The 288358-nt window shown below is 41.4% G+C and overlaps 2 protein-coding genes and 1 long non-coding RNA gene across 7 annotated transcripts; 2 read left to right on the top strand and 1 right to left on the bottom strand.

The window, feature by feature from the left end:
* Window positions 1-4187: 4187 nt before the first annotated feature.
* Window positions 4188-213020, bottom strand: GALNT1 (polypeptide N-acetylgalactosaminyltransferase 1). Of its 4 annotated transcripts, none has more exons than XM_049697984.1 (15): window positions 212877-213020; window positions 203693-203777; window positions 190408-190553; window positions 87155-87209; window positions 74843-75086; window positions 63962-64136; window positions 40164-40330; window positions 34587-34794; window positions 29783-29953; window positions 27564-27681; window positions 25709-25889; window positions 24709-24848; window positions 12563-12661; window positions 11945-12079; window positions 4188-6755 (listed from the first exon to the last, which is right to left on the bottom strand). In XM_049697984.1, exons 5-15 carry the CDS (start codon window positions 74979-74981, stop codon window positions 6609-6611), a joined length of 1680 nt encoding a protein of 559 aa, XP_049553941.1. In that variant the 5' UTR covers window positions 74982-75086; window positions 87155-87209; window positions 190408-190553; window positions 203693-203777; window positions 212877-213020; the 3' UTR covers window positions 4188-6608. The 4 variants fall into 4 exon arrangements, with proteins under 4 accessions (XP_049553941.1, XP_049553940.1, XP_049553939.1 ...); XM_049697983.1 differs by having other exon boundaries at window positions 203554-203777; XM_049697982.1 differs by lacking the exons at window positions 190408-190553; window positions 203693-203777; window positions 212877-213020 and adding an exon at window positions 132543-132667.
* An 84-nt stretch (window positions 213021-213104) lies between these two features.
* INO80C (INO80 complex subunit C) lies at window positions 213105-235194 on the top strand. Of its 2 annotated transcripts, XR_007471683.1 has the most exons (6): window positions 213105-213416; window positions 227925-228035; window positions 228992-229103; window positions 229851-229918; window positions 230464-230610; window positions 234853-234990. XR_007471683.1 is itself a non-coding variant. In XM_004273680.4 (5 exons), exons 1-5 carry the CDS (start codon window positions 213261-213263, stop codon window positions 234982-234984), a joined length of 579 nt encoding a protein of 192 aa, XP_004273728.1. In that variant the 5' UTR covers window positions 213105-213260; the 3' UTR covers window positions 234985-235194. The 2 variants fall into 2 exon arrangements, 1 of the variants encoding a protein (XP_004273728.1); XM_004273680.4 differs by lacking the exon at window positions 230464-230610 and having other exon boundaries at window positions 234853-235194.
* A 7443-nt stretch (window positions 235195-242637) lies between these two features.
* Window positions 242638-251936, top strand: LOC117202815 (uncharacterized). The gene is made up of 3 exons (XR_004485286.2): window positions 242638-242934; window positions 245875-246111; window positions 251873-251936. It is a non-coding gene; the product is annotated as an uncharacterized LOC117202815 (long non-coding RNA).
* The last annotated feature ends 36422 nt before the right edge of the window (window positions 251937-288358 follow it).

The following is a 288358-nucleotide window of genomic DNA, read 5'->3' on the forward strand; positions in this document are numbered from 1 at the left end:
TTCTGTAGGAGTTCTTCCACATGTAGATGTATTTCTGGCGTATCTGTGGGGAGGAAGGTGATCTCTGCGTCTTACTCTTCTGCCATCTTCCCCTCTGAGTTCTTCTGTATCACTTAATCTGCTGTTAATTCCCTCTGTGTGTTTTTCATTTCAGTTATTGTATCCATCAGCTCTGACCGGTTCTTTTTATATTTTCTAGTTCCTTATTAAAATTCTTACAGTGTCAATTCTATTCTTTCCCCTAGTTCAGTTAGCATTCTTATTACTATTGCTTTGAATTCTTTCTCAGGTAAATTATTTATGTTTCATTAGGGTTTTTTTCCCTTGATCTTTTGTTTGAAACATATTCCTCTGTAGGCTCATTTTAACTTTCCATGTCTCTATGAAATTAGGTGAAACAGTTACCTATCCTGGTCTTGAAGGTGTGTCCTTGTATGGGAGCATTCTATGCAGTCTGAGTGTGCCCAGTAGCTTTGGCGCAGAGCTGGTTCTCAAAAGAGCATGAACTGCCTCTTTCCCTGGGGTGTTCTGGGAGCCACCTCTTTGGTGGGAGGTAAGAACGGAATTGGAGGGGCTAGAGCCAGAGCCAGGTGCAAGCTGGGGCCTTCCTATGCTCAATGGCTGTAACTGCTCTACTGGGGCCAGGGCTGGGGCCTAAGGGGATGGAGCTGGAGCTGCAAGGGAGTTGGGTTTCTCCCAGGTGTGGTAGCAGCCTCCACCTTGGTTTGGGATATGGCTGAGGCCTGAGGACTTGGGGCTACACTTCTGTGGTTTCACTTTTTCCCTGGTGTGCACGCCTTGGTTAGAGGCTGGGTTGGCGAAGGAGGGGTTGATGCCATGCCACTGAGCTGGCCCAGCCCCCTCCCACATGTATACAAAGCTCCAATGATGCTTCTCTCTGCCCTGGAGCTAGCTTCACTCCCTTCCGAGTCTGCGCAAGGACTGGTGCTCTCGTGATGGTCTCCACCCTGGAGATAGCCTTGCTCGCTCCTGTGTGTGTGCACCAAAGGGCTCGCTGGCAATGGCTGGCCAGAGGCAGGGCCGGGTCTGAGCTGGCTCAGTTCTCTCCAAGTATGCATATGCTCATTGAAAACTACAGCTTCTGCCTTAGTGGCAAGCAGCACCAGAGCAAGGGGGACTGGAGCCAGGAGCCCAGTGCAGGCTCGGGAGTGTGCTAGGGTGGTCCCGGCAAACTGGCCAGAGCCCCAGGCAGTTTTCAATCTGCTGCCTCCACACTGTGATCGGAAGTAAGCAAGTCCACACATATGTTCTTCAAGAATGGGGTCTCAGTTTCCTATAGCCCTCAGGTAAGCCCCACTGGTTTTCAAACTCACTAAAAGCGCTCATCTTCCTGATGTCAGGCCCCTATGCTGGCGTGCCTAGTAAGTGGCTGGAACCCCTCACTACCCGGGGAGGATCCCTGAGCCTGTGATCTCTCCCTCCTCTTCTGTATTCCCCACTAGGGGTGCAGGTCTCCACCAGATTGCTTCTTTTCCCTTCCTACCAGGCTGTGTGTGGATCTTTCTTTACAGCCTTGGTTGTGGAAGAGCTGTTCTGCTAGTCCCCACGCTGACCTGAGAGTCGCTCCATATGTATTTGTAGTTTTGATGTGTTTGTGAGGGGAGGTGAGCTCAGCATCCTCCTATTCCACCGTCTTTGTCTTCAGCAAACTTTTTTTTTTTTTAACATTCATACTGGGGACTCACTTCCTCTTTTATATAGTGATTTCATAATTTGTGGAGTGTAGGGAACTGGATATTTTTCAAAAAGACTTGTATTCTAATGATTCCCAGCAAAGGCCATAAATCTACTTTTTCTTGATCTGCAGACCTCATGAGTGTGGCATTAAACCCTTGATCTGGGTAAAAGCAGGCCTTATGATTACAGAGGTGGCACCATCCTCATCACCATTTACACTCGCAAGAGGGGCAGAGTTAGTCAACCACTTTTTGGTTTCCTTCACGAGGTGCCAGACTTCTTTACCTATCCTTAGGTGTAACTCCTCTGACTATTCCAGCTTTATGCATATCTTTAATTCTCCAACTTTGTTCAGGCCTAAGCTCCTATTCCCCAAACTCTGGTTACTATATTTTGTCCTTGGAGAGGAAGGGCTTTCATGTTTAGCAGTTACATCTGTGGCTTAAGTTTATGTATTCTTTTTTTCCCCCAGACATTAGGGATTTTCTATATTTTCTTCTGAGCTCAGCATCCCAATAGGAAATATGTTAGTTGTAATTTATTCAGCCTCTGGGTGTTTTGTAGCAGTGGAGAAAATCTTGCTATCTTCCTTATTTCCCCCAGTACTTTATTGAGGTATAATTCACATACAATAAAATGCATATATCCTAAGTACACAGCTCAAAAAAATTTTAAAAGTTTATGCATGTTACCATCATCTAAATCACTTTATAGAATACTCCCATCATTCCAGAAAGTTCTCTCATGCTTGTTTCCACCCTGTGCTCACCCAGAGGTAACCACTCTGTATTTGCTTTGCCTGTTCTTGAACCTGATATAAATGTAACATGTCTAGCTTTCTTTGTTCAACATTTTTTAGACTTATCCTTGTTGTTCTATCAGGAATTCACTTTTTAAAATCGCAGACTAATATCCCAGTGTATAAATGTACCATTAGTTTGATTATCCACTAACTTGATGATGGATATTTGGGTAGTTCCCAGTTTGGAACTATGAGAATATTCTTGCACAAATCTTGCTGTGGGCCCATATACTTGTCTCTCTTGGTTGTATCTGTGGAAGTAGAGTTACTGAGTCATGGGGTAGGCATATGTTTACCTTTATGAGGAACTGGCAAGCTCTTTCCCAAGGTGACAATACCAATTGACATACACCAGTTGCTCCACATTCTCACCATTCAGCAGGTACGCAGTGTGATTTCCTTGTGGTTTCATGGTTTCATCTTGCATTCCCTGATGACTGATGTTGGGCACCTTTTCCTGTGCTAATTGCACATTTGGATAGCTTCTGTGAAGTGTGTATTCAAGTCACTGATTTTTATATTGTGTTACTTTTGAAATGGCTTTTACAAGTTGTTTTTCTGCATATGAATCCTTTGTCATTTACATGTATTGCAAATGTTTTCTCCTTGGTCATGGCTTGCCTTTTTACCTTAATAGTATCTTCTTGATGAGAAGGGTTTAATTTTGGTGAAATTTATCAGTTTTTATCTTTTATGGTTGACATCTTTTGTGTCCTAAAATACCTGCCTATCCTGAGAGTCATGGAGATACTGTTTTCTTCTAGAAGATTTGCTTTGCCTTCACATTTGGGTTTGTGATCAATTTTGAATAAATGCACATTGCATTAAAGCATCAATGTTTGGTGTTTTCTCATACAGGTATCATTACTCCAGGTCCAACTGAAATCACATTCCATAACAACTTACTGAATTGCTTGGTGTTTTTGTTGAAAAGTCAGTAATTACATATGTGTGGATCTATTTCTGGACTCTCTATTCTATCCATTGATCTACGTCTGTCCTAACTCTAGTACCACACTCAATTTCTGTAGCTTTAAAGCAAGTCATAAAATCGAGTAAAGTCTTCCAACTTTTTTTTCTTCTTCAAGATTTTCTTGGCTATTTTGGGTCTGCTGCATTTCATGTATATTTGCCAATTTCTACAAGAAAGCCTCATATTTTGATTTCATTGGATCTGTAGATCAATTTGTGGGCAATGAGATCTTAACAGTATGTAGTCTTTCAATTCATGAACATAATGTATCGATTGCAGTGTTCTACAGTTTCTCTCAGCAATGTTTTGTTGTTTTCCGGGTAGAAGTCTTGCACCTCTCTTGTTACCTTACTTTTGAGGTATTTGACTTCTTTGATGATAAATTATATATTTAAAATTTAATTCCCAATTGTTTGTTGCTAGTGTATAGACAGTCCAACTGAGTTTTGCCTCATATCCTGCAAAATTATCAGTTCTGATAGATTTATCAAGCAAACACTTCAAGAAATCAGAGAATAGGAGCAGTGTCATATAATTGGAAACATCTGATTTTCTGAACAGTAAAAAGTGATTCACTCTTTGTATACCTCTTTTTACAGTTATCACCTCAGAAATACTACCTTCTTTCTGATTTCCTTCTCCTTTGCAGAATATGTAATTCTGGAGTTAAATTTATTCTTGGTATAGTTCTTAAAAAATGGAGACAGCACCAAATCTTTACAGAGAAACCTTTGTTTTTCAGCTGAATGTAGAATAGGGAAATGAGGACATGACCTACATGCTGCCTTTTATTTGCAGAATGGTGAACAAAGTACTATTTTTCAAGATCCCAATTAGAACAGAAAGACATATTAAAATGGGTTGGGATTGGAGTAGGGTGAACAGATTGGTGAGATTCAAATTGTCCTTAACTGTCACATTTACGAATTATTCACTAGTCAAGTAATAATCCCATCTTTTCATCCTTTGCTTTCTTCTTCATTCATTCCTTTCTTCCCAATTTAATTTTTAACAGTGTTTAGCACACTGCCTAATCTACAAAGAGCTATAAAGAACAGAGATCTATTTTAACTTCAGATAAAACCAATGTAAAGCAAAACTATTCAGGAATATTTTATATTTTCAAAGTACTTAGGAATTCTTTAATTAGAAAAATAAAGGCAATGGGATTATCTATTGGATTCTAAAAGTAACCAAGAATTAAATCACTCACATCCCCCTCTTAAAAAAACACAACAAAACCTTAAATTACATTGCTGTTAAGTTTTCTTACAGTAAGAAATAAGACCAACCTACACTAGAGTACAAAAACCTGAAATTCTGAGCATGAAAATAATTTATTGATTAGACATCTGGTTTATTCAAGCATAAGGCCTACCAAAGATAGCATTAACACAGCTCATGGAATAGGAAAAAAACCCCATCCAGCACCTCCTTTGTCTCAGATTTCCTGGGGACAAAATTTGTGCATTCTGTACTACAGCCTCACCCTAAAGCATCCACATGTGCTTGATATTAACGAATAGGATATGAGAAACTTTCTGTACACTCAACTTGGCAAGCATCATTAGTGATGCAACAACATTTTTAGGCACAAGAAATAGCACTGCCTGCAGTGAGAGCCTTTGACAAAGAAAATATCATTAAATATAATCTTACAAATGGGAAGAAAAATATATGCACTTTTGCCAATGGACTGCTTTACGTATCAGGAAAAATGTCACAATCAGATTTTCTTTCGATAATTAAAACAATTTAATTGATACTCAACTTTAATCAATACTCAGGTTATCTTGTATTAAAAATCAGAAAAATAAAACAGATTTAACCTAAATGCAATTTAGGGAAGAAATGCAGGACTAATAATATGGAATAATAGTTGCACTTCTTCAGCTAACTCATTAAAAAATGCCAATTAAACATTTTCAGTCAAATTTTATTAAAAAAAAAGCAGCAGATCAACATTACAATTCAAGAACCTAATCTAAATATGCACTTGACAATGAAGCACATCTGAGTATGGAGTGAAAAAAGTTTTTTCCAAAAAACCATCAAACGTATCATCTCCAAATACCCAAATAATAAATCACTTCTGCAGGCCGTCTATTGAGTGGAATCATAAACAAAGAACAGAAGATTTATTGCTGTGAAAACAAATCTGTAGTACAGTAGTATGAATCTTGGGTATTAAACATAGTCAGTTGAATCAAGTTAGGAAGTTGAAAATCTAATAAGAAATTTGTGTGTGAGAGAAAGTCTATAAGCCAGTTGACCCAAGAGCAACTGAGATATCAAACTTGTTCAGTGAAACCAGACATTATTTTAAATCTCCATTTTTTGAAGGCAATTAAAAATTACAATTCCAACAGCCCACAAACCAAATAAAAAAAACAACTGTAGAAAGCAATTAAAACTACGTTCAAGGAGCCACTTTTTCAGCTCAATTTCAGCACCCCAAGGAAAAAAAAAGCATCCATGACTATCACAGATGAAAACAGAATGAAATGTCATTGGAATCAGTTATTTTCCCCCACTGAGGTATAAAATCTATATAGAAATTTGATACTATACTATAACAAATTGTACTTCTCATAGTTCTGTTTTAATTTCCTTTAAACCCTGTTTAATATAGTCTTTTTAATTGTAAAAATGTTTTCATGATTCTGAATCTGGTTCCAGTTCTTTTTCATTTATTTTTATATCAATATTTAATATACTGGCTACCAGTTCTAATCAGAAAAAAAATCTTGGACATCTCTTCATTATAACAGCACATTCAGCAGAAATGACTGATGTGCAAGCAAACCATAAAAGGTGCAGCTCTCTGGAAAGCACATTTTGTAGATTGTTTCAGTCTGAATATTCTTTCTTTACAATGATTCTTGATGAAAGACTCTTAATCTTGTAAACATCAGTGTGCACAATCTCGCTACTAACGTAGTTTCACGTCCTTGGACAGGAAGGCCGGTTCACAGCTAGTGAAAGAGAGAGCAGTTTAAGTTTTAATGGCTGATAAACCTTACATCCTGCAGGAGGAAAGCACTTTTCCTTTTTTGCTACTTAAGAATGTGGCAGAAATGTATGCTGAGGTAGCCCAGTCAATCCTTATTTTTTTCTTTTTTTGTAAATTTGGTCTCAGAATATTTCTGGAAGGGTTACATTTCGAAGAAGCCACTGCTGGGACCGGCTTCCATTGCAGTCTCTAATGCTGGGCACCTGGCTGTCCTCTTCTGTGGCTTTATCCAGGCACTGATTACTGTTCACATGCTGCAGGGTTAATTTCTGAAAATGACAGGAAAGAAGTCTTAATATGAAAGTGGAAAACAAAACCAAAACACCTCAACCATTTTTTGTGATTATGAAATTCCTCTGTAGAAAAGGGATTACTTAAGACAATGGAGAAATGTACCTGTGTAAAGACAGCATTAAAAGCTATGTCGGGGGAGAAAGGCACTGGGGGTACAGTGCATTCTGCTGGATTTGCAGTCAGATGACCTCAATTCTAAGTCCCAATTCTGCCATAAGCTCTGTAATACTGTGAGAAATTTTACTTTTTTGTTCTTCAGTTTCCTAAAAAAGTGATCAGATTAGTGATTTCTAATTTAGGATCCTCAACCTATTTTCAAAAAGCTATCTCAAAACTGCTTCGTTTTCCCATGATAAGGCTCTTCAAATTAATTCTGTGATTCCAAGTTTCAAGTCTTTAGAAACTCAGGTCTTTTTGAAGACTCGAAATCGTAAGATTTATACAACAGTCCTTAATAAGTGGCTGACAGATGTGGCTATATACCTTCCTCTCTACTTGTCTGCATTCCGGACTTGATGCTGTCATGCTGATTTTTAGGATAATTTCAAAAGAACATGACAGATGAGAGTTAACAGACACATACTGACCATACTAATGAATCCGATACCAAGCCCCGGTCAGGTGGAGAACTCCAAAGCAGCTGTGTAGGAATCTGCATTAAGCGTTATCCTAATAAGTATGTAACTATAAGGAAATATGTTTATTCACACATTTTTACTCACGGCTCTATTTTAATGTAATTCTTTTATCTCATTTAATTTTCATAAGGAACATTTCACTTTCATAAGGCCTCTTTTATACCTATTTGAACTTCAAACAAAGCAAAACCTAATGACTGTATACAATACAGCTACTTTAGCTTTCAGTCACTTCTGTGTTATGCTCCATGTGGAAGCTGGCAAAAGGCAGTGCACATTCGCAGATGTCACAGTTTACTCTCAACACTGACTTCAGTAATATCGAAGGGTCAGTGTTAGATACTTTACTTTAGCTCCAATAAATGCATAACAAGAAGACCGGGAAGGGCTTCCCTGGTGGCGCAGTGGTTAAGAATCTGCCTGCCAATGCAGGAGACACGGGTTCGAGTCCTGGTCCGGTAAGATCCCACATGCCACAGAGCAGCTAAGCCCATGCGCCACAACTACTAGGCCTGCGCTGTAGAACCCATGCTCTGCAACAAGAGAAGCCACGGCAATGAGAAGCCTGCGCACCGCAACAAAGAGTAGCGCACCGCAACGAAGAGTAGCCCCCGCTCTCCGCAACTAGAGAAAGCCTGTGCAAAGACCCAACGCAGCCATACATGCATACATGCATACATACATATATAAAAAGACCGGGAAAAGTCAGCATGGCTGGGGCTGTTTTTACTTTTATGCGGATGCTGTGTAGTTTGTTTTGAGGGGATGCACTTTGCAGTCAGACATTTCTGTAGTGAACCCCAGATTTGTCACATGTCAACAATATGCCCCTGAGCAAAAACCTCTCTCAGCCCCAGGTCCCTCATCTATAAAATGGGGACAAGAATGCTTCTAGAGCTGTGCGGAAATGTTAAGATAATGAACAGAAAGTGCCGCCCAGCTCAGAGGCACTCATACAACATCCTGAGCAGCCGCGGACACAGTCTGGCAGCCCCGAGAGCGAAGCACACAGCTTGCTGCTAAGGCCTTTGGTCATGTGTAAGACAAAAACAAAGCACTTTAAAAAGAACCCCCCAAACATTCCAGAAGGCCCTTCAAAGCTTCTCTGAGTGGCCAACTTCATCAGGCCCACTGTCAGTATTAATAAAAACAAAAAAGCACAACAAAAAACTTAGTTGGGAAATTGGTCTTTATCACCCTAATTTTTAAAAATGTCATTATTTCACTTATTGAGAATCATTAAAATAAACTTGTAACAAAGACAGAGGTTATTGATACATGCTGGGTATTTAACTGCTCAAAATTAAGACAGAATCCCTATAATTTCAGGAAGCTAACATCCCTTCAGGAGACCAGGACTCTGGTGAAGAGCCCTGTTCCAGACACAGCTCTCTGGCTGCTGACAGCAGGGGCACAGTTCTGTGGCTCGTGGGGACTGTGGTCACCGTACTCAGCAGAGGATCCATCAGCATGGACTAGTTTCCACACAGAAAGAGTGTAACTAAGGCAACAGGCTAATTGTAACCTCTGAAAGGAGGATGAAAGCTATAGTTATCATTGCATAAAGTCCACCTGCAACCTAGAAAAAAAATAATTTGCCGCCCTCTACCCCTAATCTCTAGATATAACTGTGTTAAAATCTACATTTTCATTCCAGAAAGGACAGCTACAAGTAGTCAAAGCAAAAGAGCCTGGTGTCGTAAACTCTCTGCAATGTATACTATAAACAAGACAAAGATATAATATACAAATTTAATAGAAGACAGTATGGTATTGTGCAAAGAATCCTGGATTAAGAATCCCAGGTCTGTCTGAGATCTGGTAACACCATTTACCTGCTCTGTGACCTTGGGCAATTAACTTCCATTCTGGGCTTCAATGTCTACATGTATTAAAAACAATGTCCTGAATTTTATTTCTAGGGTTCCTTTGAAATCTAAGATTTCATGACTTTAGATTATACATTACTGACATAAGTGTTATTCTTCCAGACTGCAGTTTTCAACTGATGGAGGCAGGACAACTCTGATGGGCCGTCCGGAGCTCCCTGTGCAGTCAGCTCAGACTGTGGGACCCACATCACAGCTTGACTCCTCCCTCTGCCAATTCTTCTGTCTCCCTTTTCACAGGTGTTGATCTAAAGGATGCTCCCTAATAAACATCCTGAATACGAACCTTGGAGTGGAGTCTGCTTCTGGGAGAACCCAGCCGGCAATACTAGAATTTAATCTCAGTGAAGACACCTTGCAGAGTGCTCCAGGGGTTTTAAAACTTTACACTCATAACTGGTTCTTTCAAAATATCCTAAATCACTTCTAGCTCCTTAATTTCTAAGCAAACATTTACTTCTGAATAACTGCTGTGGTAGACTGTGTATCTTATACACAGTCTGCCAATGGCCATTCCCACTCCCTGTCTCCTGGCCACATCACACCATAAAGACTGGAAATGCAAATGCCTGCTTTCCCAGCCTCCCCTTATGGCTGGGGGATCACTATGAGATGAAGTTCTGGCCCATGGGGCACAGCAGAGCCTGCTGCAGGGGATCCAGGAAAAGCTTTGGCTTTCCTGATAAAGAGCAATTCACGCAGTAGTGCAACATTCCTCTTCCCTTCTTCCTGTCTTGAGTTGGGTGTGATGGTGAGCACTGTAGCAGCCTTCTAGAGGCCACAAGAAAAAGCCAAGAATATTGCTGCAATGTTATCCCTGACATCACTGTATCACTGAATCCATGCCAGAAGCCACTTACATCCAGACTTAAGAAAAAACTAAACCACTATTTGTTCATGCTACTATAAATAGGTTTATATTACCTAATTAAACATACCATCATTCTTCAATGAACATATACAATTGGGAGGCTTTTTAATTTTCAAAATATTTTGGCTTCACAATGACTGTGGGGTGCCACTGGCATTTACTGTCTGGACTCAGAGATGCCATATATCCTGCAGGACTTGGGGCAGCTACATCCAAAATGGCAACGGCATGCACCATGGAAAACCCTGCAACAGAATATTCAGGCCACTTCCAACAGTCATATTAACTGAGCTACTGCTCGCTCGCTCGCTCGCTCTCTCTCTCTCTCTCTCTCTCTCTCTCTCTCTCTCTCACACACACACACACACACACACACACACTTTTTTTTTTAACTATAGTTTGATACTGTGAAGGGAGACCCAGGATTTATAAAACATGGTCTTTGCCCTCCAGGATCTAACTAATAGTGGAGAAAAAGACTGGTAGATAAATAACTACAAAGAAGCACAGAATTACAGGGGTCAGAGACAATTGTAATTAAGACAGAGAGAGAGCTAATTTCTGGCTGCGATCCATGGAAGTGATGTCAATTCTGGGCTCTCAAGAACAGGCAGGATTTGTTAGGCAGATGGAACTGTATGATCTTAAATGTAAAGTGGGAAAGTACAGGATACGTTCAGGGAATAGCTGGTCGAAGATGAAAAGTAGACCAGGGTTTGTATGTGATGCAGTATACGGAGAAAAGACAGCCAAAGTCACAACTTGGTTTGGACATCTCCATTGAGGGGGTAGAATGAAGCAGCAGAGTGAGCCAAGCAGACAAAAGAAGTAGAGAAAAAGCTAAGAGAAGAAACTAGACAGTAGTGCATCTAAAGCCAATGGATACAAGGATTTTAAAAGAGCATCTGCTTAGCAATAGTAAATACTACAGAGAAGTTAAGAAAAAGAGACGAGAATGTCCTGGCTTTGCATCCAGGGGCTGTTTCTATATAGTGTCAGACCAAGGCAGAAGCCAGGTTGAAGAACCAGAGGCACAAGTGCCAGCCATTCACTCGCCATCATACGGCACAGGAGAAAAGTAGGATGGTATGTACAAAATAAAATAGGCAAAAGTCTGTCCCAACATGAAGAAGAAAACCAGTGCTTGTAAGCGGAAGAAAAAGAACCAGAGAAAGATATATTGAAGATGCTGGTGCTGGTTCCAGAACCATAGAGCAAAACAGCATAAGTTGGGAGGTTAGCCAGGTATGAGGAAAGGAAGAGAGGTTTACTGGAGATGCTTTGATTGCTTTTAAGTACCGCTATTTGAGTACAACATATAGCAGGTGGGGAGAGGGAGTGGCTCCAGAGGAAAGCAAAGACAAATAGTTTTATTATATATGTCACTGAAAAATCACTGAGCCAGAGAATTTCGTTAATTAAATCTCACCTTTTACCTCAGTGTTTAATTCGGTAATTTTAAAAGCCTACTTAACCATTCCATTTCTACCACAGTGGCTGGCAAAGCTTAAGGACATACGGAGGGAAGAGTGATTACATAGTAACAACAAGGACCCAGGGACTGGAGGCAATTCTAATTTAATTACTGGAGAGATTAAAACATGTTTATTTTACGTATATTGCTTTTCCTGTCAATTCTTGGAATATAAGAACAATTTGATCCATATGCAGATTCCACAAGAATTCACTCTTCTAGATATAAAATATTTTATACAATACACCCAATGACACCCAATTTTATTCCTATATTCAACTGGATAACTTACCACCGGATCATACTCCCAAAGCTGGTTGCCTTTTAGGTGGTGGCATTTGAGCATTGTGACTGGGCCATTAAGTTTGGAGACATCCAAGCAAAGGTCATCTGTTCTAATTTCTTTGTTGGCAGTGTAAGAGAAAACCTGAAAAACAAAAATGCACACATATAAGCTTTAACAGCAAAATAAATTAGCGTTTTATATGCCCAAGAATCTGGCAGAGAAAAAGACAAGTATTTCAAGATACATGCTTTTTGAACTTTATTAGTGTAATGGAGAATAAATAACTCAGAAAAGACACCACTATTTTTGCAGAGAGGAAAAAAAAATGATCTTAAGTTCTCTGTATATACGGAGTGTACTGTCAAGGGTTGTCACCTGTTTGACTAAAAAGGGCAGAATAAATCTCACGTACAACAATGTAAACACAGTTCTCAGAAAGGGCCTTTTACAAATGTTTCATTTAAAAAATAATCATTAGATTGAAGGCTCTATTCTCCTAAAGTCTTTATTATTTTCTCTTTAAAGGTAGGAAAATATTTCCTGAATGATGTCATGAAATAAAAAAGGAAGAAGATGAAAACAAATCCAAAAATTACCCCTTTAAAGCTTTACTAAAATACTCACCTGATTACCTCCCATACCGTGACAGTTAAAAATTCCAACTTTTTCGTTCTCTTTTCTAGCCATGTTATCTAGACACTGATTTGTTTCCACATTTCGTATCTAGGGGGACAATGAATAATGAAAAATATCACGAGTTAGAGAGGTTAACTAGACAGACACATACATATCTAACACACATTAAAATCAATCTAAACTTCCCACTAAATCTCTTAATTCCTTAGGTAAGGGCTATGAGTTGGGAAGGAAAAAAAATCACTGTCTGGCTATCTAAGATTCTGTGATCTAGAAAGGTCTTACTATTTATATAAGTAATTTTTGTGTTTCATGGAGAAATCCTTTAAGTTCTTTCTTTCTTTCATCCCAAACTGTTCTTCTATGATTTGTATTTAACTCAGTAAGCTCTAGTTTGCCTAATAATATAAAGCAACTTAACAGCTCCCTGTGGACACTGTTTGCCACCAAGATAAGGGGGCATTACTATTGATAACTACTTTGATGACTTAGGAGGCTCAAGGTGGGTATTTTCTTTCTTTCTTTTTTTTTTTTTGCCGTATGCGGGCCTCTCACTGTTGTGGCCTCTCCCATTGCAGAGCACAGGCTCCGGATGCGCAGGCTCAGCGGCCATGGCTCACGGGCTCAACCGCTCCGTGGCATGTGGGATCTTCCCGGACCGGGGCACGAACCCGCATCCCCTGCATCGGCAGGCGGACTCTCAAACACTGCGCCACCAGGGAAGCCCAAGGTGGGTATTTTCTAAGCAAAGAACCTGGAACTTGGCTTAACTGGAAAGCCTAAGCATGGTGTGTAGTGTAAACACCATTCTTCCATTAGGTACTTGTCAGTTACATAAAAAAGTTGAATCAGTCATCTGAATTAGGAAGAATATTTTAAGCACTGATATATTTTTTTCCTCTGAACCACTACAGTTTAAAAGCATATGGCAAATTAATAGACATTTGTAAAGTTCTAAATCTGTTGTCATGGGTGGTACTGTCAGCAGGTAAGCCGGAAGGGAGAAGTGGGACAAACTATATCTGTCATGTCATGTAGATAGAAAAGGAGTAATTGTGTGTGAGAGAGAAACTGGGGGGAAAGTTAAAAGCACAAATAACCCATTTATTTTTATAAACATGTATAGTCTACGTATTATTCCACTATTTTAATAAGGCACTAACAAGTCCAGATGCATTTTTTTCTTATAAAGATACAATAGCATAAGTATGAATAACTGTATTATTCCCAGAGGATCAGAATAAGAACTGGGGCTTTGGCAAAAGAGAGGCCTGGGTTTAAGTCCAAATGATCCAAACCCTCTGAGGACAATTTCCTAAGAGAGACTAGTCAGCTCTATGTTGAGGTTGGGTAAGACAGTGCATCCACACGCCTACTTCGGAGTCTAGCACGTAGTGGACTCAGAAACGGTAATAATTCTGTGCTGCCACCTTATCGCTAGTCAACTCCATCTGGCTATTCCATCAAAACCTCAAACTCAGTTCATGCAAAAACAGGATTTTCCAACTCCTTAATGCTAATACTTCTTCACCTGAATATTTCAACATACCCCTGCCACTCCACCCCTGACCCTGAGGAGTGCTACCTAAAACAAACATCCATCTTCATTCCTCCATATATTCCCCCCTTCCCCTGATACCCCTAGTTTTATTAATAATCCCACAAGCTGTCAAATTATTCAAGCTGGAAATCACAAGGCCTTTTTTTCCTGGGTGTAGCATATCACATCAGTATCCAGGAATTCTTTTACCACGTAATGCACATCATCTTTTTATCCGTTATTTTAAAGCAGAAACCTATTACCTCATAAATAGATTTTACAAAAGGTTTTATAGTTAGATACAATTTTACATAAAACACACCTTTCTGCACCTTAATGGATAATCAATTAATACTTGATGATCATGGCTATCTTACTTGACAAAAAATTTAGTTCAAATTTTGACAAGGTGAGTCTTTATCTCATATATTCATATAAAACAATTATTTCCTTATACTTTTGAAAAAGTTACAAACTCCCCAGTCCTTTGTTTTCATCAATTTTTTTCTTTCAAATATAGATGTAGAGGTTTCTCAAGAAAGGTGATAAATGTCACAGAAATGATTAGGGAAGAACCAACATTATTGTCAGCTTCTCCCTCTCACATGGAATGGGTTTTTTTGGTTAAATAATTATCTTTTATCAAACTTAATATAATAAAAATTAAAAAAATAAAATTCTCGGGCTTCCCTGGTGGCACAGTGGTTGACAGTCCGCCTGCCGATGCAGGGGACACGGGTTTGTGACCCGGTCTGGGAAGATCCCACATGCCGCGGAGCGGCTGGGCCCGTGAGCCATGGCTGCTGAGCCTGCGCGTCCAGAGCCTGTGCTCCACAATGGGAGAGGCCACAGCTGTGAGAGGCCCGCGTACCGCAAAAAAATAAAAAAATAAAAAATAAAATTCTCCCCAAATGTAATTGGACTTCCTATCACTCAGTAACTATCTTATAATAAATCAACTTTGGCTATTCTGTTTCCATAACTGATGTTGCTAAAAATTACAGCAAATAAATTACACTTACTCTGCACTAGGCATTGTTCTATGAGTTTTACCTGTAACAGCTTATACCACCCTTACACCATTCCTATGAACAATTCTGGATTGTTTTCTGACATAAGAGATCTGAGCCTCCAACCCTTGAGGATACTACTGACAACTAGATGTTAAAAGTAGAGTTCTCCAAGGATTGGAAACCATTACTTCCCAACAACTGTTTTGGTGACAATGAACCTTGATCAGCAAGACGTGGCCCAGCTGAGACGGGTGGTCAGAGAGTGGGTGGGCCTCTGGTGGGGCCTGATGGCACTTCTCCAAAGTGCAGGGGAGGGGTGGAGAGAAGCCCCGCACACTCGGTGAGGAAGGACCTTCTGTAGAAGGGGAGCTGTGATGTTTGGTCCCTGGGCAGAGAGGATTCTGTCTGGCTCAACGCATAAAGTGGCATCTTTGAGCTGCTCTTCAGGCTGGTTTTTCCACATGTTAGACTGCTAGCGAAGACAATTTTCAGGGAATATCCCCCTCCTTTGTAGTAATACATGTGGGCTACCTCACCTACAGAGTGTGTGAGATGATTTTTGAAGGAAATGAAAAACCAGGATGACTAGGGGTGAGTTTTGGGAACAATTCTGTTCTTTATGATGTCAGGAGGCAGGAGATCATTTAATAGGTTTCTTCAGTGGGAGTTAACTTTGAAGAGTCTTTGCGGAAGGGAAAAATTAGGAACATTAAAAAAAAAAGTTGAATCAGATGTTCAAAATGGTAATTCTATACAGCTTTAAGGCTATGTAACCAATTACCGGCTTTCTAGTGAACTATGGAATGGTGGTGATAATACTTGTTTCAATGTTCATATTGGAATGGAAATAGGTACCAGACTTGGTTACTCAAAATCTGACACTTAAAAAAAGTCATAACAATATATGAACGATGCAGTCAGGGGAAAATAGCCGCACTTTCAAGGTGTCTGGAGGCAGATGGGTAGGCATGAGGGCTCAGGGTTGGGGGACACGCAGAGCTGGGCCTCACGCCCGGCTCCACCTGCCATGCGACCTTGGCAGGTCAGTACTCTAAGACAGTTATTCCCAAAACCATGATTTGAACAACTGAATAAACTGTTTTTCAGTATCTGCCACTGAAAAAATGATTTTGTGATCAAGTATGTTTGGGAAATACCAGATTAACAAATTTGAATAGGTTTTCTTTACTGAAGGACTTCTCAAAGCCTTTTAACATAGACTCTTGGTAGGGATGGGGACTGATAGTACAGAAGGATATAATGCTGCTTTTTATAAAGCAGCATTTCCCAAACATTTTTGGCCATAAAATCCACCCCTCCTCCCCTATCCCTTGCCTTTCTAACAGGCACCTTGAGAGATATCAGACACCAGCATTCTTTAGAACATAGTAAGTGGGAAATGTTGCTGCACAAACCTCATTTTCTCATCTGTAAAACAGGGATAACACTCTCTCTCACATTTGCTGAGATCCCTTAGTGAGGTAACACATACAGAGACCCAGCAGAAACCGACACCTAGTAGGTCCACAATAGCTGTTGGTTCTCCTTAACTCAGGTGTACAACAGCTGTCACTAAAATATTATTTTCAACCTTATGAGTTGATGATTGTGAATGCACTCATTCCTGGGAAACCAGGAATGAAACCAGGCAAGAAATCAGAGCCTAAGTTTCTTGGTTTCTGCTATAGTCTCCTCCAGAATCCTGGCACCTTCATTAGGGTAGACAATGTAAGCAGTTAAAGGATTCTTAGAATCTACTATTACGGAATCTAGATTTACTTTTTCCCCTTCTGCCGTGAGGGTAATACTTGTTAGATACGAGAAAGGGTATGAGTGTTAGTTGTTAACAGCACAAGCTCTCAAGCCAGACTGCCTGTGTTCAAATCCTGTCTCTTCCATTTTGTGGTTGTGACCTGAGCCACGTTGCTTAAACCATTTATTTGTGCCTTAATTTACTTACCCGTGAAGTGGGGGAAAATAGCACCTATCTCAGAGTGCTGGGAAATGAGTTAATATTTGTAAAGCATCAGACTGGTGCTTGACATAAAGTTCATGCTCAGTAAATTTTAGGGTGGAAAAGTAAATGGTCAGTCCATAAGCCTGGCTACACTGTTAAGAGTCTGGATTATTTGCTTTCTGTGTCTGCTGTTTAGACAATTCACCTCTTGAATTAACAACAACTAGATATCACAACGAAACACATTTATTCAGTTCCAGGTCCCTACAGGAGCTATGAGAGCCAGACTTTGTGGAGCCAGACGTGCTAAATGTACACATTCCGATTTCCCTTTCTGCTCTAAAATCCTATGACTTCAGGTTTCCCTGGGCCCTTGTAACATGACAAGAGGTACCTGATAGGCTAAATTCCAGTCCTAGCAAAGGAAGGCTCACAGAGGTGGAGCTATCACAAGCACAAGCTCCCTAGCTGCACTTTGGCTGGTGCTCGAGAACAACCCCAGTCCCAAAATCAGAGCTTCGACCTGACAGTGTGGCCTAGTATTAAGGACATAAATGCTTAAGACCAGCTGCTTAGTTACTAAGGTAATAACAAGCAGGCCACAGAGGGTAAAATCTGTTTCTTATATAGAAAGCCGGCTGGCAAGAGGCAGGTAAAAGGCAAGCTTGCCTAGGCAATCATCTACTGTGTGTTAGACAAGTGGCTCTTTGTAATATGCCTATATTCTGACCTAGCTAACAATGCCTAGGTGTTGTCCAAAATTGGGTCAGTTCTGAAAAAAAAAAAAAAGCTCCTCATTCTTTATTCTGAAGGCAAGCAACTGCTATCAATCTTCCCATGGCATCACCCACACTGGGCCTTTCTTGACTGGAATGAGGCCCCAGCAAAGGGAATGGATACTCACTAATGAGACAAGGAACTCCGCATACCCTCGCTTGTTTGAGGTGACTTCCTTAAACCACAACAAAGTTCAGAGGCAGGGAGCTCAGGTCAACCATGAAGTAGCCTTAGGAACTACCAAGGACAAACAAGGAGTCTGTGCTCGCTCTGGCACTGGAAGACACTGCAACCAGGCTGATCAGTTTCTAACTCACCACCGCGCAGCTCCCCGCTGTGATCTAGCTGCTCTACCGCATCCTACTTTTCCACGTTACATCTCCTCCTCTTTCCCCCATCACCAACACCCGCTCTTTACTCTCAGCCAACGATCTTGTGTTCAGCTGAAGAAACAAAGCTCACCAGAGAAGTCCCTCACACTCCCACCTCAAACTACCAGCCTCCAGCTCTCAACCCACAATTTGCCTGACTTGGCCCCGGCCCCCACTTCCTTCCAGCTGCGTGGATGAACTGCCCACCCTCCAGCCTCTACCTCCACTGTGCACCACAGCCCATTCCCCCACCTACTAAACGTGACTCCTGGACTCCTGCAAGCGGTGGCTCTTTTCTATCTTCACATTTTCTCTTTTGTGTCCTTGGCATCAGCACAGTTTCATCTTAGTAAAAATAAACAGAAAAAACCTTCTTTAACCCCATTTACCCCTCCAGCTACCACTCATTTCTCTGTTCAGCTTTACAGCAAAATTTCTTATCCACACTCATGATCTCCACTTCCTCTTCTCCTGATCTCCTGTGAAGCCATCAGAGATTCCGTCCCTACCGATCTCCACCGGAACCCACTTGACACAGTGAGATGGAGCCTCCTGACAGCGTCTCCCTCACCAATCCAACGGCTGGTTCTCAGGACTTGTCTCCCTCCTTTCTCTGCAGTGTTCCACACGATGGATCACTTCCCTCTTTCTTGAAGCAAGTCCTTCACTTACTGGGGCATCACTTTCTTGGTTCTTTTCCTATTTCAGAAATAGTAACTGTTTTTTTTGGCCATGCCATGTGGTTTGTGGGACCTTAGTTCCCTGACCAGGGATAGAACTTGTGCCCCCTGCAGTGGAAGCACAGAGTCCTAACCACTGGGCTGCCAGGGAATTCCCGCTCTTCCTATTTCAATGCTCTCTCCTTCTCAGTCTTTTTGGCTGATTCCTTCTCACCTTCACAATTTCTAAATTGTGGAGTTTTTTATGGCTTGGTCCTCAGTCCTCTTGTCCATCTACAATACATTCACTCCCCCCGCAAGGTGCTCTCATAAAGTTTTGTGGTTTTAAAAACCACCTATATACTGCCAACCCCTAACTTTAGATCTCCATCGCAAACTTTTGTCCAAGCTGCAGGTTTTTTAATGCAAATATCTATCCACTATCTTTACCTGGATCAAATGTTAACATGTCCCAGACTGCACTGCTGAGCGCCTTCTGCACCTGCTCTCCAGGCCTTCCCATCTCAGTAAGGCCAACTTCACTGCCCCAGAGTCTCAGTCAAAATCTTAATATAATCCTTGGCTATTCTTTTCCTTTCACCAATACACCAGTTCTACTCTTGTTCCCACAGAGTTCTTTTTGACATAGCAGACAATCTGATCCTTTTCAGTGAAAGTCTGCTCATCTCTCCCTGCAACTTCCCACCTCAGAACAAAACCCAAAGTCCTTACTATGGCCTACAAGCTCTATGTGATTTGGCCCTCACTACGTCTTGACCTTATCTTCTTCTGCTCTCCCCCTGTCCACTATACCCAGACAACTGGCCTCTCTGCTGCTTCTGGAATGTGCCAAAGTACATTCCTGTCTTAGGGCCTTTGCACTTGTTTTCCTTGTGCCTGGAACACTCTTTCCCCAGAAATTCATCTGACTTGCTCCTTCACTTCCTTCAGATCTCTGCTCAAAAATCACCTTATAAGAGAGGATTTTTTCAACTACTCCACATAAAAGAGCACCACCACTCCCGCCCACAAGTCATTCTATCCCCTTTGTCCTTACCACCACCTGACACCGTGAATATTTTAAAAAAAAAAGAAAAATCTGTCTTTCTCCAGAGACTGTAAGATCCACAAAAGCAGAGACTTTATTTTATTCACTGTATTCCCAGTACTTAAAATAGTATCTATCAAATAGTCCGTATGCAAATATTTGTTGAATGAATGAAAGGAAGGAAGAAGTGACAACCTCCTGCAGATCGGGGGTGGGGGGGGCCGACTTTTCCTGAATGTCAGGAAGATTCAGTCCTGGGGTGGGACCTGGATGTGGCCCTGTCCACACAAATCAACATTCCCTGTCGTGACTTACAAAGAAAATTTTGCCCTGCTATCAATTCCTGTCACAGAAGTGTTGAGTTTTTCTTTTTTTCTATTTGGATTCACATGCCTTCAAAAAGTCAATTTTATAATTTAAAGGTTTATAAAGATTTGCAATGAACTGCAGACAGACCCAGTAAAAACAAAGTTTCTTTACTATAAGCAATGCACTTGCATACAGTATTTCCTAAGCTATTAAAAAATGCTGGCCATAAGTAGCTAAATTGATTTATAAACCACTTCTGGGTTGTAATCAGAAAATTGAAAATCACTGCCTTGACCTAATAAAAAGAGGGACCTTGGGGAATTAGAAGATTATTAAGAAAGGAGAACCAGAATCTTTATGGCCCCCTGGCTTGAGGTATTGCACTGTAGTAAAGAAGAGGAAAAGCACTTTCTCAGTAGTAACACATAGTAGTCCAACACTTCTGCTCCAACAAGTAGAGGGAAAAACAGCTAAATTGCAGAAATCCTATTTTTGAGTCTATTAGAGAGCAATGGAAGCAATTAGGGTGAGGTGAACTATAATCCCAGAAAGGGAAGAGCCCTCCCTAGGTGAGCTGACAATCACCAGATGTCTTCCTCAGTAAGGACATTTGCTGATGGTGCAGGCTGAGGACAGGGTGTGGCCCCAAAGGGCCTTTTCCTTAAGGAAAGAGCACAGTGATGCTGGTTATGTGAAGGCTAGCATGACAAAATAAAAATCAGAGGAGCCCCAAATACGAGGCCATTCCCCTCATGGGACATTTGCTGTGCTGTCAGTGGATGGGAAGCTGTGGCTAAAAGGGAGAATGAAATCCTCCACATCTCAAGAGGGAAAACTGTCATTATATGTAGATGCCATGATACTATATATGTAAAACCCTAAAGACTCCACACAAAAACTACTAGAACTGATGAACGAATTCAGCAAGGTAGCAGGATAGAAGATTAACATAACAGAAATCGGGTGCATTTCTTTACACTAACAATGAAATATCAGAAAGGGAAAGTAAAAAAAAACAATCCCTTTCAAAACTGCATTTAAAAAAAACACCTAGGAATAAACCTGACCAAGGAGGTGAAAGACTTATATGCTGAGAACTATAAAACATTAATAAAGGAAACTGAAGATGATTCAAAGAAATGGAAAGATATTTTATGCTCTTGGATTGAAAGAATTAATATTGTTAAAGTGGCCGTACTACCAAAGCAATCTATAGATTTATGCAATTCCTATCAAATTACCCATGACATTTTTCACAGAAGGAGAACAAATAATCCTAAAATTTATATGGAACCATAAAAGACCCAGAATTGCCAACACAATCCTGAGGAAAAAGAATACAGCAGGAGGCATAACTCTCCCAGACTTCAGACAATTCTACAAAGCTACAGTAATCAAAACAGTGTGGTTTTTGGCACAAAAACAGACATATGGACCAACGGAACGGAATAGTGAGCCCAGAAATAAACCTACACACCTACGGTCAATTAATCTTTGACAAAGGAGCCTAGAATACACAATGGAGAAGAGACAGTCTCTTCAGCAAGTGGTATTGGGAAAGTTGGACAGACCGCGACATGTAAATCAATGAAATTAGAACACACCGTCATATCATACACAAAAATAAACTCAAAATGGCTTAAAGACTTAAATGTAAGACATGATACCATAAAACTCTTAGAAGAGAATATAGGCAAGACATTCTCTGACATAAATCATACCAATGTTTTAAGTCAGTCATTCAAGGCAATAGAAATAAAAACAAAAATAAACAAACGGGACCTAATCAAACCTACAAGCTTTTGCACAGCAAAGGAAACCTAAACAAAATGAAAAGACAGTCTATGGACTGGGAGAAAATATTTGCAAATGATGTGACCGACAAGGACTTCCAAACTGTACAAACAGCTCATACAACTCAATAACAACAACAAAAACAGCAAAAAAAAAACTCAATCAAAAAATGAGCAGAAGCTCTAAATAAATATTTCTCCAAATAATACATACAGATGGCCAACAGGCACATGAAAAGATGATCAACATAGCTAATTATTAGAGAAATGCAAATCAAAACTACAATGAGGTATCACCTAACACTGGTCAGAATGGCCATCATTAAAAAGTCTACAACTAACAAATGCTGGAGAGGGTGTGGAGAAAAAGGAACCCTCCTACACTGTTGGTGGGAATGTAAATTGCTGCAGCCACTATGGAAAACAGTATGGAGGTTCCTCAAAAAACTAAAAACAGAGTTGCCATATGATCCTGCAATCCCACAACTGGTCATATATCCGGAGAAAACTATAATTTGAAAAGATACATGCACCCCAGTGTTCACTGCAGCACTATTTACAATAGCCAAGACATGGAAGCAACCTAAATGTCCAGAGACAGATGAATGGATGAAGAAGATATGGTACATATATACAATGGAATACTACTCAGCCATAAGAAACAATGCCATTTGCAGCAACATGGATGGACCTAGAGATTATCATACTAAGCAGAGTAAGTCAGAAAGAGAAAGACAAATACCATATGATATCACTTATATGTGGAATCCAAATTATGACACAAATGAACTTATCTACAGAACAGAAACAATCTCACAGATACAGAGAACAGACTTGTGGTTGCCAATGGGGGGTGTAGAGGAGGGATAGGGAGTATGGGATTAGTAGATGCAAACTATTATATATAGGATGGATAAACAACAAGGTCCTACTGTATAGCACAGGGAACTATACTCAATATCCTGTGATAAACCATAATGGAAAAGAATATGAAAAAGAATGTGTGTGTGTGTGTGTGTGTGTATATATATAAATGAATCACTTTGCTGTATAGTAGAAATTAACACAACACTGTAAAGCAACTATACTTCAATAAAATTAAAAAAAAAATCTTCCACATCTCCTGGTGCTTAGGAGACAAATTCCTGCTAGACAGAAGACCTGAAAAAATAACAACTGGTTCCCCCCACTGAACAAGGTGGGAGGCTAAAGTATACTAATCTCAAAACCTCAGAAAGGCAAAACTTTCAGGGTTGAGGAGACAAGACCCCTCCAAGAAACATACATGAGCCAGAAGTGAACTAAGTCTTCCCTAAAACTGCAACCCAGCCCCACCTAGCTCAATCTTTGTTATGGATTGAATTGTGTCCCCACTCCAAATTCACATGTTGGAGTCCTAACCCCCAGCACCTCAGAATGTGACATTATTTGGAGACAGGTTCTTTACAGAGGTAATCAAGTTAAAACGAGGTCATTAGGGTAGGCTTTAATCCAATATGACTGGTGTCCTTATAAACAGGGCAAATTTGGGGACAGACACGTACACAGGAGAATGCCATGTGAAGATGAGGGCAGAGATCAGGGTGACGCTTCTACATGCCAAGGAACACCGATGACTGTCGGCAAACCACTAGAAGCTAGAAAGAGGCAGAGAACAGATTCTTCACAGACCTCAGAAGGAACCAAACCTGCCCACACTTTGATCTTGGATTTCTAGTCTTTAGAACTGTGAGACAATACATTTCTGTGTTTAAGCCAGAAGTGGTATTTTATTATGGCAGCCCTATGAAACTACTAAAACCCCTGACTTGATCAGACCCCTGGACTAAAGAGAAGGACCCATCTAGATTTCCTACACACAGAGCACAGCTTTGGCTGGGAACCAGAAAGAACGGCTATCAACAGTCTAGGAAAACAGTGGGACAGGGCACAAGAAATACTTCCTTGTGACCATCCTGGTAGTTATACCAGAAGGTAAGAAGGCAAGACTCTCTCACACCAGACCCTATACCATGGGCACCCACAAAGATTAAAAAGGCCAAACTCCAAAGCACAACTAATTGTGTCGGCTAATTATAAGCACTAATAAGTAAATTATTTCAGTTTCAAGAAGATCTGCTGCTGAATTCTAAGAGCAATGACTAAAGGCATCATCAGAGATAAGTATGCTAACCAACAGTCTTTCCAACCTCCATGCCCACACTGAGATTTTGGACTCCCAAGGGAAAATAAATGGGTGTTAAAAATACAACTTATTATAAATGGTCTTTCAAGTTTCCTTGTCAGTTCTTTACAATTTATCTTTACTTTGAAGTTCCTCACACTTTAATTTGGGCTAATTAATGCTAGAACATTAGCTTTAGGAATATATGGTTTCAACTAAATGGGCCAGTTTGTTAAAATAAGAAGTCTATCAAAGACACTAATATACTGTAACAAAAGTCCAACTGTGAAAGGTGAGAGGTAGAGCATGCTTATTTTAACAAAAATATAACATGATAAAAAATTAATAAGTAGACTGCTTCAACTAACAAGAACTTTCTCACATTTGAGATAACTTTAATACGAAGGTACTCCCTTGTTAGAAGTGTAACCTCTATTCTTTTTTATAAATCAGTGAGAACATAATAACCACACAGAATACACACACATACACGTTTTTTTTACCTCTCCCAAAGAGAAATAGTGACGTGGAATCTGAGAATCGGGATAGATATTCTCTAGGTACCAAGAGAAAGGTCTGCATTGAAGTTTGTGTCTTAGACCAAGTCTTGATGATATATCTCCATAATCTACCTTTGTAACACCTGTTAAAAGAAATAAGTGACTGAATTATTAATGTTCCGTTAGGTAACACATTTCTATTTATATATTGCATCTAAAAAGCCAGTCAAACAGGAAAAGTAGTATCATTTTGGTGATGTGTGACTACACAAGTGACATACCATAAATCCACCTCCCAAAGTATAAAACAAGGAAATATATGTGTTTTTCAAAGAAAAATTAAATTTATCTGAGAATGATATATATGCTAATAATATTACATACAAATGTAAGTTATATGGGGTCAGAAAAGTTTAATATTTGTTAAGGCAAAAACAAAAATAAAGACCAATTTTGCCCAAATATGAAACAGAGGTTAAACAGAGCAATTGTTTCCAGTCAGGTTTCTCTCTCACAGCTCACTGAATTGTGTGCGCTACCACTGCACAGTCTTGTGGTGATTGAAGAGGATGGGATGGTAACAATGCCAGGCAGATTTATAGCTGATGGAACAGCTGTTGCCACAAAACTCAGAAGAGGAGAGAAGTCCCTGGAGGCATGTTACAGGGCTCTGCACTGGCCGTGAAATACTTGACGCTTTCATATACATGTTAAATGTTGCAGTTAGGTTTAAAAAAAAAAAAGAACATGGAAAGCACCTGGACCAATAGTGACTTCTGCAAGACTGGATCATGTATTGTTACTGTTAATGACATATACCAGGCATTCTGCTAAGCACCTTCTATACGTATGTGACTTCCTTTACTCCTTACAACAACTTATGAGGTAGGTGTCTGGCCTCTGCTCAGAGGTTCTCTTCCACTCCTTCTTATCTCTCTTCAGAATGCATTAGGATCAGACCAAGAAAGTTAGTTTTGTAATTCTAAGGCAAGATAATGCTAACCTGGAGAAATTATATAGAAGAAATTCTTGAATTCATCCATCCACACTTCTGCAAGTCGTCTGTTATTTTTATTGATAATCTGCCCTGTGCCTCCTGGAAACGTGTAGGGTGTAGCTTTCCGAAACACATGTCCAACATGTGAGCAAGTAACAATCTCCAAAGTTCCTCCACACTGCCAAATCTGAAAACAACAGCAAAGAAGACCAGTTTTAAACACTGATAATTATAAAAAAAAAAAATGGTTCACATCTTATTGAGTTTCATAGCTGGAATTTCACAGAATCAAGGGCGTACAGTGGAGCTCCTGCTATATGGTCCCAAAGCCAGTGCTTCCTCAATTTTTGGTTCTGATCAAACCAGAAGTTGAAGGTTAAATTCAGAAAGATAGGTAAATGCAAAATACAGAAAAGACTTGAGGTCCACAGCAGTATTTCTCTAACTGCAGGCCGTCACTCTTACAAGGGTCATAAAATTCAAATTTGATGAACTGCAACCAGTACTAACAAGGATATACTGTTTCATGAAATGTTTATATTATGGGTTGTGTGTATATTTATTAATATGGTTCGTGGTCAAAAACTCTGACCATGCAGTATTCAGCCAGAGTCCTATCTGTTCCTCCTTCTCCAAACCTGTCACAACCTGTACATTAAACAGAACCTAGGAATCTAAACTTGATTACTCGTGAGTTATTCAGTGGACAGTGAGAGCACACTCTATGGTGTTTGTGACAATAAAAACAAAAAAGGGGTAAAAGAAAGATCATTAACTGGTTTCACATCCTTAACGAAATTATCCTTTCAAAATACATTTTTCCGTAAGTGAAACATCTATTTTCAATTAAAATACACTTTGAAAAATTTTGATTTTGTTAAATATTGTGTGCCTGCCTTAACATTTTCACAGGATCATAAAGTGATACAGCTAAGTAGGATCTCCAAGATGATCTGGAGTTCAAACCTCTCCTTTTATAAAGAGCAAAGCTATCTACCAGGAACACAGCAAGCTAGCTGGGTTAGACTTCAGCGCAGTTCAGTGTGATTTCCACTATAGGCCATGTGTCTAAAGTTCATTATTTTCAGAAATACACTATGTCATTTTAAAAATATGTTGTTTTTTTGTAAACAGGAAATGCATAAGACTTAAGGTTGACTGGGTTACCATTCATTTAGAATAATTTCAGAATTCTTTTGCCTTTTTCTTTTTTTTGCGGTACGCGGGCCTCTCACTGTTGTGGCCTCCCCCCATTGCGGAGCACAGGCTCCGGACACGCAGGCTCAGCGGCCATGGCTCACGAGCCCAGCCGCTCCGTGGCATGTGGGATCTTCCCGGAACAGGGCACGAACCCGTGTCCCCTGCATCGGCAGGCGGACTCTCAACCACTGCGCCACCAGGGAAGCCCGCCTTTTTCTTTTTATGGGGAAAAATATAAAGCTGGTAAAGTGACCAGGTTTAAATAAGAGAACAATTTTCAAACCAGAAGGACAAAGCATATTAAAGAAAGTGAGATTATGTTTTTGGCAGTTAAGTAACAAAGTAGCATCTACAAACTATGTGTTATTTTTGTTTATTTTTAGAGTTTGAATCACTTCCTTGAAAGTAACAAATTAAAGACAACAGGGGAATCTTGTATAAGTTTTACAGGTGGACTAGTAATCTAACTAAATTATTTGCTTAAAATAGTTTATAATGAACCTTTAATAGTATCACCAAACTTTTTATGGGCTGAAGGCTGTGAAGTCTGATTAAACTCATATTAAATTCACTTTTTAATTTTTATTTAGAGATAACATAAATATTTAAAGCATATCCATATTTGAGGTTATACAGATTACTTTTTTCAAAGGGAACTTACCCTAAAGGAAATTTCTAGGTTTTCTCCTCCCCAAATATCCATTCCAGCATCATATGTTCCAATTTCCTGAAAGTAATCTCTGTCTATTGAAAAAAGGCCTCCTGCCATTGTAGGTGTTCTGAAATTCAATCATAATACTATACCGTTAATTGTAACAATTTAAAATTTACTATCAGTTTTTGTTTTTAAAAGTAGTTTTATAACTGTTTTTAACTACAGAATAAATGCTTATTCTCACACTCTGCAGAAACTTTCACAGGCTCCCAGGGCTTTCTTTGTTTTTGTGCTGGACCTGCACCCCAGTTGTGCTGCCACAGCTCCTACCTGGACATCCTTCTCTGCCTGGACACCCTTCCCTGCCCAGTCCCAAGGGCTCTTACTGTCTTCAGTACCTTTCTTGATCCTCAGGTCCTGACTGAGCTTCTACCCCAAACTCCTTAAATTGAAGCTATTTCTCATAATCCTCTCCATCTGACTGTGTATCTACTCCATAGTTCCAAGCAACCATAAATGCAGTTGACCACATTAACCAACTAGACTCACGTTAGCAGCTCTAACACGCCGGGTTCTAAGGGGTGGCAAATATTGCAAAGATGTAAGACTAAACAGGAGGAAAGCAATGAAGCCCTTTCCCTCAACCTTTAAGGAAGGAGATGAAGTTCAGAATAAAATCAATATACTCCTCCTAAGTAAGGAGTTCATCATCCTCACCAAGTATGGTAAATTCTCTGCCTCAAAACATGGCCTAGGTATGTAGAGTGGGTGGGAATAGGTAGAATTAAGCAGAGAAATGATAATGAAGGAGGATTTAAATAAATGAATACCAAATATTGGTTTCCTTGAAGAATGAATATGGAGAAAAATTGGGTTCCAACTAAGAGACCGTAATTAAGTTCCAGGGACAGAGGACACTATGGAGATCATATTTTAGGATGAACTGGCTACCTATGTAACCCTAAAACATACTCATTCCATGCACTGGTGAGGGTGGCAGCATTTGCTTTTCCAGTAGAAACAGTTGTTTCCACAAAGAAGTTAGGACTTACTTTGATTTTAGAAGAGAAAAAAGAATGAGAAAGTCTAAGATCTTAGGAGTCAAAGGAAATAAATAGGCTGACACCCTGCATTATCATTTAGTGCAGCGGTTTCTTGACCTAGGTTTGGGGATCTCTCTAAATTTCCTAGACTTGTATGTAAACCCTTCTGTTTGCACATGTGCATCCCTGCCTCCCACCCCCAGTCCCACTTTAGAGAAGACTCAAAGCTTTTATCAGATTTTTCAAAGAAGTCAATCATGTATGGAATGTTTAGTGACCCCTGGTTTAGATGGTGATTTGAACTGTCACCAAAAGAGTGGAAAAGTCCCTTTACTAGGAAAGGACTCGGGCTGGCTAGGGAGAAAGAGCATAGAATTAGTGAAATCTCTCTTCAACTTTGTCAGAACTGGACTTAATTCAAAGGAAGACAGATCTGGGAAGCCTTCTCCTCTCCTGGAGAGGAGAAGGCTAAAAAGCCTGGTGCTGCAGGAACTCTCAATTACTACAGAAGCAGCAGGCTGATGCAACTGGAATCCTAGGATGGCTCAGAAGGCTCAAGGTCTCTATCTAAAGGTCCTGAATAGCATGAAGGTTTTTATCCCTTTCTGAAAAAAATCTATATAAGACCAAATATAGAACAAAAGAAAAAGCAGAAATGCATTAATGGAAATCCTTTTTTATACTTTTGTCAATTCTAGTTATTTTTATATTTGAAACAAGCTTTTTCTAACCTTATCAGATGGTACATATCTGAATTTAAAATCTTACATTTTACATTTTATTACCCAGTTTTAGGTATTATTTTCACATATTGGCACTTACAATTAATTAAGGGATGGTTTAAGTTAAATATTATTATCCCTAACTACTGAATTAAAGCATAAATTACAGATGTGCAAAACATTGTTCATATAGGAATGAAAACATATGCATGTCACTATCATTTCTCACAGGAACTAGATTTATAGAAATGAAAAATTCGAATTTTATTAATTCATCAGAGGAAAAAAAATCCCTCTTTGAAATAATGATATACATGAAAGATGGCTCTTAACTACATATATGGTGCACAAATCCTTCATGTCTTTCAAAATACACATATAATCCTTCTAATATGATCCCCAATGCTTCACAATCCCCTGCCAATAACACATTAGGGAAAATGTTTGACAAATCAGTTACCTCACAGGAAGAGTTCGATCACCTTTCCTTCTGTCCATTTCTCTTTGGGGAACAGGATACCAGCGAAAATTGAGCTTCCAGTTGAATCCACCATAGGTCATGTCAGAACCTGCCATGTACTCAAAAGTATCATCACTGATCACATCAATGATAGGACAGACCACTGTCTTCCTAAAATCATAAAAGCAAATTAAAAATCTTTTAAAACCTTCTTTTTTGAGGGCTATGGTAACAATTATATAACAAGTGTATACTAAGTGTTTTTAAAATAAAAATACATTCTATTATGTTAAGGACAATGGTGAAAAAATTCCCTGCTATATCCTACCAAGCTAGCATCATAATTATCATATTTATTTATAACTTATTGAAAATAACCTTCCATCCCTCTTCCATTCATACTTTTATATATTTGCCACATGTAAAAGTACTTCAAATATTTCTACAGTATTCAAAAATAACTTTTAATGACTATATATTTAATAATTCTAATGACTACATATTTAATAATTTTAAGCTAACAATTTTCTTAATAAATGACTTCTGGACATTTGTGTTTCTTATATATTTTTGCTATTAAGATACTAAGTGACCATGTTCATATATACAATATTTCACTTTTGCTTTAAGAGTGAACTTCCAGGAGTGAGATAAGTGAATTAAAGGAAAGAACTTTTTGTGGCACTACTCATAACTTCTTTCCAAAAGTGTTATATGTATATACAGATTCCTTATAATACTATCAACTTTGGATGTTATTTTCTTGCAATTTTGTTACTATAATAATGTTACACAGTATCTCTGGATTTAAAAAAATTATCTTTTCTAATGATTAGAAAGAGTATTTTTCCTGCAGTTTGTATTTCTTCATACAAATTGTCTGAACACGTACTCTGAAACATTTTCCTTTTGGTATTGTGATTTTTATAAACTTGAAAAAACACATATGCCCACAACCCCTTCTAAGAAACAGTGCCCTCTGCTCAGAGCCCTTGGGAGCCACATTTTAGAGTATGTGATATCCTCCCCATCTGACTGGTGTCTTATTTGAGAAATCTTTCCTTACTCCCAAATCATATTCTCCCATATTATCTTCAAAAACAATTATATTTTTGCCTTTCATGTTTATCTTTAATCCTTATGAAACTGATTTTGGGTATTACATGCAGTAAGGATCCAACTTCGTTTATTTTCCTTATGGATGACCAATTGTTCTAGCACTATTTATCTAACGGTCTTTTTTTTTTCTGCTGCTGTAATCATAAGTGCCTGCTCTGTCATAAATCAAGTTTTCATAGAAACATGGAGTGGCTCTGTTTCACTAGTCTATTTGTGAACTCCTGCATCAATACGTCACTGCCACAATTAAAACAGCTTTAAAATAAGTCTTGATGTCTAGTAGGGCAGGTCCAGTTGTACTTGACTCCTCTTTTTCAGGGGTATTTTAGCTATTTTTTAAAATGTGTATTTCCAGATAAATGTTAGAATCAGCCAGTTTCTCCAAGAAAATTCTGTTGAGATTTTCAATTAGAAACACATTGAATTTATATAAATCAATGTGGAGAGAAATGACATTTTTGTATTGACTTTTCTATCCATGAACATTATCCTTCTCTCCGCTCAGATTATTTTCCAATGAATTTCAACAGTTTTCTATTTCATGCATCATTTGTTAAACATATTCCTAATTATAGCCTATGATTTCCATTGCTATTATAAATGGTATCATTTCTTTTCTTCTTTTTACATTATATTTTCTAACTCTTCCTGCTGGTATGGAGAAGGCAACTGACTTTTCTATGGTGATCTTATGTTTGGCTACACTGCTAAATTCTTATTATTTCTACTACTTATAGTTTACTTTTCTTCGTAAAAAAAAAAATCATTTGCAATTGACAGCACTTGCTTTTTTCCTTTCCAATTCTTATACCCTTTATTTCTTATATTATTGCAAAATCTAAGGCTTCTAATAATACTGAGTAACAGTAATAATTCAGGGCATTCTTATCTTGTGCAATATCTTCCAAAAAATACTTTCTGCATTTCTCTATTGATATGATGTTTGCTAGTTAAGGGTGTGTGTGTGTGTAGCTAAATTAAATTAGTTTAGCATCTTAAATTAGTAAATTTACATTCTATAATAGTTTACTAAGTATTTCTAATCATAAATCAATGTTCATTTTAATCATAAATGAACACTTTTTTCTGTATCTACTAAAGTGATTAGAGTTTTAATGACAGGGTTTGTTTTTGTTTTTGTTTTTGCAGTACGCGGGCCTCTCACTGTTGTGGTCTCTCCCATTGCAGAGCACAGGCTCTGGACACGCAGGCTCAGCAGCCACGGCTCATGGGCCCAGCCGTTCCACGGCATGTGGGATCCTCCCGGACCGGGGCACGAACCCGCGTCCCCTGCATCGGCAGGCGGACTCTCAACCACTGCGCCACCAGGGAAGTCCTAATGACAGGGTTTTAGTCACAGTTTCAGAAATATGTTAGCAGGGTATATTATGTGAATTGGTTTTGTAATATTACACTAACCAAGTAGTGCTGATATGTTACATATATTGATATGTTATATGATATGCTTTACTTATATATATAAATATATATATGTTGATATGATATTAATAAATCTCAGTTGGATTCAGTTTGCTGGTGCTGTGAGATTTTCGTATTAGCATTTGTGAGTGGGTTTGAGTAATTTTCCACATCTGTTCTGGTTTCATATCAAGGTTATACTAGTCTCATAAAAAGAGCTGAATTGGTACCCCTTTTCTATGTTCTGCTTACAAATTCTTAGGGGAGATCCATTTCCCCTCCTCCACCCCATACCAAGGTTGAAACGGCCAAGTTGTCTTTGGTGTGGTGGGATTCATTTCTCATTCTAACACAGAAGTACAGACATCAGGAGCCTCGCTTTATACAGGTGTTTGCTATTCGTCTTCCCACTGTAGGCGGGGCCCAGGCCTTGGCTCCCATCCTCCCATCTGTTTGTCTTTCAAGGCAGAAGCTCAGTGTCCCCTAAGTTCAGCAGAAACTCTACAAGTGAAAGCTGGCTTTAGTGCCTAGACTACTTTACTTGTTTGCACTTTGTTCTGAGATCTGCAGAATTTCTTACTTTGCTGCCAACTTGGTGAGGCACTTAAAAATGTTTTGGGGGGACTTCCCTGGTGGTCCAGTGGTAAAGAATCCACCTTACAATGCAGGGGACACAGGTTTGAACCCTGGTCAGGGAACTAAGACCCCACATGCTGCAGGGCAACTAAGCCCACACGCCACACATACTGAGCTCTCGCGCCTCTACTAGAGAGACTGTGTGCCGCAAACTACAGAGCACACGTGCTCTGGAGCCCATGCGCCGCAACTACAGAGAGAAAAACCCGCATGCCACAACTAGAGAGAAGCCCATGCGCTGCAATGAAAAATCCTGCGTGCCTCAATGAAGATCCTGCGTGCTGCAACTAAGACCCGACGCAGCCAAAAATAAATGAAATAAATAAATAAAAAATAAATCTTTAAAAAAAAAATGTGTTTTCAATTTATCCAGCACTTAGCTTTTTCAGTTGGAAACATTATTCAGGATACCTAATCTATCACACAGCCCAACTGGAAGTTGTTGTGGTTGTTATTTCAGCCAATTTCCCTTTCATATTTCTGTCATCACCTCACATTGCTTTCTCTCCATGGGTCCAGGCTCCTGCTTCATAATGGTTACACATTGTCTTTACGCAAGCAAACACTTCCTAAATCAGTCATCTGTTACATATAGAAAACAATTTACAGAAATATCCTATTTCTTCTTCAGGCAGTGTTCTTCTTCCTAAAGCTACTGTATCTTCTCATTGCCCAGGCAATTCATCTTTGAAAGGGGAGAGATGGGGACTTCCTTGGCGGTCCAGTGGTTAAGATTCCACGCTCCTAATGCAGGGGGCATAGGTTCGATCCCGGGTCAGGGAACTAAGATCCCACATGCCGGGTGGCGCGGCCAAAAAAAACTGGGCGTGGGGGGGCGGGCAGAGATGTAGGTCCAGCATTTGCTTACAAACAGAATAGATGCAATGACTTTGGCTCCCACTATGCTCTACGTGACTAGTAAAAGTTTACCCTGCTGAAATCTAAACCTTAATGTTGACACAGACAGCCTATGGTCCAAACTTCAATGACAAGCAGAAATTCAACTAACATAGGTCTTGCAGACTGAAGTTAGGTTGTCTCCTCATATCTAGGAGCTAAGGCCAAGCCCAGCAGTAGGTAATTCTTTGAAAATTGTGCATCATGAAAGACTACAACCATGAGCTTGCACTGTTCCCAATATTCTACCTGTATTATCCAAGATTATAGTCCTTTTCCATAAACAATCAAGCATTTCAGGAGACAACGTGTTATCTCCCCACCCGCTTCTACCTTGTGCTATAGGCTAAGAGATACAGTCCCAGTAAGGATGCAGACAGAGAGGAGATGACCTGCTCGCGCCCCAGTGTCAGCCTTAGAGAGCAGGGACAAGTAAAGGGCTTTATCCTACCTTCCCTGAGATCCGTGTCTATCTGTTCTGCTCCCGTTTAGTGAAGAGAGCATATAGTATACGTCCTAACATGTTTCCTAATCCATCCTCATTAACAAGACAGTCTGCAAACATTCCTTCCAGACTTTAGAACGTGGTCTTATTCATATTTGGTTTAGAGTACTCTTCATGGGTATTTTAAAGGAAAATATTTTTATATTTATTTAAAAACATGGAATTTTGCAACTTACCATAGTTTAGGACAAACGCACTGAAAACAATTTATAGACTCCAGAAAATTACCTGTCATGTTTGATCCTGGCTAAGAGAGGCTCCAGCCACCCCACTGTACATTCACAGTGAGCATCTAAAAAGGTGATCACTTGGCCTTTAGACACTGCAGCTCCTTTTAACCTAGCTCTGATCAATCCAGAACGTTGCTCCATTCGAATTACGTGAATTGGTACTTTTAATTTTTTCACATAACTCTCTAGAGGTCTTTTCAAAAAGTCTGAAAATTAATAAAACAAAACAAATTTTAAAAACTGTGAGCTGGCATTATCCAGATGGAAGGCAATTTTAGTTTGCAATATTCATTCAACACATACCTACTGAGCACTTTCAGTGCGCTCCCTGACTCACAAACCCGTTTCACTTAGGAAGCCTTTTTATTTCCTGAGAGAATGTACCAGAACTGCCTCTCCTTTGTTACACGAGGAATTAGGGGAGAGCCTCTGAGCTCAGGCTCAGTCAAAGGCACGTTACCACACTTCTCTAAGCAGCTCTCCGTCAGGCTCAATTCTCCTTTTCTCTAATCATGCTTAAGGATCAGGAACAGAAAGAAGGTAGTGCAAGAGAATTAAATCCAGACTTCAATAGAGAGAAAGAACACAATATGCAATAGCTGTTAGAGTTCGGAAAATTGTGGGGTTTCTTCAAAGGCAGAAACAAATTGTCTTATAGTTTATCACAGTCTCTGACTATGTAGTTCTTTTTCAGGAGGCGGGAAATGAGGTCAAGCTAGATGAGAATGCTGGACTGGAGCTATAAGACCAAACAGAACCCTTACCAGACAGGTCGGTCTAAGCAAAAAAGGTTTCCAGCGGGAAGGGCAATTGAAGAGGAAGAGAGAAAGGGAGAGTGAATGGGTGATGAAGTCAGCAGCTATCCTAGAGAGGTCAGATAGAGGTTATGCTCCTAAGCCAAGGAGTTCCTGCCTCCAAAGTACACAATTGATTTTAAAAAGCAGAAAAGGTTCCACTTCCTCAAACCAAAGACAGGAACCTTTTCAGATCAGGTTAGTTCATGGTGCTTATGCCAGAGAAGTGACAGATGGTGATCAAATGTCTTTCCAATTTGTCCCCATACCACAGGTACAAGGACAGTCTCTCTAGTGAAGGAAAAACTTGACATGGAGCTACTAGGACTCCTATGACTAGCTCTGTCCTGGGACCCCAGTAACGAAGGTCAGGGTGTAAGTATTAAGGGGCTCTTTAAATACTAAACGTGGGAATCCAAAGGGCTCCCTACATAGCGGAGAGGGAAAGACAAATAGTAGTGGAATGGTTCTGGCCCATTGGAACTGGTTAAGACCTGACTGATTCAATAATGGAATAATCAGGACTATGAAAACTGTGAAAGAAAAAAAGGCCTCTGTGTCCCACTACACCAGAACACCAATCATTTCCATGTCTGCTAATACACTTCCTAAAATATCTGGGCTAAAAAGAAAATCTGAAAAATATGTGGAGAACTCCTATCTGATCACCATGATTTTATGAACCAAAGCTTAGGGTCAGAAACATATATAACTTGATTCTGAGTAAAAAAAGGTGAGGGTAGTGCCAACCCCAATGAAAAACAACATTTTACCACTTTATGCCTATTTAGTACAATGCCAGGTTCTTTACATATTTTATTTCATTTAATCCTCATAACAACCCTATGAGATGTCATTAAACATGTTTTAGATATGAAACTCTAAGGCTCAGAATATTAAATGAACTGATCAAGATGACACAGCTTATTAAGAGGTAGATCCAAGATTCAAACCAGGTCTGCCTGACTTCAAAGCCCCTCTTTTCACCCACAGCAAGAAATCCTAGAAGGGAACTACCGAGAGAACAATTCAGGACTGCGGATTCACCCAACCTGATCCAAATGTAAATTTCTTTATGTCCAGAGTCTGACAGAATCTCATGTGGTAAGGTGTGAGATATATTCTAGTACCTTAGACCAGTCAAATTCGGCTGTGTCACACTGGGTTGCCCAGTAAGTCTTCCCCAAAATATTAGACAGTTTAAAGTGCTTATTAAGAATCAAAGCAATCTAATCCCTGAATTCTGTATCTTTGAAAGTTATAATATTCTGTCCTGTCTATAACTAAAATGAAAAATGCATGATTCTCTGGTCTGGTAGTTGAAAAAAGTTGCTATTCAACAAATTTTCTTGGCATCTTTGTTTGATGTCTTTGTGGCTTTCAGGCAATATGGCTAAGAAATAGGTATCTTCCTAACACCTGATACAGAATTATGGACTCAGGGCTAGGTGGGGGATTAGGAACTATTTATTCAAACCTCATTTTATAAAAATGAAGCCATGGAGGGGTGTTAAGTGATTATGATTAGAAGGTACTATGTCATCTAAAAATAAGAGAGAATCTTTACAGCTATTAGTCTATAAATGGATCCCTAGGCATCTCTGCATCAGGGAGTTGGGAGGCTGTCAGAGAGTGAATGTCAGGGAAAATTTCACTGCTCCTAGCAACATCTGAGAAATCTTAGCCAGAGCTCTAAAGAGCAGTAGAAAGAGCAAAGAATTTAGAGTGTAATAAATCTGACTCCTAATCCCTACTTAAATAAGAACCTCTGTTTCCTTTTGTGCAAAATGAAAAAAACAATAGTCATCTCAGATTCAGAACACTATATCAACTCTAAATCTTAACGTAACCTTCTGAGATGACAACTGCATAACTTTGAACATGAACTAGGGATTCATCCAGACTCCATCTTCATTACAGACCCCTTAACAGTAAAGTTATGACAGACATGACTACATAGCAGTTAAGAGGTTAAACCCTAGGTTTATGTGAAGTCTCATTTTGCTCAATCAATAAAATAGGGATAATTATAGCATCTACTTCATACTTAATAAATGGAGCTACTGACAACTCAGCAGGTTCACCGTGAAATCCAATACCCTGAGGCCATGAGCAGACTATGCACACTACACAACCTAGTTAGGAAGTCTGTGCAGACACGGAGTAGAAATAAGGATCAACTGACTGGTAGATTATTCTTTCCTTCATTCACTGAATATATTCTGGACTGTCTACTGTGCGATAGGCACTGTGGACACCGAGGAGATAATGGTGAGCAAATAGTCCTGATGGAGTCATAGTGCCTGTCTGCGGGGCAGGGTTGGGGGAGACAGTCATTAAATAGACAAGTAAACAGGTTAATCTCTGGGGAGAGCTGTGGGAGTACAGAGTGTTCTGAGAGGTGCTCAGAGGGACATGACCCGGTTGCAGGAGGTCAGGAAAGCCTAAGTGTAACTTGATTCTGAGGAAACATACAAGAGGAACTAGGGGCTGGGGTGGGCAGGGAATGATCTGAGATATGTCTGGAGATGCAGGCAGAGGCCAGGTCCTGCAGGCCTTAGAAGGAAGGCTTCTTTTTCTTTTAATTGAAGTATAGTTGATTTACAATGTTTCAGGTGTACAGCAACGTGATTCAGTTATATATACATACATTATTTTTTTCAGATTCTTTTCCATTATAGGTTATTACAGGATACTGACTATAGTTCCCTGTGCTATACAGTAGGTCCTTGTTTAGAGGAAAGGTTTTAATCAGAAAAGTGACACGGTCAGGTCTGCACATTTAAAAGCTCCCTCTGCACGCAGCATGAACAGACAGGATCGGGTGAGAGTGTTTGTGGGGAGACTAATTAGTCTATTTCATCGGCCAGGTGAGAAATGACGGTGCCATGGCTGTGCCTCATGAATAGGAAAGAGCGGACTTAGAGAGCTGGCTCTGGTTCCTGGGCCCAAAGTTACCACCTAAACAAGAAAGTTAGATTAGATAATTCTCAATCTGGATAGCAAGACTGCAGTTATAACCACAAAAACACAATGCCCAGGGGTTCCCAAATATCAGAAGTGGTGACCCAGATGCCTGAGACTTTCCAGGCAGGAAGATACAGAAGAGCCAGGTCCCTGATCAGGGCTGTGGGGTGACGCTCAGGGTCCTGCTTAGTGACTAAGCCCGACGGGGCAGCGAGGCAGACACCTGCCCACACGTTTCCAATTACAGGTTTACAAAGGCTGGGGTGATTCAGAAGGGCCTACATGAGGGAGGTAAAAGAGAACCGGGATACGTGACTATCTTTGTCACTTCAGGCTGCAGACATGTTAAGTCTTGCCACATGTGGTTAGGCCACATCCTACAAAAACTTACTATTTCACAGCCTTCTCAGGCACTCAACAAAATAATGGAGAAAACAAAGGGGCGACTGGAAAAATAAATCATTTCATCTGAGGAAAAATATCTCTTCTTGAGGAACATTTAAAAAATATCAACATATAAGTAAAAGTCACTTGCAGGATAGATGTCTGTATGAATCACTGCTAAAATTAACTTCAGCTAATTTTCTTAAAGAGGGATTAACTCCTAGCTAACAATTATCCACGTGGGGTTTATGCTTCTGTCAACAGTAATTATTTAAGTGTGGTATTCTTAATTTATAACAGCTCTCATTCATTTTGACATTAATTACATTATATATTATTATTAAATGTTTTATGTAATTATAAACTATCTCCTTGATTAGACTAAGGAAGTAAGCTACAAGGCCCTTGAAACAGCAGGGCTGTATCTTATTCTTCATTTGTACCTCTACAAGCTGGCAAAGTAAGAAGATTTAAATTGTTATCAATGAGTAAATTATTCCCAATAATTAAGATAGGAAATGATTAAATTCATCACGGTTAAACATATATATTTAGTGTGGGCACAGGGAGGAGAAGGTATAATACTTGACTAAACTATTTTAGCAGATGCAATGAGAGATAGGTGAGAAAGTTGAAGATAATAACAAAAAAGGTTGAAAAGATGGGTCATGAAGTTTAAGGCTGCCTAAGCAAGGAAGGAAGAGCCGTTTTCCGTAGTTCCCTCCAAATTTTTCTCATGTGAGTATAGGAATATTGGGGGAAACACATGACACCAATGATGAACATTTGTGCTGTGAAAAAAAGGCCTGTGAAAAATTCTGAGATTCTTGGAAGAATGTCTGGGCAAGAGCCACTGTAGAGATTCATCATGAGATCAGAAACATATTATATACCACTTTTTCATAAGTTCCTTCGTCACCCTTTATGTACCTAGCTATAGATTATTCCTGAACTTAGGAATAGAGGAAACGGAAAACCTAAGAAGAATCTGGAGAGCTAAGGCTCAGCCAGCTCAGGCTCTGTTTTGCTGTCAGGGATGCTTCCCACTGTACATGGAACTAAATCTCTCTATTCATGGCTCTCAGTCAGAGCCAATCTTTCTCCACTGACTCAGGGCTGCAGCTTCCCACAGAGAAAATCCTGACAAAATTACGTGTTTTTTTTTCACTGTTCTGCATAAATTTTTATAGATTTCTTTTTAAAACAAGATTAAGATGTGACACAAACTAAATGCTAATTAAAGTAATATTTTAAGTTTCACAAGGGTGTAAATTTTTTGCATATGTGAAATGAGTCCAAACATTATAAATAACTTTTAGGATAAATTAGAAGTTTGTATAAAATTATTAGGTTAAAATGATAGCAACTAGTTTTTTAACCATAATGACAAAAGGTGTAGCATATTATTGGCATTAAAATGTAAAATTTACCTCTTTCACTGGCATCATCTACTAGAACAATTTCTTCTAGCATGTGTCTTGGTGAGCGATTAATGACACTATGGACAGTTCGCAGAAGTGTGCTCCAAGCCTCATTATGGAAAACAATCACCACACTTGTTGTAGGAAGATTATCTGGATACACCTTTGTTTTACACCTAGAGACAAAGCAAATGCCTTTGTAAAACTGTTACAATAGCATAATCAAGTAAGGGGTAACAGAAGAATAAGACAGGTGGCTCTAGTGGTGCAACCCTCAGTACTTCATTTATTTAAGTTTTGGTTAATGTTGCATGTTTAATAAAATAGTACCTACTTAAAGTTATATGGTTAGATTAAAACTATTTTTAAAGATGTTAATTATATTCTTAAAATCAGACACCTCTTTCCTGACATGTTTTCTGCTGATTCGTTTTAATGGGTAATGTACTAAGGCTACATTAATCCCAAAGTGAACGTATCTCAAGAATCCCATTAGACAAAAAATCAGAACCACTACAGTCTAACAGTTTAATAATCTAAGCAAAGGATTACCTTCCACAAAGGAAGTAAACTAAAATTTACTGAGTATCTATTATGTACTGGTCACTGAAACTTCCTGATAGTTCTGTGGGGTATGTGAAGCCACATTTCACAGATGAGAAGCAGAGGATGGACCAAGGGAGGGAGCGGCAGGGCCTGACTGGGAGCTCCACAGTCTTGATGCTGCCCCCTCCACAATGAAATTTCCACATGCATCTTGTTTAGTACAGACTATCTTTAGAAATGTAACCATCAGAAAGACCAAACACACCCAAAATATCTGCACACAGAATCAATATACTAATTCTACATGGTCTCTTCTTTCAATCTTGTTAGCTAGATGAAACCGCTAGAAACAGACTAACCGAGGGCAACAACAGCACTAAGTAACCAGACGTCAAGGCATCTGTTTTAGGACAAAACCTCTCCTAAAGACTGCATGTATTACTCTTTCTTAGGGACCCCCAAATTTTAAGAGTTGTCCCAGCCTCTATATCCACCTTTTTTTCTTGCTCTCGTAAACTCCTCAAACCTTGTGTGGTCTCTCCAATCTCTCTATTATTACCTGTCAGTGGGAGTGGAGAAAGGAGAGAAGGGGGAAGAATTGAGAAAAAATACCAACAAAAGCCCTCTTCTGAAGCTGCCACTATAACCCTACTTACTAAACGTGGCACCCTAGGGCTGCTGATTGGCAGCTGGAAGAAAAGGAAAATAGAAGAGGAAAAAGATGGCAAGGTAAAATAAAGGGGGTGAAAGAAGGAGAAACGAAGGAGACTTCACTAGGGAGCCCCATCAGCACTGGTCCCTCCTCCCTCCCAGGAGAAAAGGGGAAACAAACAGCTTCCATTGTCTTTCTTCATTAAATCCCATTTCAGCCCCTCCCACACCTCTTCACCATTCCCAAGACTCCCTTTCACAGCACGTCTCCCTCTCCTCTCGCCAGTAACCTCACTGTCTATCCACCGGCGCCTGAGACCACAGCCCCATGTCCACGTCACAGTCCACTTCCCGCTCACCCTGTGTCCACACCAAGATCCACACAGCCTGCCACCCTCTCTACAGTCCCCTCCCCCCAGGTCTGGGCTGGAGGTGAAGTCCAAAAGACTAGCTGCCTAGGCTACGGGAAGGAAAACTGTGGGAAGGTTCTTGGCATTCCAAATAATACTATCTGAAAATAGTACCATTTTATTTATTATTATTATTTTCAGATAGTATTGATATAATAGCATTATATCAAATAGTCTTACTTTTGGACAGTATTTATCAGAACTCTGTTATAAATGGCGGCCACATTATAGATATCTCATTAGTACTATGCTTCAGGTACCTTGTAGGTGAGCAAGCCAAGACACTCATGTTTTCATGGGAAGGTGCATGCTGTATACCTGACCCACAGACTACTGGAGCAGGACTGTGAAGTCAGGAGTAGCTTGTGTACGGGTAAGGGGCATTCAGAAAAAGACTTTCTAATATTATTTAACTGAATCACATTAAGTCATATGTAATCCTTTTTCACAAATTAATCCTACTTATTATTATAGGAGAATTGGGAAACAAAACAGTCATGGTGACTGTAAAGCTGCTAGCTTACTGAAACAACAAAAAGAACAAAATCAAGTGAGACACAGAGATGATTAGGCAAATTCGCCATGTACCAACAGTACTGCTAGCCATGTGCATGGCTAGGGAGCAGACAGGAAGATGACGGAAAACTCCTGAGATGGCAGGGTCTGCAGAAGAGGAGTGATAAGCCAGATTTATTACTAGGATGACATTAAAGCATTAAATTCTGAGGTTGTATGGAAAGGAAGCAAGGCTATAGGAACACTGGAAATAAAGAAGACTAAAATGGAAATCATTCACAGCAGGATAGAAGAATCAGAGAGCAAAGCAAATTATTGGGACCCAGAAGAACAGATGACAAAAAGGAAAACAATTTCCTAAATCAAACAATTGAATTTAATCATTCAGAGAACATATAAATTCATAAATATTCTCTCAATGCAAAACAGAAAATATAGAGAAAATATGGGAAAATCTTCATAACTGCTCTCAAACAGGTAAACACACACATACTCCCCTCTACCTGAGAAAGCCATAAAGCACTCGAGAAGACCAGAGATGCTTTCAGCATTCTAGCTAAGCTTCTCCCAGGGAGGGACCACTTGTCCTTGTGGGGCTGGAGGTGAGGGATCCCTTTGGGGGTAGGGAGCACAGAGCTGAGGATAAGCACAGGCAGTACTATGAAGCAGTTTTCTTCCACCCTGTCCCAACTGAGTCTTTCATCCTCAGGGATGAAAATTAGCCAGTGTAAGGTTGTGCTACTTGAAAAGCAAACAAAACAAAGCAAAAACACCACACACAGATTTAACAACAGGATGTGGGTTAGGAAGAGAGGAAAAAGAAGAGTCTTAACTTTTTACTGAAATATAATATACATTCAAACAAGTTGACAACCATAAGTATACAGGTGAATGTGTTTCCACAAAGTGACTGCATCAAGGAGTCAGCACCCAGATAAAGAAACAGACCATTACCAACACCCCAGAGGCTTCCTTTCTGCCCCTTCCCAAGGTAACCACTCCTCTGGACCTCTAACACTACAGATGATTTTTACCTCTTTCTTTAAATGCTTATTTAAAAGAAATAATATAGAGCAGTGGTTCTCAAACTTTTTGACTCAAAACCCCTTTACACATTTAAAAATTGAGGATCCCAAAGTTCTTCTGTCTATGGGTTATAGCTATTAATATTTACATTATAAATTAAAACAAAATTTTAAAATGAAGAATCCACAAACACATATTACAGTAGCTATCAAAGAGATGATTTATCACTTTCATATAGTAACCCACTAAGAATTTATTGCCTCTTATCTCCAAATATATCCTTCACTGCCTGCTCTGCGATAGTGTAACTGGCTCCTATAAGCATATCTCCTTTGCAGTCGGCAAGATGCATACATAAGCTTTGACAGTCGAGGGTGCTGGAGGGACACTGCCGGAGGAAGAAACCTCCCTTCCTGGTTCTAGCATGCCTCCATTTGTTTTCTTCTCCTTCCTATAGGGTGGCTGCTACTGGAGTGTGTGGAAGACACCCAAACGCATGAGTAGCACCCCACAGGCAGACTCTGAGTAAGTCTCCCAGGTACCCCAGCAGTTGGCTTCCCAGAGTTGGTTGCCTAAAGCCAGGAGCGGTGGTTGCTGTTTGGCAGTTCTGGCTCTGATTTCCTGCCCAAATGCGCTCTGAAGTGTATTTTATGCTTGTTACCCTGCCTTACCAGTCCCCATTCTGGAGGGTACTGTGAACCAGGTCTGGCCAGGGGTAACTAGCAAAGTTCTCTACCATCTACAGAAACTTCTCCAAAGAGGTCTGAAACCCAGCCTTATGGAGGGGGTCTCCCTTCCAAAGGTTTTCCTTCCTTAATAATTTTCCTTCCTTTACTACTATCTATACTCCCTTATAGTTAATCCCATTATAGTTAGTAATTATTTATATTAAAACGTCTCTGTTCAAATTATTGTGTGATTTCTGACTCCCACCTGGACCCTGACCCACACAGCCTCTCAAACTCCACTGCACACTAGTTGATTAAGAGCAGAAAGGGTAAATAATATCTTAGTAATATTATGAAAACTGTTTTGACCTTGCAGACTTCTTGAAAGGACCTCAAGGACCCCAGAAGTCTCAGACCACACTTTGGGAGCTATCGATACAGAGCATCCTTTTATGTCTGAATTCTTTCATTCAACAGTGTGGTTATGTATCATCCATATTGTTGTATGCAATAGTTTATTTATACTGCCGCACAGTATTCCATTATATGAATACATAATCATAACATAATCATAACATATTTTTCCATTCACCATTGATGGACATTAGAGTACTTTCTAGTCTGGGCTACAATGAATAGTGCTGTGATAATATTCATGTGCATGTCTTTTGGTGACGACATGTATACATTTCTGTACTGTTGGGCAATAAAGGATATATAAGCTCAGCTTTAGTAAATACTGTGAAACAGGTTTCCAAAGAGGGTGTAATAATTTTCACTCTCACCATCAGTCTGTTAAGAGTTCCAGTTGTTCCACATACTCACCAACAGTTGGTATTATGTCATTTTTTTAATGACCTTTTTTTGGGGTGGTGGTGAAAAGTTCTATGAGTTTTAGTATGTGTATAGATTCATAAAACTATCACCAAAATCAGAAAACAGAACAGTTCCATCTCGCCAAAGAACTCCTTTGTGCTATCCTTTTATACTCACACCCTCCCCCTACACCTAACACTCCCAGCAACCGACATCTGTTCTCCATTACTATAGTTTTGTGTTTTCATAAATGTCATGAATGAGGTGTATAATCTTTCTTTCACCCAGGACAATATCTCTGAGATTCCTTTAAGTTGTTGTACCAGAAGTTTGTTATTTTTTATTGCTGAATAGTACTCCATTCTGATATATTAGTTTGTTTCTTCATTCACCTGTTCTTTCCAGTTTTTTTGGCCATTATGAATAGGGTTGCTATAAATATTCATGTACAAATTTTCATGTGCTTTTATTTTCATTACTCTAGGAGGTGGGTCAAAAAATATCTTGCTGTGATTTATGTCAAAGAGTGTTTTTCCTATGTTCGCCTCTAACTTTATAGTGTCCGGTCTTACATTTAGGTCTTTAATCCATTTTGAGTTTATTTTTGTGTATGGTGTTAGGGAGTGTTCTAATTTCACTCTTTTACATGTAGCTGTCCAGTTTTCCCAGCACCATTTATTGAAGAGGCTGTCTTTTCTCCATTGTATATTCTTGCCTCCTTTGTCATAGATTAGGTGACCATAGGTGTGTGGGTTTATCTCTGGGCTCTCTATCCTGTTCCACTGATCTATATTTCTGTTTTTGTGCCAGCACCATACTGTATTGATTACTGTAGCTTTGTAGTATAGTCTGAAGTCAGAGAACCTGATTCTTCCAGCTCCGTTTTTCTTTCTCAAGATTGCTTTGGCTATTCGGGGTCTTTTGTGTTGAGATTAGGTTTGACATAAATACACTAGTATGTGCAAAATAGATAGCTAGTAGGAACCTGCTGTATAGCACAGGGAGCTCAGCTCAGTGCTATGTGATGGCCTAGCTGGGTGGGATGCTGGGGTGGGGGGAGGGAAGTCCAAGAGGGAGGGGATGTGTGTATGCGTATGGCTGATTCACTTCGCTATGCAGCAGAAATTAACACAACATTGTAAAGCAATTATACTCCAATAAAAAAAAAACTTTTTGTGTAAACATGTTCTCATTTCTCTAGAGTAAATATTCAGTAATGGGCTAGCTGGATTACATGGTAAGTGTAACAATGTAAGTGTAACTTTTAAACTGCCAAACTTTTCCAGAGAGACTGTATTATTTTTGCATTCCCACCAGAAATATATGAGAGTTCCAATTGTTCTGCATCTTTGTCAGTACTTGATGCTGGCAGTATTTTTATTTTAGCCATTTAAATAGGTATAGAGCGGTATCTAATTATGGTTTTAACTGGCATTTCTCCAATGGTTGGTGTCTTTTCATGTGCTCATTTGCTATTCATACAGCATCCTGGGTGAAGTGTCAAATCTGCTGACAACTTTTCTATTGCATTCAATTTTTTTTTTAACTGGGTTGAATTTTTTGTTTTTTTTAAAAGATGTTGGGGGTAGGAGTTTATTAATTAATTAATTAATTTTTGCTGTGTTGGGTCTTAGTTTCTGTGCGAGGGCTTTCTCTAGTTGTGGCAAGCGGGGGCCACTCTTCGTTGCGGTGCGCGGGCCTCTCACTATCGCGGCCTCTCTTGTTGCGGAGCACAGGCTCCAGACGCGCAGGCTCAGTAGTTGTGGCTCATGGGCTCAGCTGCTCCGTGGCATGTGGGATCCTCCCAGACCAGGGCTCGAACCTGCGTCCCCTGCATTAGCAGGCAGATTCTCACCACTGCGCCACTAGGGAAGCCCCTGAATGTTTTAATTAAAAAAAATTGTTTTTATTTTTTAACATCTTCATTGGAGTAAGGGTTGATGTTTGAGAGTCCTTTGTGTATTCCAGACACAAGCCCTTTGTTGGAGATCCAGTTTATAAATATTTCCTCCCAGTCTGTTGCTTGTCATTTGATTCTCTTAACAGTGTTAACAGAGTGAAAATTTTAAAATTTAATGAAGTCCAATTTTTTCCTTGATGAAATCATGCTTTTGATGTCATGTCTAAATACTCTCTGCCTAATGTAAGGTCCTGAATATTGGTCCTAAAAATTATAATATTTTAGGTTTTAGATTTAGATCTATGATCAAATTTGAGTTAATTTTCATATAATACATGAGATTCAGGTTGAGAATCATGTTTTTGCATATGAATTTCTAACTGTTCCAACACCATTTGTTGAAGAGAAAATCTTTTCTCTATTGAATGGCTTTTTACCTTTGTCAAAAATCAAACAGCCTAATCCCACTCCTGGGCATATATCTGGAGAAAACTCTAATTCAGAAAGATACATGCACCCCAATGTTCACAGCAGCACTATTTACAATAGCCAAGATATGAAAGCAACCTAAATGTCCACTGACAGCTGAATGGATAAAGAAGATGCGGTATATACATAAATACATACATATGTATGTATTTGTGCGTGTACATGTGTATTGTATATAATGGAATATTATTCAGCCATAAAAAAGAATGAAATAATGCCATATGCACCAACATGAATGGAACTAGAGATAATCATACTAAGTGAAATAAGTCAGAAAGACAAATACTACATGGTATCACTTATATGTGGAATCTAAAATATGACACAAATGAACTTATTTACAAAACAAAAACAGACTCACAGACATAGAAAACAAACTTATGGTTACCAAAGGGGAAAGGGCCTGGGAGAGGGGTATTATTAGGAGTTTGGGATTAGCAGATACAAACTACTATACAAAAAACAGGTAACAAGGTCCTACTGTACAGCACAGGGAACTATATTCAGTGTCTTATAATAAACCATAATGGAAGAGAATATGAATACATAAAAGTGAATCACTTTGCTGTACAACTGAAACTAACACAACATTGTAAATCAACTATACTTCAATTAAAAAAAAATAGCCATATTTATATGGGTCTATTTCTGAGTTTTCTGTCCTGTTCCACTAATCTATATATCTATCTTTCTGCCAACACCACACTGTCTTGACTACTGCAGCTTTATAGAAAGTCTTTAAATTGGGTACTGTATTTACTCCAACTTTATTCATCTTTTTCAAAATTATTTTATCTATTCTATTTCCCTTGCCTTTTCAAATAAAAACTTAAATCCCTTGCTGGGATTGTGAATGGAATTTCACCAAACATCTATTGGGGAGAACTGACATCTTTTATGTTGAGTCTTCCAACATAGTTAGAAAGCAGAGGCTTTAGTTTCCTCCCTCTGCTGCATACTTCCCAAGACTGTCCTGTGTTCCAGGTCATGCTGTCGGAGACAGAAAAAGAAAAGCAATGGGAATTCTACCCATGCTCCGGACACCAGAGTTGTTCTAGTCAGAGACAATTCCCCTCAGATGTTTAGTTGCTTCCCTGGCCACTGCTCATGGCTGTGCTGCCTGGCAATACTGCCTAGGGGCTGAGATTGTGGGGCGGGTAAAAAAAATTTTTTTAAAGAGATGGGTTAGGGGAGAAATAAGGGTTTTACTCCACTCTCTAACCCTTAAGAGACCCTCTTCTTGTATCCCAGCCCAGAGAGGGCTTCTTCTGGGGCTCTCCTTCTGTACCCACAGCACCGGTGCAAGTTTTGGACTGGTACAATTTTAAACAGAAGTGGAAAGTAGACATCCTTTCCTTATTTCTGATCTCAGGGGTAAGATTCCAGTCTTGTACCATGAAGTGTGATAACATTAGAAGCATAACCCGTAAAAGAAACAACTGATAAATATGACTTCATTAAAATTAACTATTTGTGTGCCATTAAGCACATTCTGTGCCTAAAGTTACCATTAAGGAAATGTAAAGCACAAGCCACAAACTGAGAAAATATTTGGAAATCATATGTCTGATAAATGATTTGTATCCAGAATACATAAAGAACTCTTACAACTCAGTAACAGGAAGACAAACAATCCAATTTAAAATGGGCAACATATTTGAAGAAACATTTCATCAAAGATATAAGAATGGCTGATAAGTACATGAAAAGATCCCCAATATCATTAATCATTAGAGAAACACAAATTAAAATCACAATGAAACACCAGTTCATACCTAGTAGAATGGCTATAGTAAAAAAAAGAGTCAAAAAGAAGTGTTGGTGAGGATGTGGAGAAACTAGAACCCTCATACATTGCTGGTGGGAATGTAAATGCTGCAGCCACTCTGGAAAATCGTTTGGCAATTTCTTAAATAGTTAAAGTTATCATATGACCCAGCAATCAGGAATTTGCCCAAGAAAAACAAAACTATATATCCACACAAACACCTGTAACACAAATGTTCTCAGAAACATTATTCATAATAGCCAGAAAAGGGGAACAATTCAAATGTTCATCAACTGGTGACAGGAGAAATAAATGTGTTTTATCCATACAGCTGAATAACACTGGGCAATAAAAAGGAACAAAGGATACATGCTACAACACGGGAGTATCTCAGAAACATTATCCTCCGTCAAAGAACCCAGACGCAAAAGACTTCATATTATATGATTCCACTTATATGAAATATCCAGATAAGGCAAATCTATATACACAGAGTACATTGGTGATAACTTAATCCTAGGGCTGAGAGTGGGAATGGAGAGTGACTACAAATGCACACCACAGACCTTTTTGGGGTGATGGAAATTTTCTACAAGTGGTGATACTTGCATAACTCTGAAAATCTACTCAAAATCACTGAATTATTCACTTTAAATGGGTGCATTTTCTGGCTCCAGGAAAGATGGAGTAAGTGCACTCCACTCTGTTACTCCCAGTGGGTGGTACCGTAACTCCTGGACAGAATACATGGAGCAGCTGTCTGAGGGGACACTGAAATGTAAATGGTAGCAGGTCAACTGGTGAAGGAGACTAGAATTTGAAGTTCCATCTAACCAGTGGTGAGTTTTCCATTTTTCCCCCTCTGGCATTAGTCAGGCTGCACTCAAAGGCAGTTCCACAACTGGAAGCATGCACTAGAAGCACAAAGAAGGAGTCCCAAGATAAGCTCTCTCCTTCTGGTCTGGGAAACTAGTAAGGGGTGACCAAAGGTCAGAGACAGATTTAATTCCACATCCACATTCCCAGCCTTATTTCCTTTCTCCCTCCTCTCCTACCCTAGCAAGTTTGAGAAGCACTAGATTGGAGTAATGAGTCTCTGGGAGGTGGGATGTCTGCAGAGATCAGAATTAGCTGAGCATCTTTATTTAGGTTTAATTTTGATCAAAGGACATGTACATACTTAAAAAATAAGCTGTCAAAAGCTTGTTTAAAAAGGCTGTACAACAGAAACTAACACAGTATTGTGAAGCAATTCTACTCCAATAAAGATCTATTTTTAAAAAAGGCTGTTCCCTCACCTCTTTGCCACTTCTCCCTTCTCATAGAGCAGACATAATTCTAAGTACTATATCTGCATTTTTACTTCATTTTTCTCTAGTTGTAGATATAATGTATTGACTTCTTACTACAGAATATGAGGATTTATCTCACTCCTATCTCCCCCAACACATACACTTGCTAGTCTCTCAGTCTCCCAAAATTATATTATAAATTTGGATACATCACTCCTGAATGTATATTAGAGCTATGTAAAATGTTATTCATAGGGCTTCCCTGGTGGCGCAGTGGTTAAGAATCCTCCTGCCAATGCAGGGGGACATGGGTTCGAGCCCGGGTCCGGGAAGATCCCACATGCCATGTAGCAACTAAGCCCGTGCGCCACAACTACTGAGCCTGCGCTCTAGAGCCCGAGAGCCACAACTACTGAGCCTGTGTGCCACAACTACTGAAGCCTGCGCGCCTAGAGCCCGTGCTCCGCAACAAGAGAAGCCACTGCAATGAGAAGCCTGCACACTGCAATGAAGAGTAGCCCCCGCTCACTGCAACTAGAGAAAGCCCGCGCACAGCAACGAAGACCCAACACAGCCAAAAATAAATAAATAAATAAATAAAAATTTAAAAAATGCTATTCATAGCTGAGTCATATATTATTAATAATTTTCCTCTTTCTGCACAACATTCCCCTCCACTTCACCATCGATTATCCCCCCACTCTTCCTTAGTTTTCTATGTACTTGTCACTAATTCAAACCCACACTCTCTACAAACTGTCTAAAAGTCTCTTAAGGTGTTCAGAAGCACCAACTATCAATATAGTATAGGAATCTTCTTAAAGCAATCTCTCCTGAGGTTTTCTGGGCTGCCTCCCTCCATGCCCGCACCACTGTCATCTGAGGCTCTCCCTTTGCCGTCTGGCCCCCAGCCCTGCCCAGGATTCTGTTCTCTCTCTGCACACTGGATTTCCTCTCTTCTATACAGCATGTCTTTCTCTTAGTTTACTCCTTTGTTTTGGCAGAGAGCACAGACTGAGAAAGGATGAGGGGAGATGGCACGTGTTTCAGACTACACCATCACTTCTATAGTGGGCTGATGCTATTAATGGGAGTGAGTTATATACTAGAGTAGATTGAAAATCCCATTTTTATAATTTTTAAACAATGAGTGAAAACACGAGTGGTTTCATTTATGTCCCTATATACGATATTAATTAAAAGATGTCCTGCATAATGAGTACTCATTTTATAAGCGAGTGAGAGGATTACTGAATAAATTCTAATGCATGAAATTCACTATGTGGTCTGAGAGTTAGCTCGAGTGCCTGCCTGAGTGACTCAGCAGTGTTTCAGGAAATAAAGACATTAATAAAATTGCTTAGGATAGTGTTCAACTCAGCAAGACTAGGCTTACCAGAGAATCAATCCACACAAATACCTAAAAATTCAGGAATACAGAACAACAGCATTCCCTTGATAATTATTATTTCTATGATTTTTCAACAGTTAAAGTCCCACTGTACTTATCCTAAACCTCTTAGGGAGTGAAATGGCATTAGAAGTTTTATAGGCATTATCCCACTTTATCCTTACAACAACCCTAAGACAGAGGTATTATTCTCCCAATTTTAAAGATGGGAAAACTGAGGCTTACAGAAATGAAGTAGCTTGATTCCAAATCAAGGTGAATATGCACAAATAACCTATCCCTCATCTCCATGTCCCTTTGAGTATGATTTTCAGAGTATTCTTTGTCACCCACCAAATTTACCTGACACTACCATTTATCAACGACAAGTTAAAACACTGTCTGGCAGTGTTTGGCAATGTTACATAATTTCTCCTCCATGTACTCTCATTCAGGCAAGATCAATGAAGATCTAACCATAAAAGTGATGGCCAAGCACAGTGACTAAGATTACATGTTTTATCATTGACACATTTCACTTGAGTCACTTCTTGATCATACTTTTGCATAAATTATTTAATCTCCCTAAACTGAGTTTACCAATCTGTAAACTGGGTATACTACTACCATTTTGCTCAACTGTTTAAATAGGATAATGTGTATAGTTCTGGGTACATAATAAACACTCAATAAGTGGTATTATTACTTTTTAAGCATCTGAGACTAATTATATAGGATGGAATTGACAAATTAGGTGCTTTGAATTTGTATTAATCTCTTTCCCTAAGATTACACATTACAAAGAGAACTCTTTGTTAATTCTATTGAACTCTTCTTGACACTGGAACAATGTTATTCTTTCCTCCAGCTGCCTTCAGAAATGTGCCCCTGGAGACCCTACAAGGCAGTAAAGGTTCTCACACAGGGTGATCTGGACACTCCAGCTATACTACCAGTTAACCCTACAGCTTAGAACAACCAAGGCTTTTCCGGATTCAGATAAGGGGGTGAAAAAGCTGCTCCCTAGGGGCTGTCCCACACTACTCCTTCCGCCTCTGGGAATCGGTCTGAAAACCACATGCTGGCCAGTTTCATCCATCTCAATGTAGGGATATTTAAATATAGGCTGATAGTTCTCATTTCACATTTCATTGTGAATACACTTCAAAAGCCAGACAGTGGTGAGTGAAAAAGAGTGAGGATGGAAAAGCATGCCTGGAGTAAGCTTCTCCTGAGAACTACACTGGGACCAGGAGCTCATTCTCCCTGAACAGAGGCCTTCTCTACATCCTAGGACAGTGAGTATTCAAAGCACTACAGAGCCTCCCAGCAGCTCTTATTACTGTCCAGATTGTACAGATAAGGATCTTGAGGTACGGAAAGGTGAAGTAACTTGTCCAAAGCCACACAGCCAATAATGGCAGATCCAGACTTTGCCAGCATCAAGACATTAATGAGAAATTCACCTAGATACAATTCAAAAAAGGAGAAAAAATAAGAGTATACATTAAGAAGCTCTAGTATATGCACACGAGCAGTTCCAGAAGAACAGACCAGAGGGAATGGTGACACAGCAAAATCTGAGATTACAACTAGAAATGTTCTAGAAGTGAAGAACATGAATGCTCAGATCAAAAGTACACTATGTACACTGAGCATGTAGATGAATTCACACCTTGACAGACATTACAATGTGCCCAGATCTCACCACTAAAGGAATAAAAATAAAATGTGAAGTTTCCAAACCAAGAGAGAGAAAAACATGAATACTAAAAATGTTATCAATTAGCAATGCAGGAAAGGAAGAAAAAAAATGATGGTAAACAAAAAACAAGATTTATTTAGATGGAACTTTATAAAGCTGTCATTTTCATAGGTCAAAAATGAATATCAATTTCATATGGTTCAACCTAAAAGAAATAAGTCTAAATATATCAATAGTCACAATAAATATACATGCATCAAACTCAACTATTAAAAACAAAGATTATATGATTTAAAAATATAAAATTCAGCCATTTAGAGATATACCTAAAACAAAAATCATACAGATGCCTCAAAGTAAAAAAACAGAAAAAGAAAAAAGACATACCAGGAAAACGTTAGACTAAAAGTGATGTAACAATATCAAAATCAGGAGGAAGAAAGTCAATAAAGATATGCCAACACTGAGTTTAAAAAACACACGTGCACGCGTGCGTGCACACACACACACACACACAGAGTAAATTGTCTTAAATGCATCCAACGATTCAGCCTTGAAAAATAAACTAACAGAATGAGTTAGGGAAATTGTCAAATCCACGATCATAGTGGGAGTTCTTTTTTTATACAACTTAATCAGAATCTAATAGAGTATGCACACTAAAACAGAAAAAAACAAAAGTAACAGGCAACCAGACCATGTTATTTTCAACTGCAGAGGAAACATTTAAAAAACCCTGCACACTTTCTAGATCACAAAGGTTTCAACACATTTCAAAAAGATAATCTTTACTGATCATTAATCTAGGAATCAATAACAAAAATGAGAAAATCAAAAGGCAAAAAGAAATGTACATAGAAATTTTAAAATTTACTTCTAAGTCATCCTGGGTTGAATAGAAATCAAATGGAAATTACAAACTACTTGTAAATGAATTAGGATGAAAGTACTACATATAAAACTAGCAGGGTACACTGACATGATTCACAGATGTAAATTTAGAGTCTTTAGTGAATTCATTAGAAAACAAAAATATTTTAAATTAACAGGTTAAGCATTTAACTAAGCAAGTGAGAAAACAGATTAAACACAAAATAGAAGAAAGATAATTACATAGAAAACAAGTTTTAAAAAACTGAATAAACAAAAGGAAAAGCTACTCCTCTTTTAAAACTTAAAAACTACAAACCACTAGCAAGACTGCCTAAGGAAAAAAGAGAAAAGAAACAAACAGTATTAGAAATGAGAATAGACACATAATTACAGATCTAGTGAAAATGTTTTAAAAGCATTAGGTACTGAAGATAATGCTATGAACAAATAACAAAAAACCCAAGCCTTCCAAGTCATCGTGAATTACCCAAATTCTAATTGCGATTTGGCTAACTAAAGCTCATAATCTCTAAACCTTTCCACTGTGCTCTCTGGAATTCATGGTTACTGTCATTAGCAAAGTTCCCGAATATTCACAATCTATTCTCTGAATATTCCCTTCATATTCTACACTAATTAAAATATCACCAAGAATACTGCCTTCTGAGTGGTCTTTCAAGAGAAGGCTAGCTTTTCTTCAACATCCCTTGCACCAGAGTCTGGAAGTGGGGTCAAGTATCTCCCTTGTTCCTCATCGCTATTTTAAGACTTATGTTTCTCCCTCTTCCCTAAGAAGCCTCAGGTCCTTTAAAGAAGGTGCTATCAGAAGTTGCCAACCCATCCTTGGTACACTCATCTGTCACCTTCCCTACCAATTCCATCACTAGTCTTGTCATCACATTATCAGTCATTTTAGTTTCCATGCAGTCGATTTATCAACACTTGGCCTCTCAGATCTTTGCTCTGCTCTGCTCTCCTCCAGCATATCTCATCCACTTACTTTCATGCTATACCCTTAGACCACATCATTACTGATAATCTCCTTTTTAAGCATCCCAATCTCTGGTCACCATTGCTCCTTCCATCTCCCATCCCCACTCCCTCCCCCTGACATCCTGGCTTGTTCCCACTCAGTTACTCCAATAATCCCAGATCCTTAGCTTTCTTCATTGGGATCTCAAATCCAGACCCTTCCATCCTTTTACTTTCTGTGACCCTCTGCATGTTTTCCAGGACTCTTTATTATAATCACTGTCTTGTATCTCCCTATTCTATCTCACTCGCTTGGCAATATCCCAATAGCTAAATCCAACTTTCTGCTGATTCTGCATCTGCACTAGGGCTGCTGAATATGGCTAAAGAAAACGTATGAGCATGCTGAATGGTCTCATTTTCAATTTACAAACACAAACCTCAAGGAGGCTCTCAGCGCTATCCAGTGTTCCCACTACATGTCCTAGTTAACAACCCTGCAAACTGTTCCACATCTCCTGAGATTCCCAATACCTTTCTTACCCTCCTCACTCACAGGTGTGAACCTTGTTTCTAATTTCACTGAAAAAAGCCATCAGATGAGGATTTCCATACTCCCATCAACACACTGACCATCCTGTAGACATCTGTGATCATAAACATTGTGCCTTTTCCCCATTATACAATGTCTGCATTATCCCTGTTCCTGTCTGAAGCCAACTACATTCCTTCTCACCTGCTCAAGTTGAATGCTCTTGCTGTAATACTCCCCTCTCAAACTTTCCCTCAATGGGATCATTTCTATCAACATACAACCATACTGTACTATATGCCATATTACAGAAGAAAAAGAAAATGTCTCCCCTGATTGCACAATCTCCCCAGCTAACTGCCCCATTTCTCTTTTTCCAACAATTACACCTCAAAAGCACTGCTATACTTGCTGTCTCCACTGCTTCCCTCCCACTTTGTTTCTCCCACTCTTTTTTCAAGTTGATTTTATGGGAAGCATAACAGAGTGCAAAAAACATAAATTTAGAGCGAATGAGATATCACAAGCAAATGCTCATGTAATCATGACTCAGGTGAAGAAACAGAACACGGCCAGCACCTCATTAAGTCCCTCTTGCTCCCAATATCTTTTCTTTCCTGTCAAAAGCACTATTTAGTTTCTCAGTATATACCTTTTGGATTCAGCAGATGCCTCTAGATAAAAAGTAGCCTCCAAATTCTATGCTCATTTCTCTGGGTTTCCATCTTCTCCCAGATGTTGGCTCTGTAATTTTTCACTACCTTCTAAGCTGTGCTTTCTAACCTCTGGATGTTTTCAAGAGGATGATTTTTCTAACTCTCTAGATGTTCTCATCTGGAGAGTTGGTCCAGATCACCAAGGCCACCATTACAGAAATGGAAAGTCTCCCCATTCTTTTAAGCCACGGTTTCATTGCCTATCACTCCACAGAAACAATCCTGTCCAACAGCCTCTCCACAAACTGAAACTGTCGGTCAGTTTAGAGATCTCAACTTAGCCTCTCAGCAGCATTTAACACAGCTGGCCACTTCCCCCTTGAAACATTACCTCACCTCTCCCAGCCTCTTGCTAGATCTTCTTCCTGTTCTCAATCTTCGAAGGCTGGAACATTAGCTCCCTAACCCCTTTTTCACCTCATCCACTTCAGTGGCTGTCAATCAGTCCCGTGACTTTAAATTCTCTTATCCCTTAATGACTCCAGCTTCAACCCCTCCCCTGAACTCCAGGATTTTATAAATATGTGCCAACAATTCTTGATTTCTATTCCCATATTTCTACTCTCCTTTCCATCTTGGCAAGTATCACTTTAATTCAGATAGCTAATCAGGCCTAAATTCTTAACTTTTCCTTTTTTCTTTTACTCCACATCCAACCTGTCAGCGTTCTGAGAGCTTCCATCTTAAACATACAATCAGAATTTGAAAACTTCACCTGTGCCAGCCTCTTCCATGACACTATTATATCTCACTCATGCCACTACTATCCTCTGCATGAATATGCAGAGCAACGTAATCTCTCATCCACTGCAGTTTGAAAATGTAAACTGGTGAAACCACAGTGGGAGCAATTTTTAAAAACATCAAATGAAATTAAAAAGTGCATTCCTCTCAACACGATTATTTCGCATCTCTGTGCAACTGACCATAACACATGGTAACAAATACATTTTAAGTCACCCTAAAACATACATTCTGAAACAATGATTAATGAAAAAAAACTTTTATTACATGAGATACACTCCGATATCTTCTATTTCACTAATTAAAATGCTAACAGGTATTCACATTGTGTATGAAATACCATAAAAAAAAACACTTCAGGCCTAAGGTGTTCTAAATTGATCTCATGATCATTAATGACTAAGGGGTCATGACCTACAATTTGGAAAGCACTGTTCCACAGAAAACTGTTACATCTGTACAAGAGAATACATGCTTGTTTAAACAGGATATTTATAGACATTCTGTAACTGTAAAGTATATACATCTAAGCAAAAGCAAAATAGATAAATTATGGTGTATATTCCCACAATGGACTTCTACAAAGCAGTTAAAATGAATGACCTAGAACTACATGTAATGATATGGCCAAATTTCAAAATCAATGCTTTAACAATTTTAAAGTTGCAGAAGAATATGTGCATATGCTATGCTAGAATTTGTTGTTAAAAATATGAAACTATATATTATTTAGGTAGATAGATAATAGATAGATAAACATGCAGAGTAATGATAAATGCAAAAAATCAGACCTATGGTTAGAGAGGAATGGAATACAACTGGGGAGGGGTACACAAATGGTTTCAACAGTAGCTGTAAAGCTTTATTTTAAAAACAAAATATGAAGAGAATATGGCAACTTGTTAAAATTCAATGAAGTTAGTGTTTGATACAAAACTTTATCTCCTATAGCTTTCTGAATGTTTAGACTATTTCATTCAAAAAAATTAATAGCTAAAATAAGGAAAGAGAAAGCTATGTTTTCCAAAGAATAAAATTTCTGAGAGATCACTAGTGAAAGATGGAAAATGCAAAAGAGGGCTTCCCTGGTGGCGCAGTAGTTAAGAATCCGCCTGCCAATGCAGGGGACACGGGTTCGATCCCGGGTCTGGGAAGATCCCACATGCTGCAGAGCAACGAAGCCCATGCGCCACAACTACTGAGCCTGCGCTCTAGAGCCCGCGAGCCACAACTACTGAGCCCGCGCGCTTAGAGCCCATGCTCCGCAACAAGAGAAGCCACCGCAATGAGAAGGCCGCGCACCACGATAAAGAGTAGCCCCCGCTAGCCACAACTAAAGAAAGCCCACCCACAGCAACCGAAGCAGCCAAAAAAAAACCACAAAAGAAAAAATACTTCAAGATAAATATTTTAAGGCATATTTTTAAACTGCTAATTATCACGTGTGTCTTTGAGGCAACAGACAAAACAAAAAATCAGGGAACTCACTAAACTTGTATAACAAATTTACATTTCATGAAGCAGGTAGAAATCATACTATAAGAGGATAAATACAGATACAAAGAGTAAAATTTATGTTAGAATATTGTTTTCAAAATTGTATTTAACGGAAACAAAATACATAATAGCCTTAGAACTACCAATTACTATTTATAGAATTATAACAACGTTACTGAAAACACCTAAAAGATTATAAAACCGTTAAGTCTTAAAAATTATAAGCAGAGCAACTCCCAGAAGTTAATCCAAATCATCTAGAGAAGCTTATCTAACATGAGAAAATAAGCAGAATTCTACTAAATACATGATTTTAATCTGTTTCCAGAATTTCATCTAACATTAAAAGTAATAGTTAAGAAAATGAGAAAAAAAAACCTTTAGCAATTAGGCAGAGAAAGTAGGGAATTAAATGTCAGAAGACCTGGATTCAAACCTGATTCAATTGTCCTGGGCTACAGCAATCTCTCTGAGGCACTTAACAGCAGCCTGCCTCATGGGACTGATAATTTTGTAAACGAAAGTTAAAATTACTTTAAAAACTAGAAAGATTAAAATGTTACATACTAAACATCTCACAAATATTTCTGTGAATAAAAAAGTTAAGTTGCAGGGTTTTGTGTCGGTATCTTTAATTCAGAAAACAACAGCAACGACTTAGTAATTAAAAATTTAACAAATAAAAAATTCAAAAGAATAGCTGAAAGGTAGCCTAGCATTTCTCCCTGGAAGTAGAACAGAAACATGAGAAAAGATAAAAATAAAAGGGACTAAGAGAATCAATGCAAGCAGTCCAATGCCTGGCTAATAGGAGTTTCAATGATAGAAAACAGACTGATGGGACATATAATAGGCCTGTCTAATAGGTCACAACTTACTTGACTTCAAGGATATTGGTACAAAACGCCTTTAACCTACCAATCTACAGGGAAGAGAGGAAACAGAAGAACACAATCAATGGCACCAGCAATCAGCAAAATGCAGACTCAGGAAAGATGTAAGACGCTCTACCTCGTATTCAAATAATAAACTGTAAGGGAAAAAAGAAGACGGAAACTACAGACTAAGAGACACTTGAGATAGATACCTACCAGTTGCAATGTGTGCACCTTATTTGCATCCCGATACAAACACTCTTAAAAAAGGAAAATATATGACATAACTAGGGAAATTTAACTGGATATTTCATGTTATCAAGGAATCACTGTTAAGACTTTTTTTAGGTATGAAAAATGGTATCATGATTTTTCCCTTTCCTTTTTTTTTGTTCTATGAGTCCTATCTTTCAGAGACAAATATTGTAATATTTGCAAATGGTTAGGTCTTTGCCTGAGGTTGGGAAACCTGCTTCTAATCTCACTCACCTGGTTGATCCCCAAAATCCACAAACCGTGTGGGCTTCTCCACAGGGCCATTCCTGTCATGTCAGCTGGCTTACCCCAGGGTCAATGCTCCAAGTGAGAATAAAAGACCAAATTGGAAACCACAGTGTATTTTATAACCCAGTCCTGAAAATGACACTCCATCACTTGTACTGCTGGCCATACAGACCAACCCTAGCACAACATAGGAAGAGACCACACAGAAGTGTAACTACCAGGAGAAGGAGATTGTTGCAGGACATCTTAGAGGGTATAAAAGAGAACTTTTAGGAACTGTTGAAGCAAGGTGATGAATACATTAGGGTTCAGACTATTATCTCTATTTTTGTATATATTTGAAAATTTCCATAATAAAAAGTTTTTCAAAACTTTTTTAAAAAAAGGATAAAAGCACAGAAATGGAACAAGAAGGCAAAAAATGGCTATTCAGTGGTAGTAGTGACTTTGTGCCACCCCATGAAGCAGCCCTATCCCAGAGACCCAATGGTTGGCCAGAAGGACTGCGTATTAGCAGCTGGACTAGCAATCCAGCACAAAGCAGGATTCTTTCAAGTCTGAGAAGTCCTCATCAAGCCCAAAATTTGGTGCACAAGCACACGTATCACACCATTTAAACACTGATCTTCATATCATGAAGTTGTTCACTGTGCAAAAACTAGTGTTTATAATATATTTAATATACTTATAAGCTACTCATTAGTAAAAGTATCTTCAAGAACCATGTAAAAGATTTTAAAAAATAAACAATAAAATGTGTTGAGAGTGGTGATGTATTTAGCGGAATTATTAAAAGTGCAAAAACAACTCTACTATAAACAATAATAGTTAAGGTTCTTTTTAATGGAGACATCACTGAATTTAACTGAGACTTCCCTGAGGAGTCTAGCTTTCTTCAATAATTCTTAAATTACTCAGGAAAGTACACAGTTTGTGAAAATCTAAGTTTACAATGAAGCTTCTCTTGACTGATGTCCACTTAACCAATTTGCTGGATGAATACTCTATAGCCCCTCAGTTTAATTTTTACATGCACAATATTCAATGGTTACCTTATTATGACTTATTCATAGCTGTGCCATGTAATAAACTATGATTACCTTTGCCTTCTCTGAACGACTTTAAAAAATTTTCCCTGGATTTAATGATTGTTTAATTTTTTTCTTGCGATGGTTTTCTATGTACTTATTACTAATTCAATCCCAAATTCTCCATCAATTGTCTAAATCCCTCCAAGACATCCAGCCTTATCAGGTATGACTTCAACATCTCCTTGAAGTCTCTCCTGGTGAGCATTTTCTGAGCTGCTCCCACCTGGGCTGGCTGCCTCTCTGCCTGCACAACTCTCACCCATGGCTGTCCTTACACCATCTTCCAGAGATTCCCACCATCTCTCGCACATCAGATCTCCCGTCTTCTACATCCTGTGTCAACCTTTTCCTTGATTTAAGTCCTCTTTTGGTGGAGCACAAGCCAGTAACTTCCCAAGAAAAGATATGTGGTGGCAGTTCAATGTTTTGAGACCTTGCATTCCCAAAATGTCCTTATTTAACCTGTGCACTTTATTGTTAATTTGGATGCATACAGAATTCTAGGTTGGAAGTTATTTTCCTTTAGAATTTTGCTCCTTTGTTTCCAGAGTTGCTGCTGAGAAGTTTGAAGATATTCTGATAAATAATCCTTTGATTGTGATCTGCTCTCTTCTCAAGAGAAACTTATAAGAGGTCTTTTTCAGGGAATGATTGCCAGTGTTCTGAAAGTCACAATGCCTTGGGGGTGCAGTCTGTTTTCATCTATTGTCCTGAAAACTTAATGGTCTTTTAATCCAAAACCTGTACAGTCCAGTTCTGGAAAATCTGGTGGATAAATTTTCTCCTTCCCACCTGCCTATCCCTCTCCTCACCTTTTTTGTTGTTCTCTTTGAGACTCCTATTAATCAAATATTGGTCCTCATTGATAGTCAATTCAATTTCATAAGCTTTTACTATTGTCCATCTCTTTGATCTATTTTTATGGAAGATTTCCTCCCAACCTGCTATTGAGTTTTGTTTTAATTCCCAAAAGCTCTTTTTGGTTCTCTCAGTCTTTTTTTTTTTTTTTTTGCGGTACGCGGGCCTCTCACTGCTGTGGCCTCTCCCGTTGCGGAGCACAGGCTCTGGACGCGCAGGCTCAGCGGCCATGGCTCACGGGCCCAGGCGCTCCGCGGCATGTGGGATCTTCCCGGACCGGGGCACGAACCCGTGTCCCCTGCATCGGCAGGCGGACTCTCGACCACTGTGCCACCAGGGAAGCCCTCTCAGTCTATCTTTTGAATGGTATCCTATTCTTGTTTTATGGTTGTAATATGTTTTCTTATTTCATTGGGATTACTAATTATTTCTTTTTAAGTTTTCTTCCCCCTGAATAGTCAGGCTTTGCTTCCTCCAAGTTGCTTAAAGTTTTGAATTATATTTTACATGTTTGAGGGTTTCCTGTGATGTCTAGTATTCCTTGGTCATCTACTACTAAAAATGGAAGGCCAAAAACCTGAATATAAGCTCTGAACATTTAAGTGAGGCTTACTGACTATGAGTATACTCCACTGGAGTCATCAGGCTATGCTATTAAGTTGGAGAATCTCTGATGTCAGTGTTTGCAGTTGTTTTGCTTTTCTCTAGGGCTAGTCCAATTCTGCTGATAAAGATCTTCCAATCTCCTGCCTGGAGGGATAAAGCCTGGCTGCTGGCATTAATGGGAGCCCCAGAAAGCAAGGTGGCTAGGGGGTCTCAACAGCTAGAATGTATATGTTCACTTGATCTACCTTTCTCTGTACAGTTCCCTTGCTTTTAACTGGGCCTGTTGTCCTCTAGTCCAGATACCTTGTATTACCTTCTTCGTATGGCACAACTGGGCCTTATATTGCTGGTAGGAGTGTAAGTTGCTACAACCATCTTGGAAAAATGTTTGGCAGCACGTGCTAAAGCTACTTAAGTGTATACCCTATTTCTTTCCCCAATACGTACACCAAATAGAAATGAGAGCTTAAGTCTTCCTAAAATGTGCACAGAAATGTCACCATAGCCTTTATTCACAATAGTCAATAAGTGGAAACAACACAAATATCTATCAACATGTAAATAAACTATGGTATATTCACATAACAAACCACAACACTGCAATGGACAAGAATAAGTTTCTGATACATGCAACAATATGGATCTCAGAGACACCAAAGAATATAAACAGCATGGGTCCATTTATAAACAGTTCAAAGAAAGGCAAAGCTAATCTATGTTTAGAGATCAAAACAATGGCTGCCCCTGGGGGTGGGAGTCCTGACTGGAAAGGAACACAAGAGATCTTTCAGGGCTCATGGAAATGTTCTATAAGTTGATTTGGATGATGGTTAGACAGGTACATACATACGTAAAAATTCAGTAATCTGTATGCTTATGACTGTATACTTCACCGTTTTAAGTTACACACAACTTAAAAGAATCTTGTAAAAAATTAATTATATACACCAAGGGGGGAAAGTGGCGGGGGTGGGTGGGTGGGATGAACTGGGAGATTGCGACTGACATGTATACACTAATATGTATAAAACAGATAACTAATAAGAACCTGCTGTATAAAAAAATAAAATTCAAATTAAAAAATTAACTATATAAATGTTTTGTTAATGAAGTTTAAAATCCCTACTAATCTATCAAGATAAACAATTATCTTCCAAAGCCTAAAATATATAGTCCCAATGATCACTAGAACTTGAGGTATTATTTTATCAGCATTTAATTATTTAAGTGGGGGGGTAAGTAGTAACTTAGTGATGTAACAATCACTTTAAGAAGAGTCAACACTAAAGTGCAATTTATTGGGAATTCATAACATACTTTTCATTCATATTAAATACTATTAGGACCACACTAGGTACTTACCCTTCTAACCTAACATCTGGTAAAGATCTGTTGAGTGCAATCATCTCACTTGCCATTAAATTGAACTGATTGATTTTAAACATCTCTTTCATCTTTTCTTGATCCTCTTTAGGAATGACGACTGGTTTCCCCATTTCTCCAGGACCTTCATGAGGCTTTTGTACTGGCTCTAGAACTAAGAATAAGGAGGAAACTTAACTAACATTAATTGTATAACAATTGATTCATGTTTCTGTTTAATAACATTTGAGTTTAAACTATGTCCTCAACAACCAGAGCCATTTCTGAGCCCATCCTCTCCCAGTCTGAGACACGGCCTAGGGGCCGCCTTTTCCTCCGCTTCCACACCTCATCCTGACTCAAGACCTCCTCACTTTGCACCACTCACCTGAATCACTTCATGGCCTTGGCACTCCCATCTCGGATATCGTTACCACATTAATCTCCCTAAAGCATAGCCTTCATTGTGTTATTCTCATGGTCTCCTAGAGGCCAATCTCTTTAATAGGAAATTTAATCTAACTTCCCAAACCCACCACTTGCTGGGGTCTCCACCTCCCACCCCCCGGATCCTCATCCTCCAGTCCAACAGCACCCACTACTTTCCTCCATGTGCCTCATGTCTTCTTGCGTTGATGCCTTTGCTCACACTGGCCCCTCCCTTGTCTTCTCCTTCCTACCTCTACCTCTGCAATACCAAACTCACACTTGTCCTTCAAGGCCCAGCTAAAACAGCTTCTCTCCTGCAGCTTTTCTGCATCTCTCTAGAGTGACCATTTACTACTCTTGACTACTACATACATCCAGGGCTCTATGTCTCTAATCAATAGTTCTCTCTTATTATGATCGCTAAACCTGCCTATGACACCCTCCCCTAACTAGATTATGATCTCCTTTTTAGCTGGAGTTTTTTGTTCATTCATGTACCTTCTGTGGAGTTTAGCACTGTTTTACAGGCATTTTATAACCATATGCTAAATTAATATGTGAGTAAAAGTGTTATTCAAAATAAGTCAAAATGAAATCCTAGAATTGACAATAGTAGACATTATAATAAGCATTATGCAAGGTGGAGCATCAAGAAATATAATTCTTGAGAATTTCTTTTATTTTGACTTTCTTTTATGCTTTGAGCTTTTTATTTGTTCAAACATTCATTGTAAACTTTTTTATTTTATTGCACTTGTGAGAAAATACAGCCTTCCAACAATAAATATTTAATGAGCACCTACATCATAGCAGCCACTGTGCCAGGCACTGAGATCAGTGCAGACAAGACATTACATGTTCTCTACCCTCATGTGGCTTAAACTTCCTACCTTTTGAAAGGTATTAACATTTCCTTTGTGGGCTAGAAAAATGCTTCATTTTTAAAAATGCTAAGTGGAATGTGTTAAAATTATGTATTCCATATATGTAGATTACATATTTGAAATATATCTAGTAAATAACCTTATTAATGAAAAAAAGAAATATAATTCTAATCAGAAGTAATGTTATCTCGTAATATACAGTTGTCCCTCAGTATCCATGGGGGACTGGTTCCAAGACACCCCCCTCACCCTGCCCTGCAGATACCAAAATCCACAGATGCACAAGTCCCTTATATAAAAAGGTGTGGTACGGTCAGGCCTCTGTATAACCCACGGATATGGAGGACCGGCTATATTAGTAAAAAGAATAATATTCCTGATCAGCAACTCCCAAACCTTGTTCCTTGCTATATGCTTTTGAGATGCTGAAAAGTGTTCCAAGAAAAATATGTTCTAGAATATATTAAATTCGAAAAAAATTGTTAAACTTCCCATCTAAGAGGGATGGGTAGAAAATGAGGTGAGGATAAGAATGGGATGAAAATATCTGTTTTGTACATTACCTGTTTATTTTTAAAGCTGAAAGTTTTATTCTCCTACAGTTTGTTTTTTAGGCATCCCCGAAAGTCTCTGGACAAAAATGAAGACATCAAGGCAGTAGACAAACCAGCTCATTTCAGCCTAGCTTCATCTGCCCAAGAACAGCTCTAGTTGGTAAAGCTGACCTATAGGATGACTGTTCAGATGGGGTACAAAGCAACCTACCAATACCAGAGCTGCAGAATATTATTCACTGTGTCTTCAAAAACTCTGTCCAGAATATAAAATCTATTCTAGAGGACTATCAAGGAAAAAAATGGTGGATAATAACTTTCCCCATTCTCACAATGAACTGTGATTCCAGGAAGGAAGTTAAAATATTAGGAAATAAATTATAGGAAACTCTTATAATACAATGTTTTTGGTTTTTTTTTTGCTTTACGCAGGCCTCTGTTGTGGCCTCTCCCATTGTGGAGCACAGGCTCCGGACGCGCAGGCTCAGCGGCCATGGCTCACGGGCCCAGCCACTCCGTGGCATGTGGGATCTTCCCGGACCGGGGCACGAACCCATGTCCCCTGCATCGGCAGGTGGACTCTCAACCACTGTGCCACCCGGGAAGCCCTATAATACAATTTTTAAAAACAAATCCCGGCTAATTTTTGTCAAGTAAGCTCTTTAAATATAAGAATTAAAAAATTCTCAGTGACAAAAATTTTCAATGCCAAGTGTAATAAAAACTGTAAGTACAGAAGTATAATGCCTATATAAGCTTTTAAAACTTTAAAAATCATAAATTATAAAACTCTCAGAGTCAATTCTTACTTACCTGTCTCTGAAAATAAAGAGTAATTAACAGATTTGGGGGTTGGGACATTCAGGGGTCAGTATGAAGCAGCGGAGTTCTAGAGGTAACAGTTATTTTATCTGCATGGCACAGATAACCTGAAGAGTAGGTGGGAGACATCTAGTGGCCCTGATTATAAATATCCTTCAGTTACCTGTGCCCTATTTAAGCATAAGATGATGCTTTAAAGAAAAGTTAAAATGAAAACATTTTCACACTACTCAGTTTTTTAATTGAATATTAAGTTATACAGAACACCATCTATAACATATTTTTGCTGGGGGCAGGGTGGGGTAGATCCTGAATCTGATCAAGCCTCTGGACTTACTTACCAATTCACAGGAAATATAGGGGACAGAGGAAATGATAAAAAAACAAACAAACATTAAAGGGATGCAAATCCTGACTGTGGGAAACTGGAGAAAACAAAGAAAGCAATTTCTTCTTCTTCAACACAACCAAAAATGGGGGGTGGGGAGGACAAAAAGAAAGAGGTATCCATGTATCTATGCCACAAGACTAGCTTTGAGTTGATAACTGTCGAAGCCAGATGATGGGTATATGGGAGATCAATTTTCTATTTTTCTCTACTTTTGTTTATGTTTGGAAATTTTCCATGAGGATTGGGGGAGCATGAAGGAGCACTCAAGAAATTATTACTGTAAGAACCAGTAAGTATAAACTTGATTGCTTACAGCCTGAGAGACTGTTATGACCAGAAAGTTAAAATCCTGCCCCATCACAGTGAAGTAAAACTCTAGCCTTGAGGTCTTAAAGAATTAGGCAAAACTGTACAACATATAAAATCCTCCTGGCTGCAATATTTTACAAATTTGGTCACCTGGTACTTACTAATAATCTAAATATCTGGTATAATACCCACATTATATACTTTAACCTACTGATACACATGAGATCTCAGAGCCGCATTTAAAATGGCCATTAATCAAAAGTTATATGACTACTGCATGACTTACAGAATCCACCACAATACTTTAATTTAGAAATTATAATATCCTGAAGAATTACACCAACCAGTAAACTAATTTTCTTTGGCAAAGATGCCAGGATAAAATGCAACTAGCTAGTGAATATTTTTACTACTAATGCACTTGCAGTACTAAAAAGCAACTAACAAAGAAGATAGTAAGCATTAACTTTCCTTGTATTCTACTTACCAGTCTTTCATGTAAATTAAAAAAGAGTTCAGTGAAACTTGTTTGAAAGCAAATGAAATGGGTTTGGATATTATCATTTCCCGAACTGAAAAACAAACTTTCATTGCCATAAAATTTTATAGGCAGATCATTTCTAAAAATCAAATCAACTTTGACAAGGGGGTGACTAAGGTGTTATTCCAAAGTATTATGTGAGAACAAACATTTTATTATGCACTTTAAACTTCATTTACATGACAATGTACAGAAGTTTCATGTTTTAGAAAATTTAATTTTCGAAAAAACTACAGGTTCACTCTGAATGCCGCCAAATAAAATTCACATATACAAACCACATGACATACCTATGAATGTGTTTTAATAAATCTCACAAATTTCTAGTTTGTATTTTTCTCATGGAAGTGGAATAAGGAGGTATAAAGTTACATGATACCCATTTGGGGAAGATGGGGAAGATAAAAGGCTAAAATCATTTCTCCCAAACAATTTTCTTACCTTATTATACAACTATCTTTACTATTTTTATGCACTATATTTCACTTATTCCAAAATATTTTTTCCCATATTTTAACATCTCTGAAATTGGCATGTGGCTTACAATGATAACTGAAATGTTTTTGCTTTCTTAGTGTATATAATATGTATTCTATAAACAAAGCAAATTACCTGATTTTTTTAACATCAAAATATTATTGCATATAACAAAATTCATTGATAACTCTCTGCTACCTCAACACCTGTCAGTTTCAACCCTCATTCCAATTTTATATTCATTTGTAATGTGTTCAAATAAAACTCTAAGCACACTAAAAGTCTGTAATAAAGAGTTTCTGAAAGCCTTTACTAACAATATTTTTAAGTTTTTAATCATCAGAAGTTTCTTCTATAAAATATGTTCTCAAACTTTTCCTACTGTTTGACAACTGAAATAATTCTAGCAGAAGTACATGAAAACTTGAATAATCAACATTTTGATAATCTGAAAATCAAGTACAGTGCTGGCAGAAAGGATTAATTCCTACTTGAAATTGCATCTGTAAAAATATTGAATAGTCTATGCAACATCCAAATCCATAAATTGAATGAATGAGTTAATTCTAAAAAGCAGAAGAGTTGCAAAAATATTCCCAAGACATAACCCACACTAACCGTGTTTTTTCAAAGGGAATCTAATCTAATTCTCCAGCAACAGAAGAATTTTGCTATTCTCAGATAGTCTGGGGTATAAAATACAAGAATAAAACTATGAGAGAGAATGCTCAGGAAAATAAAATAAAACAAAACAAAACCAACCCTCTGAAACACCAAAGACTGGCCTGTTGTTACCTGACGCAGGCAAGTAACAAGTAAATGTAAGAATCCTAGAAAACTAAATATATCAACGATAATCTTATAAGCATTATCATAAGGATAACGAATCCATTCTGCTTAAAAATAAGACACCTTTTTGCACACAATAGTATAAAGAACAGAATTTGGTAAATTTCACCAAATTGGCACTGTAAAGCAGTTCAAAGAAGTTCAGAAATGAGGTCCTTACAATACTGAGACAACTGCTCTGGAGTGTTGTATCTGCTCATTATTTTTTTGCTTTTTTGTTTTGATTTGGTTTTTCAAATGCCATAGAAAACGAATATCCTGGAGACCTTATGTGTTCTATCAAAAGAGAGCTACATTCCTCTAGGTCACTGACTGTACTTGCTAATTCCACTAAGAAGGTCCACATCCTTGATGCCATCACCTATCAACCCTCTCCCAACAGTTTTATGAAAGATCTGTTCAGTGGCACCACAATTCCTCAGCAGCCTTATGTTGAGAGCCTTAACAACCTTAGGCCTCTGATGCTACTCGAGACCTCTCAGCGCCCACTGCACTGAAACTTCACATCAGAGCAGATTTTTCAAACTGTTCTTGCTTAGCATCAATTGTCCCCCTTCCCTAAATCATTTCCTCACTCTTTCCCTTCAATGCCTTAAGGCTACATGGAACACAGTTTGAAAAAATGGATGCTCTAGGGCCCCATCTGGAACCACTGGCCTCTCCAAGTCTCTCCCTTCAGCTATTAACTCACCTCTTGGCTTACTGCTCAGTGCTTCTCTCATCCTTCCACTGCTCACGGCCTTCTCAGTCTGTCCCACACAACACCCTGATGCCCCCAGGCCATTATAAAGCTTCTATCAATACGTCGTCTTATCTCAACAGGGGCCCCATCTACCAGACTTAAATCCAGCTCTTCCCCAGAGCCCATTAACCTCACAACCCTCAACAACTTTCATTCTCTGTCTCCCAGGAGGTAACGACGCTCTCTCATAGCTCCACATTGTTACTTTCACACCATTTCTCCTTTACTTTGTACTTCTGTACTTTGTATAAAACCTACTCCTTTTCCTTGATGCTCATGCTACTAGTGGTTTTCCAAAACTGTATTAACCTTAGAATCCTCTTCAAGGATAATCCTTTTCTTATGGTTGACACCACACTGTCTCATCTGCTGAGAATTGGCTCTTTCAAGTATTACTTCATTACTTTATATCTTAAACCTCTCCCTCAACATACATAAAAAATACATACATTCATGGAAAACCAACTTTGGCTCCATTCCTTTCTTTTAAACTACTGTACTATCTCTTTGTGTGGAAGCTTCCCAAAAGGATAAGCTACACATCAGTAATATCAAATCCACTGGCACTGAAATGGCACTTGCTAGGGTCACAAGAAACCCCCTGCTGGGAAACACATCAGAACCACTTCTTCATCTCAGGTAAAATCTCTGAACAAACATCACTCCTGGATTTCCATGACCCCACTCCCTCTGGCTTCTCCCCCTACTCTGACTTCCAGAAGCCTTATTTCCCTTTGCTGACCCTCCATGATCCTCTCCAACACTGGCCTGTCTCTTCCAACATCCACACACTGCTGGAGCTCACACTGCTGCCCACATGCTCTACCTCAGCCACCCTCTGCTGCAGAACATCCCTCCCAACACCCCAACGTTAAACGCTCCAAACGCAACTCATCCTTCTGCCTTCTCACCAAAGCCACTCCGCCTCTGGGGGCCCCACCTCGTATCAATTCATCCAAAGAGGAAGACCTAAGAGTCATCTTAGACTTTTCACTTTCCATTATTACCTACATTCAGAGACTCCCCATGCTATGTAAACGCCACTATTTACAAACTTCTCATATATTTTATTTCCTCTCCATCTCCAGTGTCATTTTAGTGTAGGCCCCAAGAACTTCTCCAAACCTTCCCAACGGCCTCACAACCAGTCTCTGCCGTCTCACTCCCTTCTAGTAGTGGGTTGGCCAAAAAGTTTGCTTGGTTTTTCCCATACGATGGCTCTAGTAGTGCTTAGTTGTCTTTAACTTCATTTGAAACATTTTTTTTTTTTTGTGGTACTCGGGCCTCTCACTGTTGTGGCCTCTCCCGTTGTGGAGCACAGGCTCCGGACGCGCAGGCTCAGCGGCCATGGCTCACGGGCCCAGTCGCTCTGCGGCATGTGGGATCTTCCCGGACCGGGGCACGAACCCGTGTCCCCTGCATCGGCAGGCAGACTCTCAACCACTGCGCCACCAGGGAAGCCCCATTTGAAACATTTTTGTTAGACTGTATTGTGACAGCTGTCATATGTCATGCATAAAAAAAAAAAACTTATCAAAATCTGTGAATTTTTGTGTAGCCATTTTAATATTGAAGACAGAAGAAAAAAAGCAACATTTTTGGCATATTATGCTTTATTATTACAAGAAAGGTAAAAATGTAACTGAAACACAAAAAAATATTTGTGCGGCGTATGGAGAAGGTGCTGTGACTGATCGAACGTGTCAAAAGTGGTCTGCGAAGTTTTGTGCTGGAGACTTTTTGCTGGACGATGCTCCAAGGTCGGGGAGACCAGTTGAAGTTGATAAGGATCAAATCGAGACATTAATTGAGAACAATCAATGTTATATCACATGGGAGACAGCCAACAAACTCAAAATATCCAAATCAAGCACTGAAATCATTTGCACCAGCTTGGTTATGTAAATCGTTTTGATGTTTGGGTTCCATGTAAATTAAGCGAAAAAAAACCTTCTTGACCGTATTTCCGCATGAGATTCTCTGCTGAAACGTAACGAAACGTTCCGTTTTTAAAACAAATTGTGACAGGCGATGAAAAGTGGATACTGTACAATAATGTGGAATGGAAGAGATCGTGGGGCAAGTGAATGAACCACCACCAATCACACCGAAGGCTGGTCTTCATCCAAAGAAGATGATGTTGTGTATATGTTGGGATTGGAAGGGAGTCCTCTATTATGAGCCCCTTCCAGAAACCAAATGATTAATTCCAACAAGTACTGCTCCCAATTAGACCAACTGAAAGCAGCACTCGACGAAAAGGGTCCAGAATTAGTCAAAAGAAAATGCATGATTTTCCATCAGGATTAACGCAAAACCACATGTTTCTTTGATGACCAGGCAAAAACTTTTACAGCTTGGCTGCGAAGTTCTGATTCACCCGCCATATTCACCAATTGCACCTTCAGATTTCCATTTATTTCGGTCTTTACAAAAGTCTCTTAATGGAAAAAATTTCAATCCCCTGGAAGACTGTAAAAGGCACCTGAAAGAGTTCTTTGCTCAAAAAGATAAAAAATTTTGGGAAGATGGAATTATGAAGTTGCCTGAAAAATGGCAGAAGGTAGTGGTACAAAACTGTGAATATGTTGTTCAATAAAGCTCTTGGTGAAAATGAAAAATGTGTCTTTTATTTTTATTTAAAAACCGAAGGAACTTCGGCTTTTAAACACCAAGCTAATACATCAGCCACGTGACCACCAAACTTCCTTCTGAAAGTCTGGATCCCATCAGGTTACTGATTTCCTTGTTTAAAATCCTTCAGTGGGACTTCCCTGGTGGTCCAGTGGTAAACAATCTGCCTTACAATGCAGGCGACAAGGGTTCAATCCCTGGTCAGGGAACTAAGATCCCACATGCTGCAAGGCAACTAAACCCGCACGCCACAACTACTGAGCTCGCGGGCCTCAACTAGAGAGCCTGCATGCCACAAACTACAGAGCCCACGTGCCTTGGAGCCTGCACACCACAACTGGAGAGAAGCCCGTGCGCCGCAACAAAAGATCCCGCATGCCGCAACTAAGACCTGACGCAGCCAAAAAAATCCTTCAATGTCATGCCTCACCTACAGGATTTAGTCCAAAACCCTTAGCATGTCATAAAAGGCCTCCTGTGATGTGGCCTCTGCTAACCTCCCAGCTTCGTCCCATGCTCTTTCCTCACATTCTCCTATCCATCAACTCTGTCTCTCACTTGCTTATCTTGCACATGCTTCTCTCCTTTGCTTGGAAGGTATTCCCCTCACCCATCAAACCTAACAAACACCTGTTCACCCTGTTACTACAGCTTGAGCATTACACTTCCTTGCTGCACCTTCTCAGATGCCCCACGGTGTTCCTTCCTCCTGCTCTCATGCACATCTCTAGTATGCTATCTATCATATCACTATTTTACCATATTCTTTCTCTCCTGTTGGATTGGGATTCCCCAAAGGGAGGAACTTTTTTGTATTGTTGAAGTGTATGTCACTAGCACGTAGCACACTGTCCAGCACATATCAGAGTTTAAAAAACATTCACTAAGTGTGTCTTCACCTACTACAGAGGTACCAGTCTTTCTTACTTTTCATGCCTTTGCATTTAAGACAGAACACCATGAGCTCCCACTATAAATGGTAACGAATTAAGGTGGAGTGAGGGTAAAGTTAATCTGTTCCATTTGGGACAAGAATTATGCTAGTTTCTTACTGGTGAATGGCAATACCTTTGATTTGATTTAAATGCTGACAGAGTTATAGCTCTTGTCACCCGACAAACTTACTAAACAGCAGGGCCATAAAGGAAACCAGGAAAGTCAACAAATTAATAGGAAAAAAATTATGGGGAAGGTGAAAACTAAAGTCAGGGGTTAGCCTAGGTATAAAGTCCAATGTTAGCAACTGAGCCTAATTTTAGGCAGATTTCCCATGAAATAAAGAGAACTGGTTACACAATCCCATCTGTAAAAATTACAATAAGTAGGCACACCTACCAATACAAATAAATAATTTTAGATTGTAAATTTTAAGGGACCAGGTGCTTTCATTATAAAAGTGCAAGATATTTAAATGTGGCTACATATTCAAATAAAACAGTAATCATTCACAAATAATTCCTAAAAATAGAATTACTGTTTAGCCAGATATTCTATAACTAATCACAGAGAGTTCAGAGCGCAGAATAGCTGAATTACTGATTCACAATGCAAAGTCATTTTCATTTTGTTTAAAAAAAAATAAAAGGCAGCATTTGTTTTTTTGGTTTAAACACAGAGAGTCTAAAACTGAATTTTTCAGGTGTCCTCTGTCAAAAATGTCAGTCTTCCAAACTAGGTCCTTCATATTTGTGTTTCCTTCCTTTTCCGTATCAGATACTGCAGTGTTCTCACTGCAGCCCAGATTTTATAGCCTGATCTTTTCATAAGCTCTCCCTAAAAGTGCTAACTGGAGCTATCTACAGCATTAACAAAACAAACTCACCAGACCACATCTACCTAAAATGACTTCTTCCCTTAGGACTGAGATGGGAAGGCTGGAGAACTCTCTCATACTTGATAATGCAATTTTAACGCTCCACTCAGCATTATGACACTAGACTAATCTCCTGTACAATTTTGGTAGTTCCAGCTGTGAGATTCCCTACAGTATTTGGTAATATAACTTCCAGAAAATTAACTACATTAAACATGGAACACACAAATTGAATTCAGCAATTCTATACAGGATACTTTAATACTTTTAACTGTTAGAAGAACCTACTGGAGAACTGATGGAAATATGATCATCATATATAGGAAGACAGGGATTACTATTAATCTAAAAATGTTAAAATTTTATAGTTTCCAAATTAGTACAAACAAGTGACATATATATCAAAACAGGTCCACTATTATAAAATGTCACTCACCATCCCCAGCAGGAAGTCCTCTCTCTTTTTTTTCATCACATTTGTTGCATTCACTGAAGTAAAGCAGCAGGAACATATCCAAGAGTACCCAAATCAAGGAGGTGGCTAGGACCACCTTGCAATATGCAAATTTTCTCATGGCACTTTAAGTCAAATGCAAAATTTTAAAATATATATATATATAAATATACAAAGATCATGAAAATTATTCCAATCCAGTTTCATCAGAAATCACGTTCATAACCTATAGAAAGAAAAAGAAAAAAGATTAACTTAAAAATTCAGAACCTAAAAAAGAAACAATGGATTAATTCAATATGAAATTTTACTATGAAGAATAAGTTTTAAATTCAGACTTGAAAGAATACTTGTAAAATATATAAAAATAGTAACAAGAACATGCAAATAACTCCTACAAAGCAATATACACAATCCAATAGAAAAATGGGTAAAGGACTAAACAAGCACTTTGCAGAAAGGAAACCTGAATAGCCAATAAACAAGTGACAAGGTGCTCGATTCATTACAAAGAGGAAAATTCAAATTAAAACAGTGAGCTACTATCTTATATCCATCAAACACATGGGGCTTAACTGCCTTCTATTCAATTGCTGTATTAAACACTAAAGCAAAAGCTAAGCCATTAACTGCCACAGGAGTTTAAGAAACCAGTAATTCCCAGTCCATTTTAACCACTCACATTCAGTTCCCAGAGTCCAAGGATTTATATGAGTTCTCCTAGTAGCTTTTCTAGAGCAGTTTAATTGGAATGATTCTTATCCCTCTGTCCCAACTGAATCCCATTCTAAAAATGCTAGTCACCAGCCGTTCAAAAACAAGATTCATGGAAAGTATAACAGAAAAGAAAAGGGTATCGAAAGATCTGAGCCCTAGTCCTGGCTCTGACAGTAATTTTACAGACTTCCCTGATGTTTAGTTTCTATCCACCCCCCCCACCCCCAAATATCATGAGAAAATGACTGGAGGAACTGTCCTTTGGGATAGCTAGGCCAGAAACACTTCTGACACATACGGCACTCATCTGGGGGAGCTCTGGAGCAGCCCGAGGGACCTCAGAGAGGTAAGGAGCCATCCCACCGAGCCGCTGACACCGAGGCTCAAAGGTCTGTGTCACTGCTGTTCAGGAGATAGATGAGCCAAGTGCATTCAGGGGAGTGGATGGAGGAAACACACACTTGGCACAGGTGAAAGCCAATGAGCAGAAGCTCTGAAGGGCTGGGCTGATGGGCAGCATAGCAGCTTCTTACAAGGGCAGTTTTATGTAGCATGTTCCATGGTGGGCAGTAGAGATGTCTCTACCTAAACAATTCAGGGCAGGCCAGAGAGTTTATTTATGAAAAAGATACAATAGTTCTTTCCTAATTCACAAGGTGGCTAAACAGCAACCTGAAAAGCACCCCAAAATACCAAGTAATACTTATAAATGTAAAGTATTATTTCTGTTCATCTCTCTGGGGACTTTGATCTCTTGCCTATTGGCCTCCTTTCATCAAACCAACACTTCCTGACTGCACAGTGAGAACAGGGATGCTACTGTCATATTCTTGCCTCAAAATCATACTTACTCAATGTCTGTCACATGCAGTGAGCAACAACTGACATCTGTGGTGACTAGGGTGAGGGGAAGAGCAAAAGCATTATAATGCACAGTGTCATGGACCAACAGTTCTCTCCAGAGAAGCGAGATACATATTATATATATATATATATTTCAAGCCACTTTACATGAAAGGCTACCTCTTTTGGTCACTGGCAAAGCAAGCAGTCTAACTGCCAGTGCAACAGCTGGGATTCAAATGTAGTTTTGTGTTGTCTAAAATCTGCTGATTGTTAATTTTTTCAATGCTTACAGCCCAGAACACTTAAATGTAAATCTTTATAACTCTGTACTCATTCCTATTTAATTTTTCCAAGGCAGCACAATTAGATTCTAAAAGTAAAGATGAAATGCAGTGGGTGTGTGTGTATTTGGGGGAGCGGTACAGAGAAAGCAGGAGGTGTAGGGAGAAAGGACGATAAAGAGGCAAACATCTTTGAGACCTTGAGTTATGTAGAGATTCCTTACATGGTAACAATAAAATGCACAAATCATTTAAAAAGACTGATAAGTTGGACTTTATAATTAAAATCTGCTCTTCAAAAGACAGTTAAAAAAATAAAAAACAAGTCACATATTGGGAGAAAATATTTACAAATTACATATCTGATAATTACTTATATACAGACCATATAAAGAACTCTCCAAATACAATTTTTAAAAATCCTAATCCAATACAATGGGCAAAAGGTTTGAACTGTTGCTTTACCAAAACAGCGATACAGGTGGCAAAAGAGCACAAGAAAAGATGTTCAACATCATTAGCTATTAGGCAACTGCAAGTTAAGACCACAATGAAACACCACTATGCACCAATATAAATAGTGAAAGGAAAAAAGAAAACTACCAAGTGCTATCAAGGAACTGCTGCAACTGGACCTCTAATACATTGCCAGTGGAATGCACAATGGTACAGTCTCTCTGGAAAACAGTTTGGCAGTTTCTTCCCACAAGAATCTGCAATTCCATTCCTAGCTATTTACTTAAGAGAAAGGAAAACGTACGTCTATACAAAGGCTTGTACACAAATCTTTATAGCAGCTTAACCATAATCATCAAAATCTGGAAACAACCCAAATGTCCATCACCTGGTGAATGGATAAACAAATTGTGGTACACCAAACAGTGAAATACTACTACCCAGAAATCCAGCAATCAAAAAGAACTCTTGATATATACGCAATAATACTGATGAATCTCAAAAGCTTTATGCTAAGTGAAAGTGGTCAGTCACAAAAGGCTGCATACTGTATGATTCCATTTATGTGAGACAAATTAGATCAGTGGTTGCCAGGGGCTGTGGAAAAGTAGAGGACTGCTCTCAAAGGGCCGTGAAGGAACTTGTGATGATGAAAACATTCCATCTCTTGCTTGTGGTGGCGGCGGTCATTTTGTCCAGACTGGTACGACTACACCTAAAAGGGTGAATTTTACTGTACACAGATAAATACAGGAGAGGTGAGGATCCTTCAAAGAAACAATTCCAATTTTAGGAGAAAAACTGTTGTGTATTTCTTCAAGTGATACATACCAGAATTTATCTTGGAAATTATTAAAAGCTCAGAGTTTCTGTCTCAACCACAATAGATTAAAACCTTCCATATGAAATGCATTTAACTCCTTAATTATTTTAGAAGGTATAAAATCGGAATTAATGTCAAAGTACAGTGATCAATTATAACAGTAAACTTCTGATTCTATCCTACGTGTCATATGCCAAGTTTTTCCAAAGGTTGATCAGTATTTTCTAGGGCTAAATAATTACTTTCTCTTACTCCATATACTTCTAGCTAAGGCTCTCCAGAAATTTCAAGCCTAAAAAGAGAGTCTCAGCTCAAAAGCAGCTTTGGAGAAAATAGAAGCATCATTCTCTTGGACCTAAAACTTCAGTCTTCTGAGTATGTTAAGGTGCTTATCTCCCCTCTCCCAAGAACACTGAATTCTCAGGCACCTACACCTAGAATGACTAATTTTGCACCGTACTGACCAGGCAGAGGTATGAGACCCTTCAATAGAACTATTCCTTTAATTTGTAGCTGAAATTTCTGCCAGAAAAACTAAAAGACTTAAAAAAATGATATTTATCCTCTAACATTATAAAGAGAATCAAGATTATTTTATTTACTAACTATATATTCCATTTGCTCTATTTCTCAGAACTATAAAGAAACCTATTCATTCATTTATTATTATTTCATACATTCAAAACACACAAACTCAGTAAATGTAGGGAATGTGTCAAATGCAAGGAATACAAACATGAACCAAATATTCCTTCCTTTACGAAGTTTAAAGTTGTCTCCAGGAAAGCAGGCATTAGTCAAACACTCACATAAACGTGAAATTTCAATCATGATAACTGCTTTGGAGGGAGGTACATAGCACTATACACATCTGTAAAAGAGATCTGACTTTGTCAAAAAGGCTTCCCTGAGGAAGACATGATTTGAAGAGAAAATGAGCATTTGGGGCAGTGAGTAGCAAGGATTCTATAGCAGGAAGGAGCCCAACACTCAAAGGCCAGTGGATCAAAGACAAAAGAGGTGAAAACTGTGATTGCGACAAAGCTGGAGCTGGATAAAAGTGGCGAGATTCAAGAGGTATTAAGGGACAAACTCAATGGGATTTAAGGATGAGTCAGGTGGGGGTAAAGAGGAGGAAATCCTGGCCTATACAAGTGGATGTAGAGTGTTGCCAGTCATAGAAACAGGGACCAGTAAAAGAGGACCAATTTTTGGAAAGGAGGAAAAGATGGAAAGAAATGTAAGTTTGACTTTGGACATGCTGAGTATGAGGTACCTCTGATACCCTCAAAGAGATGTTAACCACAGCTGAGGACACAAAAGTTTGAGGCTCAAAGTGGGGTTCTCTGTATATCTCTGTAAAGATATACAGATAGAAGCCCCTGCTCTTGTGCAACTTTGCAGGGGCAGACAGACCAAAAAAAAATCAATACATGAAGTAATTTTTGTGGAGTGTAATTTCCCTCCTAAAGTGTGGGCTGGACTTAGGGACTTGCTTCTAACCAATAGAATTTGGTGGAAGTAATGATGTGTGATTTCAAGGCTAGTCATAAAGCACAGTTCTCTTCCCAGCTCTCTCTCAGATCACACACTCTGGGGAAAGCCAGCACCACGTCAGAAGGACACTGAAGCATCCCTATAGAGATCCATGTGCTGAGAAACTGAAACCTCCTGCCAACAAAGAGTACTCTCTTGTGAGGCATGGAAGTGAACCACTTTGGAAGCAGACCCAGTCAAGCCTTCATCTTGACTGCAACATCATATATGATCCTGAGTCAATACCACCTTGCTAAGCTACTCCTGCATTCCTGACCCAAAGAATATATGAGATAATAAATGTTTATTGTTTAAAGCCATTAAGTTTTGAGGCAGTTAGGTAGTTCATTACTCATCAATAGAGAACTTCACAGAAAACTAGGACTAGAAAGGAAATTCTTTAACTTATAGCAAACATATTTAATGATGGGATTCCTGATGCATTTCTGTAACATTGCAAATAAGAAAAGTTATGCATCCTCACTTCAATCTGATATTGTACTGGAGGTCTAAACAATATGACAAGAAAAGGAATAAGAATTAGGGGATTGAAAAGAGACAAAATTATCTGCAGATAGCATGTCTTCTGTATAGAAACTCTAAAAGAAATCAATAAATAAACCATTAGAGCTAATTCATTATTTCATCAAGGTTGCTGAATACAAGGTAAACATATAACATCAATCATGCTTCTTCATGATAATAACTAATTACAATATATAAAGGAAAACATCACATTCAAAGCAGCTATAAAAACCCTAAGGTATTTGGAAATAAACTTAACAAAATATGTGCAAGACATGGAGAAAATTGTGGAGCTTTGTCGAAGGACATAAAAGAACACCTGACTAATGGATAGATGTACCATGTTCAGGAAAAACAAACAAGCAACTTCTTCCTAAATTAATTTAATTCTAATCAAAACACAAATGAAACCTTTAGGAACTGGATTTATTATAAAGCAGAAGTATCTACAGCCATGTGGTACCCCAAAACAAACCTAAACGTGTGGAAAATTGGAAAGGTGGTACTATAAATCAGAGCAGAAAACTGATAAAGGAACAAATAGCTTTCCAAATGCTAAAAAATAAATTTAGATCCTACCATATACCAAAAACAAGAGTAAATCTATGAATAGATAATAACTCCTATAAAATTTACTGGCCGAAATGTTTTAATTTAGAGCATTCAGTGTTTGGAATGCCAAACATCTTAAGTGGAATGCCAGTTTCCAAGGTGATAAACAGACTTAGCTCCTAGCAATACCTTTAAAAGTGAATATTCTTCCTAGTTACAAAGTAATATATGCTCAATACAAAGAACCTGGCAAACACAGAGAAGTAAAATAAAAGATACAAAGCCATCTATAAACCCCCATCCCACTTAAACACTATTACCAGTGGGATAAGTGCCCTCCCAGTCATTCAGAATAGCTCATAGATACATCGTTTTAAAGCAAGTTTGTAATGTCTATTTTGACTCAAACATTTTAATGTCTTAAATGTCCCTGTCAGGGGGAAAAGAATGGAATGGCTGTGACTATAAAGGGGTAGCAGGAGACACCTTTGGGGTGATGCTGTTGTGATTTTTTTTTAATTGCAGTAATACGCTCAACAGACATTTCTAACCTCTCTTTCCACCCCAACCACTGAGTATCCTGTCTTAAGCAATAAATGTCTTAATGGTCACTTCAAAATAGCCCTGATATCCACAAAGCTATGTCAAAAAGCCACATATTGTTTTATACTTAAAGAACAGACATAAAATAGACACAAACCGAGGTGGCTTCCTGGCTCATGATTCTGACTTGTGCTGTCCCCACTCTCCCCCAAGGGTTTCTTCTGGTAACAGATCTAGCCCCCTGGCCACAGGATAGCCAAATGACCTGGCCAGGTCAACCACAAGACCTCACCCCTTGGCTTCCCGAGTCACAAAGCTGGAAGCCTGTGCTAATCTAGCACTGCAGTCAGCTACACTGCCCAACATGTAGAGAAAGCTGACCTGCAGTCCAAGAGGATGAGCCCAGAGGCACACAGGATGAGAGGCAAAGGTGACGGAGTCCCTGACTCTACTTTGGCTTTTGTGAACACCCAGGAAATCCTTCTATTAATCCCCTTTTCTGTTTATGACAATTTGAATTGGGTTCCTAACACACATCTGGGATGGCCACTGGGGGGATGGGTGGGTAGGGGACAGAGGAGACCTACAGGTAAAAATCAAACAGGTTCTGGTCCACTGGTGAGGTTCCCCTCTACTAGTCATAAACAATTATACATTATGAGGCAGACTACACTATTTGAAAAGATACTTTTTAATGCCCCAAATCACAAAAACATATCAAGTATCAAAAGTAGGTATAAAACAAACCACAGATATAAAGGATCACAACACAACATACACATGTATCCACCACTCAGTTTAAGAATAAGAACATCACCTTTATAGTTCCCTCTCCAATACCATCTCTTCCTAGTTCCTCAAAGACCACCTCTATTCTGAACTTAACATTCTTTCTTTTCCTGATAGTTTTACCTCACTGTTATCCTTAAAAATGCCTTGTTTACATTTTCTGTTTCTGAACTGCTTATAAATGGAAGAATCTGAGACCTGCTTTTCTTCTAACACTACGTTCCTGAGAACCATCCATTTGTTGGCATGTAGTTGCAGTCAGTTCATTTTCACTACTGTCTAATATTCAATTGGCTTATAATTATACACTATGAGGCTTACCACAGTTTATCCCTTCTACCCTTAATAAACATGTGGTTATTTCTAGGTTTCTGTTATTACAAGCAGTACTACTATGAATATTCCTGAACACGTTTCCTGGAACAAACGTGCCAGGGGTCAGCAAACTTCTTCTGCAAAGGGCCAGATTGTAAACATTTTAGGCTTTGCGGGACATAAGATCTCTACTGCAACCACTCAAATCTGGTGTTGTACCACAAAAGCAGCCAAAAGCGGTATGTAACCAAGAAAGTGTGACAGTATTCCAACAGAACTTTATTTATGGACACTGAAATTTGAATCTCATTTAATTTTCATATTACAAATTATGAAATATTATTTTTATTTTTTTAACCATTTAAAGATGTTAAAAACCTTTCTTAATTCATGAGTTGTCACACCAACCCTGATCTACAGTACATACCTAGGGGAATTAGGTCATAGGGTATACATATTTTCAATATGACTAATATGGCAAATTTGTTTTCCCAGGTGTTTGAAACAAATTAGAAAGAAAAATGAGGGCTCTGGATGTGTTATATCCTTGGCAACAGTTATTGATGTCAAACTATTTTATTTTTTGACAATCTGGTAAGTGTGTAGTTGTTATCTTAATATAGTTTGAATCTGCATTTTCCCACCATCTCTGACATTACTGGTCATTCCATTTCCTCTTCTCTAATGTACCTACTGAAGTTTAGTCCATTATTCTACTGGGTGGGGTTGTTTTGTCTTTTTCCTATTAGTTTGTGAAGATCTTTATACAGTCTAGATTCTAATCCATGTCAGTTACATGTACTACAAGTAACTTTTCCAGTTTATAGCTTATCTTCTTAACAAGAGGTGTCTTTTATTATTTTATTTTTTTCTTTCTGGCTGTGCCACACAGTTTGCGGGATCTTAGTTCCCCAACCAGGGATTGAACCCAGGCCCTAAGCAATTAGAGCTCGGAGTTCTAATCACTGGACTGCTAGGGAATTCCCAAGAGGTGTCTTTTATAGTTCACATTTTCTATGTCTTAAGAAACTCTTCTCTATCTAGAGATCATTAAAAATAATGTTTTAAGGTCTAAAAATTTTAAAGCTTTACCTTTCCAGTTTAAGTAGAGATTCAATGTCATCTTCTTCCATGTGGATAACCAATTGTCCCAGTACTATTTATGGAAAAGTTCATCCTCTCCCTAGAAGTGTGCAATGCCAACTTTGTCATAAACCAGGTTTCTGAGGTTCTATGTTCTGTTCCATTGGTCTGTCTATCCCTACACCACATGGCTGTCTTAATTATTACAGCTTTATAATAATTTTTTTTTTTTCCAGACGCGCAGGCTCAGCGGCCATGGCTCACGGGCACAGCTGCTCCGTGGCATGTGGGATCTTCCTGGACCAGGGCACGAACCTGTGTCCCCTGCATCGGCAGGCAGACTCTCAACCCCTGCGCCACCAGGGAAGCCCTAATAATTTTTGATACACAGTAAAGCAAGTATTCTCACCTTTCACTACTTGAGGAGGGCCTTGGCTACTTCTGACCCACTGGCCTTCCTTAGCTATGACGACCATTTAATTACTTAAAATGATATTCCATCTACTGCAAAAGAAATCTAGTAGTTAAAAGTGCTTACATGTCTATGGTAGACAAATTCTACTGTTCTGAAAAAATAAACCAATTACAAATTCATAAAGGTCATAAAAAAAGTTGGAGATGAAAAGAGGAATTCAAGGGAAGTCTATAAGAAAAGTTCTAAAAGTGTTTTTCAAAATGACAGCACTATTAAAATAAATGCACAGCACCTAACCTTTACGTCTACTATATTGTTATTCCTTAAAAAAAATGGCTTCAGTATTTTAGAGTCACAATCATTCCATGCTGTCTGGATATTTATTGAGTCTTAGCCAACTACGTTCTTGCTACCATGTCAGACACTGTAGATGGTAGGAGCATGAAGGCAGTGATCCACACCACAGAAGCTCTTATCACACTATTAAATACCAGTGTAAGAGACACGCCATTCACATTACAAAAGAGAAACATCAACTCAGGAAACCTGGCAGGAAAAAGACATCCAGATAGGGAAGTTTCTAAATAGGTTTTATCAGGCAGTGTAAGACACTAAACTTTTCTACAACAAGGTTTTCTTTAAATTTTTTTCTATAGTTGTTTTGTTTCTGTCTCTCCTTTAGCTAAATCCCTTTAAGGGCTTCCCGATGTCCTGTTATTTTGTTCTAAAGAACACTGTTTGCAAGACCACAGGGAGAGTCCGCACTTAAGAAATTCCATGGTCAAATAAGTTAGGGAAATGTTACATACTCCATTCGCTGTCCATCACTGCACCAAAGGTTCTGTGAAGTCCTGCAATAAGGAAAGCTATGCAAGTTTGTTAACTCAGAACTTCTCATATTCAAGCATGGAAACTTCCCCATCTACTTTGTCTTTCTTTTTTGCATAACACAAACCAGGTTTCAAAGAGCAATAAATAAACTAGTAAAGATTGGTTCCAAATCCTGGAACCAGGCAATTTTTAAATTATGGGTTATTTTCTTTCTGCAAAACTGTTATTTCTGTGAATCTGCAAATTGCATAAAAAAGAGATCCCATTGTGTTTAAAAGCTTCTCATGAGGCAGACCTTCAGAGAGAAGGTTAATTTTGTAATATCTTGATTCAACTAATTTAAGTTCATATTTCTGTATCGTTCTTTAACATAACATATACCTGTATATAATACAAATAATTGTGGACAAAAATGGGAAATTCAAAAGTCACCATTATATAAATCCCTAAAAGAAAAGAATCTACAAACCTCCCCTCAGGTAAGTGAAATTTGCAAACTATTTCTACTATCAATTATTTTTTCCAAGTATAGAGTATCATATTATAAAAATATGTCATCATTAAATTTTGCATTCAACAAATGAAGCATTATTTCATGTAGGAGTCTGAGAGGATAGAGTTAACAAAGAGTCCTACCCAGTCCTTGCTAAACCCTGGGGGATGCCTACAGCCATGGCAATGACCCCTGGCCAAACTCTGAGAACTAAACTCCTGGAATGTTCACAGTCACTGGTTAAGGATGTTAGAGGTGATGAGTCAGGATGTACCAGGCTGTCAGCATTGTTTAAAGTAATCATCAAGATTTATGATGCGCACCTGGTATCTGGTCTGGAGCCCTAAGTTTCAGTTGCCATGGCTGGCCACATGGCAGTAGTATGCCTATGTAACCAGCTTCCTATAAAAACTCTGGACTGGAATACTCATGGGCTTCCCTGTCCGACACATCTTGTACGTGTCTCTATCACTCACAGCTAGAGGGGAAATCGTGTCCCTGTGATCCTCACAGAGGGAAGATTTAGAAGTCCGTGCCTGATCTCTCTAGCAATCACCTACATATATCTTTTTCCTGCTGTTCTTGCACTGTAACCTTTGCCGTAATAAAAAACTTAGCCATGAGTACAACATTATGTTGAGTTGTGTCAGTCTTTCCAGCAAATCAAATAGTGGGCAGTCATGGGACCCTCAAAATAAACACCACTAAAGAATTTCGTTTGCCATAATACCTACTTCTCTCATTACTTTTCAGAAGCTAAATGATCATAAGAACAATATCCTTAAATGAATAAATCAGTGTACAGGATAAAAGCTAAGATGTAAGATTGAGATTACTGTCCTTAGAAAGGCTGGGTTGCAAGGTTAGCCCTTGGCTGGTGTCTGGGAACTTGAAGGATAAACAGTTCCCTACAATGATATAAAACTTACCTTAAATGATAAGTGGGCCTCACTGTGCCTAAACTGTTTATACAAACATTATGGTTTATGCAAAACATGTTTTCCTTCTGGGAGCCTGAAATTTTGGTACATGATAGGTGGAAGGTGGCTCCATTACCAGGTCCAATAAAAACATTGGCACAGAGTCTAATGAGTTTCCCTGGTTGACAGCACTTCACATGTGTTGTCAAAATTCATTGCTGGAGGAATTAAGCTCATCCGGTGGGAATCTACTGGGAGAGGACTCTTGGAAGCTAGTGACTAGTCTCCTCCAGACTTCACCCCACGCACTTTTTCCCTTTGTAATACTGCTGTGTATCCTTTCGCTGTAATAAATCTTAGCCATTATTATGATCATATGCTGAATCCTATGAGCCCTCCTAGCCAGTCACTAAACCTGGGGTTGGTCTTGGGGACACCCAACACAATCAGCATTTTAAAACAGAAATGAGGGTCTGTTAGGCCAAATGCTGAAATTCAAATTTCAATTCCAAAACGTGTTAGTTATGTGATCCTAACAATTGTACTTTATTTGCATAAATCTGGGTCTTTTTATTCCTCTGAATGAGAAAAACATACCCACCTTATAGTCCCTGAATTAAATGAAGTAATGCACAACACACTCATAGTAAACACTCAGTAAATATTAAATAGCATTTCTAGAGGCTCTTTCTTAGATGAAATGAAAAATCAGGAATCTTTTATATTTGTACTGATGCAATGAGAATTCAAACGGCCATTTGGAGTACTGCAAAGAGAAGCTCAGAGACAAACTTTAACCCTCCATCTCCATAACACTGGTGCTATGAGTGCTTTCCAGTCCACATGACAGGATTATTGGTTGAGCGCAAGCAGGTTAAACCGTATATAATAAGTATCTTTCTATTTCTAAACCTGGTCTTCATTTAGTCTTCATATTGACCTCCTGAATGAGAAGTGAATGCATGAATATTAATTAGTACTGTGGCTATGCTTGATGGTTTTATTTCTCAAATTACTACACTAGGATTTTAGTACAAGCCATTTTCTTGTGTGTATATGAGGCATAAAGTCCAATGAACATAAGTTTGAACCTACATCACAGTAAGAGCAAATCCCAATGTAAAGAGAAGTACAACCCTCAAGTCATTTACTCCCAGCTATCAACTTACCCCAAAGTGGTTTTTCAAATGAATTCATATCCCAAATCCACATGTCCCACATCTCCTGTTGAAAAATAAATTTCCTAAAATCAGTTTATTACAAAATAACTCTCTCCTCCCCCCATTACCTCAGCCACCCTATTCCACTGGACTATACACCAGCCACCACCTGAGGACAAGGACCAAGTCTTACCAGCTACTTCCCCAATGCTGAGCACAATACCTGGCACAAAATATGTGTTCAGTTAATGTTTATTACATGAATAAGTGAATCAGTGAATAAAGTATTTCTGAGATCCAACACCAAGCTCAGTGGAAATACTGTAGAAAGTATCTCTCCTCCTCTTAGAAATCTATGAGGATATTAACTTCCCAGGTGGGAAGGCCAAGGACACACAGACAGCACCTGTGGCAGATACTGTTTGTTCCTTATCTCCCACCCCATGTTTTTCATGGCATTAGACCCCTAACTGAATTCAAGTGATCATTCTCTGCTAGACTACCTATTCTTAATTGGTCCAAGTCAACTGTGACTGTTCTACTCCTCTTGCCAGTGTAAGTAACCAAATCTCAACCAATAGGATCTTAGGGGAAATCTATTGGGAAGCATTCAGGAAAAGTTATGCTCCCTCACAGAGATGCTGAAGGAGAAACTATACTTTTCTGGCTTTGGATATTGTTTGCAGAGCATACTTAGAAGTGCTGCAGCCATCTTGAGGTCATGAGGGAAGCCAACATCAACATGCTAAGTATGACAACATGAAAACATGGAAAGCAAAAGGGACCCTGTTGTATCATGCAGCCACTAACAGACGCCCTGAAATCTCCTAGGTCTAGACTTCTTGTTACCAGAGGGGATAAAACCCTATTTGTTTAACTGGGTATTCTGCTACTATAGTCAAAAGCATGCCAATACATCACTCTGCAACCTACAATTACTGATTTAGATAGGCACATATCCTGTGAAGAAAAAAATGAGATGTGAACCAGTGGAGGATCCAAATTAAGGAATCTACTTTTACAGGAGACTGCATAGGAGCAGAATTTCAGTATAAATTTAACAGCTGCAAAGTAGAACCTGGTGTATAATATGCCCATTCTTAGCATTATTTAAGCTATCACAGAATCACAAATCCCTAATTCATTCAAACTTCAATAAATATCAAGTATGTACAAGACACAAAACTAAGTAGTTTGATGTACATAAATATGAAGAAGGCTCAGTTTCTTCCCTCAATGAGCTTGTAGTTTAGGAGGATATATAATAAGTTTTTGTGGCACTTTACAATTTACAGAATGCTTTTCTATCTTTGCAACAGGTGCCAAGCTACAAGGAGCTATAGTGCACAAAGGAGAGAACCCGGTGAAGGAGAATGACGGGAATTGGTTTCAATTAGGAAAAGGCAAAAGGATATTTCAAGAGGACAAAACAACGTGAGCTAAAATAGGGAGGCAGGAAAATCAAGGGACATCTAGGGGACAGCAAACAGAGAAACTGGGAGATATGGTTGAAAGGGTGTGTTCAGAACAGGGGAAATCTTGACTCTCATGCTAAGGAGTTTGAAGAGCAATAGTCACGGGAAGTTTTCCCATGTTTTTAATTTTACCTCTTGAATACAAATGACAAATCATTACAACAGAACACTGAGGTTTCAGAAAATTTACATCTTTCCTCCCAACAATGAACTGAGATACAAGGAAATACACTGCCACCATCAGCAATGGAAAACCCGAGAGATCCTGGGGAGCAGTTTCTGGCAAATAAAGGATCCAGCAGAAACCTCCTCCAGGCCAGAGGCCCATTTTATTTTCTGGCCAGAGAGTCCCTAAAGTCTCCAAGGTTTGGTCTGTATTTTTGCCAGAATACCAACCTTAGCCCTGAGTTCTTCCCCTCAAATTATCACTCTCTTTCTCTTCTTTCCTTTACCACCTTCTATGCAAGTAGTCTTCATTCTGTCTCCAATTTCTCAACTTCTCAACTCAGTGTAGTCTGGCTTCACTTTAATGAAATTGTTTTTGATCAAGTCACTCTAATGTCCTAACTACCAAGACAAGTTTCTTTCTCATACTCCTTCTACTTGATGTCTCAGCCTCTTAAATTATTTGCAGAATAGGCAGGCTATAAGTAAAACATAACCTCTTCTTTTCTTGGCTCCAGGGTCATTCCTTGTTCTCCCACTTTTCTGACTATGCTTTGCAGTCTTCTTCTCTGGCTCATCCCACTCTGCCCAGGATCTGTCTGGATGCTGCCTGACACTGTAACAGCCTCGTTGGGAAATCCACCAGTTGTAAAGCATTACCCACCATGTGCTGATGGCTCCCACATCTGTAACTTCTTCCTGTGACTCTGGTTAGAATGCAAGCTCCTCCAGCAAGAGAATCATGTTTTTCACACTTGAGTCCTAAAAATCTTATCAAATGTCTGAAGACAGCAGAAACTCATATATAAAATAGCATCTCCACCCCAAGTCATTCTTTATTTTTGTCCTAATGCTTTACTTTCCATTCTAGCACCAAACACTAATTTACAACATAATATATCATAATTAGTTTATTAATTATCTTGTAAGCTTCATGAGGGCAGAGCCTCTATTTTGTTTAACGCTATTACTACAGCACCTAGAAGAAAACTTGGCACATGGTAGAATTCAATAATTATTTGTAAATGAATGAAAATAACAGAAAGAAATGCCATGTAAGAAGGAATAAAGGTAACTGAAATTAAAGCATTTTAAGCTTGCTGTGTTTAGGTATAGAGCAGAGATATTTGATTAATTTTAGATTTTTTTAAATTAAATATTTTTTTAAATTAAAAGGTAACAACTAATTAAGTAAAAACAGTACGTGTAATCAAAAACCAAACTGCAAAAAGGAGAAATAAGAAAACCAATCAATTTGGAATAAAATGGGAAGGAACTTAAAATCATTTAAAAAATCCAGGGCTTCCCCAGTGGCACAGTGGTTAAGAATCCGCCTGCCACTGCAGGGGACATGGGTTCGAGCCCTGGTCCGGGAAGATCCCACATGTCACAGAGCAACTAAGCCCGCACACCACAACTACTGAAGCCCACACGCGCCACAACTACTGAAGCCCGCACACCTAGAGCCTGTGCTCCGCAACAAGAGAAGCCATCGCAATGAGAAGCCTGCACACAGCAACGAAGACCCAATGCAGCCAAAAAAAAAAAAAAAAAAAATCCTAATACAAAAAACCCACAAATATAGAAAGCACAAAACAAAATGGTAGAAAAAATTCCCCATACATAAGTAATTTAAATGAAGATAAAAAGATTAAATGTATTCATTAAAAGTTATCAGACTGGACTTTTTAAATAAAAGCTATATGCTATTTACGATACATACATCAAAAACATAAGGATTCAGAAAAGTTAAAAGTGAAAGCAACCTCACCAAACAGATAGAGATGGCAAATAAACATATGAAAAGATGCTGCACATCATACATCATCAGGAAAATACAATTTAAACAACGAGATACCACTACACACCTACTACAATGGCAAAAATCCAGAACACTGACAACACCAAATACTGGTAAGGAACTCTCATCCAACAGAAACCATCATCTACTGCTGGTGAGAATGCAGAATGGTACAGCCACTTTAGAAGACAGTTTGGCCGTTTCTTACAAAACTAAACATATTCTTATCATACCATCCAGCAATCATGCTCCTTGGTATTTACCCAAAGAAGCTGAAACCCTTCGCTCACATAAAAACGTGCACAGGGATGTTTACACAGTAGCTTTATTCATAATTGCGAAAAACTGGAAGCAACTGGGATGTCCCTCAGTAGGTGAATGGATGGACGAACTGTGGTTCATCCAGACAATGGAATATTAGTCAGTGTTAAAAAGAAATGAGCTATCAAGCTATGAAAAGCCATGAAGGAACCTTAAATGCACATTACTGTGAAAAAAGCCAATCTGAAAAGGCTCCATACTGTATGATTCCAACTATAAGACATTCTAGAAAAGGCAAAATTATGGAGCAAAAAAAAAAAAATCAGTGGTTGCCAGGGATGGGGGCTGGAGGTCAGGATAAATAGAGGATAGGATTTAGGGGGCAGTGAAAATACTCTGTATGATATTATAATGATGGATATGTGCCTTTATATATTGGTCCAAACTCAAAGAATACACACCTCCAAGAGTGAACCCTTAGGCAATCTATGTACTTTGACTGATTATAATGTGTCAATGTAGGTTTATCCTTGGTTAAAACAACAAAAAAACAAATGCACCACTCACCACTCTGGTGAGTGATGCTGACAATGAGGAGGTTATGCATTTGTGGGGGCAGGGGGCATATGGACTGAAATCTCTGTACTTTCCTCTCAATTTTATGGCAAACCTAAAATTGTTTTCAAAATAAAGGCTTTTTTTAAAAAAAATTGAAAGCACAGAAGATTTACACACATAAAGGTTGAATAGCTTATACTGGACTAACCCTCCCACAAACAACAATCATAAACTCTTGCCGAAAGATAAAAACAACTAAACGCACTGGAGAGCAATCAAAAGGCAGAAACTAGACAGAAGCCAACCCTTGAAAGAGGGGAACTATGCTAGGTGAGCTCTGCCTTTATACAAGTACATGCCTGAGGACAGATACCAGCCAACACTGTGTAGAGAAGCTGAAGTTCAAGAAGGAATTCACAATCATATTGGTTCATGGCATCAAAATATGAAGTCCGGAGCTAAAAGAGCAATAGGAAAGTGAGGGGAGATATCCTAGAAAAGAGGGAACCCCGAAATACGTATATAACCTCCACCACAATCCTTAGGTAAGCCCTGGACCATACAACACGGAAGAGACTCCAGAGGTCCAAAATGAAAGCAACAGCCAGACAGCTGTAAGAACTGAACAAAGAAATCAGCTATTGCCCAATGCAGGGTAAACAGAGCTTGGAGTTTAGGTCTAGTCAGTTGACTGCCTGCTAGAGCAACAAAGAGTCAATAATCGTTCAGACAAAACAGGATTGCAGGTCACAAAAACATATCCACAATACCCAGTATACAATAAAAACTTACTAGACATGAGAATAAACAGGAAAATGTGACCCAAGTCAAGAGAAAAAAGTAGTCAATACACACCGAACGCAAGATTACTCAGACGTTGGAATTAGTTGACAAGGACTACTATAAATACTATAAAGTGGCTACTATAAATATGTTCAGGAACTTAATAATAAAGAGAGGGAAGTCTCATCAGACAAATGAAAACTACAAAATGGAACCGTACAGAACCATGTAGAACACAAAGATACAGTCTGAAATGAAAAATTTACTCGGCAGGTTTAAAGCAAATTAGCAACAACAGAATACAGGGTCAGTCACCGTAAAGACAGATAAAAAAAACAATAACCTAATCTGAAGATCTGAGTGGAAAGAAAAATATTTTAATAAACAAAGAGCCTCAGTGAGCTCACTGAGCAGAGGTACAGAACCATAAAGTTTAACATAAGTGAAACTGGAGTCCCAGAAAGTAGGGCACAGAGAAAATTATGCAGAAAAGTATACATAAAAATAAGAGCTGAAAATGTCCACAGTTGGTAGAAAACATAAAATTGCAAATCTAAGTTCAGTGAACCCTAAGCAAGATAAATACAAAGAAAATCACAACTAGAGCACATCACATTCAAACTGCTGAAAATTAAAGATTCAGAAAAAATCTTGAAAGCAGCAGAGAGAGGAAAAAGACATATTAAATACAGAGAAAAAAAGAATGACTTCTCATTATATGAAACAAAGACATTTTCAGATAAAGAAAAAGCCAAAACAACTCATGCCTCATAGACCTGCACTACAAGAAATGCTAACAGAAGTTCTTCAGGCAGAAGGAAAATGACACCAGATGGAAACTCAGATCTGTAAGGAGAAATGAAAAACATCAGCAATGGTAAATATCAGTAAATACAAAAGCCTGGTTTTTTTCCCTCCTGATTTCTTAAAAGACATGGCTGATTAAAACAAAATTTATAACTTTGTATTGTACAATTTATTAATATGAAGACATAATATATGACAAAATTAGAGCCAAGGATAGAGGTGGGAGGAAGCTTAACTATATGGTTGCAAGGGACTTAACATTTTATGTGAAATAATACAACCTTGCACCTATTCATGATATTTAAAACAAAAACAAAAGAATGCTAGGAAACTAGAAATAGAATGAATTTTGTTAACCTGAGAGAGGATATCTGCCCTAAATCTACAGTAAACAAAATACTTATTGATGAAGTGTTGTAAGCATTCCCTTTGAAGTTAGGAAAAGGACAAAAATGCTTTCTATCACTTTTCCCTTCCAACAATGTACTAGAATTCCTATCCAGAACAGTAAAACAAGAAAAAGAATCAAAAGATTTAAGAATTGGAAAGACGAAAACAGAAAAACAACAAAAGAAATGATAGCAAATCCAAGAAAATAAAGGCAATTAGAACTAATGAGAACTTGTAGCAAGGTTGCTGGATTCAAGATCAACATACAAAACTCAATGAATTCTTGGGTTCCCCTGGTGGCACAGTGGTTAAGAATCTGCCTGCCAATGCAGGGGACACGGGTTCAAGCCCTGGTCCAGGAAGGTCCCATGTGCCACGGAGCAACTAAGCCCGTGCACCACAACTACTGAGCCTGTGGTCTAGAGCCCGTGAGCCACAACTACTGAGCCCGCATACTACAACTACTGAAGCCCGCGCGCCTAGAGCCTGTGCTCTGCAACAAGAGAAGCCACTGCAATGAGCAGTCCGTGCACCACAACGAAGAGTAGCCCCCGCTCGGGGCAACTAGAGAAAGCCTGCACACAGCAACAAAGACCCAGTGCAGCCAAAAATAAATAAATTTTAAAAAAGATTTTAAAAACAAAATTCAATGAATTCCTTTGCCAATAATAACTACAAAAATGCTTAGAAAGACCTTTTAAAAAATGAAGTAAATTCTCTTCATATTAATCTGTATACTGACTACAGCTCCAGTCAAAATCTCAATGTAGTCTTTTATAAAACTTTAAAAGCAGATGCTAAAATCATACTGAATAGCAAAGCCATGAAAACCAGTAAGATTTTGAACAACAAGGTGAGGGAACTCTGTCTACCATATATCAATCAAGCTACAGTAATTAAGTCAGTGTGAATCATGGGCAGAGACAGATTAAAAGACCAGTGAAACAGAATAGAGAGTCCAGGATCAGACCTACATGAACATACAAACAACACATGACACAGGTGGCACTACAAATCAGTATGAAAGGGATGGGCTATTTAATAAATGTTCGTCCATATGTAAAAATAAAATCCCTACCTCACACCATACAAAAAACCAATTCCAGGTGGATTAAAGATTTAAGGATACATATCTCTAAAACTTTAAAAGAAAATATAGGCAAATATCTTTATGTCCCTGGTTACATAAGAATTTCTTAAAGAATACTCAAAAAGCACAAACCATAAAAGAAAAAATAATTACTACATGAAAATTAAAAATTTTAATATAACTAACATCATAGACATTTAAATGATAAGCCAGAGACTGGGGGAAAATATCCACAACAGAAATAATCAGCAAAAGATTAGTATCAGAATGTATTAAAAACTCCTCCAAATCAAAACAAACAACAACACACAAGTGAAAAACAGCCAAAAGGTATGAACAGGCAAATCACAGACAAGGAACCATAAACAGCCAATGAACATATGAAAATATACTCAACCTCAGCAGTATTCAGGGAAATGAGTTTGACCTCAACAGATGAGCAGCAACACAAGTGTCAGGAAGGAATAAAAAGCCACTCCTACAATGTTGTTATAAGTGTAATCTGGCACAGCCACTTCAGAGAGCAATCTGACAATATCTAGCAAAGCTAAAGAAAGCACTACCCTATCACTCAGTAATTCCACTTCTAGATATACACCCAGAAGAAACTCTGCACGTACTTATAAGGAGAAATGTACAAAGACTGCAGCATTGTTTATGATGGGGGAAAAAAGGTAACAACATAAATGTGCATCAAGAGGATACATGAACTGTATAATACTACATACTAGTTAAAATTAAACTAGAACTATGTGCATCTATCTGGGTAAACAATGCTGAATGAAGAAAAAAGCAATCTGCATATGCACAGTATGTTCCATTTATATAGTTTCAAAATATATTAAAATAAGACACTTCATGGACATAAGTATGTACTGTAAAGGTAAAATAATATGCATGAGAATAATATACCAAATTCACATATGGTTAACTCTGAGGAGGAAGGAAAGCGCTTCAATAGGAACTTTTTTATATATAAAAGACCTAAATTGTGGCAGGTTGTTAGTTCCTCACTGAATATCTACTTTCCTCTTCTTTCTTACAAATCAAACTGCTGTATTAATGAGTGGCAATTTACATATCCTGGCCTGCCACACAGATTAAGGTGGCTAGTAAGATCAAACCAGAAATCACTGGGTGGGGTATGGGAAAGGTATTAAAAGGGAACTGACTTCACTGCCCGGAACATGAACACAAAGGATGGAGCTACAAGGACATTCTTTGCAACCATGAGAAGACCTTGAGAAAGCAAGCCACAGGCTAAGGACTGAAAAGCAGAAAGATAAGAGGAGTAGGGTGCTTGATGACCACACAGCTGCCATGTCCTGGGAGGAAAAAACTCTCTTTAAAAGCACCTCTTTTTGGGGGGAAGAAAGGAAACATATCTTTTAGATGCAGCCAAACCTAATACTAACTGAAGAGAATCAAGTAGAGAAAAATGTAAAGATAAGACACAGGGGAAAGGTGAGTTCATGACCGTTCCTGGGCTTCTGCTACTGTACTTTACTGTATGTTTAAAATCTTTTATTTAAAAAATATATTTTACTTCTCAGATTTTAAACAGAGATTCTCAAATGTTACCCACAGATGGCTGTTGGCCCACAGATCAAGCCAAAATGCACAGGCAATGTGTATGTGCTATGAGGTGGCCAACCAGAGTGGATAAAGAATCCACTAGAAACTGGCCAACCACACTGAGAATGCAGACAGTGCTATGCTATTACCACCAGCACTGCTACCGCCAGTTTGGATAACAAACAAGACTGTAAGATCCCACAGTCTCTTGGCTCTGGGCTTGGGATGAGAAAAACCAAAAACAATTTGCAGACTAAATGGAAATCTCTGTTGTCATTCCCTTTTCCCTGTTTTTCCTTCTCCCATGCACTCCCCAGAGCTCAGTGTCATACTTTTCCTCCTCCTCCACTGAATCATCTGGGAAGAGAGAAGGAAGAAAAAATGTCAAAGGACGATAGTACCCTCAAATGAAATTTGGTTGTCTTTTACGACTGCAAACATGAAGGGTCTTCTGAGAACTACTTCACTTAAACACTGTCTTACGTTACTTGGAGGTTAACTTAAGTGACCTTTGGGGATTGAAAAAGTTTTAAATTTGCTCAACAGACCAAATGAAAACAGAAATTTGGGATGGGGGTAGATATCAGATTTTGGTCCAAGATAATGGTCTGAAATATTTAGTTACCATTAAAAAAAAAAAACAACCCTTTGTTCATTTATTAGCATGTTACAGAAAGATGGTACTCTATCTAGTTAGTCATGAGTTCTACTTCATAGACTTATCACAGGTACCACACACTACAAAACACTCTTCATCTTCTTCCCTTAACTAGTCAGCACTCTGGTACACTGGTTTTGGTTTTTGTGGGTTTTTTTCCTCCTAATTTGGTTACTCTCTAATGCCACTTAACTTCTTTTCTTAGCTTATATTGTTTCTGCATTCTCTCTTGCTGTTTTTACTCAACTTTCTGGCCCCTTGCCTTTTGTTTTTGTGAATAGCTATTCTCTACCTCACTGCCTCAATTTAGTTTTCTCCTACTTTCACATGGCTTCTGATACTAGTTAAGGACTTCTGCACTGACACTAGGTAAGGTCCATGCTAGGAGATAACATCCCAAGTGCCTTTTCTTGGAATTTTTTTCAGCTCTTTGGGAGTAGACATAGGATTTGCTTCCTGCTCTCAGAAACCCTCAAAACCACTGCAATTAGGATGTTATTCACTTAACAATATAATAGAAAGTTAACAGGAAAACTGTTGAAAAAGTCCCTGAAATAATCCTGTTATTTAATTCACATCAGTAACTCAAAACATTACTTCTGCACTATTTTTTAAAATTCCACTTAATTCTCAAAATTGCATTCTTCTAAAACCTCTAAACACTTGGGTAATTATCTTCCCTTATTATACACTGAACAGTTACACATGTTCTTCTTTATTACCGACAAAAATACCATAACTAAAAGATTAATTTTTTGCAGATGACATTTCTCCGTTTCAGCTTTAGAGTATGTAAGAATTAAGTTCATCCGTGAGCAGATTTTTCCAAATACACATACTGTGTTACAGCCTAAATTTAGCCTCCTCCATACAACCATAAATTCAAGAAAAATTACTGTAAAATATTTAAGATACGTTTAAATGTTATCAAAGAGCATATACATTTTAATGAACATAAAATAATTTTACAGCCTTAATGAAAAGTCCTAACAGTACTGCAGAGAACAGTTAAATTTAACAACCTTCAGACTCGCATTTTGCTGTGCTGTTAAGTGCAGTACTGCCCTATACATGTTAAAGTGCTTGATTAACAAAAAAGAACAGCAAAGCAGTCTCAAGGGAGATGAAACATTTACCTAAAATTGCAAAGTCTCTGGTTTTATTATAAAGAACCCTAATCTTGAGGGAGAGTATTTAAAAAAAACAAAAAGAAAGGGGGGTGAGAAATAATAAAAACTAGGTATTGCTTTATCTCTTCATAAGAAGAGTTTTTTCAGGAAAACCAAACGTAATGTGTGGATTTGTTTGACTTTTGAATCAACAAACCAACTCAAACAGACACTATAGGGACCACTGGGAAAATATGACTATGGACTGGGTAGAAGATGATACTAAGGAATTATTGTTAGTTTTATTAGGAATGATAACATCATTATGGATAGATTTGAAAACGTTCTCACTTTTAAAAGATCCACACTGAAGAATTTTAGAGGTAAAATAGCATGGTGTCTCATATTGCTTTAAGATACTTGGGCTCCTAACACGACAATATAAATCAACTACACTCCAATAAAAATTAATTAAAAAAAAAGATACTTGGGGTTGGCAGGAAGGTGATGGGAAAGATGGAGAAGTGAAGCACATGTGGCAAATCTTAACCTCTGCTGAATCTGGAAGATGGAAACAGGTTTCAGGGGGTTCATTTTAGTATTTCCTCTACTTTTATGTATGTTGGAATTTTTAGAATATAAAGAAATAACTTTTAAGTTTGTTTCAGCTAGCTAAAAGCTACTTTAGGGTTACAAACAGATTTAACATCCTACTTTGGCAGGCCAAATATTGCAAACACTGGTGTTTTATGAACAAAATCAAGGCATGAATACATTCATTCACTTAACTTCAATATAATCAGCACCTATGTACTATATGCCAAGCATGCTGCCATACCCTGGGAGAACAAAGATGAGTTAGACAATGTCACTATCCTTAAAGAGGAGACAGTATAAACATCTGTGATCAGGGTGGTATGACAGAAAGTTATAGAGAACAGAAGCCACACATAGAAGATTGAGGGGAAAATTGTCTGAATGGGTTTTATCTTCATTTTTCAGCTGAAAAAGCTGATAAGTCATGATTTTAGGGGTGGGCAGCATTTAGAGAACTGAAAGGTCTAAGAGGTCAGAGAAGAACCTGGAGCGTGGCACATGCTAAATGCTACAGAGGAAGGTTAAGTGACACTGGAAACTGTTTCTGTCAGGTATTTAGCAAGCTACATGGAGTTTGGTGATCTAAACATGACACTAAAACATCAGAGGGTCTCAAACACTGTGCTAACTGAAAGAAATTAAACCTTATTCAAGACTTCAGGGTGAGGGTATTTCAAGCCTTACTGTCAGTCACGTTAACTACAGGCAGTGCAAGGCTGGATAAAAAATACCTAGAGTTCCCAAAGCAAGAAAGGTTATCCTTTCTTTTAATAGGAATGTAAATTTTAAAAGGAGAATAAAGGCATAGCAACAATTACTGAACTTTTAACTTTGTGCTAAGCACTTTTAGGGGCACTATGTAAAATAATCTTCCCAACAATCCAATGAGCTAGGTACTATTATGCCTATGCCCATCATCTTACAGATAAGAAAACTGATGCTTTAAAAAGTTAGGTACTTTGGCCAACATCGATTTTGAGTTCTGGCCTTGACAAAGTCTGTCAAGTTCCAGTAACCACGGTAAAACCCATAAATCTGTATTCTTTACAGTCTACCTTTGGAATGTACATTCATGGAATCATACTATAATGTATGTTTTGCTACCTCTGTAGTCTAGTTTGTAAGATGTGTCCACGTTTATGTATTAATAATTCATTATCTTTGGTGCCACAGAGCAGGGGTTGGCAAACCACTATTTTTATAAATAAAATTTTATGGCAACACAGCCACACCCATTCTATTTGTTTATGTATGGTTTATGGCTACTTTTGCTCTACAGCAGCAAAGCTGAGTAATTACAACAGAGACTGTACAGCCTGCAAAGCCTAAAACAGAAGGTTTGCTGACCTTGGCCACAGAGCATTACAGGAGTATGCTGGGTATTATTCAGCTTTTATAATTCTGTCAATGTAGTTTTAATTTGCATTTCCCTGTTGACAAATATTCATTTTTTTCTACGAAAAGCTTTTCCTCTCTATTGCCCGTTTATCTTTTCACATTGACATATGTATGTGCATGGACATATATACATATATGCGTATATATTACTGTGATTTAAAAAATCTTTGTCAGTTGTATGTGTTAGAAATATCTTCTATTTGAGTACTTGTGACCTGTCTTTACACACTCTTTCTGTTTTAAACAAGAAACAAAAGATCTCAGTTTTAATATACACAAATTTATTAACCTTTTCCTTCAACAGGTGTGCTTTTGGCAACTACTTAAGAAAGCCTGAAATCATAAAATACCCTCTAATATTTTATTCTGAAGGCTTATATTTTGCCTTTCACAAATTTTTAATCCATCTGGAATTTTTTTTTTAAATATGGTGTGAGGTAAGAAACCATCCTCTCCCCTGCCTTCTAACAATAAATCCCAATACCGTTTACAGAGGATTCCATCTCCTTATTTGATCTGTAACACCAGCTCTGTCATATATCAGATTTCCATGTATGCAGAGTTCTGTTTTGTTTTTTTTGCCTCAATTTTTTTTACTGTATCTATTTGTGTATCCTTGCCCTAATACTACACTAACTCAATTTTTTTTTTTTTTTGCGGTACGCGGGCCTCTCACTGTTGTGGCCTCTCCCGTTGTGGAGCACAGGCTCCGGAAGCGCAGGCTCAGCGGCCATGGCTCACGGGCCTCACCGCTCCGCGGCCTGTGGGATCTTCCCAGACCGGGGCACGAACCCGCGTCCCCTGCATCGGCAGGCGGACTCTCAACCACTGCGCCACCAGGGAAGCCCTAACTCAATTATTAAAGCTTTACATTAAGTCTTAAAATCTGGTAGGACAAGTACTCTTCAGAAATATCTTGGCTATTCTTAGACATTTCCTTTCCAAAATAAATTTTTAAATTAACTTGTCAAGTTTCACAAAAACAAACAAAACCATACCCTACAGGGTTTTTATGGACATAACAATGAATTTATATATCAATGACAGGTTAATTGATATATTTACAAGAAACAGTCTTTCTCCCTATGAACATAGTGTGTCCCCACATTTATTTAGGTCTCCTTTAACGTCTTTCAATACATTTTTTAAACTTTCTATATATAAAGATCTTGTTACCTCTTTTTATATTTATTCCCATGGAGCTTTTTTTTTCACTATTGTGAAATTTAAAAAAAATTTTATTGGAGTATAGTTGATGTGAAAATCTTTAATTACATTTTTATTGTGAGCTGCTAGTTTAGAGTAACAGAACTGATTTTACTACATTGATCTTATATTCAGCGACTTGCTAACTATTATAAATCCTAAAAATTTATCTGTGGACTGGTGAATTTTCTATGAGAATATTCATACTGACTCTAAGGATGACCATTCTGTTCATTCTTTAAAGCCTGTAACCTTTCTTGCCTTACTGACTAGCAGCTCCAGTGCAATGCTGCAGAAATGAGGTAACAAAGGACATCCTTACATTGTTGCTGATTTTTAAAGGAATACTTTTAATGTTTCTCTATCAAGTATGATGTCAGCTGTAGGTTTTTTGCAGATGCCCTTTGTCAGGTTATGGAATTTCTCTCCTATCCTTATTTTGGAATGAGTTTGTATCCTAAAAGAATGTTGAATATTATTAAATGCTTTTTCTGTATCTTTTAGAATACGTTTTTGTTTTTTTAAAGCTTTAAACTGTTCATGTGGATAATTACATTAACAGATTTTCTAACACAGAACCAAGCTTGTCTTCCTGGAGTAAACTCTTTGTTCAATATACAGTATTTCCTTTATGCACTGCTGAATTCAGCTTGTCTAATTATTTTTGATAGCCTCTTGCTCCTTAGCTATATTTTTATACTATCTGAACACAGTAAACATTTATTTTATATTCTATATCTAACAACTAGAATATCTGCAGTTTCTGGTGCCTGACTATATGGTTTCCTAGTTCCACTGATTAACTCATCGTAGCTTATTTGAAGAGCTTTTGATTTTTTTTTTCAACTGTGAGCTCATGTTCGTAGAAACTTAACTGTATCAATTCTCTGAAGTATGTGTTCCTATATTCCTCCAGAGAGGATCTGCTTTGCTTCTCAGTTCTAACAACCTGAGATCACCTTTCACTAACTTCTTGGCTTGTTTTTCTGTTAGTTTGTTTGCTTTGTGCCATTCAGGTAGCATGAGCTCCAATCCCAAACCCAGTGAAGAGTGGACTTGTAGTTATCATTTCTCAGGGAAGACCGCTCACCTTCCCAATGAAAGACAAGCTGAGACAGGCAATCCTCCTTACCGTACTCCTATTGTCCCCCACCCCTGCACTGTGGTACAAGTTTTTAAATTTTTTCCTAGTTTATTTACCAACACCTTTCAGGGAGTTTCAGCTTTCTACCAGAGTCTCTGGACCTTTCACCTTGCTTGATCCCAAGACTCTGCCTAGTACCCCATGGTCACCCTGCAAAATCCAAAGCTCTAGGCCTCGAGGGATCTACAGATACCAGCACCCCCAGCATAGCAGCCACATCACCATTAGCTTACCTCCCTGGATTCAAGAGTTCTTGCTTTTGACCACTGAGGCATTTCCTTACTTGCTTGTCAGCTCAACTATGGGTTTAAAAGGTATGAATATCTGGCCCAGTATTTGTGATGTTTAATAAGTGGAGACTTTTTTTTTTCCACTCTCTAATTTGCCACACTGCCAGAAACTGAAGCCTCTAAACACTTTGAATAGTTTGCTGAGTATTTTTCCCCAGAAGAAATGTACCTCTACTTCTAAAAGCCAAAGAAAAAATGATTCATTTGATTAACAAATATGTACCAAACACTGTTCTACGCACTTGGCATGTATCACTAAACTACACAAAGATTAACGCATTCAAAAACCCTATGTGGTACAGCTGGCCAACAAACACATGAAAGGATGCTCACCATCACTAACCATTTGAGGAATGCAAATCAAAACTACAATGAGGTATCACCTCACACCAGTCAAAATGGCCATCATCAAAAAATCTATAAACAATAAATGCTGGAGAGGGTGTGGAGAAAACGGAACCCTCCTGCACTGTTGGTAGCAATGTAAATTGATACAGACACTATGGAGAACAGTATGGAGGTTCCTTAAAAAACTAAAAACAGAACTACCATATGACCCAGCAATCCCACTACTGGGCATATACCCTGAGAAAACCAAAGAGTCATGTACCGCAATGTTCATTGCAGCTCTATTTACAATAGCTATGGCATGGAAGCAACCTAAGTGTCCACTGACAAATGAATGGATAAAGAAGATGTGACACATATATACAATGGAATATTACTCAGCCATAAAAAGAAATGAAATTGAGTTATTTGTAGAGAGGTGGATGGACCTAGAGTCTATCATACAGAGTGAAGTCAAAAAGAGGAATACAAACACCGTATGCTAACACATATATATGGAATCTAAAAAATAAAAGTGGTTCTGAAGAACCTAGGGGCAGGACAGGAATAAAGACACAGAGGTAGAGAATGGACTTGAGGACACGGGGAGGGGGAAGGGTAAGCTGGGACGAAGTGAGAGAGTGGCATGGACATATATACACTACCAAATGTAAAACAGATAGTTAGTGGGAAGCAGCCACATAGCACAGGGAGATCAGCTTGGTGCTTTGTGACCACCTAGAGGGGTTGGATAGGGAGGATGGGAGGGAGATGCAAGAGGGAGGAGATATGCGGATATATGTATATGTATAGCTGATTAACTTTGTTATAAAGCAGAAACTAACACACCATTGTAAAGCAAGTATACTCCAATAAAGATGTTAAAAAAATAAAAATAAAAATATTATGAGAAATTATAACACCCCCCCCCAAAAAAAAACCTACGTGGGAAGAGAGGTACAGACAGCAAACAATAAACTAAGTAAAGTGAATTGTATCACAGAAGGTAGGAAGAGCAATGGAAAGAAAAAATAGGGATCTTTTAAGTAGAAGGATCAAGAGTAAGGTGAAGGGACTGCGAGCTTAAACAAGGTAGCTATTACTAAAACATTATTTCCCCCACATATCACCAATTAATTTTTATTAGACATACAATTATAAGAAATTATGAGTATTTTCCTCTTCTCTTGATGTGAAGGAGGATGATGAGCAGTATACAGATATGTTAATACTATATGACTCCATCCACTTCAAAGAAACACAGGCGCACTTTAATATTAATAACTGGAGATGCTGCTCAGAAAGTTATGATGCTACCTATTCAAAAAATTAAAATAAATGAAATTTTAAAATAAACTTATGATACGATCAAAATAGACTTGAATATTTACTGAGAGAATGGTTAAATGAGAATCATCCCTCGTATTTCTAAAGATAATTAGGAATTTATTGGTATTACTATTAGGCAGTTCTTTTGAATGTTAAACCTAATTTAGAAGGTAATTTGCCCAATTATATCTCATTCTACCTTTTATGGAGATGTGCCCTATTTGTAACTCTTTAAAACAGATTTTTCTCTTTTCATAAGAAGAATCATGTATGAAGTTGAATAGTAACTAAATCACACCTTAAAACATTTAACTCCAAAACCAAGACTGTACTTTTCAGTCCTGCAATTATTTTCATTGCTTTTCTCGGTATCCCTCAATTTTCCCTTCCACCTCTTAAAAGGTAGAAAATAAAGCTAGAGTTTGTATTCTATATAAACATTGTGTTATGATTATACACAACGGATGATCTCTCTCTCTTTTTAATGATACAGGTAATGATGATGGTAATTGATTAATGTTATAACATGGTCATTTTATTTTGTCTATCGGATAAAACTCCCAAAGAACAGAACCTACAAAATGTAGACAGGATTTACTTGCAAAACCAGAAGCTTTACAGGAAACTTGTGATCCTTTTTCAAGATAAAAAAAACATTAGAAACAGTTCCACGTAGTCACAAAATAGGCCAACTTGAGGATGTTTCCTGAGGCAAATAACTGCATTTTAAACACAGCAACATACTAAAGCCAGCCAGTGGTGATGCTGCTTACAGCACCTGTGCAGGCGCCAGTCTGACTCTGGCCAGCTGCCACTCTCCTCCACACTCCCGACCGTGAGAATCCCTCCTGTATTTGGCAAGTAGAATTAGACCACTTCGACCTCTTCACTTCTGTCTGATTACATATTGGGCCTTGACTGAATTTTATTTTACATACTCTCAGATGTGTAAAGAAGGCAACTTGTTTTTAAAAACCTGAGTTAGGTAATGTTTACTGACATAAATATTTCTATAAGGTTCCTGCAAATTTCAGTAGTTTCTTAAACAAAATTGGAAAAGTAAACCTCAAACAAAATAAGGTCTCTGATTGCAATTAATTTTTTTTTTATGAAAGCAAACCAATGATCATGTATTTACGGGAAAATGGCCTTTATAAGATACTAGTAGTTCACGCAAAAATATAGTAAGCTATGATATATTAAAAGCCATTAAATAAAATACGTACTGAAATTTAACTATGGTACCAAGTGGTAAAGAGCTCACCTGCCTCACTCTCTCACACAATGTTCCCACCCTGGAGGTACCAATTTAGCAACTTAGCCAAGGAATGAGAAAGAAAGGGAATTCAGGGCTCCTGGGACCTAATGCCCAACACAGATGCACTTTAACCCAAACAGCTCTATCTTTAGCTATACATTGGAGCTTGGTAGAAGATATTATTTGAGAACATACTCTTGCTACTAAAAAGTTAGAAAACCATCCACCTACAGCAGCAGATCTTCAAATGGTAGCCTGGGGACCATATCTGGGGGTCTTCAAGATCCTTTCAAGGAGCCTGCAAGGTCAAAACTAATCGTATACTAATATCAAGTCATTATTTGCCTTTTTACTCTCATTCCATCATGAGTATGTAGCTGAGCTCCAGAGGCTACATGACATATGATATCATAAAAGACTGAATACAAAAGAAGATCTGAGAATCCAGCTATGAGAAGTTAGACAATGAGATCTGCACAAATATAAAACACTGCCACACTCCTCACTAATTTTTTGCTTTGGAAAGCAGATATTTTTAAAAATATATTTATATCAACATGTAATGGATTTATTATTATTTTAAATGAATTAGTGTCTAAAATGTCTAGGTTTTATCTTTAATATAATAAATATTAACAGACATAACCCACAAAACAAAAAATCTTTGAGGTCTTCAATAATTTTTTGGTATAAAGTGGTCTAGAGAAGAATAATATTGAGAGCCACTGGTCTACAGAATAAAATCCAAAATTTATAGTAAAACATTCCATACTTACATTGATTCCACAAACATTTATCAAATGCTAGTTTTATGCTGGGTTCTAGGTGCTAGGGATACAGCAATAAACAGGACAGACCGGGTTCCTGCTCTCATGGAACTGTAGCCAAGTGCTGGGACACGGACAATAAGCAAAAATAAACAAAAAGTGTCAGCTAGTAAGGAGCACTCCGTAAATAAATAAAAAGGACAGGTGCTGTGTTAGCAAGGGTGTGGGCTGTTCCTCTCTGCCAGGTGACCAGGAAAGGCTTTTCTGAGGCAGTGTTGCTGAGGAGACGGGAAGCCACAGAAGAGCCCGTGGAAGAGCGTCCACAGAAGAGCCCGTGGAAGAGCGTCCCCGACAGAGCCTTGGGGACAATGCCCAGCATGAGCCGGCCACGCATCCGCACCTCCTTCAGGGGCCCTGCCCTGCTAACCACGCCCAGGCTCCAGTGTGCCATGCTGTCTCTGGCTTCCACGTCTCCAAATGTGTTGACTCCTCTGTCTGAAATGGCCTCTGCTTGTCCATCTGCCAGATTCATGTAACACTCAGCCCAAAGTTCCGTGAAGGCAGAGGCTTTGTACTCCCAGGACCCAGGGCTGTGCCTGCTGACATGCTGCTGGGATTCAAGGAACCACTCCTCGCCTCCTCAGACCTCTCCCTCCACACACCTCTACTGACGTTACCACGCAGGTGTATTTTTATATGCCAAGTCCACCCATTTGACTGGGGGTCCTGGAAGGCATTTTTGAATTCACCGTGCCGAGCAGTGTCTGATTCATAGCAGTAGGTGCTTAATAACTATGAGACAAATGTCTAAATCACTGAATCGACTTTTATTCTAACTATAACTATTTTTATGTCTTACCTTTAACTACAGCAGGAATTAAGACGTCTTATCTTTCTATCACCCACTGAGTCGAACACTGGGCCTTATACATCACACACACTCCATAAATGTTCAGCAGATTACTGAATTTCATCTGTAAAGCATGTTATAAACTTCAGAGCCATTTTGTAAAGGGCAACGCTCTCAAACAGGCATATCCCCTATTCTGTTTCTCCCCTAATGGTGCAAGAGGTGGCTGGTATCCACATCACAGGTCTCAGCTCCTGGGTCAGCACTTAAGAGAAGCAAAAGCTTCTTGTTAGACACCAGACTGTAGGAAAAGTCAGCCAAAAACTGAAAGTTAAGTAAAGTGGATTCAGCATTGTAGCTGGCAATTGCACACAGCAATCAAAACAGTAAAACATGACCCCAAATTATTCAATGTAGAAGGGTGTTAGTTCTTACTGTTTCTGATCAACTGAGCTGATTTCTGTTACGGGAGCTGAGAGGCAGCTCTACGAGCTGGTAGCTGTTTACATTACAAACTCCCTTAACTCCATGATGTCCTAATTTTCCTGTGCCATGAGCAGTTGGTTTGTTCATACATTTTTTTAATAGTTCTCTTCTGTTGGCTATCCAATGTATTCTACCATGCTAGAAGAGCAGGTCTAATTCACATTGTACCGTCTGTGAGTTTTATTAAAACACCACATAGGACTTCCCTGGTGGCGCAGTGGTTAAGAATCTGCCTGCCAATGCAGGGGACACAGGTTCAATCCCTGGTCCAAGAAAACCCCACACGCCGCGGAGCAACTAAGCCTGTACGCCGCAACTACTGAGCCTGCACACCACAATTACTGAAGCCTATGCACCTAGAGCCCATACTCCACAACAAGAGAAGCCACTGCAGTGAGAAGCCCGTGCACTGCAACGAAGAGTAGCCCCCGCTCGCCGCAACTAGAAAGCCCGCACACAGCAACGGAGACCCAACACAGCCAAAAATAAATAAATAAATAAATGATTTTTTTTTTTTTAAAAACACCATATAAAATTGGGTAAGCTAATGAAACAAGGTACAAAAATGCCCCCCAAAGTAGCTATCAGAAGATCAACATTTAAGTTTTAAAGTGATGTGACCATGAATCATACTCAAGGAGCTAGCTGCTTCCATTTATTTCTAACAGCAGTCATAATTAACGTGATTCTGCAAAAACAAAACAAAAACTATTTGATCACTAGTTAATAAAAGTAATTTAATAAAAAAACCTATAGTGACGGGGTATATACAGCAGACTTTCAATAACAAACACATGCTACTTAGTCTTCCATGTGTCCTGCAGCAACAGAATATCCACCACACTTACACAGGCACTGTTCTCAGTTTTAAGGGCTTGTTATCTACATTGTAGATTATAAATGCCCTCTGTTTCTCTTCAGTCCCCTTCCTGTGGGTCCCTTCAAGGCTCATTAGAACTCTTAGAGCATTTACAGGAGAATAAAGAAATCTAAATCTAAGCTAATAAAATTTGCAGCAGGACAGAAACTATGACAAAGATCTTAAAAAAGAAAAAAGAAACCCTGTTGGATGGAGAATTGGGAAACAATTTAGGATAAAATTCTGTGGGATTATTTATTTCAACTACCCATGCCATTATTTTTATGACCACTGGGAATACCTGATGGTAGTTTTTAAATTACACTGACTAAAAATGCCTACAGAAACCTTCAGAAGCACCATTTTTAAAGGTTGAGGCTTTGGTCTTGCTATACAGTAATAATTTATCAGCATCTAGTTTCATATAAATGCTACACATCCTCATCTATTAAAGAAGCGGCCTACACTAAATGCATGCTAAGATTTCCTGGTAGGGCAGGCTTCACGCACCTGTGACCTGTGCAGTCACACAGGGCCCCACGCTTAGAAGGGCTCCACATTTTGGTTTAATGCTCTGCTCTCACGGTCTTGAAATTCTTAATGGTTTTTAATAAGGGGCCCCACATTTTCATTTGGCACTGGACTCACTCACATTATATAGGTGGTCCTATTCCTTGAAATTGTAACACTCTATGATTCCACGGAAGGACATATCCACGGTTCCAGACACAATGCTGATTAAAAACAAAAAAACAACTGAAGTTACATAGTTCCATATGTTCCAATATGAAGTTCCATAAGTTTCAGTATAATGACTTTCAGAACAATTTTCTACATCTATCAAAAAGAATCAAATGTACACTGAAGATCATTCAAACGCTAGGGATTCATTTCACTTTTATATACAAAAAATATTTAGTATTATTTGAGATGTCATTATTACAACATATGCCTTCAAAAAGAGAATCTAAAGGGATTAATATGAAGCAAAGAGCAAGCAGCTGATTATAATCAATATAAAAATATGAATTCACTTTGTCTCAGCCACTGCTCTCTCCCAAATGCTTCTGACCATATCTGTCTTTCTCACCTTCCCTATTAAAAAATAATTTTCTTTCAGGAAAAAATTCTTAACAGTCCCAGTAGTACCTATGATGGCAAGAATTAAAACAAAACTTAGAGTTATAATTAATCCAAATAAACTATGATGCATAGCAGTGCTTTCAACTCATAAATTTAACACATAGTCTAACAGAGCAAACAGAGAAGAGTTCAATGGTAGCAACGGGCTCTAGGTAAGATCATCAAAGAGAAAACACCATTTCAGAGGAGAGGTCTGAAAAACAGCTATTTCCACATCCCAGGAGATAGGTCGCAGGAGCAATGCTGTATTAATCTTATGTTATCTCCTATATTCTGATAAGCTGACAGCGCTTCAACTGATCTAAATTTTTTTGTATAAAAATTCCATTTCAACCTAAGATTACTGTGTATTCCCTAAAGCACCACTAATGCCAATCAACGATCAGCTTTCTATAGACAGATGCAGACAAAAAGTAAATGGGGATAAGATTTAAAGTAAAACAAAAACACCACTGGTAAGTCAGTCAACAAAGACTGTCATGTAACAAATGTCCAAAAGAAATACCAGTTTTGATAAAACTAGGTAACTGGATTTCTGGATAAATGGGGTTTGTGGTAAGAAGAATGTTATATGACATAAAGCACTGTACATACAGTTATACGTGTATTATATACTCTGTATATATATTGCTCTTTCCTGTAGTAGATTCAAGGATTTGCCGTTAGAAAGCTTTTACTCTGTCCACGGATAGGAAAGAACTGGGAAGTTCTTATAGGAAAGAGTATCTGAATTTGGACTGACAGTGCCCTTACCATGGCTAGTGCTTAGTTAGGGCCAGCGTGTGGGCCTTCATTTCCTGCGTCTTGAAGAAAGAAAGAGGGGGAAGATGCAGCCAGCACGCTTCTTTGCCATCCTAGCGGGTATACTTTGTATCTTCCACGAGGATCTTCATCACTGTATTTATCACACAACAGCGTGACTATTTACTCACACATCTCTCTCTGCCAAACTGTGAGCTCCTTGAGGGCAGAGACCTCATATTAGTTCATTTCTGTGTCTTCTCAATACCCAGGACTGTACTTGAAGTGCACAATGGACACTAACAAAAGAACATTTTAGTAAATGAACAAATGAATCTTTGTTTAGTTTGGCCGAAACAATCAGTGGAGTACGTACAAACAGGCATGAAATGAAAGAAGGACATTCTGAGAGGTGACTTAGATGCCTTTCATACCAAGGCACAGAGACAGCCTCAAGCAACAGAGTTTACTTTCAAGATACACAAAGCAGATTGTGAGGTGTCTACTGTTCGTGCCCTCTTCTGCAGTTACAGAACCCCCAGTTTTTGCAAGGCACATGGACAGCTAGTAAAAGAATGTATTTCCCAGTCTCTTCATCAGTGAAGATCTAATTGATATGAGAGAAGTCTTGTGTACAACTTCTAGAGGTGTCCAAAAAGGACTGGACAGAGCATGCCTTCTCTTCTACTCTTCCTCCATCCTGCTGCATGGAACGTGAATGTGCCGACTCAGGCCACGAGGATGAAGACTAGACCCTGGGATGGCAGAGGAGAGAGCTGGAGCCACCAAGATCCCAGAGAACCATGGAGCTGCCACCCCAGCCATGAGCTGTCTATGCTCTGACTTGGACACGAAAAAGAAGTAGCTCTTCTTGCCTCAGCTACCCTTGTTTGGGGTCTCTGGAACAAGTACTCCTAACTAATCCTATCCTACAGAACATGCAATCCCAAGGCCAAGCTGGGCAGAAGTGACCACAGGGCTGGGGGCTCACAGAGGGAAGCAGAAATGCAAAGGCCCCCAGAAGCTGGAATTGATCATGGCTTTTCTACTCTCTCATGGCTTCCTAACAGGCTCAGCAGCCTCAGTCTCAGTCCTGGAAGTTAAATTCTCTACATGAGAAAGGAGCTAGCTGGCCTCACTTATCATTTCAAGCCAAGTCTTATCACAGTAGCTGCTACTGGCCTGGCTGCCTTGCCTTGGTCTGGTGCACGTTTCTGAGGGCTATAAAATTATGACCAACCAAGAGCACCTTTGAGCAGAGACTGGGGGGGGGGGGGGTTTAACACAGTTTCCTGCAGAAGGTCATATAAACATGGCCGGTGCTATGACTGACATAACTCACACAGGATAGTCAGAATCTGTTGTTTAAATCCCAGCCTCCAAAAGCAAAAGATATAAACAGAGATCTGATATCAAATACTGAACCCCAGTTGAAATATTCCAGGGGTCTGACCCAGGATTTTACCCATGTCAGAATGCAAATCCAAAATGCTACTTTTTGAAAGATGCAGGGCAAAGATGGGAAAGGTCTTGCTCTAATGGAAAGTGAAGCAGCTCCAATTATCCTGCCCCTTCCCTGGTCTACTGCATCACCTGAGAGAAGTGAAGAGTCTGTATCTTCCAGAAAAAGTCAGGGATCCAATCTTAAAACTGGTATTTCCTCTCTTGAGGACTTTTTCTAAATAACTGGTCTGAAAGTGCCTTTTAAATAAACAAGAGCTAATAAAACAATGAGGCTAATTTTAATACCATGACCTATACTAAACTTGTTCCATGAGAGTAAACAAGATTTGAAGCCTTGGCTCTTACATATAAAGTTGAAAGGCAGAAGAGATTTTATATTTGTCATGATACTGTGATAATCATTAATGCTGTCCACCAAATATTTCTGGTTCTCCTGGCAGGCACATGGTAGATTTGCAGTTTTCCATCCCCTTAAAATATGGGATAGGCATATGACTTGCTTTGGCCCCTGATATGTGAACAAAAATGACACAAAGAAGCTTTAAGAAACAGTGCACAGGGCTCCCCTGGTGGCGCAGTGGTTTAGAGTCCGCCTGCCGATGCAGGGGACACGGGTTCGTGCCCCGGTCCGGGAAGATCCCACATGCCGCGGAGCGACTGGGCCCTTAAGCCATGGCCGCTGAGCCTGCGCGTCCCGAGCCTGTGCTCCGCAAAGGGAGAGGCCACAACAGTGAGAGGCCCGCGTACCGCAAAACAAAACAAAACAAAACAAAAAAACAGTGCACAATTTGCCCTGCTCTCTTTCCCTCTGTGCCAGTGCTGGCAACATTTAAGACGGTAACTGCTCCCTCAGCTTGGGTGTCAGAGCGGGATGAGGCAGAGCAGAGTACCCAGCCAACCAGTATATAAGCCACTGAGATTTGGGGGTTGCATGCTAGTACAGCATAACTCATCCTACCGTGACGCGTACAAATATAAATGCCTAAATATTCATAATTGTTTGAGCACAATTGCTAATATAAAGACTTGTTTTCACAGTGTTGTAACTGCTTTTGATGCTAAAAAAAAAACAGTATTAAATAAACATACGCAGACAACTGAAACCTTAAAGCAAGGGAGACCTAAGTTAGCTCCAAAGTTTACCAGGGAAAAAAGTGTCTGCTAGAAGAGCCAACTATATAAGCATTTAAAAGCTACTGGTTTTAAGACTGTCAAAATGTTGATAATTCCTGAGGTAAGAAGATGAATATATGGGGATTCATTACACTATTCTACTTCCATATACATTTGAAAATTTCCACAGTAAAAAGAGCGCATATGAACAATCTGAAGAATCTTAAAGAAACCAAAAAAAATTTTTTTAATAAATAAATAAATAAGCTACTGGTTTTAAGTCCTTGGGGGCGGGGGGGGGAGTTTTTAAAACACTGTTAAAAACTTTACTACTGCTACTTACATACAAGCTGTAGAAAGAGACTGCCTTGGGGCTACTAAATTATAATAAAAATCTGAGATGGCTCACTGTTTTCCAAAAAAAAATCTCCTTATTCCTAATTAAGTTTAACTACATATTTGTTGTGGGTTCCAAAACAGAGGATATTTGAGATGAAAAGTACATTACAGCTTATTCAGGGCAACCTTCTTGTTATTGCTAATAGGGAAATTTAGGTCTGTGACATAGGTTCTTAATGTCAAAGCAGAAACTATAACCCAGGTCCTCTGAGTCTAATTCATGCAGTTTCTACCTTGCCAGGTTAGGGGACCAGCCTATTTAACAGTATCTTGATGATTTTACTTTGAACATCCAGCAGAAGGAATCTCGTTATCTCTTTCCAGTGCAATTCTGCATTACGACATCTGCTGAGATGCCGTTAGCTGTAAGTGAACAGAAATCACACCTCAAACTGCTTAAACATAAGGAAATTTACTGGCTCACATAACTGTTAGTCCAGGGGTAGGGTGGAATTCAGAGTTGTCAGCCTAGCAACTGTCACTCCATCCCTCTGCAATACTTGCGGCCACCTTCTGGAGCTGCTTTCCTCATTGAGTTTAACAAGATTGCTGCAGCAGCTCAGAGCCTCATGGTCAAATCCGACAACGTCTACACAAAGAGAGTGGCCACTTCCCCATGCCTGGGGCAAGGAAAAAAGTCTTTCCCAGAAGCTTCAGCAGATTTTCCTCAGCCTAAAATTGTAACATGCCTATTTCTGAATCAATCCCTAGCAAGGGGGATGGGACTAGCATGATTGCCTTAGATTACTCAGGGCCACCACTGATGGTCACACAGTAGGGAGAAGAGAAGCCATGACTGGGAGAGAACTGCACATCAATACAAGGATAGCCAGTGATTCCTAATCTACAGCCAAGAAGCCTCGGGAAGCTGAAGAACTGCCTCACTACCTTTCTGAATAAATTACATCATTTCTGTGTGTGTGAGAAAGAGATACGTGGTACTACCATTTAAAAATATGTACATATAATAAAATTAATAAAATTCAATTTTATTTAAAAGCATTAACTAATTCATGATAATTTTTTAAACAGCACAGAGGCAATGCAGCACACACTACCTAGGTTTGCACCTGGCTCTCACACCTATTATCGGGTAAGTTCACACAAGTGGTTACCCACATTAAAAGATTGTTGTGATGATTAAATAAGCAGCATGTAAAGGGCTGATATCAGACACAGTATAAATTGTATTGAGCAAAGCACTAAGTAAGTTCTAGCTATTATTTGTCTTATACAAGTAATTTACTACAGTGTGAAGAATTACGAAAAAAATTTTAATTGAGATAACATCGGTTTGTAACATTATATAAGTTTCATGTGTACAACATTATATTTCTACTTCTATATACCCTACAGGGTGCTCACCACCAAAAATTTAGTTTCCATCTGTCACCATACAGTTGATCCCCTTTATCCATTTCACCCTCCCTCCACCTCTTCCCCTCTGGTAACCACTACTCTGTTCTCCACATATATATGTTTTGTCTGGTTTGTTCATTTACTTTGGTTTTCTGTTTTTTATAGATTCCACATATGAGTGAAATCATATGGTACTTAGTCTTTCTCTGACTTAGTTCACTTAGCATAATACCCTCAAGGTCCATCTGTGTTACTGCAAATAGCAAGATTTCATCTTCTTTATGACTTAGTAGTATTCCATTGTGTATGTATTCAATATACCACATCTTTATCCACTCATCTGTTGATGGGCACTTAAGTTGTTTTCATATCTTGGCTACTGTAAATAATGCTGCAATGAACACAGGGGCGCATACACCTTTTCGAATTAGTGTTTTTTATTCTTGGATAAACACCCAGAAGTGGGATAGTGGATCACATGGTAGTTCTATTCTTTACTTTTTGAGGAATCCCCATACTGGATCCGTAGTGTCTGCACCAATTTACATTCTTACCAACAATGTAGGAGGGTTCCCTTTAAGAATCATGAAAATCTTTGATATTGAAAAGGAGACAATTCTTTTCAGCTGCCTAGCATCCATCCTAATTTCCTTTTGGAGAATTACCTCTCCCTGCCTTGTATAATATTGCAGAGACTGTAAAAACATATGTCTACTCAGGTTCACTGCTGCAATCTATACAAAAATATAAAGGGGGAGACTTTCCCTGTCTGTCTCTGGTGGAAACGCTTTTTCCCTAGTTCAGCACACTTTAGCATATAAAAGGTTCATGTTCATAATGAAACTCTATTATACCTCAATAATATGTAAGGGCAGAGATTATTCAGAGGTGAGAGAACAGTATAAGTTATCCAGCTGGCTTGGTTCAGGTTTAAAGTCCTCAAGAATTTTTTCCTGATATTCTGTTTTTACTATCCTAGTCTACATCACTAGATCCCTGTCTACTTTGATTTGTCTTATTTCCACCTTCCTGCCCAATCTGAATCTAGCTACTGTTTTTAGTTCCCATTTTGAGTCTCTGGAGAAAAGTTTTTCCATTTCAGGGCTCAGATAAACCCGTGCTAAGTGACTTCGTGCTTCTTTCTGCTCTGACATATCTATCCTAACTTCTATATCTAACACCCAGTGTCCTAAGTTCTCTCCCAAAGCTCTCCTGTTTCCCATTTCTCAAAATGTACCCCAAATTTAACTTCTTAAAAATGCCTACCGGAAAATCGCATCTCACTGGTGGTTTCTTTCCCCTCTAGCCTAGTTATTATATCTCTTCATAATGTTCTAATTTACAAAAAAAAAAAAATTAAGGCAACTCTCATCTGGTCCAGAAATATCTATGACTTCCATTTGCACATTAAAAAATAACACTGGCGTGGAAGAATTACTTTTCGCTGTATAACTTTTGGTACTGTCAGGATATGTTACCATGTAAATGTCAACTTCTATTTAAAAAAAATTCCCATTACTTAATAATGCAAAAAAATGACCTTAGTCTCCTTACTCTTCCAGTAGTATTTTATGCAGAAACATGTGGACATCATATGGAGAGAAGAAAGCACCCCTAAATTCATATCATTTTTGTTTACTTCTGTTTGGAAGGTGGCGAGTAAACAGGCAGCAGCTTGCTGCCATAGGCTTACAGTCTGGTTACTAAACAAAGCCAATGGTCTTCCACTGCTGAAAGTTTAAGGGAAATCTGAAGACCCTTGTGGAGCCCCTGACCCCTCAGAAAGTGATACTGGCAAGGACTTCTAGGGGTCCAGGTGATGGCATGACTGGGTTAGTCACTGGCACTTCTCACAAGACTGGAGCTGCTAGTAAATGAAAACAGAACAGGTCAGGACTGGCAATCAAGTATCGCTGTGGGTGTGAGTAAAGTGAACTGCAGGTGGACCCCCACTCTGTCTGCCCTAAAAAAATGGATCAGTCCCAATCTTCTTACATATTATTTTATTACATTTTTGTTATATATGAGGGTATTCTACATTTACCATAATATTAAAATAGAGTACTGTAATAGTTAAGTGTGAACTGTGGATTAGTCAAAATATGCTACTTCATTTAGGCCCCACCTCCAAAATATGTAACCTTATATTCTGAGACTGATCTTCAAGACACCACCCAACCTTCCCCAATGGGTTGATGTCAGCACTGGATTGACTGCCTTCTTCCTCACTTCCAATCCCCTCCATCCTCCATCGGCTGCAACACTCAAGCTGACTTCTAACACTGTCGTCCTCAGCGGCCCGGATCCTGGTGCTCTGTCTTCTGTCTCAGGGCCCAATACCAACCTGCCCGTCCACACCTTACACGGATACCTCAGCCCACACCAAACCCAGACACAGACCACACCTGGCCACGGTCTCCCCACCATCTGGCGCACACAATCCTCACCCCACCAAACCTGCCCTTCTCCATTTGCCCCTGAGCCCTACCCCACCTTCCACGTGCTCAGCTACCAACCAAGAAGTCACACAACCTTTGTTATTTCACCCTCCTGACACACAAAAATTCCCTCACCCACTGGACCTTTCGGCCTTTCAGTCCTAACCCTAGGCAAGCCCCACTGTTTTGTTCTGCTTTGACTTCCAGGATATTAACATCACAGAGAAAGTCCGGACACCAGGCTGGCTGGGTCCACCGGAAACCCACCTCACAGCCCAGCCAGTCACATGTGCACACCCTCGTGGCCACGCCACGCGGCCCTGGCCCCAGCTCCACGAAGTCTCTCCTCCTCAGACCCGCCCTCCTTCCACTTCACTCGCACCTCATGCGCCCTCTGCTCTCTCAGAGCCCTTCCCCCTCCCCAAGGTCGGTGCCCTCCACTTGCACACTTAGTCGCATTCCTTCCCACAGCCTCGGAAGCCTTGTTCCACATACGCTTTCCTCCTGTCTCTCACACTCAACAGCCCTTTCTCCTGAGATAACTGTCAGAGATGAGGGTTTTGTCTCTCCTTTCCCCACAAAACCAGATTCTTAAAAATGAACTGCCAACATTTAAACATCAGGACTTTGCACTCAAAACAAAATCAGGATTCCTGGCTTCTCTAGGAAAACAGAACCCTCTGCCCCCAGGGAGGGAGCACACGCCAAGAGCAAAGTCCTCGGAGCAGATGGCTGGCCGCCCCCTCCTGCGGGGGCATTTGTCCCCTCCGACCACAGCCCTCCTTCCTTGTCCCGTCAGCCCCGCGCTGGGCCCCTGCTCTCACACGCCACTCCCCCTGCTTACAGGCAACGGGCTCGCTCCTCCTGTCCTAGAAGTCACCTCCTCCACTGCCCCGATCAAGCCCCGCCCTCCTCCTCCTCTCCAGCTCCTCAGGGAACTGGCTCCACCTGCCGTCACCACTGATCACCTTGTAATAGGATTTCTGCCGTCACCTCGCAGCTGGAACTGCAGGGAGCAGAGCAAGTCTCTCCACACCCCGGCCTGCCCAGCAGCACTGCACAGGAGTGCCCGTCATTCCTCACAAGGCCTCCTCCCCCAAATTCAAGGCTTTCCTGACTCTGTTCTCTTCTAATTCTCCTCTCGACCTTCCAATGGCCAGGCACCTGAAAACACCTCTGAAGGCCACACAGGCCCCACAGTCAGCACGCTCTCTCCCCTGTAACACTGCCACCAGCCAGCCCAGGTCTTGGAGTTTCTCTCAAGGAAAAAAAAACAGGAAAGACTCAGTCTAAACCTGACCACAGTCTTGCACCTCGAAAGGTACGCATGCTGATTTATTATTCAACATTACCGCTCACTTCTCAGCTGGAAAGCACCTGTGCTTAAGAGACCAGTAAGTGAAGGTCCCTACTTTTGCCTAAGGAAGTCACAGCCCAGAAGGAACACAGATGGATAAACTGAGCATCACCACGATACATGATGTGATAGAGGAAAAAGCACCACTGAGGGGAAGGCCAGGTAGGGCCCGAGCAGCCTGCTGAGAGAGACACTAGAGCCGTCTTCAGCCTCACACACGCCCACTGCCACTACTGTAGTCCAGGCCCCCTGCAAGTCTCCTCACTGGTCTCCACGCTTCTCTTCCACCCATCCTACCTCCTGCATGAATCCATTCTCCACACTGCAGCAGGGTGATCTGCCTAAAACTTGAGACAGGGCTCTCTCCTGCTCAGAGTCTTCCAACAGCACTGGGATTAAGGTCCTGCATCACCCGTCCCATCATCCCTGCCAATTTCTCTCCCTGCGTCTCACCTCACTTTCCACTGCACCAGTGGCCCTTCAGCCACAGTGACCTTTCAGTTCCTTAAAAAGAGTGAGTCCTCTTCTGCTACATGGCCTCTGCACATACCATTCTTTTTACCTGGAATCTTCTTGCCCCACTCTCTGTACTAAAATCTTTGTTGACCTCTGGGTCTCAGCTGAAACATCATTTCCCCTTTATTTATTTTGTTTGTTTGTTGTGAAAACTCCCATTATTCACTTAATTGTCTCTATTTTTGTCTACCCCATAAGACTGTATGATCAACAAGCACAGGAACCATGTCTGTTTTGTTCACTGTGTATTCACATAGCCTGGCCCACAGCAGACACTCAATAAATATTTGCTCAATGACGATGTAAAAGACTCTTTCCGGGCTTCCCTGGTGGCGCAGAGGTTGGGAGTCCGCATACCGATGCAGGGGACGTGGGTTCGTGCCCCGGTCCGGGAAGATCCCACACACCGTGGAGCGGCTAGGCCCGTGAGCCATGGCCGCTGAGCCTGCGCGTCCGGAGCCTGTGCTCCGCAACGGGAGAGGTCACAACAGTGAGAGGCCCCGTACCGCCAAAAAAAAAAAAAGACTCTTTCCTTCTCTGAAGTCCCAAATGTAAGCATCCCCTTGAATTCATTTCCTGGCCCTCTCCACCACTCCCTATTTTCACCAACTCCATGCTGCTCATGCTTATCTGTACCTCCAGAACTGACCTCTCCTGCCAAGATCAAGTTCCACAATTACGATGGCCACAGGACAGCTCCACCTGGAGTCCCTCTCTGGCACCTGCAACTGGACATGTCTCAAGACACACTCAGTAACTATCCTCAAACAAACTCTCCTGTTTTTTTCCATTTCTGTTAATGGTGATATTCTCCTAGAGGTCCAGTGACTGACTTCTCTCTTTCCTTCATCCACTGACAAGAACATCTGATTCCATCTCTAAAAATGCAGCTATATGTTCCTGTATACATAGTCAACTAGACTGGTGCATTAGTCTCAAGTCCTACCTCTAGTCTTAAAATAAAAATCATCCATCTACATGTATTTTAAAGTTCAATTCTGATGTCAATCAACAGTCCCATCAAAATCCTTCAATGTCTCCCTACTGTCCTCCAAATAATGTCCATATGCTTCTGCTTGGTATTCAAAGACCCTATTAATCTTGTCCACACTATTCTAACCAGGCAATCTAGCTTAGTTGTTAAGACCATAAACTCTGGAGCCAGACTGCCACGTTAAATGCACAGACACAGGGAAGGTGCACATCCCAGCTTCGCCACTTAACTTCCCTGGGCTACAGTTCCTCCATCCTTCCTCTAAACAATGGGGATAATGATAAAAGTAGTTACCTCCAAGGACTGTTATAACGATTAAATGAACTAGTATACGTAAAATACTTGGAATAGTGCCTGGCACTGATCAGTGCTACACATATTGTGTCTTATTTGTGTTTCGCAGCACCATCTCCAACTGTCAATAGCTTACATCCCAGTCTATCTGAACCAACTCCTTGTTTCTCTAATACTCCTCAAACTTCCCCTTCTGAGATAAGAGCCCACTACACCAGCTGATAAACACTGGCTGATAAGCTGCCAGTATTACACCCCTTCCTCTAACTCAAGGACATCTCCAGTCGAAAGCTTCTACCACAAAGCTCCTTTCTCTCCAGGAGTGTCCTTATAGCTCATGCACTGAAATGCCCCAGAGGCTGCTCATCATAGGATTTCCAGCCCTATTCAGAGGCTCCTAGTCTACAATTAACCATCCTCTTCTTCCCTCTACTTTCTCACTCCTCTCCCAAGTTTCAGATCAGAGACCATCTTACCACCATTCTCCATGCCGAGTGGCAAAACTGTTTTAGTTCTCTTATGCCCCTATTTCTGGGTAGAAGTTGAAACTCTCATGGCTGCTCTCCCTACAACAGTCCTATTTCATCAGGTAGTGTTCTCTCTGCATGAAAACGCTTAAAATAATTAAAACTAATTCTGCGGCTTGACTATGAGCAGAATACGGACTTCTCTCTGAAGCAGTCTGGCCTCACTTACCCTCTACAGCCCCTGCCACACACAGGGACTGGTAAATACTAGAAAAGTGTTTATTGATAACTCACAAATCCCTAGAGATGGAAAAATGAGAATTATAACATTCCCAGAAAATTTCACTCACTCTTTAACCTTAAGAGAAACAATAAATATAAACTGCAATTTCCAAAGACCAATCCAATAACTTAGCATGTGGCTTTACCAACAAATGCAAATTCTACTCCTTTTTATAACTGAACTGATACTTAAAAAAAAAATTTTTTTTAACAAGAAGGAAGTCGTAACTACCAAGGACACAAAGATATAGCAAAAACCATGACATCTAAACTGAAGAACTACCTTCAATTCACCTCAAGTTTCCCCAAAACAGTTTATCTAGTGTCTTTAGTGTTTATCCCACAGCTAAGGTCACCAACCAAAAGATTACATGCCAGAAACCTACATTTACACATCTTTACAGAACCAAAAACCACCATATGTTCTCTATGTAACATTAGAAGTTATAATTACAATGACTGTAAAGGATTCTTTAAACACTTGTAGGAATTTATTCTATAACTTATAACATTTTATAAGAACTCTAAAAATTAAAGGAGAAATAAGTCACATAAAATCAGAGGTGCACTCTGAACTGATCACTAATGAAACAGCTGCCCTAAAACATTCCTTCTCCTTAAGAATTAAAAGGGTTTCACATTGAAGACATCCCTACAAAAATACAAGGAAAATAGCAGAGGAGAAACTAAACTGAATGGCTGATCACTGACTTCTAGTTTCAAAAAGAATCAAGTAGTCATACCCTAGGCAGTGCTAGTCAAAGTGTGGTCCTTAGACAGCAAACTGCTTGCACCCACCTACTCCATGAAGAGTAAGTACAGAGATTGACAGTAAGCACTTAGAAACTTTGACGGCAATGTTACAGAACTTTTACATCTACTGAATCTAACAATAAAAAATTGTAAGTTATATACTGTAGGCTTTTAATTTCATTTTTCTTATAATTCATACTTTACATATGTTAGAAAAGAATCAGTCTGTGACAAAGGGAAAATGTTAAAAACTGGTCCTTCAGGACATTTGCTTCCAGGAAGATGGAGTAGATGTACTTTTCCTTATTCCTCCCACTAACTACAACTAAAAATTCTGGACAGTGCATATGAAACAAACATAAGAAGACTCTTAAATGTGGAGAGAAGAAGGCAGACTGGCAAGACCTCAGGCCCTGAGGAACAACACAATGGTGACTACCCTGGGTTTTATTTTTGCCTCATATATCCCAAATTTGGAAGTGAAGAAGCTGGCCAACTGGAAATGCCAACAGGCACAGACCAAAAAAAGCCCAACAAAAGCCTGCTCTCTCTAGCCAAAGGACCAAAAAAGGGACATCTTAGCAAGACAGAAAACGCTAAGGGAAAAAAATGACTATTCCAGACAAAAACCACAGAAAAAACTGTGGCCCACCCAGGCCAGCAAAGGTCAGGTAGGTAGCTTAAATTTCCATATACTCACCAGGCTATAACAAGGCACCCCAACCCCATCCACACTAGACTGGTGCTAAGGAGGCCAAGTAGGGAGCCCAGGCTTTCATCCATGTCAGCTGGTAACAAGGCACCCTTCCATATCATGTCCCCTGAGAATCCTGGACCTCTAACCCCATCTGACAGTAACAAAACACTTTACTTCTTGGGTCAAGGGAGGCCAAGTGGGGAGGCTGTACTTCTAATTCCTCCTAGCAATAACAAGGTAGCACCACATGCCACCCCTACCCCTGCTGGAGTGGTGTCAAAAAAAAGCCAGCTAAAACAAAGGCTTAAATAAGATCCAGAATTTCACAGAATATGAAAATTTCCAGGTTTTAATAAAAAAAAAAAAGACACTCACCATACCAAAAGCCAGGATGACCTCAAACTAAATGAAAAAGACACTAATACCAACACCAAAATGACAGAGATGTCAGAATTATCTGAGAATGATTATAATGCAGCTGTGACAGAAATGCTTCAACAAGAAATTTCAAAATAAATAAATGAAACAAATAAATAACCTCAACAAAGAAACAGAAGATACAAATAAGAACAAAATGGAAATTTTAGAGCTGAAAAATACTGAAATAAAAAGCTAAGTTGATGAACTCAACAGCAGAATGGAAGGGACAAAGAAACTCAAAGATACAAAAACAGAAATTACTCAAACTGAACAACAGAAAGAAATAAACTAAAGAAGAATTGACAACCGTAGGAACCTGTGGGACCATAACAAAAGATCTAACATTCAAGTCATCAGAGTCTTCAAAAGAAAGAAAGAGAGTTTGCTGAAAAAGCACTTGCACTCAGGAAATAATGGTGAAAACTTCCCAAATTTGGAAAGAGACACAAACCTACAGGTTCAGGAAGCTGAGTGAATGCAAACAGGATAAACCCAAAGAAATCCAAACCAACATTTATCACAATTAAATTTCTAAAAACTAAAAATAAAGAAAAAATCCTGAGGACAGTGATAGATAAAAGACACCTTAACTACAGAGGAAAAACTATTCAGACAGTGGATTTCTCATCAGAAACCAGGGAGGCCAGAGGTAAGTGGTACAACATTTTTCAAGTGCTGAAAGAAAAGATCAACACAGAATCCTATACCCAAAGAAAATATGCTTCAGGAATGAAGAGCAAATTAGGTCATCCCCAAATGAAGGAAAACAAAGAAAATCTGTGGCCAGCAGACATACCCTTAAGAATGGCTAAAGGAAGTTCTAAAAAACAAAAAAGAAATGATAAGAGAAGGAATCCTGACACATCAAGAGAAAACACAGTAAGCAAAAATACAGATAAATAGGCTTTCCTTCTCCCCTTGAGTTTACTAATTTATGTTTGTGAAAGCAAAACTATAACACAGTGTCTAGCGCACTTGTAAATGTTTTTAAAAGAAATAAATACAATTGTATTAAAATGTGGTCAGGTAGGGCTTCTCTGGTGGCGCACTGGTTGAGAGTCCACCTGCCGATGCAGGGGACACGGGTTCATGCCCCGGTCCGGGAAGATCCCACATGCCGCGGAGCGGCTGGGCCCATGAGCCATGGCCGCTGAGCCTGCGCGTCCAGAGCCTGTGCTCCACAACGGGAGAGGCCACGACAGTGAGAGGCCCGCGTACCACAAAGAAAAAAAAAAATGTGGGCAGGTAAAGGGATGTATAGGGAAGTAAGGTTTCTGCGCTTCATCTGAACAGGAAAAATGATGACACCACTAGACAATGATTAGCCAGGTATATATAATGTAATACCTAAATCAACCAGTAAAAATATTTTTAATTTAAAAAAACTATACAGGGCTTCCCTGGTGGCGCAGCAGTTGAGAGTCCGCCTGCTGATGCAGGGGACACGGGTTCGTGCCCCGGTCTGGGAAGATCCCACATGCCGTGGAGCGGCTGGGCCCGTGAGCCATGGCCGCTGAGCCTGTGCATCCGGAGCCTGTGCTCCGCAATGGGAGAGGCCACAACAGTGAGAGGCCCGCGTACTGCAAGAAACAAAAAAACAAAAACAAAACAAAAAAAACTATATAAAGAAATACACTCAAAAACAGTATAAATTAAAATGGAATTGTAAAAAAAAAATGCTCAAGTAACCCACAGGAAGCTGGGAGGAGGAGCAGTGGGGGAATACCCAGAGAAACAAAAAACAGAGGGAATAAACAAAAAATTAAATGGCAGACTTAAGCTCTAACAGATCAATAATAACATTCATTGTAAATGGTCTAAATGCATCAATGAAAAAGACAAAGATTGCTAGAATCAACTAAAAAACATGATCCAAGTATATGCTGTCTACAAGACACTTAATTCAAACATAACAGTTTAGGCAGTTTGGAAGTAAAAGAATGGAAAAGGATATAACATCCAAACAATTAAAGGAAAGCAATCAAAGGAAAAAGAAAAGTAGCAACTATGTTAATATCAGATAAGAGTAGAATTCAGAGCAAAGAGAATTACTAGAGACAGAGAAGGACATTATGTAGTGACAGAAAGTGTCAACCCACCACGAAAACACAGCAACCCTAAATGTGTATGCAGCAGAGAGCTGAAAAATATGTAAAGCTAAAAACTGATATAACCTAAAAGGAGAAACAGACAAATCCACAAATATAGTTGAGACTTCAACATCCCTCTCTCAAGAGTTCATAGAATACCTAGGTAGAAAACCAGCAAGGGTATAGAAGAACTCAACAACACTATCAACCAACAGAATCTAATCAACATATATGAAATTTATAAAACACTCCTCTCAACAGCAGAAAACACATTCTAACCAAGTGTCCACAGAACATATACCAAGACAGACTATATTTTAAGCCATAAAACAAGCCTAAACACATTTAAAAGAACTGAAACATACAGACTGTATTCTCCAACCACAACAGAATCGAAGTAAAAACCAAAACCAGAAAGATAACAGGAAAATCTCCAAACACCTGGAAACCAGACAACACACTTCTAAATAATCCATGGGTCAAAGTCTCAGGGAAATAAAAACATACTGAACTGAGTGAAAATAAAAATAAAACAGAATTTGTGGGACACAGCTAAAACAGTGATTAGAGGAAAATTTATACTGCTAAATGCCCCCACAAAATGTTAGTAAACTGAACTCAGCAAAATATAAAAGGGATAATATGGGGCTTCCCTGGTGGCGCAGTGGTTGAGAGTCCACCTGCCGATGCAGGGGACACGGGTTCGTGCCCCGGTCCAGAAAGATCCCACATGCCGCAGAGCGGCTGGGCCCGTGAGCCATAGCCACTGGGCCTGCGCGTCCGGAGCCTATGCTCCGTAACGGGAGAGGCCACAGCAGTGAGAGGCCCGGGTACCGCAAAAAAAAAAAAAAAAAAAGGGATAATACACCATGACCAAGTGGGGTTTATTCCAGGAATGCAAGGCTGGCTCAATTAAAAATCAATCAAAATAATCCATCACATCAATAGGCTAAAGAAAAAAATTACATGAACATATAAAGATCAATGCGCAAAAAGCACTTAATGAAATTCAACACCCATTCATGCCAAAAACTTTCAGAGACAGAAACAGAAGGGAATGTCCTCAACTTGATGAAGAGCATCTAGAAAAACCGTACAGTTAACACTATATTTAATAGTGTGTAGTATAAGTACCTGACAACTAGCTTTTTTGATTGTACAATGTAAATGCCTGACATTAAGCTTTTGATTTCCCAGGCATCCAGTTCAAAGACATCCATCTTGAATAAACACATTGCCAGCTACACAGCTAGATAAAGAGCCATGCCGCCCCACCCATAAAGTTACTTTTTTTCCTTTAAGAAAGCTCTAGTCATTAGATAACTGACCATTTGACAGCTTGCTTTTCCCTTCCTGTGACCTAATTCCTGCTCTTATGTCTTATATTCACCAATAAAGAGAGGATCTACAAAACCCTAGGCCCCTCACCATCAACCCCACAAAAAAGCAGAAACCCAGGTCTGCACTCTTTACCCACAACCTCGTTGTGTGGCCTCAGGCATGCCATGTACCCTCCTCCAGGACCTGTAAGTAATAAACCTTTTCTTTTCAAACTTCCCTTATGGTTGTTGCAGAGGTGTGTCTTACAATCACTGTAAGAGCACAAGGGCCAGTCCAGACACAAAACTGGCTCCTCCAGAAGGGGAAATGTCTGTGCGGGGGCTCACCACAGGCCCAGGTGAGTACCAGTCATTTCTAGCCAATAGCATCACTATGGATTGGCAGAGACTGACCCAAAACATAGTGAAAGACTGAATGCTTTCTCCCTAAGATCGGAAACAAGGCAAAAACGCCCTCTCTTATTATTCTTATTAAACATAGTACTAGAAGTTTTCGCCAGTGCAATAAAGCAAGAAGAGGAAGTAAACAGCATGCAGATTGAAAAGGAAGAAATAAAACTGCCCCTATGTAGACAAGACATGGTTGTCTACTTAGAAAGTCTGAAGGAATCTACAGAAAAACTCCTAGAACTAAAAAATGGGTTCCACAAGACTGCAGGATACAAGATCAACATAAGAAAGTTAATACTTCTACTAGCAATAAACACATGGACACCAAAATTTAAAATACAATACCATTTTTTAACATCTTTATTGGAGTATAATTGCTTTACAATGTTGTTAGTTTCTGCTTTATAACAAAGTGAATCAGGTATACATGTACATATATCTCCATATCCCCTCCGTCTTGTGTCCCCCTCCCACCCTCCCTAATCCACCCCTCTAGGTGGTCACAAGCACCGAGCTGATCTCCCTGTGCTATGCGGCTGCTTCCCACTAGCTATCTATTTTACATTTGGTAGTGTATATATGTCAATGCCACTCTCTCACTTCATCCCAGCTTCCTTCCCCCTCTCCGTGTCCTCAAGTCCATTCTCTACGTCTGCGTCTTTATTCCTGTCCTGCCCCTAGGTTCTTCAGAACCATTTTTTTTTTTAGATTCCATATATATGTGTTAGCATATGGTATTTGTTTTTCTTTTTCTGACTTACTTCACTCTGTATGACAGACTCTAGGTCCATCCACCTCACTACAAATAACTCAACTTCGTTTCTTTTTATGGCTGAGTAATATTCATTGTATATATGTGCCACATCTTCTTTATCTATTCATCTGTCGATGGACACTTAGGTTGCTTCCATGTCCTGGCTATTGTAAATAGTACTGCAGTGAACATTGTGGTTCATGACTCCTTTTGAATTATGGTTTTCTCAGAGTATATGACAGTAGTGGGATTGCTGGGTCATATGGGAGTTCTATTTTTAGTTTTTTAAGGAACCTCCATACTGTTCTCCATGGTGGCTGTCTCAATTTACATACCCACCAACAGTGCAAGAGGGTTCCCTTTTCTCCACACCCACTCCAGCATTTGTTTGTAGATTTTTTTGATGATGGCCATTCTGACCAATGTGAGGTGATACCTCATTGTAGTTTTGATTTGCATTTCTCTAATGATTAGTGGTGTTGAGCATCCTTTCATGTGTTTGTTGGCAATCCGTATATCTTCTTTGGAGAAATGTCTATTTAGGTCTTCTGCCCATTTTTGGATTGGGTTGTTTGTTTTTTTGATACTGAGCTGCATAAGCTGCCTATAAAATACAATACCATTTTCAATTGTTCAAAATACAAATACTTACATGTAAATCTAACAAAAACCCAACAAAATCTAACAAAACATAGACTTGTATGATAAAACTACACAATGCTAATGAAAGGAATCAAAGAAGATCTAAATAAATGGAGAGACATACCATGTTCATAGATTGGAAGAAACAACATAGTAAGACAACAATTCTCCCCAAATTGATATATAGGTCTAATGCAATTCCTATCAAAATTCCAGTAGGACTTTTTATAAATATAAACAAGATTATTCTACAATTTATATGGAGAAGCAAAGGAAAGAACAGCTAATACAATTCTGAAAAGGAATGAAGTGGGAGGAATCATTCTACACCTACTTAAGACTTATTATATTGCACAGTAACCAAGACTGTACAATACTGGTGGAAGGACAGATACATAAATCAATGGAACAGAACAGAGAACCCAGAAATAAACGCATATAAGTATACCCAACCGATTTTTTTTTACATACATAAAAGCAATTCAATGGAGGAAACAATGTTGCCTTTTCAACCAATGGTGCTATAATAGCCAAAACTGGAAACAACAAATGTCCTTCAAAAGGTAAATGGTTAAAAGAACCATAAAAGTACATCCATACTATGAAATACTACTCAGCAATAAAAAGGAGGCAACTATTGATACACCCAATACCTCGATGAGTCTCCAGAGAATTATGCTGGGGGGGCGGGGCATGGGGGGCAAAAGCCAATTCCAAAAGGTACTTACTATATGACTCCATGTATAAAACATTCTTGAAAGGACAAAATTATAGAAATGGAGAACAATCACATCCTGATTGTCAGGACTTAAGGAGTGTATGGAACTGGGAGGGAAGAGGGTATGGCTATAATAGAACATGCAGAAACCCTGTGCTGATGGAAATGTTCTGTGTCTTGACTATATCAATGACACTCTCATGGGTCTGATATTGCACTACAGTTTTACATGATACCACTGGGAGCAACTGGGTAAAGGGTGCATGGGATCTTTCAGAATTATTTCTTGTAACTCCATGTGGATCTACAATTATGCCGCCAAAAAAAGTTTAATTTAAAAAAGCCCAGAGTTTGGGCTTTTTGAGCACTAGCTGTCCCTAACTCCTTGCTTGGTGCCCTGAAATAAATGCTGCACTTTCTTTCATCACACACACACAAAAAAAAGCCCAAAACTGGACCTTCACTCTCTACTCTAAGATTCATCACCCAAATGTTAACACTTCAGAATAGATCTACCTTCTTAACAACTCTTTATTAATTTTGGCTTTGTGGTGGACTGCGGACACATAGATATAAACGTAAAATATTATCCGTACCCTCAAACACCATAAACTCAAGTAGAGTGACAAACACAGGCATAAATCAACAGTGAAAGACTTCATAAAGGAGATGAGATTTGAGCAAATCCTTGAACAAGAGGTAGCACTTCCACAAGTGGAAGCGGAGATGGGGATGTCTTGGGAAGAAGAAATCTTATGTAAAGACTCAGAGCTAAAGATAAACACAGTGCCTATGAAGAAAGGGGCGTGTGTGTTGTGAAATAACAAAAAGATGGAATAAGCAGTGTGGGGGTAACAATGGAAGGTCCCCAAAAGCTGGAGCGAGGAATGCAAATGAGAGAAGACTTCCTTACCAACCCAGCCAACCAAAAGCAAGCAGCTCCCCACCACCACACAAACACAGTCTCTCCAGCACCCTTTACCTTTTCTTTCTAGCACTCAGCACAAGTTTAATTATTATGTACTTACCTGCATGTTTATCTAATGCTGTCCAACCCCAGTTATCTTGAGTATCTACCACTGGACTGGCACACAATAAGCGCCCAATAAATATTAACTGAGTCAATGAACGAACAGCAAGTATTCACTTCTAGTTCCCTTCTATACAGTTGCCCCAGTCTTCTTTCCTGCAGTATCTGTCACTCTGTGCACCATGGTCCCTCTCTGACCCATTGCCTCTTTTAGCTAATCTCTCCTTTTTCCTAGCCCCTCCACCTCAGCCCAGCTCTTAACCCATAACAAAATAAAAACTCAGTATATTTTAAAATACTGGTTCACATTTGCAATGTTGTAACCCTCTTCTGAATCTCAACCAATTAAGAACTGTATCCCAAGAATCTGTTACTGAAAACAAAGTACTACAGTTGTAAGTTGTTACAGAAGCATAATAGATGTATATATTACATAAACAGACAAATACCAGCAGAAATAGCTATTCCTGTCAGGGCCTTACTTTCCTGAATATGAGAGTCTTTTCCCAGTATTAGATGATCCTATCTGGTCTATGGAAAGCTGCCCACTGAAGACAGCCAGGACAGTACTCCTCAAGGCTACCAAAGTTACACAAAACAAGGAAAACAGAGAAACTGCCACAGACCAAAGACTAAGGAGACATGATGACTAAATGCAATGTGGTGCAATGTGGTACCCTGGACAGGATTCTGGAACAGAAAGAGGATATTAATGGGAAAATTGGTGAAATCCTAATAAAGTCTGGAATTTAGTTTTTTAAAAATAATATACATACACATATACATATGTATGTGGCACTAAGATATGATTAAGATTCAAATGTATAAATATTATTTTATATTATTAAAAAGAGAAAGAGATAGGGCATGCAAGGGAACCAGGAAATGAAACTCAGGCCAGGGTAGCTGGGGCTTAGAGCTGAAAAGCTACACACAGACCTACCACCTTCATTTTGATTCTGGTCCTATGCTCTTACCCGCTGCCCTGAATATTACCTTGCCTGAATTGCTTGGGATTAACTACTTTTGACTTCTGAACAGGCTCATTAATATACTCAAGAAGCATTTATTGAGTGCCTACTGCTTACCAGGCACTGTGCAGTCTTTGAAGATACATGGCTGGAAAAGGAAGACACAATCTCTGCTCTCATAAAGCTGACACTCTACTACAGAAGCCAGGCATTTAACAAGTATTTGTGTAAATGATGAGTGTTCCCAAGGCATTCAAAGTTGGCTTAAGAGCCCTACCAAACAATCCATCAGGACATTTGTTAAACCCAGTTATCACTGGTGTTCTGAATAAGGCCTTCAGTATGAAAACAAATCACTTGAGATCTGAGATCGATCACCTGTGACCTGTTGAATCACTTTAACAGATACTCATTCAGTTGATGTGGCTTGGGACCTGAGATTCTGCATTTCTTCCAAACTCCCAGGTGACAGAGATGCTGCTGCTGGTTCACAAACCACACTTTGCATTAGCAAAGCACTGAAGGTACCAAGGAAACATCCCTTAAACTATCACATAAAATGCAAGCTCCATGAAGCCAAGAGACATTTTGCCTCTCCTATTCACCATGCTATACCCAGGACTTAAAACTATGCCTCATAGACATATGGCACTCAACAAATATTTACTGAATAAGCCAGTGGATATATGGTCTAGACAAGTGCTGTTCAATAGTAACCACCGGTCACATTTGGCTACTGAACACTTGTAATGTGGCTAGTGAATTTTCAAAACTTTAATTTTAATTAATTTAAATAGCCACATGTGGTTAGTGACTACCACAATGGACAACCCAAGTCCAGACACAGATGTAATGTAAAAAGCACTGGATTAATAAGACCTAGGTGTGAATCCCAACTCTGCTGCTTAGCTTGCGCCCTGTAAAGTTACAACTTCTTAGGGCCTCAACTTCATTTGTGAAATGAGGACAAAATACCCACCCATCCCACCCCACCCTCTCGGAGTTCTTGACAAGAATTATTATAGATCAATGTGTTGATATTAAGCACAAGGTATGATCTCTGCCCTCCAGAAACAGTTCACAATCACAAAGACTACTCTGACCATTGCCCACACTTGCCAGAAAATGCCAAGCCCGTCTGGTTAGCTTAGCGGCTCTGTGAATGAGGCCAAGGTCACAGGTTCGGAGGAGGGGGCCTTCACTTAGCAAGGTTGACCAGGTAAGAGAGGCAATGACACTGCAAATCATCACAATTCCTGGCAAATCTTTAAATGGGCATTGCACTGATTATGGGTGAGTAAATGACATTTCATTCATTCATTCTTCCAGGAAGCTGTACTACATTACCTAACGCCCGCTACTTCCCAACCACAGACGTCTGCTAATTCACGGCCGGGTCCTCTTCGCGGGTAGTGGGCCGGAAGCCCCCAACCCGGGCCGCCCGCGTGTCCTCCCCTCCCGCGTCGCGCCGGCCGGGCGGGGGTCAGCCTGGCACCGCGGCTCCAAGTACCACACCGCCGGACCGAACCCAGGAGCCATATTTAGCTGTATTTTGGTCAATAAAACAAACTTCCGTCTTCTAAAGAAAAACGGTTCTAACTCAATGTCAAACTAGGACGGAAACTCGCTTCTCGCCGCAGCAGCCAACCACAGACGCCGCGTGTCCAGCAGCCTCCGAGTCCCCGACCCGGACCCCGCGCCCAGCGTGCCCGCGCCCCGGCCGCGCCGGCCACAAAGGGACAGGAGACGCGGACGCGGCCGGGCCTCCTCCGCCTCCTCCTCCCCCGGCTCCGCGTCAGCGGCCGCGGCTCCGGGACGGCCCGGGCGCGGGCGGACACTCACCTCGGTCCGCACGCGGCGGCGGCTGCGGCGGCGGGCGCTCCTCGGGGCCGGCCCGGGCGGTCGCGGCGCGGTCCCGCGGGCCGCAGCGCGGGCGCTACTCTCGGGCCGCCGTCCGCCGCGCCGCCTCCTCGACCACTGCCGGCGGCTCCCCCGGCGGGCGGGCGGGCCCGACGCGGGCCCCGCCTCCGCCGCGCCTGCCCCCTCCTCCGCGCGGGGCCTCGCGGGCTCGGCGCGCTACTCCGGGCCACCCCGCATGCTGCTGCCGCCGCAGCTGCTGCTCCCTTGGGACCGCCTCAGCGCGGCGGTCCGGGGCCGCAGGGCCGCCCACGCAGGCCGCTTGGGCGCGGTCCTCCCCGCTCGCGGCGTGCTGGCGGCGGCGGCGGCGGCGGCCCGTGCGGCTGCGCGGGGGAGGCGGGGGCGCCGCGCGCTCACCCGGATGCGGCGCCCCCGCCCCTGCGGCGAGCCCACCTCGGGGCCGCGGCGCTTCCCTCGGGGCTGTGAAGGTTCCGGCTTCTCGGCGCCTCTACCTCTGCCTGTCCCACCCGCGGGGAGGCGCGGAACCCGGGCGCCGGAGCAAGGGCCTCCGGGCGGCACTGCCGGTCCTGTCCCGGGCGGGAGCCTGGGTCTGCGACGGGCTCGGCCGTGAGGTCCGGCCCGGGTGGTCTCCACCTGAACCTGTGCACGGACAAAGGGGCTGCCGCCGCAAGTGAAGTACAGCCTGGGCCGTTTCACGTCGAGCCGGTCGCGGGGTGGGAGGAAAGGACGGTGCCCTCACCGCGCCGACGAGATCTTCGGATCGATCCCGGGGCCGAGGCCAGGTTGTTCCAGACCCGCGAGCGGCCGACGAAGACTCGGAACTGGAGGACGGTCAGCGGCCCCTTGGTCTGGCCGGGCTGAGCGCTGCGTCCGGCGACAGGGATGCAGGAGGTCCAGGACCCAGGGTGGGCGGCGAGAGGGGAGGCCACCGACCGGCAAAGCCGGAAGAGGCAGCCAGGCCTTGGGGGACAAAAACACCCCCGGCCCCCGCAGGATGGGGGCTGTTTAGGGCAGTGTCTCCCTTGTAGTTCAGAGAGGGGCCCTTCCACTGTGCCCCCTTGGGAAACACTCTTCCTTGGCACTAATTCCAGTACCTAGCCGTACCTTAACCTGAAGAGAAGACGCAGCCTGGTCCTCTGTCACTCACTAGGCATGACCAACTGTTCTTTTAATAAATTTTCTACTTGAATCATTCAGAGGTTTTTGTGTCTTGCTTGCCAGCGATGAAACTAATGTTTATAATATTTAAATGGTCCCATTTTTATATTTTAAATAAAGGTATGTTCGCAGAAAGAACCAAAAGGCTGGAAGCAAATAATGTTACTGAAGATTATCTGGAATTTTACTATCCTATTTTGTGCTTATCTACATTTTCCAAGTATTCTAAAATAAAAGTTAAAAGTTGCTTTTTAAAAGTACTTACATAATATTTTGAAACAAAGTGAATCATGATTGGCCTGTTAATGTACCACAAGGGAACTTCACTTTGAAGTTTTTATCTTTTTAAAAAATAACCGTGTTAAGGAAAAAAAAAAGATTTTTTTGTTTCTTGGGGAGAAAAAGGTTTGCAAATCGTATATCTGATAAAGGACTTGTATTCAGAATATATAAAGAACTCTTATAACTTAATAAGACTAATAATTGAATTTTAAATGGATAAAAGAATGAAATAGGCATTTTACCAAAGAAAATATTTACATGGTCAACAGTAGCATGAAAAGGTGTTCAACATCATTAGCGACTAGGGAAATGAAAATCAGAACCACAATGAGAAAGCTCTTCGCACCCACTACAATGGCTGTAATAAAAACGACTGATGATAGCAAGTGTTGCTGAGGAGATTAGAGAGATTAGAACCCTAACCTACATTTCTGATGGATATGTGAAATGGTACAGCCACTTTGGAAGTTTGTTAAAAAGGTACTTAAAAAGTTATACGTAAGAGTACCATATGACCCAATGATTCCACTCCTAGGTATATACCCCCCAAAACTGAAAACATGTTCATATAGCAAGTTGTATATAAATATTCATAGGAGAATTATTCATAATACTTGAAAAGTAGCAACAGTCCAGATGTCCAGCAACTGGTGAATGGATAAACAAAATGTGGTATGTCCATACAGTGAATGCTATTCAGCAATAAAACAGAATGAAAGATACATAGAAGATATGTGGAAGATACAACATAGAGGAACCTCAAAAACATTAAACCAAGTGAAAATAGCCAGATGGGTGGTGATCATGGGTTAGGTCAGGCAGTAGGCATATGTCAGCATGGTGAGGGCAGTCCTGGGTGTGGTAAATGTGGATCATAAGCAGTCAGGAGGGTGCCTTGCTTTGGATCTGGTGATAAGAGCAGTACATTTTAGGCATTTGTAAGGGGCATGGGCAGGTAATGGTGACTAATTGTTGTATTACTGCACTGGATGTCTATAGCCAAAAGCCCCAAATCCTGGGAGCTTAAAACTACACATTAGCTTCTGGCCCACAAGCCATGTCATTTGAGGAAGGGGGATGGGGATGGGGGTGGGGGTGGGTGGGGGGGCGGTCCATCCCAGGCTGGAGAAGAATCCAGAGCAGCACATGGTTCCTCCTTGGCAGAGACAGAAGGACATGTGGCATATTGTACATGGTCTCGTAACACTTCCTCACCAAGTGTCACTTTTATGCATGCATTTCATTGGCCAAATCAAACGACCTGCCATATCTAACTTTCAAAGAAGCAGGGAAATGCAATAAATCCCAGCATTGTCCCCAGAAGGCAGAGAGCTGCAAAAATTTGGATTATAACATTAATGACTATCACAAGTATCAAAATTGAAGGATAACTTTTTTAACTTTTTATTTTGAAATAATTATAAATTCATAGGAAGTTGTAAAAACTGTACAGAAAAGTCCTTTGTACCCTTCACCCATTTCCCCCCAATGGTTACATCTTATAACTGTAACTTATAAAAAAGCTATAAACTTGTAACTATAGTACAATATCAAAACCAGGAAATTGGTATTGGTACAATATGTGTGTATAGTTCTGTGCCACTTTATCACATGTGCAGTTTCCCATAACTATCACCAGCATCAAGATACAGAACTATTCCATTACCACAAAGATCTCCCTCATGAACTTCCTTCATAGTCACACCTACCCCTCCCCCATCCCCACTATCTCTAACCCCTGGCAACCACTATCTGTTTTCCATCTCTATAGTTTTGTTATTCAAGGATGTTATATAATGGAAGCATACAGTATATGACCTTTTGAGACTCGCTTTTTTTTTTTTTTTTTTAACCTGGCATAATACACTTCCATATGGTTGGGTTGTTTCGTTTGTTTTGTTTTTGCTAGTCACCTGTCAACTAGGCCAGGATGAAAGTGCTGGCTCCCCACTTGGTCTTCTCTGACATCACCCCAGCAGGGGTTAGAGGGGTCATGAGTGATGCCTTCTAACAAAAGGGTGAAGGTGGGAGTCCCTCTTTTCAGCCTTTGCTGACTGGGACAGGGGTGAGGTCACATTTTTTTTCTGCAGGGTTTGGCTAGAATAGGGTAGTTACTGGTCTAAAAGTTGTCTACGTTGCCCCTTTCCCAGTCCTTTAGCTAGTGAGAGCAGGCATTTCTTAGGGTTTTTAAAAAATTTGTTCCTGTGGTGTTTCTAGTTTGCCAGCTTCTCTAGCCTAAGATATATGAGGCAAGACAAACAAACAAACCAAACACACAAACAAAAAAACAACACGGAGAACTCATTGTCCTGTCATTCCTCAGATCCCAAGGTCCTTAGTCAGTTGTCTTCTTCTCTCTGCCTTTCACAGTTTTCTCTTGTTTGTTTCATATACAATGTCCAGGGCTTTTAACTGTTCTTAGTGGGAAATGTACTCCATCCACACTATTCCATCTTGGGCAGGAACAAGAAGTTGAGAATAAAGTTTTAAAACGTAAATTAGAGCAGATTGCAGATTATTCCTATAAAAAAAGTCACTCCCAGTTTTTTGCATTTCAATAGGCTTTTATGAGCCAGAGAGGAAAGGGAAGATTTATTGCTGGTTTATTGGGAATTCCACACACATACTCTGGAGACTTACATGGGCTATAATATCATACAGGAAAAAAATAGGTGAAATCCTGGGAACTGCTAGATCAGAGACTCAATGCAGTCCGAGGTCAGCAAGCATGGAGGAGTGGAAAAGTTGAGACAGCTGGTGAGAAGAACAAGCCTGAGATTCTGCAGGTGGAGAAGGCTCAGCGTATGCCATTTGGGCACATGGCCAATGAAGGTAAAGAAGGCAGTGACAGAAATGAACCTAAGAAACTGAAAATAATACAGTCAGACCAGACACCAGTATGAATTTTTTTTAAGGTTAAGGAGAGCAGGAGTCAGAATAGCAGCTAAAACCTAAGTCAGGTACAAAAATCATCAAGGGCAATGGAAGCAAGTCTTAGTGGGCAGTAGATTTGGGTGGGCAGTCGTCACTTCAAAGGAAATCGAATGGAATGAACCTGAAATGAAGAGAAATGGAAGAGATGTTGGGTTCTCAGTTCAAACTGAGTAAGTGGAGTAAGACAACCAGAGGGGTTTTTTGTTTGTTTTGTTTGTTTGGCCATACCCTGCGGCATGTGGGTTCTTAGTTCCCTGACCAGGGATGGAACCCATGCCCCCTGCACTGGAAGGCAGAGTCTTAACCACTGGACCACTGGGGAAGTCCCAACCTGAGTTTTAACACATGTGAATTCATGGTATCATCAGATGGCATTTAGGAAGACTCAGTGAAAAAAACTTGGTAAGTAGCACAGGGTGGAGGAGAAGACTGCAGGTCTTTTCCAGCTAAGAGTGGTTTTGAGAGATTTATAAAATACCTTTTTGTGGCCCCTTCTTTCCCCTAGTCATAGCTTCCCAGTCCCCCAGGGCACAAGTCTATGTGAATAATTATTTACACATTTCTAGCAAAGGAGTGAGGCACTGCTTTTATAGCTTTAGGCCCAAAGGAAGGTGTGGTAACAGAAGCTATGTGACTAAGAGCAATACCCTCACATATGCCACACCACCTGGCTGAGTGACCCTTGAGACAGTTTCTACTAGCTCTGAGGATTCTGAATACAGTCTGTCTTACACTGCCCTGCCATGCTGGCCTTCCTGAAACACCAAGTTCGTGAAGTCATTCTGTCCACACACACATTACTCAAGCCATCCAAGCTCTTCACAATCTTGTCCCATTCTTATCAGTCCCAGCCCTCTTGCCCACAGCTCCCCCATAAGAATTCTCTGCTCCACTTCAGTGTTCCCTCTCTCCAGATTATGCTGCTAATTTCTTCCTTGCCTACTTTCCTCCACCTACCTTAATCCCTATGGATTCTTTCACAGTGCAATTTTCTTTACCATCTATCACCTCTTCAGTTGGGTTCATCTCTCTCTCTCTCCTTTTTTTTTTTGAATTCTTATAATTTCATCATCTGGGGCATTTTTTTTTTCCCCACACAAATTAGCTGCCTCATGATATGATAGCTATAATGTTTTATGTGTCTATGGCTTATATCACCTCCTAGATGGTATGCACTGTACTTTGCACATTTTAAGTATAACAGTAATACATACATATGATAAAAAATTCAAATAGGATAGGAAGATATGAAACAAAGGCTTAAATTTTTTCCACCAAATAGCATCCCCAAAGGTAACTACCTTTAACTAATTCCTTTTGGTGGTTGCCACCCCACCTCTCTGATGGATATCTCCCCTAATTCTAAATAGTATAGTTCCAATTCTTGATTTATCAACTTTAGACAGTGTGTGTCAGTTTTTGTGACCATACAAACAATCCCCAAGTCATTGTTTACAACAAACACTTATTGCAAGCTCACAAATCATTGGCTGCCACCATGCTGGACTTGGTTTGGCTTGACTCTATACGTCTTTTTATCTTGGGTCTTGGGCTAAAGGAGCGTCTATTATTATTTGGGATATGCTTTTCCCACGGCAGAGGGCCACAGCAGAAGAGAAGTAACTGAGGGCTTCCCTGGTGGCGCAGTGGTTGAGAGTCCGCCTGCTGATGCAGGGGACGCGGGTTCGTGCCCTGGTCCGGGAAGATCCCACGTGCCGCGGAGCAGCTAGGCCCATGAGCCATGGTTCCTGAGTCTGCATGTCCAGAGCCTGAGCTCCGCAACGGGAGAGGCCACAACAGTGAGAGGCCCGCGTACCACAAAAAAAAAAAAAAGAAGAAGTAACTGAAACACATGATACTTCTGAAAACCTCTGTTCAGAGCTAACCAGTGTCACTTCCACCCACGTTTCATTGTTCAAAATAATTCATATTGCCAAGCCCAGAGTTGATGGGGATAGGCATGAAACTATCTATGCCCTATCAGGAAGTATGGCAAAAATCATATGACAGAGAGAGTGGATGTATTATCTACTACATAGAAGGAGCAAACAGTTGGGAACAATAACATCTACCACACACAAGTTTTTTATTGATTTCCACATATCAAAGAATAGGAATTGGGCTCATTAACACCACCTCTGTCTCCCTCCTTTCAATATTTTGTTAGTTGTATTATAAGTACTTCTTCTACTGGCTTACTTTATAACCTTAAATTATAAAAAGAAAGTACTTTCTTGGCTACTCAACTTTAGGCAGTATCTCTCAAGTCTTCATTATAAAAAATGAGGATATGTATACCCTGAAACTTTTACATCCGCTCTTCCCTTTCCATCTCGTAACTTATACATTATAAAGGTTTATAACATTTCCTTCTGTTTTGAAACTACAGTTAGGTTTTCTATGCTTTGTGTATAAGTTGATTCAAAAAAGTAAAATCCAATAAAGGGTGCTTGAAATACTAAAATTGTGTACATATTATTTTCTGCAGAATCAAGAAATGTAGGTAGACTTGTGGAGAAGGAAATGTACTTAGGCTTTTCCTAAATATGTATAGATTCAAAAATAATATTTCAAAAACCAAGATAGAATGTTTTATCCTTCATTACACTCCATAAGCTATTCAGAATCATGTTACATTTAATTTGTTTTATATAGGCTGTGATTTTGCTATAGAGCTTTTTATTTTTCAGAGAGTTTCTGTTTGCCTTACTTTTTTCTTATTGACAGAAGAAACAATCACCTTCACTCTATCACTAAGTTCATATAACTTTTAAAATAATACTTATTTGTTGAGGTGAATTCATTTTCCTATCAAATACATTTGTCTGCAAGTTTTCTAACTATATGTTTCACTTTGGACCAATTGCCTTTATACCTGCTGCCCAACGAACAGCCTAGGGATTCTTTTTATTGCTATTCTGAGTTGTGGCCATTAATTTTTGGATTTTATATCTTCATCTTTTTTATTTCAATTTTCATTTTCTTAAAGCATATACTCAAGTGATTTTTTTTCCATAAAGGGAGGTGAATGTTGAATTCTTTCAATGTGATTTGCAGACTGGTAAATTGGCTAGATATAGAATTCTATGTTCCAAACAATTTTCTGTTAGTATTTTGAAGGCATTGTTCTATGGTAGTCCAGCCTAAGGGTAGAAAATCTGAAAGCCAATATGATTCTCATCCTTTTCCCAATGAGTTGTTTTTGCTCTCAAGAACATTGCCTAATCCAAACATTGCCTAATCCAAGGTCACAAAGACTTGCTCCTGTTTTCTGTTTATTCTATTTAGAGTTTTCTCTTTAACTTAGTGAAATTTCATAAGGATATGTAAGTTCACAATGAGTGCTGTTCAAAAAGCAGTCAACTATTTAACCAACCAGGATATTTTTGATATCCTGTTACATGATCAACAGTGTTGAAGACATGTGGGGTACATACAAGAGGAACACAGTTATTTCTCAGAGAGCTTCAATCTATAGGAGGACATTTGTGGTCAGGCTAAAGAATAAATCTTAACTGGCTCTTACGTAATGGAATCTATTTTTTATTTATTTATTTATTTTTGGCTGTGTTGGGTCCTCGCTGCTGCGCGCGGGCTTTCTCTCTAGTTGCGACCAGCGGGGGCTACTCTTCGTTGTGGTACACAGGCTTCTCATTGTGGTGGCTTCTCTTGTTGCAGAGCACGGGCTCTAGGCATACAGGCTTCAGTAGTTGTGGCTCGCAGGCTCTAGAGCACAGGCTCAGTAGTTGTGGTGCATCGGCTTTGTTGCTCCGCGGCATGTGGGATCTTCCTGGCCCAGGGCTCGAACCCAGGTCCCTTGCACTGACAGGAGGATTCTTAACCACTGTGCCACCAGGGAAGCCCTGTAATGAATTCTTAGTAAGCCAGATTGCATTCAATCATTTATTTTGTGTCTGATGAGACTGTGTAAGGTAAAAGCTATTTATTTTTTCACCTCTGGTAAAAAAAATGTTAAATTCTGTGACTTTGTGAGGAGGAAACAAAGTCAGCCTTTCCTTTGCTCTATTGCCTCTTTTTGCTGAAAATTACTTTCTTCCAGCCTAAAGTTACCTTTGTACTAATCATTGTCCATTACTGTCATTTAAAAATAATTTTTGAATAAATATTTCAAATTATTTATTTAGTAAATGATTACAGAAGTTGAAATTCTTTCTTTTCATTCTCTCTTTTTGGCTTCTCCTGCAACTTGATCACATTTACAATGAGCTTCTTGCTGGCTTGGTTTGTCTTCTTGAGACTACTGTTATACTTTCTTTTAGGATCATAGAACTCACATCCCCTAACCTAGGTATCTATACCAGCAAAAAAATAAAACCATGACCATTTTTGTCCTTTTTCTGTAGGTATACTCCTAGATCATTTAGACCACGAAGGCCAGATTCCTGCCATCACAGTGAGTAATGACATGATCTCCTTTTAAAGTTGATGAGAATAAATGAAATATGATTGGAAAAAAAGACCCAAGATGGTTTCACCAAAAAGTAAAGTGAGAGTACTACCTCCAAATGTCTTTATAATCTGTGTCACCAATTAAAAAAAAAAAAGACAATCAAGGAATATTTTAAAGAAATTGGTATTTAAAAGCATGGAAAAAGAGCTCACCTCTTTTATACTAAAATCTTGAGATACCTTAAATTCATGTTTCTCAATCTTTAGTATGATTCAGAATCCTCTAGAGATGCTTGTTAAAAATAGGATCCCCCCTATTTTTAGGGTCCCAGGGTGGGACCCTATTCTCTGGGTCCCACCCTGGGAGTATCTTGGAGCAGGTAGAGCAGGCTCTATCCACTCCCAGCCCCAGACATCTTCCAGGAAATTTTTTGAGAATTTTTTGGATAGATCTCTATCTGGCAGTTTAAAACCTGAGGATCTGTATTGCAAAAGAACAGCTGAACGCTATTGCCAAACAGCTGCCACCCAGCCCACACCCTCAAAATGTGTTGTATGTTCTCAAGGCTTTGCAATGTTTATCTCTCTTTGCATATCTGTTAGTAACTCAGACAACTGACTGTTGTTGTCTGTTAGATAAGATAGGACATTAATAGTTTCCTCTGGGAGTTTTCTCAACCTCCCTTTCCCTTTCAGACAAATTGTTAGAAGACAAATCTTAAAGCAGAGGAAACTGAAGTCCTAACAATGGACATGTGTGTATACATACAGCCTAACACACACATAAATCACACTCTTATGTATACACATATGTGCCACAGACTTTATACTTTAGAGATGAAGGTTCATAATGAGACAGGAGTTTCAGAACTTCCTTCTAATATGTGGCTAATCAGAAAATCTTGCAGACATGAGAGAATGAAATAATTTGAAAGACAACTGGAAAATGAGATAACATATTAGGATTTCAGGATACAGAGAAACTGTATGGTCATTAAATCCCAACCTTTCTGTGATGGTTTAATGTCCTCCCTAACACACTTACGAGTGGTCATCACCTCAGATTTGAATTTCTCAAAGTATGGAGAATTCAATGACTCCAGAGGTCACTCATTCCACTTTTCTTATAGGTCCCTTAGAAATTTCTTCCTTACGTTGACAGGAAATCTGTGTCCTTTAGTTTCACTTTAACATCTACTTCGTCTGACATTGATACAGTTATACCACCTATTTTTGTGTTCTGGGTATTTTTTCTATCCTTTCATTTTTAACTTTCTGTGCCTTATGTTTAGGTATGTCTTTTGAAAATGGCATATAACTAGGTTTTAAAAGTCTCTGCAGTAAACATTGTCTTCAAGACTGAGTTTATTCTATTTAGAATTATATTTGAATCTATTCCTACTTTTATTTAATACTTTCCTATTTTTCTGGTTTTGTTTCTGGTGTCCTTTTTTTGTCTTTTAAAAAAATTCATTCTGCTTTTCTCCTTTCACTTTATCTTTACCCATCTAGTAATTTGGAGATTGTATATAATATTTCTATTTCTTCTAGAAAGTCTAACAATGTTTAGATTCACTATGATTTGATACTTTCACTGAAGTATCTCTCTTTGAGAAAACTCTAGTCAAATCCTTTACCCAATTAAAAAAATGGGTTATTTCCCTTTTTATTATTTATTATAAGAGATTTTTATATACTCTAGATACAAGTCCCGTATAAGCTATATGACTTATAAATATTTTCTTCCATTCTGTGGGTTGTCTTCTCACTTTCAGAATGGTGTCCACTGAAGCACATTTTTAAAAAAAGTTTTGCTGAAGTCCAATTTATCTGCTTTTTCTGTTGTCACATGTGCTTTACACATCATATCTAAGAAAACATTGCCTAATCCAAGGTCACAAAGACTTGCTCCTGTTTTCTTCTAAGAATTTTATATTTTCAACTTTTACATTTAGGTCTTAAATCCAAGAGTTAATTTTTTAATATGGCATAAGAGTCCAACATCATTCTTTTGCCTTTGGATATCCAGTTATCCCAGACACATTTTCTGAAGAGATTATTCTTTCTCCTATTGGATTGTCTTGGTGCCTGTTACGAATTAAATATTTGTGTCTCCCCCAAATTCATATGTTGAAATCCTAACCTCCAATGTGATGATCAAGGGATGTCTTTCCAGTTATTTAGGTCTTCTTTAATTTCTTTTAGTAATATTTTGTAGTTCTTAGTGTCCAAGTCTTCTTTTGTTAAATTTATTTCTAAGTATTTTATTCTTTTTATTGTTATTGTAAATGTACTTTTTTCTTAATTTTATTTATGATTATTTATTGCTTATTTACAGAAATAGAGTTTTTGCATGGTGAAACTGTATCCTGAAATTTTGATGAATGCATTTATTAGTTTTAATATTTGTGTGTGTGTATGTGTGAATGTCTCAGGATTTTCTATATGTAAGGTTATGTCATCTGTGAATAGAGAGAGTTTTACTTCTTCCTTTCCAATGTGGATGCCTTTTATTTCTTTTTCTTACTTAATTGCCCTGGCTAGAACCTCCAGTATAATGTTGAATAGCAGTGACTTGTTCCTGATTTTGGGGGAAAACATTGTGTTTCACCATTGAAGATGTTGTTAGCTATGTAGTTTTCATAGATGGCCTTTAATAAATTGAGGACTTTCTCTTTTATCTCTAGTTTGTTTGGTGGTTTCTCATGAAATGCTGTTAGATTTTGTCAAAAGCTTATCTACATCTATTGAGATGATTGTGTGTTTTTTGTCCTTTATTCTATTAATACAGTGTTTTACGTTGATTGTTTTTCATATCTTAAGCCAAACTTGCAACCCTATGAAAGATCCCAGTTGATCATGGTGTACAATCCTTTTTATATGCTGCTGAATTCAGTTTGCTAGTATTTTGATGAGGATATTTGAGTCTATATTCACAAGGGATTTTGGTCTGTAGTTTTCTTGTGATATCTTTGCTTTATGTTAGTATCAAGGTAATACTGTCCTTGTAGAATGAGTTGAGATGTGTGCCATCTCTTCTAATTTTGGGAAGAGTTTGTTAAGAATTGGTGTTAATTCTTCCTTAAAAGTTGGTAGAATTCACTAGCGAAGTCATGTGAGACTCGGTTTTTCTTTGTGGAAAGTTTTTATTTGGTTGGTTTTCTTTTTTGTTTTTGTTTTACTGATAATTCCATCTCTTTACTTCTTATAGTTCTATTCAGATTTTCTTTTAGAATCAGTTTTGGTAGTTTGTGTCTTTCTAGTAATTTGTTCATTTTATTTAGTTTATCTACTTTGTTTCCTTTAATTGCTTGTTTTTTAATTTTATTGTTTTACTGAATGCCTGGACTTAAATGATGGAACATACAACATTATATTCCCTTATAGGCCTGTTTTATTTCTGAAAGGTTATAAGTGATATCTCCACTTTCATTCCTGATTTTAGCAATTTGAATCTTCTCTTTTCTCCTTGTTAGTCTAGCTCAAGTTTTGTCAATTTTTTGACATTTCATATCAATAAAACTTTTGGTTTTGTTGATTTTCTCTTTTGTTTTTCTATTTATTTATTTTCTCTTTAGTCTCTATGATTTTGTTCCTTCTGCTTGTTTTGGGTTAAGTTTGCTCTTCTTTTTCTAATTTCTTACGGTAGAAGATTAGGCTCTTGATATGGGATTTTTTCTTTTTTCTTTTCTGTTTTTAAATATAGGCATTTGCAGGTATAAATTTCCCTCTACCCCTGCTTGTGTTTCATTTTCATTCATCTCAAAGTGTTTTCTAATTTCTCTTGTGATTTCTTCTTTGACCCTTTGGTTATTTAGGAGTATATTTTTTTAATTTTAACATATTTGTAAATATTCTACATTTCTTCTGGTACTGTTTCTAATTTCATTCCACTGTGTTCGGTTAATATATTTTGTGTGATTTCAATATTGATTTCTATTATTGGGGCTATATCCACTTTTTTATTGATCTTTTGCCTTGTTCTTGAAACTTTATTATATTTTTCATTTCTAGAACTTCTTTTTGGTCTTTTAAAATTATGCTTGGTTATTTTTAATTGCTCTTTTTCTCTAGTCATATTTCACTCCTCTTTTTTATTTCTATGTACAAATTAAGCAAATTTAATTTATATTTAGTATCTGATAATTCCAATTAATACAAGCTTTTATAGATTGAGTCTGCTGTCTACTAACTCTCACTCAGGTTGCCTTGTTTTCCTGCATATTCTGTAATACTTGACAGTGAGCTCCTGTTCTTTGGAACTTTGTGGAAATTCTTTAAGGTCTGACTTTAAGCTATATTCTCTCATAAAAGATTTGGCTTGCTTCTCTAGGGACCTGAGATTACTTTAACTTTTTAGACTAAGGTTTTTTAGAACCTTGTAGATAGTTGAATACAAGCCAAAACTCATATGGGGCCTGCTGAGGATTACACCTTACCAGGACAGACTTTTCTCCCTCTACCCAATGCCAAAGTCAAGATAAATTTCCTTGTTGTCTTTTTCATTAGGGGGAATTTCTTTGTAATTTATCATTACATCAATGCTATGTTCCTTGGGGTTCTCAACTTTATGCAGGATATCCTTTTAGATTCTACACTTGGGCAGGCCGTGGATTTTAGCTTCTGTTTTTCTATCCTGAAGGGCTACCTAGTGAAAGCTCAGGGTCACCAGGGTTGGGCCGATGGTCTCAAGGTGAAAGCCAACCTCAGGGCTATCTCTCCTCTCTGGATTTAAATTTCGTTTCATTTTTGGCTTGTGAGGCCTTTTTCCTGCAAGCTCAGTGATGCATTTTTAAATACACATATTTTAAAATTTTATTCAGCAGTTTTAGTTGTTTCTTTGGGAGGGCTATTTAAGGTATGTAGTTCATCATACTGCCCCATATTCCCCATTAAGCCTCAGAAGCACAGCAATTTCTACAATTCAGAGAAAAGAGCATATTAAAAAGTTGCTACTGGGCTTCCCTGGTGGCGCAGTGGTTAAGAATCTGCTTGCCAATGCAGGGGCCATGGGTTGGAGCCCTGGTCCGGGAAGATCCCACATGCCGCGGAGCAACTAAGCCCGTGCACCACAACTACTGAGCCTGTGCTCTAGAGCCCGTGAGCCACAACTACTGAGCCTACATGCCACAACTCCTGAAGCCCGCGTGCCTAGAGCCTGAGCTCTGCAACAAGAGAAGCCACTGCAATGAGAAGCCTGTGCACCGCAAGGAGGAGTAGACTCGGCTCACCGCAACTAGAGAAAAGCCCGCACACAGCAACGAAGACCCAACACAGCCAAAAATAAATAAATAAAATAAATAAATTTATTTAAAGAAAAAAGGGTTGCTACTTTTGGGAATTCCCTGGCAGTCCCGGGGTTAGGACTCTGTGCCTTCACTGCTGAGGGCGCAGGTTCAATCCCTGGTTGCAGAACTAGGATCCCACAAACCACGCGGCGAAGCCAAAAAAAAAAAAGTTGCTACTTTTGACTACCTTCTTGATGCATCTCAATCTGAAAAGACACTGCTTGAAGAGGAAGTGCTTGGGGCATGACCATTACCACTGCTCACACTTAGCTTCTCCACTCTTGTGTCCACCCAATCTCCTTGACATCAAGGGCTCAGGTCAGAAAGACAATGTTCCCAAAGCTGAGAGCAGCAGGATGAACCTGTATGTGAAGATAAGCAACAGGAATAGAGTGGCAAGCTGAAGGTCAGGAGCAGGTAGATAGTCAGACAAATGTGAGTGAAGTGTGAACGTCAGAGTGAGGGACCAGGGCCATGGCTGTGTAGAGTTAGAACTCCACAGGTTAGCCCCCCAGTATTTGAGATTAGTTTCATGTCTCCTCCACTCCTTCTCCAAGCTGTGCCTCTATATCTTTCAAATCGTGGCATGAGAACTGCCACTTTGAACATTGCTAGCAGAGCCATGCCCCCCATGGCAGATGCTGTCACCCTGTTAACAGTCAGCCAGGACTACTGCAGCTTTGTCCTGTTGACTCATTTTGAGCCGTCACCTAAAATACTTAATATTAATTCATATCTCCCCTATTTCTTACCTTATTGGATGGTTTTTTTTTTCGATCTGAATGCATGAACACACATTTATCACTTCACTTTGTTAGTTTCATTCTGCCATTCTAGCCAGCAAGAGCTTTTAGTCCTGATTCTGTCTTCATTAGTATTTACTGTCTTGTCTTCTGCCAATAGGATGAATACTTCACTATCTAGTTATCCGAATCACTGATAAAATATTTAGCTAGATCAAAGCTTCCTCTTGAAATTTCCTTCCAAGCTGATGTTGATGCATACTCAATACCCTCTGGGTATGATTGTTCGACTGGTTTTTCATCCACCTAGTTGTTCTTATACCCAGAACAAGTCTGCATGAATGCCATGTGTGTTCTTGTCAGTAGCCTTATTACAAGCACACATCTTGCTGACCTACCAATATAACAACCATCTCAAAAGAGTGAAACTAAGACAAGTTCAACAAGACTAATTCTTGGTGCAACCATGTTCGAGCATAGCAATCTCTGCTGCCTTTTTAAGTGACTCACAACATCCTTTTATTGATCCACTGTAGAAAAATCACCCAATATTGTCATCAAACTCACCAGTTTGGGGTTTGTTTATGCCTTCTTTTTGAAGATTGAAAACATTTATATCCATTGAAATCATTTAGCCTACCTACTTTAGCTCTTGTATACTATATTATGTAGGCAGCTGTAAGGAGGTCTAAAATAAGGAGCTTAAACAAAATCGAAGTTTACTTCTCTCTTACGTAAAAGCTGGGTAGGCACCTCTGGTTGTTATGGCAGAGTCGTAATAATCAGGGGCTCTGCGTCCTTCTCTCCTGTTGCTCTGGCCTTCTTAACCAGCAGCTTCTATCTCACAGATGAGGATGGGCATGCCTGTTCCTGCTCTCACTTCTTCATTTGAGCCAGTGGGAAGACAGAAAGGAAGAAAGGGGAGGGCATGCTCTTCCCGTGAACACCCCAGAAAGTTGACATCACTTTTGCTTTTATTTCACTGGTCATAACTTAATTGCATGGCCACATCTAGCTGAAAGGGAGCCTGGGAAATAATCATCTTCATTTTGGATAGCCAAGGACCTCCCTAGGTTTACCTAAGTCTTTCTCCCTAGGTTTACCTAAGTATTTTCTAGAAAGTCCTGCATCCTAGGAATCTCCTCAGTCCTGGGCAAAAAGAGAGGCTGGTCACCCTATATCGAACTAAAACTTGGAGATTCTAAAGAAAGAAGGGGGAAATGATTATTGGTGGACCACTAGGTCTCTACTCTCCAATTCATTTTACGGATCTGCTATTTCTTCCTATATGCAGGCTGCCATTCCTCCTTTTAGGTTGAAGATTTTCCCCCTGAAATAGAAAACTAAAGCAAGGTAAGAGTCTGCCTTGTCCTTACTATCCAGCAACACTGCATCTATGGTCCACTCTCCCTTCCCTTGCCTCTGAACATTTGCATAAGTCCCTTTTGCTGATCTTGGCGTTAAAAAAAATCACTCAGACAATTCACAAAAGAATATATTAAAATGGCCAAGAAGGTCATGAATAGATGCTTCACATCACTAGTAATCAGGAAAATGCAATCTAAACCCCCAATGAGACCCCACTATACATCCACTAGAATAACTAAACTTTAAAAAGCCTGATAATAGCAAGTAGTGGTGAGAAGGGGGCACAACTGGCCCTCTCATACATCACCTTGGAAGGCAGTTTGGCCGCATTTTGACACACCTACAATGTGACCCAGCCATTCCACTTCTAGGTATTTGCCCAAGAAAAATGAAAGCTTATATTTCTTCAAAGACTTGATCCTGAATGTTTATAGCCGCTTTATTTGTAATAATTATAAGCCTGGTGAATGGATAAACAAATTCCGTTATAGCCATACAATAAGATACTACTCATCCATACAAAGGAACAAACCACTGACTTATGAAACGACATGGATGAATCTCAAAATCACTACATTGAGTAAAAGAAGGCAGACTTAAAAAAAAAAAGGGGTGTATGATCCCATTTATTGTAGGATCCCATTTGTATAAAATTCTAATAAATGCAAACTCACATAGTGACAGAAACAGATCAGAGGTCACCTAGGGACAGGAGTAGTAGGTGGGTTGGATTACGAAGAAACATAGGAAAATTTTAGGGATGATGGAAATAAATGTTCAGTACCTTGACTGGGTGGTGCTTAATTTCACACTTAAATATGTGCAGGTTTTACCTGAGCAAAGTAGTTTTAAGAAAGTGAACTACTTTTGGCAAAAGTAAGGTATAGTGTTAGAAGTCGAGATAGCAGTTAGCCGTAGCCAAGGGTGCGGGATGGGGTGTGTGATGATTAGAAGAAGCCATAAGGAGGTTTCTGGAGATGCTGGCTGTGCTCTGTTTTTTTGATCTGGATGCTGGTTACATGGGTGTGTTCAATTTGTGAAAATGAACGAGTGATATAATTGTGATTGCTGTGCTTTAGGGTATATATGGGGTCATTCAATAATGTTTACTTAGAAAAAAGTCAAGCCCCATCTCCTGTTGGACTTTAATCTTCCTGATTCCATTTTTACATATCTGTCTAACCGTGCAAAGTCATCTTTGGTTCTGCACCCTTCTTTCCCTCTTCTGTGTGTGTGTTTTCAAAAAGGACTGATCACATCTCAAATCCTTCAGAGAATTAACACAGCTTTCTTGCAGGTGTGTCCTTATTTACTCACTAGAACAATTTGGGGTTATAGATACCTGGCTGAATTCAAAAAGCAACTTGTGATCATAGACTATAAGCTCCTTGAGAGCAGGTATTGGATTCCAATATCTAGAAAGATTCCTGGCAGATTACATGTGCTTGATAAATACATTGACTTAATGAAGGTTGCTGCACATATTCATGGTATGCTACCTAATATATATTTCTTTGGAATAAAGAAAGCTCTTACATCATATTCTACTTTTGAATTTCAAAATACCAGTCTTAGTTAATTAAAACTGTGAATTTACCTTATTGGCCATTCTCTGCACATCAGGGAAACTGAGGCCATCATAATCATCTTGTTTCTCAACCACTTTCTTCATGAGAATCATTGGGAATCTCTTGCCCACTTATTGCTCACCATGTCATACTTGGTTTTTTTCCCCCTCCATCCTCACCCATATTTTGTATAAAAACCTCTCAGGTACTATTTGAACTTTTCTCACAAGTGCATGGGTTATTTTATCTATTTGTTGTTTAATGTTAAGATTTATTCTGCACAGTAGACTTCCGAATCATTTTTGTTTTCATCTTTGTACATCTCTTTATTTAAAAAAAAATGAATACACTTTACTTTAGAATCCTCCTGAGCATGTCAGCTAGTCTCTGAGCAAGCCTGTTCTTTCCTATCTTTGTGGGATCCACTTCCCCTCTAGTTAGAAATACCTGATTCTAGCCCTTTATGTGAAAGTCCAGAATGCCAAATGCCCTCATACCATCTGGTAGAAAACCATTCCTGCCCTCAATTTCTCTCCCAAAGTCCCATAGATGGCTTGCAAGAAGTAGCAACAATACCATGCATATTCCTTAGGCCTTCAGTCTCCTGCCTAATAATTTACAAATATTAAAAATTCTTTCTGGGGACTTCCCTGGCAGTCTAGTGGTTAAGAATCCGTGTCTCCACTGCAGGGTGCCTAGGTTCGATCCCTGGTTGGGGAACTAGGATCCTGCATGCTGCATGGTGTGGCCAAAAAATAAAATAAAATAGACTAAACTAAACTAAACTAAACTAAAAATTCTTTCTGGTCTCTTTTAAGCTGGGCCACTTGTCTTTCTGTAAGTCAGCAGGGGTGGACATCTGTGAGTGGGTCTGAGATAATATTCACTCAACTCTATGCCATCTAGGAAGCCACCTTGGTCATGCCTGGATCCATATCTATCTATCTATCTATCTATCTACCTATCAGGTATCCTGTGTTTGTTTCCCAGGAGGTCTTTTAGATTCTCATTCAGTTGTGCTTTTCACATACTACCCTGGTTCTTCACTTTCTTTCTTCTCTGCTACCTTTTTGTTCTAGTAAACAATATTTTGACTCTAGTTTTTTTTTCCATTCACTTCCTCAGAACCTTACATTTCCTGGTTTCTTTTCTTTCTGGAGTGTATATTATTTCTTCCAATGATTTAGGAATTTTACCTCTTTTCTCAAGTGGCATCAGAATAATATTAAATTGCTCTTGTGTTAGGGAAAATATGAATTTAGAAATATGAGTATCCCTTTTAAGAAGGGGATCGACTTTTGATGAAGGGGAAGTGAAGACGCAACTTCATGAACCTTTGTTTATTCAGGTGCAGTACAGAAAATCGGCTCTGCTCCAGAATTTTTCCAATGCTCATGAGTTATGCAGCTCACTTCAAAGCCAGCCCGAGTGGACTAAGAGAAAAAGTCCATGCAGATGGTGTTCTGCTGTACTCTGATTTTCCCTGTCATTCACTTTTTGCTTACTGTCACTCAAGGTCCAAGGAGATAAGAACGCTCTCAGATGTGTTACAGAGTCACCCTTTATCTTTTAAAATGAAACCCTAGCACCCATGCATGCATGCGCTTCTAGGTCTGTGAATGCTATAGATAACTTCACAAAGTCATAAGCACAACCGTGTAGAAGACAGTAGAGCGGCTGCCCGGCTCGAATCCTGAAGCTCTAGTGGCCGTGGCCCCTGTTGTACATACTAGAGTGAGAGAATGAGTCACACACAGGCAGAAGCCGAGATATGAATGCAGAGAGAATGAGTTGCTGTTGTCTCTGAGGCCTGCTCCAACCTGTCTCATCATGGATTATTTACTTTAGCCAAAACTTTCTTCATTTACCTTATAATATCTGGGTTTCTGCCACTAGTAACCAAAAGAGCCTTGGCCAGCACACGTGCCACTCATACCAGTGGGATCCCAGTCACTGACAACCTTTGTCAGTAACTGAACTTCTGGGAAGGTGGGGTCAGATCTGGACCCTCCAGACCTGCAGACCTGAACCAGAAGCCCAAACGGAAGTGGGGAGAGGGAAGAGGGTGGTTCCACAAACAGTTCAGATGAGAAAGTAGTGGCTTGTTCTTCCACATTCTGGGCCAAGGTCAACCTGGTAAACCAAGTGTTGGGCTGCATCCTGCAGACCTGCAAGGACTGTACTTGCCCAGCTTCAAGATGGAAGAAAGAGCCCAGAGTCAGCAAAGGAGACATCAGTAGATTAATGGAAGGGGGAAGGAAGGTTCTGGAGAGACACCCCACCGTGTGTGGCAGAAGATGGGCAGAACATGGCAGCAGTCTTTGCTCCCAGGGGGGAAGGGGAGATTGCCAGTTACAGGGGAATTGACCTCAGGTTGGCTCATCAGTTACCAGAGAGACTAGCAGGGGGGCATGCCCCTCACCACCCCTCTGATAAGAACAATCACCAGCTGGGGCCTGGGGCAAGTATGCAGGAAGGTCAGTCAGGTGAGGAGGGTGTAGGTGAAGCAGGCACTGGTCGGGCAGGGGATGTACAGAGAGCAAGAGAACAGCCACCTTGAGTGGCCTGACCATACATCAAGTGATCAAAATCTACAAAAAGCAAAATGAGAAGTGTTCCCAAGCTGTCAGCAGACCCTCACTCCTCTTTTCAAAGCCCACTGACTGTTCCCATTTCTGGGGGAAGTACCCCACAGAGGTGTTGTTTGCTCCAGTCATGGGAGACTCACCTTCCCCTCTTCATCTCAATAAGAAACTTTTCTGGGTTTTCAGATACTAACTCATAATGTTGTATTAACAAGCAGGACCCTGTGGGACTCCAGGGCATGGAAGTCTTTCTGTCCCCTGTTTCTTGTGTGTAGGGGACAGACTCCAGCCTCCATGACCTTCCCTGAGTTCCAAAGGGCAGATCTGAAGAGTTGCTAATCAAGGGAGGAGCAGGCAAGAAACCACCTGAGGCCAGATTAAAGGAACCAGAGAAACTCATCAAGATTCAGGAGAGCCTGCACACACCCTAATCTTATCAGCAACTCCACCCTTGAACAGTTGCTATAAGACTCCTCATGAAATCCTCCCAGGTTGGGGGCACACAATTTTGAGAGGCACGAGCCTGCTACGTCCGCCTTTGCCTGGCAAAGCAATAAAGCCATTCTTTTCTACTTCACCTAAAACTGTCTCCGAGACTTGATTCAGCACCCGTGCACAAAGGCCAAGTTTTCAGCATCAGTAGTACTATTATAATAGCCCTGTTGCATCGGTAAGAAAACTAAGGCATAACGGAAGCAGTAACATGCGCAGGTCATGCGGCAGCTGACTGGAGAGCTGGGATAGGAGCCCCGCAGCCTGGCTCCAGAGCTGGCGCGGCAGAGAGATTCAACACATCACCAAAAGCCCCTTAGGAGCTTGCTGTTGTCCCCTCTTGGTGGATTGCTCTTCAAGGCCCTAAGTGGCAGACCAGTCTCAGGCACTGAACTCCGCTCCCCCTAAAATCCCACTAAATTATAGTAAATAAATGAGGAATACGTTCACCCATGAGGACAGAGAACATTAAAGACAACAATGGATGAGAAATTTGAATCCATTTTTAAAAAAGATGAACAGAAAGAGGAAGGAGAGAGAATTGATTTAAGGAAGTTCAGAGAGAGGCTGCTGAGAGGAGAGAGGGCTCGCCCAGAACCCAGCAGGCACCTCTTAGGTAGCCTCAAAACCAAGGGCGAGGGGATGGGGGAACTGCCTCCAGGCCAGAGGGACCACCAGGTTGATTCCCCTCTTAAATACCTCCATCCTACACCACCTCCCTCAAACGGGCAAGGGGAGGTTATTCTCTTGAGAAATTGAACCGCAAGGGTCTGCTTCATGTTCCTGCAGCTTGTGGATGAATGCTCTGCTCTTCCTATGTTGAAATTCTTTTTTTTTTTTTTCTTTTTTTTATGTTGAGTAAATCCCCTCATTCAATGGATTCGAAGAAAATGTTCACTCACTGTGTTAAGTCCAGACATAAATACTTTCTCCCTTGCCTGGACATTTTAAATACTTTTTAAAGCCTGGCCTTTTGGTGACTATGTTTCTTGCCAGCAGGAATTTGGATATAAAGGTTTAAAGATCAGATTTGATGTTATTACCACATCAACCTTTATATGATTTGGTTCATTATTCCCACCACAGTTACTTTTTTTTCAGCTTTGTCAAGATATAATTGACATACAACACTGCGTACGTTTAAGGTGTACAATATGATGACTTGATACACATATATATACATTATATATTACAAAATGCTTACCACAGGAAGGTTAGTTTACACACCCTTCACCTCACATAATTGCCATTTTCTTCTTGTTGTTACGGTGAGAACATTAAAGCTCTACTCTCACAGCAACTCTCAAGTGTATAATTCAATATTGTTAACTACAGTCACCAGGCTGTACCTTAGATCTCAGCAACATAGTCATCTTATAACTGAATGTCTGTACCCTTTGATCAACATCTCCCCATTTCCCCCACGGAATTCTGAATACATTTTGAACAAGGGGCTCTGCATTTTCATTTTGCACTGGGCCCCATAAATTACATGGTTGGTCCTGTGAACCTCTGAGGCCCACATGTAGGGGTGCAGGGTGCAGGGGTGGCTGGAGGTCACCCGCAGGCCTGGCAACAGGTGAAATCAAGTGAACAGCAAACACTGAACTGTAAGAACCGTCACCCTCTCCGCTGCCCTGGCTCCCCAACACAAGAAACCACACATTTAACACACCTCTTACCCTAATTTTTCTCCTAACGTTTCCCACCTTTTATTACCTTATTTGGGTTGAAGGAATTCCCGGCCCTCACCATTTACATCACCATGTTCTTTGATTCCAGTAATCCCTTGACTGCCCGTTTTCCCCATTCCTTTCATCCATTTCTTGGTTGGGTTCATCAACACAGCTCGTCCTTCATTGATGGAGTCTCTTCTGGGGAGTCTGAATGATCCAAAGAAAAGGCTTCTAGAATCTTCCAGAAACCTTTGAGAGTAACCCCCAGAAAACCCCTATCACTCTATAATAAAGCCCATGTTCTCTGAAGTTTTAGTTAGTTCTTAAATATAAGTAACCCCTTCAAGTCAAGATCACCAGATACTTAAAGAATTCCTACAAATAAATAAGAAAATGGCAGGCAAACAAATAGAATAATAGCCAAATATCTGAACAGGCAATTCACAAAAGAGATATCCAAATTGAAAAGGTGCTCAACACCCTTAGTTACCAGGAAAATGTAAATTAAAACCACAGTGAGAAACAACTATACACCCAGGAGAATGACCAACATTTAAAAGCCTGTCAATACCAAGTGCTGGTGAGAATGGGAATAACTGGAACTCTCATACGATGCTGGTGGGAGGGTGAATCTGTATTACTGCTTTACCAAATGGTGGGCAACATCTGCCAAAGCTAAAACATACATTTATCATAGGATGTAGCAATTCTACTGGATGTGTACCCAAGAGAGATAGGTGCCTATGTCCAGAAAGAGACAGTCACAAGAATGGTCATAGAAGCTTTAGTCATAATAACCCTAAACTGGAAAAAACACAGATGTCCATCCGTAAAAAAATGAATAAGTAACTGTTGACATTTTCAAACAATGGGATTCTGTACAGCAGTTAGAAAAAAAAGAATAAACTACTGGAATATTCAGAAACACGGATAAATCTCATAGAACTAACATTTAGTGAAAGAAACTACATAAGAGTACTTGAGACACGGCTCCACTTATATCAAGATCAAGAATAGTCAAGGGAATTCCCTGGCGGTCCAGTAGTTAAGACTCTGTGCTTCCACTGCAGGGGGCATGGGTCGGGGAACTAAGATACCCCAAGCCATGTGTCACAGCCAAAAAATAAATAAATAAAATATTTAAAAAAAGAATAGGCAAAATTGAATCTGAAGAAGAACATAAATATATATTTTATATATATATACATATATATATAACTTAATCTCTTTGCTGTATACCTGAAACTAACACAACACTGTAAATCAAGAAATCTTCAATTAAAAAAAAAAGAATAGGCACAATTGGAGGGGGCAAAAAGGAGCTTTGAAGTGTTGGAAATATTTTATAGAGAGATCTGGAATGATGGTTATGTGGGTCTATACATATGTCAAAGTTCATCAATCTGTACACCTACGATTTGTGTACTTGTTGAATACAAGAAATACTTCAAGAAAGAAGTAAAGAGAAAAAAATGATATTTACAAGAAATTCTAATGGCATGGGGAAAAGACTTGGCATAATGCCAAATTGGGATGAAAATATGACATAGAGAATAAATGTTTAAATGAACAACTGGAAGAAAATACGGAAAGTTTAAGCATAGGTCTCTCTGAGGTTGGGATTAAATGTTTTCTTCATGCTTTTCTGTGTCTTCAAAATTTTCTTCAGTGAACATGAAGAATTTATAATTGGGAAAAAATTATCTTAAAGAATTGAGGTGCCTTTTTTAAAATTTGCAAGCCAGAAATGAAAAGGAAAGGAAAGAAATAGCTGGCAAGACAGCGTTTATCCGAAATGCTTTAATATTGCTGTAACTGCCTGATTTCGAGGTTTTGAACATAATTTTAAAGTAGGTCATATATTCAATAACTTTGAATTAGTTAATTTTCTCTTATTCTTTTACATCATAGGCAAAAATCAAAGGAATAAATGGATCTATAGTTAAGTAGTTAAATGTATTTGAGACTGAAAGGACTATATTGTACCTTTTTATTGCAGATATGTTCTTGTTTCATTTTGGCTATTAACGTGCACAGCTGAATTAAAGAGACCTTATTGGCTTTTAAACACTTCAGTGGAACTCCCATCTGTTAACGATAGCCTGTGTCTCCCCATCACCTTTGAGGGCACGGGCTCTGAGTACTCATTCATTTGAGGTTAAGTGGGCGATAATGATTGGAGAAAGCACCAAGTCTGGGGAATGCAGGCAATTGTCAGGCCCCGTTGGACCTTGCCTGGGGTGATGTACTCAGTCTTGTCTGACTGTCTTGCTACTAAAACCATGTTCACAATAAATCGCCTATGATGGAGCTTCGCAGAACTGCGGTGGCAGTAATCCAACCCTGTGCTGATCTGCCTTGCATTGTTTTCCTGCTAACTGTGCCCCGACAGCAACAAGCTCAGGCCCCCAGACTAGATGGAAAGGACCCCCGTCATTAAAAGTACAGCAATAAGACATTGCGGAAAGGGGAGAATTCAGGCAGCAGGGTCTTGCTGCCCAGCTGCCATCTTCTAACATCACTGATTCATTTGAAAAACAGTTATTAGAGCCCCTCTATTTTCCAGGCACCGTGCCAGGTGCTGGGGTTAGTTCAGTGTTATGGGCTGAATTGTGTCACCCGCCCCCCCGTTCATATATCGAAGTTCTAACTCTCAGTGCCTCAGAATGTGACTGTGTTTAGAGTCAAAATTACTTTACAGAGATAATTAAGTTAAAAGAGGTCATTAGGGTGGGCCCCCACCCCATGTGACTGGTGTGCTTACAAGAAAAGGAAGATTTGGATACAGACATTAACACCAAGGGAAGATGATGTGAAGACACTGGGAGAAGATAACCATCGATGAACCAAGGAGAGGCCTGGAACAGATCCTCCCCTCATGGCCCTTAGAAGGAACCAAACCTGCTGACCCCTTGATGTTGGACTTTCAGCCTCCAGAACAGGGAGAAAATACATTTCTATTGTTTAAACTCCCAGTTTGTGGTCCTTTGTTACGGCACCTCTAGAGAAACTAGTACAGAAGGAGGAAGAGGCAAGGTCCTATCCTCTTGGAACTCACTTAAGAAAAATACAGAAAATAAAACCCTGGGAATTCCCTGGTGGTCCAGCGGTTAGGACTTGGCACTTTCACTGCCAAGGGCCCGGGTTCAATCCTTGGTCAGGGAACTAGGATCCTGCAAGCCATGTGGCTTGGCCAAAGAAAAGAAAGAAAGAAAGAAAACAAAACCCTTTCTATTATGGACATCTTCATCCTACACAAAAGTAGAGAGAATAGTATAATGGACCCCAAAGTACACATGGCCCGGCTTCAACAGTTATCAGCACATGGCCATTCTTCTTTCTTCTCTACTTCCCCATTCCCTCTGGATCTCCATCCATTATTTTAAAGCAAATCTCAATTATCATATCAGTTCATCTGTAAATATTTCCAATGTTTGCCTAAGAGAGAAAAACTCTATTTTAAAAACAGAACAATACCATTATCATACCTTTAACATTAATTCATTAATATCATCTAATATTCAGTGTTCATATTTCTCTGATAGTCCACAATAGTTTTTTCTTCTCAGTTGATACATTGAAACCAGGATCTAAACAAATTCTATCTACACAAATTGGTTGGTTGCTAGGTCTTTCTTTTTAACAAATTTATTTATCTGTTTATTTTTGGCTGCGTTGGGTCTTCGTTGCTGCATGCAGGCTTTCTCTAGTTGCGGCGAGCAGGGGCTACTCTTCATGGCAGTGCGCCGTCTTCTTGCGGTGGCTTTTCTTGTTGCAGAGCACAGGCTCTAGGTGCGCGGGCTTCAGTAGTTGTGGCACACAGGCTTACTTGCTCCAAGGCACGTGGGATCTTCCTGGACCAGGTATCGAACCCGGGTCCCCGGCGTTGGCAGGCAGCTTCTTAACCGCTGCGCCACCAGAGAAGTGCCGGTTGCTACCTCTTTTACGGCATTTTAAATTTCTAAATCTCTCCTCTCCTGCCCCCTTTTTTCTTGCTATTTACTTATTGTAGAAACCACATCACTTATCCTGTAGAATTTCCCAGGTTCTGGATTTGGCTGATGGCATCCCTGTGGCATTGTCTAACATGTTCTTCTGTTCCTAATCTCTTATAAACTGGTAGCTGGTTCTAGAGGCTTGATTAGATGCAGGTCGATTATTTGACAAGAATACTTCAAAGGAGGTACTGTGAATTTTCTATTATATCACATATAGTATAATGTCTGGTTATCTAGGTTTTTGGTGATATAAGTAATCAGTGGTTTAGATGGTATTATCTTGATCCATTATTCTAAAATTTTTATGACACTGTAGAGGAAAATATGTTTCTGCACAGTTGGGGATTTCTGAACAAATTTCACTGAAATTTGTTTCGTTACCTGACATCCAACTTCGAAGTCAATTTTTGACTGACCAGATAGTGAGGCCCAGGGCCTTGGAAACATCTCTGACTTGTAAAACTGAACACACTGGCTTACCTTTTCCCTCAGAGATTTATTTTCATACCAAAGGGTTAGGGTAAGGATCTCTTCCATCTGATTTCCAAGGACACTTTCAGAAGGTGATGGGAGGAAAGTGGTGTCTTTATCCTTCACAAACAGAGGAAACCCATATTTTTCTGTATCTCACCTACAGAGTGAACCCACCAATGGTATACAGCATTTTCTCTCCTCTGGCTCTCACATGACCCTCTGTGCGTGTGTGGGTGGGGGAGTGCTGAGCATGAGGAAACAATGTTGCAATGTTCTCTGGCTGCTGAGCTGGCTGTGAGTGTAAAAAGAAACCTGACTCTGAACTAAAAACCTCATATGTGGGCTTCCCTGGTGGCGCAGTGGTTAAGAATCTGCCTGACAATGCAGGGGACGCAGGTTTGATCCCTGGTCTGAGAACATCCCACATACTGCAGAGCAACTAAGCCCATGTGCCACAACTACTGAACCCGAATGCCACAACTGCTGAAGCCTGTGCACCTAGAGCCGGTGCTCTGCAGCAAGAGAAGCCACGGCAATGAGAAGCCTGCGCGCCACAGCAAAGAGTAGCCCCCGCTCGCCACAACTAGAGAAAGCCTGTACGCAGCAACAAAAATCCAACACAGCCAAAAATAAATAAATTAAATAAATAAATTTTTTTTAAAAAAACCTCATATGTTACTCTCTCACTTTGTCCCAGCTTACCCTTCCCCCTCCCGTGTCCTCAAGGATAGGGAGGGGGGGATGGAGATGCAAGAGGGAGGGGATATGGGGATATATGTATGCATATAGCTGATTCACTTTGTTATACAGCAGAAACTAACACAACATTGTAAAGCAATTATACTCCAATAAAGATGTTAAAAAATAATAAAAACAAATAAACAAAAAAAGCCTCATATGTACAACCAGGGAAAAATTAGTAAAGATGAATATTAAAAACCTAAGAGTTCCCACTGGCCTTTTACCTAGTGGCTTGTAGCAGCTGTTAGTAATCATTGCCTAGGTGCATTATTTCATCAAAGCTTGCAAATGGTAATATTCTAATTGTACCATTTATTTTACATTTAATGTCTTGAATTATTTTATAAAGGAGAAATTTCTCTCCTTAACTATCTGGTTACCTTGAAATACATTTCATACAGGAAAAGCTGATTTTTTCCATTTATTTACCAATTTTTAGAATGAGTTAATGCCCTAGCATCCTCCAAAGGTGATCAATGGCGTTTGCAAAAAGTACTATTATAAGCATGTGGATTTTAATATTTTTATATATCACAATGTACTGCAGGCATTATTCTTTTTGAAGTGTAAATTGCCCATCTTTGGCCAGTGAAATCCTTTGAGCTGTCTACTGAGTCCTTTCACAGGACCCAGCAGCTCTTGTTTTCTGTTATGAAAGATCTTTTGGGTTCATCTTGTACATGTCACATCTCATATCTGAAATCAGCCATTTCTCCATGGAGACCTAGTTCCCTTTAATGAGAAATGGTCTTTAGAGACTCCAGTCTGAGTGTTAGAAATGTTCATTACTACTGAGTTGCTTATTGCTTTTACACTTTTTGGTGGACAGAACTGGGAAATATTTTTAAGAGTAAAATGATTTCATATTGATATTTCCAAATTTAAGATCACAGAAATTGTATTCAACTTCTTTGATTTTATGTTTGTCTCTTTTTGTGTGTGTGTGCTAAAAATCTTTGTTCTTACCAACATTAACGTATTTACCTATTTGTTTTTATTTTACTATATGTACATAACAGTTTACAAACGACACTAACAATATCATTACTAAAAGTATGATTATTGAATACTGTGCAGTTTTGTGTGTGGGCATGCAATTCTTTGACGTTACAATCTACCTCACCAGACAGATACAACTACTGTGAGGTTTTTGGTATGTTTGTTTTTAAGGCTTGGGACAGTTTTATTTTTATTTTTTCCATTTAATTTGATTTTTATATTCGAGTATAGTTGATTTACAATGTTGTGTTAATTTCAGATGTACAGCAAAGTTATATGTATACATATATCCATTCTTTTTCAGATTCTTTTCCCATACAGGTTATTACAGAATATAGACTAGAGTTCCCTGTACTATACAGTAAGTCCTTGTTGATTATCTATGTTTTGAAGTTACAGTATTACCTGTTAGATTATATGGTTAAACCATCAGTCAGATATATAGTTACATTTACTTGTTCTATTTTGGTTTTTTAATTTTTATTGACTTTTTTCATTTTGTTTTATAGTTACACAAAACATTTATATTGTTCCAAAGTCAAAAGCCATAAAACAAGATACATTCAGTCATATCTAGTTTCCATTCCTATCTCTCTATTTCCTCCCTCTCTTAGAAGTAATAATTTTCAAGAGATTTTAATTTATCATTTTTTTTAAAGTTTAAGCAAAAATGAACATATATATATAACCTGTGAATATTATCTTATATGGCAAAAGGAACACTGCAAATGTGATTAAGTTAAGGATTTTGAGATGGGAAGAGTATTCTGAATTATCACCTGGGTGGGCCCTAAATATAATCACCAGTATCCTTATAACAAAGAGACAGAGAAATTTGATACACACAGAAAAGAAGGTGATCTGCTGATGAAAGCAGAGATTGAAATGATGCACTTTGAAGATGGAGGAAGGGGTCACAAGGCAAGGAATACAGCAGCCACTAAAATCTGAAAAAGGCAAGGAAATGGATTTTCCCCTCAGAGCCTCCAGAAGGAACCGGCCCTGCTAGCACCTTGATTTTAGCCCCACAAGGCTCCTTTCAGAATTCTTGCCTCTAGACTCATAAGAGAATAAATGTATCTAGTTTTAAGCCACTAAATTTGTGGCAATTTACTACAGCAGTAATAGGAAACTCAATGTGTGTGCCTAGCAAATTACAAGCATGTGTATACGCATAGACATATATATCCTTACCATTTTTAAAGTAAATAAATTAAGATCTTTGAAATTATTAGTTATTATCAAGGGAGAAAACAGGACATAGAGAGACAGGGATGGAAATTAGACTTGATTGAAGGTGTCTTGTCTTATGGTTTTGACTTTGGAACATGCACACACATACACAAACACTGTTTTGTTCACTTAACAATATATCCTGGTGATCACTCTAGAACATTTTATAAAGATCCTCCTCATTCCTTTTTATAGCTCCACAGTGTTTCACTGCATGGATGTACAATATTTTATTCATTCTAGTTCACTTGATAGAAAATTGGGCTGTTTTATTTATTACAAACAGAGCCATAGTTAATAGCTTTATGCATATGATATTTCATATTTTTGTCACTATATCTATGTGAAAGATTCTTAGAAGAGAGATTGCTGTCTCAAAGGGTAATTGTATATGTACTTTTGCTAGATATTCCAAACTCCCAACCCCTTGCATGGGGTTATACCTTTCTTTCCATTCCAGCCAGCAATGTATGAATGTGTAAGTTCTTTCATTGCCTCGTCAACAGAATATCTTTTCCATTATTTGGACTTTTTGACAGAAAGAAATCTGACAGGGAGAAAAGTTATCATGTTTTTAATTGGTAATTCTGTTATGTAAGACTGAACATCTTTTCAAATATTTAAAGACGTTAAGCACTGAAAAGCATTTTTCTTTCTGTGAACTGCCTTCATATCTCAGGCCAATCTTTTCTACAAGGTTATTGGTCTTTTTCCCCTTAATATTTTAGCGTGAACTTACCTTTGAGAGAGAAAATAAACAAATAAACAGAATAGATGAATCAGATGAATTTGACTCATGATAAATTCTAAGAAGGGAATGAATAGGCTGAGGTGACAGAGTGAGGGTGGGGGAGGGCCCCTTTATCTGGAGATGTCAAGGGAAGCCCACCGGAGGAGGTGACTTTTAAGAGGAGATTAAGAGAAGCAGGTATGTGAAGAGTAGATGAGTCTGGAGGTGGACTTGTGAATGATCCAGGCAGGGAGAACATCATGTGCCAAAGTCCTGAATTAAGAAGAATTTTAAATGTGAAAGGAATAAACAGAAAACCAGATGGGTTAGCTTTAGGATAGCTCCACCCTTGGGAAAAGTAAATGGAAGGAGGATGAAGGGAGATTCTGAGGTTCTGGGATTTTTGATTTTGTGGGGTGGTGCTGGTTATATGTCTGTGTTTACTTTGTGAGAATTCATCAAGCTATACACTTATGGTATATGCTTGTTCTGTGTGTATGTTATAAATCGGTTAAAAAAAAGATTACCAGGGCTTCCCTGGTGGCGCAGTGGTTGTGAGTCCACCTGCCGATGCAGGGGACACGAGTTCGTGCCCCGGTCCGGGAAGATCCCACATGCCGCGGAGCGTCTGGGCCCGTGAGCCATGGCCGCTGAGCCTGCGTGTCCAGAGCCTGTGCAAGATTACCAAAGAAGAGGCTGAGAGGGACAGAAAGAGGACCCAGTGAAGCAAAAGCCCACTGAATGAAGGGAAGAGGGGAGAATGGAGATGGAAGCAGAGGGAAGGGCTCAGTAGATGCAGGGCTTTGGAAATCAGGGGAGGAGTTTAGTTTTCTTTTCAAGGGGGATGAAAGGTCATCGATAGGTTTCAAACAATAGAATGGCATGTAGATAGTAACACAGAACTGAAAAATAGGGACACCAATTCTACTTAAACCTTCTGTTTTCAAACGGCAGCCTTTGGTCCCTTGCTGTGATCATGGCCCCCACAACGTCCCCCCTCATCTGGAGATATGACACCTGAATAAAATAGTGAGAAGGGATCCTTGAATGTTTCATGAAAATAAATTTCTCCGCTGTTCAGGATGTGCAGCTTTACCTGTGCTGTGAGATCCCCTGACTGTAGGACAAACGACACTAAATCCTGGGTTGTGAGGCACTGGTCCAGTGGCGTGCTCCATACGGAAGGAGATGAGAAATGGTGTTAAAACTGCATCCCCATAATGAGAAAAGAGGGAAATTAATTTTGATAACATTTTAAAATGGAAAAATGTCTTTTTGAAAAGAAGACTTTCATCCTTCTATATTTAAATTTATATTCAGTAAAATTGACATGTGTGTGTAGAGTTCTGAGTTTTAACACATCTGTAGATTCATGTAATTACCAAAATAACCAGGATATAAACAATTCATTACACCTGAAAACTTGCTCTGTTGCTCATTTGTAGCCAAACCATTTCCCTACCCCTCACTTCTTGCAACCACTTTTCTCTTCCTGTAGTTGACTTAATTCTCAAAAGGCCTCCGTGACCTTCAGCCCCGGGGGTTATACCCTATATCATCTCCCTGATCTTGGGTGTGGACATGACCTGTGACTTACTTCTAGCCAGTAGAATATGGCCAAGATGACAGGATCTTGGTCACTTTCTTGGTTAGATTGTTATGTGGCAAAGGTCACTCCCATGATTACACTATGTTATATAAGAGTCTCTTAGCAGACTGGAGCAAGAGACACTCTTTGGCTGGCCTTAAAGAAGCAAACTATCATGCGTGACTGCCTGGGAAGGAGGGCCACGTGGCAGGAAACCCCAGGACCTGAGGATAGCCTCCAGCCAACAGCCAGTAAGAAGCCACTGCCCTCAGTCACAGAGGTGCAAAATGAATTCTGCCAACAACCTGAATGAGCCCAGAAGTGAATGCTTCCCTAGTTGAGCCTTCACATGAGAACACAGCCTGAAGATCCATTTATTTCAGCCTTGTGAGACCCTGAGTATAAGACCCAGCTAACCTGAGCTCTGACTCCTGACCCACAGAAACTGGAGTAATAATAATTATGCATTGTTTTAAGCCACTAAGTTTGTGGACACTTGTTAGGAAGCAATAGAAAACCAATTCATTTCCCTATAAGTGTTGCCTTTTCCCAATGTCGTATAAATGAAATCATACGGTATGTAAATTTTTGAGACCAACTTTTTTCACTCAGCATAATACCTTTGTGATCATTCTTTTTTATTGCTAAATGGCATTCTATTACATACAGACACCACTGTGTCTTTATCATTTACTTGTTGAGGATATTTGAGTTAGTTCTAATTTTTGGCAATTATGAATAGAGTTGCTACACACATTAGTGTACTGGTGTTTGTGTGAACATAATTTTTTATTTATTTGGGGTAAATACGATTGCTTGATCATAAAGTAAGTGTATGTTTAACTTTATAAGAAACTTCCAAACTGTTTTCCAAATTGTTTCCAGCTGTTTACCATTTTGCATTTCCACTAGCAAAGAATGAGAGTTCTAGGTAATCCTTATTACCACTAGCACTTGGTATTGTCTTTCTTTTTTTAAAAAGATGTCCAAATAAGTGTGCAGTGGTTTCTTATTGTAGTTTTAATTTGCATTTTCTTAATGGTTAGTGATGTTAAACATCTTTATATGTGCTTATTTTCCATCCTTACATCCTCTTTGGTAAAGTGTCTGTTCAAATCTTTTGTTCATTTTTTATTGGGTTGTTCAAGTCAACTCTTTCACCATTGTTAATATATTGGCTATGGGTTTTTTTGTTTGTTTGTTTTTATAGATGCCTTTTATCAGTTTAAATAATTTGCCTTCTATTCTTACTTTTTTCAGGGTTTTTTTCATGAAAGGATATTGAGCTAGTTTCAAATAAATTTTCTGCATTAACTGATATAATTGTGTGTGGTTTTTCTTCTTCGGTCTGTTAATATGGCAGATTATGTTAATTGATTTTCAAATTTAAACCATTCTTGCAGTCTTGGAAACAACCCCACATAGTTGTGGCTAATTATTCTCTTTATTTATTACTGGAATCAATTTGCTAATATTTTGTTGAAGATAGTTATATCTATATTAATGATGAATGATGGTCTCTAATTTCCTTTCTTTCATTGGTTCAAGAATGAACCAAGGTGTACATAGTCAACTTTATGGCACTGCTTTCTTAAATTTCCTCTTCACCATGATCTCTGTGACATTTTCTGGCCCCCAGGGACCTCTTCTGGTCTTCTGGTTGGAAAGCTGGAGTTTGAGCTTCCCCACTCTATGGCATATTTCTGACTCTGTCTACCTCCAAAGCCAAGTAGTAGGAGGATAGATAGAGGTGAAAATCAATGCAAATTCTTCCTATGCTCTTTGAACCAGAGTCCCTTTGGTCAAAAAGACAAATTCCCTTCTCTCAGAGTTTTAGGTGCCTGTTCATTGTTCAGGTGCCACTGCTGTCACTACCACCATCATAGGGTTGCCTGGAGGGTTAGGTGTAGATGATGCAAATAACTAAAAATATGGGGGATTCCCCCCATTCTCTCTGAGCTTTTATGGGTCCCCTGTTCCTTCTCAAACAAGAAAGAGAGAGTTTTTCTTAGAGCTCTTTCTCGTCACCCCTAGTACACAATTCTGGGTTTCATTGCTTTTGATTACAGATAAAGGGACATCAGAGTAAGAAAAGATACAGGAAAACCACCCATGAATCTATCTTATTTGGAGTTTTGGTTTTCTTCTGCAATTTTCCTACTATGGTTTTTTTTCCTCCAAAGTGCTTGATAGCTCCTCCACATATTTTTTCTGTCATTTTTAGCTGCATTCAGTGGAAGTAACAGAGCAAAGTGTGGTTATGTCATTTTAACCAAACCAGAATGGAAAATGGCTTTTGATACATAGTAATTTATTCACAGAGTGATTGAATCTGCTGTGATCCTTCCATTAATTGAAACACATCCATCTGGGGAATTCTTTCTTTAAGAGATTCTAATAACCTTAAGAATTCTTATTTGTGACAATATTTGCACCCTGGGAGATTTGTATATTCTGCTCCACCAAAGGCAAGTTTAGCCCATGTTCTTGTTCTTTAGAAGTGAGAGTGGGGTTTTCAAAATCTCCAAAAATTCCTGAAATTCAACATGAAACAAGGGCTGAACATATGAGGAGTCCTAGAGTATTCTAGATTCAGGATCTTCTCTGCATGGATCCTAAGCTATCTGGGTTGGAATTGGAAAGCCATAAGTGGGGTAAAGAAAGAGACCTAGGGGTGATCCCCAGAGGTAGGCTCTAGGCAGAAGTTCTTGGAAACAAAATCATCCTGTGAGGGGGAAAGGGTGGGGGGAAGGGATAGTTAGGGAGTTAGGGATTGACATGTACATACTGCTATATTTAAAATGGATAACCAACAAGGACCTACTGTATAGCACAGGGAATTCTGCTCAATATTATGCAACAACCTAAATAGGAGAAGAATTTGAAAAAGAATAGATACATGTATATGTGTAGCTGAATCACTTGGCTGTACACCTGAAACTATCACAACATTGTTAATCAACTATACTCCAATATAAAATAAAAGATTTTTTTTAAAAAAAAGGTAAAAAAAGCATCCTGTGAGAGGACCCAAAACACCAAATCTTACCCCTTTGTCTTCTAAGGATATATTTATGCTGTATTTGAGACTGGAAGCATGAACTAGGTATATGTTTCCAAATGTGCATGATACTCCCATGACCAAGTTCTAGAATCCACCAAAGTCAGCATCTTCTGGGTCTGTCAGTCTTGGGGCTATATGCAGTTCAACACTTAGACAAATCAAAAAGGCATCTTTCATTCCTTGAGCTGGACTAGGGATAGATTAAATTTATACAGTAGCTTCTCTCTCACACACATATACCAACTACCTTCTAGCAAACTCTATCAAATCATCATTTTTCCCACTCTCAGATGAAATTTCAGACAGATCCATAACTTTTTCCAGTCAGATTTAAGTATTAAAAAGTCTAGTCCAGGGACTTCCCTGGGGACGCAGTGGTTAAGAATCCGTCTACCAATGCAGGGGGCATGGGCTCCATCCCTGGTCCGGGAAGATCCCACATGCTGCGGAGCAACTAAGTCCATGCACCACAACTACTGAGCCTGTGCTCTAGAGCCCGCGCACCACAACTACTGAGCCTGCGCACCACAACTACTGAAGTCCATGTGCCTAGAGCCCGTGCTCCGCAACAAGAGAAGCCACCTCAATGAGAAGCTCATGCACTGCCACGAAGAGTAGCCCCTGCTCACCACAGCTAGAGAAATCCCACATGCAGTAATGAAGATCCAATGCAGCCAAAAAAAACTTTAAAAAAGTCTAGTCCAGTCTAATATCAAAATATGTTTATATCAATGGAAAAATCATGCAGACAGAAAATCAATAAGGAAACATTGGCCTTATATGAAACATTAAACCAGAAGGACTTGATAGATATATAAAGAATATTCCATCCAAAAGCAACAGAATACATATTCTTTTCAAATGCACATGAAGCATTCTCCAGCATAGATCATGTGCTAGGGCACAAGACAAGTCTCAATAAATTTAAGAAGACTGAAATCATATCAAGCATCTTTTCCAACCACAAGTATGAGGCTAAAAATCAGCTACAGGGAAAAAACTGCAAAGAACACAAACAATATGCTACTACACAACTAATGGGTCACTGAAGAAATCAAAGAAGGGAAACACAATAATCCAAAATCTACGGAATGCAGCAAAAGTAGTTCTAAAAGAAGTTTATAGTGATGCAAGCCTACCTCGGGAAAGAAGAAAAACCTCAAATATACAACCTAACCTTCCACCTAAAGAAACTAGAAAAAGTAGAAAAAACAAAACCCAAAGTTAGTACAGGGAATGAAATAATAAAGATCAGAGAATAAATAAATGAAATAGAGACTGAAAAGTGATAGAAAAGATCAATGAAACTAAGAGCTAGTTCTTTGTAAAAATAAACAAAATTGATAAACTGTTAGCCAGATTCATTAAGGAAAAAAAAAAGGAGGAACCAAATAAATAAAATCAGAAATGAAAGGGAATTCCTTGGCAGTCCAGTGGTTAGGGGACTCGGCACTTTCACTACCGAGGGCCAGGATTCAATCCCTGGTCAGGGAGCTAAGATCCCACAAGCCCGTGGCATGGCCAAAAAAAATTAAGAAATGGAAAAGGAGAAATTATAACTGACCACAGAAATACAAAGGATCATAGGAGATTACTGCAAACAATTATAAGCCAATAAAATAGACAACCTAGAATAAATTGATAAATCCCTAGAAATGTATAATCTCCCAAGACTGAATCAGGAAGAAACAGGAAATAGGAACAGACAAATTACCAGTAGTGAAACTGAATCAGTAATAATAATAATAAAACCTCCCAAACAAAACACCAGGACCAGACAGCTTCACAGGTGAGTTCTACCAAATATTTTAAAAAGAGTTAACTCCTATCCTTCTCAAACTATTCAAAAAACTTAAGAGGAAGGAATGCTTCTGAACTCATTCTATGAGACCAGCATCACCATGACACCAAAACCAGACAAAATCATAGTCCAATACCCCAATGAACATAGATGCAAAAATCCCCAACGAAATATTAGCAAACCAAATTCAACAACACATTTAAAGGATCATACATGTGATCAAGTGAGATCTGTTCCAGGAATTCAAGGATGGTTCAATATTCGCAAACCAATCAACGTGCTACACTACATCAACAATTTGAAAAATAAAAATCTTATGAACATCTCAATGGATGCAAAAAAGCTTTTGACAAAATTCAACATCCATTTATGATAAAAATTCTCAGCAAACTGGGTATCGAAGGAACATGCCTCAACACATGAAGAGCCATATATGACAAACCCATAGTTAACAGCATACTCAACAATAAAAAGCTGAAAACATTTTCTGTAAAATCAGGAACATGGGGTGGGGAGAACCTTCAAGATAGCAGAGGAGTAAGACGTGGAGATAACCTTCCTCCCCACAAATACATCAAAAATACATCTACATGTGGAACAACTCCTACAGAACACCTACTGAATGCTGGCAGAAGACCTCAGACTTCCCAAAAGGCAAGAAACTCCCCACGTACCTGGGTAGGGCAAAAGAAAAAAGAATAAACAGAGACAAAAGGATAGGGACGGGACCTGCACCAGTGGGAGGGAGCTGTGAAGGAGGAAAGGTTTCCACACACTAGGAAGCCCCTTCGCAGGCGGAGACTGAGGGTGGCGGAGGGGGGAACCTTTGGAGCCGCGGAGGAGAGCACCGCAACAGGGGTGCGGAGGGCAAAGGGGAGAGATTCCCGTACAGAGGATCAGTGACAACCAGCACTCACCACCCTGAGACACTTGTCTGCTCACCTGCTGGGGCGGGTGGGGACTGGGAGCTGAAGCTTGGGCTTCGGAGGTCAGACCCCAGGGAGAGGGCTGGCGGCGTGAACACAGCCTGCAGGGGGTTAGTGCACCACAGCTAGCCGGGAGGGAGTCCAGGGAAAAGTCTGGACCTGCCGAAGAGGCAAGAGACCATAGTTTTGGGGTGCGCAGGGAGAGAGGATTCCTTCCCAGTGTGCCCACAGAAGGCAGAGCACTTCCTAAGTAAGCTCCAGAGACGGGCGTGAGCTACAGCTATCAGCTCAGACCCCAGAGATGGGCATGAACTGTTAATGCTGTGGCTGCTGCCACCAAGAATCCTGTGTGCAAACACAGGTCACTATCCACACCCCCACCGGGAACCTGTGCAGCCCGCCACTGCCAGGGTTCTGTGATCCAGGGACACCTTCCCCAGGAGAATACACTGTGTGCCTCAGGCTGTTGCAATATCACGCTGGCCTCCACGGTGGCAGACTCGCCCTGCATTCCAATTATGACTGCCATACCCCTCCCTCCCCTCCAGCCTGAGTGAGCAAAAGAGCCCTAATCAGCCACTGCTTTAACCTCCTCCTGTCTGGGCGGAGAACAGATGCCTGAGGGCGACCTACACACAGAGGAAGAGCCAAAACCAAAGCTGAACCACAGGATCTGTGTGAACAAAGAAGAGAAAGGGAAATTTCTCCGTGCAGCCTCAGGAGCAGCAGATTAAATCCCCACAATCAACTTGATGAACACTGAATCTGTGGAACACCTGAACAGACAATGAATGTTCCCAAAATTGCGGTGGTGGATTTTGGGAGCAAATGTAGACTTGGGGATTGCTGTCTGTGACTGATTTGTTTCTTTTTTTTTTTAATTTTTGGATTTTATTTATTTTTTTATAAAGCAGGTTCTTATTAGTCATCAATTTTATACACATCAGTGTATACATGCCAATCCCAATCGCCCAATTCATCACACCACCACCCCCAACCCCTGCGGCTTTCCCCCTTGGTGTCCATACATTTGTTCTCTACATCTGTGTCTCAACTTCTGCCCTGCAAACTGGTACCATTTTTCTAGGTTCCACATACATGCGTTAATATATGATATTTGTTTTTCTCTCTCTGACTTACTTCACTCTGTATGACAGTCTCTAGATCCATCCACGTCTCAACAAATGACCCAATTTCGTTCCTTTTTATGGCTGAGTAATATTCCATTGTATATATGTACCACATCTTCTTTATCCATTTGCCTGTAATGGGCATTTAAGTTGCTTCTATGACTTGGTTATTGTAAATAGTGCTGCAATGAACATTGGGGTGCGTGTGTCTTTTTTTTTTCTTTTTTAACATCTTTATTGGAGTATAATTGCTTTACAATGGTGTGTTAGTTTCTGCTTTATAACAAAGTGAATCAGTTTTACATATACATAAGTCCCCATATCTCTTCCCTCTTGCATCTCCCTCCCTCCCACCCTCCCTATCCCACCCCTCTAGGTGGTCACAAAGCACCGGACTGATCTCCCTGTGCTATGCAGCTGCTTCTCACTAGCTATCTATTTTACGTTTGGTAGTGTATATAGGCCATGCCACTCTCTCACTTTGTCACAGCTTACCCTTCCCCCTCCACATATCCTCAAGTCCATTCTCTAGTAGGTCTGTGTCTTTTTTCCCATCTTGCCCCTAGGTTCTTCATGATCTTTTTTTTTTTCTTAGATTCCATATATATGTGTTAGCATATGGTATTTGTTTTTCTCTTTCTGACTTACTTCACTCTGTATGACAGACTCTAGGTCCATCCACCTCACTACAAATAACTCAATTTCATTTCTTTTTATGACTGAGTAATATTCCATTGTATATATGTGCCACATCTTCTTCATCCATTCATCTGTTGATGGACACTTAGGTTGCTTCCATGTCCTGGTTATTGTAAATAGGGATGCAATGAACATTGTGGTACATGACTCTTTTTGGATTATGGTTTTCTCTGGGTATATGCCAAGTAGTGGGATTGCTGGATCATAAGGTAATTCTACGTTTAGTTTTTTAAGGAACCTCCATACTGTTCTCCACAGTGGCTGTACCAATTCACATTCCCACCAACAGGGCAAGAGGGTTCCCTTTTCTCCACACCTTCTCCAGCATTTGTTGTTTGTAGATTTTCTGATGATGTCCATCTTAACTGGTGCGAGGTGATACCTCATTGTAGTTTTGATTTGCATTTCTCTAATAATTAGTGATGTTGAGCAGCTTTTCATGTGCTTCTTGGCCATCTGTATGTCTTCTTCAGAGAAACGTTTATTTAGGTCTTCTGCCCATTTTTGGATTGGGTTGTTTGTTTTCTTAATATTGAGCTGCATGGGCTGTTTATATATTTTGGAGATTAATCCTTTGTCCGTTGATTCCTTTGCAAATATTTTCTACCATTCTGAGAGTTGTCTTTTAGTCTTGCTTATGGTTTCCTTTGCTGTGCAAAAGCTTTGAAGTTTCATTAGTTCCCATATGTTTATTTTAGTTTTTATTTCCATTACTCTAGAAGGTGGATCAAAAAAGATCTTGCTGTGATTTATGTCAAAGAGTGTTCTTCCTATGTTTTCCTATTAGAGTTTTATAGTGTCCGGACTTACATTTAGGTCTCGTATCCATTTGAGTTTATTTTTGTGTATGGTGTTAGGGAGTGTTCTAATTTCATTCTTTTACATGTAGCTGTCCAGTTTTCCCAGCAACATTTATTGAAGAGACTGTCTTTTCTCCATTGTATACCCTTTCCTCCTTTGTCATAGATTAGTTGACCATAGGTGTGTGGGTTTATCTCTGGGCTTTCTATCTTGTTCCATTGATCTATGTTTCTGTTTTTGTGCCAGTACCATACTGTCTTGATTGCTGTAGCTTTGTAGTACAGTCTGAAGTCAGGGAGTCTGATGCCTCCAGCTCCGTTTTTTTCCCTCAAGACTGCTTTGGCTATTCGGGGTCTTTTGTGTCTCCATACAAATTTTAAGACTTTTTGTTCTAGTTCCGTACAAAATGCCATTGGTAATTTGATAGGGATTGCATTGAATCTGTAGATTGCTTTGGGTAATATAGTGATTTTCACAATATTGATTCTTCCAATCCAAGAACATGGTATATCTCTCCATCTGTTGGTATCATCTTTAATTTCTTTCATCAGTGTCTTATAGTTTTCTGCATACAGGTCTTTTGTCTCCCTAGGTAGGTTTATTCCTAGGTATTTTATTCTTTTCGTTGCAATGGTAAATGGGAGTATTTCCTTAAATTCTCTTTCAGATTTTTCATCATTAGTGTATAGGAATGCAAGGGATTTCTGTGCATTAATTTTGTATCCTGCAACTTTACCAAATTCATTGATTAGCTCTAGTAGTGTTCTGGTGGCATCTTTAGGATTCTCTATGTATAGTATCATGTCATCTACAAACAGTGACAGTTTTACTTCTTCTTTTCCCACTTGGATTCCTTTTATTTCTTTTTCTTCTCTGATTGCCGTGGCTAGGACTTCCAAAAGTATGTTGAATAATAGTGGTGAGAATGGATATCCTTGTCTTGTTCCTGATCTTAGAGGAAATGCTTTCAGTTTTTCACCATTGAGAATGATGTTTGCTGTCGGTTTTTCACATATGGCCTTTATTATGTTGAGGTAGGTTCCCTCTGTGCCCACTTTCTGGAGAGTTTTTATCATACATGGGTGTTGAATTTTGTCAAAAGCTTTTTCTGCATTGAGATGATCATATGGCTTTAATTCTTCAGTTTGTTAATATGGTGTATCACATTGATTGATTTGCGTATATTGGAGAATCCTTGCATCCCTGGGATAAATCCCAGTTGATCATGGTGTATGATCCTTTTAATGTGTTGTTGGATTCTGTTTGCTAGTATTTTGTTGAGGATTTTTGCATCTATATTCATCGGTGATATTGGTCTGTAATTTCCTTTTTTTGTAGTATCTTTGTCTGGTTTTGGAATCAGGGTGATGGTGGCCTCATAGAATGAGTTCCTGAGGTGTTCCTGCCTCTGAAATTTTTTGGAAGAGTTTGAGAAGGATGGGTGTTAGCTCTTCTCTAAATGTTTGATAGAATTCACCTGTGAAGCCATCTGGTCCTGGACTTTTGTTTGTTGGAAGATTTTTAATCACAGTTTCAATTTCATTACTTATAATTCGTCTGATCATATTTTCTATTTCTTCCTGGTTCAGTCCTGGAAGGTTATATATTTGTAATAATTTGTCCATTTCTTCTAGGTGGTCCATTTTATTGGCATAGAGTTGCTTGTAGTAGTCTCTTAGGATGCTTTGTATTTCTGCGGTGTCTGTTGTAACTTCTCCTTTTTCGTTTCTAATTTTATTGATTTGAGTCCTCTCCATCTTTTTCTTGATGAGACTGGCTAATGGTTTATCAATTTTGTTTATCTTCTTAAAGAACCACCTTTTAGTTTTATTGATCTTTGCTATTGTTTTCTTTGTTTCTATTTCATTTGTTTCTGCTGTGATTTTTATGATTTTTTTCCTTCTGCTAACTTTGGGTTTTGTATATTCTTTTTCCTCTACTTCCTTTAGGTGTAAGGTTAGATTGTTTACTTGAGATTTTTCTTGTTTCTTGAGGTAGGCTTTTATAGCTATAAACTTCCCTCTTAGAACTGCTTTTGCTGCATTCCATAGGTTTTGGATTGTCGTGTTTTCATTGTCATTTGTCTCTAGGTATTTTTTTGATGTCCCCTTAGATTTCTTCAGTGATCTCTTGGTTATTTAGTAACGTATTGTTTAGCCTCCATGTGTTTGTGTTTTTTACATTTTTTCCCCCTGTAATTCATTTCTAATCACATAGCATTGTGGTTTGAAAAGATGCTTGATATGATTACAATTTTCTTAAATTTACTGAGGCTTGATTTGTGACCCAAGATGTGATCTATCCTGGAGAATGTTCCATGCGCACTTGAGAAGAAAGTATAATCTGCTGTTTTTGGAAGGAATGTCCTATAAATATCAATTAAAGGTATCTGGTCTATTGTGTCATTTAAAGCTTCTCCTTCCTTATTTATTTTCATTTTGGATGATCTGTCCATTGGTGTAAGTGAGGTGTTAAAGTTCCCCACTATTATTGTGTTACTGTCGATTTCCTCTTTTATAGCTCTTAGCAGTTGCCTTATTGAGATGCTTCTATTTTGGGTGCATATATATTTATAATTGTTATATCTTCTTCTTGGATTGATCCCCTGATCATTATGTAGTGTCCTTCCTTGTCTCTTGTAACATTCTTTATTTTAAAGTCTATTTTATCTGATATGAGTATTGCTACTCCAGCTTTCTTTTGGTTTCCACTTGCATGGAATATCTCTTTCCATCCCCTCATTTTCAGTCTGTATGTGTCCCTAGGTCTGAAGTGGGTCTCTTGTAGACAGCATATATGTGGGTCTTGCTGTATCCATTCAGCAAGTCTGCGTCTTTTGGTTGGAGCATTTAATCCATTCACGTTTAAGGTAATTATTGATATGTAAGTTCCTGTGACCATTTTCTTAATTGTTTTGGGTTTGTTTTTGTAGGTCCTTTTCTTCTCTTGTGTTTCCCACTTAGAGAAGTTCCTTTAGCATTTGCTGTAGAGCTGGTTTGGTGGTGAATTCTCTAACTTTTGCTTGTCTGTAAAGCTTTTGATTTCTCCATCGAATCTGAATGAGATCCTTGCCGGGTAGAGTTATCTTGGTTGTAGGTTCTTCCCTTTCATCACTTTCAGTATATCATTCCACTCCCTTCTGGCTTGTAGAGCTTATGCTGAGAAATCAGCTGTGAACGTTATGGGAGTTCTCTTGTATGTTATTTGTCATTTTTCCTTTGCTGCTTTCAATAATTTTTCTTTGTGTTTCATTTTTGCCAATTTGATTACTATGTGTCTTGGCATGTTTCTCCTTGGATTTATCCTGTATGGGACTCTTTGTGCTTCCTGGACTTGGGTGGCTATTTCCTTTCACATGTTAGGGAAGTTTTCGACTATAATCTCTTCAAATATTTTCTGAGGTCCTTTCTCTCTCTCTTCTCCTTCTGGGACCCCTATAATGCGAATGTTGTTGTGTTTAACATTGTTCCAGAGGTTTCTTAGGCTGTCTTCATTTCTTTTCATTCTGTTTTCTTTATTCTGTTCCATGGCAGTGAATTCCACCATTCTGTCTTCCAAGTCACTTATCCATTCTTTTGCCTCAGTTATTCTGCTATTGATTCCTTCTAGTGTAGTTTTCATTTCAGTTATTGTATTGTTCATCTCTGTTTCTTTGTTCTTTAATTCTTCTAGGTCTTTGTTAAACATTTCTTGCATCTTCTAGATCTTTGCCTCCATTCTTTTACTGAGGTCCTGGATCATCTTCACTATCATTATTCTGAATTCTTTTTCTGGAAGGTTGCCTATGTCCACTTCATTTAGTTGTTTTTCTGGGGTTTTATCTTGTTCCTTCATCTGATACATAGCCCTCTGCATTTTCATCTTGTCTATCTTTCTGTGAATGTGGTTTTTGTTCCACAGGCTGCAGGATTGTAGTTCTTCTTGCTTCTGCTGTCTGCCCTCTGGTGGATGAGGTTATCTAAGAGGCTTGTGCAAGTTTCCTGATGGAAGGGGCTGGTAGTAGGTAGGGCTGACTGTTGCTCTGGTGGGCAGAGCTCAGTAAAACTTTAATCTGCTTGACTGCTGATGGGTGGGGCTGGGTTCCCTTCCTGTTGGTTGTTTGGCCTGAGGCAACAGAACACTGGAGCCTACCTGGGCTCTTTTGTTGGACTAATCACAGACTCTGGGAGGGCTCATGCCAAGGAGTACTTCCCAGAACTTCTGCTGCTGGTGTCCTTGTCCCCACGGTGAGCCACAGCCACCCCCGATTCTGAGGAGACCCTCCAACACTAGCAGGTAGGTCTGGTTCAGTCTCCCCTGGGGTCACTGCCCCTCCCCCTAGGTCCTGATGCACACACTACTTTGTGTGTGCCCTTCAAGAGTGGAGTCTCTGTTTCCCCCAGTCCTGTCAAAGTCCTGCAATCAATTCCCACTAGTCTTCAAAGTCTGATTCTCTAGGAATTCCACCTCCCATTGCCAGATCCCCAGGTTAGGAAGCCTGACGTGGGGATCAGAACCTTCACTCCAGTGGGTGGAGTTCTCTGGTATAATTATTCTCCAGTCTGTGAGTCACCCAGCCAGGAGTTATGGGATTTGATTTTACTGTGATTGCACCCATCCTACTGTCTCATTGTGGTTTCTCCTTTGTCTTTGGATGTGGGGTATCTTTTTTGGTGAGTTCCAGTGTCTTCCTGTGGATGATTGTCCAGCACCTGGTTGTGATTCCGGTGTTCTCACAAGAGTGAGTGAGAGCACATCCTTCTACTCCGCCATCTGGGTTCAGGGCCCTGACCAATTTGTTTCTGATTTTTATGTTTATCTTAGTCTAGTTTTTGGTCCTTGTTACCATTGCTGGATTTGTTTATTGGTTTGGTTGCTCTCTTCTTTTCTTTTTATTTTATTATTTTTAATATTTTTTCTTCCTTTTCTTCAGAGCCTCGTGGCTGACAGGTTCTTGGTGCTCTGGCTGGGTGTCAGACCTGAGCCACTGAGATGGGAGAGTCAAGTCCAGGATATTGGACCAGCAGAGACCTCCTGGCCCCACGTAATATCAATCGGCAAGAACTCTCCAAGAGATTTCTGTCGCAACACTAAGACTGAGCTCTACGCAACGTCCAGCAAGCTCCATTGCTGGACACCCCATGCCAAACAACTAGCAAGACAGGAGCACAACCCCATCCATTAGCAGAGAGGCTGCCTAAAATCATACTAAGTTCACAGACACCTCAATACCCACCGCCAGATGTGGCCCTGCCCAGCAGAAAGTCAAGATCCAGTCCCACCCACCAGAACACAGGCATCAGTCCCCTCCACCTGGAAGACTATACAAGCCACTGAACCAACCTCACCCACTGAGGGCAGACACCAAAAAGAACAGGAACTAGAAACCTGCAGGCTGTGAAAAGGAGACACCAAACACAGTAAGTTAAATAAAATGAGAAGACAGAGAAACATGCAACAGATGGAGGACCAAGATAAAAACCCACCAGACCAAACAAATGAAGAGTAAATAGGCAGTCTACCTGAAAAAGAATTCAGAATAATGATATTAAAACTGATCCAAAATCTTGGAAATAGAATGGAGAAAATACAAGAAACATTTAACAAGGAGCTAAAGAATTAAAGAGCAAACAGACACTGATGAACAACACAATAAATGAAGTTAAAAATTCTCTAGAAGGAATCAATAGAAAAATAACTGAGGCAGAAGAATGGATAAGTGACCTGGAAGATAAAATAGTGGAAATAACTCCTGCAGAGCAGAATAAAGAAGAAAGAATGGAAAGAACTGAGGACAGTCTCAGAGACCTCTGGGACAACATTAAATGCACCAACATTCGAATTATAGGGGTCCCAGAAGAAGAAGAGAAAAAGAAAGGGCCTGATAAAATATTTGAAGAGATTATAGCTGAAAACTTCCCTAACATGGGAAAGGAAAGAGCCAATCAAGTCCAGGAAGCACAGAGAATCCCATACAGGATAAATCCAAGGAGAAACATGCCAAGACACATATTAATCAAACTATCAAAAATTAAATACAAAGAAAAAATATTAAAAGCAGCAAGGGAAAAACAACAAATAGCATACAAAGGAATCCCATAAGGTTAACAGCTGATCTTTCAGCAGAAACTCTGCAAGCCAGAAGGGAGTGGCAGGACATATTTAAAGTGATGAAAGGGAAACACCTACAACCGAGATTACTCTCCCCAGCCAGTATCTCATTCAGATTTGACAGAGAAATTGAAACCTTTACAGAGAAGCAAAAGTTAAGAGAATTCAGCACCACCAAACCAGCTGTATACCAAATGCTAAAGGAACTTCTCTGAGCAGGAAACACAAAAGAAGGAAGAGACCCACAAAAACAAACCCAAAACAATTAAGAAAATGGTAATAAGGACATACATATCAATAATTACCTTAAATATAAATGGATTAAATGCTCCAACCAAAAGACACAGACTGGCTGAATGGATATAAAAACAAGACCCATATATATGCTGTCTACAAGAGACCCACTTCAGACCTAGGGTCACACACAGACTGAAAATGAGGGGATGGAAAAATATATTCCATGCAAATGGACATCAAAAGAAAGCTGGAGTAGCAATTCTCATATCAGACAAAATACACTTTAAAATTAAGACTATTACAAGAGACTAAGAAGAACACTACATAATGATCAAGGGATCGATCCAAGAAGAAGATGTAACAATTGTAAATATTTATGCACCCAACAAAGGAGCACCTCAATACATAAGGCAAGTGCTAACAGCCATAAAAGGGTAAATCAACAGTAACACAGTAATAGTAGGGGACTTTAACGCCCCACTTTCACCAATGGACACATCATCCACAATGGAAATAAATAAGGAAACAGAAGCTTTAAATGACACATCAGACAAGATGGACTTAATTGATATTTATAGGACATTCCATCCAAAAACAACAGAATACACTGTGCTCATGGAACACTGTGCTCATGGAAGTGCTCATGGAACATTCTCCAGGATAGTTCATATCATGGGTCACAAAGCAAGCCTCGGTAAATTTAAGACAATTGAAATTGTATCGAGTACTTTTTCTGACCACAATGCTATGAGACTAGATATCAATTACAGGAACAATCTGTAAAAAATACAAACACATTAAAGGCTAAACAATACGCTAGTAAATAACCAAGAGAGCACTGAAGAAATCAACGAGGAAATAAAAAAATACCTAGAAACAAAAGACAATGAAAACATGACAATCCAAAAGCTATGGGATGCAGCAAAAGCAGTCCTAAGAGGGAAGTTTATAGCAATACAATCCTACATCAAGAAACAAGAAACATCTCAAATAAACAACCTAACCTTACACTTAAAACAATTAGAGATAGAAGAACCAAAAAACCCTCCAAAGTCAGCCAAAGGAAAGAAATCATAAAGATCAGATTGGAAATAAATGAAAAAGAAATGAAGGAAACAGTAGCAAAGATCAATAAAACTAAAAGCTGGTTCTTTGAGAAGATAAACAAAATTGATAAACCATTAGCCAGACTCAACAAGAAAAAAAGGGAGAAGACTCAAAGCACAGAATTAGAAATGAAAAAGGAGGAGTAACAACTGACCCTGTAGAAATACAAAGGATCATGAAAGGTTACTACAAGCAACTATATATCAATAAAATGGACATCCTTGAAGAAATGGACAAATTCTTAGAAAAGCACAAACTTCTGAGATTGAACCACCAAGAAACAGAAAATATAAACAGACCAATCCCAAGCACTGATATTGAAACTGTGATTAAAAATCTTCCAACAAACAAAAGCCCAGGACCAGATGGCTTCACAGGCAAATTTTATCAAACATTTACAGAAGAGTTAACACCTATCCTTCTCAAACGCTTCCAAAATATAGCAGAGGGAGGAACACTCTCAAACTCATTGTACAAGACCACCATCACCCTGATACTAAAACCAGACAAAGATGTCACACAAAAAGGAAAATTACAGGCCAATATCACTTATAAACATAGATGCAAAAATCCTCAACAAAATACTAGCAAACAGAATCCAACAGCACATTAAAAGGATCATACACCATGATCAAGTGGGGTTTATCCCAGGCATGCAAGGATTCTTCAATATGCGCAAATCAATCAATGTGATACACCATATTAACAAAGTGAAGAATAAAAACCATATGATAATCTCAATAGGTTCAGAAAAATCTTTTGACAAAATTCAACACACATTTATGATAAAAAAAAAAAAACTCTCCAGAAAGTAGGCATAGAGGGAACCTACCTCAACATAATAAAGGCCATATATGACAAACCCACAGCCAACATCTTTCTCAATGGTGAAAAACTGAAACCATTTCCTCTAAGATCAGGAACAAGACAAGGTTGCCCACTCTCAGCACTATTATTCAACATAATTTTGGAAGCAATCAGAGAAGAAAAGGAAATAAAAGGAATCCAAGTGGGAAAAGAATAAGTAAAACTGTCTCTGTTTGCAGATGATATGATACTATACATAGAGAATCCTAAAGATGCTACCAGAAAACTACTAGAGCTAATCAATGAATTTGGTAGAGTAGCAGGACACAAAGTTAATGCACAGAAATCTCTTGCATTCCTATACACTAATGATGAAAAATCTGAAAGAGAAATTAAGGAAACACTCCCATTTACCACTGCAACAAAAAGAATAAAATACCTAGGAATAAACCTACTTAAGTAGACAAAAGACTTGTATGCAGAAAACTACAAGACATTGATGAAAGGAATTAAAGACGATGCAAACAGATGGAGAGATATACCATGTTTTCGGATTGGAAGAATCAACACTGTGAAAATGACTATACTATCCGAAGCAATCTACAGATTCAATGCAAACCCTATCAAACTACCAATGGAACTTTTTACAGAACCAGAACAAAAAATTTCACAATTTGTATGGAAACACAAAAAATACCAAATAGCCAAAGCAATCTTGAGAAAGAAAAACGGAGCTGGACGAATCAGGCTCCCTGACTTCAGACTATACTACAAAGCTACAATAATCAAGACAGTATGGCACTGGCACAAAAACAGAAATATAGATCAATGGAACAGGTTAGAAAGCCCAGAGATAAACCCATGCACGTATGGTCACCTTATCTTTGATAAAGGAGGAAAGAATATAAAATGGAGAAAAGTCAGCTTGTTCAGTAAGTGGTGCTGGGAAAACTGGACAGCTATATGTAAAAGAATGAAATCAGAACACTTCCTACCACCATACACAAAAATAAACTCAAAATGGATTCAAGACCTAAATATAAGGCCAGACACTATAAAACTCTTAGAGGAAATCATAGGCAGAACACTGTATGACATAAATCACAGCAAGATCCTTTTTGACCCACCTCCTAGAGAAACGGAAATAAAAACAAAAATAAACAAATGGGACCTAATGAAAGTTAAGTTTTGCACAGCAAAGGAAAACATAAAGAAGATGAAAAGAAAACCCTCAGAATGGGAGAAAATATTTGCAAATGAAGCAACGGACAAAGGACTAATCTCCAAAATATACAAGCAGCTCATGCAGCTCAATATCAAAAAAACAAACAACCCAATCCAAGAATGGGCAGAAGACCTTAATAGACATTTCTCCAAAGAAAATGTTCAGATATCCAACAAACACATTAAAGGATGCTCAACATCACTAACCATTAGAGAAATGCAAATCAAAACCACAATGAGGTATCACCACACACTGGTAAGGGTGGCCAGCATCAAAAAAATCTACAAACAATAAATGCTGGAGAGGGTGTGGAGAAAAGGGAACCCTCTTGCACTGTTGGTGGGAATGTAACTTGATACAGCCACTATGGAGAACAGTATGGAGGCTCCTTAAAAAACTAAAAATAGAACTACTAAATGACCCAGCAATCCCACTACTGGGCATATACCCAGAGAAAACCATAATTCAAAAAGAGTCATGTATCACAATGTTCATTGCAGCACTATTTACAATAGCCAGGACAGGGAAGCAACCTAAGTGTCCATCGAGAGATGAATGGATAAAGAGGATGTAGCACATATATACAATGGAATATTACTCAGCCATAAAAAGAAACAAAATTGAGTTATTTGTAGTGAGGTGGATGGACCTAGAGTCTGTCATACAGAGTGAAGTAAGTCAGAAGGAGAAAAACAGATACCGTGTGCTAACACATATATATGGAATCTAAAAAAAAAAATGGTTCTGAAGAACCTAGGGGCAGGACAGGAATAAAGACGCAGACATAGAGAATGGACTTGAGGACACAGGAAGGGGTAAGGGTAAGTTGTGAAGGAGAGAGTACCACTGACATATATACTCTACCAAATGTAAAATAGACAACCAGTGGGAAGCAGCTGCATTACACAGGGAGATCAGCTCGGTGCTTTGTGACCACTTAGAGGGGTGGGATAGGGAGGATGGAAGGGAGACATAAGAGGTAGGGATATGGGGATATATGTATACATATAGTTGATTTACTTTGTTGTAAAGCAGAAACTAACACAGCATTTTAAAGCAATTATACTCCAATAAAAATGTTAAAAAAAAATCAGGGGCATGATAAGGATGCCAACTCTTGCCACTTTTATTCAACACAATATTGGAAGTCCTAGCCACAGCAATCAGACAAGAAAAAGAAATAAAGGAATCCAGATTGGAAAGGAAGAAGTAAAACTTTCAGTGTTTGTAGATGACATGATACTATGTATGGAAAAACTGAAAGACAGTACCAAAAAACTATAAATTCAATAAAGTTGCAGGATACAATATTAATATACATAAATTTTTTGTGTCTCTATACATTAGCAATGAACACTATAAGGAGGACAAATTAAGAAAATCCCATTTACAATTATATCAAAAAGAATAAAATACCTAGGAATAAATATAACCAAGGAGGTAAAATATCTGTACTTGGAAAATTATAAGATGTTGATGAAAGAAGTTGAAGATGACAGAAATGGAAAGATATACCATGCTCATGGATTAGAAGAATTAATATTGTTAAAATGACCATACTACCCAAAGCAATCTACAGATTCAATGCAATCCCTATCAAAATACCACTGGCATTTTTTTCACAGAACTAGAACAAATAATTCTAAAACTGTATAGAAACACGAACGAGCCCAACTAGCTCAAATACCTTGAGAAAGAAGAACAAAGATGGAGGTATGATGCTCCCTGATTTGAAATTATACTACAAAGCTACAGTCATAAAAACAATATGGTACTGGCAAAAGCAGACACAGAGATCAATGCAACAGAATAGAGAGCCCAGAAATGAACCTACACTTACATGGGCAATTAATCTATGATGAAGGAGGCAAGAATAATTGATGGGGAAAGACAATCTCTTCAATAATTGGTGCTGGGAAAGCTGAACAGCTGCAGGCAAAAGAACCAAGTTGGACTACTTTCTCACTCTATATACAAAAAGAAACTCAAAATGGATTAAAGGCTAAATGTAAGACTTGAAACCATAAATCTCTTAGAAGAAAACATAGGCAGAACACTCTTTAACATCGGTCTTAGCAATATCTTGTTGGATATGTCTCCTCAGGCAAGGGAAACAAAAACAAAAATACACCAGTGGGACTACATCAGACTAAAAGGCTTTTGCACAGGGAAGGAAACTATCAGCAAAATGAAAATGTTGCTTCCTGAATGGGAGAAGATATTTGCAAATGATATATCTGATAAGGAGCTATTATCCAAAATATACTGAGAACTCATACAGCCCAACATCAAAAACAAATAACTCGATTAAAAAATGGGCAGAGGAGTCCAGACAGGAGTGGGTCAGAGGTGCAGTCTGAGCCCGCCATGGAGCAGCTCAGGAAGGCGGTGGTGGTGACGGGGTTTGGCCCTTTTGGGGAACACACTGTGAACACCAGCTGGATTGCAGTGCAGCAGAACAGAGGGATGGGATCCCCGGGACTCTGCAGATGGGAGCGTGTCTGAGGCCCTGCTCATTGCACCCGCTCCCTGGAGCCCCAGACAAAAAGGAAACAGCGTGTTTCTGAAGACGTGTGTGTCTGACTTTATGCGAGTTTCAGACAGGATTCTTCACAGGGCTGAGTGGACCCAAAGCCGTGTGTCTGAATTCCTGGGCCCCAGACACTATGATCTGCATGTAAATAGGAGAAAAATCAATTAAACAATCTTTGGAAATCTCTCCGAGCTTTGGGACTCGGATGGTGGAAGATGGCAACTTTTTATCCTCCTGCTGGCAAGGAAATGCCCCTTATATTTCAGTCGCCCATCTCTCCAGACATCACCTCTAGAAGACTTTCAGTTTTCTTCCTCAACTTTATCAGACAAGAAGAGAGAATTCTCCACCATTCCCTAGCTAAAAAGATGCCAACCTTCCCAGATCCAATTGTTTCCCTTAAAAGAAACAACAAAAAACTGGAGTTGCACATACACACCCTGAGTGTGCAGAGCAGTGTCAGTCCATGAAATTTTACACATGTGCACCTCCACAGCACCTGAGTCCAGATCAAGACCTAGAACATTCTCAGCCCCTTCTCTGTTCTTCCCCATTGCAGAAGCCCCTTGTGTCCTTTCCCAGCTACTCCCACCGCATCCCCCCACCCCCACTCCCAGGTGTAAACCTGTTGACTTTATGGCTGCCATAGGTGTGTTTTACCTGTTCTAGAACTTGGTGTCAATGGAATTGCACTTGGGCCCCGTGCCTTCTGTGCAGCAGAGCATCTGCAGGATCCGCCCATGGGGTGGCTAGGAGCTGCTGCTGGTGGTGCTTTTCAGTTACTCTGGATAAAACAGATTTGCCCATGGGAAAAAAAAAAAAATGGGCAGAGGACCTGAATAAACATTTTCCCAGGGAAGACATACAGATGGCCAACAGGCACGTGAGAAGATGCTCAACATCACTAATAATTAGGGAAATGCAAACCAAAACTACAATGAGATATCACCTCACATCTATTGGAATGGACATCATCAAAAAGACCACAAATGACAACAGATGGTGAGATATGGAGAAAATGGGACCCTCATGCACTGTTGGTGGGAGGGTAAATTGGTGTAGCTACTATGGAAAACTGTATGAAGTTTCCCCCCAAAATTAAAAATAGAACTACCATATGATCCAGCAATTCCACTTTTGGGTATTTTTTCAAAGAAAACAAAAACACTAATTCTAAAAGATTCATGCACTCATATGCTCATTGCAGCACTAGCCAAGATATGGAAGCAACTTAAGTGTTCATTGATAAATGAATGGATAAAGAAGATTAGATAGATAGATAGATAGATAGATAGGAGATAGATATACAATAGAATATAACACAGCTTTTCAGCCCTAAAAAAGAATGAAATCTTGCCTTTTGTAGCAACATGGATGGACCTAAAGGGTCTTATAGTAAGTGAGGTAAGTCAGACAAAGAAAGAGAAAGACCATATGCCTTCACTTATATATGGAAGCTAAAAAACAAAAGAAATGAACAAACATAACAAAACAGAAATAGACTCATGGATACAGAGAACAAAAGGTGATTGCCAGAGGGGATGGGGGGTAGGAGGATGAAAAGAAAAGAAAAGAAAAGAAGACCCCGAAATGGTAACTATGTGAGGTAATGCTAATTAGCTTGATTGTGGTGATCACTTCACAATATGTATTTATATGAAACCATCACGTTGTACCCCTTAAATGCATACAATTTTTGTCAATTATACCTCAATAAAGCTGAGAAAAGAAAAAAAAATGTATCCTTTACCTGGAGTAAGCTCCTCTCCTGGTTAAGACCATACTTGGCTAGGAAACATGCAGTGGCTGAGGGTAGGTTTGGAGACCAGTTTTTTCTTCCTTACCTCCCCATCTTGTTGCCCTCTATTGCCCCATCCTGCCTCTAGCTTCTCCGTGGTTGGCTCAAGGAGAGAGGAAGATAAGCGGAAGAGAAAAGTTCTTACTAGATCTGTGCTACTGTCACCTGGTTTGGTGCCTTCTGTGTGTGACTCATGTTCAGATGCTAATTTTCCCCCTCATAGATCTCTTCTGTGGGTTTGCCAGGATCCCTCTAACCACAGTTTTCTGTCCTGGACTATGCTTCTTCCAGCTGGCTACTTGTGACTCCTTCCTGGCTCCTAAGTCCGCCCCACACAGACCCTCTGTTGTGTTATCTCACTCCTCTGGGAGGGCCTCTGGGCAGAGTCCTGTTCAAGACTATGCAGTTGACTCCCTCTCAGGGAGCTCATGGCTGACCCGTGGTGAGACCTGTGTTCCTTTGCTTCTAAAAGTGCAGTTGGCTTCTCTTCTTCCTCCACCCTCAGGAGAAGTTTAATTATAATGTCTCACCTTTAGATTTTTCTCAAACAGCAGCCCACCACCTTCGAGCAGACATGGGCCAAATTCTCTGCCCCACTCCCTGCTACCTCTGCCTGGGAAACAACTTCCAAAGAAGGGGCCCCCAGTAGTTTTACTTGATCTTCTCTTATATATCCTAGAAGGGGGTCTTGAGCTAGTGGTTGCTTTTGTAGGTATAGTCTCTTAGTATGTACAGCGCTGCTGATGTGGCCCCTGCTGCTGTGGATGCCAGGAAATGTCTCATTTACCGTCCTGTTATGCATTAAATTTCAGAATATCTGCATGACATATTTTTCAAGTTGAAGGTTCAAGGCTTGGAACCAACCCCACACTCACGGGTCCTGCTGAACTAGCTCAGGTCAAGTCCCCATCTGTGTGTGCTCAACCTTCTTTCCTGGGCCCCAGTAGGGACCTGGCTTTCTCTCCCTACACTGTCCTGCTCCCAGCTCTTGGCTTGCCTAACACACGTTCCAGCACATGGAGAGGGGAGAGGACACTGAAAGCAGCCAGTGCACGGTTCCTTTGCTGGGTCTACATGCTACGATGTTGCTCCTGTAAGAGCGTCTGATGAGACTTGGTGTCTTAGTGTCTCATTACTGCTTATATCCTGAACTTTGGAGTGTGGAGACCATGGCTTCTGGTTTGGTTACCAGCTGTGCAGCCTGATTGTTTGGTAACCGTGGCATCTGCTTCTCGTGCTCAGCTTGAATCTTGATGCTGCCTCACAGAACTTTGCTCATGACAATAACTGGAATTCGGTAGTTACTCTTTAGCGAGTGTGTGCCGAGAACTACTTTAAGCCCTTTTACGTGCATTAGCCCATTTATTTCTCCCAATAACTTTGAAAGATACACTACTGAGATTCAGAGAGGGCAAGGAACCTGCCCAAGCACAGCTAGCTCATTAACAGCATTGAGGATAACACTCAATTCTGCCTAATTTCAGAGGGCATATTCTTTCCTTTGCACCAGATTTAGGATTTTTTGCTCAGGGCTTGGAGAGGATGCTGAGTTCTGGGTGTTTTGTGCCTATTTTCACAAGCTCTCACTGACACTTGTGGGCAGGACAATTTCCTTGGGGCAGGTTTCTGGTTTGCTCCCACCTTCCCTGTGGGGCACCAACAATCCCACCTGAGCCACTTCCCTACTCAGTATTCACAATTCAGCTCCTGTCAACGCCCCTGCATAAATACAAATGCAACTTGTCCACCCCTCACTAAGTAAGCCAGGTACGCTCCATGGAGAAAATTGTACTGATGTATTCGGAATTAACTAAGTCGATGACATTATATCTTAAATTATTCAAAATACATCAACATAGTTGAGATAAAAGACATATGGCTGTTTAAAAACATTTAAAGATGTTGGAGAGCCTGGGGCTAGAGTTTCGCTCAAACACGGCAAGTGGGGAGGAGCAAGATGTAGAATGCAGATTTCTATGAAAAATGTAGGGGAGAAGTGACTTTGCTGAAAAGCCTTGGTAGCCACGGGTTGCCATGGTAACACCGGAAAACCGGATCTGAATTAGGAGGAAATTCCTATAGGCTGGACTTTAGGAAAGGGAGAGGAGATCTTGTGTGCGAAGGGGGATGGGAGAGGAGGAGGAAAGGAAGGGCTGGGCTGAGAGGAGAGGGAGGGAGGGAAGTAGCTCAGGACAGAGAGCAGGAAAGGAAGGGAGGGGCTGGGGACCACATCCAGGTAGGGAGCCATCTCTCCAGGGTTTTCTCTTCTTCTTTTTACAAAATGTCTATAACTGAAAGTAGAAAAGACTGGTCCTGGCCTGGCAGGTGAGGTCGTTTCCTGCCTCTAGGACCCAGTGACTCCCTCACTCAGCCAGCCCTGTCTGCAGGCCTGTTGCTCAGCGCTGGGACTGGAGCGCCCGCGAGCCTCCCAGAGCCTCCCCAAGTCACCTGCAGCCTGGAGCTGGGCTGGTGTCAGCTAAGCGCTGGCTGACAGTTCTGGAAGGCTCTCATTCAGAAGCTGCCTGGAGGGAACAGGTCAGGCTCTCTTATCTGTTTTGAGCTAAAGCTCAAAGATAAACCAAACGGGAAGTAAAGAGCTGTGTTAGAAGCACTTCCAATCCTCTAAGAGCAAAAACAGCAGAAGGCAAGTTACCACCTATAAATAAGTGCCGGGCTGCAGGGACACTGAAGTTCTAGAGTGGGAGGAAAGGAAAGGAGTCCAGAGAGTCTCCCAACAGTGCTATTAACAGGCCAGGTCTAAAGTGGTGCAAGCTTTACGAAAGATAAAAACGAAAACACTGAAGTCAAGCCCTAGCTCTGCTACGTATTAGCTGTGTGACCTTGGGTGAGTTACTTAACTTCCTAGTGCTTCGGTTTTCTCATCTGCAAAAAGACATCATAGTAGTTCCTATCTCACGGGGATGCTGAAAGAATTGAAAAGAATAGAGTGTTTAAAACTGTTAGCACTTAAATAATTAGCACTCAATACCCAGTAATCCATGATTGGGTGTGTGATTACTATAACCCATCCGAGGAGCCACGGTCAGGCCCTTGGCCATCAGGCAGGGTGTCACAGAACCTTTGGAGGACACCATGCATCACTGCCTTTCATTCTTCCACCACGGTCTGAGGTCTCGATATTGAGAATGTGGCACCCAGGACTCAGCTGCACAGTTTCGTTACATCTGGAGTTAGATGATTATACCATTAAGGACAATTAATTTTTACTTGTTTTCTTAAGAAAAGTTCAGTTTGGTTAAGAAAATATAAACTTAAAGACTTGGGAAATTGTCTATAAATTTGTTCAGGAAAATGAGCCCTAGAACAGGAGCTCTCTAACTCACCTCTCTTCTTGTTGAACTTGAGCCAGATGGTCAGACGTGTTCTGACGCTTCACACTAGAGCCCCTTGAGGACCTGGTGGGATCAGGCTTGTTCATTTCCTTAGTCCCCAGCCCACCACCAGGCACATGGTGGGTGCTCAGTAAACACTAGATAAATGGAAGGAATGATAAAATGTGAGAGCTCACCTCCAGAGGCTGCATCTCTCTTCCCAAAGGTAACCTCTTCCTGCTACTCCATCAGCTGAATCCAGCATGTGATGGCCAAGTTAGTGCATAGCTAAGTTGTCCTGTGAGAAAAGGGAATTTCATGATAGAAACTCCACAGAGTTAAGGTAGGCTAACATGAACTCTGATATCACCCAGTTGGCTCAGTCCAGGTTTTAAGCATGAAACAACTTTCCCAGGCACCGCCAGATCTCCATCCTCTCTGAAGGCTAGGCCTGGCCTCCTTCAAACTCCAGCTCTCAATATTCTTTTTCTTTTTTTTTTTTTTTACTTTATTTATTTTTTTTTACTTTATTTATTTTGGCTATGCCTTGCAGCTTGTGGGATCTTAGTTCCCCAATCAGGGATTGAACCTGGGCCCTCGGCAGTGAAAGCATGGAGTCCTAACAACTGGACTTCTAGGGAATTCCTCAACATTCTTTATTCAAGTTGTTATCATCAAAAACAAACATTTATTGAAGACTGACTGTCATGTGCAAGGCTGAATTCCAAGAATTCAGGCAAGGTGGGTCATAGCGCAGCACCTGATGGAGTTTATAATGTTGTATTTGTTAGCTTTTGCTGCATAACAAACCATCTCAAAATGTCCTGGCATGTAAAAACAAACATCTATTGTTTGTTCACAATTCCTTGGGTTGGCTTGAATGCTTTTCTGTCCAGGATGGCTTAACTGGGGCTGGATGATTTAGGACGGCCTCATTCACACATCTGGCAGGCTGCTTGGTCTAGATAGCTTGGCTTTGGTGGATCAGCTGGGAAGATCCATCTCTGCTCCTTGTGTTTTCTAATCCTTTGCTGGCTAGCCCAGGCTCCTCACACGGTGGTGAGGATTATCTAACGTTCCAATGGCAAGTCATATTTACATTCAGACTCAGACTCAAAAGAGTGAAGACAAAGACTCTGCCTCTTGAAGGTAGAAGTGGCCAGGGCAAGTCATGCTGCAAAAGGACACACATCTAGGCAGGGGAGAAACTACTGTGGTTGTTTTGCAAACTATCTACCATAAGTCTTATTGGGACAACAAGGGTGATACATAAAAACATAAATAAGAATATAAAATAGCACAGGATACCTGCCAGGAAAACTGCGCAGAGGAACACAGATCTGAGCTGGGAAGGAGAGATGGAACTGAGATTGGATGGAGGTCGGGGGATATTCCAGCTGGAGGGAGTAGCATGGACGTGGAAATGCATTTGACATGTTCAGGGGGCAGTGAATGTATGGCTGTGGGCATAGCAGGAAGCTCACTTAGGGGAAAGGGAAAACTAAGGACACCGGCATAGTCGAGACAGGGTCTCAAATCTGGCCTGGGTCTCGATGTAAGGCATTTGGGCTTCATTCTTTAGGCAGTAGGGAGTAGGGCAGGGTTTTGGTCCAGGGCGAAATGATACTTTACTCTGGAAATAGTGTGCAGATGGAAAGGAAGTTCTCTGATTTTGTCTATGTCATCCTGCATAGATGCACATAGTGCCACGTGATCAAGCACAAGAGGGACTTATTCGTGGTGGGTGGAGTGTAGTTCTTTGTTGTCAGGGTTTGCTTTGTTGTTGTTATTGCTTTTCACTCTATGTGTACCTGGGTTACCCCACCATCAAAATGAAAACAATACTATACTTACCTTCTAGGGTTGTTTTAAGGGTGGAATTCGTGAATATATGTAAAGTGTTCAGCACAGTGCTTGGGTTTTGGTAATAACACAGAGTACGAAGGTTTTAGAAAGGGAGTCACAATAAGCAGGAAAGAAGCTTGTGTGTATTGCGGCTACTCCCCTCAGAAGGTCCCAGAGACCCTCTGTCTGCATAGGGGAGACCCAGCCATCTGCCTCTCTGGATAAGCTTTCAGCTCTCTTCTGGGTGGAGGGGCAGGCTGGGGCAAGGGAGGGGAGAACTGGGGGAGCAGAAGTGACTAAGAACATGGGGTAGCGGGACACAAATAATCTCACAGAACACCAACATCAGAAAAGGCCACTCTGAGACCATGACAAAGTGAGACAACACAGGGCCACTTCGTACCTTTGTCCAAGCCAGGGCAAACCAAAATCACCGTGCCACCACAAACTTCCAAACAACACTCCCGTCAGCTGAAATGAGTGACTGCGGCGTCTTTACCAAGCATAGCTTTATCCCTGCTCTAGTTAGCCCTCCGCAGAGAGAAGGTATTTGTTGAGATAAACATAGAATTGTCTCACTTTCTGTCCTTACTTTTTGTGCAATCCATTGCTTTCTTGGATCCTTCCCAATCACCCCCAAAGCCCAAATTCTATAATAGGTTCTTGCTATTCTTACAGAGATGCTCCACAGTTCCCCACAGTGAATGTTCTCCCTCAGTGTGATGCTGGTCACCCACAGGTGTGTTCCTGGGGGCCTTTGGTTGAAGGGCACTGACATCCTGTTCATCGTTATGGGCACTTTCAATCCTAACTGCACTTTTTTTGGATAGACGGGGTGCATTAGTTACAGTTCTCCAGAGAAACAGAACCAATAGGAGATTTTATATATATATATATATATATATATATATATATATGTGTGTGTGTGTGTGTGTAAAAATATAAATACATATAAAACAAAGGCTTTTTTAAGATTGATACATAGGTAGGTAGGTAGGTAGATAGACAGATAGTAGAAATTTATTATAAGGAATTAGCTCATGAGATTATGGAGGCTAAGTCCCACAGTCTGCAGTCAATAGCTGGAGACCCAGGAGAGCTGGTGGTGGAAGCTCCAGTCCCCAAGCAAGCAGTTTCCATACCCAAGAAGAGCCAACATTTCAGTTTGAGTCCAAAGGCGGGAGACCGATGTCCCAGCTCAAGGGAATCAGGCAGGGTGTGTTTTTCTCCCTTAGTCTCGAGAGGGCCAGCCTTTTTGTTCTATTCAGGCCTTCGACTGATTGGACGATGCCCACCCATACTGGGGAGGGCAATCTGCTTCACTTAGCCTGCTGATTCCAATGTGAATCTCATCCAAAAACACCCTCACCGACACACTCAGAATAATGTTTGACCAAATATCTGGGCACCCCGTGGCCCAGTCAAGTTGACACATAAAATTAACCATCACAATGGGGCTTAATGTTGGCTAAAAACCTAAAGAAAGGCCTGGGTGCAGCCAGCATGCTGAAGTGTAGACCAGTGAACAAGCAGATGCTGAAACAGGAAGAACCCAGTGTGACCCCTGCAGCCATGTCTGTTGCCTTTGTCCCGGGGTGCTGTGTTCCTATTTTTGAAAGTTTGTCATAGAGGAAGTTTTGTGCAGGCACAGTGTGAGATGGAAAGTGTGTGCTGGTTTAGAGACTGTCTGCTTAGCCAAATAGTTGTAGGACCCTGGAGACAGAGGGCGTCTCTGAGGCCAGGACCCAGAGGTGCCTTTCTTAGGGGCCCTTGGCATGGTCCACACAATGGAGGGAGGCTAAACGAAGGCACCTGGGAAATATGGACAGGAAATGAGACATGACCCAGGAGGGTCAAGGCTGTCCAGCAGGTGGATGCCACGTTCAGGGCCGGCGTCATGAACGTGTGGCCTGTGCAGTAACACAGTAGGGTCGCTCCATGCTTGATTTAATGCTCTGTTCCTCTGGGTTAGAACCTGGCAACTGAGGACCTGCTACTTTCCTTTTTTGCAGTTAAAGTATCTTAGTAAATTTAAAAGTAGAAATGTCAACCCCTCTGCCCCCTAAATCGTAACACCTTGTGTGTGGCCCTCATCTTTGCTAGAGGAAGATGGGGAGGCGTGTTAAGGGTGGGGTGGAGCCAGGAAGTGGTCGGTGGACACAGACGGTGGAGGAAGCCTAGCTCCGGGAAGTTCTAGAGGAGAAATGTGTGGGTTGCTCTGACTTGCTAGGAATTCCATCACAATTTTCCACCTCCCCTCCTTGTCTGCTTTATGCCCAGCACAAGGCTTCAGGATACAGGAAACAGCAGCATTCAAGCATATTAGTGGAGAATTTTAAAGTACCTGGATTTAAGCTAGTCAGTGTACCATTCCCTTGGTCAGTTTTAATATAATATTTTTTCCGTTTGGCTTCATTACCGCATTGTAACAGTATTGTTTTCTACTAGCTTGACTGCACATGAATCATAGATTTTGTTTTAGCACAGTATTCATGTGAAACTGAATTCTGAGAGCCAACTAACCAACCTGCAAAGCTACTTTTGGAACACAACTTGTTTGTAAGCTGAGACTATGCATATTTAAAATTAGTAGAATACTGTATTGCAAAATCCCAAAGACAGTTACAAAGCAAGAATGCCCTAAATACATCCTTCGGAGAATTACAGAGGTAACCAGTCTCCATAAGGGCCTCAGTAATTGGCAATGGTGACAACAGGGGATATTTTGGGTTCAGGGTGGCTTCCTGCAGTTTTCAGAGTTCCTCCTTCATGTAAGGCCATGAAATTGTATTTGACTTCATGCTACTTGGTGAGGTCACTGGAACCAGCTTTTGGTGTCTATTTTGACAGTGGGGAAAACCGAGGTCCGTGAGAGAAAGATTCGCTGGCTGGTCCACAGGCCAAGGGCGTGCATGAGCTGAAGGAGCCATCAGATCCCCGCCCCTTAAGGATTTCAGGAAGCCAAGAGTGCCTCCTTGCTCGAGCAGCCCTCGCCCTGATCTCTGAGTATTTTTTGCTTTTGACCGGTGCATCTGGGCTAAGGTTTTTTTTTTGAGTAATCTCTACACATTTTTTGCTTCCTATATTTTCCCTCTTCCCAGCTTCTCGTCTGAGCTGGGGCTGGCCCTGTCCTCATTCCCTTTGGGAAGGATGCAGTGGGCAGGCGAGTACAGTAACCTCTAAGTCAGACTAGCTCTGTCTTCCAAAGATCTATGTTCTCAGGTCAGACCCAGATCGTCTAGAATAAATACAAAATGAGAAGGCTTTTCCCCAGGGTAGACAGTGTCTCCTGGGGCTGGAGGAAGTTGATCTATTTAGTAGCTGAACCTGCTAGGACATAAACAGGAAATGGCTTTACTTTACCTTCTTTCTCTTTCTTTAAACATATTTAGTTGAATTTCCATTCCTGACGTCTTGACATCTCAAGATTACTTTTACTTGGCGGGTGATAAACATCTAAGGCCACTTAATTTAAGATGCCAACCCCTCTCCCCCATCTAATCCTTAATCTCTCTGCTCAGGGCCGACATCCCAGCATCATAGGGAGAAAGGAGAGTGGGCCGTCTTCACTCTCCCTCCTCCACCTCTCAGTCACTGACAATTCTCCTCCTTCAATAGACTCTCCCATTTGAATGTCTGTCCTTCTCTTTCATCTGGACGTGGGGCTGAAGGTGTATGGCCAGTTTACCTCTCTAGGCGGTTCTAGGGGGATGCCCTTGAGGATGTGAATGTGTGGAAGGGAAGGCAGGAGAGATGCACACACAGCACTCTGTGGAGGCCTGAAACTAGAGGGAGCTGTGCTGAAATGCTTGGCGTCCTCTGGAGATGAGGGTGTGCCCTAAATACATCCTTAGGAGAATTACAGAGGGAACTAGTCTGTGTAGGGCTTGAATCTTTCCTCCACAGAAAAAGCTGGCAACTGGGGGCCACAAGGCAGACTTAGTTTGAGATAGAGATGTCTTGTTTAGCATGGTGCTGTGAACAACTTGAATGTCTCTCCAGTTTGTCCTCAACCCCGAGCTCTTTAGAGCTTGGCCCAGTGGGCCTGGCTCACGTCCACTCACAGCCTGGATCCTAGAGGCCTAGAGCAGGTGACCCCGCTTGGGAAACAGGACCACAGGCTGCCACGGCCCAGATGCCCACTCCCCGAGGCACCCCGGAACAGATGCTGCAAAGGAACCCAGGTCCTGAAGAGGCCATTTGGGGACAGAGGACAAGAACTGGTTCTCCCCCACTACACATGCCCTGCTGCTGTGTAACGTGGGACAAGGACATTTAACATGGATAGCTCATGTTCTCCAGCAGCCAGGAAGCTCTGGGACCAGGAGCCAGCAACTAATTTATCACTAAAAAAATCAAATGACTTTTCTTTGCAGACTCGAGTTAGTGAGAGAAAAAAATTAGAAGGTAACAATTTATCAGGTTATCTTATTCCTCATGCCATCCCTCACCCATCCTTTCAAACATCTAGTTTTTGTGGTCATCTTCACCATTAATCACAGTCATTGCTTTTAATGAATGGATTTGTTGATCCATTCGTTCTTTCATCCATTCATTAAAACCAGGCACCCACCACCTGCCTGTGATAAGGACTTAGGATAAAAACAAGCGAACCATCAAAAAATAAAAATAAAAAAGTCAGAAAGCATCCCTGCCCTGGATGAGTCCACAGCTGGAAAGAGGAGAAGGTATGATCCTCAGAAACACGCTCGCCTCGGTCACAAGCAGACACATCCTAAATCATGGCCATTCTGCTTCTTAATCTAAAAGTTACTTATTTAACAGCAGCTCGGTGTGATGGGGATGAACTGGTCCAATGGCCACTATCCCCTACCCCCAACTTCCCATCAAAGGGAGGTGGTGGGTGGAAAGGATTGAACCAGAACTGGTGCCACTCTGCCTGGGCAACAGAGAGCCACTGTTAACGGTTGGTTGCGTAGTTTGTGAGAGTGTATATATATATATATATATATGTGTGTGTGTGTGATGTATGTGTACGTGTGTAAGATGGAATATGTGCATGTTCTGTGTAACTGTGTACATGTGTGCATAAGTGTGCATGAACCTGTAAGTATTATGTGTATAGAGGTGTATATGTATTTTGTGCATGTATGCGTGTGTGTGTGTAAGATACGATGCCAAACCTTGGGATGAGGGGGGTCATGGAGCGTTAAATGCTTCTCAGTGCACAGAAATGCAACCTGGGGCGGGGCTGCAGGGTCGGGTGAGGGTTAGGAAGGGCTGGGGTTGGCCAAGACTGGAGCTGCCAATAGGAGCCACTTTTTCCCTCCCCCTGTGGGGTCAGCCCAGTGGCCTCTGAGAGCACGATTACTTCTCTCTGTGCAGCTCGTGTCTCTGCTGCTCCGAGGCCCGGCTTGCAGCTCTCCTGGAGGCCTAGCCGAGCCGAGCCTGAGTGCTCTGCATTCCAGAGGGCGCTGTTGGGAACCTGGGGTGGGCACCCTGGCTGAGGGGGGCTGCCTGTTCCAGAGGCGACAGAGGCGCTCCTGTGCGTGGGGTCACGAACCCAGGGCAGGAAGGGGTCAGAGGGCAGGGCAGGCCTCGAAAGGCGGCCTCCTGATGCGGCTGCTGGAACCTCCAACTTCCCTCTTCCTTCACTGGGACAGCGAAGTAAATAACACTCACACAAAAACACGTGCCATAATGCGATGGGGGGAAGGGGCTCTCCAAAATTCAGGGCTGTGAAACGCAGGGTGAAGTTAAGAGAAAATAACCAGGGAATCGGGGTGGCCTGTGAAGCCACCTGACATGGGCTGACCTGGCTCAGGTCTGCAGGTGCAGTCCTGGGCTGGGGAGGGGCCAGGCAGGGGCTGGGGCTGGGGACAGGGTGGCCCGGGAGGGGCAGAGGGCTCAGCTCTGCACAGCGGCTCCTGTGGCATTGCCATGATGACAGTTGGGGGGTGATGGGGGGTGCCTGGAGCCACCCCAATGCCTCTGTGTAGGAGAGACAGCAAGATCCTACTTCCTGTTTGCTCCCTGAACTATAAAGTCACCCTGTGAGCAGTGAGAAAGAGGAACACTCATCTCTCCAGACACCATTTTCCCTCCATGAGACTCAACAGACGGGGCACTGTGCCTCTGAGAGGCCTATCACATGCTGGCAGGGAGCGAGTCACCGGGTATTGTGGGGCAATCCTAGGCTCATAACTTGGTCACCTTGGCAGGTGAGGTAACCCGTGGGAAGGCCCGCGTGAGTGATTAGTGGCGTCTCCTGCATGTCCCCTTCCAAGTGAGGGGCTGTCTGCTGGCCTTGACAGCCTGCGGGGACACCATGGAACCGGGGAGCCCAAAGCATAGCAGGTCTGGGGGCAGGTGAGGGAGAAAGACCAGCAGCCCCATCACAGGACTGAGCTGAGGATGGATGGGACCCTGCACGTGACACGCTGGGCGCAGGGCCTGGCATGCGGGAGGTCCTCAGGACACAGAACACCTGGGGACTTGCAGGTTAGGTTCTCAGGCTGAACCCCCACCTTCCCTAAATTTCACCAACTGGCTGAGCAGAGGGGAATGGAGTTGCTTATACTGGTGGCATAAAACCACAACCTGACTTCTCCCTACACGGAGAAGCAGGGAAGAGTTTAAGATTGCCATGATTCCAAATCCCAGGGGTGATTTAAAACACGTTTCGAAACAACTTTTATGGTATTTACTCATTTCCCAGTAATTCTGCAATCAAAGCCATTAATCAGTCCCAACACAGGATTTGCAGTAATAGAACACTGAGTTTTATGGTCATTACAGGACGGTTGCATTAAAGAAATGCTGTATTTGAGATGCAACTGCCTTGAGTGAAATCAAAGGGTTTCTCACCCAGGCTCCCATTTGAGTCAGTCGCTCTCCTCTGTTATGAGATGTCTAGGTGTCTGCACCCAAATGTGGTTTGACATTGTCAACGTGCCACTACCTCTGAATGAGGATTTCAAACACTTTTTGAAATCTATCAGCAGGAAATCAATGGCACAGAGTTAGGAAAACTCATGAAGGATTCAATAAAGGAAGAATTTAAAGAGGTGCGGTTGGGTGTCAGGAAACCAGAAGGGAGAGTGCAGCTCCGGGGGTTGCTACAGAAGGAGAAAGCTTCACAGAGAAGTCTTCCTTGAGAGGACCTGGGTCCTCCAGTTGAGAGCTGTGACCTTGCCCTGAGGGAGCTGGGGGAATAAATACCCTACGTCCCTCTCCGCCACCCATCTCCTGCTCTGGTTCCCAGTTGGCTAAACCCACCTGGGCAGCAGAGGGCTAGAGAGCCCTTGATCTGCCCTTGATCTGGGTCAGCCGCCCAGGGAAGAAACCAGGAGGAAGGAGAGCAGAAGAGGGGCCTGGAAGATCATCTGTCAGAGGAAGGTGTGTTTTTCAATTTTAGATACACATATTTGGGATGTAACATATAAAGGGGTTAACACGTAAAGAAAAACTAAAAAATAACCTGAGTGGCTGGTAAGCTGAAGAGTTGCAAAAATGCAACATGGAACTTTAAAGGCTAAAGTGTTATTTTAACTCAAACTAAACTTCAATCTAATGGGAACAAAAATATAATCACATAAAATTCGCATGAACATAATGTCAGTTAATCAACACTGTGATCTGGTACCCACTGGGCCTGGGTGTGTGTGCGAGCTAAGTGGCTCTGACACTCAGGATCCAGGGGTCCAAGGCACCTGCTGTGTGTTACTCAGTCTTAGGCTGACAGCTGGTCTCCAGGGATTAGGTAGGAAGGGAATAACTACGCAGACACGTTGCTGTGCTGGATTTCTCTGAGGCAAGAAGTGAAGATGTGGTGCCTATCACAACACCCTCACTAGGGCTGGGCTCTGTGGCTAGGAAAGTTTCTGAGAGTCACTGTCATTCTTGACTCCTGATTGCCAAGACCTGCTGTGACCTAATGTCCAGCCAGCCCAAGTTATGACAACAATAAAAGAATGAGGAAGGGAACAAAGGCAAGAAAAGGGAAGAGTAAACAAATAGCCAGGAGCCCTGGGCCAAGGCAGAGCCACAAGCAGATACAAAGAGACACTTGAGACTATAGCCAGGGAGAAACAAGGGTCAGAAGAATGGGGAACTGGAAAACAGTGAGACAAGACAGCACTTAGAGACTTCCTGGTTTTGGTAGTAGACGTGTTTATTTTAACAGTTGCTAATAGCTTGGGTTTGGGCCTTCAGAATCAATGCTCACTGCCCTTGGAAATACTGACAAACTCTCCAATGATGGAAATGACTATCAACCTATTTATTTTTGAAATGAAGGCATATTTTATCAATGAGTTTGATTAACGAGTTCTACAGATTTTAAAAAATAGAATGTGATGAAGCAGATAAAAAGGCGGGTTTTTAGAAATTTACACTTGACTAATTAATTCTGCTTGGGGGTGGGAGTGGATAGTATTCACTTGAGGATATGTTTGAATTAGACCCCAGTGGATTTCCAGGCCAAGTGCACAACGCGAGGCCTGGGGCACCGAACAGCACATGGATGTGGGGCTCAGGGAGTGAGTGGCAAGGCCAAGTTCAGAGGAGGCAGGACAGGGCCAGGGCTGGAAAGACAGGCCTCTTAAAATATGAGCATGAGACTTGCTCTTTCCACCTCATGGGAGAGTGTAATGAAATGTAGGCAGAAACGCTTCCGATATTGAGACTAACTTGTCATCCATGCTTCTAGGGTTTTCATGAAGAGAAAAAACTCAGGCCCGCCATTTTGCCAATAGGAAAACCGAGTAATGTTTAGGAGATATGCAGAACTGACGTAGAACATATGCAGTCATTTATGAGACAAAGTTGTATATGAAAAGATGTTCTGCCTCGTATTTGTTTCCTAGCAGAACCACTGCTGGATGAGCAGACATCGTGAAGTTAGAAATTCATATACCATATGCTAGGATGACTAGCCCTAAATCAGTCAACCTTCCATCAGATGTTTGAGGCAATAGAAGACACGTAACTTATAATCTAGTTAGAGAGAAACATATAGAAGAATCAACAAGAAAATAACACAAGGCAGAATTTCACAAAGAGCTTAACTGGGTAGTTCTGGCTGTCAGGGTGACAGGAATTCAAAGACAGGCCCGGGTGGGGTGTTGGCAGATTCTCAGGGAAGTCAAAAGAGATGCCAGCTAAGCCCGGAAGGATGGAAAGAATCTGAACAGTGCAAAAGAGGTCAGGGTCTGGAAGAGTTAGTACTAATTCTCAGAAGCCATTGGTTTCTGAAATGTTTGGGTCGAATGAGAAAGAAGCTCTTGGTGACTTCAGCCCCATAAAGTACCACTAGAGCATCATTCAGATGCCAGCTTCATTCCTCCTGGGAGTTGTCAGGGTTGATAAACAATAATGATGCCGTCTGTTGCTGGTGAGGATGCTGATGCCAACAATAGCCATTGGGATTTCCTGATATTGACATTTTCTGGATTATGTTTTTTTTTAAATCACAACCAAAAAGTATCAAAACAGCCACAGATAACTCAACAAAACATTTATGGAATAAATAATACACAAAGTCTTCTAGAAAATTGAAGAGAAGGGAATACCTCTAAACCCAATCTATGAGGCCAGTGTTACCCTAATACCAAAACCAAACAAAGAAATGACAAGAAAATAAACTATAGACAAATTATGAACACAGAGGCAAAAATTCTTAACAAAATTTTAGCAAATCAAATCCAACGATATACTAAAAGGATAACACATCCTAACCAAGTGGGATTTAACCCAGGAATTCAAGATTGGTTTAACGTTCAACAAGTACTCAATCTAATTCCTCATATCGACAGCTTAAAAAGAAAAACTATATGATGACCTCAGTAGATGCAGAGCAAGCATTTAACAAAATCCTACTTCTGTTCCTGATTAAAAACTCTCAGCGAACTAGGAATGGAAGACCACTTCCTCAACTGATAAATGGCAGCTATGAAAACCCCACAGCTAACATCAAACCTAATGATCAAAGATGAACACTTTCCCCCTGTGATCAGAAAAAAGACAAGGGCGTTTGTTCTCATTCCTTCTGTTCAACATTGCACTGGAGATTCTGGCCAGCGCGATAAGCAAGAAAGAAGGATCAAAGCTTTGAGTGGCTCAGACCTGACACTGGAAGAGGGACCGGGTCCTCCAGGAATGCCTCTGACGTCCTCCAGCACCCGACCAGACATCTGATAAGTTGTTGACTCAAACCAGCTTGGCCACTGTGTAGCTGTGAGACCTTAAAACATCCCCTCCCTCCCCTCCCTCTGCCTTTGGATATTATTTCATTTTATTTTTAATTCTCTTAGAGCTTCAGGTTCCTAAGTGATGGGGTGGGCATAACAGCCACCCACTGCAGATTTGTTGTGAAGACTAAATGGAATAAGCATATGCATAAACTGCAAAGGGCCACTCCAGCATCTGGTTTTGCTACATTCATGCTGAGTAGCAACGGGAACTATGTGATCTGCTAAGAATGCAGGCTGGTAGGTGTGAGGGTTTGGGACTTGAGGAGCAAAGTGTAGAGTAGGAAGGGCTGGGGCTAGAGGTGTGGGCCCAGACAGGAGCGGGCTCTGGGGCAGCCAGCTGGAGCTATGCCTCTTCTTCTCCTGGGAGGTGGGGGTGGGGTGGGGCATGGCGGCCAGTGGGAGGAAGGGATGGGGACTCCGGAGCCGTGGATCAGATCTGTTAGCAGGTCTCCTCCTTACTCCTCGGCTCCCTTTGCTGACCTTTAGAAGCTCCCTCCACCCCTAGAGACTCCTCCTAATTCAGAGGAAAGTGATCTGATGAAAATAACCCACAGTAGGACACCAAGGGTGATGATTCAACATTTGACCTCTTCTGGGAGCATCTGCTTTTTAAAAGAGCCCCAGGACGAAGGCAGTGCCTAAAGTGACTCACCAGGAGCGTGGGGAGGGCGAGGGCTGGGCTCCTGCCCATGAGATATTTTAGGTCGCATTCTTCTGCACCGAGTCCCCTCCTCTCAGACTGAGTTGACTGCCTGCCCTGTAGCAGGAGCCAGGGGAGACCTCAGGAGAGGATGAGGCAATTTAGCCAGAGGAAGCAGCATGAAGGGCAAAGGTCAGGATGCGGAGAGGAAGATGTGTCTGTTTCACCGTCCATAACTGGTTGGGTGAGGGGGACTCAGTGATACAAAGGCCAGCCGGGCTGCCCAGCCACAGGGGAATGGCCAGGAGGGCCGGGGGCTAAGGAGGGTGACACTGGCGTGTTTATGGTATGTGTGCTTTTGTCAGTGCGCAGCTGCGCATCTGGGCAGGTGGGAGGAAGCAGATTTCCATCGCTCTTAGAATGAGCTCCCGATCAGGTCTTTGTGTGAAGGAGACAAACCTTTAATCGAGGAATCATGAACCATTGTGCTCCAGATCTGGGAACAAACACTTGCCCTGTTAGACAGCTGCTTCCAACAGTGGGGAGCTGCAGGGCCTTGATCTGTCCACCACTCGGCTCGGCCAGTCCTCCTGCATACCTTGCGTGGTTTTGAGAAGCTGTGTCACTTCTGAACATGTGACAGTTGTGGCGTGGATCTAAGGTGTGGATCCTGGGAGCTTTAACTGTAGAAAACAAGGAGGAATAAAAGAGTGTTTTAATCCTCTTTGGCTGTGATCTTTTTTAAAAACTCCAGGAAGGCTGACAACTGATAATTGCTTCAGCTCTTGTTATCATCAGTAACCATAGTTCTAGTGGTCCAATATCCAAACCCCTTCCTGAGCTTGGGGGCCCCTACCCTCTACAGAAACTGAAAATGCCAGGTCCTCATTCTCCAAGTCTCTCGTGCAGCTCAGGCCTGAGTACAGCCACAGGCTCCATCCACCCAAAGACAGAGCTCAGACTTTGATGCAGTGGAGCGTCAAAGGCAGGAGGCTGACCGAGGTGACAGCAGCCACCTGCCTTGCGTGGGCATAGAGGAGGTTGGTGTGTGTTGCCAACCAGTGAGGTGACTCACCCACAGTGGCCCCAGCATTGCCTCGTCCTTGGCTCATTTTGGACTCGGACCGTTTGTTCTGGTAGCTCAGCCGTGCTGCCTGGAACAAAATAACACCACTCTGGGCCCAAGAACGCTTCTTGCAAATGTCTCTTGCTCATTTGCCACCCGCCCTTCCTAAACCCTTCAGCGGTCAGCGTCCTTGCTCCAGTTTAACCTGTGCACGTGAAGCCGGGCATCGATGGCCCACGTGTATACATCTGTTGTTTAGCGTCCAGCCAGAGCTGGTCCTGGGCCTGGCACAGGGAGACACCAGAAAGTACATGACGAATGAAGCACTTCTTATGAGAATCACAAAATGAGCCAACAGTGTTAAAGGTGAAAGTGGTCTTAGAGGTCAGCTCTGCTTCAGAAATGAGGACTTCATGGTCCAGAACGATTTCACGCTCCACCTGAGGTTTCCCTTTAGCATGATTTCTGCCACACTCCACTGCTTCCTACTAGGGGCATTTATTTGGCAAACACAGTAATTCATTATAAAGTTCAATGAAAAGTTCCTTGATCATTTGGAGTAATTGGAACTCTTATTTGCTGCTGGTGGGAAGGTAAATTGGTACAATCACATGCCACAACTATTGGCAGGATTTATTAAGCCATAGCCTATGATCCAGCAATTCCATTCTTGGGATTAACGAAAGAAATGTGTACATGAGTGCATCAAAAGTTATGTACAATGTTCATAGCAGTGTAATCCAACAGAACCCCCAAATCCTGGAAACCACTTAAATGTCCAGCAGAGGAATGGATACATTGTAGCGTGTTCTCACACTGGAAAACTATACAGCAATGAAAATGAAGCATGGCTACATGACTCAAAGATGAATCTTTGGGTAGTGGGGAGTAGAGAGGATTGGCAATGGGCATAGAACAGGTGGCTTTAGAGGCACTGATGATGTTCTATTTCTTGAAGGATTACCAGGTGTTTACTCTGTAAAAATTCATCTCACTGTACACTTAAGATTTGTGTACTTTTTTATGTGAGTTATGCTTTAATAAAAATGTTTATTTTCTAAAAATCTCTGAAAACCCAGGTAAACAAGATTGGTTAACCCATTTTAGAGATGAAGCCAAAAGAATTTATAAGATTAAAAAAAAGAAAAAAGGTGTTTGATTCACCAAACTAAATCAAAGTCCATACACTGAAGCACATGGCCCTGGTCCCTGAATGCTCACGCAAGGCCTCACTCACGGGCATCTGTGATGATTTTAGACATACTTCTAACACCTTTGGGGATCTGTCACTTTAGTCCACGGCATATTGAAAACAGAAAATCCGCTAAGTGTATGGCTGTGCTAGGAGAGAAGTCTAAAGCCAACACTTTAATGGCAGAAATGAACATCAGAAGGCAAGAACTCCAAGTGCATATTGGTCAGGGCCATTTAGGACAGGGCAAATGCCTTATACACCAGCTACAATTCATGAGAAGTTCCTTGTCTTAGAGAAGAGTACAAATGTTCAGATGTTCAATTCATACTGACGATTCCCAATCCTTACAAAAAGTTCAGATCCTTAGTGTAGTAGGTGGAGAACCAAATAGATCATTTCAGAAATTGCTCCACAACAGGATCAGAGAATTGCAGAGGTGAACACGGGCTAAGGCAAGAGGCCAGGAGCCATTCTGCACTCAGGTCCAGGGATGGGCTCAGAGCAGCCATGGCAGAGCTGGGGGGTGTGGGGTGAGGGCGTCCAGGAGCCCTGAGAGAAGCGAGATGGAGGCCAGGGCAGCTGGACTTGGTCAGGATCCATTCAACATTCAAGGGTGCCCCAGTAAGAGTTAAAAACAAAAGATAACGAGACCGGTCATAGGGCATCATAGGTAGTTTGAGATTTTATAGAATGTATAGTTTTCTAAAAAATTGTGAGCGCCATCACACATTCCATTTCTTGCTCTTCTAAACGATGGCAGGTGGAGGCCTCATCAGCTGGCCAGGCTTCCTTGGACAAGGCTGGGGTGGAGGCTTCTGTGCCCTACAGGCCTCTGGGCCTCCCCAGTGTTCCACCGATGAGGAAGGTGGCCGATGCTATTCCTTTGCCTGGAATGGGTTTCCCTCCCTCCGCCGCCCATGCGCTTTTCTGGCCCTGCCCCTGTCCCCAGGGCTAGGCACACTCTGGGACCTGGGCTGGCTGGCTCACCTGCCTTGGGGCAGGAGCAGCAATGACTCGTGAAGACGTGGAACAAAAGGCACCTGAGAGGAGGCCTCAGCTCCCCAGTCTTTTGAGGATTTCTTTGCAAGCTTAGAAAATGAACATCCCCGAGTCTCCATATCATCACTGTTTTATTCCACAACCAACTGTCCCCAAAGCTTTTGGACTGTCTCCACTACTATCTCAAAGTACAAGTACAGCTGACGGAAAAGAAAATGTCATGTGTGAATGAAAGCAAACAAAACTCAACAACGTGGCAGAAATAGGAACAATGACACGAGGGGAAGAATTGAAGCAGGCTGCCAGTTTAAGAAGGGAGGTGTTGTCACAGCCTGGGGATTAGCAAATTTGAGGTTTGCAGAGAGCAAAATAGGGAGGCAACCTCAGAGATGGCAGAATTATAGTAATTACAATTGTTTTCTTTCTCTATAATATGCACAAAGAGTAAATGCTAAAATAATAATTCATTTTAAGTAATGGGTGGGGCCTCGAGAGACAAGAGGAGGACCAGTGCTCAGAGGGGGTTTACAGGGGCAACAAGGATGAGGAAAACACCATCCCGGGAGCGTGATCCTGGCTCTCAGAATTAAAGGGAAGTACTCCACTATTCGGGGAGAACTTTGTCAGCGTTTGGGGGCCACATTTGTAATGTTAAATTAGTGTTTATAGAATAGGCATGGCTTTACGGAGTAATTCCAGTAAGCATGGGGGCCCTTAAAACTATTTTCTCTCATTCAGACTCTGCAAAGCAATATTAACAGTTGAGGTCAAAATTCAGAGAGGAGATTGCGTGAGCCTGGAGCTGCCAGGTGTGACTGTGCGGGAGGTGCAATGCCTGACTCAGTGCCCGACTCGAGGGGTCGCCATCACATTGTCGTCGATGTAAAGGTGCATCTGGAGTTGAGCTGTGCACAGCCTGCCCACGGATACCTGGCAGCCACAGCAGGCCCGTGGCGCGGCCAGTTTCTTCTGAAAGTTTCCTTATCTGTCCTTTCTCATGATACTATTGAACGTAGCCTTTTCCAAACTTTCCTATGACCCTTCTCCAAGCCTCCGGCCCCCACCCGCCACCGAGCAGAAGATGTCACCTCCCCCTTCCCGGAGAAACCCTGGCTAAAGGATGGAAATCATGTTAACTTCCTGCCACCTCATCTGAATATGGCTCTCCACCTGGACCCACCTCTGCCTGTCGTTCCCCCCACCCTCCTAGCTTCAGGGGCAGCAGCCGCCTGCCCCTCACTCATGTTCCTCATAGAGGCCTTCTCAGGACTCAGACCGCAGTAGCAGGCGAGTCCCTGGCCTGCACAAGAGGGCCCTCTCCTGGCCATGCCCTTCTGCTCCCAGTGGAGGGAGGGACACACGTCCACCCTGGTTCTCGCCACCCCCCCTTCCTGAACGTGCTCTGGATACCAGGGACCCCAGGACCTCCTGCCCAAATGGCCCCAGATGGCCTCTGTGGGCCTCGTCCCTGGGCTCCACGTGTACACCCCCAGGCCCAGGCGTGGTAAAGAGGAGGCTGTTTGTGAGGGTCGGGGAGAGGTGGGCAGGTTTCCAAACATGTGCACACGTGTAGCCTCATGATGCCCAGTGCAGCAAGGGGTGTAAGGGAGGGGGCCCGGCGCTGGCATGGCTGTCCCTATGCCACCACGTCTGCAGCAGAACTCCACGGAATCTGAGAATTCTAGATTGAGCTCTGGTCCTCTGAGTTGTGAAGGTATGTTTGCTGAGGTAGAAGGTATTTTATCTTACAGTTCATTAGCTTGCTTTGTGCATGTAAATAGCAAGACACGTGCTAAGTAGGCCTCCATTTGTACTCTTGCCCTGGACGCTGCAAATGTTAGCGTCAGGCCTATTTTCAATTTCTCTCTCTTTCCTGCCTTTAAATATTTCCATGCATCTGTCAGGTGAAAAATTAGCAAACAACTATGTGAACCAGGGCCCCTGCCCACCCCTCTCTGGCCTGAGCTCTCTCCTAGACAAGGATCGTTTAAACAGTAAGGCCCTCCGCAATCATCACTAGGGACTGCAAGTCTCAGGAAAACAGTGATGGACCAGAAACTGCCTCTGCCCAAGTGAGCTTGTAATCCGCGTGACATAATGTGTCCTGTGATGGAGGAAACAGGCCCCTGGGAGCGCCTCCTTGAGGGACATCGCACTTGGTTTAAAGGTGGGAACGGAGATCAGAGAAGGTCCCTGAGAGGTGATGTCCGAAGAACAAATCCAGACAAGACTGTGATCATCTCTGAGGGGCTCTGTCAGCTCCTGGTTGTAGTGGGGCTAATTCGGCCTGCACATCCCTATGAACAGGCACTGCACGCTCTGCTCCTGCTCCTCTCGTGGCGGCTGTGGGTTGGGGATTTTGAGGGTCTCGACTGCAGCTTCAAGGTTACTTCGCATCATCAAGGAGTCCCATACCAACTGGAGCAGCCATCGTTCATACAGTGAGCAACGCCCATTGCACTTCACACAAGTTACCAAGAGAAGGCGGCAGCGTGTCTTCCATCCAATGATGGAAGATGATCCCAATACCCACTACTTTTCCTGAAATTGGTGAGACAGTTGAGTAGATGCTTTACATCTCAGGTGAGATGGGGTAGCTTAACAAGCACATTAGAACAACATGGGGGTTGGGGGCCCACCCACGTAAAACTGAAAATCTGCGTATAACTTTACAGCCAGCCCTCCAGATGCACGGTTCCACATTCGTTGATTCAACCAGCCGAGGACTGTATAGTACTGTAGTATGTATTTATTGAAAAAACTCCTTGTGTAAGTGGACCCACGCTGTTAATTTATCTCCAGCAATAGATATGGAAGCATGTGAGCTACACCTGAGGCAGCGCGTGTGGAGTCCCTGCCTGTGTCACGGTGTGCAGTGACGGTACCACCAAGGTGGACGTGGAACATGTCTCTCCCCAGCCCAAAGCTTCTCCTCCTTGAGTGGATGTGCTCCCGCATTTCTCTCACCCTCTTCATTGCTAATCATCTGTCACTGCTCTGCCACTCAATCCTTGATGACTCCGGCAACTGCCCACAGGGAGTTTCTGTCCAGTGGAAAAGAAAAATCTATTGTCTCTCTTCCCCTGCTAGACAGGGGCTTCCTGAGAGCAGGGACTATTCTGTTTTGTTTGTCCTTGTCTCTATCCTCGGGGCTGGGCATACTACAACTGCTTAATTGACAGCAGATGACTAAGAGTGATGGGAGCACGGAACAGGAGTTTTAACCAAACCAGAGGGATGGGGAAGGCTAAAATAATAGCATGTCAGCCAAGACAGGAAAAGTGGGTGGAAATAAATGAGACCCCAGGAGGGTGGTTTGGGGAGAAAAGCAGCTTCCAGGCAGAAGCAGTAGCAACATGGGTAAAGGCCCTGAGGGAGGAGGGAACACAGCTGGTTGGTGGAACTGACAAAAGTGAAAACTGGACTGGAGTCCAGAGAGCTGGGTGAGAGGCAAGGCTGGAGAGGTGGGCAGCTCTCTGAAGGCCTGTAAATCCATGTTGTGGACATTGGACTTCATTCTAGGGAACATGGGAAGCCACTGAAGGGTTTCTAGTAGAGGGCACGATCTAAACATTGCACATCTGTATTGTTGAAGAGGTCATATGGAATTGTATGTGGGAACTGGGTTGAAGGGACCAGAGGTGAACCAGAAAGATAAAAAGGCAACGTAGGAGTCCTCAAGGGAGATGATGGTGGCTGGAGTGGGGTTATAGTGCAGAGGTGACCGAAGGGGAGGAGTCAAGGATGACACCCAGGTTTCTAGTTTGAACAACTGGTGAATAATGGTGGCATTTGCTGAGATAGGAAGTGCTGAAGGAGGAGTGTGTTTGGAGGAGCAAGGAGGAGGATGAATTCTGCCTCTGCCAAGCTGAGTGTGAGATGCTGAGTGTGATAAGCACCTGAATTTATATCTAGGCAGGGAATTTTATATCTGGCTCTGCATCTTTGGAGAAAGATCCAGATAAGGGATGCAAATCTGAAAGTGATCTGCATTTATATATATATATTTTAAATTTTTGGCTGCCTCGGGTCTTCGTTGCTGTGCACGGGCTTTCACTAGTTGTGGCGAGCGGGGGCTACTCTTCGCTGCGGTGCGCGGGCTTCTCATTGCGGTGGCTTCTCTTGTTGCACAGCGTGGGCTCTTGGCACGCGGGCTTCAGAAATTGCAGCAGGTGGGCTCAGTAGTTGCGGCACGCAGGCCCTAGAGCGCACGGGCTCAGTAGTTGTGGCTCGTGGGCTCCAGAGCACAGGCTCAGTAGTTGTGGTGTGTGGGCTTAGTTGCTCCACGGCATGTGGGATCTTCCTGGACCAGGGGTTGAACCTGTGTCCCCTGCATTGGCAGGTGTATTCTTAACCACTGCGCCACCAGGGAAGGCCCTGATCTGCATTTAGATGGTACCTGAGGCCCCATGAGTTGGTAAAATGTCTGGGGAAAGTATAAACTGAGGAGGGCAGAGGGCCTTTGACCAAGCAACAAGGAACCCTCGATATGTAAGGACTGAGAAGGAAGAGCTGGTTCCAAGCCTGGCTGATCATTAGAATCACCTGGGAAACTTAAAAAATGTATATCTGCTGGGCAGGATGTGTCTACATAACCTATATATATATTTTTAATTTTATTCATTATTTTTAAAAAATATTTATTTATTTGGTTGTGCTGGGTCTTCATTGCGGCATGCAAACTCTTAATTGCAGCATGCATGTGGGATCTAGTTCCCTGACCAGGCATTGAACCCAAGCCCCCTGCATTGGGAGCATGGAGTCTTAACCTCTGTGCCACCAGGGAAGTCCCACATAACCAATATTTTGAAAAAACTATAGTATGATTAGAAACCATTTGGTAGAAGAAAAAAACTGTCAAAGAAAGGATCAGTGGTTAGGAAAGAGGAAAATAAAAGAATGGTGATGTTCCAGATCCCAAGGGAAGGAGTTCGGGAAGAAAGGGATTAGGCAAAATCAGGACTGAAGTTTGCACTGGGAAGCCAGATGGTGAGACACCCACTTGTCAGATTCCTCCGTAGTAGCGGATTGGTGTTTGAACTCAGAAAAATTTACTAAGGGATTATGGAAAGGTGCCCAGCAGAACACCCTGTGTTCAATGCCCTCATACACGCATGCACAGGGTGGGTGCAGGGGAAGGGGAGGGAAAGGAAGGTGCATCAGGTGGCAGGGAGCTTTTCATTGGAAGTAGCATCTGAACTGCAGCATTCCTAGGAGAGGAAATAATGGGGAAAAAACTATGATGAGTTAAGAGAATGATGTACACTCTAGGCAAGAGTTAGTCCCTGGCTGCAGGGACTTAAGTGTTGGGAATGGAGCAAGAAAAGGGGGCAGAGCCCAGTTATTAAGGATCTTATATGCCAAGGTAAAAGAGCCCTGAAGAACGTAAGAAAGTAAGTGGCACGATTAGATTTGTGATTTAGTTAGCCCATTCTGGCAGCCAATGTGAAGAATGGCCTGGGGTCAGGGAGGATTAGGAAAAGATGGAGGCTCAAACTTCCATCAAGAGGCTGTGACACAATATTGTAAATCAACTATACTCCAATATAAAATAAAAATTAAAGTAAAAAAAAGAAATGAAACAAAACGAGGCTGCAAGAGGTGTCTTGCAAGGACCCAGATGAGGGGTGATGGATTCACCAGGATAGGAAGAGAAGTGAGTGGGGAGCTGACTGGAATGAGAAGAGAGTAGGCCCAAGAAGCCAGGATCAACACCTAGTTTCTGGCTAGGTGAGTAGTTGGTGGGAGATGTCAGTCTGAGATAAGGAATAAGGAAGACTAGATTTAGGGGAAGATAGGGGTGGAGACTGGAGTACAGGAGGGAACATTTCAACACTGGTAGCTTACTCCTTTCTCCAAAGGAGAAAAGATGTCAGTAACATCATTACTGGTTTCCTATTCTCTTTCTCTCACCTGTAAGTCATTCTGCAGCCTATTTCCTTCAAGTACCCAGATTCATAAATACTACTTTCCTGTATCAGAACACAGAAGCTTCACCCAATTAATGCAAGGGGTTTTCATTTTTTAATTACTTCATTAAACAACACTTATAATGTACCAACGACTTGCAAGGTACTCGTGAACCTGGAAAAGAAAAGTAAGCAAAACATAACTGGCCTTCCCCTTTTAGAGCTTACTTCTAGCAGAAACCAAATGAGAAAGGAACCAACCAATTATAAACCATGTAATTTATGTCATGAAGATTTGAAGAAGTACAGAGTATCATGTGGCAAATAACAAGAGGGAGGGGTGTTCCATTGAAGTTCATAAATAGGTTTTAGCAGATTTGTGAACTGCTGAAATCTGTACGTAAGATTTTGTCTGTGCCTGTATAATTTGGGGGGGGCAGAAAGGGGAGCTGAGATGCTCAAAGGGGTCCGTGACCCCTTCAAGGTTAAGAACCACTCTACCGTTCAAATCCATCTGGGCACCAGGGTACACAAACTTGTGCGCGACAAGGCCGCGACTAAGGGGAATGCTGGCAGTCTGGCGGTCTGTCTAGTCCACAGAGAATGGCCTTACCTTTACACTTAGAGACATCAAAAGCGATCAATCTTCTGACTTAACGTGAGAAGAGACAACGTGGTGATTAACTTTTTAAAAATCCAGTTGTTTTAAAAAGATCACGGGATGTTCTAATCCTCAATCCCTGGGGACGTCCAAGCACGTGCCCGGGTCCGAGCTCGTGAACAGCAGCACTCCGCCCGCCAGACACCCTCCCGCCCGGAAGGAAGAGACAGCTCCGAGCTCCGCCTTTTACACTTGGCCGAGAGAAGTCAACGAAAGCTTTCGGAGTCCAGGCCGGGTTTTCAAAAGCATTAAGACGGAAGTAACGGCGGGCCGGAAGTTCCAGGGCCTGCACTGGGACCAAGTGGGGAGGGGGTAGGAGGAAGACTCGGGGTAGGAATGGCGGCTCAAATTCCAATTGTGGCCACCACTTCCACTCCGGGGATAGCCCGGAACAGCAAGAAGAGGCCGGCCAGTCCTTTCCACAACGGCAGCAGCGCCGGGGGCTATACCGCCAGCAAGAAGAAAAAAGTGTCCGCCTCTGGCTTTGCGCAGGTACGCTGTCACTCCCCTAGTCTGCGCGTTGCCGGGGCGGAGAGCGCGTGCGCCGGGCTGCGGGGCGGGGCACTGGGAGGCGGGGCGCCTCGCGTGGGCGGGGCCCTGCAGTCGTACCTCTTGGGTAAACGCAGGTGCCTGGTGCAAATGAAACATTTTTTCCCCTTAGTTTGCATACGTGGCGTTTGGTTAAAGAATGACCCGCGTTGCATTGTCCATGAGGAGAACTGGGGAGGTGGGGAGGTTGTTATTGCCTTACTAGTAGGGACGCCCCTTCCCGTCGGGGTCGCGATTAGAGCGAGGCTCGGGACTTTTCTTTATGTGAGTTTCAGTCAACCAGAAGTTCTCCTGTCTCACCTTCGTCCATTCTGCAGACATTTACCGAGTGCCTGTGAGGTGCAGAGCGCCCTAATAAACGGTGTGGAGGAACACAAAGATGTATTGATACAGATGATTTCCCTCATCCTCAGAAAAGTGCTTTTTTGACCCTCAGTTTCCCTGTCCCAAAGTGGATTTGGTCTTACCTCATGCGGTTGTTATGAGGATTCAATGAGATCATGGTCCTAAGCTCTGAGCACAGCGCCTGGCACAGACTTCACAGCATCTGGGAGATCGGGGCTCTGCAATTGCTTCATTTTATTTAAAGCAATGAGAAAGCAAAGATGGAGTGTGTTATTTTGTGCTCTCCAACACATGGCGTGGCATCCTAAACCCAGAACGACATTTTAGAGATATTAACTGTCTATGGCTTCCTCCGTCGATAATTGGTAGTGCATTTTTTTCCTTTTAAAATACTTTATTGATGTATGATTTGCATACAGTACAATGCCCAAATCTTAAGAATAGTGATCAATGACTTTACATATGTATCCACCGATGTGGCCACCATCCAGATTAAGATAGAGAGCATTTCCAAGAGCCCCAGAATATTCCCTGGTGACCCTTTCCAGTTAGTACTCTCTTCCCTCCCTGCCAGAGGTAACCAGTACTCTGACATCTCTCACCATAGATTGACTTTGCGTTTTTGAGCAGAATATAAATGGAATCATACAGCATATTCTCTTGTGTCTGTTTGGACTTCTCTGTGAAAAAAATGTTTGTGAGAGTTATTCATTCATTCATGTTATTACCTGTATCAGTACATAGAGTATATTGTGTAAATATACCACAACTGATGGACATTTGAGTTGTTTACAGTTTTTGCTCCTATGCATAAGCTGTTCTGAACATTCCTAAAAATCTGGGTAGATACATGCTTTCATTTCTCTTGGGTAAATGGATAGTAGTGGAATTGCTGGATCATGAGGTAGACACACATTGAACTTAGAAATTGTTAAACAGTATTTCCCAAGGTAGTTGCACTATTGTGCATTCTCAGCAGCAGAGTATGAGAGTTCCAGTTGCTCTACATCCTCAACAATACTTGGCATCAAGTCTTTAATTTTAGCCATTCTGATGGTTGTGTCATGGTATTTCTTTGTTTGAATTTTTGTGTCTCAGATTACTAATGATGTCATCACTATTTAATTTGCTTTTGACCATTCCGATACCTTCTGTGAGGTGCCTGATTTTTTTCTCATTGTGTTGTTGTTTTTTGGGTTTTTTTTAATTGTTAATGTATAGGAGTTCTTTATATATTATTGGTTGGGGTCCTTTGCCAGATATATGCATTGCGAGTACTTTCTCCCAGTATGTGCACGGTGCATGTTGATATCCAGCTGTGCTGAGACCAAGGAATGTAGTCAGTACATATTGGGAGGAATGATTGTTTTGACCCTAAAGGTAGCATTGATCATCAGCTTCTCCACAGCAGGCTTCAGAGAGTGGACGAATGCCTTCAGGATGCTGGGAATTCCCAGTAACCCGGCTTGGTGGAAATCACAACTCTGGTGGCCTTAGAGCTCTCAGTGAGGGGACGGGCTGCCTAGGTACTCCCTGTGGGTCTTCTCCATCTCATCAGCCTCAGCGAGTCCTCAGGCTAGAAAGAGAAGGGCATTCCCTGGAAAGGTGAATTCTTTTCTTTGTTCTCCTCTTCCCAGCTGGCATTTAACTAATGAGGTATACAGTTACCTGACTCCCACCCTCAGCATCTCATGAAGAAGGAAAAAAACTTGACTTCTATCTCCAGAAAGGAGTCTTAGCTGTTTTTGTTTTTTTTTTTTCCTGCTCTAACATAGCATTCCATCCTAGTTCCCTTGTCCACAGCAAATGCAGGCATTTGCGCAATGCTGCCCTTAGGGCTGTCTGGAGTCTTCCTGAATCGACCCTTATCTGTGTTCCCTCCTCAGCCTTTCTGTCCCATTTCAATTGAGCTCAGTCAGCAAGAATTTATTTCTGTTATGTCTCCAGCAGTATGCTTAAGACATTTCAAGGGATTATAGCTTGTCCCTGCCATCCCAAAATCCTTCCAGGAGGAGAGAATGACCTACACATATTGTATTAGTTTTCTGTTGCTGTCGTAACAAATGACCACAAATTTAGTAGCTTAAGTAACACCTATGAGTTCCTGGTTCTGTAGGTCAGAAGTCCTGGCACAACAAGAGTGGTTTGGTTCCCTGCTCAGGGTGTCACCAAGCTGAAATCAAAGAGTTGGCTGGGCTAGTTTGTTGCCTGGATGCTCTGGGGGAAAATCTTTTTTTGAGGCTCACTCAGGTTGTTGGCAGAATTCAGTTCTTTGCAGTGGTAGGGCTGAGGTCCCTGTCTCCTTGCTGTCGATTTGTCACTGTCCACATTCCTAGCCACATGGCCTCCTCCATCTTTATTTATTTATTTATTCATTATTATTGGGGTCTAGTTGCTTTACAATGTTGTGTTAGTTTCTGCTGTACAATGAAGTGAATCAGCTATATGTATACCTATATCCCCTCCCTCTTGGACCTCCCTCCCACCCTCTCCCCTTCCCACCCATCTAGGTCACCACAGAGCACCCGGCTGAGCTCCCTGAGCTATACAGTAGGTTCCCACTAGCTATCTATTTTACACATGGTAGTGTATATATGTCAATCCCAATCTCCCAACTCATCCCACCCCACTTCTCCCCACCCTGTGTCCACACTTCCATTTTCTACGTCTGCATCTCTATTCCTGCCCCACAAATAGGCTCCTCTGTACCCTTTTTCTAGATTCCACATATATGCCTTAATATACGATATTTGTTTTTCTCTTTATGACTTACTTCACTCTGTATGACAGACTCTGGGTCCATCCACGTCGCTACAAATGACCCAGTCTCGTTCCTTTTTATGGCTGAGTAATATTCCATTGTATATATGTACCACATCTTCTTTATCTGTGAAGCCAGCTGTGGAGAATCTCTTTTGTGTCTAATCTCTCTCACACCTCAAATGTCTCTGACTTCTCTTGTCTCTGACTCTTTAGAGAGCTTGTGTGATTAGGGCAGGCCCACCAGGATAGTCTCTTGTTTAAGATCAGCTGACTTGAGACCTTAATTATATGTCAAATATAAGATATATATTGCAAATCCCTTAAATATATCTCAGATCCCTTCACAGTGGTACGTACATTAGTGGTGCATTTGCTTAAAAATGGGGAGAAGGTGTGTGTACACCAGAGGCCGGGAATCTTAAGGGCCATCTCTGAATTCTACCTATCACATATTTGAAACAGTTAGGAAAATCTCGTCATTTCTAACCATGTCCCAAAGCCGATTATAGGTCTTCTCTTAGTGGTGGGACACAGGAAGATGAGGATTCAGCATAGGTGATGTCCATCAGAGAAGGAGAGGTGGGGAGGGAGAAGCGGGACTCGAGGTGGCCTTTGAGGGGTGGTGGGTTTGGATGGGGAAGGCCTTCCAGAGTCGGCACCGTGTACATGTATGAGTTTGCTCAAGGTTTCATCAGTGAGAAATGAGTGGGTTTTTTAATAGAAATGATTGTAGTTCTTGAGTTAAAAGGGACTTTAGAGATCTTTCAGTATCGAAATTTCAGTAGTTTCTGCTATTTTGTGTCTTACAAAAAAGCAGTGTCTGTAAAACTTTCATGGGATTTAAAAATTTATAAAGGACATTTACATAGACATTAGAGTGCTTTTTGAAATTGGTGAAGATAACTCGATGGATTCTTAAGGTGGGTTTTACTTTCCAGAATGTGCATGCTATTTCTAAAGAAAATTGAGTGACTAGATGAAATTTAGAGGGCTTTCTGCTTGGAAGTCCTCAGGGGTTGAAGGGAATATTTTTGATCTAAAAGTATTCTGAGCAAAGCATTTATAGACGTCTCCTTTATGTCAGCCCTAGAAAATGGTATTAAATAGTTTAACAGGACTAAAACAATATTGTTTTATTATTCCATCAAGATGAATCTTTAGTTCAACAGAAATTATTGGTGTTTATGCTTGCTAAGTTGTACACATTGTCACAGAATTACAATTCTGTGTTTGGATTTATATTTTCAGTATAAGTAATATAGTTATTGATTAATTACATCATAATCTGGAAAGTGCCATCTCCCATCCATTCTGGTCACGATATTTTGAAAATGATTAGTGTTAACTTGGGCTGGAGAACAGATACACTGTGCTGTGCTAAAGTGAAAGAAGTCATGATAAATAATAATAATATTTAGTGGGCATTTAGTGTGTACCAAATGTTGTTCTAGGCACCTTCTAAGTACTATCTCATTTAATTCTCTGTGAATTGTTATTCTGCAGGTAAAAAGACAGGAGCATAGAGAAGTTAAGTAACTTTTCCATGGTCACACAGCTAACAGGTTCGTAGGGTCAGTATTGGGACCCAGACAGACCGTCCAGAGTCCACATTTTTTTCTCTTGACTGCCTCTCTTAATATCACTCTTACCAGTCTCTACCTTAGAAGATGTAATTGGATCTCTAATGTAACCAAATCCAAGGTGCAGAGAAAAGCTTTGTGGGGGAATTTTATTAGCTCAATACAGGGCATTTTAGACTTTGCAAGTGCCTATTCAAGTTAATAAAATCTACAGAGAAACCTAATTGACCTATAGACTGAGTGTTACCTAACAGGCTGATTTGTGATGGTGAAGCAGTTAGCAAAGCATCTAAATAAGTTGAGAGGCAGCAGTTGCTTCTTTAGAAGGTTAGTGCAGAGTGCAGGTGATGGTACAATCTTCTGTAATTGGAGGCATCCAGAGAACACTGGACTGATTTGATGTATTCATCTAAAAAATAATCATTCTACCCCACCTTTTAAAAAAATCATGATAATGTTAGTTTTCTTTTTTCTATTTTTAAAGTGGACACAAAACGTCAGCCAGTCTTCTTCCCCCACAATTATTATAATTTGTGTTTTCTACGTGTTGATATAGTTTTCCAGAAACTGTATTTGGTGTATAACATTACATGCCCTGCTTTTCACTTAGCACTGTTTTCTTTTTGTTTGTTTGTTTTTGGTTGCACCACACAACATATGGGATGTGGGATCTTAGTTCCACGACCAGGGATCGAACCTGTGCCCCCTACCCTGGAAGTGCAGAGTCTTAACCACTGGACCGCCAGGGAAGTCCCACTTAGCACTGTTTCTTGACCCTTTCTCTATGTTGATAGTCTTCTCAAGGAATTAAGTGCTTTTAATTGACTTGATCGAATGTTAGGTTGCATCTCACTTTTTTGGTGTTTCAAGTAACCCTACAGTAACCCTGCAGTTTTAGACTAGGGTCAGGTATTTGAATCTAGACTACTATTAGATAGATGTAACGGGGCATTGGATTCATGAATGATAAGACAGAGGACATTTGTCTCCCTTCTGTGTAACCACAGACAGAAGGCCCCCTTTCAGTCTGAGTCAGGGCCCTGCAGGCTGCCAAGGAGACACGAAGTGGTGCATTTGGGCCTGGTCGGGCGAGCTGAGGCCTTGCTGACTCTGGAGCAGTCCTTTGATGGCGGGCCGGGTTCCTCTTCCTTGGGGCTTAATCAGTTCTTTTCGTGCTGCAAAGAGGGGACAGCCCTTAGGGCCGGGCCTCATTCCTTTCCTCTGATCTCAGGGCTTTTGTGTCTTGGGGCGGGACAGTTCAGCTCCTAAAGTCTCTTAGTGTGAATAATGGTTTAGTAACATGGAAACTATACATCATTTCAGATTGTACTTCACTGCAGCCCAGCCTCACAGACTTGAACCTCCCCTTGACAGTACGTCTCTCCCTCTCATCCCCTCACTAACAGACCCGGGCGTCCAGCATGGCTGAAGCCCAGGGGAGGGGAAGAACGAGGGCGCAGTACCATGGAGGGTGGGTTTAAAGAGGAAAGAAAAGCAGAAAACCCCCTCAGGGCCCGGAGTCGGGTGTTCTTTTGCATCTGGTCAGAGAGGGAAGCAAGCCTTCACTGTTGCAGAGGGAGCAAGTGGCCCCAGGTTGACGTGGCCTAGCTGGTGTCAGGATGGCATCCTTTCCTGTCCCATCCTCAGCGTGACTCCTCAGCGGGGGTTTGGCCTGCTGATGAGGGAGGAGATAAGGATGGGGTGACCAGACGAACAGGAGGGTTCGGTTGTGGAAGTCAGCGCTTGAGCGCATCACCCTCACCCGCTTCTTGCTGCTGGAGCGGCTGATGCGGACTCCCGACCCTCTCTTCCCATTGCCTCCCGTCCTCTGTCCGCTGGCATGTCCTCTCCCGGGGGCGGGCGCCCAGACCTGCCAACCCATGTGGGCTGCAAGGCACCTGCTTTCCTCCGCTGCCTCTGGGGCCGCACCCCTGCCCAAGTCCAGCGAGGTGTTCCTGTTGCATCCCCCTGGGTCTCCCGGGACCTGGGAGCAAACAGCTGACCTCAAAGTATGCCCTTGTTCCCTCCCGGGATTTCACTGTGCACCCGGCGCCTTTGAGCCCCCCACTAGGAGTCAGGGAAGAAGCAGACGGAGAGAGGGAGGAACGCAGGCTGTTCTGGCCCACGAGAAAAAGCCGACGTCCCTGCTGAGGACGGTGGCCTGCAACCCAGGCGTGTTCCATGGGTAGTTCTGGAATCACCATAGGAGGCCTTGGGGCCTGGTTCTTCGTTTCCCTCTAGTATCTCCTCTTTGCTTCTGAACACTTCCGTTTGTTTATTTTCTCCCAGATGGAAACAACATTATGTAAGCAGTGATTTTCTTTATGAAAAACTCAAATGAAGTTGAAACTTACAGTGGATCTGGCCCTGGGAAACCTCTTTCACATTCCACCTGTTTTTCCTGAGTTGGCCCTGGCTGGCTTGGCTTTTCTGCTCTGACGTGATGCTCACTGCATAGTTAGCAGGGTTGTTTTTCCCTCTCTCCCTTAACTTAGGCTGCCCTGGAGGCCCAGCCTCCTGGCAGCCCCCACCCACCGGACTGCTCCTCGCCGGTGTCTTGCTGTGCCCTTGTGAATTGTCAGATTCCTGGGGAAAACAGCCCCTATCCTTCTTCTGACACTGGCAGGTGGCCTGCTCACCTCACAGGCCTTCCAGCTAGTGGGCACCTCTTTTTTTTTTTTTTTTTTTTTTTGTGGTACGCGGGCCTCTCACTGCTGTGGCCTCTCCCGTTGCGGGGCACAGGCTCCGGACGCGCAGGCTCAGCGGCCATGGCTCACGGGCCTAGCCGCTCCGTGGCACGTGGGATCTTCCTGGACCGGGGCACGAACCCATGTCCCCTGCATCGGCAGGCGGACTCTCAACCACTGTGCCACCAGGGAAGCCCGCCACCACCTCTTGACAGAGCAGGTCCCTGTCACTCTTCTCCATCTGCATGCCAGCCATTGCTTCCCCCCCAGGGCCCGTGGCTCATTCGCTGTTAGGTTGGCAGCTGGCTGTGTGCAGGGGAGGGTCTCACATGGCCACTGTATTTTTTTAATCCTCTAAATATTTTAGTGTGGATTTCCTAAAACCAAAGGCATTCTCTTACATATATAACAGCAGTACAGTGGTCAAATTTAGGGAATGAACGTTGAAACGACACTGATACCTCATATACAGACCTTATTCTTGTCCTTTGTCTGGTCCAGGATCCAGCCTAGGCTCACACTTTGCACTTGGTTGTCATGTCTTTTTAGCCTCCTGTCATGTGGAACCGTCTTTATCTTTCATGACCATGACACTTCTGAAGAGCACCGCTCATTGTTTCATAGACTCTTCCTCAGTTCGGGCTTGTCTGATATTTCCTCGTGATTAGATTTGGGTGATACATTTTGGCAGGAGCAGAGAAGGATGCTGTTCCCTTCTCCGCGCTTCATGTCGTGGAACTTGATGTCGATCCATCCCGTTGCGGGTGATGTGTCTGTGAGCACTTAGTAAGTCAGTGTCTGCCAGTTTTCTCCACTATGAGGTTATTGTGTTCCTGTTTGTATTAAAGTATCAGTGTCTTGAGACTGTGTATATCCTGTTTCTCTTCACACTTTTGCCAACCACTTTTAGTGTCTGTTGATGGTTCCTGCCTGCAACAGTTATTATAGTGGTGGTTGCCAAACGGTGATTTTCTAATTCCTTCTTTCCTTCTACAGTTATTAGAATCCTGCTGTGAGCAAGAGCTTTCTCTTCTCTCCCATTTCCTTTGCATTCTTACAATCAGTGTTTGTATTCGTCCATTCTCATTTTGTTCTCTGGGTCACAATCCATTACTAGCCTTCTTCATTCAGTCTTTCATACATTTATTTGTTTGTTTATTTGTAACAGCTTTATTGAGATATAATTTGTATACCGTAAAATTCACGCCTTTAGAAGGTACAGTTCAGTGGTTTATAATAAATTTACTGAGTTGTGCTACCATCACTACTATCTTATTGTCGAATATTTCCATGGCTGCCCAAAGCAACCCCCTCCCCATTACCAGTCACTCCCCATTCCCCTGTCCTGCCAGCTCCTGATGAACCCCTCATCTACTTTCTACCTCTATGAATTTGACTACTTTAGGTACCTCAGATAAGTGGAATCATACAATATGTGGCTTTTTGTGTCTGGCTTCTTTCAGTTAGCATAATATATTCAAGGTTTATCCATGTTGTAGCATGTGTCAGTACTTCATTCCTTCTTACAGTTGAATACTCCATTGTATGGGTAAGCCACAGTTCGTTTATGCATTCATTAGTTGATGGACATTTAGGTTGTTTATGCTTTTGAGCTATTATGAATAATGCTTCTATGACTATTTATATATGGATTTTTGCATAGACATATGTTTTCAGTTCTCTTGGGTATATACCTAGGAGTTGAATTTGGGGGTCATATGATAATTCTATGTTTAACATTTTGAGGACCCAGCAGACTGTTGTTTTTTTTATTACATCTTTATTGGAGTATAATTGCTCTACAATGTTGTGTTAGTTTCTGCTTTATAACAAAGTGAATCAGCTATATGTATACATATATCCCCATATTCCCTCCCTCTTGCATCTCCCTCCCACCTTCCCTATCCCACCCCTCTAGGTGGTCACAAAGCACCAAGCTGATCTCCCTGTGCTATGCAGCTGCTTCCCACTAGCTATCTATTTTACATTTGGTAGTGTATATATGTCCATGCCACTCTCTCACTTCATCCCAGCTTACCCTCTACCCGCCTGCCCCCCCACCCCGTGTCCTCAAGTCCATTCTCTACGTCTGTGTCTTTATTTCTGTCCTGCCCCTAGTTTCATCAGAACCAATTTTTTTTAGATTCCATATATATGTGTTAGCACACAGTTTCTGTTTTTCTCTTTCTGACTTACGTCACTCTGTATGACAGACTCTAGGTCCATCCACCTCACTACAAATAACTCAATTTCATATCTTTTTATGGCTGAGTAATATTCCATTGTATGTATGTGCCACATCTTCTTTATCCATTCATCTCTCGATGGACACTTAGGTTGCTTCCATGCCCTGGCTATTGTAAATAGTGCCAGGAGACTGTTTTTCAAAGTGATTGCACCCTTTTACATTCTCACAAGCAATGTATGAGGGTTCTAGTTTCTCCACATCCTCACCAACACATTATTATGTCCTTGAGTGTAGCCATCCTAGTGGGTGTGAAGTGATATCTCATTGTGGTTTTGATTTCTATTTCCCTACTGACTCATGATGTTGAGCAAATTGTCCAGATTTGGCCAGTGGGAACCTCTTCAAACTGACTCCTATGTCCTTTAATTTACGCCCATCACTTTTCGAGTGCTGTAATGGACTTGAACTGTGTCCCTTCAAGGTTCATATGTTAAAGTCCTAACCCCCAGTATGCCTCAGAATGTTACTGTATTTAGAAATAATGCCGTTAAGGAGGTAATTAAGGTTAAATGAGGTCATAAGGGTAGAGCCCTAATTCAGTATGACTGGTGTCCTTATAAGAAGAGGGAAAGGGATGGGGTGGGGAGGGCGTGTATACAGAGAAAAGACCATGTGAGGACACAGTGAGAAGATGGCCATCCACAAGCCAAAGAGATAGATCTCATAGAGAACAGACTTGTGGTTGCCAGGGGACGGGGTGGGGGGAGGATGGGCTGGGAGTTTGGGGTTAGCAGGTGCAAACTATTATATATAGAATGGATAAACAACAAGGTCCTACTGTATAGCACAGAGAACTATACTCAATATCCTGTGATAAACTGTAGTGGAAAAGAATATGAAAAAGAATGTATATATATGTATAATTGAGTCACTTTGCTGTACTGCAGAAATTAATACAACATTGTAAATCAACTATACTTCAATAAAATAAAATTCTAAAAATCAATTTTAAAAAACGAGAGAGAGACAGGTCTCAGGAAAACCCAACCCTGCTGACACCTTGATCTTGAACTTCTAGTCTCCAGAACTGTAAGAAAATAAGTTTCTGTTATTTAAACCACCCAGTCTGTGGTATTTTGTTAGGCAGCTCTAGCAAACTGATACAAGCGTTTTCTTACTTTCTGGCGCCACAAGGCTCATCTTGTACTTCCCTGCCCCAGCCCTGGAATCAGCCATTTCTTCAAAGATTACTAGTTCTTGGAGAACAATATTTAGAAACCAGGATCTATACCTGGTGTCCCTATTGTTTATTGTTCCCAGCCATCTCCATAGAAGAGCTAGGAAATGTAGGGGTGTGTGTGTGTGTGTGTGTGTGTGTGTGTGTGTGTGTGTGTGTGTGTGTAAGCACCCCCCATGCTTTGACATCATATAGAATTTAAGAAACTCATGAGGCTAATGATAGTCTATTATATTTACCCCAGTTTTTTTCACTCATTCCATTGTTCCCCTTTTCTTTCTGAAGTTCCCAGTCTTCTGTTATTGTTTTTTTATGTTTTCATAACAGTAGGTGATATCTGGACTTTCCAGTGCCATTGGATATGAGTTTCAGGAAACACTGAGCCTGGATCACTTAATGCCTCTGTATCCATTTCTGTGTTTATCTGTCTGTATATATGTTAGAAACCATGAATTCCTATTGCTGACCTGTCATTTCCATCCAATAGCACAAGGTTCATTATAGCCGCCCCTCATTCCTTATTTGCCTCATCTTAGAAGATGTGTAGTTTCAGAATTATTAACCGGTACCCTTGTGAGAAACAAACCTACCAATTGTTCCTGGTTCTTTTTGCCTCTAACCTTAGGTTATATGGTAAGAATACTATGTTCACATCACTAACGTTATTTCTCCCTTCCTCCCCTTCAGTGTGGTTGAGTTATTCATTCAAACCTCAGTTAAATTGGTTTTTGTTTGTATTCCATTTTCTCTATCTGCTGCCCGATCCTTGCTGGTTGGTTTTATTTATTTATTCGTTTGTATGTGAAACTTTAACATGGTTCAAAAGGTCAAAACTTTACAAATAACTATACTTGGAGCAGTTTACTCCTCTCTCATCCTTTCCCATCTCCCCTTCCTCCCACCCTGTTCCCTTGTGCCCTATAGGTAACCAAGCCCAGTCGTTTCTGAATTATCCTTCCTGTGTTTCTTTGGGTTTGGCCACTGCATCCCATCCAGAGACGATTCCTTACAGTGAACTCCGGAGCATACACATCTCAAATACTGATGCTGGCATGGAGTGACGCTGCGTTGTCTTATTCCTTAACTCCAATCAGTTAATCAGTCAGTGATTATTTGGGGCTTACTCTGTGCCAGGCACTGGGTTAGATGCAGGGCACGGAGCCTGGGCCAGATGGTGAAGCAGGTTGTTCTGACCCCCTGTGCCTTCTCACCCTTGGAATCTGTCCCTTCCCTCATCTGCTCACCTCTCTCCTTTGTCTCTCCTTCTTCTGGTCTGTTGTTCCCTGCCTGTTTCACAAAGCTGTTGTTATTTCAGTGACTAACCAAGACTTAAATACTAACTATCAGTCATGTATCCAATTTATGATATTCCTCTTACAAATAGTCAACACTAAATAACATTGACAACTGGCCAGAACTACTCAAGCTAACGTTGGTTACTGATTAAATGTGATGGGAAAAATCAAATCTTCCTCATCAGATTGGGTCTCTCAGGACACATGTATGTGCAGAAATACTATGACCATGAAGGAAAAATCCCAAGGGCAATAAAAAGTTGGTTATGTACAAAATGCTAAATCTAACCTTTGTTGCAAAAGTAAAACTGGCATGGACTAATCCCAATGGAAATTTTAGTGGAGCATAAATAAAAATGGAAAAAAATGGAAACTCTTTATGCTTACAGAAAATGACTCCATGGATTCTGGACCAGAAAATACAAAATACAGGAGGGAGGGGTGCAAGAGGGGAGGCTGGAGAGGAGGCCAGGGGGCCAGACTTGTGCCTAATTCCCAGGGCAGTGGGAAGCACTGATGAGCTGTAAATAGGGGAGTTACGTCAAGTTTACATTTAGAAGTGTGTCGCTGAGTGTGCTGTAGAAAATGGAGAGGGCAAGATGTGTGCTTCTGAGGCCCTCCCCTGAACCCCAGAGCTGAGGAAGGGCCAGATAAAGGCGAAGGACTGCGGAGGGAGGGGAGGATAGGAAAAGAAAGAGAGAGGGAACTGTAGCTATAGATGGTGGGAAAAGGTTGTGAAATTGGAGGCGTCTTAGTTCTTAGAGAGCTAGGCCTTGGAGGGGAGAAAAGTTAGGAAAGACCGTGAATAGGGGGAGGATAAGGTGAGGGGCAGTCCAGATAGAAGAAGGTTGTGGGCAGAGGAGAGGGAGCACAGACCCACAGGAGAGACCCTGGAGAGGAGTCTCGGAAGGTGTGTGAGAAGAAACTGTTCGGGGAACTATTGCAGCAGGGTGGGTGGTCCCTGTCTCCCCCACCCCCCAGAACTCTCATACACTCCTGCTGGGAGTGTCAAAGAGTGCAGCCGTTTAGGGAAATGATCTGTCAGTTTCTCATAAAGTTTATTCACCCTATAACCCTTTCCACTAGTAGGTATTTACCCAGGAGAAGTAAAGACACATGTCCACATAAAGACTTGTACAGAATGTTCACAGCAGCTTTGTTTATAATAGCTGAAGACTGAAAATGACCCACATTTCATCAACAAGAAAATGGACAGACACATTGTGGTACATCCATACAGCGGAATACCGCTCTGCTGAATGGTATACAAATTCTGTGAGACAATCTACCAATCTATGCAGCGACATGGACAAACCTCAGAAACTTTATGCTGAGCTAAAGAAGCCAAACACAGCAAACAGTACATGCTGTCGGATTCCACTCATATAAATTTCTAGAACAGGCCAAAGTAACGTGGTGGAAATAGAACAGTGGCTGCCTGACGTTGGAAGGTATTGACTAGGAAGGGGCATGAGGGCACTTTCTGAGATGATGGAAATATTCTGCCTCGTTAGGGACCTGGATTACACAAGTGGAAGCATTTGGCAAAACTCATGAAACGTACACTTAAGATCTGCACATTTCACTGTATATAAATTATATATCAATTATAAAACAGTCTATTGCGGTCTGGGAAGATTGGAAGTAGCATTACAAATCAGAAGTGATGTCTTCCTTTGGCTTGTATTTTCTTCCTGATTCTTGGCTTCAAAGGTTTTTTGTTTTAAAGTGCATTAGCCTGCTTGTCAGGGCGCTCTCTGCCGCAGCCAGGTGACCGTGGCCCCCAGCCTGCTCTCCCTTTATTCTCCGTGCTCAGAATGCCCACAACCTGTTGTGCCCTTACGCGTACCAGCTCCATCCTGGGTTCTCCAGCCAATGAGACCCTTAAAGGGGCTGGACCTTTTTTGTCTTAATGTTTCAAGACACAATTTGACAAGATGGGCAGGAATAGGGGCCATGTGGTGTCACGGAGATGGTGGGGCCTTTTGGAATTGCCTCCACCTGGGTTTGAATCCAGAGGTAATCCCTGTGTGGCCTTGAACCCGTATACCTGAGCCTCAGTTTTCTTCTGTGTAAACTGGGGATAATAGCACCCATCTTGTAGTAGTGAGACACCTGTGCTTGGCACTCAGGGGACAGGAAGCCTGGCGGCTGGGGTCCTGGCTGCCTCTGCTGTGGCTTCTGCACAGCGGGTGCTGCTTCCAGGTTCTCCCCCGGTGCAGGCCGCCCGCTGGGGCTCTGGGCGCACCGTCTCCCCTCGCGTGTCCGGTACTGTCATCTTACGTCTTGTTGAGAGCTGAGTTAGGAAGCTCAGCTAAAGGACGCTGACCTCGTACTATTCTTATTATGTTTTAAGGGTATCAGCATGGAAGGCGTGAGTGAGAATAAAATGGTGCCCTCCGATTTTAGCACAGGACCTCTTGAAAAAGCTGCCAAACCTTTGCCATTTAAGGATCCCAACTTTGTGGTAAGCATCTAAGGTGTTTTAGAAATAAAAACCCAAACAACTGTACCTCGGCCCCTGATCTTGCTGGGCCTGCAGCCCAGGCAGCACTGGTGCCCCGTCTCCATCAGCCCAAGTCACCGCCTCCTCCACTGTGGGCTGTTGTAGGAGCGGTAGGGGCGGGAGAAGAAGGCCCTTCCTGTTGACCTCCCAGTGTGCCAGTTCCCAAGGATTTTGGTGTCCTTTGTGGAACTCATTAAAGGATACCATCTTGAGAGTGGGTCACTTCCACGATGATTGCTCACCTTCCTTCTTCATAAGATTTAGGTGAGGCTTGAAATAATTAACTAAAAGAGGAGTGCTTGAGGGGTAGGATAAATTACATGATTCAGATTATACCATTGAAGTTTATTTTTCATTAATTAGCTTTGAAAATACAGCGTTAACAGTTGTAACAGATTTTTGTATTCCTTCCATTTTATTTTGTCATCGTCATAAGACAACAAAGAAAAAAAAAAATTCCAGAAGGCTTGCTGTGCCATGATTGAGGCTTCCTTGGGTTTTCCTGGAGCACCAGTAATTTACAAGGTGGAGACTGGCCCTCAGAAAGGAGTTTGGAGATGTGGTCATGAGTTTAAATCTAACCCTGTAGTAAATTTAAAGTAGTGGGAAATTCATGAGTGAACTCCATAAAGTAAGACCCAATAAAGGATGTGATTTTCTATGTGCATATAAAAAAATAACCTTTTGTTTCTACTCCGTCACCAACTAACTCATATGTTTTGACAATCCAAAAGCTGTGTTTTTTTATAAGTAAGATTAAAGTGTACGGTGTAATACTTTTTTAAAAAGCCTTAGGGTACACTGACTGCTGATTGAATGAGGGGTTTATTACAGTTATGAATATGCATAAATGTCAGATACTGAAGTGATCATCTCCCCTGATTTCTGTTTCTTCCAATCCGTGTTTTTGCCTCGAGCACTCTGGCCACGGTGGCGCAGCAGCTGGCAAGAAGAATAGAACCTGGAAGAACCTGAAACAGATTCTGGCTTCTGAACGGGCACTGCCATGGCAACTGAATGATCCTAACTGTGAGCTGACTAGAACCTCCGATGTGTTTATAATGTCAGACTAGGAACTTTCTTATAACAAACCCACATTATTGTGTTTGCATTCATGTAGAAACAATTTTTAGCTTGGGAATTTTACAGTGGCATCCACATAGGGAGATTATGTGTGTATTTCCTCATAGCTGTATTCAGTGTTGAACCTGTGTGTTTGCGTTGTCATGGACGTGTGGTTTTTAGTGTCACTGTTAACATTTCGATCTGCAGCAGTAGTATGTTGCAGTATTTCCAAATCTGTGTTAACATGTTCTGCTCAACTTCCATGGAAAGTACAGGTTCGAACTTCCTTCCATCTCTTGCCTCACTGCACGTCTTTCATGGGGGTGACTCAGACGGGTGACAACTGAACTAGTCAGTTGCCTGGGTGTGGACATTCCGGTGTCTGGATGCTCAGATCCAATTAGCGGGTTGTTTGGCATCTCATCACATCAGTCCGTGTAACTGGAGACAGTGAAAGTAGCTTGTGGGCAGATGAGCTTTCCCGTGGTTCTGCTGGAGGGGAGGGTCCCTGGGGACAGGGCAGAGCTGGGTCTGGAGCCTGCACTTGGTCTATGACATCCTGCATTATTTCCCCAGAGAATTCTCTGAGTACTGAATCGCAAAGTAAAAAGTTCAGGAATGTTATCAAGCAGTATTTTAGGAAAAAAAAAAGGGAAAGGGTCTGAACTTTTTAAAGCCAGTTTAGTTATTTTCTTTTTTTTTTTTCCCCAGACTTCAGTATTGATGCTCCTCCGTCCTTTAAACCAGCTAAGAAGTATTCTGATGTTTCAGGTCTTCTTGTGAGTATAATTACATCTCTGTGTCTTACAACATTGAACTGAGAAGGAGATTTCACGGTACTGTCTATTTAGAAGGTGTTGGATATTGACACTGGTCCTGCCGGAGCCCGTGTACTCTGAACAGGTAATGGGTTTGTGCGGAAGCATTCACTCAGTTATTTAAGAGTGGCTGCAACCTGGGGCACCCATGTGGGCAGCCTGGAGCGAGGGTTGCTCCCGAAAGCAGGAGACCTGAGTGTTAGTTTCCCTTCCTCTGCTTGTTAACTATATGAGAGAACGTGAAAGAAACAACCATTTCCCATTTTTATTGCTGAAGTTTAAAAAAAAAATCCTGCAATTTAGAGATGATTGTATTGGGTTGGCCAAAAAGTTCGTTTGGGTTTTTCCGTAAGATCTTATGGACAAACCTGAACAAATTTTTTGGCCAACTCAATACTTAAAAAAAAAAAATTAAACTTCTTTAAAGAGGCACTGTGGTAGAGATAGTGATTTTCAAATTTATTTTTAAGCATCAGAATCCCTTTTCCAAATGAAATCTTTTACAGAATCCCCTGGAGCCCACCTGCCCACTGTGACCCCGTGTGGATCTGGTCCTCTGCCCTTCCCCCCACTCCCCACCCCAGGGACCCCTATGGTGCTTCTAGGGAAAACAGTTTGAAAACCAGCAGTGCAGTTGGACAAGTGGGACTTGGGTAAGTCCCCGAACCTCAGCGACCCCAGAGAACCTCGTTTCCTCGTTTGCAGAATGTGGATGAAGTGTGGAATTTTCTGCTCGCTTTCTTCATCCTTTTTCATTATTATTAAATTTGGAAGATGGGCTTCTTTTCATAACTGTAGAAATAATGAGACACCTCACTTTTTGAAGCTCATAGACATCATTTAAATGCTTTACCTTTTTATGAAAATGTGTGACTCCAACTTGTAGCACACTAAATTAATGATATTGGGAAAGATTTTTTATTATATTTTTGAAAATAATGTTAGTTTTCCTCTCTGAGTTAGTCATATGTTTTAGCTTTTCCTCCAAAGAGCACACACTCTTCAGAGTACTACAGACTTGTTAACATAGACCTTAAATATAATGATCCTAAAAAACAGGGAGAGCAGAAGCACTATAAAGTGATGTCTGTGTGTGTATGTGTGTGTCTGTGTCTGTGTGTCTGTGTTGTGTGTTGGGTTCTTCTTTTTGCGTCCATTCATGGGCATGTATCTTTTTCGAAAGGTCCCCTGAGGGGACTTCCATTTGAGAAAAATATTGTAGTCTTATGCTATCTCTTGTCTACTGCCTGAAAATAGTTGCCTCATGTATTTGACCCATTTTAATAGTTGTTTATGGAAGGAGGGCTCATCTGGCACAAGTTATTCTGTTATGGCCCAAAGTGGAAATTTCTCCCTGTACCATTTTGTGCTGAGCTTGTAGAAGCCATGGTTTATGGCCAGAGGGTGGCCCCTTAGAATGTAGCTTTATCCTCACCACTATCAGGCAGCTCATCTGCTAGTGGAGTGGTTTTCACACATTAGGAGGCATGAAAATCATTTTGAGAAGCATTGTTCCAGGCCCATTTATGCCATTGGCAAAGGACGTGTCATGTTATACATAACTAACCTATTGCCCCACTGTGTGTAAGAATTAAGACATTCTGAATAAACAAAGAACTCTACCAAATCATTGAAAGACAATCCCATAGAAGAATCAGCTACAAGAATATGAATAGACAATTACAAGGAGGAAATACAGATGACCAATGAGCAGATGTTCAATGATAATTAGGAAAAAGACTCATCAGGTAGGAAAGAAATGAAGACATTTGGTTATATGCCTTGTCACCAACATAGACAATGGACATCCTCCTACATGGCTGTCTTGAGGTGGGAGCCACACTGGTACACATTCTCGGGAAAACGATTGGCACTACCTATCGAGACAAAAAGGTAGAGGCCTACGACCTAGCAATTTGCCTTCCAGCCAGCTCCCTAGAGAAATATTGTGTACGAGGAGCTTCTTGCGAAATGCTTATGAGAAAATGTGTTAGCAAAATATTGGAAACAACATCAAGTTCAACCAGTGGGGTAGGGCTGGGGGGTTCATACTATTCTGTGAGTTTGATGTATAGGTAACAACATGGGTAAACTTCCAAGATGTGGTGCAAAGCAGGATAAGTAGCATGGTACCACTTCAGTAAAACTCAATACACAGTCACAGAAAATACTGGGCACTTCTCTGGTGTGTTTGTATGTGTGTGTGAGGGTATATTTATAAACAAGGCCTGGAAGGGTGCCCACCTAGCAGCACTTTCCTCAGGGGAAGACAAAGGACTTCTGGATGGTAGATGGTAGTAAAAGGAGACTTTAGTCTTATTTGCAGTGTTTTCTTTTTTTAGAGGAGAATATGTTCACCTGTTACTTGTATAAATTAAACTTACGTAATTAAAAAGTAAAGCCGGGGGCTTTGAGAGCGCAGTGGTTGAGAGTCCGCCTGCCGATGCAGGGGACACGGGTTCGTGCCCGGTCCGGGAAGATCCCACATGCCGCGGAGCGGCTGGGCCCGTGAGCCATGGCCGCTGAGCCTGTGCGTCCGGAGCCTGTGCTCTGCAACGGGAGAGGCCACAACAGTGAGAGGCCCGCGTACCGCAAAAAAATAAAAAAATAAAATAAAGCCGGGCTCATGTTTACACTGACGCATCTGTTCCAGCCAGTGGCCATTTTCCCTGTGTTGGGGCCTGGCTGGAAGGGATGCAGGGTCACACCTGTGTTTAGCCCTCGTTACAAGGCTCTGGGTGAGATGGGGGAGCAGCATATACTGCCTGTCCCCCTGTAACAAGGGAGGCATGAAAAGCTGTGTGCTGCCTGCCTTCTGGGCAGGGGGCCTTTGCTTCATTCAGGCTGGAGGGACGGAGCCCAGAGGAGGGCAGACCGCAGGAGTCCAGTTCTTTACTTGTTCATCTCTGAGGTGTCACCCAGCCTCCTTCCCTCTGTTCAGAATACTAGGTCAGGTCTGGTCCGTGCAAGTTTTTGTTTGACCTCTTTGTTGGTGCAACAGTTCTCTGTATTCCGCATTATTTGTTCAGCAGCCTTCTTGGCAGTGAGGCCTGAACTTGGGCTGGCGGGCTTGGCACAGTTTGGTGGTGGGGGTGAGGCAGCCACAGAGATGGAACCGGGCCAGGGCTGGTTCATCCATGGAGGCCAGATAATCAAAGCCAGATGCATATGCCTGCACCCCTGCTCGGAACTGCAGGGCAGCTCCCCTGCCAGATAGTACATCTAACTGCCTCATGGCCAGGAGCCCTCAGAAGGGACCTGCTGCTGTTTTTCCAGTTAAGCCTTCCTTTATATGAGTGGCATGAAAGGAAATGTGGTACAGAAAGGCAATATCTAGATTAAGCCAAAGGATCAAAGTTCTGTTTTAGATAGAACTTTAATCAATCTTAGCTTTTTAGGAATAATCTCATTTTCCTAACACACAGACCTCAGATACCTTAGGGAGATCCCCAGTGATGGAACTGAAGACTTTTCAGAGCATGAGAAACCCATGACTAAGTTCCCTTCAGCTGGTTGCTTCTTCACCAAGCCTCCCTCCCTCCTTAGATCCCAGCGCGTCTGGGTCCATGCAGAGACGACCAGCACTGGCGCAGACAGTCCACACCTGAGTAATTGGCTGTTACCTGTCTAGACGTTAATGGCATCTTTTATAATTTTTTAAAGGAGCTCCAAATGACTCACCCTCACGTTTTCTGTTTCAAAATCTGTAGGAGCCATGTGCCTTGAGGTAGATAGTAAGTGAATATTTTCTCCACTCTGCACGTGGGGAGAACAGACCAAAAGAGAATTTTGATATATCAGTGGGAAACAAGTTCTCTTTTCTGTGACTCTCCCCATCGTTCATTGGTTTGTTCATTCACTCATCCCTCATTCATGGTAGCTGAAGGCCCACTGTGTGCTCTGCATCGCACTAGGAGACAGTACAGCCAGCATCCAGTGATAAGCAAGCCACAGGGTTCTTGCCTCGTGGAGACTCACAGCCTAGACTTCAGGCAGAGTCCCACAGATGATAAACGTAAGAGCAACAGAGGTAAGCATTCCACCGGAGACAGGGGTACTGAGGTGAACGTGAGGATAGGGTCCTGACTGCCTGTGGGGCAGATAAAGCGTCCCCGATGATGCGACTTCGGGATGAGCAGGCGGTCACTGGGCAAGGAAAGGGCAGATGGGCAGGACGGGAGGGAGGCGCTTAGAGCCGGCGTGGTTGGAACTGGACGGTGGGGACACGTGGCTGAGGCAGAGGCTCGGAAGAGGGGGCCCAGGCAGGGCCTGAGGAGCTGTGCTGCGGACTTGGGCCCTTGAAAGGTTTCATGAGGAAAGACATGATCGGAGCTGCAGGTTGTAAAGACGCCCCTGGCTGCAGGTGTCAGATGGCAGCCCTTTCCAGTGGAGGAGGGTGGGTGGCCATTCCGGCACTGCAGGGTAGCCCAGGGAGCCATGGAAGTGACCTGGGGGCGGTGAGGGGGAGCAAGAGAGCAGCGCACTGGGAGTAGGTGGTGTGGGGACGGGGTGCCCCCCGCCCCGGCCTTGGGTGACAGATCCGGAGCATTTGTTTGAAGCAGGTGGCGTCTGAAGGCGGGGATCAGGGAGGGGTGATCAGCATGAATTCGGTTTGGACCTGTTGCTGGTAGCCCTGAGGCACCAGCCACAAGCGTCCCGGTGTCTGATGTGGTTATTCACCCGTCCTCCTGTCCATACCCTGAAGCCTTTCTCAGTTCTGGGAAGACTAATGTGTCTTTGCCAAACTGAGCGATTTAGCATTCTTGGTGACAGAGTCAGACGTGATGAAGACACTTTTCAGTTTCAGTAAAACAGAAAAATAATGTTTATCTTGATCTGAAACCTCAACTCCGACAACAACTTTCTGCCCTTCTCTGTGCCTGTCTCTCACCCAGGCCAGCTACACTGACCCCCAGAGCAAGCTGCGCTTCAGCACCATCGAGGAGTTTTCCTACATTCGGCGGCTGCCGTCCGACGTGGTCACGGGCTACCTGGCCCTGAGGAAGGCCACGAGCATCGTTCCCTGAGCCCGGAGAAACGGAGCATGAAGTGGAAAGCTGTTTCAAAGGCAGACTTTGGACTCAAGATTTTGTTTTATGGAAACAAACTCATTCTGTCAATCTGGAAATGTCAGTGTTGGGCCTTGGAAAGAATGTTTGGCTTTAATTTAAGGAGGTTTTTTTGTTTTCCCTCCAAGCGTGATATATCCTGTTGAATTAAATTATACTTCAGTTGTTGCCCCAAGTGAAGTTGTTTGACAAGAAAATATAAAATTGTGCTTTTAATTTAACCCAAGTAAGTCCTCGAACTTTTGCTTCAAAGCTGTGGACTCTTGTAACATGTTTAAAGACCCGACAGTGAGTCCTGACAATGAGGCTGAATTATTCCTGATCCCGGGGACTCCCTCTCTGAGCATGTTCAAATTTGTCCCTGATCGGAATGCTTGGAAGAGGTCCAGAATTGGGGCTGGAGAAGAGAGAACTGAGGAGCTCACCCTGTCACACTGGGTCAGTCCTCGTTCTAGGCCTTGGCCTCTGAATCAGCCTCTCTTCCCTTCCCCCGAGAGAGATACATCTGTTAGTTAAGCCACTGAGTGGTCTGTGGCATTTACAGCAGCCTGAGCTGACTAAACCAGCAGCCCCGGCCCCTTTCTGGAGGTGTGGGGTACGACCATCGTCACCCCTTCCAAGCAGGATGTCTGCCCTGGTACAGGATGCTGTCTGCTTCAGAACAGGGCCTGCCTCTGAGAAGAGGAGGCGCTCATGGGCCAGGAGAAGGAGACGGTACTCCAAGCTTCCCTGAGCCTCATTCCCAAAGGTCTCTGGGGGGCGACAGTGGGACCAGACCCTGGGGCTTCTGAGCCAGAGCTGCCTGTGCTTTGGGTGGCTTAGGCCCCCAGGTGCCTTTGCTTTCTGAGGGAGAGCCCCTCCTGCACCCCTCTGGGCACAGAGAAAGGAAAACCAAAGCCGAGAGTCAGCTGGGGGCAGCCTGCTGGGCGGGGGGCAGCTGCCGGGAACCTGGCTTTTCCTTCCCTCCGGGTGGGCGCAGCAGCCCCTGTGTCATTCAGCCCCTTCCCAGCTGGTGGGGAGAGTGGGAGGGGTGTGGTGTGGCTTCTCCCTCCCCCACGGAAAGGGACTGAGGTGATGGCCAGGAGAGCGAGGACCTTCTCTAAGCCCGTGAGCACTGAAGCACTGGAGCCTGCGGCGCGGGGTCCTCAAGCCTCAGCGCTAACGGAACCACCTGAGGCCCCGCTGTAACACAGACAGGGGCCCATCCCCCAAGGGTCTGATCCAGAGATTGGGGGTGGGGCCTGAGAATCTGCATTTCTAACAAATGATTCTGATGTTGCTGGCCCCAGAAACCGTACTTTGAAACCCACTGCTGACACGGAAGTTCTCTGCAGGACCAGAGGCTGCTTCCTGGGTTCTCGCTCCTGCGTCCCCTGCCTGCACTCAGCCTAGGAAACCCCCATGGGGCAGGTAAGTCAAGGGCCCTTCTTGCCTTGCTTCCACCTTCTATGACACAAAGAACACGTGGGGCGGGTGCACCTCTCTTCCATGAAGACCCCCCGTTTGGACCATGCCCCACGATCCTGACCATTTCTAGAAATGGAAATTCTAATCATTTCTAACACTGCTTGCTGGCCGCTACCTCAGTCCTGATTTCAGACTCCCCTGGGCCAGGGCCAGGAGGACAAAGGATCCCTGCCTGGCACACGGCCACCGGGGGTTCCCACAGACCCCTGCAGGCCTCTCAGGGTTTGAGGGGGGTGGGTGTGCACCAGAGCCCTCCGTCAGAGTCACCTGGGACCTGTTAAAATGCAGATTACTGGGCCACACCCTACACCTTCTAATCAATGCAGGGAGTGGGGCCCAGGCATCTGCATTTGACAAGTATCCCAGCGTGCCTGTGACGCACAGGAGGTTGAGACCACTGCCTTCCGCAGGCAGAGGGGAAGCACGTGTGCTGGACACCTGGCTCCCTTCTTTCCTTTTCCCCTGCCAGGCCTTCCTTGCCAGCCCTTATTTTGGCCAGAGAGCTGAGTTCTGAAGGTCAGGTCACTTCTCTCACCCCGAGCAACAGGGATCCAGGCTGAGCCAAGCTAAGCTTCGAGCTGTGAGCAGCTCCAAGGAGTCCTCCCACAGGTTCTGAACAGGCAGGTAATTTGGTGCTGAAACAGCCCTCGCTGTGCATGCCTGGTCCAGTGATTCTCAGCCCCGCTGTACGTCGCATCACCTCTGCAGGGAGACAGAGGGGTATAGAGGGAGGTGTCAAAATACACAGGGATTCGGACTCAACTGGCCTGAGCTGGGAGGGGGCGGGGGTGTGCTGCCGGGCATAGTGTTTCTTAAACTCCCCAGATGATGGTGATGTGCAGCCAGTGTTGAGACCCTTGTTGCAACTACAAAGAGAATATTTCCCGTGGGGTATGGGGTATGTTTTCTTTTCTTTTTTTTTTTGCGGTACGTGGGCCTCTCACTGCTCTGGCCTCTCCCGTTGCGGAGCACAGGCTCCGGACGCGCAGGCTCAGCGGCCATGGCTCACGGGCCCAGCCGCTCCGCGGCACGTGGGATCTTCCCGGACCGGGGCACGAACCCGCGTCCCCTGCATCGGCAGGCGGACTCTCAACCACTGCGCCACCAGGGAAGCCCAGGGGGGTATGTTTTCTAATTCACAGGTCAGCTGGCTCTGTACACCCAGGCTCATGGGCAGTTTGGAAGGGGGTTCTTCTGTGTGTGTGTGTGTGTGTGTGTGTGTGTGTGTGTGTGTGTGTGTGTGTGTGTGTGTGTGTGTGTGTGTGTGTGTGTGTGTGTGTGCAGGCCTGTGTGTGTGTCTATTTAGGATTCCTTTTTACGCAGCTCCCCAGCACTGGAGTCAGAAACACAAATGTCACTGAAGATTCCTCCCTGCTCCATATTCATCCCTCATGTTCAATCCAACCCAAGCCCCCTTTTTCTCACACTGATACTTTCTCTTCTTTCAGCTCTGTTCCTGCCTGACCTCACTTCCTGTCTGGATGTTTTCAGTGTCCTCTTAGGTGCTCTTTCCAACAGTCTGACCCCCACCCCTCTGCTTTCCCCTCTGCTGTCAGAGGGCCTTTCCACAACTTTGGATGAACTTGACTTTGCCCATCACGGCACATCCACTGGTGATTTGTCTGAGATACCTTGTCATTTCTGGCGCTGACCTGTAGTATCCAAAGGATGAACTTGGTCCTTTAAAAGGGAAAACACTTGAAAAACCAGATTGTTTTCTTAAGACCAAACTGAGGTCCAATCTGCTCTGAGTGGAGTTTGGCTCTTTCCCAATATCTGATACTTGTCTTTAATAGGAAGAAAGCAATCTACTATTGGGAACAGTTTAGAACTAACTACCTGTAATGTTGGACAAATGCTTTCGAGAGCTGAGGGCAGTCTGTGTGGATGAGAAGGACCCATTTTGTCCCCATCTCCCAAGTTAAAGCACGCATCCATCTGGATTTTGAATGTGTTTTGTAATTGGGCTAAAAGTATTTTCAATGAGAAATGTCTCACTTCTGAATCCATGGCCATCATAAAGCAATACCAGATACTTGGTGCTGTTTCCAGCGACCTATAACTGTGAGTTGGGAATGCTTAACTTAGCAAAAACAAAAGGTAAGGAAAGAAACTGCTGGAGTACAGAGTAAAGAAACCAGAACAAAGAGGACAGATACCTTGGGAAGAGACTGAAAATGATGTCCTCTTGCAAATGCATGAAATGATTAGTGATATTTAAAATAATGTTCTATCTGGTAGGAATGTGCAAGCCTTATTTGATCCTGATTCAAACAAAAAGAAATTAAAACATTTTTGAAACAATTGGAAATTTGATATTTGATGATTTTTAGGAACTCTTATGAATACTTTTAGTTGTGATAATGGTCTTGTCATGTTAAAAGAAAGGATTCATATCTTTTAGAAACACATACGGAAATATTTATGGATGGAATGATGTGTTATCTGGGATTTGCTTCAGGATAATATGGGAAAGAGGAAGTTGGTGTGAGTAGTGCTGAAACAAGATTGGCCAGTAACTGTTGAAGCTGAGTGATGGGTACACAGAGGTTCATTACACTATTCTACTTTCATAGGTGTTTGAATTTCTTCATAATAAAAAGGTTTTTTTTAGAGTATGATGTTTTTATTACTAAAAATTGTGATGAATTTTTACCTAAAATTGGTGGTCTGCATGAGCGTAAAGGGGTTTATGGAAGCTGAAAGTTTGAGAAATGCTGCTGAATGGTACATGGTCTTAAGTAGAGGGAATACCCAATTCCCAAAGCATTTCACAAAGAATAGGTTGGAAGAAAAGAACAACACGTCAGGTGAAGTTGTCCTCAAGACATTGGTTAATAGAGGTCTTCGTTGTGAGTTCCATTGTCCTGGAGGCTATAAGAGTATTTCCCATGTAGGGGTAGGCGTGGGAGTAGAGAGACTAAAGACATCAGCTTCTAGTTCCTTCTGAGGAATAAATAAAACGTACTAGAGTGGGTTTGGGATGCATTAAAATGACTGTGGTTTGAGAAAATACCTGTTGATCTACTTCCTGATAGAATCTGCAATGTTTATACATCTATACAGAGAAGAAAATTAGATCTTCAAAGAACTAAGCACCTGGACAAGCTGTTTTAGTTGAAGGAAGTGCTTTCGCAGAATTTTAACTACATTTATGCTTCTGTGCCTATATTTAGGAATTGTATTGAAAGAAGTGAGGAGACACAGTCCTACAGAAATCCCTGTTGCATCTGTTGCAGAAATAGCCCTGAGGGCCCCCCACTGCCCTGCAAGGTTAGCCTCCTAGCTTGGCACCCAGACATGGAGCCTGATAGCCTAGGTTTGAATCTCATTTCTACAACTGACTAACTCTCTGGTCTTGGGCAAACTACTAACTTACTCTCAAATTCTCAGTTTCCTTATCTGTAAAATGAGTGTCATAATAGTATCCACCTGACATGATTGCCAGGATCAAATGAGAAAATGTCAGAAGAGCCTTTAACGCAGTCCCTGGCCCACATGCAAGCTGTGAACTGTGATTCCTCACCTCTCCCTGGTCTCTACATTAAAAAGGCAGATCTTTTTCTGACTTGCCGATATGCACCTTCTGCCTGATTATTCTGGCTCTTTTCTTTGGCTTCTAGGACTCTTAGGCCCAAATTTGCAGCCCACTTGTAGTAACTGAACAGCATCGTCTGACAGACATTCCCGTGTGCTCATCGTATTGCTGCTCTGTCAGCTGTTTTCCTTGTCTTCTTCCTTACTTATCGTGGTCATTTAGTCCATCCTTTATTCTGTGTATTTTTATAAGCTGTCTCAACATTTTTATGGAGCAAGGGAAGGGGTAAATTACTAGCTAAGTAAATAAGTGATCCATGGCTGAGGCCAGGGGAAGAGAGGAGTCGTGGCGGGGTTGGGGAGGACTCTGATGAACGAGCTCCTCCAGATGAGGAGGGGGCGATAGAAACCACTCACTGGACCTCTTCCAAACCATTCTTGCTTTATGCCTTCCTTGGTATCCACCATGTCTGCTACCACTTTTTGTTGTAATAATGGGCCGGGAAACCCTCAAGAACAAAAGTAGGCCAAGTTGCCTACTTGTTTTGGTGACAGGATTCGGTGGGAAAATGGGGGCATCTCTCTTCCCACTACAAACACGGAGCCCCTGGATTCAACCTGGTTTTCTTCCATGACTCTGTGGCCTCTGTCCACGGGTGCTTGTGTTCCAACTGCAGACAAAGGCTTTCCCGGGAAGGGGCAGCGTTTTCCTGGCCAACAGGATGCTGAGTGCTGACAGGCTCACAGTACGCACCAAACACGCCGCTCTCCTCTGCTGGGGTCAGGAAGATGAGTCACCTCCACCAGCCGCGGGGACTCAGAGCCTCGGATCTTCCCAGCAATGTCCTGGGCTTTTGCAATGTGGAATACTGCAAGGGCTTTTTTCAGGGATCCAGCTGAGGCCTCGGTGACCGATTTCTCCCCTAGTAACAACTGGGGAGGAAACTGCTAACTAGAGATAAAGATAAGAGAGTTTCTGGTCTTTTCAGTACCAGACCTTGAAAGTGAGGTGTCCCCAAAGCACACACTAGCACAATTCCCCCAAACTCCATGCTTGCCTGCCTGGAAGGTTTTGTTAAAGAAACAATACCCTAAGTGTGCCCACTCATTACCATTCTCTCTGAAATTCGACGCCGCTATTTCTTTGCTTATGGAGTGGCGGAGGGCCAACCTGTGGCTCAGCCTCAGAGGCACACAGGCTACAGGGGCAGAAGGCAAGGCAGAACTCCAGGGAGGGAAGGCGTCAGTGGGTCTGGGGGCAAAGGCAGCCCTCGCGGTAGCACTGCCTGGCCAGGGCCCTCCGCAGAGAACACTGTGGGCGCTCTCTCAGAAAGCTGATGTCCTAGGTCTACAGTGAGGTTCATCTTTTAATTTGTAAGAAGCCTTTTTATTTACCTTTTTTTTCTTCTTTAACCTTTTTTCTCTAATTTAGTGAATAGGGAAAAAAAAATCCAGTATACAAAAAGTCAGATATAGACACGAAAAAGCACATATGGTATATTGCTAAGTGAATTTTAAAAATCACAAAACCATAGGCAAACCCCATTTTTTGTAGTGACAAAAGAAATCAGTGAGAAGGGGTGTGAAATGATTCATGCCAGGGAGTTAACAGTTGCCTCCTTTGGAGAAGGGTGTGGATTTAGGGAAGGAGTGATGAAGGAGGGGAAGTTTTTACCCTGAAATTTTGGAATTTTTGGAAAGAACATATAGTAATTTTAAAAGAGCAAAAAGCTCAATTTAGGAGCTCTGGGTTGGGAGTATTTCCCGCAGGCAGAGCTCAGGCTCGTCCTTGAGGGTTGACGCTCCTCCCCATGTTGCCTCGGTCCATGAGGGAAGTCCCCACCTCCCCACCCCACCCATCAGTATGCGGGACCCTCTCTGCCCCGCTCCAAGTCAGGAATGCTGGCTCCTCCTGACAGCGCAATGACTGCACTTAACGGAATGCAAACGGTATTTCCATTTAATGCTCACGTCGCTCCTGTGAGGCGGGTAGAGCGGCATGTCCACTTTACGCCCACGGAACCTGTAGTCCAAGAGGAGAAACGGCATGGCTACCAGCAGGCAGCGAGGGCAGTGAGCCAGGCCCCTCCATCCAGGCCCAGGGCTCCTTTCAGCCCCTGCTTCCTCTGGCAGAAGGCTGGCCTGGAGCTACCTGAGGAGGGTGAGAAGGAGCACAGGGTCTCTGCCTGGATGTACCACGAGAACGCCGAAATGACCATGCCAGGACTGTTCCGTGGCGGTTAACTCTGTGTGCAACCTGGTGGCCACAGTGCCCAGATATCTAGTCAAACAGCAGTCTAGAAGTCACTGTGAGAGTATTTTTTAGATGAGATTAACATTTAAACCAGTGAACTTTGAGTAAAGCACTTTACTCTCCATAATATGGGTGGGACTCATCCAGTCAGTTGAAGGCCTTCAGAGAAAAAGATGGAGGGCCCTGGAAGAGAAATTCTGCCTTCAGGCTGCCTTTGGACTCCAGCTGCAACCTCAGCTCTTCCCTGGATCTCCAGCCTGCTGGCCTGCCCTTCACACTGCAGTCTTGCCAGCCCCACAATCACGTGAGCCAATTCCCTAAAATGAATCTCTCTCTTTCTACATCTACATGTATACACACATCCAACTGGTTCTGTGTCTCTGGAGAACCCTGAGCAATATACTTTCTCTAAAGGAGAAGACTGGGTGGACACATTTCTTCTAAACCACCTTTCACTGCCATCACCACACCCAGCAGTGAGGCTTGCGCGACTTACACGCTTCACAAGTAATTGAGTGAGAACCAACAACTAGGCGGAAAATGCTTCATGGCTTTGCCAGATATGATATTTATTTAAACTACTGCTTTGTTCCCGTCTAAGTCATTGGATCTAATGGAAAAGAACAGAAATTGACTGGAGTAAATCAAGGGTGGGAGTGATGAGCGGTGAGGTACCTTCCATTTCTGAAGAGTCTGTGACCCAGGATCATTCCAGAAACTATAGCTTCTGTTTTGTCTTTTAAATCAGAGTAAACGGGGACTGGCGGGGCCAGAAGCAAAGCTCTAAGCCAGGCACTGCTTCCTCTCCCTCCCACCCCATGCGCAGGTCCCTCTGTAAGGAAGGGCCCAACCCCATTCTGTCTACACACACCCTCACCATGGGCAAACACTTCCTGTTACCTATACACAATGCTGAGACCAGCATGAACTCATTTAGGTGCCTAGCAGTATCTGCATTTTACAAGAGCTGGGCCAAGAACTCAGAGAAACAGCTCCTAACTGGGGAGCATCACTGCTCCAAGTTTAACCATGAAGGAGACTGAGGCCCAGGGATATTGGGCTGTCTGCCCAGGGCTGCACAGGAGTCATGGTCCAAGCTGGTCATGAGGCTGCCGGGAAGGAGAAAGGTGTCTGGGAGGATATGCCCTGGTTTCTCTGGAATCCTCATTCACCAAGCCTCACCACTTCTTGAGGAGCAGATCCTGATGAAGGGATGGAGACTTGGCATCCTGGTTTTACCGCAGAGCTATGTCCTGGATATGGAAGACTGCTGCTTAATTCCCATTTAAATTTCTGGCCTAATGTCTCCTTTCAAATAAGTTGTGTCCAACACAACATTTCATTTCCCACAACGTGGCGAGCTCGTTCCTTGTCTGCTACAGCTTGGAGAGTTCCCTTATCCCTCAGCACTCAGCTTAGCAGTTACCTCCTCCAGAAAGCTTCCCTGTCCCTTCCCTGTCACACACACACACACACCCGCTAGCTCTGGTGGTCCACAGGCTCCATGCTAGATGCCTTGCATGGTCGCCAGGCTGAGCCCTTTAAGGGCAGGGAGCCTGGCACTGAGAGCATCTGGCACATGGTAGAGCTTGGTAAACATTTGATGACTAAACCACGGAGAGAGTAGAAGTGAGTACACTAGGGAATATTTCCTCTTTTAGGGAAAAATGACTAGAAATTACTAATCATCTTGCGTGATACATAATGGGCATTCAATGTTTAGAGAATAATTCTTAAAAGTAAGAGGGTTGTGCTCAGAATAAATACCCCCTGACTTAAGTTATGCTGTGGGGATACTAGGCAGTCTCACTGTAATTTCTGGGTAAAAATGTCAATGGCCATGAAGAGAATGTTTTCAATTTTAAGTTTTCCTTCCATACCTTTTCCAAAACCACCATAATGTCTTGTTGCTTATCTAGAATCAAGTAATTAGCACAAAATTTAGCCCCAAATTATGTATTAGAGGTATTTTAAACTTGAAATTGAATATGACAGGATTCCAGGGGCCTGCCAGTTATCTACGAAAAATAAGATCCACCTGGTGTCAAATTTTCCAGTTAATTCAACAAATTCAAAATCACTTGGTTTAGACATTAGGCAACATTGTGTTTGTTCCCTTTCATTCATTCATCCATTCATGTGGGGAATGGAAGCCTTCTGCCATAGGAGGGTTAGTAAGGTGCTCTAGGGGATAAGACATCAACAAGCAGGAAGGTGGAGGTCAGAAGTCCACCAGTGGGTGGATGGGCGTGCACGGGCTAAACCTAAAAACATAGCTTAGACTTTTGATCAAATGGTATTATAACCATCAAGGAAACCTAAGTTAAAAAATATACAGATAATGCTGTGATTAGGAGTAGGGCCCAGTAGGGATGAGATAGGCTAGATCTTGATGAGAAGGATGCTGAAAAGGAAAGGGAAGAACTTAACATATGGAAACTTTTCTTTGGCTAATAGCTGCCATTCCATACAGGCGATAAAAATAAATCTGTAGCATTCTTGACGAATAAAGGGACAAGCAACAAGATGGGCTGCACAGGGGCTGGCCCCTAGGCCAAGCTGGAGGAAAGGCAGCCTGGGGCCTGGGGCAATGACTCAGGCAGGAGGAATGTGGCTCAGGCCGCCTGCAGCTGTGATAAGGAGGACAGGATGGGGCACAGCAGAGGACATCCTGGAGCAGCCCAGCGACTTTCCACATAGGAGCTCATGTAGAAACCCTGGGCCTGAAAGAATTCCAGCCCCCATGCCAGGCGGAGTCCTGGAATGCGAACAAGGGGAAACGAGTAGAGATGTAACCTCCATCCCCAAGGCCTGGTGGAGAGAGGGAGCGGAACACAGCTGAGGTCCAGTGTGTTGTGCAGACAGCCTCGTTACAGACCCAGCTGGCTCCTGCCTTCCAGCCTTGCAGCCCTGAGCCGTGCTGAACACTTTTCAGCCTAGCCTGGGATGTCCCCATGCTCTGCGCCTTCTAACACTTGGATTCAAACCTCAGGCGTGTTTCTCCTACCAGCTGGTTTTGTGCCATATCTGTATAATGCTTGTGCCTTAATTTACTTAGGATGCTCCCTTCAGGGGGCTTACATTTTATACATAGCCTCTGCCCGCTAAGCAAATATCCTTGTTCATAAATTACTCTCACCTGAACCCCCATACCCCTTCCCCCCCCCCCCCCCGCAGACACAGAGGGTCCCTGGGCTTCCTTGCAGCACTGTCAAAACCCTTCCTGAGCATCGAAGGGCATCCACTCACCAGGCCCCCGATGGGACCAGGCACAGGGCACGCTTTCCCGCTTTGGAAGCAATCTCATTACTAGGCAGTGTAAACCACCGGGATTTCCCAAGAGGAACAGGTCCCTGCTTCGTCAGGTTTCTGTGCTCTGGAGCTCAGGCCCCTCCCCCTACAACCTCTCCTACACACGCTTGGGGGCTGGGGTTCTGGCCCATCCTTCAGCGAGCTCCCTGCTTCCCCAGTAAAGTAAAACATCATCCTATTAACATCCTGGTGGTAAGTCATGTTGCTCGCATGTACCTTGATAGGATGTGATGAGAATTACACTTCACCTCTGTGGTCTTCCTTCCAAAACCCAACAGGCCCACTCTAATTATGAGAAAAACCTCAGACAAATCCCACCTGAACAACACTCTACAAAATAACTTACCAGTACTCCTCGAAACTGTCAAGGTCATCAAAAACAAGGAAAGTCTGAGAAATCATCATAATCAGGAGGAACTTAAGGAGACATAATGATGAAATGTAATGTGATGTCCTAAATGGGATCCTGCAGCAGAAAATGACATCAAGCAAAAACTAAGGAAATCTGAAATAAGGTACGGAGTTTAGTTAATAACAATGTATCAATATTGGTTCATTAATTCTAGCAAATGTATATAAATGTAACATAAAAAGTTAATTATCAGGGAAACTGGGTGTGGGCTATGTAGGAACTCTTTACTATCTTTGCACCTTTTCTGTAAATCTAAAACTGTTCTAAGAGAAAAAGTTGGCTTTCAAAAAAAAACGGCTTTTCTTGAAAAGTCATTCTACAACCCCCAATAGAGCAGCAACTGCTGAATCCCATATCACTGAAGAAAATCTTACTTGTGGATCCTAAATGCTGCCTTTCAAACTATAGACACGATAAAGTATCATTAGTTACCAAGTGAAAACTCACCCACTTTAACCTTCTTTACTGCTATTTTAAATATCTATAAATATCTATAAATATATAAATATATATAAATATATATAAATATTCAAGATATAATAATTAAGAACCACTATTACTATGTCATTTAAAAATTCTGGTTTGGGGACTTCCCTGGTGGCACAGAGGTTAAGAATCTGCCTGCCAAGGCAGGGGACACGGGTTTGAGCCCCAGTCTGGGAAGATCCCACATGCCGCGGAGCAACTAAGCCCGTGTGCCACAACTACTGAGCCTGTGCTCTAGAGCCTGTGAGCCACAACTACTGAGCCTGCTCACCTAGAGCCCGTGCTCTGCAATAAGAGAAGCCACCGCAATGAGAAGCCCACGCGCCACAACGAAGAGTAGCCCCCGCTTGCTGCAACTAGAGAAAGCCCGCGCACAGCAACAAAGACCCAACGCAGCCAAAAATAAATAATTGATTTTTTTAAAAATTCTGGTTTGACTTATTTCTGATTCAGAAAGTAATATGTTACATGGTATGACTTGAAAAGAAGACATTGTTGCCAAAATTATTTCTCCCATAAGAAATAGTATTATTTGCAAACTTCCCATAAAAGCATTTTTGCTGACTCCACCACATTCTACCTTGTAGGAATTGTGATAACGAAGCAGTAATTTCCGGTAGTAGCAAGGTGCCGTACACCCCAAGCAAGAAGATTCCATATATTATTGTGCGTATGTGAAGTCTGGTCCATTCTTTCTTGGAGTAATTTGTGAAGTTATAAATACTTGTTACTCTGATTTCATCCCTCATTTATTTCTTGTGCTGTTGTTGTTTTATGGGGAATGGGAGGATTTGAGAAGGGGAGAGATGTTATCCGGGGGAAATTTGGGGAGAAACTTTTCTTGTTCTCGGAAGAAATATCTCAAACATAATGCTAGTGCCTTGGCTTGCCTATGTGTGGCACAGAACACATTAGGACACCATCATGGAATCAACTTATGGCAGACTCGGTTGAATGGAAAATCAACGGGCTGGCAAGTGCCTTTGAAAGACTGAAATACGCACCATGAACCCTGTCGTGCAGTCCTGCCCCGCCGCTAAAATCCGAACACCTCCCTGTTTTGTTTTACCTGCCATCTAGTCTTTTGGGCTTCCTCACACCTCAGTCTTGGCACCCATTTTCCCCCCTTTGCCAGCTGCTCCCTGGTTTCATACCCTTCCACTCTGTGTGGGTTGGGACAGAAAACTTGGCCCAAAAGGGTTAGGGCAGGGGGCTGCTGGCACAACTTCCACAGAGTCCCCTACGTGCCCAGTCCTCTGTCAAGTGATCCTCCCCGTCTGTTTCGTTTTGTTAGCAAGGGCTTTGGCATTTCAAAACGAATCAACAATTAGAAGGCTCACAATACAATCAGCCAATCAAAAAGCTGCAGAGCAACTGAGTGACTTCAACATCTTAAAGCTCGTTTCTGAGCACTGCCCACACCCAGAGCCTGCTGAGTTGGTCTCTTTAGGCAGTTTGCTCACTTCCCTTCCACTGCTAACTGGTGCTCAAAGGATCCCCAGTTTAAACAAAATCTGACTGGTCTGCTCATACTTGGAGGTCCTAGCGCTGCTTACTTTCATGAAACAAAACCTTCAGTTGCCCAGAGCCTTCGGCGGTTCCACATTGGCTACTCACAGGGCACAAGCTCATGTTGAGACAGGCACATTGTCTGGTTGGTTCCATCACCATTCTGTAAATTCTGCCAAATGTTGTTTGCACACAGATTCACCCCCATGCTGACGAAGGAGAGTTAGTGACTGAGACTATGTCTACCATGTCCCAGGGCCAGGCCTGACAAGGAGGTGAGAAGTCTGGATTTGGAGGCAGAGGATCTGGGTTTGCACTCCACACCTCTGCTTACTAGATAGGTAAAGGATAGGTTAACAGGAATGCTCAGAAATCTTAATGTGCTCATCTGAAAATGAAGGTAATAATCCCTGTGTGTTGTGGAGCTTATGTGAAATTTCATGTCAATGTGCTTTGCGAGGTGCTACAGATAAGAAGTGCTTTAGTATTCACAGTATAAAGTTTACAGAGATGCTTCCGAGCAGGCTGAGGTAATATGCAGGCAGTTTCAGAACTGTCAATTTCATTACGATGTTAAAAATGTGACTTTTAAGGCCTTCCGTGCCACTTGGCTACCAATTGAATAGTAAAAAGGAAGTTGAGAAAACCATGGCCGATTGGTGTTTGCAGAAATGTTAGTAGAGGCGTAGGCTTTGTTGTTAGACAAAAAAGCTCTTGAATTGGTCAGGGCCAAATGCAACCTTCACAACCTGTCAATCTATCAATCTAAGCGAGAGAAAAGATGGGTAGGACTTGATAAGGACTTTGCAAAGCTCCAAGCCTCTGAAGCAGGTGAGTGGGAAGCCAGCAACAGTGCTGAGGCCCTCTGCCGCTAATCAGGCTGTGATCGTCATCAGTGCTCTTCAGCCTTTTCATTCTCTGAATGGTATCTTTTGATGAACTGAATTTTAATTTTGCTGCCCTTTTATTGATCACTGTATTTCTTGTACAGTTAATGGGGTTATTTTGTGTGTTCTAAGCAATCTTTGCCTACCTCAAGGTCACGAGGATATTCTCCCATGCTCTCTGCTAAAAGCATTTTGGTTCCCTTTTCTATTTAAGTTTGTTATTCGTCTTGAATTAATTATTTTGAGTATGATGTCAGGGTTTAGATAAATGTATTTTGACATGCATCCATCATTATGGTATCATACAGAGTATCTTCATGCCCTAAAAATCCTCTGTGCTCTGCCTATTCATCTCTCCCCTCCCCCCAACCCCTGGCAACTACTGGTCTTTTTACTGTCTCCATAGTTTTGCCTCTTCTAGAATGTCATATAGTTGGACTCATACACATGAGGTAGCCTTTCCAGACTGGCTTCTTTCACTTACTAATATGCATTTAATTTTCCTCCATGTCTTTGTATGGCTTACTAGCTCATATGACCTTAGCCCTGAATAATATTCCATTGCCTGAATGTGCCACAATTTATCTTCTTACCTACTGAAGGTCATCTTGGTTGCTTCCAAGTCTAGGCAATTATGGACAGAGCTGCTGTTATCATCCATACGCAGGTTTTTGTGTAGACGTAAGTTTTCAACTCCTTTGGGTAAATACCAAGGAGCGTGGTTTCTGGATCATATAGTAAGAGTACGCTTAGTTTTGTAAGAAATTGTCAAACTGTCTTCGGGAGTGGCCGTACCATTCTGCATTCTCCCCCGTGAATGAGAGTTCCTATTGCTCCTCATCCTTGTCAGCTTTTGGTGTTGTCAGTGCTCTGGATTTGGGCCATTCTAATAGGTGTATTGTGACAGTATTCACTTTTTGGTGTATAGTCCTATGTTGCATAGAATTTTTTTGACATATAATTTACATAGAGTAAAAACCTTTTTAATGTGTACAATTCAGTTGTTGTGCAACCATCACCACTATCTAATTTTAGAGCATTTTCATCATCCCCCAGAAGAAACCTGTGTCCATTAACAGTCTCCATTTCTACCTCTCCCAAGCCCCTGGCAACCACTGTCCTGCTTTCTGTCTCTACAGATTTACCTATTCTGGATATTGTATACAAATGGAATCATGTAATATGTGGTCTTTTGCATCTGGCTTCTTTCACTTAGCATGTTTTTGAGGTTCACCCATGTTGTAGCATGTATCAGTACTTCAATCCTTTTTATGGCTGATATATTCCATTGTGTGGATAAACCACATTTTATTTATCCATTCATCAGTTGGTGGACATTTGGGTTGTTTCACCTTATGGCTAGTGTGAATAGTGCTGCTATGAACACTCATGTACAAGTTTTTGTTAGAATAGTTTTCAGTTCTTTGGGGTATATATCTAGGAGTAGACTTGCTGCGTCATTTGGTAATTCTATGTTTAACTTTTTCAGGTACCATCAAAATGTTTTCCACAGTGGCTGTACAATTTATATTCCTACCAGCAATGTATGAGGGTTCCAATATTTCCATATTGTCCCCAACACTTGTTTATTTTCTGGTCTTTTTTTTTTTTTTTAGCCATCCTAGTGGGTGTGAAGTGATACCTCATTGTGGTTTTGGTTTGCGTTGCTCTAGTGACTAATGATGTTGAGCATCTTTTCATTGGCCATTTGTATATATTTGTTGGAAAATGTCTGTTCAAGTCCTTTGCCCATTTTTTAAATTAGGCTTTTGTCTTTTTGTTGTTGAGTTATAAAGTTCTTTAGATATTCTGATTGCTAGACCCTTATCAGATATATGAATTGCAAATATTTTCTCCCATTCTGTAGGTGGTCTTTTTACTTACTCTCTTGATAGTGTTCTTTGGTGCACAGAACTTATAAAATTTTGATGAAGTCCAATTTATCTATTTTTTGTTGTTGTTGCCTGTGCTTTTGGTGTCATATCCAATAAATCACTGCTAAATCCAATATCATGAAACATTTCCTATATGTTTTCTTCTAAGAGTTTTATAGTTTTGGCTTTTACGTTTAGGTCTTTAATCCATTTTGAGTTAATTTTTGTATATGGTGTAAGGTAAAGGCCCAACTTCATTCCTTTGCATATGGATATACAGTTTTTCTATCACTAATTGTTAAAAAGCCTGTCCTTTCCACATTAAAGTGTCTTGACCCTTGTTGAAAATCAACTGACCATATATGTAAGGGTTTATTTCTGGGCTCTCTACTCCATTTCATTGGTGTTATATCTGTTCTCATGCCAGTACAACAATTTTGATTACCATAGGTTTTTAGTAAGTTTTGAAATCAGGAAGTGTGAGTCCAGCAACTTTGTTCTTTTCAAGATTATTTTAGTGATTTGGAATACCTTAAGATTCCATCTGAATATAAGGCTGCGTTTCTATTTCTGTAAAAAAAATGCCATCGGGATTTTGATAGGAATTGCATTGAATCTATATGTTGCTTTTGAGAAGTATTGCCATCTTAACAATATTAAGTCTTCCAATACATGAAAATGAGATGTCTTTCCACTTATTTAGGTCTTTAATTTCTTTCAACAATGTTTTGTAGTTTTCAGCCTGCAAGTCTTTTGCCTCCTTGGTTAAATTTATTCCTAAGTATGTTATTCTATTTTATGCTACTTATGCTACTGTAATGGAATTGCTTTCTTCATTTTATTTTCAGATCATTCATTACTACCATCATATGCATGATTCCAACACACCATAAACATAATTCCAACATCCCTCAATCTGACCCATTTTTTCAAATGGTATTTTTTAAATTTAATTTTTTAATTTTTGCTGCTAGTGTATAGAAATACAATTTATATTTGTATATTGACCTTGTATTCTGAGACCTTGCTGAATTCACTTATTAGCTCTAGACAGTTTTAATTTTCTTTCCAATTTATATGCCTATTTTTTTTTGCCCTATTGTCCCAGTGAATAGTGAGCTCCAGTGCAATGTTGAAGAGAAGTGATGAGAGTGAACAGTGTTGCCTTGCTCTCCATATTAAGGTGAAAATTCCAATATTTCATCATTATATATGATGTTACATATAGGTTTTTTTTTTAATTACCTCTGTCAGGTTGAGAAAGTTTCCTTTTATTCCTAGCATGCTGAGAGTTTTTATTATGAATAGGTGCTGAATTTTGTAGACTGCTTTTCCTGTATCTACTGAGATGGTCATATGATTTTTCCATTTTATTTTGATAATATGATGAATTATGTTAATATTTTTAAATAAAACAACCTCACATTCCTGAGGGAAAAAACGCTAGTTTTTGGTCATAAAAAAAAATGCTAGGCTCAGTTTGCTAGCATTTTGTTAAGGATGTTTGTGTCTATGTTCAAAAGGGATATTGGTCTGTGGTTTTCTTTTCTTGTAATGTCTTTGTCTGGTTTTGGTCTTAGGGTTGGGGCTGGCCAAAAGTTTTAAAAATTGGGAAATGATTTTCTCCTCTATTCTCTGAAACAGTTTGTGTATAGTTGGTATAATTTCTTCCTTGCAGGTTGGATAGAATTTACCAGTGAAACTATCTTTGACAGAAGTTTTCTTTGCAAAAGGTTTTTAATTGCACAGTCAATTTTTAAAATCAACATGAGGATCTTCAGATTCTCTATTTCTTCCTGTGTCAGTTTTGGTAAGTGTGTTTTTCAAGGAATTTGTCCTTTTTATCTAACTTAGTACTTTTTAGCATAAAATTGTTCAAAAACCCTTTATTCACCTTTATTAATCCTTTATCTCTGCAGAATTGCTAACAATAACCCCCTTTTAATCCTGATGTTTGAAATGTGTGTTTTCTTTCTTGTTAACTTACTCAATCTGATGTTATTTTCTATCAGCCTCAAGGAACTTGTTTAGCATTTCTCATAGTATGAATTTGCTAGAGATGACTCTCAGCTTTTGTTTATCAAAAAATGCCTTTATTTTGCCTTAATTTTTATAATATATTTTGGTAGTTTATAGATTCTAAGTTGCAGACATTTTTTTTTCTTTCAGCACTTAAAAATTGTCTCTGGCCTTATTGTTTCCGATGAGATGTCAGCTTAATTTTGTATGCATATAATATGTCTTTTTTCTTCTGGCTCCTTTTTAGATTTTTTTTTTTAACTTTGTTGTCAGCATTTTGATTACAAAGTGACTGGGTGTGATTTTCTTTATGTTCACTCTGCTTATGAGTTGCTCAGCTTCTTGGGTCTGGGGGTTTATATTTGTTTTCTTTTGTTCAACCATGTAAATCTTGGCTGCCTCCTGCCCACACTGTCTTCCTCTAGAGCAGGCCTGCTCTTCTATCTACCTATACCAGACTAGGTGGTTGCCTCAGCTGGGGCTTTTGGCTCAACCGTGGGGGGCTCATTCCTACCTGAAATTCAGTTAATCAGGGCTTCCTTGCATCTGCAACCTATTCACCAAATAGAAAAGTATGATTCTTCGTTCATGTAGATTTATTTTGTTGTTACCATGGTAGTGAAGGCCTTTTGCATTCTCCTTCATCCTAATCCTGAAGAAGAATTCAGGGTGTTTATTCTTATTCCCTTCATTCTAGATACATGAGAGATTGTACTTCCTGCCTCATAAAAGTTAGGTGTGGCCATGTGACTTGATTGACCAATGAAAAGTGAAGTGTGACTGTTTCTGGGTGGAATATTTAAGCCTGCGTGTGATTGGACACCATCACTTCCCTCTGTGTGGTAAGCTGAATAATGGCCCCCCCAAAGACGTCCTCTTAACCCCTGGAACCTGTGACTATGTTACCTCACAGGACAGAAAGGATCTCGCAAGTGTGATTAAGGATCTTGAGATAAGGAGATGATCCCGGCTTCTCCAGGTGGGCCCAGTGTAATCACAAGGACCCTCACAAGAGGGAGGCAGGAGAGGCAGAGTGGAAGAAGATGTGACGATGGAGCAGAGGCAACAGAGAGAATTGAAAATGTTCCACTTCTGGCTGTGAAGATGGAGGAAGGCACACAGGCAGCCTCCAGAAGCTGGAAAGGGAGGGAAACAGATTCTCCCCGAGAGCCTCCAGGAGGAAAACAGTCCTGCCGACACCTTGATCTTAGCCCAATGAGACCCATTTCAGACTGTGACCTTCATAACTGGAAGACAATAAATTTGCATTGTTTTCAGGCACTTAAGTTTGTGGTAACTGGTTACAGCAGCAATAGGAAACCAATACAGTCTGTCCCAACAACAGCAATGCTCCAAGTTGGGGAGCCTGTCAGCCTGCATTCCTGAGTGAGTGACACAGAGCAAAGCAGAGCCCCCAGCCAACCACGGCATACCTGGAGTATGAGCAAGAAGTAAAACTTTGTCCTTTTAAGCCACAGAGGTTCTGCAGGTATCTGCTTTTACAGCAAGGCTACGTGTCAGTACAAATCCCACACAAAGAATGTAACTCTATACAACTCTGCTGTGGGACTTGAACATGTTTTTCAGTGGGGCCTGAGAGTTCAGGCCCCTAGAAGTGATGAAATATTTGGGCTATTCTGACAGGAACATCAGGAATGGTTTAGAGTTAGTTCAGCTAGTCTGTTGAGGACCTGGTATGTCATAGCTCCTCAGTGCCACAGAGGACACACACAGAGATTCAGGATGTTCTGCTCTTTCACGAAAGGAGAGTAATTGGAAGGAGAATCTCTGTAGGCAGGAAGCCCAGAAGACAATACAAGGTGTGAATTCAAGTGTACTTCAGAGAGTTTTGGTAACAGTGAAGAAAAGTTACTATGGGGAAGAAAATTTGTTGAGAGAAAACAGCCTCTTTAAATCAGTAATGAGTTTTGCTAGATAATGTTGTTCAGAGGGACAGAGAACTGAGGTCGTCACTCTACTTTTGTGAGAACAAGTCAAATGACAAGAACAAAAACAGAAAAAACAAGCTGAACGCATAGGCTTCTGCAAGCAGGTATGTGTTGGGGTCTCTCCTGGGACCAGGACACATATAATCCTATAACCCCTTGGTCTGTCTGTAGAAGAGGACAACAAATGTTCCCAAAGAGCGATTCTACACTGTATAATGTAATTATGACTGCATTTTGAAGAAAGGATAAAATGTGTCTACTACATCAGTTTCTAAGGCAGTAAGGAGTGCATTACACTTTTAGAGATTTCTCTTAGGATTGAGGAGTACTAGCCCATGATAAGATCTAATGAATCATCTAATCTAATGCCCTGTGAGGGCTGGATGGGTTTTTTTCCTTTCTTTTTTTTTTTTTTTTTTTTTGGCAGTACACGGGCCTCTCACTGTTGTGGCCTCTCCCATTGCAGAGCACAGGCTCCGGATGCACAGGCTCAGCGGCCATGGCTCACAGGCCCAGCCGCTCCACGGCACGTGGGATCTTCCCGGACCGGGACACGAACCCGTGTCCCCTGCATCGGCAGGCAGACTCTCAACCACTGCGCCACCAGGGAAGCCCGGCTGGATGGTTTTGACCCTGACTCTGGGTCCAGGAAGAACCCAGGGGTGGGAGTGTGTTTTCTAGGTTCTGAAGTGCAAGATTCTAGGACCGAGTCTGGAGACCTTTCCTAGGGTGGGGTTGAAGGCAGCCAAGCAGGGTGTAACTAGAGGAAGGGTGTGAACCATGATCCTCAACGGGAGAGAAGGGTAAAGCAGACACAAAGGAAGAGCACCACAGCGACAGAGACGGGAGGAGCCACTGAGAAGCAGAATGCTCAGGACTGAAATTAGGGCGCTGGAATCCATTCCAGAGACTAAGTGGGATGTCCAGTGTGATAAAGCCTGTCTTCATGAAGTGCTGGCCTCATGGTCTGGGGTAGACCTGGGGCTCAGAGAACCAGGAGGTGACGGGACTTCCTGAAGATGACATGGAGGAGGACCCTGATCCTCGTGGGCATCCATCCGCTCTCCACTCTGCCTATGGGTCCACAAAAACTTTATCCATGAACTCTTGCTTATCTTATCTACCTCAGGGCCTTTGCACTGGCTCTTCTTTCTGGCTAGAAAGCTCTTACCCCACATATCTACTTGACCCACCCTGCTCTTCTGTCTTTTCTCAATGTCATTTCCCCCATGAGGCCTTCTCTGACTGCAGTTCTAACCTGCTCCACCCATCCTGTTACTGCCCATCCCTCTTTTTCTTTTTCTTTCTTTTTTTCTTCTGTGACACCCATCTGACCTTTGGTACACAGTGCATTTTACTGATTTACTCTGTTACTGGCTCATGGTCTATTTCCTCCAGCTTAAGTGCAAGCTCCACAGGACAGGACTCTGGTTTGCTTACTGATGCATCTCTAGTGCTGTACTGGTCCAGCACAGCCGAGGAGTTCTATACAAACCTGTTACATGGGTGAAATGGACATTTCCAAATATTATCCCATTGACAACAGCATATTCCATGACCAATTCAGGTAACTGAGGGCCTAGCTATACCTTATATAACATAAATTAGGGCTGCCAGCACTATATGGGAGAATCTTGACACCTATTTGTGGCCTCCAGCTAAGTAATATTTATCTTCTTTTAAAATACTGTGACCTGGGACTTCCCTGGTGGCGCAGTGGTTAAGAACCCGCCTGCCAATGCAGGGGTCATGGGTTTGATCCCTGGTCCGCGAAGATCCCGCAAGCTGCGGAGCAACTAAGCCTGTTCGCCACAACTACCGAGCCTGCGCTCTAGAGCCCGCCAGTCATAACTACTGAGCCCTCGTGCCACAACTACTGAAGCCCACCCGCCTAGAGCCTGTGCTCCACAACAAGAGAAGCCACCGCAATGAGAAGCCCACATACTGCAATGAAGACTAGCCCCTGCTCGCTGCAACTAGAGAAAGCCCACGCGCAGCAACGAAGACCCGATGCAGCCAAAAATAAAATATAAAACAATATATATAGCCTAGAGGGGAAGATGGCAGAAGAGTAAGACGCAGAGATCACCTTCCGCCCCACAGTTACACCAGAAATACATCTACACGTGGAACAACTCCTACAGAACACCTACTGAACGCTGGCAGAAGACCTCAGACCTCCCAAAAGGCAAGAAAGTCCCCACATACCTGGGTAGGGCAAAAGAAAAAAGAATAAATAGAGACAAAAGGATAGGGACGGGACCTGCACCAGTGGGAGGGAGCCGTGAAGGAGGAAAGGTTTCCACACACTAGGAGGCCCCTTCGCGGGCGGAGACGGCGGGTGGTGGAGGGGGGGAAGCTTTGGAGCTGCGGAGGAGAGCACAGCAACAGGGGTGCGGAGGGCAAAGCGGGGAGATTCCAGCACAGAGGATCGGTGCCGACCAGCACTCACCAGCCCAAGAGGCTTGTCTGCTCACCTGCCAGGGTGGGCAGAGCTGGGAGCTGAGGCTCGGGCTTCGGTCGGAGCGCAGGGAGAGAACTGGGGTTGGCGGGGTGAACACAGCCTGCAGGGGGTTAGTGCACCACATCTAGCTGGGAGGGAGTCCAGGGAAAAGTCTGGACCTGCGGAAGAGGCAAGAGACTTTTTCTTCCCTCTTTGTTTCCTGGTGCGCGAGGAGAGGGGATTAAGAGCGCTGCTTGAAGGCGCCCGAGACGGGCGCGAACCGCTGCTAAAAGCGCAGACGCCAGAGACGGGCATGAGACGCTAAGGCTGCTGCTGCCGCCACCAGGAAGCCTGTGTGCGAGCACAGGTCACTATCCACACCACGCTTCCGGGGAGCCTGTGCAGCCCGCCACTGCCAGGGTCCCGGGATCCAGGGACAACTTCCCCGGGAGAACGCACGGCGCGCCTCAGGCTGGTGCGACGTCACATTGGCCTCTGCCGCCGCAGGCTCGCCCCGCAGTCCGTGCCTCTCCCTCCCCCCAGCCTGAGTGAGCCAGAGCCCCCGAATCAGCGGCTCCTTTAACCCCATCCTGTCTGAGTGAAGAACAGACGTCCTCCGTCGACCTACACGCAGAGGCGGGGCCAAATCCAAAGCTGAGCCCCGGGAGCTGTGAGAACAAAGAAGAGAAAGGGAAATCTCTCCCAGCAGCCTCAGAAGCAGCGGATTAAAACTACACAATCAACTTGATGTACCCAGCATCGGTGGAATACCTGAATAGACAAGGAATGATCCCAAATTGAGGAGGTGGACTTTGAGAGCAAGATTTATGATTTTTGCCCCTTTTCCTCTTTTTGAGAGTGTGTATGTGTATGCTTCTGTGTGACATTTTGTCTGTATAGCTTTGCTTTCACCATTTGTCCTAGGGTTCTATCTGTCCGTTTTTGGATTTTTTTTTTTCTTTAAAAATTTTTTAAAATTTTTCTTAATAATTATTTTTTATTTTAATAACTTTATTTTATTTTATCTTATTTTATTTTATCTTCTTTCTTTCTTTCTTTCCTTCCTTCCCTCCTTCCTCCCTTCCTCCCTCCCTCCTGTCTTCCTTCCTTCCTTCCTTCCTTTCTTTCTTTCTTTCTTTTTTTCTTTCTTTCTTTTTCTACTTTTTCTCCCTTTTATCCTGAGCCATGTGGATGAAAGGCTCTTGGTACTGCAGCCAGGAGTCAGTGCTGTGCCTCTGAGGTGGGAGAGCCAACTTCAGGAAACTGGTCCACAAGACACCTCCCAGCTCCACATAATATCAAAGAGCGAAAATCTCCGAGAGATCTCCATCTCAACACCAGCACCCAGTTTCACTCAACGACCAGCAAGCTACAGTTCTGGACACCCTATGCCAAACAACTAGCAAGACAGGAACACAACCCCACCCATTAGCAGAGGCGGCCTAAAATCATAATAAGTCCACAGACACCCCCAAAACACACCACCAGATGTGGACCTGCCCACCAGAAAGACAAGATCCAGCCTCATCCACCAGAACCCAGGCACTAGTCCCCTCCACCAGGAAGCCTACACAACCCACTGAACCAACTTTAGTCACTGGGGACAGACATCAAAAACAACGGGAACTACGAACCTGCAGCCTGCAAAAAGGAGACCCCAAACACAGTAAGATAAGCAAAATGAGAAGACAGAGAAACACACAGCAGATGAAGGAGCAAGATAAAAACCCAACAGACCTAACAAATGAAGAGGAAGTAGGCAGTCTACCTGAAAAAGAATTCAGAATAATGATAGTAAAGATGATCCAAAATCTTGGAAATAGAATAAACAAAATGCAAGAAACATTTAACAAGGACCTAGAAGAACTAAAGATGAAACAAGCAATGATGAACAACACAATAAATGAATTAAAAATACTGTAGAAGGGATCAATAGCAGAATAACTGAGGCAGAAGAACGGATAAGTGACCTGGAAGATAAAATAGTGTAAATAACTACTGCAGAGCAGAATAAAGAAAAAAGAATGAAAAGAACTGAAGACAGCCTCAGAGACCACTGGGACAACATTAAATGCAACAACATTCGAATTATAGGGGTTCCAGAAGAAGAAGAGAAAACGAAAGGGACTGAGAAAATATTTGAAGAGATTATAGTTGAAAACTTCCCTAATATGGGAAAAGAAATAGTTAATCAATTCCAGGAAGCACAGAGAGTCCCATACAGGAAAAATCCAAGGAGAAATATGCCAAGACATATATTAATCAAACTGTCAAAAATTAAATACAAAGAAAACATATTAAAAGCAGCAAGGGAAAAACAACAAATAACACACAGGGGAATCCCCATAAGGTTAACAGCTGATCTTTCAGCAGAAACTCTGCAAGCCAGAAGGGACTGGCAGGACATATTTAAAGTGATGAAGGAGAAAAACCTGCAACCAAGATTACTCTACCCAGCAAGGATCTCATTCAGATTTGACGGAGAAATTAAAATATTTACAGACAAGCAAAAGCTGAGAGAGTTCAGTACCACCAAACCAGCTTTAAAACAAATGCTAAAGGAACTTCTCTAGGCAAGAAACACAAGAGAAGGAAAAGACCTACAAGAACGAACCCAAAACAATTAACAAAATGGGAATAAGAACATACATATCGATAATTACCTTAAATGTAAATGGACTAAGTGCTCCCACCAAAAGACACAGATTGGCTGAATGGATACAAAAACAAGACCCATATATATACTGTTTACAAGAGACCCACTTCAGACCTAGAGACACATACAGACTGATAGTAAGGGGATGGAAAAAGATATTCCATGCAAATGGAAACCAAAAGAAAGCTGGAGTAGCAATTCTCATATCAGACAAAATACACTTTAAAATAAAGACTATTAGAAGAGACAAGGACACTACATAATGATCAAGGGATCGATCCAAGAAGAAGATATAACCATTGTAAATATTTATGTACTCAACATAGGAGCACCTCAATACATAAGGCAAATACTAACAGCCATAAAAGGGGAAATCGACAGTAACACATTCATAGTAGGGGACTTTAACACCCCACTTTCACCAATGGACAGATCATCCAAAATGAAAATAAATAAGGAAACACAAGCTTTGAATGATACATTAAACAAGATGGACTTAATTGATATTTATAGGACATTCCATCCAAAACCAACAGAATACACATTTCTCTCAAGTGCTCATGGAACATTCTCCAGGACAGATCATATCTTGGGTCACAAATCAAGTCTTGGTAAATTTAAGAAAATTGAAATTGTATCAAGTATCTTTTCCGACCACAATGCTATGAGACTAGATATCAATTACAGGAAAAGATGTGTAAAAAATACAAACACATGGAGGCTAAATAATACACTACTTAATAACGAAGTGATCACTGAAGACATCAAAAAGGAAATAAAAAAATACCTAGAAACAAATGACAATGGAGACATGACAACCCAAAACCTATGGGATGCAGCACAAGCAGTTCTAAGAGGGAAGTTTATAGCAATACAACCCTACCTTAAGAAACAGGAAACATCTCAAATAAACAACCTAACCTTCCACCTAAAGCAGTTAGAGAAAGAAGAACAAAAAAAGCCCAAAGTCAGTGGAAGGAAAGAAATCATAAAGATCAGATCAGAAATAAATGAAAAAGAAATGAAGGAAATGATAGCAAAGATCAATAAAACTAAAAGCTGGTTCTTTGAGAAGATAAAATTGATAAACCATTAGCCAGACTCATCAAGAAAAAAAGGGAGAAGACTGAAATCAATAGAATTAGAAATGAAAAAAGAGAAGTAACAACTGACACTGCAGAAATACAAAAGATCATGAGAGATTACTACAAGCAACTCTATGCCAATAAAATGGACAACCTGGAAGAAATGGACAAATTCTTAGAAATGCACAATGTGCCAAGACTGAATCAGGAAGAAATAGAAAGTATGAACAGACGAATCACAAACACTGAAATTGAAACTGTGATTAAAAATCTTCCAACAAACAAAAGCCCAGGACCAGATGGCTTCACAGGCGAATTCTATCAAACATTTAGAGAAGACCTAATACCTATCCTCCTCAAACTCTTCCAAAATATAGCAGAGGGAGGAACACTCTCAAACTCATTCTACGAGGCCACCATCACCTTGATACCAAAACCAGACAAGGATGTCACAAAGAAAGAAAACTACAGGTCAATATCACTGATGAACATAGATGCAAAAATCCTCAATGAAATACTAGCAAACAGAATCCAACAGCACATTAAAAGGATCATACACCATGATCAAGTGGGGTTTATTCCAGGAATGCAAGGATTCTTCAATATACGCAAATCAAGCAACGTGATACACCATATTAACAAAGTGAAGGAGAAAAACCATGTGAACATCTCAATAGATGCAGAGAAAGCATTTGACAAAATTCAACACCCATTTATGATAAAAACCCTGCAGAAAGTAGGCATAGAGGGAACTTTCCTCAACATAATAAAGGCCATATATGACAAACCCACAGGCAAAATCATCCTCAGTGGTGAAAAACTGAAAGCATTTCCACTAAGATCAGGAACAAGACAAGGTTGCCCACTCTCACCACTCTTATTCAACATAGTTTTGGAAGTTTTAGCCACAGCAATCAGAGAAGAAAAGGAAATAAAAGGAATCCAAATTGGAAAAGAAGAGGTAAAGCTGTCACTGTTTGCAGATGACATGATGCTATACATAGAGAATCCTAAAGATGCTACCAGAATACTAGAGCTAATCAATGAATTTGGTAAAGTAGCAGGATACAAAATTAATGCACAGAAATCTCTGGCATTCCTATACACTAAGGATGAAAAATCTGAAAGTGAAATCAAGAAAACACTCCCATTTACCACTGCAACAAAAAGAATAAAATGTCTAGGAATAAACCTACCTGAGGAGACAAAAGACCTGTATGCAGAAAATTATAAGACACTGATGAAAGAAATTAAAGATGATACAAATAGATGGAGAGATATACCATGTTCTTGGATTGGAAGAATCAACATTGTGAAAATGACTCTACTACCCAAAGCAATCTACAGATTCAATGCAATCCCTATCAAACTACCACTGGCATTTTTCACAGAACTAGAACAAAAAATTTCACAATTTGTATGGAAACACAAAAGACCCCGAATAGCCAAAGCAATCTTGAGAACGAAAAACGGAGCTGGAGGAATCAGGCTCCCTGACTTCAGACTATACTACAAAGCTACATAATCAAGACAGTATGGTACTGGCACAAAAACAGAAAGATACATCAATGGAACAGGATAGAAAGCCCAGAGAGAAACCCATGCACATATGGTCACCTTATCTTTGATAAAGGAGGCAGCAATGTACAGTGGAGAAAGGACAGCCTCTTCAATAAGTGGTGCTGGGAAAACTGGACAGGTACATGTAAAAGTATGAGATTAGATCACTCCCTAACACCATACACAAAAATAAACTCAAATGGTTAAAGACCTAAATGTAAGGCCAGAAACTATCAAATTCTTAGAGGAAAACATAGGCAGAACACTCTATGACATAAATCACAGCAAGATCCTTTTTGACCCACCTCCTAATGAAATGGAAATAAAAACAAAAATAAACAAATGGGAGCTAATGAAACTTCAAAGCTTTTGCACAGCAAAGGAAACCATAAACAAGACCAAGAGACAACCCTCAGAATGGGAGAAAGTATTTGCAAATGAAGCAACTGACAAAGGATTAATCTCCAAAATTTACAAGCAGCTCATGCAGCTCAATAACAAAAAAACAAACAACCCAATCCAAAAATGGGCAGAAGACCTAAATAGACATGTCTCCAAAGAAGATATACAAACTGCCAACAAACACATGAAAGAATGCTCAACATCATTAATCATTAGAGAAATGCAAATCAAAACTACCATGAGATATCAACTCACACCAGTCAGAATGGCCATTATCAAAAAAATCTAGAAACAGTAAATGCTGGAGAGGGTGTGGAGAAAAGGGAACACTCTTTCACTGCTGGTGGGAATGTGAATTGGTATAGCCACTATGAAGAACAGTATGGAGGTTCCTTAAAAAACTACAAATAGAACTTCCATGTGACCCAGCAATCCCACTACTGGGCATATATCCTGAGAAAACCATAATTCAAAAAGAGTCATGTACCAAAATATTCATTGCAGCTCTATTTACAATAGCCCGGAAATGGAAACAACCTAAGTGTCCATCATCAGATGAATCGATAAAGAAGATGTGGCACATATATACAATGGAATATTACTCAGCCATAAAAAGAAACGAAGTTGAGCTGTTTGTAATGAGTTGGATAGACCTAGAGTGTGTCATATAGAGTGAAGTAAGTCAGTAAGAGAAAGACAAATACCATATGCTAACACATATATATGGAATTTAAGGGAAAAACATGTCATGAAGAACCTAGGGGTAAGACAGGAATAAAGACACAGACCTACTAGAGAATGAACTTGAGGAAATGGGGAGTGGGAAGGGTAAGCTGTGACAAAGTGAGAGAGAGGCACGGACATATATACACTACCAAACGTAAGGTAGATAGCTAGTGGGAAGCAGCCACATAGCACAGGGAGATCAGCTCGGTGCTTTGTGACCACCTAGAGGGGTGGGATAGGGAGGGTGGGAGGGAGGGAGACGCAAGAGGGAACAGTATGGGAACATATGTATATGTATAACTGATTCACTTTGTTATAAAGCAGAAACTAACACACCATTGTAAAGCAATTATACTCCAATAAAGATGTAAAATATATATAGTCATCTTTTCCAAGAGCATGAGTTCTCTTGCCCCTGTCCTGCCAGGGGTGGAAGCAGAGGTCCACTCCGATGGCTGGGAGAGCTGTCTGCAGAGAAGCCGGGCTGCCATCCCCACCCCACGTGAGTGAGGGTCACAAGTCTCTGTTTCAGCTTCTTGGGTTATCCCTTCCCAGGAGGACAGGAGAGAAAGGAGATCAGTGTTACTGCGCCAAGCAAACTCTCCTTCTGCCCCACCCTAACATGCACACTCCTATGTGTGTGTACTTCCATGGAGGGCCTTGGTCTCTGGTGACATGCTGCTCAGACACTGCTGCAGTGCATGTCACCCCCACACGGCTCCCCCAGTCTCTTAGGGGCCTTGTTCTAGACCAGGACTACAGGCTTTGGGGATAGTAGGACCCAACATGCTGGATCACAGATTCAGCTTGGGCCATGTTTCCAGCCCTTCAGAATCATAGCCAATTGCTAGAAGAACTCATGGCCATGACCCTTATCTCCAGTGGGTGTGCGCAGACAAACACACACACACACATACACACACAAACACGTGTGTGCACACTTCACACTCTTTTTTGAGGCAGGTGGCTCTCCCTCTGGTCCATGACAGCTGTGAGGTTCACCAAGCTGCCTTGCACTTTCAGGCCACATTCTGGTTTGCTCTTCAACAGCAGCAAGGGCAGAAGGCCTCTAATGTTTGTCACAAGACACATGGTGGCTCTCTCAGAGCCTAGTTTAGAGACGGATACCAGGGAGGCATAGTACCAGAGAGGGAGATGGCACTTGGGGCGGCCAACCCGGGGGCCAGCTTCCCATGGCTCCACGAAAAGGTGAGGAGGTCAGTCTCCTCCTGCCTCTGCCTCCTGAGATCTCCCCTCTCCACTTCTCAGGGCTCCACCCACGTGAGCGCGTGCAAACACCACACAACCCTGTGGGTGCGCAGCATTCACCACGTATCCTCACTGCACAGGTGAGGGAAGTGGGGAGGGGATGCCTGGCTTCTCACATGCAGGCCAGTGGGCTGTCTGTGATGTACCATGGCCTACCCCTCTTCCTGTCCAGCTCTCGAGACTGAGCGCCAGCACATAGCTCCTGCGTTTGCACTTTAGCTTAATTTGGAAGGAACTCATATGTCATAATGTTCTCCATCGTCAGCTGAGCTTCTGCCAGGACAGGGTCACTCAGGGCACGCTGATCCCTTTAGGGTCCCAGCCCCCACCCAGAGCAGTAGACATCCTTCATGAGCAAACCTGAACCAAACTGATGCTGGGGAATCCTGGCCTTCTTCCAGTTAGGGAAGTGGGACACCCGTTCCTAGGGAGCTGCTATGGACTGAATTGTGTCCCCCTAAATTCATATGTTGAAGCCCTAACCCACCATGTGACTGTATTGAGATATGGGGCCTATCAGAAGGTAATTAAGGTTACATGAGGTCAGAGGGTGGGGCCCTGATCCCATAGGATTAATGTCCCATTACGAAGACACACAAGAGAGTGCTCTCTGTGTGTATGCACCAAGGAAGGGCCATGTGAGGACACAGCAAGAAAGAGGTTGTCTGCAAGCCAGGAAGAGAGGCCCCCCAGAAACTGGCCCTGTTGGACTTTGATCTTGGACATCTGGCCTCCAGAATTGTGAGAAAATAAATTTCTTTTTTTTAAGCCATCCAGACTATGGGCGTCTGTTATGGCAGCCTGAGCAGATTAATACAGGAGCCACCATGAGATCGGCCAGTGTGGCCTGGTCCAGGGATCCAGGCTCTGGGGCCTCTGATTCTGAGGACAGTGGTCCCTACTGTGGTTCCTTGACCTAGAGCTGCAGGCCTGGGCAGGCACCTGCCTGTTCTCCCATCCATGGCTTGCAGTGCTCACTGAGCATTTATAGTTTAGCCTTTGAAGGCTCCCTGGAAATGGGTTTTGCTTTTCTCCCACAAGTTGCTAATCTTCCCTAGAGATCATGTTGAAGCCTGCAATAAAGCCTCCTTCCTCAGAACCCTCTCTTCACCCCAGGACACTGTTAGGAGACCACAGTGGTTGTCTCCTGTGGTTCCCATGGTCCCTCTGGGGCCCTGAGGAAGCCCAGGGTGGCCAGGTGGAACTTGCATGGAGTGGGCTTGGGCAGAGGCAGACTGGTCTGCTTGGAGGGGAACACTGAGGACTGCCCCCTGGCCCAAGCCATGCCCTGGGCCTCGACACCTCCTTCCAGTTGCCCAGGGCAACTGGGAAGTTGCAGTCCCAGGTGAGGATGGCAGTTTACCCGCAGCTGTATTTCTATTATAGACACGGATGCTTCAGGGCTGAGGCCTAGTTGAGTTAGTGGGTTAACTGAGTTGGTTGAGCCTAGGGTTGGGGGGAGGAAAGGGAAGAAGAGGAAGGATAAAGTGGAGGAGAACAAAGGGTCAGGAAGAAAAGTGGGGAGTAGAAGTCACAGGATCGAAGCACAGAGACGTCAGATCCCACAGAGCCAGGCTGAGAGGGGACACAGGCAGCACTGATCCACAGTGACACCTGAGTCACCTCTCCAGGTGACACTTCGGATGACGAGACATATGAGTTCCCAACACTCAGAGCCACGGTGCTCCCAACAGCCTCCCAGGCCAAATCGCACAGGAGGGTATTTACGGAGGAAAAGCCTTTGAGAGCCTTGACTCATTTTGGATAGTTTGTGAGGGTTTTTTCAGCCCTGTGTGTTTTTGAGAAAGCAGCACAATAGTCAGGCTGACATCATCTGGTGTTAATGAGAACACTACAAACATTTCCACGTCGAGTCAGGCCAAAGCATTATTTTACGACATTATTTAATCATTTCTTCCGGCATTCACCTAATCAGTACAAATGTCAAGCAAATGTTCAAAATGAAAGACACCAATGTATTAAGAATAAATGAATTTATGGTAATGATAATAATAACAACAACCCCCCCAGTCAGGCTAAGTACACAAGGTTCTGGATTTCGTCCAGGGGCTTCCACAGGGCAGAGGAATGTTTTTGCTGTTCACTTACACAGCTGAGCTGGCCAGCTGCCATCACAGGCAGCTTTGTTTATTTGGTTTTCACTTTTCAGCATGAAATACAGTCCTGTCTTGCTTCTCCTCCCTCTGGGGCTCTCTGAATGTTTCTAACTAGAATCCTTTCTGCTAATTTGCAAAAAAGACTCCCTCCCCTGGAACTGGTGATGCCGAGAAACACTGCTGGGGGTGTGAGGGTCTGTGTGGACTGCAGCTCTGCTTGGTCAGGTCATAAATCAAGAGAGTTTCTAAGTTCAAACTTTCCTGCTCAGTAAGTTTTATGTCGGGATAGCGCTAATTTGTTTTTTGAGCTCAGTGTGATTTGCTTGTAAACCTAGCGGACTGCTTTAGCTGGGGAATTCGTGCACAGTCTGCCTCGTCATCACAGCCACATTAGGAGGTTCGTGGGCACATCGGCGTTTCTGTGCACTCAAGGTGTCAGCAAGCTTTCCCCTGTGCAGGGCGCCGGTCAGAGGGCCGACTCCAGGCCTGTGCCTACACAGGGGCTCCTTATGCCCGCCCTGGCCCAGCACGACCCTGGGGGGGATGGGGAAGACAGATCAAATGCAATACACCTAATAAATGAATAAGCCCATTATATACTACATTAGAAAGTGAACTGCTGAGGAAAAGATAAAAGTAAAGCAGGGATAAAAGGTGTTGGATGTTTTTGGGTGTGGGGAGAGACTTTATAGATCAGGATAGAACGGCCAGAGTTTCTTTAAAAATTAAACATGCAACCAGTATGCAACCCAGCAATTGTACTCTCAGGCATTTCTCTTAGAGAAATGAACACTTGTGTCCACACAAAAACCTGTACATGCATTTCCACAGTAGCTCTTCTTGTAATAGTCCCAAACTGGAAATAACCCAGCTGTCCTTCATCGGGTGAATGATCAAATGAACTGGCACCTTCTCGCCATGGAACTACTACTCAGCAAAGAAAAGGAACAACCCATTGATATCCCCAACGACCTGGAGGAGTCTCCAGAGAATTATTCTGGGTGAAAAAGTCAATCCCAAAAGGTTACATACTGTATGATTCCGTTTAAAGAACATTATTGAAATGACAAAGTTATAGAAATGGAGCACAGATGAGTGGTTGCCGGGGATCTGGAGGGGATGGGACTGGAGGGGAGTGTGTGTGGCTATGAAAGCGACAGTAGGAGGGTCCTTGTGGGGATGGAAATGTTCTGTATCTTGACTGTGTCGATGTCTGCGTCCTGGTTGTGCTATTGTGTTGTAGGTTTTAAGATGTCACCATTGCAGGTAAACAGTGTAAAGGACACGGGACATCTTTCTGTATTATTTCTTGTACCTATGTGTGAATCTACAGTTGTCTCACAATAAAAAGTTTAAGTTAAAAAATAGGGTGGTCCAGGTGGGCCCACTGAGAAGTTGACATTTGAGCTAGGACTTGACTGGAGAGATGCATTTATCTGGGTGGACACTGTCGCCAGCAGAGGCCCTACTGTAGAAGAGCACGCAGCATGCTCAAGGGGGGCCGCACCAAGGGACAGGGTGAGCGTGCAGGAGGGCATAGGAGGTGAGTCCGAGGGGGAGCTGGGGCCTGCTGGGCACGGTGAGGTCCCGGGCTTTCGCTCTTGGTGGTCAGGGGAGGTACAGATGGTTCTGAGCAGCAGAGCGATACGGGCCAACTTCCCTTGCAACAGACCTCTCTGGCTGCTGAGTGGAGCCAGACTGTAGGGGCCCAGGCAGGAGCAAGGAGGTGGTGAGGGGGATGCTGCAGGCACCCCAGATGACCCCTGGTGTCTCCCCAACCCTGGCAGGCCCTGTCTGTGACTCTCCTGGGTATGTGTGCACGCAGATCTTTGGTAACGTGCGCAAGAGCTTCTTAGTCCCCCAAACCCCCAGTCTACAATGGGGACCCACAGAGAGCACATCACACAGCTGAGGATGAGGGTCACGAAGGTAAAGATGAGGGGCTGCCTAAGGACAGGAACCTTACTCATTGAGCCTCGGGGCCTGCGGGAGGCAGCTCTGGAGCCTAGTGGTTTAGAACAGTCAAAACAAAAACGCCCTTGGTGGTGTCCAGTTGTCTGCATGTATGTCACTATTGCTTCCAAGTAGGAATGCATTCCACAGGAGGTTTTGAGCACCTAATATGTGCTGGGGACCGGTGCCCAGTACCAGGGGTGCAGTGGGGGATAAAGCTGGCATAGCTCTTATACTCACCATGGCAAAAAACAAGTGAGCAGACGAATAAGTAAGATAGTGACAAATCATAATGAAGGTTATGAAGCAAGAAAAGAATGTGGGAGGATGTGTATTGTATGGGGAGGGGGACAATAGTGCCCCCTTAGGTAAGAAGGTGACACTTGGGTTGAGACATACAGTAGGATTAGGAGCCCAGTTAGATTCCCCAGCAGAGGGAGCAGCCTGTGTGAAGGCCCTGAACCAGGGAGGTGGGACAGAGTCCAGAGATGCAGTCATGCCCCAGCATCACAACATTCAGCCCAGTCCCTGCTTGGCCTCCCCCAAGGACAGCACTCTGTATCCCAGACACCAGCCTCACACTCCTGCCATTTCTCTATGCAGGCTGTCAACTAGGCCTGGCTTCAGTAGTGCCCAAGAAACAGCTGTGATTTCACAGTGAGCATGAAGATACTCTCCTCTATAACATACCAGATGCTGGTAAGTGTGAGAAATTGTGGGAATGATAAAAAGACAGTCTTTTTAAAAATCCAAGTCTATAAAATGAGCCTGCTTCCCAAAGCCACTGACCCACACATGGCATGACCATGTGGCCCAGAAGAGGACCTGGCAGCTGGGCTGGTGCCCAGGCTGGGAACAGAGGTGGGAACTGTGAAGACAGAGAGAAGCAAATTTGACAAAGTACACATACAATGTTTATCAGTGTCCTAGGGCTGCTGTAACGAAGTACCCAAACTGGGTGGCTTAAAACAACAGAACGTCCTTTTCTCACAGTTCTAGAGGCTAGAAGTCTGGAATCAAGTTGTCAGCATGGGCCTGTTCTCTCTGAAGTCTCTAGGAGTGGATCTCCCCTTGCTTCTCCCAGATTCTCATAGCCCCAAGCGTTCCTTGGCTCACGGTAGCTTCACTCTGCCTCCATCTTCACGTGGCTGTCTTCCCTCTGTGTGTCTGTGTGTCCTGTGCCTTCACATGGTGTTCTCCCTGTGTGTCTGTCTTCACATCATCTTCCAGTCGTATTTGGATTAGGGCCCACCTTAATGACCTCATCCTAACTAATTACTTCCACAATGACTCTACTTCCAAATAAGGTCACATTCTGAGGTACTTGGAGTTAGGACTTTAACATAACTTTGGGGGGCACACATTTAACCCACAATGCAATGCTATGCCAGGAAAGGAAGAGAGCTTAGAAAGGACTGGGCAGCCATAGAACTGAGTCGCAGATCTTGCACCATAGATGCCGTTCTGAGCTCACGTCCACACCCTGGATCTGCTGACTCTGAATCACTCCCACTAATATCCTTAAAAATACGCTTTACTCTGAGTGCTTCTGTTGCATGATTTCAAGTGAAAAGAATTTTTATGCTCCTAAGGCTAGGGCATATTTGTTAGTGGTGCAGTCATGGTCATGCAGGCCTGAATGACTGGTCTTCTCCCTGTCCCTCACCCCATGGCAATCACACTGGCCAACTGGGCAGTCAGTGGGGTAGATAAGGCCAGGCCAGGTCATGGAAGACCCAGGACCTGGACTAGCTTGGGTAGGCAGTAGGGAGCCATCCAGCCCTGAGCAGATGTCCCCTTACCCTCCTCATGGATGACTCTTTGCCCTGCTTCCAGGATCCTGGAATGTCTCAGTCCCCTCTGGGGACCATGTGGCCTCTGAGACCAGGGCTGGATGTCCTCCAGATCCTGCAGCCCCTCTTCCCATGTCCCCATCCAGAGCAGGGGCAAGAGGAATGGGCTGAAAAGGAGGAGAGCTAGAAGGTGGTCTGGCTGAGCACCTGAAATGGCCACAATCCTGGTCTACAGGCAGACTTCTACGTTCTCCTGATGCCATAGACATTGTAGCTGAATCCATTTAAAAGAGGGTGGCAAGTATGTAAATCGTGACCGCCCTGCCCCCACAAGACACCAGGAAAATATTTATATTATGCCTCAACCAAGACAGGAATACACTTGGAATTCTTCAATTTAGACTCCAGTTCATTCATATGCTAGTTGCTAAATTAAAAGTTTGAAATAATTTCCTCCTGTAAAAATATGAGACTCTTGCTATTCAGATAGAATTTTTAATCCAAGACTTGAAAACTTAGGAATTATTTCAAAATGCCTTTTGAAAAGTTTTTCTGTTCCTGATCATAAAATGTCAAAGTCACATTATTGTGAACTACAATTTTTCTACATTTGATCTTAGCCAAAAGGCTGAGAAATGATTCCATTGTTCTAAATTTAGCTTTACGTATTAGTACTCATTTATAGCTAAAATGATAATATAACATGCTTAAAATAATAAAATGCATTTCTTTAAAAATATATTGTATGTGGCTGGACTTGCAGCTATAAAGGAGTAGAGATCAACAAATCCTCCCCACTAAAATCAACCATAAAACTAGACATAGTTGCAAAAAAAACAATCATTTCAGGGCTCTGGAAATTGACCACAGGCAAACAACAAATTGAGAAACATGTAATCATGAAAAACTGTGGGGATACAGGTAAAAATAGTGGGGATATGTGGCTTTCTTGGCTGGGACTGATTCCATCCTCCATCTCAGCCCAGTCAACCTGTTCATCCAGGATAGGACTGGCCTTCACTTGATCTAGAGTGAAGAGTGGAAACCCACAGCCAGCAGCAAATGGGAAAAGTCTGCAGATCTCCTAGCCTGAAGTTGCAATCCTGGTTGGGATGAGCAGTATAAGACTGGCCAGAAATTGAATAGGGGGATCCTGGAAATGAGATAGCCACTGAGATCTTGATAAACATTTGACATAACCCTGGCTGTCTGGGAGCCTGTGCGCATGCACAGTGGAGACCCGAGAGGGCCTGGTGTTAAAGTAACAGCTAGGGCAGAGTTGAAAACTGCCAAATTTGAATACATCCCCCAATTCAAACACAGATCCACCAACAGAGGGTGGTGTTTAAGCACAACTTCTGACCGATCACTGAGTGACTTAAGCTATGCAAACACAGAGATGACCGCAAAGAAGCCAGGCCCCCACAGAAAAAATACAAATAAGAATTGAAAAAGAAAAAAAAAAAAACTGAGCAGCAGATGCATGCTTCAGGGTGACTGATTCTGCAGATCAAGTCCAGGCAAGTTACAAACAAACAAAAATCAGTAACAGCTAAGAATTTCAGAAGATAAAAGGAAAACAGAATCTAGATTTGTTATATTATCTATAATATCCAATATTGAACAAAAATTTACATGTCATGCAAAATAACAAGAAAGTGTGACATACTTGGGGTCGGGAAGAATGTCAATGGAAACTGTCTTTGAGTGGCACAGATGTTGGATTTAACAGACAAACACTTCAAAGCTATTTGAAATATTTCAAAAAACTAAAGGAAACCATGTTTTAGAAATTTCAGGAAAATATTATTAAAATGACTCAACAAGTAGGAATATCAACAAAAAATAGAATTTTTTTTAAAAAAAGGGCCAAAATGGAAATGCTAGAGTTGAAAAATACAATAACAAAATGAAAACTTTATTATATGGGATCAGCAGTAGATTCGAAACATCAGAAGAAACCAGTGAATTTGAAGACAGATCAATAGAATGTTATCCAATCTGAAAAACAAAGAGAAAAAAGACTGAAGAAAAGAGAACAATCTCAGAGACCTGTGGGACAACATCAGCATACCAACTGCAAAATGGGAGTCCTGGAATAAGAGGAGAAAGAAAAAGAGCAGAAAAAAAAAATTGAAGAAATAAAGGCTGAAAACCTCTCAAATTTGAGGAAAGCATTAATTCATAGATCCCAAAATACCAATGAACCCCAAGTAGGAAAAACACAAAGAGATCTTCACTTAGTCATATCAAACTCTTCAAAGCAAAAAACAAAGAGGAAATCTTGAAAATAGCAAAAGAAAAACTAATCATATGTAAGGGAACAACAATACAAATAATGGCTAAATCTCATCAGAAACAATGCAGGCCAGAAAGCAGTGGAATGACATATTCAAAGCGCTGAAAGAAAAAACTGTTAGCCAAGAATTCCATATCCAGCAAAACTACCCTTCAAAAGTGAAAGTGAAATAAAGATATTCTTAGGTATGCAAAGACTGCTATAAAGTGCTGCTAACGGACATACCTCACAAAAAATACTAAAAGTCCTTCGAGAGGAAAGAAACTTACTTCAGTTGGTAACTTGAATCCACAAGAAGAAATGGAGACTAGAAATGGTAAAAATATGGGTAATTATAAAAGATTTAATGAATATATGTTTTTCTCCTATTATTTCTTTAAATGGTGTAAGATTATATAAAGCAAGTGTATTTTGGAATTTATAACATATATAGTTGTAGTAATATACATGACACTAACAGCACAAAAGTGACATAGGAATAAAATGAAACTATATTGAAACAAAGTTGCTATATTTTACTAGATTAAAATATGAGATACGTTGTAATATGTTAAAATGCACATTGTGTTTCCTAGAGCAAACACTAAGGCAATAACTCAAAAGTATACTTTAAAAAATCAACCAAGGAATTAAAATACTATACAAAATTATTTGTTTAACACAAAAGAAGGGAGTAAGAAGGAATAAAAAAGACATGAGGCATATAGAAAACAAATAGCAAAATAACACATATAAATCCAACCATATTAATAATTACATTAAAAATAAATATTCCTGTCAAAAGTCAGAGATAGTTAGACTGAATAAAAAAATGAAATCCAACCATATGTTGTCTACAACAGAGTTTCCCAACCCCTGGGCCATGGACCGGTACGGGTCCGTGGCCCGTTAGGAACCGGGCCACACAGCAGGAGGTGAGGGGCGGGTGAGTGAGTGAAGCTTCATCTGTATTTGCAGCTGCTCCCCATCGCTCGCATTACTGCCTGAGCTCCACCTCCTGTCAGATCAGCGGCAGCATTAGATTCTCATAGGAGCGCGAACCCTACTGTGAACTGCGCATGCCAGGGATCTAGGTTGCATGCTCCTTATGAGAATCTAATGCCTGGTGATCTGAGGTGGAGCTGAGGCGGTGATGCTAGTGCTGGGGAGCGGCTGCAAATACAGATTATCATTAGCAGAGAGGTTTGACTGCACAGAGACCATAATAAATCAACTGCTTGCAGACTCATATCAAAACCCTATCAGTGAGTGGCAAGTGACAATTAAGCTGCATCTTACGGAGAAGACTGGACATAAGCAACACACTTAGGGTATCACTGTCTCCCATCACCCCCACATGGGACCATCTAGTTGCAGGAAAACAAGCTCAGGGCTCCCACTGATTCTGCATTATGGTGAGTTGTATAATTATTTCATTATATATTACAATGTAATAATAATAGAAATAAAGTGCACAATAAAGGTAATGCGCTTGAATCATCCCAAAACCATCCCCCCGGCCCCAGTCCATCGAAAAACTGTCTTCCACAAAACGGTCCCTGGTGCCAAAAAGGTTGGGGACCACTGGTCTACAAGACACACGCTTTCAATTCAAAGACACAAATAGATTGAAAGCAAAAGGATATCTGTTCTCACCTATTCAGCATAATACTGAAGGTTCTAGCCAGTACAACGAAACAAGAAAGATCAACCAAATGTATTATATGCAAATTGGAAAAGAAAAACTGTTTTTATCCACAGACAGCACAACCCAGCATGTAGAAAATCTCAGGGTAAAAGATCGATATAAAATATATCAATTTTTCCTACAAACTCACAATGAAAAGTCCAAAAACACAGTTAAGAAAATCCCATTCACAATAGCATCCAAAAGAATAAAATACTTAGGAGTAAATTTAACTCGAGAAGTGCAAGACTTGTAAACTAAAAAGAGAATTTTAAGAGAATACAGGACAATTTAAAGATATAAATAGAGATATATTCCATCTTCATGGATTGAAAGAAACAGTATTATTAAGATGGCAGTTCTCCCCAGATTGGCCAACAGAATCATTATCTAAATCTCAGCAGAATTTCTTATAGCAACTGACAAGCCAATCAGTTGGCTTGTATATGAGAATGCAAAGGACATAGAATAGTCAAAACTATTTTTTAAAAGGAGAACAAACTTGAAGGATTCACACTACCTGATTTCAAAACTTACTACAGGGCTTCCCTGGTGGCGCAGTGGTTGAGAGTCCGCCTGCCGATGCAGGGGACGCGGGTTCGTGCCCCGGTCCGGGAAGATCCCACATGCCGCGGAGCGGCTGGGCCCGTGAGCCATGGCCGCTGAGCCTGCGCGTCCGGAGCCTGTGCTCCGCAACAGGAGAGGCCACAACAGTGAGAGGCCCGCGTACCGCAAAAAAACCAAACAAAAACAAAACAAAAAACTTACTACAAAACCACAGTAATCAAGAAAATGTGGTATTGGCATAAAGATAGATATATAGATAATTGGAATAGAACAGAGAGTTCAGAAATTAACGCTTATATTTATAGTCAGTTGATTTTCAACAAAGGTGCCACAGCAGTTCTGTTGAGAAACAATGTTCTTCAACAAATGTTACTGAGACAACTGGATATCCATATGGAGAAACATGAACTTAGATCCTTACTTCATGACACATACAAAAATTAACTCCCCAAATTAATTACAGGCTTAAAGTAAAAGCAAAAACTATAAGACTTCTAGAAGAAAATGTTCTATGAAATCTTTGTGACCTTGGGTTAGGTAAAGAGTTCTTAGATGCTATTGTACAAAAAGCACAGTATGATACAAAAAGAAATAATTAATAAATTGGACTTCATCAAAATTTAAAACCTTTGCTCTTCAAAAGATACAATTCAGAAAATAAAAAGACAAACTACAGTCTGTGAGAAAGTATTTTCAATCTATGTCTAATAAAAGATTTTTATCTAGAATATATAAGGAACTCTTACAATTCAATAAGTCAAAAAACTCAATTAAAAAATGAGCAATATAAAGCAGAAACTAACACACCATTGTAAAACAATTATACTCCAATAAAGATGTTAAAAATAAATACATAAAAATTAAAAATGGTCCAAAGATTTTAATAGATATTTCACCAAAGAAGATATTCACATAATTACTAAGTACGCAAGAACATATATCTACCCAAAGACTTGTACGTGGATGTCTATAACAGCTGGGCACCAGGACAGCTGACTCTGCCCCTGTTCTTGCTTCTAGAGCTTCCAGTTAGGAGAAGAGTGTTGGGACACCCTGTGGTGCCTGAATGGATCCGAGCTACACAGACCAAATCTGTCATGAGTCGCTGTAGTAACAATGATAAGAACAACACTGTTATGTAATCTATTTATTGCTGGCAACCATGGCATTCTGTCCCAGTACAGGCTCTGCCATTTTCACGGCACTCTGATGACCACCATGTTATCTGAGCCTCACTCACCCATGGGTAAGATTCTCCCCAAGACTGGCCTACCCGGTCACCTAGTAAGCTCCTCCCCTCTCCTCCGTAACCAAGCCACTTTCTCACAGCCTGACAACAACCCAGGTGGCAACAGCCTGAGCTACCTAGTCTGTCATTCCTGAGAGAGTGCATCTTGGTTGGTTAAGACTAAGAGCTCCCGGGCTTCCCTGGTGGCGCAGTGGTTGAGAGTCCACCTGCCGATGCAGGGGACGCGGGTTCGTGCCCCGGTCCGGGAAGATTCCACAAGCCGCGGAGCGGCTGGGCCCGTGAGCCATGGCCACTGGGCCTGCGCATCCGGAGCCTGTGCTCCGCAACGGGAGAGGCCATAACAGTGAGAGGCCCGCGTACTGCAAAAAAAAAAAAAAAAAAAAAAGACTAAGAGCTCCTACTCTCCTGATCTCTGTCTTTGAAACAAAACGCTATGTCTTATCACCCTGACGTGTCTCATAGAGAGCAGAAAGGAAAAAGAAATGAAGCATTTACTATGACTGAAGCGCCATTGCTTGGACTTTTAAAAATCAGTGCAAAACCACAGTAGCCAAAGAGGAGGGAGAAATGTGGTTTACTGAGCTTTGCTGAAAAGAAGGAATTTCTCTCATGGGACAACTTGCTTGGAAATAGGAGCTGAAGCTTAGACATGTGATTCTCATTACCAGCTACATCCTTTCAGACAAGAGGCAGATATAATTGGATCCATTTCTATTTTAATTATAATTCTTTGGCTTTAAAGAAATTGCCAGTGGAAATCTGCAAGGCACCACAAACGCCGCCATTTCAAATTCCCTGGATTCTAATGTGGCCTGGACCGCCTTCTTTAGGGCTGAGGCCGCCCGCCACAATTGGTGTTTGTTGTTGTTACAGACCTAAAGTTCTTCCCAAACAAAAGATGAACTGATCCCTTCTCTCTCTTCCTCCCTCTCTCCCTCCCTTGTTCTATTTTTTCTTTTGAAGCAAAGAGAGGGATCTTTCAGATTTTGCCAACCCTTCCCCTTAGGCAAAATAGGAGACAGAAGGGAGCCTTTTGTGATGAATGACAGCAGAGGCGGAGCACAGGGCTTCCTTTTGTTCCTCTCCGGGCTGCAGGGGCTCTCCCTCCTCCCTAGAGTCCCAGATTCAGGAGTAGCCACAAGTACTCAAGTATTGAGCAGTGCTTGAAGCTGGAGGACAGGCCCCTTCTAAAGTCAAACAGCACAACCAACACTGTGGGACTCCTGGAGTGAAAGCTCAGTTGAGCTTCTTCCCACTCACTTTCTTTCCATCAGCCTCTGTCTCAAAAACGTTCTTGGCAGAGTTGGAAGGGAAGCATGGCAAGATGGGTTCTGAGGGTAATAAGTGCTGAGGGCAGTGCTGAGGTGCCCATGCAGCCTCCAAGAGGGACCCTCCTCCCCCATCCCTGAGAGAGGAGCCTGCGAGTGTCTGGGGTCCCTGTGTCTGTCTTCTGACACTGGCCCCAAGGAGGGTTGGTGGCTCGTTGAACATGGCCTGCGTGTGACAAAGGCGGGACTAGCCTTTCTTTTGAAGCTGAACAAATAAATAAAAGGAGCACGATCCACAACCGTGCTGGTAGCCACAGCTTTGTTTTACACTAAAATTCAGATAAAACACTTAGAAGTCTGCTCCAACGTTTTGCTTGCTCTAACTTGCCCTGCACTCAAATGTCTTACCCAACAAGGCTTTAAAAGTCACTTTAGTGTGGAAGTAGAACAGTATTTGTTTGTTTTTTTGGCTCGTTGTTTCCTTTATGCCCATGCACAAGTAAAAGTGTGTGGTGTGTGCAGACACACGCACACACACACACACACCAATACAAAGAACAAAGTGCTGCTAGTTTAATAAAACTAAACATGAGAGTTGCGCCATATTAATAATACAATTTTAGAAAACAGAAAATATGAGTGAGAAACACCAAAGTGATAGTATTTGGAAATGGCTTCCGAATTAAGCTCACAATCAAGAGGTTTTACAAATGAACAGTAAGCAGTAAGCAGCAGTGTGTATCAGTGTGAGTGTGCACGCGTCAGCAATTTCTGACGATCAGCTATTCCTGCAAGGAAGGTTTGCAGGTAAACCCTGGTTTACAAAAATGCAGTTCATGCCTAGAAACAATGCCCAAGAGACGGGTGTGGGCCAAACAACAAATTTTTGGTCTTGTTTTGTTTTTTAGTTTTTCCCTCTTCCATGCAACCTGTAATGAATCTGAACAAACTAAGCCTGACGTTTCTTAACGTTTTGAAAGAAGAGATAAGAGGAAGTCATAAATCACCTCATCCAACAATATTTTTTCTTGGGTTTGTGTTCTTGTTCAGACCAGTGTGATTCACACCCAAGTCAACGTGGCCTGTTTGGAAGCTGACTCCCAGAGGGGGAAGCAGGGGTCCCTCCTCTCACCCTGACGCTGTTTTCTCTCCGGGACCCCGGGCCTTCCTGACAAAGGCACGTCGGTGGCAAGTGGCAGCCACCTCACCAGTGGGCCAAAGGCTCATCATCATCATTGGTTTACATTCCTATCATTTTTAAAAGTTCTACAGTGACTTTTCCTATCACAACTAAATCCCTGTGTAGAGAGAGAAAGGAAGGACCTTACAACCACCCTTCTTCTGCAAACACACACAGCCAGGGCTGGCAAATCATGCAAAGGAGTTTCTCAGTTTTCCTTGCATCTTTTGTATCTTTTTCTCATGATTAGGGATACCGGAAGCCTTTTCCCTGAAGCTTCCTGTGTAGAACTTGAATTTCTTCTCTCATGGTTTTCCAGATACTGTTATTATTTGCTTCTCCTGGCTGCTGTCCCCAACCATACACCTAATTGAGGAGGGAGCTTGTGGCAGGCCAAATAATGGTCCCCTAAAGATGTCCACATCCCAATCCCCGGAACCTGTGACTATGTTAGGTTAGATGGCAAAGCAGAATTAGGCTTGCAGATGAAACTAAGGTTAACAGTCAGCTGACCTTAAAATAGGGAGATTACCCTGGATTATCCTGGTGGGCCCAATGTAATCTATAGGTCCTTAAAAGTAGAAGAGAGAAGCAGAAGAGACAGACAGAGAGGAAGATGTAACCACCAAATAAAAAATGGTCAGAGCCATGCAACATTTCTGACTTTGAAGATGGAGGAAAGGGGGCCATGAGCCAAGGAATGTGGGCAGCCTCTAGGAACTGGATAAGTCAGAGAAACAGATTCTCCCCCAGAGCCCCAGAAAGGAATAAAGGTTTACAAACACATTTACTGTAGCCCACAGACACTGATTTTTGGACTTTTGACCTCCAAAACTGCAAGACAAGGTAATGAATCTGTATTAAGACACTAAAGTTGTAGTATTTGTTACAGCAGCAACAGGAAGCTAATACAGATTTGAACAGTTTACTCCTAGTCTTTCCCCTCTAATTCCACCTTATAGCTTCATGCCTAATGGTCCACCTCAAATGCTTATTAATTTTGTGAGGTGTAATAATGCCAAAGGAATAGTTTCTTTTAAAATTCCTTTAATATCCTCCTCTGGTGATGAAATTACATGGTGGCTAGAATTTGCTTTAAAATACTCCCATGCAAAAACCAAGCTGTGAAGAAAGAGATGAAACTAGATTATTGTTGATGATGAATGGTTGATGGGTACATTGACGCTCATTATGTTAGTCTCTATTTTTTGTACATGTTTGAATATTTCCATAATATAAAGTTGAAAATATGTAGATGGGACAAAATTTAAAATGTCCACCTTCATAGGTAGATATTTTATTCTAAGTAAGCTGGAGGGTTATTCAATTGTTTTCACTTACAGTTTAATTCATGGAACTCTTTTATTATTAGCTTCACCTGCACTAGAGAGGCTGGCCATGGCTCTGGGCTCTTGATTTTGACCTTCTTCCTGAGCAAAAATAGAAGAAGATATTGGGGCTTCCCTGGTGGCGCAGTCGTTGAGAGTCTGCCTGCCAATGCAGGGGACACGGGTTCGTGCCCCGGTCCGGGAAGATCCCACAGGCCGCAGAGCAGCTGGGCCCGTGAGCCATGGCCGCTGAGCCTGTGCATCCAGAGCCTGTGCTCTGCAACGGGAGAGGCCACAACAGTGAAAGGCCCGCGTACCGCAAAAAAAAAAAAAAAGAGTAGATATTAAATCTAAGACACACAACAGATGCAGTGTTACTCCCTGGCACCACATTTGTTTTCACATTTTAATATCCATAAAGTAAGGGTGCATTTTATAATTAATGGAATATATGTATGTTCCTGCTCCCTGAGATCAGTATCTGGGAACGTAGTAATGCCCAAGGTTGCGTACATCAAGGTCACCTTCCCACAGGATTTACAGTCATCTCAATTTGTTGACTGTTTTTTGACATTTGTGTAAGGCTCTGTGGTAGCTTTGTATTGCTGCTGTAACAAATTATCACAAACTTCATGGTGTAAAACAACACAAATACATTATTTTATGGTTCTGGAAGTCAGAAGTCTGATATATGCATCATCTTCCTAGGCTAAAAATCAAGGAGTCAGCAGGTTGCATTCTTTTTTTGGAAGTGCTAGGGAAGAATCCACTTCCTGCTCATTTGGGTTGTTGGCAGAATTCTGCAGTTGTAGACCTGAGGCCCCTGTTTGCTTGCTGGCCGTAAGCTGAGGGTTGTTGTCGACTCCTATGGGCCACCACTTTCCTCCACCTGGGGGCCCCTTCTTCTATCTTCATCATCAGCAATGATAGGTTGAATTCTTCTCACACATTGAATCTCTCCTTTTTCTCCCCTCTCATCTCTCTGATCCAGCTGAAAGGATCTCTGCTTTTAAAGACTCATGTGATTAGGTTGGGTCCACCCAGATAATCCAGAATAATATCACTGTCTCAAGGCCTATATTTAATCACACCTGCAAAGTTCCTTTTGCCGCGTAATGTAACGTATTCATGGGCTCCAGGGATTAGAGCATGAACATCTTTGGTTGAGGGGGGAGGCATTATCCTGCCTACCACAGCCTTCCTTACACAACACCTTGCCTATTAGGACAATCAATCCCAATACCTTAACCAGGAGAGAGCTTCCCCACAGATGGGGAAAACTGAACTAAAACCATATGTATGCTCCATATTTTTTTTTTTTTTTTTTTTTTGCGGTACGCGGGCCTCTCACTGTTGTGGCCTCTCCCGTTACGGAGCACAGGCTCCGGACGCGCAGGCCCAGCGGCCATGGCTCACGGGCCCAGCCGCTCCACGGCATGTGGGATCCTCCCGGACCGGGGCACGAACCCGTGTCCCCTGCATCGGCAGGCGGACTCTCAACGACTGCGCCACCAGGGAAGCCCTATGCTCCATATTTTGAATAAACTTTGGCCAGTAGGACACACAAGTAGGTGTACTGGGGATGGCAGAGGCTGGTGAATTTCCTGGGCGACCTCATGAAGAATGGAAATCCATAGGTCCTACTGTACCTATCTGAGCTTGGTAAGAATAAGAATGAGCAAAATTCATCAAGTTTACTTCCAAGAGGGAAACCTTGACTGAACCATATCTTTTCATCTGAAGAATGTGTTTGTGTATACACACATAAACACACACACGTACACTGTCCAGCATGGTGTTCTTCCATCACTTCTTTCCCAAAGACTCCTGCCAGCATCACTGTGTTCCATAGACAGCACAAGCACATTATCTCACTCCTGAGACCCATTCCTCCTGTCCCAAGCCAAACATCCCTTCAAGCAGTCTTGAGTGGAAGCCTTGGAGAGGGACGCAGTGGCAGGAATTCCATTCCAACTAAACAGATCCCAGATGTACCTGGAACCCAGAGTGGGCATGGCCCCATGCCCACCCCCCATTGGCCTTGCCACTGGGAATTTATACTTGATAATAAGTTCTCTGAGAGTAAACTGATAAAGGACTTTGAATTTTCCATGAGTCTGTGGTTGGCTGTTTCCCTTAGCTGCAGAATCGATTATGCAGGGTGGTCAGTGGCTGGCCTCACAGATCTTATGGTGGGAATTTCAGCCCCAGATGCAGATAGGGTTTAATTACATGCAGTCATCACCCTTCTCTTGAGAGGTATCTGGCCTCCTGGTTTCATTAAGGATATTTGGAAAAGAAGAAAAGATGCACTCCATGTGAGACAGAGAATCCAAGGACAACCCAGAACCAGACAGACATCAAACTTGTCAACAGCAACTACTGATGTGAGGGGATCATGGAATGCTGATTTTGAAAGTGTTACAGAAAAAGAGCTTTGAACTAGAATTTTATATCCAGCTATATTACTATTTATTTATTTTTAAAAAACCAAACTCACAGACTCACTTTATAGAAGCTTTTTTTTTCGGCCATGCTGCACAGTTTGTGGGCTATTAGCTCTCTCTGACCAGGGATTGAACCCAGGCCATGGCAGTGAAAGGGCCGAGTCCTAATCACTTGACCCCTAAGGAATTCCCTATATTACTATTTAAATGTGAGGATGAAACAAAGATATCCTCAGGCACACAAAGTCTAGAGTTTTAGTAGACAAAAAAACAAAAACAAAAAACCTTCTTGAGAGAAATCTTGGAGGAAAACTTCTAGCAAAAGACAAATAAATAGGGCTTCCCTGGTGGCGCAGTGGTTGAGAGTCCGCCTGCCGATGCAGGGGACACGGGTTCGTGCCCCGGTCCGGGAAGATCCCACATGCCGCGGAGGGACTGGGCCCGTGAGCCACGGCTGCTGAGCCTGCGCGTCCAGAGCCTGTGCTCTGCAACGGGAGAGGCCACAACAGTGAGAGGCCCGTGAACCACACAAAAAAAATATATAAATAAATAAATAAAGAGAGGAAATTTGGAATAAGGGATATAAGGGTGAGTGCATAATTTGGTGAAGTTAACTGTGATGTAAATATAAAATTTACTACTGCGTAAGTAGGCAAGAGTTTCCACTTTTGTTTTAAAGGAATATCCTCTTAAATATGAAAGACAAACCAGAAATCACCTGACAATTTAATTTGACAGTCACCTGACACAAAATCTGGAAATCAAATAAACAGATAAAAAAATAAAATTTGGAAACAAAGACAATGAAGAGAGCAGAAAAATATGTTTCAGAAGGAAGGAACAGAGAAAACTGAGGGAAGAGAACTATCAAAGAAATAATTCAAGAATGTACAAGATATTTATGGAGACTATTTAAAATCTCAAATTAAGAAAATAAAGGAAGGAATATTTGCTTCCACTCAAGAAGGAGTAACAGGGACTAGATTCTATACTCCTGTCTCAAACCAACCAACCAAGACACAATGCACGAAACAACAGGTTTAAAGACTCCAATTGGACATCAGGCAACAAGAAACATTAACCTGCAAGACAAGAAACAAATGAGGTGAGCCCTGTGGCTGTCCAGCTTCCTGCCTTGAGAGAGTTTCCAGGCTGCAGTGCAGGGAGAGGGAAACCAGGCAGCAACTAGCAGTCTCCCTGAGTTGGGGAGCTGAGAGTCACAGGCAAATCAAGGTGGCTAAAGTGCTTAGGACAGAGAGGGAATCCCAGAGATCTGCAGAGGGTCACCCTTGGGTATTCAGGAGAGAAATGACCAGCACAGGACTCAGAAAACTACCTAAAGCTAGGGGAACAAACCTATCTGAAAGGATTGGAGAACAGCATCTGGCACTAGCACCGAGCTGGGAACAGTGCCTATTCCCACCAGCCAGACTGGAAAAACTCATAATTCACAGGACATTGAATGGAATACTCAGGAAGGCCTTGCCTCAGTAAGGGGAAAAAGTTAGCCCTAAACTAAGCACTACTCTGGACCCAAAATATCGTAAAAGTAAGAATTTAAAAAATCAGACTTTTTCTAAGAAACGTAACTGTATCCCAGACAAACATGAAGAATATTCACAGATGGATAAAGAAGATGTGGCACATATATACAATGGAATATTACTCAGCCATAAAAAGGAACGAAACTGAGTTATTTGTAGTGAGGTGGATGGACCTAGAGTCTGTCATACAGAGTGAAGCAAGTCAGAAAGAGAAAAACAAATACTGTATGCTAACACATATATATGAAATCTAAAAAAAAAAAATTGGTTATGAAGAACCTAGGGTCAGGGCAGGAATAAAGATGCAGACGTTGAGAAAGGACTTGAGGACATAGAGAGGGGAAAGGGTAAGCTGGGACGAAGTGAGAGAGTGGCATGGACATATATACACTACCAAATGTAAAATAGCTAGTGGGAAGCAGCCACATACCACAGGGAGATCAGCTCAGTACTTTGTGACCACCTAGCGGGGTGGGATAGGGATGGTGGGAGGGAGACGCAAGAGGGAGGAGATATGGGGATATATGTATATATACAGCTGAGTCACTTTGTTATAAAGCAGAAACTAACACACCATTGTAAAGCAATTATACTCCAATAAAGATGTTAAAAAAATTCACAGAACAACAAAAATAATATATCTAGCACCTGATAAGGTAAAATCCACAATGTCTCAGAAACAAAGGTCACCAGGTGATGAAAAGAAGCAGGAAACTATAATTCAAAATAAGGACAATAATCTATCAATTGAAACCAATCCAGAACTGACAGTTGTTAGAATAAGCAGACAAAGATATTAAGACAATTAAAATTGTATTGTATGTATTCAAAAACTTAAATAGAAGTATGATATGTACTGATATTTTTTAAAAGACCTAAATCAAACTTCTAGAATAAAAGTTACAATGTATGAAATGAAAAATTCACTGGATGGTATTAAGGGCAGGTTAGATTTGACAGAAGAAAGGAAGAAAAAAAAGACCCTCAGTGAACAGTGGGGCAATTTCAAGCAACCTAACATATATATTAATGGAGTCTTCACAGCAGAGAAGAGAATGCAAGGTCAAAAAGGCATTTAACTAAATCATGGCTGAAATTTTTTCTAATGTTTTTCAAACTATAAATCCAAAGATCCAAGGAACTCAATGAATCCCAAGCATTAAAAAAAAAATGAAGAAGAAGAAGAAGAAAACTATACCAAGTCACAAAATATTAGGGAAAAAAACCCAACAGTGATGAGAAAATCTTAAAGGTAGCTGGGGCAGGAGGTGGAGGGATGTTAATAAGACAGAGATAAGAACCACAGAATTCTCACTGAAAACAACATAAGCAAGAAGACATGGAGCAATATCTTTAAAGGACTGAAAGGAGAAACTGTTGACCTTAAATACTACATCCAATATCTTTCAAAAAATGAAGGCAAAATACAAATATTTATAGACATACAAAAGCTGAAAGAATTCATCATCATCAGACTTTCACTTTAAAAAAATGTTAAAGGACATCCTTCAGGCAGAACTAAAAATGATGTCAGAGGTAAATCTGGATCTACACAAAGGAATTAAGGCACCAGAAATGGTAACTACATGGGTAATTATATAAGATTTTTTATTATTATTTAAATTTCTTTAAAAAACAATTGACAGTTTAACAAAAGTAATAACATTGTATTGTGGGGTTTATAACAGATGTATAAAATGAATGACATAAATGCTAGGAAGGGAGAAACATAAGTAAAGTATTGTATGTGAAGTGATATCACCTGAAGATAGATTGTAATAAGTGAAAGATATACAATATAAACCCTAAAGCAACTACTCAGATATTAGAGAAGAAAAGATTCATGAATTTGAAGATATACCAATAGAAACTATCCAATATATATACATAAAACACAGAGAAAAAAGACAAAATAAATGAAGAGAGCATCAGTGAAATGTGGGATAACTTCAAGTGGTCAAATATACACACAACTGGAGTCTCTGAAGAAGAGGGGATAGAGAGGATTGGCAGGGAAAAAAATCTGTAAAAATAATGGCCAAAAACTTTCTACAAGTGATGAAAATTATAGGCCTACAGAACTAAGAAACTCAATAAAACCCAAGCACACAAAAAAATAAGTTACACCAAGGCACATCATAATTAAATTTCTCAAAATCCATGATAAAGAGAAAATCTTAAAAATAGCTAGCAGCAGGAAAAAGACACATTACATCGAGACAAAGGACAACAGCAGATTTCCCATTGGAAAAAAATCAAGATAGAAGACAATGTAGCAACGCTTTAAAGTATTGGGGGGAAAAATCCGTCAACCTAAAATTCTTTACTCAACAAAAACACCTTTCAAAAAAGAAGGCAAAATAAAGCCTTTTTCAGACAAACAAAAGCTGAAAGAATCTGTCTCCAGTGATCCGTACTAAAGAAATATTTATGGAAGTCCTTCAGGCAGAAGGACAAAGATACCAGATGGAAACTGAATTTATTCAAAGGAATGAAGAACATCAGAAACAGTGACTGTATGGGTAAATATAAAAAAGTTTTTCATCCTTTAAATCACATTATAAGATAATTGACTGCTTAAGCAAAAATAATAACCATATATTGTGAAGTTTAGAAGTAAAATATATGACAACAATAGCACAAAGGCTGGAGGGAAGATATGGCAGTATATTGTTGTAAGGTTCCTATAATATGTATGAATTAGTATAATATCACCTGATACATTAAAATGTATACTATAAACCCTAAAGCAAGCACTAAAATAACATGACAAAGAGTTATACTCAGTAAGGCAACAAACGAGATAAGATGGAATCATAAAAATAAAAAAATCCTCATTCAATCCCAAAGAAGGCAGAATAAGAGGAAAAAGGAACAAAGAACGAATGGGACAAATAGAAAACAAATATCCAGATGAGAGACTTAAACATAACCATACCAATAATCACATAAAATGGAAATGCTCAGATTGTCAGTTTGCATAAAAAAGCAAGACCCAACCGTATGCTGCTTATAAGAAATGGAATTATATTAGAAATCAATTAGAGAAAGATCTCGGGAAAACCCCAAATATTTAGAAACTAAATAACACACTCCTAAATGACCCATGAATCAAAAAGAAGTCAAACAGAAAATTAGAAAGTATTTTGAAGAGAATGAAAATGAAAGCATAACATATAATTTGTGGGATGCTGCAATAGGAGTAATTAAAAGCACTAAATATCAGTATTAGAAAAGAAGAAACGTCTCAAATCAGTTATGTCAGCTTCCAACTTAAGCAGCTACAAAAAGTATGTTAGATTCCCAAACTTGTTTATCTTATAACTAGAAGTTTATACCCTTTATCCAATATCTCTCCTTTCCCCCAACTCCCCAACCCCTGGTAACTACCACTCTACTCTGTTTCTCTGAGTTTGACTTTTTTAGATGCCACATATAAGTGATACCATACAGTATTTGTCTTACTCTGTCTGATTTATTTCACTTAGCACAGTGCATTCAAGGTTCATCCAAATTGCCAAAATGGCAGGGTTTTCTTCTTTCTTATAGCTGAAACATATTCCATTGTAACTTTTTTTGGTCACTGCTTAATATAAGACTTTATTTTTCCATCTCCGTGTTTAATATGGGAATAAAAATAAAATCAGATGAAAAAATATCAGTTCATCCATTGATGGACACTTAGGATGTTTCCATATCTTGGCTATTGTGAATAATGCTGCAATGAACATGGAAGAGCAGATATCTCTACAAGATCTTTATTTCAATTCCTTTGGATATATACCCAAAAGTGGAATTGCTGGATCATATGTGGAAACTCCATACTGTTTTCCATAGTGGCTGCACCAATTTGTATTTTTACAAACAGTGCACCAGGGTTCCCTTTTCTTCACACCTTCTTCTACACTTGTTACCTCTTGTCACCTCTTGTCTTTTTGACAATAGCCATTCTAGGCATGAGGTGATATCTCATTGTGTTTTTTAAAAAATATTTATTTATTTGGCCACCCTGGGTATTAGTTGTGGCATGTGGGACATAGTTCCCTGACCAGGGATCGAACCTGGGACCCCTGC

The sequence above is a fragment of the Orcinus orca genome, chromosome 15 (assembly GCF_937001465.1).
Source record: "Orcinus orca chromosome 15, mOrcOrc1.1, whole genome shotgun sequence".
NCBI classification, from domain to species: Eukaryota; Metazoa; Chordata; class Mammalia; order Artiodactyla; family Delphinidae; genus Orcinus; species Orcinus orca.

What these genes read in the sequence shown, in the direction of transcription:
- INO80C (XM_004273680.4), top strand. Translation starts at nt 213,261, where the DNA reads ATGGCGGCTCAAATTCCAATTGTGGCCACCACTTCCACTCCGGGGATA. An exon ending in GCAACTGAATGATCCTAACT is followed by an intron (nt 229,104 to 229,850) that starts GTGAGCTGACTA and finishes TTTTTTCCCCAG; the next exon opens with ACTTCAGTATTGATGCTCCT. An exon ending in CTGATGTTTCAGGTCTTCTT is followed by an intron (nt 229,919 to 234,852) that starts GTGAGTATAATT and finishes TCTCTCACCCAG; the next exon opens with GCCAGCTACACTGACCCCCA.
- GALNT1 (XM_049697984.1), bottom strand. Translation starts at nt 74,981, where the DNA reads ATGAGAAAATTTGCATATTGCAAGGTGGTCCTAGCCACCTCCTTGATT. An exon ending in CCAGATGTTAGGTTAGAAGG is followed by an intron (nt 40,331 to 63,961) that starts GTAAGTACCTAG and finishes CTTTGTCTCTAG; the next exon opens with GTGTAAAACAAAGGTGTATC. An exon ending in AGATGATGCCAGTGAAAGAG is followed by an intron (nt 34,795 to 40,163) that starts GTAAATTTTACA and finishes ATTAATTTTCAG; the next exon opens with ACTTTTTGAAAAGACCTCTA.